Here is a 236,353-nt window from a genome sequence, read left to right on the forward strand (position 1 = left end):
GTGCGTGTGTCTGCATTCTGCTGCAGCATTGCCTCAAAAAAGAAAAAAAAATCTAAAAAAAAAAAAAGAAGAGAGAGAGAATCCCATAAGTAGGCAGAATGCAGTCGCATGTAAGCTTATCCGACATCTGTCAATCACATGCGTGCGTAACTGTAGTCTCTCTCTCTACGACACGACACGATACGATACGATATATATGAGATGAGATGAGATGAGGGGAGGGGCCTCTCCAGCTCTCCTCTCCACTTATAGTAAACTTATAGGGACTCCCTTATTAGTACCAATAACGCGTCTAAACATCAGCTCCAGCACCACTACTATATAATCTACTACTACATCTGGTGTGGACGACAGCGACGGATGTTGTACTTACCCATGACAGCTCCATTTAATTACCATCTTAACCACTTGCGTACGTTTCTTACTTCCACTTCCATGTATGTATATATATATATATTCTTCCAAGTTCTAAGAAGCGGTAGCTGCTTCATTTCCCTCCTATAGGCTCTCTCAGCTGTCAGCACCAGCATATTTTTGGAACGGAGAGCGAGATAGAGAGTTACGGTGGGCTTTACGCTGTACGGCTGTCCCTGCACTACTCACTACATATCAACAATCCTTTCTTTCCCATGTTTCAATTATCCGTCTAAGCGAGGGACAAAGATTCTTCGCGGCTACTGTATAGCTACCAATACAATGCCCAGCTGCAGCAGCATCAGCATCAGCATCAGCATCAGCATCAGCATCAGCATCAGCATGCATGCTTGAAGATTTTATTAATTTTTTCTGCCTTGTCACAAACATGATATACTCCATCCCGCAAACCACCAGCTGATGATGAGCTACCCCCTTCATTAATATTAGGATAGGATACAGTATACTCTCCATTAGTTAGTAGGAAAATCAAGGGATGCATGGGGCGGTTCTCCCTACTAGGGTTTATAGCTGAAAAAAAAAAATGAAATGAAATGAAATGAGCTCCAGCCAGCCTGCAGCCTTCAGCCTTCAGCCCTGGCTACTGCAAACTTTTAACATCATCCTATTATTGGTAGGCAGCAGCTTCAGCCTTCAGCGGTACTATTTATAACCACAATAAAGAAACCAGACTGTGTGGAACTTTACGGGGATGGATGGATTCATTCAATCACACAGCCAAACAGATCGTTATAGGTATAGTTAGTGCGTAAACACTTAATTCGGATCCTACCTAGCTGTTCATTTTCCGCAGCTACAGCGTTCCTTCAAGCCTACCTCATTTTCAGGAACGAATCATCGTAACCGCTGACCGCCTCCCGCCCGTACCGTTTTTGCCATCAAATCATGCGACGATCTCCTCTGGCAAAGTGCAGTCCTAGTCCTCTGGGCATTACTCCGTAAATACTGCAAAGTCGAAGCCCCAATAATACTTTGGGCGCATACCTGTCATTTATTAAAAAAATAAATAAAATAAATAAATGAATAGAATCAAAGCCAACAGCCACAGCCACAGCCAGCCATGAGGGCTGCCATTCGGAGGGACACAATAATAATTCTACTCTCTACCCTCTTACCAACTCCCCCATTCTCCTATCAGCGCGCGTACGTTCATGCTTCCGAACGTTCACCCTCTCTCTCTCTCTCTCTTACGTATTTGTACTTGTGTACACTTATAGATACTAAAATTCAGGAATCCCTAAATCCACCCATCGGTCCTCTTTTTCTTCCTTTTTGGGTACAAATCTCCCCATTGGTTTCGAACCTCCTATCTCTAGCATAAAAACAAAGCAATTTTTTAGTGGTAAAGATTGCATATATATATATAAAATCAAATGTAATGACTTTGCATGGTTTTCTCTCAATATAGAGATTATTGATTGATCAAATTATAACCTGATTGTAGGGAGCATTTTTTTTTTCTTGACTAAAAACTTTTGGTCATAGATATGATCTTGTATGTTTATCTTTTAGCTGAATGTTCAAGTGACATATTTAGTATATTTCTTTAAAGATAATTTGATATCTTATGCTTCAAATATGTTTATCTTTGAGAGATAATATGTATAGAGAGATATTTAGCAGAGATGCAGCTTGCCACTTTTATTTAAAATTTTTAAAGGATTAATACCTAACTATTATAATGATAGCCTTAAGTTCACTATTTTTAGAATGCAACATCTTTATGAATTGATTACTAATAATTCTCCCCCACCCCCCAAAAGCCTAATAATTATTCCCCCAAAGCTATTTTCGGACAAAGTTTCAAAGGAATTAATTACTAGTATTTTTTTTTTCTCCCAAAGCCTAATAATGGTGTCATTTACGACATGAGGAGGCTGTCCAATACTTGGTTTTATAACTCTATGTAGAAGATACATCTTGAATTTTTGGTTGTATATCGTCCGATGTATAAAGTAATAGTATGAATAGTATGATATTAAACAAAATTGCCATGATCATCTTATTTTATGCAATTTTATCTCTACACGATTAAACAACTTGAAAGTGTTGTTGTGAGAGAACTGTTTGTTACAAAAAGCACACATATTTCTAAGAGAAGCAAAAAAAAAAATTCAATTGAAATCTGTTTAGAGTTTTCGTCTGTACATATGATCACAATAAGAATAGACAAACTAAGTTTTTTTGACTAATACGTTTTTACTCGTGAAATACACTTTGAACTATATATGAACCACCATATCCACCACTCCAATTTCTTTGACAATTCATATTCGAAAACTAGACGTTTTGTAAGACAATTTTTAACTTTATATTGAATATCTTTTTCATTTGTGTATTTAACCTAAAACTCTAAACAAGCAGGACGAGCATTAATACTAGTAAAAAATAATAATACGATACAAGTAACAAGTGAAAGGTGAGAAATTGTAAGTAGGAAGCATTTGATTTAAAATTTTCTACTCAAAAAAAAAAAAAGAAAACAACTGAAATGGGAAGTGTAAATGGTGGATGAGGTGTAGAGTAGTAGCAAGCACAACATAACATTAAGCGCGTAAAGATTATGGGTGGCAAAGTGTAAAAAGCAAGAGTGGGGTGGGGCTGCGGCGTATATAATTCGTGTCCGTATTATTACGAGACTTCCTTTTTTCTTTTGCTTTTCCCTTCCCTCCCATTTCCCTCTCTCTCTCTCTCTCTCTCTCTCTCCAATCTTTTTCCCTCCCTCTGGATCTCTGACCTAATTGTCTCTTCCCTTCATCAACACCACCACTAACCCCACCCCTTCTCTTTCTCATCTTCACCACAACTTTTATCCAAAAACAAAACAGAAAATATCCTCCTCTTCCTCTTGAGGGATTGCCCATCTTCTGTTGATCTTGATCCCAGTACATAGATCCCTCTCTGCCCTTCGCATAAACTACTAGGGTATCACATCATTCATTTGTCACATGCAGAGAGCTTGTTAATTGGGGTGCTAGCTGTTGGTCTACATAAACACAGATCGAAGAGCGGAAGAATTGTACTAGACTAGTAGAGGGAACTGAGCTAAGAAGTCAGAAGATGACTCCAGCTAACTTGGCAGGGCAGTTTGGAGACACCACTTATACGAAAGTGTTTGTTGGGGGATTAGCTTGGGAGACTCAGAAGGAAACCATGAAGAAGTACTTTGAACAGTTCGGTGAGATCTTGGAGGCTGTGGTCATTACTGATAAGACTACCGGAAGATCCAAGGGCTATGGATTTGTATGTATCCTGCAGCCCCCCTCTACTCTCACTACTAGTTCTATATATTTCTCATCTCTACGCACGTATGTATCACATTTGATACTACCTACATTCACATCGTGATCTCTCTCTCTCTCTATAGATATATATGAACTTATCGTAAGTTCCAAATTATGTTTGTCTTCATCAAACAACCGGACCCCATAACAGATCTAGCTAGCAAATTTCACATGTTGTTTATGGACGCTCTCAAACCTCGATCGGGAGGTCAAAGAAAGTTGTTTCCAAAAATTTATGTCTATATAAATGTCAGGTAACCTTTCGCGAGCCAGACGCAGCCATGAGAGCTTGTGTTGATGCTGCTCCTGTGATTGACGGGAGGAGGGCCAACTGCAATCTTGCCTCCTTAGGTGTTCAAAGATCTAAGCCTTCCACCCCAAAGCAAGGTAGCAGTACTATCTTTTCTTGGTTTTCAATTCATCTCTTTATTGCTTTTTGGGTGTCCATAACATACTGTTTGTTTGAGGGTTAAGCAGCGGGAGCGATGGCAATTTGATTAATCTCAAAGATTGCATGTTGAGAAAGAAACTCCTGATTTTTGTTTGGTTCCTTCTCCCCATATGCAATCAGCATCGCCATTTGGGGTGGGGTTCACTCTGGTCAGACATCTCACATGTCGAAGGTTGTCAATAGTAGTAGTATTTTTACTGTGGCATTAATTTGAAGCAAAGTACTCCATCCACACCTTGATACGCCATGAATATTCATTCAATCTCCCCATTGCAGAATAAAGTGTTGTGTTCCTGATATATTCCTGACTAATTACAAGAACGAACCCATGAATTGGTTGGCGCTGGCCACCACGGACATACATGTACAGCTCGACTTGTATACGTAGTCCAGTACATTTTCATAATGCTCACACAGTAGTACTGTATGTGCAAGCTAGGAAAGAAGGGACGTCGATAAGTTTTTTGTTTTTTCGAAAAGCAAGCATGGGTCGTGCATGACAGCTCATTCTGCTACCAGTACTGCTTTTGCTTTTGCTTTTGCTGACCAGTAAAAATTTTTTTTTTTTTTTTTTTTTTTTTTTTTTTTTTTTTTTACTTTTCTTGGACCTCATCTCATCTCATCATGGGGAAGCAGCGCCGCGCCCTAAATCTGTGTCAAAATTTTACTAATCTTTCATTAATGATGGAGTACTAAATATTAAGATTTACCCATAAAACAAACTTGCAGCCTCAAGGTTAACAATTATGCATGCATAACAATATTGAGCTTCTTAGCCTAGTAATGTGATACAACAACTTAATGTGTGGATGATCTACCGACCCATATACTCCACCATTTGTTGCCCTGACTCATTCATGCATGCATTCATGCTTGATCTGCTATACAAACCGAACCGAATCCCAAGCACTCTATAAATGAAATCAATTTGATGATTGGCGGCTAGTAGGAGGTGGAGGAAGGAACTTTAGGGTAATGAGCGCATTCCAGGCGGCCGCTGGAGGAGGGGGATATCAAGGCACAGCTTTCCCTTCGGCAACTTTCCCTCATTATGCCATACAACAAGGAATTCCTTATAATCTATACGGGTATGTTATCATCATGTACTAGCTAGTATAATAATTAATGCTTCTCTTGGATCTCTCTCTCTCTCTCAGACACACACACACACACACTCAGGTTACAGGTAGACAGAGAAAGATACCTCCGTAAGAATGAAGGAAAATGTTGTTGTTGTAGAATAGAAATCAAGGGAGTAATTCTCCTTTCTGCCTGCCCAAAAATCATCATTCTGTTCTGTTTGCTCTCTGACACCAACACACACGCCAGTGCACTAGTCGCTGTAGAGGTGGTGAAATGAATGAATGGGAATGTGGGGGGAGCACAGCAGGACCATTAATTTCCATACTCTCTCTCACCCATTTGCATGCTTTCGTCCTCTTTTAGGATTACGCTGCAGTTAAAACAGTAGCCAGCTTCACTGCCACATTTCTTTCCTTCTTTCATTTCAACAATTACCGGTCCAAGTACTGTCACCATCATCCTCAGCCGCTGCAGCAGCAGCGAAGAGCTAGCGCATTTGCTGTTTTATGCCTGCATTTAATTGCTTCGCTTTCTCCTTTTTCACGTCATGCTTCTCTACTATTACTACTACTGCAATGCAACCACGTCTCCAACTGCTACCTGAATCTCTTTGTTTCTCTACATGCTATTTCAGGTACTCTCCATACTCAGCAGATTACACTTATCCAACGGTAATTAAAAACAAACTTCTCTCCTTTCTCTTTTATTTTTGGAACCGATGACACGACTTTCTCTTTTAAACGATTAAACAAATAGACACATATATATATATATATTTAAATCGAGCTTCTCAAAGCTTATTGCTCCAAAAGGTTAAGGTAAAAAAAAAAAAAGAAAGAAGGAAGTTATCATGACACCTTAAATAGAGTACAATCATTATCCAAATTTGAAGCTTGTCGGCACCCCATCCGTATGTCTTTATTAATTTTAAAATTGGAATTCGTAGCTGCTGAATGGAATGATTTTGTACGACAGTCGGTCAACAAGATGTGCCGTCGAAATTTGACGTTGACTCTCAGCGTTCAATCGTTAAGTTTTTTTTTTTTTTTTTTTGTTTTAAACCAACCGTCTCTAATATTAAGTGAAGGATTCCAAAGGCCAAAAGAAATTAGCAAAAAAAAAAAAAAAAAACCAGCAAAAGCTCAATGGGTTTATTTATAAGCTTTTTTTATCTGCCTCCAACTCCCTCTCACATGAATTGCGATGTGAGATGGAATGCCGCCGTTTCACCCTTTGACCAACACAAGTTCCTACGTCTACTTTTCTGTTTTGACCAACGATCTGATTCGTCAACAATTTCATCCTTTTCTTTTTGTCGCTTTTGCCAAATACTAAACTGAATAAGAGGAATCTTCACTACAAGCAATATATGTCTAATTCAAAATTCCTTTCCTGCAAAACATACCCCGACGGAATCTTCTTCACTACAAGCAGTGTTTTTTTTTTTTTTGGGAGTAGCATGAATGAATATAATTGTTTTTTTTTTTTAAAAAAAAAAAGAAAAGAAAAAGTGCTGTCCAGAAAAACAAAGCCAATCCTTCTCTCTCTCTCTTTTGCTAGAAACACAACAGATTCTTTTTCTTTTGTGTTTGCAATCTTTTCAGTCCATCATTCTTCTCTTGCTGCAATTATTGTAGACTTGATGGCTTCAGCCACTTCTAATCACATTATTCAGTTAGTTAATAATGCCCATATAGCTAGAAATAATATTGTTAATGTAGTGGCTGGAGTCCACCAATCAATCCTGCTACTGCTTGGAATTCCCTTTGTCAGAGGCGTAAAAATCAGTAGTTAGTGTTTTGATTTACTGCTACTAGTTTTGCCGTCATTACAACTTTTTTTTTTTCCCTTGGGTCTGTGGGTCGATTCCAGAGTTACTACAGCATATACGGCGGGACAACAACTGCTCAATATCCCGTGTATGGAACTGGAGCTGCTGGGGGAATGTCCATGATCACCGGAGGAGGAGCAGCAGCAGCCGCCGCCGCCGCCGCTGCAGCCGCCTTCTACCCTTATCTGAATTTCGCGGATGGCAGCGGGGGAGGAGCTACCGCTGCCGCCTACACTTCCAGCCACGGCTATGCAGGCGTTCAATACCCCAATCATCATCTCTTCCAGTACTCTGCCGCCCTTAATTCCGCCGCTGGAGCTTATACCCAACACTATGGTGCTGCTGCGGGTACCCCCATCTCCCTTGCGCCCCCCACCCCGCCACTGCAATCAGGTTTGTACGTTGCACTTAACACCCGGATTAATTTCCCCTGTGGCTTTGATTAGTTAGCACCTTTATGCTATCATTTTTAGTTTCAGGTTACAATAGCAGCTTTGCTTTCCTTGATAAATAGGTTAACATAACATTTCTTGGGCCCCAACTGCTAATCTTTGATTTAACGTAACAGGGTATCAAAAGTCCACGCTATAATCATGTGAAATTATATTGGAGAAATTGACTGTTCTACTATTAAAATGAGACAAATAATAGATCAAACGACTAGCAGCATGCTGGCGACTTCCACTTTGTTGAATTGTTAAGAGGTTTTGACGTGTGGGTTTGTTGGACGGTAGCATTCACACTGTCGGAAGTGGGCTGGTAGTTGATACGTTGTCCCAGAGAGTCAGTGACCACTCACCTTTGCATCCGTTTCAATAGAAAAACCATACAACAACTAACAATGAAGCTTTTTCCTATAAAGTATATCACAATGATCCTGATAACACTACATGTGGCATCAAATATGTCTTCAGCCTCATCAATTGCCATTACTCAATTAAATTTAAAGATCAATTCCCTATTTCAAATCAACGTGAATTAAGCAACTTATAATTCGTCCACTTCAACTGCTTGTTTGGTTTCTAAAGGCTACCATTAGAGAAAAGAACAGACAGAAAACAAGGGATAAAATATACATGATATGGACAAGAACTTGTTCGCTGTGCTTCATTTGGTCAGCCAAGAAACACGGACATGCTGGGATAGGAGACAGCAGAGAAGTGTTTAATTTCCTGTCATACATACATACTAGGTTATATTTGAGTGTTAATTATCTTCTGAAACGTTATCAGACTATTCTGGAATAATGGGATACTAATATCCTTGACAGTTTGTTTTGCTGTGCCGCAGGCGTGACCATGGCTCTGCATGCAACGATCCCTCATCGTTAAACAGATTCAATCAGTCTAATGGTCCTAAATAGACGAATTCCAAGCTGCTCCTGCTTTATACTCCCATCAGAAGCTACCTCTGGCCTAACCATGGTTCTTTATCCTCTTGCTCTGCCTTCCTCCTATCCCTCATATGTGGAAGATCCTATTTGTAATCCCAACAAGTGGATGAATTGGGGTCTTGCCAAATGCATTTTGAGTAACCCCCCATAGGGGTCACCGCATCAAAATGTGGAGATCGGGAAATGTGTTCTGATCTCCCGCCCTTTGCTTCTCTTGGCAGGAAAGGATCCTACTGGAGAAAGAAAGCAATTGCATTGCATGCATGCATGTGCATTGTCATCATCATATTCATCACCAAACCAACTCGAGCCATTTGAAGAGCTTAGTTGTTGGGCGTTGGTCATCATCATATGTTCAAAAACTTGGCCAGGGACAGGCTGAGTAAAAAGCTATTTTGAAATTAGCCCAAAAGGCAATTCAAATGGATCCTTTAAATGTTTAGTAGATTTTTTTTTTTTTTGTTTGTTTGTTTGTTGTAATGATCAGGTATTAATGTTAATAATCTTGTAATGGATTAGGCAATAGCTAAGACCCTTGTCAGTGTTTGCCATTAATGCAGGCTTATCTACAGAGTGGTAGTTAGTATCATTGGGACTCAAGGGATGATAGATTTCCTTTGAGTTTTTGTTAATGTCAACTAGTCTTAATCTTTTAAAACTGTGACTAGTCATGTTTATTTTCAAAATTTCACCTTGTTTCTTTTTACCATTTTGAAATTTCTTGTTCCAACAGTCACAAAAGCCGTGTCTCGTTAAAATAAGCAGACAATCATGCTGTCCTTAGGGTGAGGGTGAGTGGTTGTCCGTAGATGTTGATGTTTTCCTAAACTCATTGTGGCTGAACGTTTGGAAGTTCTAGCCTTCTTTCCTGTAGTAAGCTATACATAGGATGGATAAAGTTTTAGATAACTCTCTTTTTTGTAATTTTTCACTACTAGGTAGGTTTTAGATTGCATCAACCTTTGAAGAACTCCAGTACTGAATGGAACGGTGCGTGGAGTTCAAATGCATCAGGAAGTTACCCATCGGGAGGTTTTTGTGTCCCTTTGGGTTCTTCTTTTCTGACACAACAACCATGGTTAGAACTCAGGTCGTCATCTCTCTTCTACTACTCCTAAGTTCTGCTCCTCATCGCCATCTCTCTCTCTCTCTCTCTCTCTCACTCATAATTTGAGCTGGAACTTGCTATTGTCTGTTATGGATAAGCCTATTATGGTTTGTAATATACTAGTAACTAGGAAGACTGCTGCTTTTCATCGATGTCGATTGAGAACAGTTACTTAACTCGCTACTTTAATTTGTTTATGCAAATCAAACGCTACTTTTGCCTACATTATTATTTATTTTTTCTGTAATACGTATTTCCTTTTAATTTCTTCCTGCAATGCTCCTTGGTTGTCATCCGCGAATTATGGTGCGCAGGGATGCCCTTCATTCATCCGGTAATATTCTAGATGAGAAGTCCTGAGGACTTGCAGGGTTAGAGTCTGTTATGGATAAGAAAAAAGCATGTTGGAGCAAAAGAATTAGGTTGTGTTTGGATTGCATTTTTCGTCATTTTTCATGGAAAAAATACTGTAGCGATTTGATATATGTAAGGGAAAAAGGTGATAGGGAAATGTGATCACGGAAAACGATAATATTTTTCGACGGAAACAAGCAATCCAAGCATGGCTTAACATATAAAAAAAGATTAAGGCCAAAACAAAGCTAGTAAATCATAAAAATAATAGATCAATTAGTGTAAGGTAAAAAGATATAGAAGAAGAAGACGGGAATTATAGAGGACGAGAGTGAGAGAGTCTAGCAGAAAAAATTTAATTAGAGAGAGAGAAAAGAGGAGTAATTAGTGTATAATGGATAATAGAGAAATCAATAAGAAAATATGGAGTTGACTGATTGATAATAATTTTAATGTTTGAGTAAAGAGAAAATCAAATAAATAGTCATTGACATATTGATTTTCTATCTTTTATATCCCCTCTACAAACTACTGATATCCCTCATGTATTGGTTTTTATACCTTTAATGTCCCTCATATATGAAATGATTCTTGATCCCTCACAAATGAAAAATGCACATTTTTAGTCCCTCAACTCATTCTTACTGATATTCTTACTCGAAAAAATCAGGTGCACCTCATGCCCCAGAAACTTTAGAGGTAAAATCAGAAGATTGCAGGGAAAAACAAAAAAACTTCTCTTATGTTGCAGAGAAAAAGAATGTGGTAGTATTGCTGTCTTATACTTCTCTTATACTGCGATACTCGTAGTATTGCTGTCTGCCACCACCACTATTCATCACAATATTTCACTAAAATTCAACTCTCCACTCAATTTTTCATGTAGAATTTGATTTCGACATTAGTTTTTATAAAAAAAATTGAATAAAAGTGGTGAATTTTTTTTTTTTTTAAAAAGCTAGGTGGAAGCTATAACAGCTAATAACGGAAAAAACATCCCACTGTTTTTTTCCATTAGCTGTATGGCTCCGTTTGGATTAGTTGTTTTTTAGAGTATTTTTGAAATATTTTATTGTAGCAATGTATATGAAAAATTTTTATTTTACTATAAAATTTTTTTGAAATATTTGATATACTAATATGAATGGGATTTTTTTGAGTTATTGCATATTACTGTAATATTGTATTTGAAAAAATTATTTTTTGAAAAAATAGCCAATCCAAATGGAGTCTATGATTTTTGAAAAAAAAAACATAATACAAATATCAAAATCAGATTTAGTGTCTTTTCTATTTTCACCCACACTGGTTCAATTTTTTTCTGCAAAAACTAATATCAAAATTAGATTCTACGCTGAAGTTAAATTTTGTGAAATTTTATAATTGAAAGTAGTGGCAATTGACGATGAGACCACCAGCATGGTGACCAACGGCACCCGTGGCTGCTGCCATATTCTCAGCTAGGAAATTAGGATGAACAAAAATGAAATGTGAGAGATGTTTTTCCTTTTCTCCCTATGGTCTTCCAATTTTGCCAATAAAATTTGTGAGGTAGCAGTTGCACGTGATATTTTTCTAATGAGAATATTAGTAGAAATGAGTCGAGGGACTAAAAATATGCGTTTTTTTATTTGTGAGGGATGAAAAATCATCATTTCAAAATATGCGAAGGATGTAAAAGGTACAAAGTCAATATGTGAAGGACTATTTGTATCATTTTCCCTAGAGTAAAAAGTAATTTTGTCAAAAAGATTATTGCTCTAGCATTATTGTCTACCAAAAAGTAAAAATTTTTTTTTTTTTTGTATCAAGTGAAAGTTGTAAGAGAATAATGCTTGGATGTTTTATTCACAACTGTAAGGAATATAAGGATATGGTACAAACCTGCGCAATTGAATAATTGTGTAAACCAGATGACCTTGTGGAGAAGATCTTGATTCAATTGCACTTTGGTAATGAGTAGGTCAACTCCACTTTGGTAGCATGGCCGTAGTTACAGGGCTATTCTTTCCTGGTCAAGCAGCAATTGTTTAAATTGAATACTCAATAATGGGTGGATGGTCTCGAAATCATTTTTACGAGGGATTTGCTAAAATAGTCGTCCCTTTTCGCCCGACCCTACTATTTATCAAGAGATAATATAGAATAATCTTACTTAATTTTAATGAAATTTTTTTAAAGAAGGAAGATGATATTAGAATCTATCTCAATCCGTGTCCACATCTATTTACTTAGCAAAGGGGAAATAAATAAAGCATATGAGTTTGATCATTAATGATGTTGAGCATTCATTCCAAGTACACATTAACATGCAGATTTTAAGCCCAAAGAGGTCGCGATACACGGACTTGTCTGACAGAGTTCTTCGTATCTTTCTGGTTCTTTTCAAGTCCATACCTTCTCACCAGGAATATCGCTTTACATTTTTAATAAACATGAACTACTAATACGTTCTATCAATTGCTTTGCTTCTGTTGCAAAGGGTTTGGGGTGGCAGAGAGCGATCATAGCGGAAATGGCAGGGATTTTCCGGATCTTGAGATATAATTGATAGATGGCTCAACAAAAAATACTTATCTATGATTAATCTTCTATACATTGATAGTGTATATACTTTCACTGTTAGATGTATGATACATAATCCGAAATAATCCCAAAACCAAAATGCTCTTTTGAAAATCAAATGCCTTAAATTCATGATTCACCTATCCTGTTCGAAGGGGGTATGAACGTGTATCAATGCATTCGGAGGCAAAGAATTCTATGCACCAACTGTAACTTTCGAAGGTAAAACTTACAAAGCGACATGTACATTACTGGTAAGTTAACTCAGAAAGTCCTTGAATACTTTTTGATTTCATACATTATTGATGGTATGGAAACAAGATCTTTGTTTAGTGCAGATCCACCAGGAATCTCTTTTATGCAATCCAAAAGTCTAGTGTAGTAGAGAAGCAGCTGAGTCAACGCAGCTCTCAATATCTCCATGCCGCAGAGGAAGTTGCTGAATGATTTGATGACATCGGTATGCATCAATTCTATCGCAGCTTTCCATCTACTTGCAAAGTCCTTCACAAGAGGCTCGATTTCAGCTACAGATATAGGCTTCTCTGACACAGCTTTTGAGTCCTCAGCTGACAGTAAATTTCACATAAGCATATTAGGACCTTGAACAACTTATAGTTGATCTATAAGACATAATAGTCATACTTACAGGCTCTGGTCTTCACAAACTTGATGAGGTCACTGAAATGCTCCAAGAGTAACTCTTCCTGCAAAGAAAAATGACAGGGTGTCCTATTACCAAAGAGAACAAGCTGTAGCTGAGATTAACTCAAAAACTTCAGTTCAACTTCCAACAATTTCTGAGAGGCAGAATCCTTCAAAAGCAATAAGGAGTTTTAACTGTCTAGTTGAAATGCAAAATACGCAAACTATTTCATCTTCCTTTGGAATTCTAATAAATCAAGGGATGGCAAGAAACGCTATTTTATAAACTACTATCCGTTGTCTTAATTACCAGAAAGAACAAGCTATAATCTAAATTAACTCAAAAGCTTCAGTTTAAATTCCAATGGCCCAAAAATTTCTGAAAGAGATATTCCTGCCAGGAATCCAATCACCTAGTTGAAAAGCAAAATATGTAAACTTTTATATCTTTATTAGATCGTTCCACTACATCAAGGGATAGGGAACAATTTAGTTAGATGTTAAACAAGATCAATATATAAAATAACACAATATCTATGAATAACTATGCAACCATCTTAAAAGCTGGAATTGCAGAACAAGAACAAAGATTACATTTAGCACCGCAACTTAAAAGACTATAAAAGTAACATTCCACCAGATTTTTACCTTGCTCTATTTTTAAAAGACAGATCTCTAAAGAAAAACTTATCAAGTATAGTGCTTCCAAAATGCTTCCATTTAGATCCAAGAGCAGAGAGAAAAGAAAGGACCGTATCCAGAAAGTCAAAAACGCATGCATTGAATCCATTAGTCATATGCTCACCACAAAAACAGCAGTATTGTTCTTCAGCAGATCTTCAAAGTACAATTGGATTTTCCCACCCTCTGGCCCAGCTTCCTGATACATGTAAAAATCATGTTTCAGAGCTCACAATATCGTGATTCAACCCATTTAAAAAAAGATTTAGACCATGACTGCTCATCTAACAGTTTCCACAGTAGACAAAAGTAGCCGATTGTGATTAAAATCATTGAGTAAGATCACAGTTTCATACACAACCAACTAGACATTATTTGGTTATAAAGTTATATAATGTAACTATACCTTCAGTACAGAAATTGTCATGTCATAGTTGTTAATCAGGAATACAGTCTGCAACTTTGCTTTTGAGAATGTTTTTGACAGTTTGATAAGCAAGTCATCAACAGCCATTCTCAGTCTTTCCAGGTTAAGTTCAAGCTGGAAAATCACATCAAGCGAGATTAGCAATTAATGTGAATGCCAGTTCCAATTCAAATACAGAGAACCTTCCAGCATATTATACCTGCCCATCTCCATATTCCACATTTAGGTGGATCAGTGAAGCCGTGAACTCTGCATAGCGCCTCATGACATAATGAGGGTGAACATCATCTTCCCACAAACTTCTGACATTGGCATTTCGCAGGCTGTTGAGGTGCATGTCAAACACCATCTTGAAACGAGGCCATAAAGCAATATTGACCTGCTCGTATTCATTCCAGTAAGCTTCAATAGTATGTATGCCACACAATGAATCAATGATGACCCAAGGACGTTATTTTCAAACTTTCGAATCTAATTTGCAACATCACAGAAAAGCCCTTTTTTGGGCATTAATCCTCACTGAGCAGTCAGTCACCTTAGATCCATAGCTCACCATCAATCAAACTGCGGCACTGGTGGGTAAACTCGCAGTTTCAAAACATCCTTAAATCTATATGGTTTGGCTACTATATTTTCCTCAGCACATTTCATTACCAAGGTCAGCTTGATTTCTTTGGAAATGTGTTAATACTGGATAGTTGCAACAAAACTTTCCATTAGACTAGGCCAGAAAAATGATAGCACACCCAATTATAGCTGTTTTTAACATAGTAAATTGTTGCATTAGAATTTAGTTTTCCAATCACACATAAAGCTTTTTTAGAATCTGGAATCATAGTTAAAATCAGAGATCTGGGTTATACTAACTGCAGTGAAATAAGGAGAGAATTATCCAACACCGCTGATACAATTTCTTTCTCTTTTTAAGTGGACAATACGATTCTCAACCGTGCTGTGAAAAGAGAACATATAACTGATTATCTTATAACCATCAGTAATTTGCTTTATCATTTCAGACTAAATTTCTATTTCTGGTGATTCATGCAATAGGCTTACTTTTGCAGTATCCCAAGTCATATTGCTTAGTGGAAAGGTTCTTTTACGACAGTCCCACCTAGAAAAAAAAAAAAAAAACCATTCTGCGTTCATTCCTAGGAAAAAAAATTTATATAACAGAAACTATCTTGGGATTTACACATAACACCAACTTCGTACAATAGAAGAAGAAAAGAAAGCTTCATGACATTTAGCAATGACAAAAGTTGATAAAGATGATACATGAAACTATCTTGGGATTTACCTTATCCAAGTAAGAATCGAGACATGGTATTCGGCGGCGTGACATTATGAGCTGACGAAAAGATAAAAGAAGCTTACTGTAAGAATCACAACTACTTTGTCAAACTAATCAAACTCATTCTACTCTTAGTAAACTTGAAGTTTTTCTGAATGCAAAACACATTTAACAATATCAGCAAAATATAGTCAAAATGCAATTCAACTATGAAGCTTCAGTGCAATTACACATCCTTTTTTTCCCCTTGTTCAAAAACTTCGTGTTATCAGGTATTAATGAGATTTGTACAACCGGGTTCATTTGCAATTACAGGCACACAAATCACAACTGAAAAGTCGAAAGGAGTAAACATTTACTCTTAATAATAAAAAAAAAGCTAATATAAGCCGAAGGAAAACTGCTCAAAAAACTTCTATCCATATTAGAGGAGGAAGAAGTACATAATCTGGTGCAAAAATAAAATTCAGAGTCAACTAATAAGGAATAAAAATTCCATCCAAAATTTCAGTAATTATATTTACAGAGCTCAAACAAAAAGGATTCTAACCATTAGCTTGATATTGTAAAAATATTCTCAAATGATAGTGGTTCTCCAATACTTGTGGAAATATATAAATCATTTCCAGAAGGCCTTCTAGTTTTGAAAGTTGATGGTGCGCTTTTATAGGAGATCTACAATTTTCCTCACTTACCAAAGCCTGAATTTCTCAAAAGAGTCCCATACTCGATGGTTGTAACTGCAAATGGCTGCAAATATACTAACCAAAAACTATAAAAAGCTAAAGTACTAGACATGATGAACCTTGAGCACTTCTAGACATTTGAGCCTTTAACATTTTGAGAATTATTGAGATAATTTGCCAGGCTCCTTGTTTTAACTTGACCCATGGTTGCTAACATTAATTGTAGCATATGCCAAACTTAACCATAGAAGTAAAATTCTTACATGTCATACAGAAAACGATGCTAAAAACTTATATAGTGTAATTCTCTAAACTAAAAATTTTAATTATTATAAGCCATAATCTAATGTCCTTTTCAAACCTGAAGTGCAAAATAGGTAAAGAGTGCCCCGTACAAGATGTCACTATGTGTTATTGACATAACTGAGTAGAGTAGGCTGCAATCTTAAAAGTTTTCAAACTGTGTTTCTCCACTGCATTGAAACATAGTTTGCAATAGGAGCTGTGGGAAAAACAAATTTCAAGTACGTTGATTTTGTCATTCTATGATCTTAATTGCAGATCCAACTACTTTCACAAAGTTGATTTAACATGTACTCCCATGATTCTGCTTGTTTTTCTCGCTTTAGGGTTGAGCATGATTTTCTGAAATTCAATTTTATGGGTTTGCACACCAAAGTTACTCTTGTAATTGACATGAGAGAGGATAGAAAGCCAAAAAGCTCATCATTTAAGTGTTTAGTAATGGTGGAATTGGAATGTCTAATAGCAGCAACCAAGTTATTCTGTCAAAAATTAAAGAATGATATAACATGTAGCTTAAGAAAATGTCGTGATACTAAATGAACTTGTGTTGATCTTGATATTCTACAATTTTGTTTTTTTTTTCCTGCCCCGCCAACTGACAAGGTATTTAAACATAAAGTACCTTGAACTTCGAACAATTTGATTTCGTGAGCAGAACTATCAACATGTATCCCTTCACTATCAACATGTATCCCTTCACATAAGGTCACATATTTCTTCATATTTGATAATTTTCCATTTTAAAGCATTATTATTGCCATAGTTGACCCTAGTAATTTGGCACTTGACAAACAATTTTTCAGACGGGCATTGCCTAATTGAAGCATTTATTGTGAGAAAATTTCAACTAGATACAAGTTTGTAAAAATAACTTTTGCATTACAGGTGATCAATAAAGGATAAATAGTAAATCAAGAGGAAGAAGAAAAAAAGAAACAAGATAAAGCTAAACCTCAAAAACACAAAAATGTTTTTCTATACCTGTTGGATACTTATTGCAAAGGGAATAATAAAGTATAACTTGGAAATCAGGAGAATCGTGTACGGATAAATGTTAACTGTAGGGTCGAACCAATATTTCTAACAAACTGTAGTGTTTCTAAAGGAAAACAAACTTTTGGGAAAAACTTGGTTTTGACAGAAAAAGATATATGCCAAATTAGTTGATTTAAAAATAAGAAAATACGTTTACCTACTACTATGAAACACAAAAAAAAAAAAAAAAACTACTTTGTCTCAATTGATATTGCAGTGAGGCAGGGAAAAATCAAGCAATAAATGGCTACTTGGAACTAAATTGGTTCCATGTTAACATTATCAAGGAAATGAAAGAAGGAAAACAACTTTAAATAAAAAGGCAATTAATTATGCTCAGTCAAATTCATAGTTTTAGATCAACTGAGATAACAATTGCAATGTCCCAAGATTTCCAAGGGTACCTCCTTCATCAATGAAGAGTTGTTTATACTTCCTCTAATTAGTTTATCTAACTTTGTCAACCTATATTTATTCTCTATAGTCATTCGTCCGAGTTCTACCATGAAGTGCACAACATATCCTTTCTAGTAAACATCAAATGGCAGCACTGGATTTGCTAACATATTATCGATCAGTCCCCAAACTCTTAAATAATCAGAGACAATCAGAAACAGGAAACTGAAGCAACATGAAGATAAACAATCAATCATAACCATTTAGAAGAAAATAGATCAGATACTTAATCCAACTACAGGCAACTAAAATTCCCTCAACAGAATATAGATAATTTAAGAAAATTTCCAATCAAAACAAACTCAAAACAAGAATTTTGCCATAATAGACACCTCTTAGATCCAAAAGAAAATGAAAATCATATGAAAAAGCTAACCTTGCAAACTGAACTTAGGACAGGCAAATGCAATTCTTTTTCAGCATGACTAAACGATTACCTAATCTGGTGCCATAAGAAATTGACAATCATGACATAAACACAAATCCATATTCAAAAAGAAAATTGACAATCATGACATAAGCTCCATAAGACCAAAAAGACAGCTCAACATAGATGTCCTACGAACAAGAATGTATTGTGATCACTAAAAGTGGAAAAAAGAGTCAGTTACATAGTGAGTTGGTCAGACATCAATTGCAGATTCTAGAATGCACACCATTAAAGATACAAGAATAACAACACATAGCAGACATGATTATAGCGCTAGTTTCAAAAAACAAGGTTTGTAGAGCCTTTTCACTTCAATCTAGACAAACTGGGTAGGTAACAAACTCTGTTTCATGCATATTACCAAGAAAGAGAGGAGATTAGAGAGTAATGCACTAATTCCACAATGTACTAACAAAGTTAACATAACATTGGAGTTATCGATGGGAATGTTATAGCATATAAAACATCCAATGAAATACTTAAATAAATGGTATCCTTGTTTCAAGATTACACGGTTTTCCAAAAGCTTTCAAAGTTCTCTATTCTGGATTCTACACATTGAATGACCATCTAAGTTCTGACATATTATGTCAATTGGAAGGGAAAGAAGAACATAAAGTCAGTCACATCAAATGAGTTACAAGAAGTTAGAAGTTGTGCATTACCTGGTGCTGGTGTATGATGCGGATCATAAGCATCAAGCCAATAGCATCAAAACAATTTGGCAGGATCGAGTTGAAGTGTTCATCAATTACAGTAAAGGGACCTACAGTTTCAATATGACCCATTTCATACCATAAGAATCCGAATACTTGCTAAATTAACACCAAGACTGAAAAAAAAAGCATGACCAAATGGCCGGTATTCAAAAATGAATTCAGCAGTTCTAAATTCACTAACAAACTACCATGTTTCTATTGCTATTCAACAAGTTTTTAAATCTCCTAAGAGGTGATCAATATAAGAGAATAATACATTCTTATCAGGGAATGAGCTACCAAAAGTAATACATTCTCATTAGCAGCAACTGTGAAGTTAGATGATCAAATTGGAAGTCATCAAAGAACTGCTATAATGAAGTCCTAAAATATTCATCCCCATAGAATAGTGAATAAACAATGTACCTGCAAATATATCATTAAAAATGGATTCTTCTCCAAAGAAATCATCACAGAAAAGGTACCTGAAAGAGGGAAAGAACAAAAACATAAGAAACATTCAATTGAAGGAAAGTATCACCTTATATTCCATAAAGAATATCAGAGAGAAAAATATGTAGTACTCAGATGTTGCAGTATCCATAAGCAGTTTGTGCAAGCTCCTGAAAAGGACTTCATAAGGATACTTTTTGGAGCTAGCTTCAGCTATATGAGGTATCAATGCAGGTTCATCTATTTCCTGTAAAATAGGTAACCTATGAATAAAGTCTTTCCGGTAAAATAGGTACCTATGAATAAATTCTTTTGGAAGAAAAACAATCCAATTTTCCAACTTTTTAAGTTCAGGGGAGGTTAGTCCACAATAGTTTCCTACAGCAAGATAGTGTAATGGAAATTTTGTTCATAACTCTATTTTGATTAGTGATTCATTGTACTATAAAAAATTTTATTATCTAGATTTTCCTTCAACCAATTAGTCTTCTTTAGTTCATAGATTTCAACCTTGATGTTTCAATAGGCTGTTTGATACCTATCAGTTCTCAGCTCAGACCAATTGAGAAATTAAGTTTCAACGTGCTTTAAAACAATTTGATTTCGAATCAAAATATTCAATTCACATGAATTCCATGCGAAACATTAACAAAATCCATAACATATGGTGTTCAGAAGGTGGGCAGGGGGAGAACTTAAAATGAAGATGCTACATTTCTATTTCTAGATGACATATAGAGAACAACCCCAAAAATTCACCAAACAAACAAAATGATCAACACAACCATTGAAAATAGTAAAAACACTTAGAACTAAAGGTAATAATAATAGTCCAGGTGACCGCAGTGTCAAACCTTGAGAATGTTTATCCTCTCTCCTAAAGCAAAAACAGCGGATCGATTCTTCAGGGGTTCCCTTCCTCTGGAGAACAGACTACTGCTTCTTGCCTCAACACCAATTAGGTCACTCGATGTTGCTATATCCAGCTGTAATTTCTCCAGTGCTTGAATATAAGCCCGGAAATGTGCACTTAGAACCTTCAAAAGAAGAAAGTAGAATATGAAGAATTAAATAAGTGGCATTTGTTTGGAACTTAAGGGTGCAATCCCAATATATTATTTGAACAAGCAACTACTAATGAAAGTACAAATACATAAAAAATGATGGCAAACAAGTAGCAGCAAGATGAAAGATGGAATGCACATTTAGCTTAGAATCAAAGATAAAAGAATGGTAAGTATTGATGATGAAATGTAACATCAGCTTTGGCGAGGCAGTAGGTATATAGTACAGCTGCCCAAAATATAAAACTCATCTATACTGATTGACACAGAACTAGGCTAACCCCATATGCAGTTTCTCTACTTCCATGTTTTCATGATGGTGAAGAATATAAGACAGACCACAATTGAGTAGCGTGATTCACGTTTTAGCCCAAGCCAGACCTAGCAAATAATCAAAAGGTTGAGCCTTATGAATTAAATCTGTTGGTAAAGGATCAAGGACATTTCTTCGATGTGAAATTCTAAAAGTTTTTGACATTTTAAAACCCCTTCCTTTGCTGCCAGAGGGTGGGGGAGATTTGGTTGTTGATATAGTGTCAAGCAAATTAGGCGTATCCAACCTTCCACACATGATACAACCTGATATAAGGCAAAACTAAAAATTCAAGCATGTCACTATTGTGGATAATATAGCACTAAATTCAACAAAAGGGCAACCACTAGATTATCTGTCAGCAAGCCCATCTACCACTTCAAGCAGCCATGTAGATTCGTAAGCTCATTCTATAGACATGGTGAACCTAAATAATATAAAACAATTGAACATCAAATGAATTAAAGCTTAATGCTAACAATGACAAGCAACACCTCTGCTTCACTATAAGATTTGATAAAGTGGATCTTGTCTTCAATGGTGCAATTTGCCCCTTCTTGGTCAAACAATAGGCTTGCGAAATCCAACAAATGCAGTACCGAACTTCAAGCTAGAGTGGTACATAATTCCCATTCCAAACTACAATGACAATCATTTTGATGGTATTTGCGCCACTGGATTAACTGATTAACCACAGGGACATCACCTTTCCACATGGATTACCAGGTTATGAAAGTACCATAAAGTCAAAGAGGTAAACAGCGAATATTTAACATAGCTTGTCTCTTTTGTTATATGTTACCAAAGTGGTAATACCAAATAAGTTTGAGTAACATAGTAGTAGTACTTGTACAGATAACTTTTGCACCACTTTAACAAAAAAGAGATGGACCACATGGTACGCTAATGCTGAGAAGAAAAGGCAAAAAGCATTGAAGAACTTCAGTTTAGATCTTCCCCTTTATCACAAAAACCAAAACCAGCTATCTCTTACAGTCCACAGGAAACCATAGGTTTCACACAACAAATCCCCTAGCTGTCTGCCATACTGCAAAGACATTGCATAACTAGAATGTATTACAGCTCAACTAGGTATCAAGTCACCACTCGCATTTCCTGCTCAACAGAAGGAGAAACTCTGCAATAAAAGGAATTCCAAGTCTGGTGGGAGCTTTTGTCCTTGAGACATTCTATCACGCACCTAGCATAACAGGTCCAACATCAGGAAATGTATTTGAAATGGTTCTGTACTTTTGGCAAATGATTCCATGTTGCTCTCTGTATAGCTCAGGCCTACACCATAGTCTACTTTGCACACAAAATCCTTTCTTCCAAGGAGTTATTCTGATGAGAAACTGTCAAGTATTACCTACTCTGCCATATTGTAACTATCAGTTTAATCCAGAGTCACCCACCCTCCAATCTTGTAAGTACAGATTATAAAAATTAAAGCTCTCCACCAGATAAGATTAAATGCTTGCACCAAGGTCATTCAAAAGCTGGGCTCAGAAGCATGAAATTTTCCCCAAGAAATCCATTGAATGTCAAATAGAACACTTGCACTCGCTATTTCCACGAATCTCTAATTTTCTCCACCTAGATAATCTTGTTTCAAAAGCCAATAACTCTGCAACTATTAATCTTTTGATGGAGGCATCACCAACAAATAAACTGTCTAATCTATACATCTTCTGTATAAGCTCTTTTGAAGTTAAATACACCATCACCATCAAGAGAATTAAAATGCAAAAGTTCATAGAGATAGAAACACAAAATTTATTCATGGGCAAAATATAGAGTAAATTCAGAGTATGCAAAGTTGCAGGACTATACCTAGTTTAGTGCTGTGCAGTTACGGAATATGCAAAAATGACATGTATTTGAAAAATTAACTCACAAATATGCCTCGGTTTGGTTACCAGGTATCAAAGCCCCAACCCAAACCCTTTCAGTCAGCAACTACCGACAAAAACTGCTCCCACAATCAGAAGGGGGTACAATTAAGTGGCTGGTAATTGTCACTGCTCTAATAGCATCTACCTATTTTGGTTTCTACCTCTTATATTTGAAATTATATCCTTGAATATTCCTTCTATCACTATTCCCCAAAACCCTACTTCTAACCTTTTCCATCATAATTCATACCTATCAGTTCAATTCCTTTATGCCATTTGATTATGGAGCTAAAGCATTCACAGCATAACTGAATAGCTTTTGATAACTAAATTCTCAAATCATTGATAACGCTCCTTGACTAGCCTAAGGGCAATTACCTTGTTCATTGTGTCAATATATGCTGCACGAATTTCCACATATATCTCCTTTCCATGTTCCTTGAGAAAGGAAATAATATACCTGCATGTTCAACAGAATATTTCAGATCTTGCATCGGATCCATTATGGTATTTAAAGAAAAAGAGTAATAAAATTACGTTTGAAGACCAAATATATAAGTCTAATACTGTATAAACCAACTTATATCTTCCGTTCTTCAATATGACACGGATCAGACACATTAGAATTCTGCAGAGCCCCAAAACTAAGAACTTATAAAGGCAAGAAAGATTCTGAAGCAGGTAACAGGTTGTTAAAAATAAATACTAAATTCAATGGTGTAAAAGATCCATAACCACAAGCTCCAAGAATGAAGAGTAGGAGTCTTCAGTTATGACATATTAACGAAAAGCCTAACTCTAGCTCCCAAGATCTTTGAGATACTTATACAGCCTTTTTGCCCCTATTTCCTGGCTAATGGAAATGTGCCTCACATGTGAAAGGAGAAGGAAAACAGCTTTTGGCTTTTCTCCTTATTTAATAAAACAAGGCACAAGTGGCTAGTTTTAAGCAACCAAGAACAAGTCGTAAATAACTAAAGCTCATCAAAAGTGGAAAGGATGCTGATTTTCTCTCTCAGAGTAGATATGCACAAGGAGGACCAAGTAACTTTCTGACAATTTTTATTTTGCAGACAAAAAAGTCAAAAGTATTGATTTTACCATCACTTTTGGCAACAAATCTTCTTTATCAATTTTATTTAATAAGAAACTCAAATTACCCCAGAATACATCTTCTGCCATGATAGTAGACTTATATCACATATTAGTCATTATAAATGCAAACTACAATAATGCTCTTCAGGATTCCATTTATCAATATCAATTCTAAACCTTTCCCACTTAGAATCTAAATTCAATACTTCAGGATTATTTTGCTCGTTAAAAGGGCTTACACATACAGTATGCATACAATTATAATACGACTCCAATATCTCCTTTTTCTTTTTATCCAAAGTCTGTCTTTTAGTCTTATATAAACTATGTGGTACTTAGAATCTGACATCTGAGAAAGGCCTTTAATCGAAATTGGTCTCATATAATGAGACTTTTTATAAGCCCTTACGTTCATATTTAACTTCTCCACTTCTTGATTTAAGTCCATCAAATTATTATATATAAGCATATCCATGATATGAAAAGGATTGACCAGATTCTCTAAAAAGAGAGAGCTATGGAAGAATGGGTTATATTTTGCTAAAATGGCAGTAGTAATGAAATTATTACGAACAGTGCAAGTCTCTGAAAGTCTGCACGTGTGTAAGAGAGTGATTCCGGGTGTGTTTTGAGGTAGAGTGACAGGGAGACATCAACGAATTATATCCACCTATGAAGGAATTATATTCAAAAACTGAACAGATGCAGACTGTTCAAGTCATTGATAATATAAAATTAAGTAAAGCATTCCAAGAAGAGAGAATTCAATGAATTAAAAAAGGATATAAGCAAGACCATAACAATGAATGGTTGTTGAGTAAGTTAACCTGAAGTAATCATAATAAAAAAATCTTTTAAATTGACTATATGAGAAGCAGTATAATATGACAGAGATGCAACTTACTTGTATTTCAAAAGAACACTCTGTTGAAGAATCTGGATATTAGTTTTTGGTTTCCGCAATGCATATAGCTTTTGAACCATGAAGTCAAAAACCTATATGAAGAGGGAAAATGATTTATCATTACATGACTAACTTCATAGATTCCAAGAAACATTGAATAGAACTTAGATCGATAAATTTCACAAACAAATTATTAACCTCCTGTGATGAACAATTCAGACTGATAAAACATGTATTTCATTCTTACAGGATAGACTCAAGAGTCAACAAGCATCTAAATAATTTGCCATAGCATGTTGAAACGTGCATCTTACTTTTGAAACTGCTTTCTGCCGAAGCCTCTCTAATTCAGGTTGAACATCTTTTAATGCTTTCGAAGTTTTAACCATAGGATCCACCTTAACAAAGTCCAGCTTTTTGCTCAAAATCTCTAGAGACCTCAAATACTCATCATTAACCTGTGTGCAAGTATAAAGACAATTTACTGACCATGAAATATGAGAAGTCAAAAGCAGAGATGCACAGTGGCCTAGCAAGCCCATCAACACATTTTAAGGGATTGGGATAGCAGGGACTGGAATGCCAACAACATCTCAAACAGACAACTATGGACAAGCAACCAAAAGGGGGGAAGGGACAAACTCAAGCAAGATCAATTCAAAGCCAGTCCAAAGAGTATATGAGACAAATAGCAAGTGGAAGCCAACTCAGCCAGTTCAGTAACAAATTGCAATACAATTTACTAATCATTGTATTTGTCAAGGTACTTTTCAGCAAGCAAACACAACAATTCTTTATTCTACCTGTCAATAACCTTTTAATTCCAATTCTTCTCATTACTTGGTAGTTGCCCTATAATGCCAGCTCTTATGCTTTGTGTGTTGCCTAGTCTTTCAATGAAGGAGAAGAGTATGGTGTGCGTAATTTAATGAAATCTCTCCATGCAATTTCTGAATATTGAATTTCGGTGGAACAAGCATCATTGCAGGGTTTGTTATCCTACGAAAATTTTTTCAAAAAGGCATTTGATACTCAACTGATGTCTTTTTTCCTTGATACTCCAGCATCTTCCATATGATTTATAGGCCTCAGAAAGACCTCAAACTGAGTTTAATGCTAACTCAAAACAACTTAAAAAAAATTTAGCCTGTTTTTAACATGAGCATGCAATTAGCAAAAACAGAAAAGGATAAGTACTATGAAATGAAATATGAACTGGTCAACGAGATAATGTGTTAATTAAACCTTCAGATCTTATGATGGCAATAAAAGGCCAAAGGAATCAATCAACAGAGACATTTGGCATCACTCACAAAATTCTAAACCCTAAATGTGAATGGAAACCATATTATCCACAAGAAAGGTTTAGAGTCATGCTTAACCTACTTGCGTATCTGCGGAGGTATTTATTCTAGTATGTCTATCAGTATCTCATCCCAACATTATCTGCAACTTGAAGCTATTTTCAGTTCTCAATTTCGTGCCTAACTTTCACCTTTTCTAATCAAATGAAAAAGAAAGTTATTTCTGAAAAGGACATTTGATGCGCATTTAAATTACATCTTTTGCTTGTCAAACAGTTTTTGCTACCTCTTTACCATTGTAAAAGATCATTTTTAAGATTGACTATTCTCGGATGCTTTACAAAGCTAAGGTATTTGTAACAGCCCCACTTTAGGATTTACCTAACTGTTTTCTCTTGTAACCTTTGCAACTCATTAGATGTACAAGAGACAGAAAGCTAATCAATCAGTAGTATCAACTTGAAGTTAAGGCACAATAAGATAGTCAATAGACAACAGTCATAACACTATGAAAGAGAGACTAAAAATGTACTTGTGTCAAATAAGCTGCCAAACTGAAGGAGGTAAAGGATAAAACTGGAAATGGGTAATTAAAAACAGAATTCAGAATACCTCTCCATCAACAATTATGTCTATCATCCTTGGTGGCACAATAATATCTTCAACAAATTTTGCCAACTTTGATTCCGCAACCTGTCAAAGAACATAAGCAGTTATAAAAGGCAGAAAAATGCCACCGAGCCTTTTGTGCTAGATACTGACTAGAGAGTTTACAATTACAAGAGTACTCCACCCAATAGGAACAAAGTAAAATTCATACCTTGCGATTTTTCAGCTTCAACCCCATATCCATGGACTTCTCTTGAAGAATTTTTATATCTGAACTTATAGAACCTATCTCAGCCTATGGCAAAAGTTACGAGAAGTATAATAAGAACATCGGACGACATCCAGAATAAAAAACTGAAAGATAAACAATAAAAAAGAGAAAGGATCTGCAGAAACTGATTAGACAGATGTACAGCCAAAATGCACTTTCTGACATTCTAACAGCAAAACATTCAAAGACCCAAACAAAGTAGATAGTTGATGCAGGCAGGAGCACGAGAAAAAGAAAAGTCACTTTAATCCATGATACAGGTTTGGTTTTTAGGATAAACCAACAGAAAACCTTGATTATGGGGCTAATTCAGCACCCAACCTTAATAGTTTACCTGAAGAACCAAGAAGAAATGATACACTTTCATTAGATGTCAAAATCTGAATTACACATGCAAAACCTGAACACTGTCCTTATCACTCTAATTCTCACCATCTTAATCTCATTCTTCCCTGTCCTTATCTTTCTAATCTGATAGGAGTTAACCTTAAACTACTAATATTAAGAAATTTATCCTGCACGAGTAATGCTCTGACATAAAAATTCATCCCAGTTCAGTTACTTCTGTACAAACAGATCAAAGTGGAAAGTATGAGGAATTCCACAAGCACAAATCATGATAACAAGAACTGCCAGAATTCAAAACTGTGATCTTCTTAATCTATGGATTCCACGAAATATAAAGTATTAGACTGGGAATTGCTTGCTATTCTGCCTTCTCAACTAACTCAGCCCCTAGTTTAATTCTCTACAGTAACATGTGTAGCTCCTCCTAGTTGTCAAGTAAGGTAGGACACTTGGCATTTGTACCTATTTCAGCTCAATCACTAGTAGATGGTACAAAAGCACAAAGCATTCTGTTCAGCATTCAGTTTAACTTGCTGCAGTCAAAGCACATTGGGTTAAACGCACAAGAGGTAACAATGGAGGTTATCATCTGTAAATCAACCTAAAAAGAGATATAAAAATTATAAATGGAACAGCCTTCCCTCTCCATTGATGCAATATACAGACATAAACTAGGGCCATGATTGCTTGATGGAATTAAAAACAGCAGTAAAATTAGAAAAGTATAAATGAGTCCATGCTTTAGAAATTTCCAATTCCACTGACGACGAAAGTTCAAAATGAATGGTATCTTGATTGCATCAATATGAAAAATTGAGCAACAATGATGGAATGCAGTACCTGGAATCCACTAAGTAGGGTCTCCATTTGTGAGAGTATAATGTCACAATCACGTATTTGATCATGAAGGGAGACCAAGTTGTCACTTTCCTTAATGTAATCCTAAAGGGACACAAGGGATAGCTATCATGTTAGAGAAAATAAAGTAAAATCTTTACCAGACATATATAGCATGACAATGTCAATAGCCTGTCAACCATGAACAGACACAACACTCTTAAGACATTTCCCCGTGAGTACAAAGTTCTAAAATTCACAAGGCGACCTTTTAGACTGCCTAAAGGATAAGCAGCTTGACAACATGAAAGTCTCGCTACAAGCATGCTCTAACTTACAAGAAATTGCAGACATATAATCCAACAATAGACAAATTTGGAAGGAGGAGAAGTATAGTGAGACCAACCTACCTCAATGGATTCCAATTCAACTTGGCGTACATTGCTCTCGACACCCTTTGTGTACTCTCGAAGCTTTGTTCCCTTAGACAAGATGTTTGCCACGACCTTTTAAAGAGCACAGCAGAAAAAATAAGGCAAGAGGCAAAAATGTTGTATGCAAGAAAAACAACATACAGACAACAAGGAAAAGCAGACAACTTTTCATTACTTGAAAATGGGAAATGAAGAAAGTGAAAAAAAAAAAAAGAAAAGAAAAGAAAAGGACATACTTGATCATGCTTGCATTCTTGAAGCTCTTGCTCTAGCCCTTCAAGTGATATATCCTCACTATCAAAAAAAACAACACCATTATATATCCCAAAAAAGAATCAGCAGAATAGGTGCGGGAGGAGAAGAATAGAAATCCACAGTGGAACACTAATCCTACTAACTTGAGATCTTAAATATATCAAATCTCAAAGAAATTGGATAGTGAATCGATGAGGATGAAGAAGAAGCCCAAGCCTCCCAAGCAAGAAATCTAACCCCCTTTTTATTTATTTTAGATTAAAAAAAAAAGATAATTGATAATCCAAGACATCACACTGATGAAGAAACAGAGCAATTAGATCCCAAACCCAATCATTCGAAGGAAATTTGAATCAAATTCATTTTCATCAAACTAATAGTAGGAGATAAAAGCTTTTTTTCAACTCGCAAAACAACAATAACCATGATATATCAACTAAATATTCACCCTGATCAACACAAAAAAATAAGTTTTTTTTTCTTTTTACGGTTCGATAAATCTAACTACCCACAAACAAATGCAAAAAAGGAGAAGTAAATCGAATATGTTTCTGGACGGAATGGAGGAAGAAATTTCCAAACCTGGCATCATCATCGTCGCCACCTCCGCCAGTCAAGTCCCCCACATAGGATTCCAAATCCGAAACAACTGGATGAATCATCTTCTGGCCCCCATTTTCATGCTCATCATCATCATTATTGTTTCCCTTCGCCAATTGTAATTTGTTAGAATCAACCTCGGCGGCCACGGCGGCTGCAGAAGCAGAAGAAGCCATCCCCAACTCAAAGATAAATATCAGATCGCTACAACTGATTGATGCAACGGAGGAGTAGTAGGCTACTAGTAGTACACATTACACAAGTAACAACACGACAACAAAGCTGTGTTTGGAATGAATTTAATACGCCAGATCCACGACACCGATTAATAGGAGTTTTCTCCAGGGAGGGAGGAAGTTGTCAGTTACCATTTACCGAGCAAGGTACAAGTTTTTCAGGGTCATGTACACCATTTCACTGCCACCGAGTTCCGGAATATTACTGAAATTAAAAATAGCCTCCAAGCTGCTTTTTGCGGTCTGTCTAATAAGGTTCCAAGTTATCGTTGCTGGCGCTTTTGGGCGAGCTCTGCTCAGTCCGGGTGATTCCAGATACCCTTTTAAATTTAATAAAAAAAAAAAACCTCCAGCAGTACAGAATAGCATGTACCTGACGGACTTCTATTTTGCACCCTTTAACTAGTAATTGATTCTTGAGCGGCATCTTAGGTTGTGTTTGGATTATATTTTTTATGAAAAAATTACTGTAATAATTTGATGTATATGAGTTAAAAAAATAATAAAAAAATATGATTATGAAAACGACATAATTTTTCGACGAAAAACAGCAATCCAAACGTTAAACTTCCAAGTTTGAGCACATTGCATCCACTCTAAAACTCTCATATGTGTCCCATTTACGACCAAACGTTACCAAAAATGGTTTAAACTCATGTAATGTAATCCGTCCCATTTGAGTCTAATCTTGACATAGAAGAAAGAAGTGTGCACACAACTAAATGAATTAAGAAAATAAAGAAAATTATTTTTTTATGCTTTTATCAAATTACCGGATAATGCAAATTAAAAGGAAGCCAATGAGCCAAAAAAAAAAAAAAGGAAAATATGGTTTCAACTGGAATTTATTGAGGATGGACAAATCCAAGTTTAATCTTACAAGAAAATTCTTAAAATATGCTAAAGACTAAGGCCTCGTCTAGGATCAAAAAGACACGGAAACTTTTTTTCAAAAAATCGACGCTTGTTGAAGGTGAAACTTGTAAATAGAACAATCCCTTCTGTCGTGTATCCTCGATTAATGCAACCTCAGATGGTTGCAGTACTTTTAATTTTTTTTTTTTTTTTAAAAAGGAAGCACTTTTAAGTGTTAAAAGTATTTTTAAGATATTTGATGAATATCGTTCCATAAAATTAAAAGTGAAGCTTTTAGTGTTGAAAGCACTTTTTGACAATAAAAAAAAAACTCAAATTTAGTGCTTTTACAGTAAATTTTGTAATTTAAAAAATAAAACATTAAATCTAATCCTTTTATCCTATTTTATAAAGTATACATTACATATTATTCGATATAATAAGTACTTATTGAGCTGTGGCTCGATACGCCACTAATAGGTAAAAAGGATGGTGAAATAGCTAAAATTACAGTTGAAGAACAGAAACTTCCGGTTGGAAAATTATAGTAATATGCTTTAACAAAGTCAAGGAATGAAAGAGTAATATTGCGATTTCCAAGCAACAGAATATGGAGATCTCCATACTTCCTTTAGCTTTGCTTACAATACCGACGCTTGGACTCGAATAGCTAGCTAGGATAGATTTGTAAAACTCGTGAGAATTGAATAAAAGACAAGTTAAAAGAGTAAGACTTGTTCAACGACAAAATTAAAGAGTTAAAACTCTGGGCTGGCTGAATTCGGGTTCTAGTTTGAAATGATCGATGATCGAACGGTAGCCTCCAACTTGAGATTGACTGCCGGCGGCCATGGATGGATGCAAGGAAGGAATTAATGATGGGAATGAGAGTAGCAGCGGGCAATTTAGAAATCGGCATTAACAATATTACTCCAAACAGCCCCGTCTCCTTCGCCGCAAGCGCTGTGCACAGCTTTCATCCTCTGCACTGAGTTGCATATCCCGCTGCATGACCAATCAAATGACGCAATGCACGTCTTCCCTCCTTCCCTTTTCCATTCGCAGTCTGCCCCAAAAAAAAAAATTAAAAGTCCTACCAATAATATAAATATGGTACTTATAGCACATATATATATATTGTACATTCATTAATTATTGTTACGTACCAGGAGGGGTTCCACAACACATGGAGCGATCGTCCACGTGTTGCACTTCCAGGCCAATGAACCACGACCCCAGCGACACGTCCTCATTAGCATACCGATGCAACATCCCCCTGCACCATACCATGCATGCATGTGCATATATAATAGGAGGAGGAGTACCGATCGAGCACACGTATATATATTTGTGGAGAAATTATTGCAGATGCCATCATGCATCAGCATCTTAGTTAGCTTTGTGATCATATATATGTATGTATGTATAGGCAAGCATGTGCATATTTGATAATTAAACCAAACAGTATCTTACGAGTTGATGGAGATATAGGTGGCAAGGTCCTTAGAGATGGCATATATTTGACCGGTGGCATGCCTAAAGTACTTGTTGCCTTCTTCCCCAAATTTCCAGAACTCTGGCTCGTAATACTTGACTCCCCTGCCATGCCATGATTAATTTCAAGGGAAAACCAGCAACCCATTAAAAGTAAGTACTGTTAAGCAAGACTAGCTAGTACTGACTCAACAAGAATATATATATATATATATATACACACACACATATATGGTGCTGCATATATATAGATGTGTATGTATAGACATGTAATATTTGAAGTATATATTACACAGGAAAAAAAAACACTACTAGGTAGAAACAAATGTTACTTGTGAATTCTACTCACTTCTGAGAAAGAACAGGTCCAGACTTCATGCACCCAATATAGGTCCTGGGTTGTGATTTGTAGCGGGCAAGAGTGTTTACAAGCATACCTACAACATATATATATATACATGACCAGTGCAAATTAGGCTAATTATATGCTGTGATTATTAATATGCAGCTGTATGTATAATTGGTACGTAACTAAGAAGCAGCAGAGAGGAGCAGTACGTACCCAAATTGACATGGACATCATCGTCCACCTTGACATAGAAGTGGGCATCCCAAATTGAGACTGCAGTGGAGAAGTAGAGTCGAGTTTTGGAGGAGAGTTGGTGGTATCCTTCAACGTGATCCAGTCTGAGGAAGTCCCCGTACTCCGCATTCTCAGCATCAATGGCTCGATCCAGAACTCCTCCCGGTGTTGCACTGTGCCCTATCACAAATCGGATCACTATTCCTTTCTCCTTCTCCAACTTCTTCAACATATTTCCTATACATGATCATTATATAGAGTGGATTAGTAGCACATAATCATGATCATCATTCTTTATAAAAATCAGAGGGAGGTATAGGTAATGCACTTTTTTTTTTTTTTTTTTGGGTAGGTAACATTTTATTAATACCCAAGAAAGATACAAAATATAGGTACCGCACCTGGCGTCTCTTATAAATAAAGATCGTTAGTATTAATTAACCTACCTTTGAGCAGCCAAGTGTCTCTGAGGGATTCACGCCGTCTCTTGCTGCTGAAAGCTGTATTAATTCCAATAACAACAAAGGCCTTCTTCTGCAGCAGGCTACTAGTACTGGAGGTGGAATTTGAGGAGTTTTTGCGTAGATCATGATCAAGTGAGGAGTAGTACTGCTGTTGCTGGGTTTTCCGACTAATCCTAGTCCGAGCTGCTGACAATTCCATCTCCAATGTTGATATCGTTTTGTCTAATGACCTGTTTAATTAATTAGAGATCATTAACAAACGAAAAATAAAATCATTACGCATGCAAGCAAGCAGCAATATTTTTTGTTATATAAGTATAATTAAAGGGAAACATGCATTGTTGATCGTGATCCTAGCAATTAAGCTGAGGGGACTGCAGGCTTATAACTCAAACAGCAGAAGAGTGATTAAATAGTCAACAAGGAAAATCAGGCATCTTGTACTATATGCTGTCTTACTGGATCGCTTGATGTGTCTTTCTCACTTCTTCCATAACGTCTCCAGAGCCCATTTCCGTCAATTTCTTCTGGAGCACATGGACAGATACATATTTATATAGGCAATCATTAACTAGTTTTAATTCATTTTACGTATGAAGGAAGAGTTTCAAGAAAATCATAGCTCAAGTACTTAAATTGGTACGAAGTTTAATTACCCGTCTCTGATGATCACACCCATTTGTAACCAGCTGCTGCTGGGTGCTGAGCTTTTCCACATGATGATGAGTGGTGGGGATGCTGGAAATGGCACGACGTCCTATACTTTGAGTTTTCGGGGCAGGGCGACTAGTAGCAGTGATCAGGGCGGTGGTAGTGGACGACTTTGTGCCCCGGCTGCTAAAAACAAGTGATCCTGCCAGGAAGCTGGCAACACATAGCAAAAGGATGGCTTTCCCAGAAAGCACTGATGATTTCCCAGCCCGCATTCTCTTAATTTATTACTTTTTTTGAAGAGAGGAAGGAGAAGGGGGGGGGGGGGAGGTCAAGTTGCCAGGCTCGTGGCCCTGAGTTCAACAACAAATGCCACCGCAATCCAACAACGTTCGGCCTCTTTTCTGTCAGCACTCAGCAGCAGCTTTACCTCATGTGTTGTGGTGGGCTGTGGCTGCCGAGCGCTTTGTTGCCGAAGTCCTTGAACATGCATGGACCAAAACGCAGATGTCTGGATGGACGAAGATGCAGTGGATGGACTTGGGAAAGTGGAAAAAATTGATAATAATGATTATCAATATATATATATAAGAAATGGTCGGAGCTTGAATTGTTGTATGGAAGAGATATGTAGCTAGAGACGTAGGCAGCTAGCTAGTGTACCCATTTGGCTTGGAAGCTAATCGATATATATTGAGGGTTAATTGGTGTATGTGCTGTTCCATCATGCATGGGAAGCAGCCAGTAGCTGGAGAGGGAGCGGGGGGAGAAGGGACTAATTATGGGAGGGCAGTTTAATCATGTGATTTTCATGTTTCAACAAACCCACTCATATCCTAGCTTCTGCCAATACTTCTCCCCGGATTGCCCGTCTAATATGGAGAACACAACTCAAGTGTCCCACCACATATATGTGTCCCATCAGATGCGAATGCTAGTTTTTTTTTTCTTTTTTTTTTTTTTGTGTTAATATATGTGAATGCAAGTTAACATAATGATATTCCTAGGTCGAAGTTTGAATACGGATCCTCTCATGATTTTCTGTTATATGTTGGATCATGCCCTTTGCGTACTGTTGTAGTATTACTAGTTAATGTGGACCTCAGCGCAGCGCGCGAGGTTGCCTGGGTTTGGTGGTATAAAGCTTCATCCCTCAATCCTCGAAGCCCAACTCCAGCCCATAATACCTCTGTTGATGAGACTAGAGAAGGTTCAAATAAGCGAGAACCATACAAACTAAGGTCAAAGGTATAGTCTCATTTTGCTTTAGAATAGATGACTGGTATCAAGCAAGGGCAATTACTATAAAAAAATAATAATAATAATAATTGCTGCTAATCCTAAGTGTCATGGTACAACTCCCTTGCTTAATCATTTATCTGAGTACAATCACAATCCCAACAACAAACCTAGTGGTCAAGCTACTTTGTATATAGGGTTGATTGATGATGGGGGAGAGACCAAAGGGAGTCTAATTATTTGGAAATTTGATCAGTCTAGCTATTAGCTAGGAAAAAGTATTGCATACGCGTTGATTAGTGAAAAGAAAGGATTTCAACATGTTATGCGTCGTACTACCTATCCTTCATTTGGGATTCCCTCTAGGTGGACTATTTCTAGAGATTGTTATCAACTCTATTTAGTTTAGATAAGAAGCCAAAGTTAAAAAGTTTTCTTAAAAGTATATCTAGCAACTGATTCTTAGACCTGTATACAGAGAAATAATTATATGTGTTTGATTGCACATATTATTAATAATGACTAGAAATTGGACAAGAAAATAATAAACTTTTGTCCAATTACTAGTCATAAATTAAGAAACTGAAGTTGGAAAGGCTGTTGAAAAATGCTTGCTTGAATGAGGGATTGATGGTGTTTTTAGTGTTCCTATAGACAACGCTAGCTCTAATGATCTCTTGTTGTTCAATATAGTTACAGTATAGGTTAAAAAATTCAATGAATGTGCTAAAATTGAAAAAATTAAAGTGTAAGAAACTGTTAAACCTAGATGTTGCTACTAGGTGGAACTCAACATATATCTCATGTTAGACACTGCCCAAAGATTTGAGAGAACCTTGAATGGTTTGAGGAGCAGGATCCCTATATGGTTCAGGAGCTACAATTATTACCAACAAAGTCAAATTGAAACAAGGCTAGATTCCTAATTTCTATTATCTAACAATCAAATTTCCCACTATAGAAATGAACACTAAGGTAAATAATAAATAACTCAGAAAGAATATATAACATGTTGCCAAGAATGTCAGTTGGACCAGATTTTGAAGATTCAAATAGATATGATGCCTTTCATCATATCAAAGTTGATGATGTTGATAAATTTGATATTTTGGCATGATGATGGAAGGCTAATAGTATCAGATTTCCAATCCTTTTAAAAAATAGTTTATGATGTATTGGCTGTTCCTGTCTCTACTATTGCTTCTGAATTTGCATTTAATATCGAAGGACATGTTCTTGATAGTTTCAGAAGTTCTTCAACTCTAAGGACTGTTCAACCTCTTATATGCTCTCAAGGAGATCCTCAATCTTAGAACTGAATGTTGAGAAATCTTTAGAGGAGCTTGAAGAATTTGAATCTGGTATAATGTCATTTTAATTTGTATCTCTTATTCTTCCCGTTTTACATGATTAAATCTACTACCTATTAATTTATTTGTTAATTGTTGTTTGTACAGTTTACTGGATAGTCTGGATTTATTAGTGCTTAGTGTTGTGAATTGTAAATTTGTAAGAGTAAGAGTATCCTGGAGTCTGATTTTTAAGACTAAAAGTTGGTTTGTTTGGTCCGTATTCTACAGTACTACTTGGTGCGGCTTTCATTGGGTTAAGTTAAATCTGAAAATTGAAGGTTTTTCCTCTTTTTTTTTTTGTTGTTTTCGGAATTTCTTATTCAATTTCAAATCAATATGAATTCGATTCGAAAACTGATGATTTCGAAAGCAAAATAGGTCGAAATATGTAAGGACAAATTTTTCAAATTAACAAACTACTGAATTACCGATTTCATGTCCGATTCTCACTCTTGGTAGCTGCTCTTGCCTATCTCCTTATGTCGGACAAGGGGCAGGGACGGTCACCTGAACAGTTAATGATTATGATTTGGCCAAAAAATTTTGTGCGGTCCAAATCACAAGTTGTGCATCAATTTTCACATCATGTGTGGGACCTGCAAAATTTTGTACTAAAATTACACGTTGTGCAAACAAAATTACGCCACGTGCAACCAAAGTTACGTGCCGTTAAAAATGGCCAAACCCGCTGGAGACCCAAGCAACGGCTAGAAATTAGTAGCGGAAGATGAGAGGAGCCATTGAAACTGCGAGTAACAATAGTTGCATATTTATTGCTTACATTTTTAATGAGAAGGTCGAAGATTACATAAAAACCAAGAAGACTTTGCCATCCAAAATTCTAAAATACAACTCAGACAGAGACATAGAAGTGATTTTAGAAGGCATTGGACTTTAATCACCCACAGTTCAGAAGTCTCAAACACGCTGAAAGCAAAACATAGAGGCACCAACGTAATTTTAGCAAACCACATGCATGGAGCACTAGTACCAAACGAAAGGAATACGAAATGATTATAATGGCCCTAGAGAGGTAGACGAAATCAAAAGAATTACAGGTAAAACCCCAACTCCTTTTATATAGTGTAAAGATATTGAACAATTTTTCAATTCAATTGTTTGTGACTGAATTTGGCAAACAAGCCAGCTACAAAAATATCATACAAAACGTTAACATTTTGCACGATAATGCTTCAATCGTTGTCTTAACATATGCATTTTTTATTTTTTTTTTGCTGGTAATACATACACTCTACTACACACAACTCACCAATAATGCCAGAGGCCCCTACATCATAGAACGCTTGAGATAAGATGCTACACCTCCAGCTCCTTAATTTGGGGTCATTAAGGTTAGTATTCTGAAGTGTCCACGTTAATTTGTAGTGGATCATATGTCCTTTAAGCTCTCCGATAGACAAATAAAGGGATAGTTGTATGTATGGTAGTGTTGAGCACGAAAAGGGTAGAGTTATATGCATGAAAAGGGTGTACATGGAAATGAGCTGAAAGATGTCGTGACCATGAATACAAACGTAAACAAGATGCAAGGAAGAAGAGAGAATGCGTAGAATGGAATCAAGCAAATTAATCTGCGCCCCGCACATGTGCAAAGCCCAAGCCATGGCGACTGCGTCTCCATTGATCGAACTGGCCGGAGACTTCACAAACCCTCTCTACTCTACACCAGTATTATATATGTGCTTTTTGGTATTAAATTATAAACTGAATATAAATCCTCCGGAACTACTAGTAGTGTATATATTATATACATTAGTGTTGGATTTCAAATAATATCGGCCGTCCAAAATCCAAATGGAGGTTGAGAGAATCTCGAGGAGTACTTGTAGCTGTTCAAAGGAAGGATAGCATTGCTTCGGGAGCAATCAAATATCCCCTAATCGGACAATCATATTCTGGATCCCGTACGTATTTTCAATCTCGGGATCGCCTAACAACTATTTTTTTTTTCCCAAGAAAATGCTTTTGAATCATAACCAAGCCGAAAACAATGATGAATACCAGACGCGAGGTTAAGGCAAGTGCATTCTACTAACTTGATGGATGAAGTGAAGAGAGCGTGTGGCAATGGAAAAGGGATCGTATGCGCGTCCAATGAAGTAGTAGCTAGCATGAGGAGGAGGAGGAGGAGAGATGCATGGATGAGGAAATGCATGAGTTGTCGCTGGGGCACATTGCATGGCGTTTCCCTTTAGTCGCCGTCTCGGTCATTCCTATGACTTGGCTTGTACGTTAGCTTTTAGCAATCCCGGCGGCGGCGTCACCGGCCGTCAACTTTCTCACAATATCACACACACACGCCCCTCGTAGCTAGCTAGGTAATTGAGACTTAATTTGAGAGGGTTGACAAATTGAAAAAACCACAGCAGGCAATTGCACATATATAAATGTATGTGGAGCGTTAATTTTGACAGCACGCATACGCATACGCATGCGCATGTACATGTAGAGAGAGAGAGAGAGGCTCGCTGGCTTCATAGATTTTGAGGCCTTCATTGCCACCTTCAATCTGCATGCTGCTCTAGCTTCTTAATTTGGTGTGTATATATATATACTCATGGCTTCATCAAATGGCGGCGTACCACCTGGGTTCCGGTTTCACCCCACGGATGAAGAGCTTCTGCACTACTACCTCAGGAAGAAGCTCTCCTTCCAGAAGTTCGACATGGAAGTCGTTAGAGAGGTGGATTTGAATAAGATTGAGCCCTGGGAGTTGCAAGGTACTAATTTGTACCTACCTACCTATTTCATTTTACTGTACTTCCCACCAAACTGGACCATACTCCCTCTATTTCATGCATTTGCCAATAACCCATTTCATTCCCCTCTTTTCTCCGTTAATCTACCAGACCAAACGAAAGAGAAACGGATAAAATAAGTAACCTTTTTATAAGCATCTCCTGAATTTAGCCTTGCGTGACATGCTACTAAAATTCTTCGTCTTTTTTTTTTTCAATTACAAAATATCAGGTCATTTCAAAGTACAAATGATTTCGTATCCAACTAGACAAGTGCTAAGATCACCAACATATCGATCTAAGCCAGTAAACTAACATAGATAAAAACTGTACTCCATACAGTACCCCAACAGATTCCACATACTAGCAGTATATATATAAATATGCACTCGTAGTAGTATTTGAAATCCAGAAATGGATATTATTCACCCTTATTTTTGTTCCCCTCCATTCACAGAAAGATGCAAGATTGGGTCCACCCCCCAAAATGAGTGGTACTTTTTCAGCCACAAGGACCGGAAGTACCCGACAGGTTCAAGGACAAATAGAGCCACCAATGCCGGTTTCTGGAAGGCCACAGGGAGGGACAAATGCATAAGGAACAGCTTCCAGAAGATTGGAATGAGAAAAACCCTAGTTTTCTACCGAGGCAGAGCCCCTCATGGCCAAAAGACCGACTGGATCATGCATGAGTACCGACTGGAAGACGGTGATGATCCCGAAGCCAATCCCAATGTAAGTCTCCCAACGCAAGATGTAGCTAGTGTGTGTGTGTGTGTGCATATATATATATATATGCAAAATTATCAATTATTCACTTTCTCTTGGTCAATAGATTGTAGCAAAATTAGTTATCAGGCTAGACTAATATTATATATATATATATATGCAAAATTATCAATTATTCACTTTCTCTTGGTCAATAGATTGTAGCAAAATTAGTTATCAGGCTAGCTAATTAATTAGTCAACAACACAGCACATACTCAGAGGTAAGTAACGACGAATCCCATGAATGGATTTTGAAGTCACACACTTAATTTAATCAAAGGCCCCCTAGCTAGGTACCTGCTGTCACATTGACCTCCCTCACACATATTCGTCCCGTGGAGGCCTGGTTTCTTGAATGGATCGATGCATTAAATCATGTCCAAGTAACAATTCCAGCATGAATGCATGTGGTCTTAGTTAGTTATATACGGAAGCATGTAAACACTTGTTATCTGTACTGTATGTACTGCAGGAGGACGGATGGGTTGTTTGTCGGGTTTTCAAGAAGAAGAATTTATTCAAAGTTGGAAATGGAGGAGGGACTGGTGGCGGCAGTGGCGCGGCTGCCTCAGACCATCTCAATGCTACTGCTTCCGCCAATATTAATCAACCTCGTGGCTTCATGCATAGGGAGAATCAGTACTTGTTTCACCAGCAACACCACCCCCACGTCCTAGCTGGCTATTCTCACATGATCCCACTGCCCTCCATGCCTCATCAGCAGCAATACTCGGCCCAACAGATTCAAGCACAGAACTTCATACCCACGCATAAGCCCCAGTTGGACGCCGTGGGATATGATCTCTCAGCTTTCTCTTCGGCCGCTTCAGAGTCAATAGTAGTACCCATGATGCAGGTCAGGCAACTCATGGCAAATGCTAGGGACTGTGACAGCGGAGAAAGCGACCAGAATGACACCAGTCTTCGCACTTACCAGCAAGCATGTGAATCCGGTTTGGAGGTGGGAACCAATTCTTGTGAACCTTCTCAGCATCAAAGTATGATTACTACCGGAGACGATCAGAATCTGAACGAATGGGGAATGCTTGATCCTCGACTTGGGAATGCACATGACTCCTCCAAAGGTGCAAGGTTTGAGGTTGGGGAACCTAATAATCCATCTAATTCCATGAATCACGTCAGTCAACTCTCACCGCGTGGTGAGATGGATTTTTGGGGTTACGGCAAGTAGTTTAAGTATTGGTGTACACTACCCATTGATTCAAGATTTAGGTAATTAATCAGTCAGAAATAGAAAGTAATTTATATTAACCTGTGTATCAGAGGTCCTTCGAGCAAATTCATGAGGTGCAACCATGTAAAAAACATTGAACAGAATCATTATTTCCATTTAATGTCACTGTGCTACTTTTCCTGTGCTTCTAGTAGCATCTTCTTGTTGCGTGACGCTGTCAAATAGGAAGTCTCTTTTCCTTGAAATGTATATATATGTATGTATATATATATATGAAAGGTAACCCCGATCTTAAAGTAATTCTAGATTAGGAAGATAGAAAGGTTATAAATACCGTGACTTTGTAACTATCAAATAGATAGTAATTCCTATCTTAAAGTAATTCGGAAAATAGAAATGTTATATACGCGTGACTATTACTTGGAATGCTCGGTGACATATTTTTCTATACCAATCCAATGCCACCTATAGTATTGCACCAAGTGTCCTGTTATTATTTACACTTTAATTTTCTAATAATTCAACTTGGTTTGGTTTAACATAAGTGTAAATAATAACAGGACACTTGACATAATATTATAGGTACTTGGAATCCTCGGTGACATATTTTTCTATGCCAATCCAATGCCACCTATAGTATTGCACCAAGTGTCCTGTTATTATTTACACTTTAATTTTCTAATAATTCAACTTGGTTTGGTTTAACATAAGTGTAAATAATAACAGGACACTTGACATAATATTATAGGTACTTGGAATCCTCGGTGACATATTTTTCTATGCCAATCCAATGCCACCTATAGTATTGCACCAAGTGTCCTGTTATTATTTACACTTATGTTAAACCAAACCAAGTTGAATTATTAGAAAATTCTAATAATTCAACTTGGTTTGGTTTAACATAAGTGTAAATAATAACAGGACACTTGGCACAATATTATAGGTGGCATTGAATTGGCATAGAAAACATGTCACCGAGAATCCCAAGTGATGTAACTATCGCCTGGAGAGTAACCACGATCATAAGTAATTCTTGATGGAGCCTTAGAGAGCTCGGTCTATTGCATATAAGCCATGCGCATTATGACCAATAAACAATAATGAGCTTAATGACCAATAGGTCCAACACACGGATATGTTTGCATATTTTTATATTATAGATGTTATTAGTATTAACTTACCTTTATTAAAGAAAGTTATTAGGATCTTATCTTTATTAAGCAATTAAGTTATTAATATTGAAGGACAAATTACATTTTACCCCCTGTGATTCAGTGTTTCTGTATATAATCCTCCTATGATTCAAAAACTATACGTAATACCCTCATGGTTTGCATTAAAGTGTTAAAATAACGAAATTTGTAATTTATAGCGGAGTCATCTAAAATGTCAAAAATATCCTTATGTAAAGTTAAAAATTATTTATTAATCACAGGGGGTTATGTGTATATTTTGAAAATTATAAGGGAGTTATATGTTAAAGTATTAAATCATAAGGGGGTTATGTGAAAAAAATATAAAACTATACGGGGTTAATGTATCATGTATATTATATTTATATATTTTGATCATTTTAGCAATTTTAATTTTTAAATAAGGTTAATTTCGATATTTTCAAAGGTTCTATTACGATTTACGAATGATCATTTCCATCATTTTGACATTTTAATCCAAACCATGAAGGAGTTATGTATATCTTTTGAAACTATAAGGGTTTATGTACAAAAACACTAAACCATAGAGGGTTAAAATGTAATTTGCCCAATATTGAATGTCATTTATAGAAAGCATAGGATCTGAGCTGTTTAAAATCTACATGTTTACTGCTCTGGGAAAGAGATGCCATAGTGTCTACGTAAAAAAGCTGGAATATGTCACATTCACCATGGAAACTTGGTAAAAGCAGAAGCTTTTTTGAATGTTTTGAGACATGAGAATTTACATGACCATCCCCAGTCAATTATTAAGATCGGAGATTCACTAATGAATCACGAGCATTACGAATCTGCACTAGAATACTATATGATGTTGGTAGGAGATGTAGTTAAGAACCATGGCTGCCTGTATCTGAAAATTGCCGAGTGTTGCAGTTGTCTGGGGAAACGATTGCAATCAATTGATTACTTCTATAAAGCTTTAGATAAACTTGAGAATAGTGTTGATGCTTGCTTGGCTTTGTCATTAATTCTTCTTAAAGAAAATAAAGATGATGAAGCCATTTCTGTTCTCTGTCCTCCTAAAGAATCAGAGTCACTATTTAACTTGAACCTAAATGCAGCAAAACCATGGTGGCTTAATGGGATAAAGTTGAAGCTTTCTCGAATCTACAAAGCTAGAGGATTGCTGGAGGCATTTGTGGATGTAATTTTTCCTGTAGTTCGTGAGACATTGTTTCTTGAGACCATACAACAAAAGGTCAGGCCAAGGAGGGAGCTATCAAAAAGTGTTCTTTCTGAAAGGATAAAAATACTTGAGCATGTTAGGACTGATACTGTGTTTCATGGATTTAGACCTGTCGCTTCAGCATCAGATCTGTCTAGAGCTTCCAGAGGAAAAAAGTTACTAAAAAAGAAGGAATCTAAAAGAATTGCTGCTTTGGCCGCTGGAATTGAGTGGATAAGTGATAATTCAGAGGATGAACCTGCTCAACAAGCGCCAAGAAAGCTTCCTCCTCCAAACCTTCTAAGAGATGCAGAGCATCATTATCTCATTATAGATTTATGCAAAGCACTGTCATCCCTGAAAAAGTATTGGGAAGCATTGGTAATCATCAATCTAACTCTGAAATTGGCCTCCAATGTTTTGTCTGTTGAAAGGAAGGAAGAGCTTAGAACTCTGGGAGCCCAAATAGCATACAATATTGCTGCCTGCTCATGGCTTGGAATATGCACGCTATTCTGCTTACAAAGTAATCTCAAAACTGGACAGCCGATATTCAAAGCTTAACAAGCTTTTACGCACCATGCGAACCAAGCACAAAGGTTGTGTACCACTCACTCTCATTTTTGGGCACCAGTTTACCATGATCAGCCAGCATCAAGCAGCTGCTCGGGAATATTTGGAAGCTTACAAGCTGATGCCAGATGTTCCCTTGATCAATCTCTGTGTTGGAACTTGGAACTGCATTGATAAACTTGGCCTTGTGTCACAGTCTTCAAAACAAACATCAGTCTGTGGCACAAGGATTGGCGTTTCTGTACTATAATTTATGGCTTTGTAGATATAGTCAGGAAGCACTCTATAATGTTGCTCGAGCATATCATCATGTCGGTCTTGTTTCTCTTGCTGCTGTAAACTATGAAAAGGTTCTTACAATGCATGAAAGTGATTACCCCGTGCCGAACCTTCCAAATGAGAAACCAGATGGTATGGCTTCTCTAAAGCCAGTTTACTCTGACCTTCATCGAGAAGTAGCTTACAATTTGCACCTGATCTACAAGAAAAGTGGAGCAATTGATCTTGCTGGGCAAGCCTTGAAAGATCATTGTGTCATATGACTAAATAGAGGTAATTTCAGTTAGTTCTTGGCTAGTTTCTTCTAGGTACTATTTGGTGAATATTACATAAGATGGGAGACATTAATATTCCTCCATTATCAGGTATGGACTCTTGAACTTCCTCCACTTGTCATTGTTTAGCTTCGGTCGTAATCCTGAATGAAAGCATTTTCCACAGCCCTTGTGTGTGTACTTCTTTAAAATAGAGAGGAAATCAGTTCCTTTAATATTCAATTATGATTAGACCGTCATCGCCATATATTTCACAGGCTTTCTTGACAGATATTCCGTACATCAGTTATTTAATTCCTAAGTTGTCATCTTAAAATTTCTCTGCAGCCTTAATCTTACAATTAAATGTCTTAAGATGTCTATGTATGTGCCAAAACAGCATCTTGCTTCTCCGTGCACTCACAACATATACAACAGGAATGTGGTTTTTCGTTGCTCAAGTCCAGGAATGCGAGACTTCATGTAGTTTAAACCCAGAAACGTGGTTTCATGTTGTTTTTCGTGGTGTAGAAGCTGGTAGTAATTATTGTAAATGCTCGATAATGGAGGGGCAACAAACGAACGTTTCTCACAACTACAGACAAGGAGCAAGATATATTTATTCAAGTCGTAGATGAAAATGGATACAAAGCAATGCGGTCTAATTAATCTGTCTTACAGATTACCACAATCAAATTTGGCATGTTCATTTCGATCTCGGAACAGAATAGCCATTATGATGACAGCAATGAACTTTGTAATTGACATTGGCGGGCTCCCCAGGATGAGACCTGTGAGGTATGCTTGTGTTGCCAATCGCACCATCCGCATTCTTCGCTCTTCTACATATTGATCAAAAGCTTGCCCAATTTTGTCAGTCATGATTTCTTTTCCTCTTTCATATGGACTGAGAGAAGCAATCTTCCTTCCCAGATTCCTTGCAAGAACCACTGCATCTTCCAAGGCTGCGGAACCACCCTGTCCTAGGAATGGTCCCATGGCATGCATTGCGTCTCCAGCTACTGTAATGGGTCCTCTTCGAAACCTTCCCACGAGCATCTCCCACGGGGCATGGTATCTCAAGTGTGTGATGGACAATGAGTCTAGATCACTTCCTTCTATCATCTCTACGGCATCAGATGGAAAGCCTTCTGTTATTTTCGTGGTTAACTTTCTAATGAGTTCTGGGTCATCAGGAAATTTTCTATCTGCAGCAAAATTTGAAGACCATCAATAAATGGACAACCACTTCAACCTTAAATTCTATGCCAACAGCGTGATGTTCATCATACGGTAGCACTAAAGCACACGATGATGGTGAGAGCAAGACTAATTAATCCTTCATGTGCTTATGATAGCAATACTGTTCCTTAACCAATGGAACACTAACTCCATCGAATATGGCATGAAAGCCGATTCAGGTCAGAGATCCAGTTGAGGTTCCTGAAGTGCCCCTTTGCTTTGTCAAAATATTTTAGGAAAACCAAGAAATGAGAGAGAAAAAAAAAGGGAATCAAGGAGCATTTTATTACCTAACTTGTTACTCAAAGAACAAAAAAATTACCTAACCAAGACAATGGTACACTAACAAACCAATAGACCAAATTATTGTCAACAGGAATTCGTCCCACCATAACTCTGTCTCTCTTGATCCGCACAAGCTCAGGAGAAAACACATGACCGTTTGGATAACTCGTTAAGCCTCTAACTGAACAAAGAGCAAATAACCTTGTAGGCTTTATGCCAAGGAAATCCGCCACTACGGAATTTGATCCATCACATCCAATAAGAACCTGCGAAGACACAATGAGCATAAACAACTTGTAACTGACTCATCCCCCTAGATGCAGCTTTGCTGCGAAACACTGCTATAGTCAAGCTTCTTCCTCTAATTCGCATTAAAATGTGAATGCCTAATTCTTAAACATTTTTGGAAGCCAAACATTCAATTCCAATTAATGCTAGTAGTTCCCAAAATGTTCTATTCAAGGAAGATGATACTACTAATAACTTTTAACTAGGATGATACCAAATTCAGATAATAAAAGATACCTTGGCTCTAATAGAGCTGCCATTATTGAGTGTGAGAGTTGGAAACATATTTTCAGGGTCCATTGTTACAGCAACAACCTTGTATCCAAATCGTACAGTTTCAGGCGGTAAAGCATCAGCAAGAGCCTTGATGAGATCACTCCTTTTCAAGCAACGAGCTTCACCACCCCTACAGAAACAGTTTAGCTCATACATGCACATGTTTACGTAGGTACAATCAAGTAGAAAATCCTGTACATGGCTTGGTATGTATTTCGCATTGAAGTTTAGAGAAGAAAGATTGACTTACGGAAATGGTATTGGCTGTTGCTGGTTTCCTTCGTCAACCCATATGCCCTGTCCTCTGTATGTACATGTCGGCAAATAAATCAGGTAATCAATTTTGGGATCAAGTTGCATATATTCTCTGGTTTGCCAAGAAATACAGAAGCAGAGATGTAAAAGACAGAACTTGCATACCTATGGAACCTTTTCTTTAAAAAAAAAAAAAAAAAAATTTGTTTGTGTATAAGTTTTTATTGATCAGTACACACGTCAAACAATTAAAAGCAAATGATTATTTTTTAGAACCCAGAACCCATCAAAGTTGCAAATAGCCATGAAACATCAAGAAAAAAAAAAGAACAAAGAAAAAGAAACTATCTGCAAGCTCTATAAAAATTGATTCAAGTTCTCCTGTGTTTTCTGAACCTTCTTCCAAATTGCGATTAAGGTTCAATTTCTTTGAGAACTTGACCATGTACAGATGACTCGGAGTGGAACCGAAGATGCTGAATTTTGAGTGATGGTGCAAATTTGCTTTTGCTACCTAAGACCCTGTTTGATACTCCAATTCAGCATTTAAATTTGGGTCTTAACATGTTCAGATGCAATTATAATTAAAATTTTAAATTTTGAATTAATTAAGTGTCACCGAATTTTCTAGTTAAAACTTGGTTCCATAAATCAACAATGTGATATAAACTCAAATAATGCACACTAAGTTCCTTAATGTGATTATCACTTAAGTTCCTTTGATTTGCAATCATACTCGCTACTTGTAAGGAAAGAGAGAGAGTTGGAGACGGGCTATAAGCTTTTATCCTGAACTTTTCCTATGTAGCAGCATAGCATAACAGAGAATTAAATGAAACTACCATTCAACAAGCGGTATATAGAAGCAAATTACTCCGAAAAAAAAAAAAAACTTAGATAGATTGACAGAGCTTGGGGATAGATAGACAGATAGATAATAGGATAAGCACCCTTGAACAAGAATAGCCTTGTCTCTGAGCACATCTCCAACACCAAGCTGATCAAGTGCCCGCCACCCATTACGTAAGATTGTTATAGCTGAACCCTCTGCTCGCAGACTCTCTGATCTTTCATAAACTACACTTCTGAGTCCCTTCCTGCAAATGATTGGTTAATTAATCAGCCAATACTTATCACGCACTACAATTCTTGCCTCTCCAACTAATTCATATACACAAAACCAACAGCGAATGAAAGAGAAGATGGACCTGTGAAGAGCAAGGGCCGTTGCAAGTCCGCCAATACCACCGCCGACTATGACAACCTCGTGCTCTTCTTCTTCTCTGACTGCATCCATTTTTCTCTCTCCCTCTCTCTCTCTTACAGTTATAGTATGACTTGTCTGATGATGGCTTCTTTTTATAATGCTATATCTTACATATCTTACATATATATAAAGACTTAAGATTTCTTCTCCAGTCAACTACTGTTAAGGGTCATACGTCTTTTACGGTCTAATTACAACTTTGTCCTACCAGAGTACCAGACATAACATCACCTCAAAACAATAGATAACTGTTAAGGGTTATTTTCGGCATGTTGGGTCAAATTATCCTCCTTTCCTTTTCATTGTTTCCCGTTTCTCCCACTGCTCCTCTTCTCCTCGGTGGAAAAAGAGCAGCAGACAAGTAGTTGAATAGGTTTTAGGGACAGTGGCAAAAAATGGGTTGTCTACCTGCTATGCGTTCTTCCAAAGCAAACAAAGAAAAGTGTGAATTCAACTGCCACTTGGTCAACAATCTCATGCTTTCTCTGTCTTTCCCCTTATTTTCTTTCTCCTTCGTTTTGCTTTTCTGGTTTATAGACAAAGACTGATACAAATATTGAGGCAAATAATAAGAGAAGCAAAGGACAAATGTTTATTTTTTTGTGAAACTCACACAACTTATAACATGAAATTACTCTATTTATAGAGTTTAAACCAACTCCACTAACTATCCCACTAACTCCATTAACTATCCCAATAACTCCACTCACTCCTCCACTAACTCCACTAACTCCACTAGGTACTCCACTAATCCCACTAATTATTCCACTAACTCCACTAATTAGGTAGCATAAACAAATATGATTAATTAACAACGGTAAATACTTCTAACAATTCCTCCCTTAAACTGAAAGTTTATCAAACATTCAGTTTAATATGATTTATTAACTGCACAGACTCCAAGCAGCTTCCTTAATTTCTGAAACGTGGATAACTTCAATGGCTTGGTCATTATATCAGCAATCTGATCTTCACTTTTGCAGTAGAGAAAATCAATTATTTCATCCCTTGTGAGCTCCCTTAGAAAATGAAACCTCACATCTATGTGTTTGGTTCTTCCATGTAGAACTGGATTTTTAGAGAGCTTGATGGCAGAACTGTTGTCACAATAAATTGTAGTAGCTCCTTCTTGCTGAAAATGCAACTCTTCAAGAATATTCCTTAACCAAATTGCTTGACAGGCACAGGCGGTTGCAGCTACATACTCTGCTTCAGTTGTTGATAACGTAACAATTGGTTGCTTTTTTGAACACCATGAAATAGCTGCTGAACCCATCATGAACACATACCCAGACGTACTCTTTCTATCATCAGAATCGTCTGCATAGTCACTGTCAGTAAAACCAAACAAATCTGATTTTTCACCATTCTTGTAAAATAATCCATACTCAATGGTTCCCTGCAAGTATCGAAGAATCCTCTTAGCAGCTAGAAGATGTGTCTCCCTTGGACTTTCCATGTATCTACTAATAAGACTTACAGCATGCATAATATCAGGCCTAGTTACTGTCAAATACATCAAACTTCCCACAATTTGCTTGTAAAGGGTGCTATCAACCCTCTTTCCTCCTGGTTCTTTGATGAGTTTTAAACCCACTTCAACTGGCGTACTAACAGAATTACAATTCGACATTTGAAATCTGTTCAGAATTTCTTGCACATATTTTCTTTGAGAGACAAAAATTCCATCAGCAGATTGCACCACTTCAATACCCAAAAAATAATGCATCTTTCCAAGATCAGACATATCAAATTCAGCCATCATAGATTTCTTGAATTTCTCAAACATGGCACTATCATTCCCAATAAAAATAAGATCATCAACATATAAGCAAACAATCAGCAATTTACCTCCATCTCCAATCTTTATGAAAAGTGTATGCTCATATGGGCATTTCTTAAATCCCTCCTTAGAAAAATAAGCATCTATACGACTATACCAAGCACGCGGGGCTTGTTTTAATCCGTATAATGCTTTCTTGAGTTTGTATACCTTATGTTCACTTCCAACCTTCACATAACCAGGAGGTTGATAAATAAATACATGTTCCTGTAAATCACCATGTAAAAATGCTGATTTTACATCCAATTGGAAGATAGGCCATGAATTTTGAGCTGCCAATGCTATCACCATCCTAATCGTGTCATGCCTTGCGATTGGAGCAAAGACTTCTCCATAATCTACCCCAAACTCTTGCTTATAGCCTTTAGCTACCAGACGTGCCTTGTACTTGTCAACTTCTCCATTCTCCTTTAATTTCGTCTTGTACACCCACTTGACACCTATAGATTTTTGTCCTTCTGGAAGATTGGTTAACTCCCAAGTGTTATTTCGTTCAATAGCTGCAATTTCTTCATCCATTGCCTTCTGCCACTTCAAATCTTTGACAGCTTCTTCAAAAACTGTAGGATCACAATCGAAAAATAGTGCAAAATATGTAAGTGGGTTTTCAGATTGATCAATTCCAGTTACCTCATAATCAATCATCCATGCAGGTCTTTTTCTAATACGTTGAGGCCGTCCTTCATCTTCTGCTACTGTTTGGGAATTTGATACATTATCTGGACCATTTGATGGAATTTGTTCTGTCAACTGCTGCATGTTTTCTTCATCAACTCCATCAAAATCAGCGGGTATTTGTTGTTTAATAATATTATTGCTCCATGGCCAAAAATTTTTCTCATCAAAAATTACATCCCGACTGATGACAATTTTCTTGGTGATAGGATTATAAAGCTTATAAGCTTTTGACTGGTCACTAACACCAAGAAAAATGCATTTCTCCCCGTTGTTGTCCAGTTTTGTCCTCTTTTGCTCTGGAACATGAGCATAGGCAATGCATCCAAAAATTTTGAAGTGATCCACTGTTGGTTTCCGTCCGCTCCATGCTTCCTCATGCGTCATATTTTTAACAGCAAGTGTGGGACTTCTGTTCAATATATGAATGCTCCAGTTGACAGTTTCGGGCCAAAAGTTTTTTGGAACACCACTTTTTGTCAAAATGCTCCTCACCATGTTCAATATTGTACGATTCTTCCTCTCTGAAACACCATTCTGCTGCGGCGTATAAGCGGTTGTAAGCTGCTTTTGAATTCCATGCTCCTCACAAAAATTTATAAATTCTTGTGAATTATACTTTCCACCACGATCACTGCGAAAAATTTTTATGGATTTATCTGCTTCCTTTTCGACAAGAGTCATGAAATTTTTGAACGTTGAAAATGCTTCAGATTTTTCCTGCAAAAAATAGACCCAAGTTTTTCGACTATAATCATCAGTAAACGTCATAAAATAACGTTTTCCACCATTAGATGACGGATTTATGGGTCCGCATAGATCAGAGTGAACCAGCTCCAAGACATTTTTTGCTCTCCACGATTTTCCTTTTGAAAAGCTATCTCGATGTTGTTTGCCAATAACACATTCTTCACAAACTTCTGAAAGAGTTTTGATTTGAGGTAAATCAGCTACCATATTTTTCTGTTGCAAAGTTTTCAGTCCACCAAAATTCAAATGTCCATAACGAAAATGCCATAACCATTCCACATCTTTCGATTTTGTCGAGAAACATGAATGAGTCAAGTTTTGCAAATCGAGTGGGAACATACGATTTGCCGTCATCTTAACTTGAGCAATTAAGCCCAACTTTGCATCTCGAATCTGACATACACCACCTTTGATTGAAATCTCGTACCCTTTTTCGAGCAACTGACCCACGCTAAGCAAATTTGTCTTTAAGTCTGGAGCAAAAAGAACATCAGTAATAGTGTGGGTAGAAGAATTTTCTTTAATTTGGATAATTACCCTTCCTTTTCCCATAACAGAAATTGTAGAGTTATCACCAAACTTGACAGTGCTACGGAATGACTCGTCCAATTCAGAGAATGCCTTCTTATCTCCACACATGTGATTGCTGCAACCGGTGTCTAAATACCATGTGTTTTGTTGAGTTTCTTCACTCATGTGGCACACCATCAAAAGAGACACTTCTTCTTCTTTTTCTGCAAAATTAGTCCTTTCTCCATTTTGTCTATTCAAATTAGTTCGACATTCGGACTGATAATGGCCATACCTATGACATTTGTAGCATTCAACATTGGACTTGTCTGCTGACTTTGGCCTTTGATTTGTTAATGGATAGCCTCCTCGTCCTCTTCTTCTTCCTTGAAATTGATTTTCTTGGTGCTGGTATTGTTGTTGTTGGCTGCCACGATCATTATTTCCTCTACCTCTGCCTCTGCCTCCTCTCCATGTTGAGTGAATTTCTGCTGAAGCCACTAGTGCTTGCTCCTCTTTCTCTTGCTGGTTAATTTTTTGCTCATGAACCAACAAAGAACTCTGTAACTCATCAATTGAAATTGCATCAATATCTTTCGATTCCTCTATACAGCATACAACAAAATTAAATTTTGTTGTCATTGATCGAAGAATCTTCTCGACAATGGTGACGTCCTTCAAGTTTTTTCCATGGATCCTCATCTTGTTAGCGATTGCCATCGTTCTTGCGAAATAATCAGTGACTGATTCGCTTGACTTCATGCGTAAAGTCTCAAATTCGGTCCGAAGAGCTTGAAGCTGCACCCGCTTCGCCTTTGCATTTCCTTGATACTTTTTCTTCATGGAGTCCCAAATTTGTTTGGAGGTATCTTTGCTAAGAATTGTCTCCAAAATGGCTCGATCAATAGCTTGAAAAAGATAATTTTTGGCTTTAAGATCTTTCAGTTTCAGTGCTTCCAACTCCATTTTCTGCACCTCTGACAATATTTCTCCGACTGTTGGCTCTGCTACTCCAGATTCGACAACCTGCCAATACTCCTTGGATCTCAAGAAGTTATCCATTAGCATACTCCAATGATCATAGTGACCATCAAAGCGAGGAATTGCTGGCTGCACAAAATTGTCGGTGGCCATCGTAATTTATAATTCTCACAACTCACTTTTGTTTTCACTCACTAGCCTAGCTCTGGTACCACTGATACAAATATTGAGGCAAATAATAAGAGAAGCAAAGGACAAATGTTTATTTCTTTGTAAAACTCACACAACTTATAACATGAAATTACTCTATTTATAGAGTTTAAACCAACTCCACTAACTATCCCACTAACTCCACTAACTATCCCAATAACTCCACTCACTCCACTACTAACTCCACTAGGTACTCCACTAATCCCACTAGTTATTCCACTAACTCCACTAATTAGGTAGCATAAACAAATATGATTAATTAACAACGGTAAATACTTCTAACAAAGACAAGTGCCAATTGAATTCCTCCAACATTTGGTCAACTATTTGAAGATTGTCTTCACCAAATTACGGCTGCTCATCGAATTTTGTGGTTTGTCCTCTTCTATTCCTTTTTATTCCCCAACCATTGTTTTCCTCTTGCTTCCTCTCTTTTTCTCTGTTTTCCGTTTTTTTGTTTCCCCTCCTTTTCTTTCTGGTTCAGAGCCAAAAAAGTACCGCTCGAATTCCTCCAGCACTCAGTCAACAATTTAATCATTTCTTCCCTAAATTATGGCTATCCATCCAATTTTTTTTTTTTACTTCTGTTCTCTTTATCATATCCCAACTATGGGATTTTGGTTTGTCCTTTTGTATTCATTTTCATTTCCTGGTTGGTAAATTATCAAGAGTCAAAACAAAAATCTTTGAGAACTTATCAAGTTTGCATCTTTATCCACTCTTTTCATCATGGCTACTACCATTGTTAGGGATATAGGTTTGTCGTTTTACTTTCCTTATTGTTGAGCAATTGGCAAATTATCAAGAATGAATTAAACTTTGTGCCCTTATATTAGGAACAGAGAACAGAAATACCGGTCAAAAAAACTTCATGCTTCTTCTACCTTTTTCTCTGCAACCCTTCGTGCTAAAGGTAAGTACTCCTTTTCTTTCTCTAATTTTTTCGCCTACCAGTATTAAAGAAACTCGATAATCTGTCTACTTTTTATTTTTGTTGTTAAATTTCTTCAGGGGTTAATTGCAGTTTGAAACAATTGGTGCAGAGAAACCTCTGATTTAGCATCCACACATTTGCAGTAAGCAGTTGCTTCAATTTCAGGTTTCTCTCTTCAGTCCTTCAGTTTCTTGCTTTTTCTTTTCCTGTTAATAATATAGTACAACTAATTACTACTTACTGAATAGAGATAACCAAGCTAAAATAAGTTAAATTCTCAATCTCAATTGTAACCTTAAGTTCCAGCCTTATGTAAACGCATTAGAATGAGTCTTACATATTAAGGTTTTACATATTGAGGTTTTACCCCACGTTGAAGCTATTATGCACAAAAGTTAAGCCGCAATAGAACAAACCAAATTTAAAACAGATAATCCTAATATTAAGCTTCTAGAATTTGTTGTAGTTGCTTGAAGGTGTAGAATATTAATTCCTCAAAGCTATTTTTAAAGGCAGCGTTCCAAGTTCCACACAACTCTCAAACCTTAAAACCACAACACCTTTGCTATTTTATGCATTCACATATTCTGAATACAGTAAGTGATGCATAACAATAGTAGCATGCTTTGTGTTTGATGATTTGCTTCTATAGGTAGCTTTGCCACTGCACTGGTTTAGTTTTCGGAAAATATACGTGTCCCATTGTTATGGAGTATTAGATGATTTAAGAGATGTTCTTTAGCTTACTGTTTGGTCCTAAACAAAAATGATTTTACTTTCGCCTTTGTGTTTGTATGCTGAATGATCCTTTAATGTCTTGCAATGGCTCGAACTATCTTTAAATTTCATTGGAAACAATACTTTGATAGATCTAGAAACATTAATTTCATCGATTGTTTTTTACTTTTACTGCATTGTCATGTTAGTGACTATCATAGTTATCACCAAAGACCAGTTAAAAAGTATTTCCCTAGCTTCTACTGTTTTGGTTCTAATTTTCCACATGTTTGGGGCTCAAGAAGTAGAATCTGCACTCAAATCATGATTTGTTTGATATAATTTGGTTTCTGCTTAAATTTTGATTTTAGGAACTAGTCATGCACTGATTAATTCCTGGCACAGATAAGCACTTCTGAGTTCCAACCTTATGTAAAAGCACTAGAATGGTCAGCTACTTATATCTAGCAGTTTGGATTTCATATATATAAAGTTAGCTTTACTCTCTTCAGTAGCTATCATTAGTCACATTTCGTTACTCCACCATTGCGAACTATTCGAGTTCCCCTAGGACCCGTAACTCGAGCACGAGCTAAGAAGATGAGGGAGGAACTCCAAGGACTTGTTCATGAGATACAAGGTCAAGAAATTGTCCCCAAGGTCATTGAGGGGCTTGAGCATGAAGGAATGAAAGTCATCCATATAGTGCACGTCAAAGAGAACCATGTGTGACCCTTCTCTAGTCACATTTGCTGTTTTAGTTAAGTCATTGTAATAAGGGTTTAATGGTCCATAGCCTTGCTTTATTTACCTAAGCGATGACCTCATAAGGTTGTTTACCTAAGGGATGACCTCATAAGGTTTGGTCAAGCCTATAATTGTTAGTCTTAGTCAAGACCACAACTCTAGACTAGTTCCACATTTAGTTGTTCATCTCTATGTAAGGCTATAAATAGCCCACACTTCCAATGGTTTATGGATTGAATCAATAAATCAGATTTGAGAGTTTTCTTGGTTTCTCCAAGGCTTCTTGAATACCTTAGAATTTCTCTAGGTGTTCGTGACTTATCAATCTAGAATCGCACTAGGTTGTGGCGTCTTCAACCATTATACCAAGGTTCGTTAACCACGTGATTAACGGGTTGAGGTCATCCGCTTCAAACTTGGTGTCCTCTTGTCGATCCTGAAGCTAATCTTTTACGGGTTTCGTCACAAGGTTGGCGACGTTCGTATCAGTTGGTAATCAGAGCTAATTAAGAGGTATCACGTTATATCCTTTTATTTATTTCCTTTTCGAGTCAAGTTGTCGAAAATTCTGTTTTCGTGTTCTAAGTTGCTATCCGCAATTTCCAGATTTGTTACTTCGTGTTCTTGCGTTATTTTTCCAGATTTGTTACGTCATAAACTTGTGTCTAGTTGTTGTAAATTGCTGTGGTTAGCCTTGTTTGGTCCAGCCTTTCTTTTTGTGTCTTATTCTTGATTCTTTGTTTGAGTCTTGTTTCTATCCTGTTATATCCATTCAATTCCAATCTTTTGTTCTATTTGATCATTCGAGGTTACTGTTCATCCAAAAAAAAAATCAGTTTGTAGCAAGGGTTTTAGAGTCCTATCTAGTTATTACCTTGTGTTCTTGTTTACATACAAAAAAAAAAAATAGCTGGCTAACCTTACAAAAATTCCTGGAAATCTGTCTTGATCAAAACTTGGGTTTTTTTTTGAAGTTCCTGATTGTTTAAAACCACAATCTTGAAGTTCTTGGAACTTTAGTTGGGATTCTTGAAGCCAACCAAAATCTGTCTTGATCAAAATCGTGAAATCTTGGATTGTTTAGGGAGGAAATCATCTTCAATTTTGTGTTTCTTGAATTCTGGGAATTAACATCTTGAATTCTTGAAAGAATCTTGAAGTTTCTGGATTTTGGGAACCAAATCTTGGTAAACAACAAGGCTGCAAATTTTCAGCTGCCAAAATCCTTGTCTTCACCACAACAATCTTCTTTCTTGACTAAGAATATTTTAGTCACGAAATTTGGCTCTTCTTGGCTGATTAGAAAACAAAAACAAAGGAAGAAGAAGAATATTCAGCCTATTCAAGTCAAATTTCCCAACCTGTTCAAGTCAAATTTTCCACCCTTGTTCCCAAAAACAACCAAATCAGTTCCAATCTTGAACTTGACCTTAGAATTTATGGGAACCAGCAAATAGGAAGACTAATCCTTGTTTCCAAAGGATTAAAGAAGAAAAGTCAGCCTTGGGTTTCCAAAACAGTCCTACCACAACACAAATTCATCTTCCATTCGGATTCCATCTTTGCAACCATTGGGGAATTTCTGTCCAATCATTAATTCTGGAAATTTTCGTGCATCATTAGGTTAGTTTTAAGTGTCATTCTGAATCCTCTAAGTGTCCATTTATCTACTAAAACACTGCCCAGAAATGCAGCAACCAGCAGCTCAAAATTCCAGTTTTGGGTAGAGTTTTTGTCTAGGATCCTTAAAATTCAACTTTGAGTCATTCATTGAGTCGTGGTCAGTCCCTTCATCTTTTGTTCTTTTTTTCGTTCAAAGTGCTACAATCTTGTGACCCTGGTTGGTAAGTCGATCCACACTAGAAGGAGTTCTAACTTCTTCGAGGAGTTGACTGAGGAGCCTTGAAAATACCTTGGTGAATTCATTAGAGTGTTCAAACACGAGAGCGAGAGTAAACACGTGAGGAAGTGTGCGAGATAAACTTTGCTTCTTTCCATTATTATTTTTTTTACCCTACCATGGCTAACGAGGTTACTTTCATTAAAATGAAAAGAAAAAGGAATGCAAATAAAGGCTTTAGTTTAGTAGATGAGTGGTTTGATGAATGTTACAATGCTGAGGCTTCATTAAAAATATGGATGACAAATATTCCTTTAGAGAGGTATTATGGTTCTTTCTACATTTTGTTCAAAATATGGACGACATATATTCCTTTAGAGAGGTATTATGGTTCTTTCTACATTTTGTTTTCTAATTCCTGATATTTCCTGGTTTTGCTACTTTATCAAATGGCAGGCACCACCTCCTAAAGCTGTTTCTCCCAAGAGGCCATCCTCTGCAGCTGAAAACAAGCAGGTAATAGCTTCACATGCTTAAAGTGTTAAAGAAGGCATGCTTTTTTGACTGGTATCGGATGCATTTTTTCATTTTAGCTTTGCAAGAGTAGGTGAATAAAGATAGTAGCGAGGAAGACACTTATGATGAGGAAAGTGAAGATGAAGAGCCTCAGAAAAAGGAGTAAAGTTGTGGTATGTAATTTTCAAGTATGCATTTTTGTTGCCTTTTAACATATCAGTTGGCTTTTGTAATTATTTCTTTGTGGGGTTCTCTATCCCACTGGTGTTCTGAAATCCAGTGCTAAAGGCGTGAAAACAAAAAGTAGTAGCGGAGAGGATGATAGGGTGTTAATTGTTAGTTATTTTATTATTAATCTCCCTTTTTATCCTTGCCAAATATTGCTTAATTGTTAATATTTACTCATATTTGGTATCTGGACTTAATTTCAGGAATGAAGTAGAAAACTACCAAAAAGGAGGGATTTAATGGAAAATATGGAAACTTCTAAGGGCTTCAATTCTTGGGCCCTTGAATTGGTGGGGACCACAAGCTAGTGAAAGGCATTTAGTCATTTGGGCTCTTCAAAAGAAGCTACGTAGAGAGACTTGGAGAAAGAAGTACTTTGGAGGCTTTGTCCACATGTGTAGGGACCACCTAGATAGCTTTTAGTCATCTTTCTTTTGTTGCTTTAAAAGGGGACAACGTACAGAAGCAAAGGACAACTAGGGCTTTAGTTTTAGTTTTTTAGTTTAGTTCTATTTTCCTTTCTTTGGACTGGCCTCTGACACACGCCAGGTGTTCGACAATATTCCCCAACGGGGAGATTTTCTCATGAGGCGTGGTTAAGCTTTTCTAGTCAAGGGGACAACTGACGATTTGGTTCGACAATTACTGTGAGATCGAATCTGTTTTAATTATTTTCTTCATTTATTGGTATTTATATGTTCCTTGATTTTAATTGCTATGGCCTTGTGTATGATTGATTAGTGCGCAATAATTAATTATTCATATAGGCTATTTTTGCTAAATAGGGGTAATTGAATCCGTAATTGTTCGTTATCTCTACCTCAGTAGCAACTGGCGTAATTGGGTTTATGTCAGGGGAGCATATGATCTAATTTAAACAAACCCTCGTAGCGTGTTTATTGGTTAGGATTGGGCCTCTCTAATTATTAATGCAATCTAGAAATTAAATCCTACGGTCGTACCTAGGGTTATTTTTGGGTTAGAGAAATGGCTAACGGTCGTACCTTAGCTATCGAGAAATTAAAGAAGGGTTGGTTGTTTATCGCGTGCATGACAACTATAACTAATCTATTGCTAAATGTTGGAATTATTTCCGCATCAATGATCAGTGCATGAACCATCTCTGATGTGTACCCTTGGCTAGAGTTTCCTTAATTATTTCTTTTAATTAATTATTTTCTGCAGTTAATTTATTTAGTTAGCACTCAATCCAAAACCCCCCATACTCTGGACTCTAGAAGGAACGAGTTATCCCCAGTCCCTGTGGATTCGACCCTACTCACCGCTATATACAAAATCTGTATTTTTCTCGAGTAGGTATTTATTATTGTACAGGTTCGGCACCTGTCAATTTTTGGCGCCGTTGCCGGGGACTGATGTTAGATTAATTTGTTTCTTTTTGAGTTCACCTTGTTTCCATTTTTAATTTATTTTTCTCTTATTTTTTTATATAGTTTATGGCTGCTAACATTCCATATTTTGATGATAGACCGGACTTTGTTCGTGAATGGGGTTATGAGACTCATGTTTTTCCTAATGATCAATGGGCTGTTGCAAATTGTGGAACTCATTTTGACTCAGGTTATTCAACTGACACATGCCCCGCATTTCAAGACAACCTAAGTGCTCCAATTGATACTTTTGGAGATTTTCCACCCCAATATCAAATGCAGTATGACCCTTATTCAAACGGGTATGATCAAGAATGGTGGGATAATTCCAGTTTTGATTATGCGACCGGGCCAATGGATTTTCAACAGCAAGAGTCTCAACAACCATCGTCCCTGTCAGGGTACCAGCAGCAATACCAACCCCGACCACCTCCGCCCCCAAGCTCTGGTCCATCTTTGGAGGAGATGATAAAACAAGTGATGACAATAATGGCGCAAAATCAGCAAAGGACGGAGGCAATCATTATGCAAAATCAACAAAGGACGGACTCCGAAATGCAGGATATAAGGAATCAGACAAGTCAAATGGCTACAACAATCAATCGTTCGGATTCCCAGAACCAAGGTGAATTGCCATCTCAACCTGAGTTGAACCCGAAGAATGTCAGCGCCATGACCTTGAGGAGTGGCAAAGAGGTTCAAGGGCCTGAGCCTGTGATCCCTAAGGACAAGCATGAGGAGATGCAAGAATGTCAAAATGAGAAATCTACAGATGCAGTTGAAAAAGAAGCCGAAAATGAAGAAATGGAACCCCAACCGCAACCCATTGAAGTGAAAGAATCCAGTGAAGAATCATCAAATGTGGTGACACCACCTCCATTCCCTAACCCGCATTTTCGTAACTCTTATTCCATGATTTCTGTTAATGAGATTGATTTTGTTATACCGAAAGTTTTTGAGTCTCATGGCAGAAATAAGTTAAGAGTAGCTATGGTCAAATATCTTGAACCGTTGAGTGCTCTTGATGGCGTGGTTAAGCTTTTCTAGTCAAGGGGACAACTGACGATTTGGTTCGACAATTACTGTGAGATCGAATCTGTTTTAATTATTTTCTTCATTTATTGGTATTTATATGTTCCTTGATTTTAATTGCTATGGCCTTGTGTATGATTGATTAGTGCGCAATAATTAATTATTCATATAGGCTATTTTTGCTAAATAGGGGTAATTGAATCCGTAATTGTTCGTTATCTCTACCTCAGTAGCAACTGGCGTAATTGGGTTTATGTCAGGGGAGCATATGATCTAATTTAAACAAACCCTCGTAGCGTGTTTGTTGGTTAGGATTGGGCCTCTCTAATTATTAATGCAATCTAGAAATTAAATCCTACGGTCGTACCTAGGGTTATTTTTGGGTTAGAGAAATGGCTAACGGTCGTACCTTAGCTATCGAGAAATTAAAGAAGGGTTGGTTGTTTATCGCGTGCATGACAACTATAACTAATCTATTGCTAAATGTTGGAATTATTTCCGCATCAATGATCAGTGCATGAACCATCTCTGATGTGTACCCTTGGCTAGAGTTTCCTTAATTATTTCTTTTAATTAATTATTTTCTGCAGTTAATTTATTTAGTTAGCACTCAATCCAAAACCCCCCATACTCTGGACTCTAGAAGGAACGAGTTATCCCCAGTCCCTGTGGATTCGACCCTACTCACCGCTATATACAAAATCTGTATTTTTCTCGAGTAGGTATTTATTATTGTACAGGTTCGGCACCTGTCAGAGGAAAGTTCAGATGAAAGTTTAATCGCATTTGACTTTTGTGGGACCTTAACATTTCACTTATATGTTCAATGCTTGAATTTAACTTTGGCAGCCTGTGCAACCAAAGATAAGCAGCTCAGATGAATTATCTTCCGAAGATGAAGAAGAAACTTTTGAGGATGAGGAATAACCTGCCAAAACCCCACAAAAGAAGGTAACATTTTGCAATTTAAATATTTGTGTTTGTGATTCTTAAAATGCTATTTATTATGGTTTGATTTGCCTTTAGTTGGTGAGTGAATGAATTGATTCTTTAAAGTAATTTTTTTTCTTGATTTCAAGTAGATGGTCCTAGCTAATTGAGATATACCTTAAAATTTCATATGTGCCACTTGACTAGCAGAGTATTATTAAGTGATATTGAAGCTTGCATTACTGTTTTGTAAAACCAGTGTGCAAGGTGCTGGTATTTTGGTGTTACCCAACAAATACCCTCAAGTTACTTGTTACTAATGTATGGTTTACATTTCTAGCTGCATGGTTTTGTAAAAAGAAAGCAATTGGAAGATACCCTTACTCGCATGCATCTTGTGACCATTCCTTTTGGAGTTCCTAGGAAACCAGCAATGACTAAAGATGACCTTTTTAATATCAATACTGACATTGTTAGGACTCTCTAAAGGAATTTCAAAATGCTACATGAAAGCCATTGTCCACGTGGCACCATTTGGGACTGGAATGAATGTGACGTGTTGGCATCAAATATTTGGGGCTGCAAGGAATTTCAAAGTGGTAGTGAAGTTATGAACTATTGTTCTACGATTTAGTTAATTTATCGTGGTGTTGTTTAACTATCTTTGTTATGGATATTTGATAATTTAAAGTCCAAGATGGTTGAATTAGCCCAAGATTTAAATTTTTTTTCCTTCTAATACTCGTTGGAGCTTTACAAACTATCGTAAAAATGTGTGTGAGAGAGATTCTGTACTGTTGACTTAATTAATTTACGTTTATTGTGTTCTTCATTCATGTTTATTTTTCATATTGTATATGTGCTCCTTTGTCCAGACTCTCTGTGGTTTATGTGGAAGTATGCAAGCACTTCGTTATGGTCCATAATGGCATAAGATTTACATCCCTTCTTAAGGTCCTTCCTTGCCAGCCAATATGAGAAGTAATTGATTCATATCTAAAATATAAGAGCAAAAATTAATGTCTTCCTGATAGAATTTTTAGTGCACTTTACCACTGTGGTCTCGCCCATTAAGCAGCTTAATTAGCAATCCAATTAAATTAACAATTACTTCAATTCTTCAGTTCTACGAGTTATGTATATGCGTGGACACTACATATAACTTGGCAAGAATTTACATATCATTGTTTAGAGAAATGAGAAAATCGGGAAATTCTTCAATATTTTCGGCACAATATATTGGGAAAATCTCTAGTATATATATATGCAAAGTTGGTTAGGCGATACTACTGTAGCATTTACAAGTCCTGAGCAGGAACCCCGCAGTGTAGACCCCATAACCAATCCTAAGCTGTCTGGTTTCCACTTCGTGCAAGCGCCCTCCTCAATTTGTTCCAGACACGACATTCGAGGTACTTAGAATAAAAATTACTAGATCTCACTCATAGAGGATTATTGAGTATTATATTATTATTACGGGTTTATGTTTGTCTGTCTCCTCTTTTTATTATTATTATTCTTTTTTATCCTCCCATCTTTCCGCCTGTTCTTTTCACCACTTGGGATCCTCGGTGACATATTTTCTATGCCAATTCAATGCCACCAATAATATTGTGCCAAGTGTCATGTTATTATTTATATTTTAATTTTTTAATAATTCAACTTGGCTTGGTTTAATGCAAATGTAAATAATAACATGACACTTGGCACAACATTATTGGTGGCATTGGGTTGGCATAGAAAACATGTCACCGAGGATCCCAAGTGTCTTTTCACCGCCAACTGTGGCACACATAGGATTTGAATTCTAAAACCTCTAAGAACTGTCTATGGATTATCAGTTGTCATAAGTCCAACTCCAGTGATTAGTCTTTCTCTTCTTGCATGTTGCCATCCTCTCAAAATATAGAGCATAAACTGTCTATGGATTTTTTTTTTTTTTTTTGGGTAAGAAACTTTCTGTGGATTATTACTACCTGAAGAAGTTTACCGAATAAATGGGTAGCGTTTCAACTCTAGAACGGCTTTTCTCAAGATGTTTACCCAAAAAAATATAATTCCTGACTTTTCAAATTTGGACTTAGATTCGTGCATGCAACGTGAGTCATCCGGCTGACTTTGCGGATCAGCTTCGATGTTTATCAAAAAAATATAAAAATAAATCTTATATATACTGACACTGTATATACTATATTCATGATATATATATATATTAAATTTTAAAATTTAAATTTATATAATTATTATTCATCTAACACTGACATTGTACTGTCAAAATTGGAAAATATTAATTTAAAATATAATTCGCATTACTTTTTCAAAATTGGATTTGAGTTCGTGCATGCAACATGAGTCATACGGCAAACTGTGGATATTATATTGATACTTATGATATATCATTATCATGATCAAAAGTATGATGAGTCTTGGTTAGGGTGCAAACAAGTAAAGCTTAATTGAGTAACTCACGAGTTTATTCGATCAAAACTCAATCTCGAACTCATAAACTCGAGTTCAATCTGGTTGAACTAGTTGACGAGTCAAGATCAAACTTAATATGTAAAGTTCGAAAGCATGCATATGCATATGCACGTGCACACACACGCATATATATAGCTCACAAGTTTTTACTTGGTCAAAACTCAATCTCGAACTTGCAAACTCGAGTTCAAATAGGTCGAACTAGTTGACTAGTCAAGGTCGAGTTTATATACGTAAAGTTTGAAAGAGCGCGCGCGCACACGTACACACACACACACATATATATATATATATTAATTACTAATTTTATAATTATTAGTATGAAATATCCATTTTGTCCCTTATTTAAAATTATATAAAATATAAATTTATATTTCTTAAACTTGATTAGGTTCAATTAAATTCGAAATAAGTTCAATTGGCCTCAATGAGCAAGAGTTGAAACTCAAACTCAAGTACTGCAAAATAAAATCGAGTTCGAACTTGAGTTCTACTTACAAGAGTTCGATAAGTTCGAACTCGATATCGAATCCAAGTTTTTTAACTCGAATTAAGGTCCAATACTGCGCTACTCGAGCATAACTTGACTTGATTACACTCCTAGTCTTGGCAATAGGATGTACAAGAGTGTAAGCATATTTTAATCTTAATTTTTATTATGTCAAAATTACCCTCATCTCCTTTGACTAGAGTTATTGCATTTTAATCAAGACACTAATAAGAAAAATGAAAAGTTATAGTGAATTACGTCTAAAAAAATTTGGCATTTAATATTAAAAAAGTCTATTTATAACTATATTCACCAATCATTTCCCTCATCTCCAATCCATTATTTTATGTGTTAAAACTATCTCCAATTATTATATTGTTATGCAAGATAATTAAAGTTAACTGTATTATATATATATAAATTGGTTTAGAAGAAAATCATGATTAATAAGAAGACAAAAGGTTATAAACAGTTAATGAGAAAACAAAATGTTCTATTACTTATTAAATTCATTATATAATGTCATATCAATTAATAAAACTCCAAAAAAATTATCAATAATTAAAAAAATATAACAAAAAAAGTTTACAACTATTGAAATTGATAAAAATTGGTTTGTTTTTGCTTATTATAGGTTTCTTAGTCAATATTATACCAATAGCTTAGTTTAATTATGATGATCTTCCATCTTTAGAGTTTTTTATAACTGTAAAATACACAATAAACAAGAAACTGTTTGGTATTACAGAAAAAACTGAACGTTTTTAGCCAGAGAGCATTTTAAGGTAAGCATCCCATAAGCATTGTCGTAGACCAAGGAGCAAGGATTGCACGCCGTATAAACTGAAAAATGGTTTCCAATTACAGGGTTCGAAAATGGCTGACTGCCTTGTAATGTCCCATCAAATTGTACATTTCATAGATTTTCTGTTCGCGGACGATTAGAACGACAAATCAAAAGAAGGAATTACAGGGTTGGAGCTCTTTCAGCAGTTCCGGCAATGACAGTGAGCAAATTATTACCGAAGGGATCGCTTAAATGAGCTGCAAGGTTTTCAACAGGACCCTGTCCAGTGACATAAGCTTGGATGAAGAAACCAAGCATTGCAAACATGGCCAGTCTACCATTCTTGATCTCTTTCACCTTTAGGAGGGCAAACTGGTCAGGGTCCTTGGCAAGTCCCAATGGATCGAAAGGACCCCCTGGGTGAAGCCTGTCCTCTAGATCCTGTATGTAACACACTCGCACAAGTCAATCTCCAAGTTTTCATAGTGATGATGTATGGATAAGAAACAGTTGTAGTATTAACAACTCAAAATCTGAGCGTTATCAAACTCAGCGAGCATACCAGTGCATTGGTTATTCTGTAGTACTCAGCACCGCCGACAAGAACAACCTCAAAAATGACAGCAAATGCAAGATTAATGGGAATGTTCTTTCCAAAGTAATTCAATGTGTTGCCGTCGAGGAGTAGAGCCCCAGTCTGCACAAGTTGCGTGTTAACTATTAACGCGATACGGAAAAAGATAAAAATAGGTGCAATGCTGTCATACGATCTGGAAGGCTTGCAGCAAGGAAATGAAGTAACTAGTACTACTTGCGTACCTTGAACCAAACAGCTTCAGGGCCGCAATTGGCCCCAAATTTGTTTAAGGCTTCAGGGATAACAAAGCCAGCAGCACCAAGCATGGCCCAGCGGCCGTGAATAAGCTCATATGCTTGATATCTGCATTACAAGAATCCCAAAATGGCCCCCGAATGAATAGTGTTCGTTAAAGTAGTAGTTTGACAGTATGGTATCCTCCTGAGTCAACATGTACACCCGCAAAAAGGAAATTCCAAAGTGATGGATGTGCGTACGAGTGCAAGCACAAACTTGAGAGTGCTATCGAGGGTTACTTTACTTACTTGGCAAAGTCTTCTGGCTTCTTGCTGAGGCCAAAAGGATCATATCCGTAACTGCATATTAACCAAATCAGATATTGTCAGAACCGTGACTGCCGTTGCAAATTATCAGAAAAGGGGACATGTATAGACACAGATTCAGGGTTAGTAAAATGCGAGGCAGCATACGCAAAAAACAACTCACTCTCCAGGAACTTCTCCTGTCAAGTACTCGGGGATTTCTGATCTGTCTAAGAGCCCCTCGGGCAGGAAAATTCTTCTGTCAGGTCCTGAAATATTTGAGCATCAAAGGAAGTGTTAATTCAGGCAACCGTGCGTGCATTAGTATTTACAATCAAAAGATTGACACTTTGATGGGTGCAAATTACTAGTTGCTAGCGAGCTATGGATTCCAATTTCCATGATTTATGATCAGATCAGTGAATATAACCAACTAACTGAAGGAGGGAACTAATAAAGTGAATTTGACAACTCACCATACCACTTGGCGAGCTCGTCGTCCAATGAAGAGTCGGCCGCAGGCTTGGGCTTTGCAGCAGCTTTCTTCTTCGAGAAAAGGGCAACAGTCTTGAAACTGGCGGTGTTAGAAGGAGAAGGAGCGCACCTTGAAGAGCTGGTGAAGTTCAGAGGGTTTCCGAGCATTTCAGAGACGCCCAGAGAGGCAGCAGCAGTGGAGGCTGCAAGAGAAGCCATTTGACCGTGCCCTGAGATTTGATACCCCGTCCAGATACTGCTAATGCGGGGGTTAACTTGGAAACTGGGAAGCACCGGGGAACGGGACGGGTGATATGATGATGATGAGAAATGGGGACTATGGGATGGGAGGGAGAAGTTGATGCACGGACACTCCCAGCTAAAAGCTCATTCTGGTGGATGTGGGCTTGCCAACTGGGATTGTCGTTGCTTGTGATCTCTGATTGGTCTGCAGTGAGAAGGGAGAGATGCTGCAATCTGATACAACATTTTGATAGGCTGAACTTGGCCACGTGGCTGATCATGCTGCTGATGTGGAGGAGCAGTCATGCTCAACCGCATTGAGGATGCCCCACCCTGGATAACGTCCGTTATCCGATTACCATCCCTTCATTTTATTTTATTTCACTCCTTTTCTTTTTCTTTTCCAATACTAGTTTCTGTTTTAATTGGCTCTCTCCATTCTGCAGTTGAAGAATTACCTTTGCATAGATTGGACCAAAAAAGAAGGTTGATAAAAATGTTGCGAACACAGTAACTATCGTTAATCTAAAATTTTTAAAATTACAAGCCAAATCGTGATTCTATCCCATTATCCTTATTTATTAAGTGAAAATTTACGAATCTTTTAAATCCCAAGTGAACAACGACTAAAAAAATTCATAGATTGTCTTGTAATTTTCATAATTACAATGTATAGAGTTTTATATATATGTATTGTAACTTTTAAAATTACAATGGTTGTGATGCTACTAGGTGTTTGTTTAGTCCGGTTACAGTCAAACTCTACCACTTAATCACCAGAAAATGGTGTTGCTTCTCGTTACTTTCCAGAATTCAATTTCCAATTTGTCCGCCAGCGCTAGAGTGCACTCCAGCGCCTATATTTCTCAAAATTTTCTTCGCAGCAGCACTCGTATAGCACTAAAACTTAGCAAATCGCATGGGCTTACTAGAGTATTATTTGCTAAGACGTACTCTTTGGTAAACTGAAGCACCAGGAACAACTGAGTTTTAGTTAGTGGCAACCAAAAAGGAATGAAGGCCTTTTTGACTATAGATCAAGGGTTCAAACTCCACTTCAAAGGAGGTATCATAACACCCATTTGATCTAATCGGGTCTGTATAAGTTATAGAAATGTTATCGTAACCAACAAAAAAAAAAAAAAAAAACACACACACACACTCTACATTTTCTGTTGTAACAACCATATTCAAAGCAGAGACACAGAAGGAAAAACTGAATCTGCAGAACCCTTGAAAGAAAGAATCTCAATTCAAGTCTCACTAGGACATTGCAGTAGCATGTCAAGCTACTGATTCAATATTTACAAGAAAGCTACTTCAATATAATAATAATCACTGCAATTATTATATTAACATAGAAAGGTTGCTCCCAATCTCTCACTTGAGGCTTTCTTTATTGCACTATGAGGCTTTCAGCATAATTGTTGAGGTCAAAGACTGTATGTATAGAGACTCTTTTTGCAACCTATTCCCTTGTATACCTATTCTTCCATTTTTGAGTTTCACATGCTACCAGCAAATGATTTACAACCCAATCTCCTCCACACGTTCAGATCATTCACAAAAGAGCAAAGTCTAAAACCAAGAACCAAGAGCAGCGAGTTTGTGCAAACTTATTGTCGTCTCCATTTATCCACCTCTCTGGAAGTAGCTTTGACTAGCTTTTTCGTGTTTAGTACAAGCTCATTGATCAGAGCACCAATTTCATCCCTGACATCAAGAGGCCATAGATAAGAACTTATTTCAAGGTAATCAGCTGCAGTTTTATAATTTTCTGAGCATCAAAATTTCATTCACACAAAAACTCAAATTTCAAATTTGAATAAAGATTGTATGGCATTCATCTAAACCTGCTAGTGTAAAAATAACCTTACACTGACATTTATAAAAGATTAATCCTTGGAACATACTATTTGACTTCACAAATATCAATTATGGGGTACCATCCACTTTCACCTTTTCCCTTGGTTTTTCTTTTACTTTTAAAAGAAAACCCGAAAGCTTAAGGATATTGTTTTTGAAAGAAAAGTCAAACTGCTTTTTATAATCATTTTTCTCCAGTCAAAGTTTTGGGATTTGCAAAGTTCATTCCAATTTCCAGACAGATTTCCAGTACCCACATTGCTATTTGGTAGTTCAAAAGCTACGTCAAACAAGAGAAAGCTCCAACTCTGATTATGTAGGTCAAACTCTTCGATCAATTGGTCACAAATCAAGAGATTTCAGACCAGTCATTGAACCCGGCCTGGCAAGGAACCCGGGAAAAGGACTGGGTGGATGAGTCACTGGTTCAACTTGTGGGTAGGTGGTTGAACCAGTGGGCCACAAAATAATATTTCATAAACACGAATAATATATTAATTATCTTAGCAAATGTAAAATCTATAAATAAAGTGCTTTTATATATCAATTATTATATTTTGAAAGATTTATTTTGAACAAATAAATATTAATAGAAGACTCAATTGCATTTTGCATACTTTAGATATATAGGTCATGTAGTAAAAAAATAAAACAAAACTATTTGATTTAGCAACAAAACAAGTAGCAGCACTAATTCTTTGTAAAATCTGTTTTCGCCTAATGAAACAATTCTTAAATACACAACTATTGTTACATAATGACAACATTTCTAGCTTGAAAGTTGAGGGGATAAATTGTATAATAAACAAATATAGTTAAGGGACATTTGATCAACAAGTGAAAGTTTAACCTAGTGGTAAAGTCTCTTCACATTTAGGTTGAGGACAAGGTTCAAACCTTGGCAAAATCATAAATTTGGGCCCAAAACCAATGACCCACCATGTCACCCAAAACCCAGCCAGGTTCATGCTTGAACCAGCGGGTCAAACGAGTTTGACCACATCACTTCTTAACTGGTCAGACTGAACCCGGCCCGGCCTAGTTACGGCCAATTCACCGTGCTGAACGGTTCAACTGCCAGGCCAGGTTTAATAACTATGGTTGGGACACTAAGGAACTTCAAATAAGTGGGATCAGCAACATGTATATGAACTTCCATTAAGACTGCTTGTGCTTGGAACATTCAATGAAGACCAATACATGCAATCAACCACAAAACACGATTTTCATCATAATAAGCAGTGATTGAATAAATGAATTGGGCTTATGGAGTTGACAAGAAAGAGTTACAAGATCGATTTGTTCTATAAAAACTTTAGAGCTCAGGCACCTGAACAACTAGCATGAACAGGAGGAGAACATATAGATTCTTAGCTTATCAGGAAGAAAAAGATTATTCCAGAGATTTCCCAAAGCAAGACTATAATTTCACCTGATTACTGTCGAACTCATATCTTCCCGACTTTACAAGACCAACCATTAAGGATTGGTGAAAATGGGATATGGAACCTTGATACTGAAAGAAATACAGTCCCAATATATGTCAAAACAAGTGAATTGAACGGTGCAATAGGTTCCTTCAATTGCATTCTCTCAATTGTAACTCATCTTGAACCACAAACCACAAGCAATCCAGACATGTGAAGATCTTCTTATAGCAGAACAGACACCTAAACCGTGTCTTCAAATCATGATCTCTTAAAAATGATTTCCGTGATCGCCATTTATTGCAAGAATATTGCATAATGACACACCGCATAATAGTGGGGGAATAAAAAAAACAAGGATTGTGCTAAATATGGAATACAGCTTAAAGGAATACCAGAGCACTACTCAACAACTCATTAATGATCACCTTAACACATACCAAAACCAGACCAGTATGCATACTCTTAACTCAGCAGCCTAAAATTCCATTAACTCCAGTCCAAACCTCAATGGATGTAGTCACTACCAAAGCATGGTGAAAGGAAAAGGAGTCGCATCAGACAAACAGTTTGTGGCCTTGCAGACTCATTAATAGTGCAACAAAACTAGAACCTGCAATAAACAAATCCTTTGACACAACTAAAGTACCATGCAGATTAAAAATGAACTGAAATTTTTGAGTGGTTTGGTGGTTTAGCCTACAAATCATATTTGTTCAAACGAACAAAAAAATGGCTTTGCAGTTTATGGCCTTGCAGACTTATTAATTGTGCAACAAAACTAGAAACTGTGATAAACAAATCCTTTGACACAACTAAAGTACTGCAGATTAAAAATGAACTGAAATTTTTGAGTGGTTTAACATACAAATCATATTAGTTCAAATGAACAAAAAATGGGTATATATCCGTACCACCCAAAAAAAAAAAAAGAAAAAAAGTCTATGGGCATAAATGAGTTTCTGCTGGCCAGAAACATTATTATAAACCAGCCCAAGCTGGATGTGTTTATATGGACAGACATAGACATAACATACACATCTATTCTCCAGTAAGGATCAATTGGAAAGCCGTGATAAACATATTTCCGTGCAGAATCAGTACATACGAATCATAAAAGAGGGCTGGAACTCTTGATAAGCTGAGAGAATTGACAAACAGGAAGCATCCAATAATGTAAGCCTCGCATATAAGCTACACTAGGCAGACAAGAAAAGACTTGTTGACCCCGGAGCAGCGTCTTCATGCTCATAAATTACTAAAATCTAGAATCCGTTTGTTTTCCTCCCCAAGGATTGAATGAATTGCATCATGTTACAATCGTGTCAAATGAAAACTAGTTTAGTTTGGGTTTTTGGGGAGAAATAGAAGAAAAAGCGGATGAAATGATTTTGGGGGACAAGGATCAGCAGTATGCCGATAACGCCACAAAGAGTTGAAGCTAAAATTAAGGATACATACCTGGCGACGTTGGAGTATCGGCGGTTGTAATCAAAAGCAATACCCCTTCCAACTCCGTACCCAAATCCCAGGCCAAGTCCGCAGCCTGCTCCGGCTCCCAAACCCAGCTGTAATCCAGGAATTCCAGGACCGACGCCCATACCTACAGTTTATTCAGGAGAAAGAAGAGAAAGCATAGAGAAGTAAAAGCAAAGCAAAAGCAGAAATGCATACAGAACAAACGAATAAAAAAGAGGAAGCGAGCGATTAAGTCGGCAATACTACCTCCAACGATGCCGATGGCTAAACCGACACCACAGCCAAATCCAACACCAAAAGCAGGGCCAATCTTACCCAACTGCTTTGACTTCACCTCTGGCAGCTTCCACAATATGCCCTTCTCTTCTTCTTCATCATCATCTCTGCCGCTGCCTCTGCCGCCGCTTCCACCGTACCCGAAACCATATGCTCCGGTGCTCATCTCTCTACAACTCTGCCGCACTCCCCAATGTCTACATACGTCCACACACACTAGAACTACCGCTGCTGGACTGTCCGACGACTCTGCGTATACTTATCCCGATATGGTGGGGAAAATTGTTGGATCCGATCCGCAGGCCACCCTACTCCTTAACTTAACGTTGGGTACATCTTGAGGACTGGACTGGGCTGTAGTACCACATTGGACGGATTCAGATCCGCGTAACCCAAGGCAACGTATTAAAACAACAAAAATAAAAAAAAAAATAGAATTTAAGCAACAACACGTAAAATCCTAACAAATTTTGTTGCTTATTTGAAATTTATTTGTGCCTAAAACTCAATTTAAACTACTCATTTTCAAATTTGTCCATCTCTTTCGAGCTGCTCTAATCTATCCGTGTGGAGGCCAAATTATGCCCAAAAAAAAAAAAGAAAGAGACAGCAAATGCAGATTTTCGACAGCAGTTATCAATGGATTTTGTTTTTAATTTGGGCCGGTTTTCAGCGTTAAGGACTGGGTTGGGGGGGGGGGGGGGGGGAAGTGGGCTTTGGCGGGGGAGTGTAGCTGGTAATCCCACCGAAGCACTACTTAGCTGCAGTGTGAGGTTACAGAAGCTTGCTGCATAGCAGCCAATGGTGGCAACAACGGAGGGAAGGGAAATGGAAATAATGGGAATGGGAGTTGGAGTTGGAGCTGCTTCTTCCTTAAAAAACAAGAATCATCCGACCACCCACGCACTTCCACTTGCACCCCTCCAACTCAAGCTCCTCAACGGCGGTTATGCGGCGGGTACTCCTACTGGTAAAAAGCACTATACCAGTCCTACAAATAATTTCCCTCGCCTGACCACCCTACTCCAACACCATCATCTATATCAGCCTTTCACCTCTACATCATCTGCCTCCACGAATCTCAACCAGGTTCTTGTTCGGGATGACGACTACGATGACATCCACGCTCTGTTTCAGGTTTCTCTTCTCCCCTACACCCCGCAAAACCACCCCCACCCCCCCCCCCTCATTTATTTTATCACTCTCTCTATTATACTTTTTTTTCATCCTTGAATCTTAGCATCTTCCTCAGTTGTACAACTGATACTGATTGTTGGATCTTTTTCTCCTCCCTTACACACTGGGATGCTGACATGTCCTTTTTTCTTAAGTACTATTCGACGACTTTGCTACAACATTTCTCACCAAAAAAACAAATAAAGATCCTGACTCTTTTTTTTTTTATTTCTTTTTCTAAAATCAAGTCTCTTTGCTAATTGCACTTGGTCTCCTTAGCTGCCATGCGGTGCAAAATTGATGCCAAGTGATGACATAGTAGTTTCTTTTCTGCAAATGGATTCTTGAGATGACTTCTGCCTTTTCTTTTTTCTTTTTGGGTGCAGATTCTTCCTTGCGATTTGCGTAATATCCTTATGCATGACTCCAAGCAATCTCAGCTCTTAGAGGTCCGTTGATGTTTTCCATCCAGTATTTTCTAAACGAGAAGTCCACCCTCTTGCTTGAAATGGCACATGCCATTCTGCAAAGTGATAAAGTCAGATTTATTTATTTCATCTTTTGTTCTCTTCGAATAATGGCCCATTTGATGTTTTCTGGTCGTTTCTTTGAGAATTGCCATCTTACGAGGCGGAAAGTATTCTTTTCCAACCCCAAAGTTTATCATTGGCGGCAAAATTACAAGGGCAGCATCATCTCGACGACACAAAACTAACTGGCTTAATTTTCCTAGCTTTCAGATAACTAGCTATAGATGATGTCCCACAACTAAACTCTCTGGTTTCATTCTACCAATAGGTGATCTTGGACCTGGGAAAGTTGCCACAAGCATGCTATGCTGGTGATTGTGGGAGGCAGGTTTTAAGGGACACTGAGGTGAATCGCTAGATTATATGATTCTTCCTTGGTTTATTGAATTCTGCTGAATTATCTGCATGCCTCTTGCAATATCCTACTGGCTTCTTGGTTTATGGTACGATAATACAAATTTGACTTCATATTGAGCATCTGGAAAGGTAGTACTTAATATAATGAACTGTCTATACGGTAGTCTAATTCAATTATTCTGATTATATATCTGGGTAAAGTGTATGGTAACCCATCAAACTATTTCAAGTTCTCAGCTCGGTCATTCCACTTGTTATGGTGTCAATTGACATGCTAAACTATTCAAACTGATGCAATCAGCCCATTCCGTTAGCTTTTTCAGTTAACTTAGACAGAACACCTGTGAGACAGATGCTTTCAGTGGGGACTAAAACAGCAGTTTGCCTCAACCTACCTTCCCTAGTTCATTAAGATATATCTTCTATCGATTAAAATCTTTTTGTCATCAGATTAGGAAGAGAGGTTCAAGAAACAACTTATAGGCGACCCGATTGTCAACCACCACAGCCACCGAGGACCCCAACTCCCCTCAGAGCCACTGCTCAACACTCATCAATTAGAGCAACCCATGATGAACCCATAGCGCTAGGAACCAAAGGTAGTGCAGCAAAACAGTCTTCAGATAATAAGATAATAATATAGAAGTCAATAAAGATGACATCATCTCGTTCCAAAGGGTCATGAGGATGAGGATAAAGAAGAATGATGAATTGAAGTAGAAAGGGCTAATTGCAGGGTTTGCCATGCTCGAAAAGATGGACGATTCTGCAGCATAGTTCTTGACAAATGGGAAAGCTATGTCGAAAGTTCAAAGAATGAAAGAATGTGTACACGAAGGATAACGGAATTCTCATAGATGATGTTAAACTGAAATTAGTCAAGCTAATCTGATGAGAAGAAGGATTAGTCGATTAGGGAAGATGGATTTTAGACAAGATATCGCTTTTGTCCTTGCCAAAGGCATTTGCCTTTCACGTTAGCATTATGCCATCTGAGTTAACAGAAGAAACTAGCATAATGGGTTAATTTCACGGTTTGAGTAGTTTAGTGGGCCAATTGACACGAAAAAAGATTTAAAATAGATTAATAGGCCATGGTGCACTTTACCCTATATATTTTAAGCCATTTGATTAACCAGGTGACAATAGAAGAGCTAGAGTACGCTCAAAATGCAATTGGGCAATTTGGAGATGATAATAGAGCTGGCATTGTGGGTACCTTGCACCGCATATCTGCAATTAGGAGCAGGAAAGGTCAAGTTATTGGTTTGACATGCAGAGTTGGAAGGGCAATCCAGGGGCATGTTAGCATGGTTAGGGATTTGCTTGACTTCAGTGAGAGCATCTTGTTTGTTGGAAGGTCAGTTAGCAAACTAATCTCCTATACAGATGTAGTTCTTCTTAGACCTTAATAGGCATTGCACAAAAGAATTGAAATGGAAAGAATTTCTCTTAACCAGGTCACTGGTGTTTCAGAATTATATTACTGTATTGTGGTCTAATATTCCTTTGACAAATATTGCTCATTCTAATTTCTCTTTACCTAGCATTCCATGAAACTCAGCTATAGCATTATCTTATTCACATGCAACCCCCATCTACCTATTATAAAATTGCAAGAGAGAGGTACAAATACTGACTGGACTTAAAAAGAATATGAACATAACTACTCCCTCCGTCCCAATTATTTTGTCATGTTTTGGGAATACAACCTTTTAAGAATAGTGGTTTGATTGTGATGTTTGTACTTCTCTTTCCAATCTTACCCCCACAAATTCAAATTTTGAATTTGAATGATAACATGCATATGATTAAAGGGACGGACTATATTGGAAGGAGAGATTAAAAAGTGCTTTGACTTTCTCAACATGACAAACATTTTGGGACATCCCAAAATGGAAAGTATAACACTTTCAATGGGATGAAGGGAGTATCATTTTTAGGCAATAATATTCTTGTAAAGCACGTGGGCTCTCTCTGGTGTCTGAAAAGAGAAGACCAAGCACTAAGTTATCCATGAAGAAAATTTATAAGGCTTAATGTCACTAGAAAAATCTGCAGTGAATAACTTTACATGCACACGTCTAATATTTGCTAAATCAAATTGCAGTTCTACAGACTGATTAATTGACACAATAAAACTTACATGACATCTCAATTCAACCTTCAGTAGGTTGATTAATGTTGTGTTCTTTTGAATTGATTCAGTTCTTTTTCTTGATTACAAAGCTTGTGTCAAATATTTCCTTTGGAAATCAGTCCAATTATCAGGAACCATGCCTTCGTAGCTTATACATGATATTTACTTTGTTCATGCCTTCAATCCTCTTTGGCATTCTTCCATGTGGCCCGGCTATTGTCTTATCCCCTCCAACTTGGAGAAAAACCTGATCATAAAGATTCTTCATTTTATGCATTTAGATGGCCTCTGAGATTGCTTGTAATGTAAGATAAAGGAGCAAAAATAAGTCCATTTGTCGATTTATAACTGCAACTTCATTTTCCACCTTTTTTTAATATACTGCTCTTCTTGTATCTAGTTATTGTGGATTTCATAGGATGATTTAGATGAGGTATATACTTACTGTATGCCAGTCTGATCGTATTGATGAAAGTTACTTATCAGAACAAGGATACGTGAACACATAAGGTGCAAAGCTTGCATTTTAACTTTCTTCAGTTTATTCTGGGTTGATTTGGGTGGTAAATAGACCAGACTGAGAAGTAATGTCCTCGTTTGGATTGCATTTTTCTGAATTTTTTGTAGAAAAATTACTATAGCGATTTGATATATATGAGGTAAAAAGATGAATGAAAAATGTGTTCACGGAAAACGTAACAATTTTTCTTTGAAAAATTGGCAATCCAAACACACCCAATGTATTTCCGGTATCAAATCAAAGAAAAAGTTAATCCATGTGACCTGTGATACTGTGCAAACTGCATGCACTGTTATGTGCAGTGCTTGGATTAGAATCATATAGCTTGTGGTTAGCTAGTCTTCATTTCTGAGCACATATACCATTCTGGATTTAGACTACATTGATATCTTTACTATGATGGAGTGGAAATATAGCACATTTATGTAATTGTTCCCAAACAAGTATGGATCCTGAGACGCCGATGCCTTAAAACAACCACACTGCTCCATTCATATGATCTGACCCTCAATTGCTTCCAATTTCTGCTCAGAAGTTGTATTATGTTATTTGCTTTGCTAAGTTTGATTTACTTTCTTGTAGTTCTTGTAGCTCACATGCTTTATTGATATGAATGTCTTGTGTTTAACAGACCTGGCGTAGGCAAAACTACAGTAATGCGGGAGTTATCTCGGGTCCTGTCGCATGATCTTCAAAAGAGAGTGGTTTGTTATGTTTAAGTATTTCTGTATTACATCACTTGTCAGTCCACTTCCAACACTATCACAGCTTTGTATATATTTTCTTCTCTACTTAAGAAACTGATCAACCAAGATCCCTAAATGGAATAGGTGGTTGTTGACACCAGCAATGAAATCGGAGGTGATGGGGATGTTCCACACCCTGCAATAGGAAGTGCAAGAAGATTGCAGGTTCCTGAGCCCTCTATGCAGCACTTAGTTATGATTGAAGCAGTGGAGAATCACATGCCTGAGGTGATTATAATTGATGAGATTGGCACAGAATCTGAAGTTAATGCTTGTCGAACTATTGCAGAGAGAGGAGTTATGCTTGTAGGCACTGCTCACGGTGAGGGGCTGGAGAACATTGTCAAGAATCCTATCCTAGTGGACCTGGTTTGTTTAGATCCTTCTGGAAATTCTTAATATGAAAGTAATCTGTTTGATCCTTTGTTCTTATCATATTGCAATATCAATTGCATCTTCCCAACTTGTAGAGATCTTCAATTATCCTGATCCTTAGTTGTCATTGTTATCTCCACTAAATTGATTGCCATACAAAGTGATCATGCGAAGCTGAATTTGTCAAGAATGTCTGGGGGCCATAAAAAACTCACTTGTTTGATAACTCACAAATTGCTGTGGTCTTGTTTTGATTAATTTAAACAGTCATAGTTTTTCGATATTTAGTACATGGATAATTGTAATGTTTTGTGGGTAAGTTGCTGGTATGATTGCGAGAAGGATGAGGGGGAGTAGAAAGCATGTTGGAAGGCTGAGGAGAAGGGAGAGAGGTACAGCAATTAGTGTGTTGTTTGTGGGAACTCATTCCAAGTCCTCATTTATGTAAAGTAGATGCTGTTATTTGAATCCTTTAAAGAGGAAGTGAAAGCATCTTCATTTTACTTAGGAGTCTGGTGCTTGTTTTTTCAGCATTTTTCAAATCGGTATCCAAAACTATATAATCAAATTTGTTTTTTCACTAATAGTCACAGGATTTTATAAAGGTAGTCATAAAAACAAGAACCAGGCATAGAGCTATTAGGCTTATTTGCTGCTGTACTCTTATATAGGATGTTAACCTAGAAGTGCAGATGTAAGCATATTCAGTATAGTTTTATGGGGAGGGGTAATCCGAAATCTTATGAAAACAAGTGATTGACGTTGATAAAATTTCTCTATCCAACATCAGCCTCAAATCTTTCATTTGCATATTAGAAGATGAATAACGCATGATCTTGAGGACAATGTTCCACAGACATACAATAGTGGCTGTCACCCTAGTTCAGTTTCATATTGCTCAAGCATTTCAAGTTCTTTGGTTTGAATATCTTAAGATTATAGAGAATCCTTAGGAGCTATGGGAAAGTTGCATGCAGAATCCTTAGGTGTCATGCAGAATTGGCATGCATAATTTCTTTTATATTTTTAATGAAATGATTTGACACAATATTGATTTTTTCAATGTTGAATATTCAGATTGGTGGAGTGAAAAGCGTAACATTAGGTGATGAAGAAGCCCGAGTAAGAAATAGCAAAAAAATCATCTTTGAGAGAGTGGCTTCTCCCACATTTCCTTTTTTGGTTGAGGTTAGGGAGCGGGACTATTGGGCCATACATCGGGTTAGTTGTTTATTTTTTGGTAATCATTGAAATCCTGAATTAAGATCTATTTCACACCTTGTGTCTTCCATGTTGATAAATTTTATTTTCGTTATTTTTTTTTTACTATATTTTTCTCGCCTATTTCTTTGACCTATATTTTTCTCTCCTATTTCTTTGGTGGGGTATGGCAAAGGGTTGTTTGCATCTGTGCTTTAGGATTGTTAGTGACAAGAAAAGTCTAGTTTATTTCTCATGCAATTGTATCCTTCATGATGGAATGCTCTATAGTACGGTCTTTAATTGGAAAGTCCACCTAGGGAATGCCTACTAAAGACAGAGCTAAGAAGTTTATAATGACACTAACAACGGCCTTCCCTTGAATTTTGCACAAATTCAAGCTGTTTTTGTTACTTAAATATTCTTTTTTTCTATTTTCAATGTTCACTTGTGCAACCTCTGGTGCTATGTAATTTTGCTCTGCATTGTGTGGAAGGAGGTCTTAGTATTCTTTTTTTTTTTTTTTTTGTGGGGGCATTGTTTGTAAGGCGGCCATTGGTTCAATACATGCAAGTAATATTTTTCTCTGGTACGGATAAATCTAGTCATTCATATATTGTGGGAAAAAGGATTCTTGTGCACTGAGTTTGTGTTAGCGTAAAACTTTGCTGTTTCTGTTTCTTTCATGATCTCTATTAAAACTTCTTATCTTCCATACATAGAACAAAATAACCAGCTGGGTTTGCTCTATAACATTTACTTAAGACCCCAATTTAGGCATTGTTGGCTTCTTGTTTGGCCGTGTATGCGATGAATTAGAGGATAGGTGCCTGATCATCTAAGGTTTGACTGCCTGTAGTCCAGCAGTGCAGTTAAGTTATTTAAGATCAAGCTGGAGGTCCAGCAGTACTATGGTTATGGTGGATGTCTTCAAATGTCAAACCTAGAGGATTCTTGTCTAGATTGAAACAACTTTATCACTTTGTTTTTCTCTTTGCAAGATATTTTAGGTGGAATAATTTTTTTCTTTTTCCAATTTCATTATTTAGACAGGAAGGAGTGTGGATGCTTTGCTTCGTGGGAGGAAATCGTTTGTTGAGGTAAGCAATGTATTTTATCCGTGTTCCATGATATTTCTGGGTTATGCTTTAAAAGGGTAGTTAAATCTGCTGTAACATGGGCATATATATGGTACAGAATAAAGGCTGTAAATATAGCAATTAATTGAGTGAAGAAAAAACTATGGATGTATATTTGAAAACCTAATATCTCTTGGCAAGAGTTCTTTCTCATTGCTGATTAGGATATGGTCAACATGTGCTTTTAAACTCCTCTAAAATGTGAAAGTAGCCAGGTTCTTTAATAGGTTTCTACCCCATACACATTATAGATATTTGGTGAAGTATCTTGCATCCTTGATTGATGGTCGATTTAGTTGTTAAAGGAAGGTCCGGATGAAGTGGAAAAGTTCCAACTTTCTAAAACTATAACGGGATTAAGAAGTTAACTCAAATTGTGGTAATAGCTTCAACATGCTTAACTTGAAATGATGAGAACTCGAATGATTCTGCAAAATGGAAAAACACAAATTCCTGGTAGAACTCCTAAAACGCGGTTACCTTTAGAAATGTATAATGTACAGAACGGCTCTATTCTATTTAACATGCATTGCTTTTACAGATTAGGAAAAGAGATAAAGACATGAAAATCATGATTGAAAGATGGAAGATGGAAGCCTGAATTGTCACTTTGGGAACTGGTAATATCAGTTTGATCCTGTCAGCAGCTTGCACAGAGCTTCTTGAATGTGAGATTCTAACATAGTTCTTGACGAATGGAGGCTTTTACTGGTTTTTTGTTGCATATGAAGGATGATTGATCTTGTAAAGCTTTGCATAAGGTAGGTGGTGAGATTTTTAATGATCCTAGAATCCCGTCAAGAAGCTTATTGGGTGACTTGGGATCTCTAACCAACTCCGACTTTTATCTTTCAAATCCATTGCATGAGATCTTACCAGAGATCCTGGAAAATTCAATGAGATCAGTAACTTTCATATCGAGATGGTGATTAAAAGAGGGCCACCTCTTAGGGGGTTCTAATTTCTAAAGGTCAGGATTCCAATTCTTCGCTGCCAGTAACCACCCTACACTTGAGGGCTACAGCTCAAGCAGGTCCCTCCCCCGCAAAATACTTCGCCAACCCCACGTGGCATTGGTATTACATTTGACATTGAGGAAGTTCTTGTTCATATAAATGTTTTGAAATGAAAAAACTCACTCTGACAAAGATTGCCTTAGCTAAGAATGCCCGCCCTATTCATTTTCTCAGTAGATCTAATACCTCGTCTCCATTGTTATTTAGACCTGGGTAGAATAGACAAGGGTTTCCAATTGATACCCTAGCCTTCTACAAATAAATCTGGCAAATGTCGATCCACGCTTTAAGCAGCACTCCGAGGGATATGAAACATTGCAAGCGCAAACGATGTCCACTTTCCAATGCGCTTTGGCGAACTATTCACTAAGGCCTTGTTTAGAAGGTCATTTTTCACCAAAATTTTTATGATTTTCGTGAACATATTTTTTAATTCTTTTTTTTATTTCATATATATCAAATTGTTATAGTACAAAAATTTTAGAAAATTGCAATCCATACAGGACATAAATTTGACTTTATAAAATTTACCTTTTGACCAGACAAAAAAAAATGAGAAAATTTTTTGCTAACACCAATTTCTGAGTGTAATGCGAATAATGAATGTAAAGTGTATGAGTGGATAATGATAGGCGTTTGTTGGGAAAAAAAAAAAAAAAAAAAGGATAATGATAGGCACTGTAATGAATTTAGTGCATATGAAACTATGAATTCAAGACAAAAAAAATACTATGAATTAGCTATGAATTTTTAGCTATAATGCCCTTGTTATTTTCATAGCTTATTAGTATCAAAATAAGAAAATTGCACAAAATATTCCTCGCTTTTTGCAAAAAAAAAAAAGAAAAAAATTTACCCTCCTCGTAATTAGATTGTTGATCTCATGTCATTCGTGAAAGCAAGTCATGGTCCAAGACCTCCAATTTTTGGCAACTTTTTGACCCACCGCACAGGTTCAATTCTACAGGAGCAAAAAATGCCAGATTAAGGGGACGAAATAAAAACTTAAAGAAACAAACTACTATTAAAAAAAAAAAAAAAATCATATAAACTTGCACGTCACTGCCTCGGTTCTCATAGGAAGTATTTCTTTAATTATTCACCTAAACAATTAACATGCAATTAATGATGCAACAACCAAATCTTGATCCGTGATTTACTTCCTAAAAGCTAGTAGTATTAAACTAGCCCACTGGCCTCTGCTTTGTTATTACAGCTTTCATGAGAAGTCACTCCTAAATACAGAGAATGATTTCCACTCCCAAATTTTAGCAAAATATGGATTCCAAAATGTTTGAATAGAGAAAAAAATTACATTTAACAAAAATGTCATTGATTTCAATTATACTATTACACCGTAAACAGAATTAAATATCTTAGTATTCAAGTTTGTTTGATCATTGTATCGTATTTGAAATTGTGTTCAAGTTTGATTTGTTTATATACCAAGTTGAGTTTGAAAATATTAATTTTTATCAAGTCAAACTCTAATAGCTTGAATATTTTGGTTGCAAAGTTCCAATGTTTATGAAATCTAACTCTAATAATTTGAATATTTTACATACAAAGTTCCAATGTTAATCAAGCTAAGTTTTGAGTAAGAAGAGATTGATTGATTGGTACGTCAAATCCCAATTTTATTTCATGTGTAGTTAGAGATTCAACTTTCTAAAGAACATTGTTTTGAAAATCGGATTGGATCGGCGGTTCAATCGATCGAACTGCGAACTGAACAAAACTTTGATCCGGTTCATATCTCGGGTTGACTGGAGTTAAAAATTAGTAAGAACCGGATTGAACCGTTGAATTGGCGGTTTTTTCGTTTTTGTATATTAAAATGAAAAAATATATAAAAAAAGATTAAGTTTTCTTTAACACTAAAGATTAATTATTAAATGTCACATCCACTCACTTTCTTCTCATTTTTTGTCTTTTTATCAAGTTTGCATCTCTATTTTCTATTTTCCTGATTTTCTCCAAATTCCAAACTTCTATTTTTTTTTTAAAAAAAGTTGTAATATCTAAATCCAAAAAACGTGAATTAAAAATTTAAACTCACAATGTCTAATTCCCATGGACGTGAATTTTGTATAATTTTAGAATATTGTGGTATTTTTGGATTGGATTTGAAATTATTTTTTGGTAGATACAATTAAGACTGAGATGAAATTTATTTGTTACAACTTATAATTTAAAATTTATTTGTAAAAATTCAAGTTCTTTAAAAATATTAATTTTTATCATATAAAGTTTTAAATTAGTCCATTGCATATTTTATTTTGTACATGTATTTATATAAATTATATTTTAAAAAATTCATTGAATTAGAGTTAAATCGATCGATCCGAACATCTCGCCGGTTCAATTAACATCCTGAGTTTCAAAACATTGCTAAAGAGGTAGGTCTTGGCGCATGGCAGCCGGGGAATTGTTGGCCCGGACTACAAGATAAGAAGTGAGCGGATGAGAGCAAACGGTCCAGAGATTGGCAGACTTAGAGATAGACAAGTTGACAGATCAGAGCAGGAATAGTGGTTAGATAATTGAAGCCTTGGATTATTGTATATAGTGGTTATTATTAGTACATACTGGGGGACAAAGATAGGCGGGATTGAATTGCAAATTGCAATTAGAATGGCATCGGCATGGTTGAGTACAAACATTGCAGCTACCGGTGCAAGTAGCATAATGTATGGGATGTCTGGAATGGTAGTAAGAGTAGCCCCCGTTGATAAGACTATAAATGTAAAAAACGTAAACAGTCACAATCATTATAGCTGCTGCAGCACCGCCACCAGTAGTACTAGTACTGCTAGTATTTATCCTCCAACGAAGCTCTCGTCGTCTTCGTCGAGGGGCAGAAAGAGGTGCTACGCTAACGGGAGGAGAGCTGAAGCGGTAATCAGAGCTGAAGCAGAGACCCCAATCCCAATGGCAACCAGCGTCATCGAGAAATCCGGAATCAAGATCATTAAAAGCCCTCCTGAATCTAGGCTCTCTGACCTCGGCGTCAGAACTTGGCCCAAGTAAGCGTACCCCACTTACCATATACGCATCCCCTTTTTTGGAGTCTTTTCTACTCCCTAGTAATTTTTAATTTTTCTTCCCCCACCTTCTCTTAGCAGGAAATGAATCCCTTTGTTTTTTTAATTTCAATAATTGAATGGTCTTCCGTCTCGTCTGGCTTTCGTGTATAAAATGACGACATGGACAAATTTTCAGATCTTCTCGTTATCGCTCGTCATTACTACTGTAGTATTCTTAAGCAATTCTGGGCCTTTTTATTTCAACATGAAATGAATTGCTATATCAGCTTTCTGACTATTACTCACTAGTTACTAATATTTGGGAATTTCTCTGCCTTTCCCTTGCCAGCTTCTGGCTTGGTGTGAGAGGAGAGGGAAGGATTTATAAACCATGTTTATGCCTTTTTTTTTTCTTTTAAAGATTTGATTACTCTTCTTCTGCCAGGATTCAATTTTTCCTTGAATTTTCCTTTTCTTGAGTGAAACTCACTTGTCGCATTTTCCAATTTTCTCAGCATTGTTACACAATTTTCTAGTATGAGCTTCTTTAAACTTCTATGGGTCATATTTTACGCGTTTCTCTCCGGTGTTTTTGTTAACCCAACGAGAAGGTAGCTTTTATTTCTTTATATTTTCACTATGAAATCCTTTAAGAGTTGGGATTGACACCCTTGTTTTTCTGAAGAACAATTACTGTATTGTTTGGGATAATATTACCGTATTCAGTCTCCCTTTAAATTTCCTGACTTTTTTTCTATCTGCCATGACTGTTTGCAGAGAACTATAGTCATTGCATGTCCCTTCTCTCCTTTGTTTTTTCTGTACTTAACAGTGTGGGGAGGGACTCTTTATTGGTAGGGCGGGATTTACTGAGCAAAGCGAGTATTAAAGATTGCCCAAGGTTTGTTTTTTTTACTTCTGGGCTCACAAAGCAACGAGGGAGCGTAGGTCTATCAGGAAACACCTTGGAACTATTAATTATCAAGTGCACGAAACTTCTCATTGAGTTCCCTTATGGCACTATGGGAGTAGGACACCTGGTATGGGTGATGGCTTGAAGTTGAACTATGTAATTTGTAGACTTTTGCCATACTTTGAAGATGAATGACTAGAACGCTAATTGTTGAATGCAAATTACAACGGATTAAATGTGATTGGGTGCATTTCATCATTTAAGGAAAATGTAACTACATTTGTTGTGCTTTACTGAAACCTCATTCAGGTGATACTTCATTCGAAAGGGAAATAAAGAAAAGAGAAAAACGAATTTTTAACCCATATAGTCTTTGTTGTGTAAACCATGTTTGCATATACTGTTCTCTTGAGTCCAGGAAATTTTGAATACCTATTCTTGGCAGTTGTTTGAAATTTTCCTTGGTTCAGCTTTAATTAACTGTGCCTAATCCTAATCGTTCTGCTTGGTTCAATCGGTCTCACCGAACTATTTTGGTTGACACCCCACTTCTGCTTGTTCGAAATCAATCGGCCCTAATAGTTCGGAAGAAAAAGGCTGAGTTTTCTAGTAAAGAGTTGAACAAGGGAGGAATAGTTCAGTGAGATCGATGGAACTACATCCAATAATAATCCTTTCTTTTGCCATTCTTTCCTCCCTGTAGCACTTACCGTTGATCACCAATGTCCGAGCCTTGCCTGATCAATATAGAAAAGATTTCCCCAGTAGGGGGGGAAGAGAGAGGCCTGTTCACTTAAGACAGGCGGTAGGATTTTCATTCAAGAGCTCCGTCTTTGGCTTTATTAATGCGTGACCTTCGAAATCCATGACCAATATCTGATTACGTAACCCAAACCCTATGAGTCAATACATATAATTGCTGAGAATTTCCCGTGGAATAGCTCAATTACCTAAATACCTGTAACTGTAATATATATATATATATATATATATATATATATATATAGAACAGACACACTCTTAGAGCTACTTTCCTACCATGATGACCATATCCCATATCCCACTCTCTTCGATGATACACGCTCTTGATTCTTCAGTTTTTACAATGTAACAAGGGGCTGTGTGCTTGAATAAGAGAATGGTATGTTCCTGATAAGTTCTGATTGATAGTTTCAGAGTGGGTGATACATTGTATGAATTAAGTTGAAATTGTGCAATACACACACCCGCCAATTCACTCCCACTGGTTCTTTTCTTAGCATCCTTGTGCTGTTCCATCCATATAACTGAATTATCAAGCTTAAGAATAAGCTAAATTAAGTTGCAATAACATTTGTGGTACTGATATGTTTTCTTAGGTGGGAAGTCTTGCTTCCTTTGTAGCCACGCAAAAATTTTAGTCTCCAAGTATTCATGAAACCAAGTGATTTTGAATTTCAATTCAACCATTTATCTTAGTCTTTTTGCTTTTGCTTGTTGAGCAATAGCACATGTTTCCTGTGTACGATATGGCTACAGACACAATGGTCTACCTTGTTAATAGCTCTATTGTTCCGTAGGTGGGGGTGTCCTCCTAGCAAATTCCCATGGACATACTCATCCAAGGAAACGTGCTACCTACTGAAGGGAAAGGTTAAAGTCTATCCTGACGGATCTGAGGAAGTTGTGGAAATTGGTGCTGGTGACTTGGTTGAATTCCCAAAGGGTATGAGCTGCACTTGGGATGTCTCAGAGGCTGTGGACAAGCATTACAACTTCGATTAACTGCAGTCTCGGTGCATGGCTCTGCAAGTTTTACCAGCCTATGATTACTAGCAAAATGGATATTGAACAGTGATTATTACTTGTCTACGTTGTCAAGCGTGCTTCTGCAGTTGTGATGCTTCTAAAATGTTGAAATTACATGAAATCTCTAATCCCAGAAGAGCAAAAATTGCAACTGGATACCGTGTAACTAGTTTGTCGAATGTAGTGTTTGGACGCTGGTTTTGTATCAAGGAAGGCAGACTGCGGATAAAAGAAGATATCTAGAATTTTTATAGTTACCGATATGATGCCTTGAGAATGTTAGAATGCTGTCCGAACTGAGGACATGTATCTGGACTTCCAAATTGAGGATAGATTCTACTTACTGTGCATCATAGGTGAGAATGTGGTGTGTTTGGATGGGAAATAATATTGTTTAAAATAATTATTATAGCACTTTTCGTGATAATAATGTATGTATGATAAAAAAATAATTGACAAAATAAAAAGATGTATTGAAAATTATATTTGTGATGCAACAAATAATTTCTATTGAAAGATTTTTTTTTTTTTCTTGTAAGCTCAGAATTTTATCGAATCAAAATATAGATATTTTGTCCATACAAGCGATTAACTTGAAGTACAACTCATGCTTTGCAACCATGTAAGATATACACGAATAATGTAGTACACCAAGCTAAATGAAAATAGATTAGTCAAAATGCCAAGCAATGCTCGGTTTCTAATTTTCCCTGCACTTTCGAACACCATGTTTCCTAGCCAGTGCTGCGTGAACATCAAACTTAATCTGCTACAATATTTGCTCTGGCATTCAAGTTTGATGCTTAAAGATTCTCATATTCGGTGCCTGCCAAACAAAATAGATTGTTGCTACAAAGGCCAATCTCTACACATAGTTTACAAAATTATCCTGAACCATATGCGCACACAGCCAAGACAGTTTCACACTCCGGGGACGAGCTCCTCTATACATACTACGCAGATGCACGACTTCCTTCCATATAGGAAAGGCAAAAGGGCAACTTAAAATAATTGGTCAACAGTTTCAACATCATTCCCGCATAACACGCGTACATCATCATTCACGACTCCACAAGCTTCCTACATTGATTTAGCGTCGAGTCTTTTTTTTTTTGTCGATACAGGGGTGTTCGGGTCAATCCTTACGGGTCCCGACTAATCCCCTGTGACCCGGACTCGGCGCCCCAACTCGGCTCGAACACGTTAAGTGCGCGGAAAAATCCAGCGGAGCGGAGACTCGAACTTGTGATCTCAAGATTCACTGGTGAGAGGCGCTTCCGCTGGACCATTCATGCGGTGGCGTGTTGAATCTTCCTCTACACACTAACCATGTGATAAAAACAGTCTCGATATATGTCCCTTAAACCAATGTTTTGAAAATCGGACGGGACCGGCTGGTTGAATCGTGAACCAGCCATGAAACCGGTGTGATTCTATACTATAGTTGTATATTGTCAAATAACCGGTCAAGACAGGTTAAATCCATCAAACTAGTAAATCCAGTTGAGCCGGTGATTTTCGATTTTTTAATTTTCCCCTCAATATTTTTTTTAAAATTTTGCAAAATGCAACTAGCAAGTTTCAAACTCAAGACCTTTGTTATAGAGACCAACATAGTAACCACTACACCATCACATCCAATTAATCTCTTTTTATACCATATTTATATGAAACAAATATCCATCTTTCTTTTCTCCGTTTTTCCTAAAAAATCTCATCATCTCATGATTTTTTTTCGAATCTTCAACTCTCTCTCTTCTCTTTTCTTTTATCATCCCTTTTAATCAAATCTCTTTAGTTTTAATTTATTGATTTTTTTCATCTTTTAATTTTTTTGTTTATTAAATTGAAAAAATTTTAAAAAATAATTATTTTTTAACCCTAAAGACTAATTATTAAATGCTACAACCACACACTTGCATCTCATTTTTTGTTTCTTATCAAGTTTTCATCTCTATTTTCGATTTTCTTAACTTCCTCCAAACTCTAAATTTCTTTTTTTTTTTAAATTTCAATATCTAAATCCCAAAAACGTGAATTAAAATTTAAACTCGCAATATCTAATTCTCATATATGTGAATTTTGTATAATTTCAAAATATTGTGATATTTTTGGATTGGATTTAAGATTTGTTTTTTGTAGATATAATTGAGATTGAGATAAAATGTATTTGTTTTAACTTATAGCTTAAAAATTTTATTTTGAAAAATCCAAGTTCTTTGAAAATATTAAACTTTTCATCATATAAAGTTTTAAATTAGTCCATTGCATTGTGCATATATATATTTATATAAATTATTTTTAAAAAAATTCATTGCACCAAGGTTGAACCGATCCAATTGGTTGAACCTTGACCCCGACACCTCACCAATTCAATTAACAATAAGAGTTTTAAAACATTGCCTTAAACCACACAAGTTTGTTCCGACAAGCTGCTTGAAAAACATCTTAGAGAGTTTCATTGGCCGATTTGATGCTAAACAAACCACATGAAGATGGTAAACAAGTCAGGAACATCTGTAGACATAAGGTGACTTTTTGGTTGATCCAGGTATATAGCGTATTAATGTTTTATCTCTCTAAATGAGAGCTTTCTCTCTCTAGTGGAGATTTTCCCTCCGCTTTGGAGGAGTTCCAAAAAATTTCGAACACTCAAAATTTCAAAACAAGATTTCAGAACCCTTTTGCAAACCCTCAATCAAAGAATACCTGAGCGATCCAAAACACTCAACATCCAAGACCATACAACAGACTTTCATATCCTCTAGTTTCAATGCAAATTTAGTAATGTAAGGCTTTTATTATAGTAGAATGGATGCAAGCATTAACTTTGTCCCCCATTAAAGAGCATAGCTAAGCCTTGAGCTTGTTGGTTGTGGGGTCAAGAAAGCACTACAACCTTGATTTCCTTTTATATTGATTTTTTTTTTTGTCGACAATAGTAGATGTCCTATAACCTAATCTAACCTAATCTAGGGGTAGGGGGTAAGGGGAGATGGTCAACTAAGACCAACCATAAATTGTGGCAAATTTGAGGGAAGCAGGAGTAGAACCCCTGACCTCCAGCATCACCAAAGAGGGTGATGACCACTGGACCAAATGGCCAGTGGCTCCTTTTATATTGATTATCTTACCGTTTTTGTGCAGTTTTATTTTACTCTTTCATACTGTGGCTTTCTGTTCAACTGTAGTTTTTCCATTAACTCACTTTAATTGCTCTATTTCTAATCTACCCAGGAAGTAGAAAGATCTGGTCTTGGAAGCTTCAATTGATACAGGACATGTTCTATAAGCACGAAGATATGGCAAAGATCCTTACAAAAGCATTCCAAAGGTTTGACCTGAGCAACAAAGAACTGGAAAGAATAGATCTGGATGCAGAGAATGTGCAGATAGGAGTAGAAGAATGCAAGCTGAGCTTAAAAGGAAGAATCATGGGAGAGGAAATTGCTAATTTCACAGGAGTTAAAAACTACACTCAACAAGTTTAACTTCGAAGAGGAGAAAGCCAAAGAGAAAGCTTTAAATGGAAGACCATGGATCATGATAACCAACGGCAGGTTATACAGCAATGAACATTAGGTATAGAGAAGAGCACGGAAGCCTTTCATGTATGTTACATTTGGATACAAGTGTGGATCCTCTTAATCCACTAGCTAAGCAAAGTGGTAGGGTTCAAGATTGGACAAATGTTTTCGACAGTTAAAGAGGTTATTATCCCACTAGGAGGAGAAAAGGAAGGGAGACATATGAAACTGTTAGCAAAAATTGACATATCACAGCCTTTGGCGAGAGGAACTACTATCAAATTCAATGGGAAGCCAATATGGATAGAGTTTAGATATGGGAAATGCCCTGATTTTGCCATAGATGTGGAATAATAGCTTACTTTCATGCATATGTGAAGGCAAAAAGGAAAAGAAATAGGATAACCAGTCTGCAAAAGGAAGATGGAGAATAGTGTACAAATGGCCAAGAGATCGTCTAGGAGATTTGTAGATACTATGAACAAACGTTCACCACATCTCAGCAATAGGAAACAGAATAAGTGCTAGAAGGGGTACCTGTATCAATTACAAGTAGACTAAATCAAAACTTGATACAACCTGTGGAGGAAAAAAGAAGTTAGAGCAGTTATTTTCTCCATCCATCCAAATAAAACTCCTGGACCTGATGGTATGACACCTTTGTTTTTTTAAAAAATATTGGCATGTCATTAAAGTTGAAGTGATATCTGCTATTCACAGTTTCCTGAATAATGGCCATCTTTTGAAAAACATAAATGAATAGCATAACCCTCATTCCTAAAGTGGAAAATCCAATCTTTTTGTCCAATTATAGGCCAATTAGTCTTTGCAATGTGTTTTACAGAATCATAGCAAAAATACTAGCCAACAGACTAAAAAGAGTCATTACTCATTACATTAGCCATTCTCAGTCAATTTTGTTCATAGTAGACAGATTATGGACAATGTCATCCTGGCTCATGAAATCATGCATTTTGTCAAAAGTAAAAGAAAAGAAAATACTACTTTTATGGCCTTTAAACTAGATACGTCAAAGGTTTATGGCATAGTCAAATGAAAATTTGTGGGTAGAATGATGTTAAAGATAGGATTTTATCCTATTTTTGTAAGATGGATTATGAGCTATATGTGTTCAGTGGCCTATTCTTTTAATTTCAATGGGGAAAGGGTAGGTTATGTACATCCTAGTAGGAGTATAAGACAAGGAGACCCTTTATCTCCCTATCTCTTTTTGTTTAGTGTTGAAAGACTCTCAAATATAATTAAAAAGGCAATAGCAAATAGACAGATCACAGGTCTCAAATTGAGTAGAAATGGCCCTGTGTTATCCCATTTATTTGTTTGCTAATGACTCCTTATTCTGTTGCAAAGCACACCCATAGGAAGCCAAAGTCATGCAGGAGATACTCGCAAAATATGAGACAACATCAGGCCAATGCATTAACTATGAGAAGTCTGCTGTTTTTTTTAGCAGAAATTGCAACAAACAGTAAAGGAAATAGGTTTGTGAATAGCTTAACAATATCAATGAAGCAAAGAGTGGAAAGTATTTGGGACTTCCCCTTGCAATAATAGGATCCAAGAAGCAGGTTTTTGCCTACATTATAGATAAAGTAAGATCCAAAATGCAAGGATAGAAAAACAAGCTGCTCAGCTATGTAAGGAAAGAGGTGCTTCTCAAGTATGTCATTATGGCTTTACCTACTAATACAATGGCATGCTGCATGCTACCTAAAGGATTATGTGCATAAATCTGTAGTCGTGCGACAAAGTTTTGGAGAGGATAAGGCGAAGAGGACCAAATGATGCAATGGATAAGTTGGGAGAAAATCACATAGATAAAGGGAGATGGAGGTCTAGGATTTTACAGATCTAGAACACTTTAATAGTGCTCTATTAGCAAAGAAATTATGGAGACTTTTACTCCAATTTGACTTACTGGTGAGCAAAGTGCTGAAAGCAAAGTACAAACTATCACTAATAAATCTGGAGGAAGAAGTCACAAGGAATGCATCTTGCGTATGGAGAAGTATTTATAGTTCTAGAACTGTTCTTTAGAAAGGTATGTGGAAGAGAGTTGGAGATGGGACCACGATAAATATCTGGAAGGACAAATGGCTCATGGGAACACCTACAGGGAAAATAGAATCACGAAAACCCTCTAGCTATCAATTGCAAATAGTAGCAGATTTGATCAAAGAACGGGGATGGAGCAAGGAGCTGGTAGAGGAGACCTCTTAGAAGAAGAAGCTAAATAGATACTGAAGATGCCTCTGAGTATGTTTCCCAGAAAGGATATGGTCTACTAGAAATACTCAAAATCAGGAACATACATAGTGAAACCTAGATGTGCAATGGAAAAAAAGAAGGTAAGACAGAGGGGGCAGGCAAATCAAGGCATTGAAGGAACCAGCTATTCCCAACAAAAGGAAAAAATATGGAAGAGTTTGTGGGGATTGAAGTTGAAGCAAAAGATCAAGCACTTCATATAGAGATGTTTACACAATAGCATTCCTATGAATAAATTGGTGCACAGAAGAATAGGAAAAGGGTCTCCATTATGCAAGTGCTATGGGGAAGAGGAAGAAACAGTGGAACATATAATCTTCTTCTGCAGAAATTATATGAAAAATGGCCTCAATACAATGGGATGGATTACTACAATGGAGAAAAATTTCTAGAGATGGTGAGAAGGTATATTAAATGCTAGGAAAAGACCACAAGGGGAAGATCACATTACACTGACAGCAAACATAATCTGACAAATTTGGAAAGCCAGAAATGCATGCTAGTTCAAAAGAAAATGTAGGGATCATATGTCAATCTTAGATCATGCAAAGACAGAGTGGCTAGAGTTTCAAGAAGAGCAATTAGGCAATGATAAAAATCGCAGAACAGGAACAGGTCACCAGATGCACAACCACTAGTGAAGATCACCAGACGAAAGAGTTGTGATGACCAACACGAATGCGGTTGTACCTACTGCATTGGCCGGAGCAGGCTTAGGATTGACATAGATAATCCAACCTAAGGAAAAACTTATATATCCAACCTAAGGAAAAACTTTTGGTACAATGTAACTTTTAAGATCAATAACGTTTTGAAAATACATGGAATTAATCCCATATGCAATATTAAATCTTCTTAGGCTATCCCGTCCAAATGGACATAGATAATCCACTGGGATTTAGGCTCAATTACCACCTCTCCTCTCATTACAACTTTATTATGACCTTATAGAATGAAGTAAAAATGTGCAAAATCCATCACCAAAACTCTGCATAAATGACCATAAATTGATTTCAAAAAATAGTCAAAAGGTCAAGTAAAGAAGAAAGACAGAGTGTTAATAAGACACATGCAAGGCTAATATTTTGGGCTGTTTGAATAGAATATTATTTGATATATTATTTAAAATAATTATTATAGTATTTTTTGTGGTGTGACCGGATTAGAAAATGTATTTACAGCCCTTTTGTGGTGTGAACAGATTAGAAAACGTATCTGTGACCCAATGCATTACTTATTATCGAACCGAAAGTAAGTAGGGAAAATTGTCTTAAATTTCAATGTTCTTTTGACGTTGATTTTGGACTACAGGAACTGTGCAGGGACGAGAATCCGCGTTGACTTCCAATTGGTGTTCCTACTTCGAAAGCAGGGGAAGTATATTAAAGAACGCCAAGCCAAGGAAAGGTAGCGAATAAATATTCAAAAGATTAAATACGACCTTTTCTTCTTGGGTTAATTTCACATACCTCCCTTGAGGTTTTTAACAATTATAGAAAATTCCGCTTAAATTTTAAAAATTACATCTACCTCCCCTATTTTTACTATTTAAGTAACATTTGAGGCCCAAAAAGCTATACATTTTCTCAAAATTCCTATAATACCTTTGAGCTATAATTCACAACAAAAACATAAAGAAAAAAATGGTTTACCGTCTCTATTTTATTTATCTTTTCTTGCTATCACTATTACTTTCCCATCAACATCCAAATCACCATTAAATAAATACTAATTTTTGTTTTAATATTTCTCTTTTACCTAAAAATTTCTGGTGCAGACCATTGCATCAACTATAAAATGCTACATTAGATGCCCAAAAAATTACCTATAATCTCATATCAATATCAAATTTTACTTAATACACAATAATATTCATCAATATCCCTAAATTTTAATTTTATGGCTGCCACCTTTTTAATACAAAATAATATAAACCACCATTGCTAATATCAATATCCAATATTCTTCATTGGCACATAGTTCAAAATCAATCATATTCACTCTATAGAAATAACATTATCAATAATTGAATATCAAAAATAGAAGCACAATACAGTTATAAATATATGCTAAGAACACTTTTTTTCATGACAACCATAATAGTATAACTTATATTTAGTTCCTATTCTAGTTCCTGTCAACTTATATTTAGTTCCTATTCCACTTCTTGTCCTTAATTTTTTTTTTTTTTACCATTGTCACTATTTTCACCTCCATTTAGTTTGATAATGAAATTAGTACTCAATTTGTCATTTGACAATTTCAATTTGCTAATGCCTATAAAAAATTGGAAACAAAAATGGCTGCAGGAAAACTATTTAATAATAATGGAAAATCGAGAATTGGGAATAGATACCAAGATATATAAGTATTGGTGCTTTAGTGTATATAATAATTTTATTAGTGACGATAGTACACATTTGATTGATAATAATAAATAAATTAGTTTGAAAGGAAAACAGATGTAAGAGAAAGAGGATAGATAGTTAAATAGGAAAGTTAAGGACTTAAGTGACTAAAAGTTAACGTTAGGGACTAAACTGATAGTTGGGGTATAGTTTAAGGGGGTAAACTGATAAAAACCTCATTTTATAATTCACGTAAAAAGATATGTTTAGATCCAATTTAATTATAAATGGACAAATATACCCATAAATTGCCCTGCTAACTAACTAAAGTTTGGTGAAAAATTTTATGACAAAAATACCCTCTCCTTGTGCTTTAAGTATAAAACAAGGATTAGAAAGCTTTTCTCTCCTCTATTTTCTTAAATTGTTTACAAAATTTTTTATTTTGCACAATACCTTGTCAAGACATTGCAAATATGATGATATCGAAGTGTGGGATTTCATAATCTGTTTGTACGTCATCAAGCAAAGACAATCTTAGAAGAAAAATTTTATAGTTATTCCATTATAAGGTTTATTTTTTCTCAAGTGATATGTTACTAAAAAATTTTTTCCTAGTGGTCCTTTTCTTTTCATAAATTTCCAAATTATAAGAACATGCAAGTTTTTCTAGATTGAAGCAATTCGCACATATTAGCAGGGCAATTTATGGGTATATTTGTCCATTTATAATTAAGTTGGATCTAAACATGTCTTTTTACGTGAATTATAAAACGCCTTCTCATTTGACCGTTAGTCCAAGGATTTAAATGACTAAAAGTTAACGTTAGGGACTAAACTAATAGTTGGGATATAGTTTAAGGGGGTAAACTGATAAAAACCCTAATAAATGAGAGAGTTTTAATATTTGATAGAATTTTTTAATGAGTTGACAATTAATGAAGGGCATTGTTGTCTTTTTATTACATCAAGGAGATTTCTATAATTACGTAAAGCCCAAGGGAGCCGAGTGAAATTGTTGAAAACCTCAAGAGAGTTTTCTGAAATTATCCCTTTTTCTTTTGGGGAGTGGGGGTGGGCGCTGTCGGAGTTGGTTGGTTCATCGATGGCAAGTGTGACGAAGCATATCATACCCCAAATTCTATTGTTCGTTGTTTGCGTCGTGATATTTAATCACACAGCAAAGATTGAGCAGCAAAAACAGCAGCGGCCGCCTGAGACTGAGGAGACACTGGTAACAGCAGCAAAAAGTGCGACAATGACCACAACTTCTGACCTTGATACTGTCCCGGAGGGGTCTGGTGGGGATGTGAAGGAGATATTCGGAGTGAGGATCGAAAGGAACCCTTCTCAATTCAAGCTTGATGAGCTTGGCGTCACCTCCTGGCCCACGTACGTTTCTCTCTTTATTCCCTTCAATCCTCCAAGATACATAACTGCAGATACAGTTATGCAGTTGCTCGATTGACCCCTATTGACAATAGTTTAAGAACTTGTCCTGCTTCTACCCCTATTGAGATTGTAAGGGTTAGGAATTTTTTTTATTCGAGTTCAATCAACCTAATCTCGTAGATTTCCCCTTTTTATTTCTCGCAACTGTGAGGGTTCCTTCATTTAAAAAAAAAAAATTTTTCTTTTGTTATTTACGTTTTGCGCTTCTGTGCTGAGCTATTCTTCTGCTGTTATTATCAATAAGATGGTTCCTTTGGAAACGTATTATTGGTTTTAGTTGTTGGTGGGGTGCGGAGAGATTAGGGAGGAGCTTCTATAAAAATTAAGCTAAAGCAGACGGGTACAGACATTTTGTGATTCCACTTCTCCGTTCAACTGCGATTCCAATAGCAAACCTGTCTACATACATCCTATCATGTCTGGATTTGAGTTTCTACTTTCTTCTTGGCACACCACCCTCAGTGTTGATTTTTCACTTTTCGACCAGGTGTTTTGCGTGAGACTGATGTACATTTTTGCAGAAGTTCAGAGTAAGAGCCTCATTAAGCAATTTGATCTCACTTGGAAGCCTTTGAGCAATACTAGTTATAACTTTTCCTGTTTCTTATATCAGAATAGATATAAAGGTCCTTTGAGAAGGCCGCCAGACGAGACATGTTAATGGGATAGTGTAGAGTTTCTAGAACAAGAAATTCCAGATAAGAACGGGTAAGGACGAAATTTTCTATGGGGCAGAAAAAAATGGCTTCAAATCCGCTAGGGGGGAAATAGGTATTCTTTATGGGGTTCGTGCCAGTGGAGTAGGATGGAATGCAAGAAATCAGGAATATTTATCATTTATGCATGGGGATTGACAATTTGCGGATGACTGAGAAAAAACTTTGCCTATTTTATAGGGAGGGGGTGTCTAAAGAGACTGTATAAGAGCTGTCAGATATACAGACCGATTAGACCAAAGGGACTATCAGATATGTGGAATAGGATATATTAGGTTATAAAAAATGTTATCTTTGCAACAAAAAAAAAAAGAAAAGAGAAAGAGCAATTTATGGATTGTCCTATAAAGTTGCTCAACAACCAACCAAAACTTGCCAACTGGATACAACAATATTACCTGTCAAAGTTTGAAATTCTTTACATTAATAGCAATTACTTCAACATGGATGATTTTTCTTAAAAAATAAAAAAAAGCTTGGTTTACTAAAGCAATTTATCAAGCACTTGATACAACAATTTGTCATTTTGGGCATTTTAATTTTTTCTAAAAATGAAAACCATGGATTTTTATACACATACAACACTACATTAACAAAATATTAGAACAAATAATTTACAAACTCAGAGAACAGATGACTAATTTTTATTAAAATTGCAACTTTATAAGAAATCATATACACCAGAACTTGGCAAAAACAGCATGAGTTTTGCAAATACATTCTAAAAAAATTTCATCGCAGATGTGGTGTATTTTTCCAAATCACAAAATCCATTCACAAACAATCTCAAGAGCTTTAGATTTTCTTTCATACGTCTTCAATGATTACTTTCTCCCATTCATATGTCTTCAATGATTATGCCCTCCAATTGTAGATTTATGCCTAATTGATGGAAAAGTGAGTGTAATTTGGTTTTGAATCAAGAAGGTGGAGAATATGCATTGGAAGAATTTCTTTTCCTTTTTTATGATTCCCTTTTGTGCTTGTAAAACATGTCTGAAACTATTAAATATGAAATATTGTTGTTTAGGTGCAAATCAAGAAAACTTCCCTTCTGGGTTTTCAGAGGGTGGACGCTATGTGGTGGGGCAGGAGGGAAAGTGGGAAAGAAGTGAGGTGAAGAATCATATGATTTTTTTGGTTATATAAAATGATAAATATCAAACTGTGTCACTAGACCCATTAATTATCTAGTTCGCAAGTTTTAATTGGTTATTGTGCAACTTATAGGATAATCCATAAGTTGCTTAATGACCATGCTAAAGCTTGCCGGCCGATGTTGGTGCAACTAAGCTTGGCTCCTATTCTTGTGCCTAATTCCACTGTATCACAGGCTGATAGAATATGCAGAGGCAGTGGATTGTTCATCAAATTGCAAGGAATAAGCTTAGACATCACTGGAGAAGGTAGTGGGTGGAGCAAATTGATCTACGAAGGCAACAAAAAAGAACCTAACTAGCTATTTTAGAGGTAGGAGATCATCAATGGGTTAATGTTAAATGACATATTCTTGAGTGTAAAGCTGTAAACAAATCAAGCCGCTTGTAAACCGGCTTGGTCAAAACTTGACTCAAGTTCGGTCAACATTGAACTCAAGTCGAGTTTGAGCTGATCAAGTTGAGCTCGAGCTGAAAAAAAACTCAGCTCATTAGTTCGCGAGCCGCTGGATTATATATATATATATGTTTCCTCTATCCCATTGAAAGTGTCATACTTTCCTTTTTTGGTTGTTCTAAAATATTTGTCATGTTTGACATTTCTAACTATTTTATACTATGAAATTCTCTTATGCCCTTCATTAATGATGCATAAAGACAAATATGATGAGATTGTTTTCTACTTTGACCAACACATAATTAAGGGCAAAAATGGAACAAAAGAAAAAACTTTTTGGTGGAGTGTACTATGCATAAAAAGTACATATCCCCAAACATGACTAAATATATGGGACGGAGGGAGTATATGTTTATTTAGTTTTTATTTTAATAGTGAAATTACATATATATTCTTAATACTTTATTATTTGTTAAGAAAAATTTACTTTTTTATTCATTTTTAAAATAAAATAGTTACTTTTTATTTTTTAAAGCTCGAGTAGACTCGAACTCGAACTTGATTCTGCTCGAATTTGTGGTTAAGATCAAGCTTGACTAGACTCCTATGCAACTCTACTTGTGTGGTTAACATAACAATTTGCCCAAGTTTGACAATATATCTTATATGTGAACTGTGAAATTTTTCATGCTTGAGCAAAAAGTACTCAATATGCAGACAATCGTGCTACATGATGTAAAATATGTGTTATGATCAACTGCTTTCTTCTTTTTGCTGGTATATGACATCAGAAAATGTTTCTGTCCGGGTAAAAAGCGTGAAACATTCTGGGACATTGAAAAATATCAGTTTTCGCAAGTTTGTATAAGTGCACCTTTCTCCACAAATTTGTTGTAAGGTTTTAATTCCTATAGGGCTTCCTTTGCCGGGGACAAAATATTGGTACTGGTGGCAGATGTTTTTATTTCTTTACCTGGTTTTTGGCTGGTTCATGAATAGAATTGTTTGTAAGATTTCTCCTAGTTATTTCAAGATTGATGCTTCTAAGAGCAAGGAGACTCTCCCACTAATGGTCATCTGATTCACAAATGTTAGACTATATAAGACCTTTAAGGCTTGTATACTCCAATGCTTTAGAGCATGAACAGATTGTAAAGCAACAAATAAAATGAATTACTAGACAATCTATGAAAAGCTAATCGCTATAACCTTTGGCTGTCCCTAATACATATTAATCAGTTTCAGTTTGTCAAGTATGTGAAGTTTTTCTTGGTTTTAGCACTGATTCATCTAGATTGCGATCCTGGCAGTAGTTAGTGTGTCAGGGCACTTCAATAGCCAAGAGCATGGGTCGACTCTAAGCATTATTCTGGTCTTTCATGGTAGCGTTTGTTCAACAGCTCATGATATGCAAAGCTATTAACATTTTTCTTTAAACACATTCATACATATGAATACATGTTTACGCACACTACCAAACGCACTTTTATGCATGTATGTCTACGTGCAACATGAGGGATACTAGCCTTTTGACTTAAAAAGCTTTCTGCTCTCATGTGAACAATAATCTCACCATATATTAGTTATAGTTCTCAAGTCTTTCCATTTTCTTTGTACTGCCATTTTTTCTTTTCTTGTGTTCATCTAGCATAGTGAATGTCTATGCAAAAAAATGCCTATCATGGTTTTAGAGTTGGTAAGGAGTTCTGCCCGCATTTTGTTGGCCCATTAAAGAACACTTACCAATGCTATGGTGGAATTTTCTGAGTACTTTACTGTTTCAAAAGTATCATGCATAGCCCACGGTTATCAATAGCCAGAGATTATCCTTGACTTGCAGCAAGTTTTGTTTGTCTGCTATTGTATTCTTAATAGCCAATAGCCTACAATGAAAAAGAAATGAGGAAAGAAGTATAAAGTGAATTTAGAGAGGAGAGTAGTGATTGATTCACATGCCTTCTCAAAATGTACCTGGTAACAAGCCTTTGGAATTGGTAAATTGACATTCTTTTATTGGTTTTTTTTCCCCTGGGTTGCGGAGACTCTGTCCTCACAGTTACCTGGCTAAGGTCCTTAACAGCTCACTAGACCTTGGGGACCTTGTTACGTTTCTACCAAAAAATTTTTTTTTTTGGGAGTTACGTTTCTTCCTGGTCACTTCTTTTCCGTGGGCCATTTCTTGCTGAAATCGTACAACATGTGCAGGTGGACCGGGAATCCTAGCCAAATCCCATGGACATTTGATGCAAAGGAGACTATGTACTTGTTGGAGGGCAAAGTGAAGGTCTACTGCGATGGCCATGACGACTTTTTCGAAATAGGGGCGGGTGATCTGGTTGAGTTTCCCAAAGGAATGAAGATCACATGGCATGTCATAGAAGCTGTGAAGAAGCACTACAACTTAGATAAATGATGCTTGTACATCGTGGCAGGAATAAGCATTATCCGCCATGATTGAGTCCCGTATGTTTGTTGGCAATTCTATATTTGTCTTGGAATAATTCTAAAATTGTAGTAATAATTGGATCGCTCTGATTGGATTAGAGTCACTTGACGACTAAATCCACTACCGTCCTTATCTAATGACTCTGTCTCCAATTGAAAATCGATATGAATGCCAATCCTCCCATGAGTGGAGCCTTCACGACGACGGAGGGTCAAGTTAAAGCTGGGATGAGTGCAGCCTTATCAACACAGGATATTATACTCTGCAGGGCAAGATTTCACAAGATTAGTGTGATGTTCTGGTCGAAAATGAAGCTGTAATTTCACAAGAGAAATGGTGCATTAAGTTGGTTCGGACCAGAGCTAAATAGGCGGCGTTAACTAGAATCCTCAATGGTTCATTGTAGAGTCAGTATACTGAAAAAGATGTGTAGAGTTCTTACATTGATTTAATTTTTTAAAGATGATGGACTAAATTGATAGACGATGATATATATACTAATGAAGGTTAAGACTCCGAAGATAAGGGATCAAAATATCATTTTCCAAGTGTTCAAACTTTGGTATCAAGCTTTGCATTTTAGGATTTTTATGATTATGTTTTTCATAATTCTACAACCACAATCTATCATAATAAATGGGGTAAATCTTTTATATACTATCAATGTACAATTTTTTTTTTCAATTGCAGGTTTAGATTATGTCATATAACAACATGAATTTATATTTGAAATTTAAATTATGCATATGTGTCATAAATTCATAGCTGCTAGTGTGAAAAATCACCACACTATCAATGTATAAAAAGTTAAATTAATCCTAATAAATATGCAAGCAATAATTTCTCCTTCTATATTTCAAAAATTTGTAAAATTGCAAATCTTCGTACTGTATCATATATCATTATAGAAGAAAAGATGGGTGGTGCACCTCCAGTTTCTCATTAATTATCCATTTATTTCTATCTGGATTTCAAAACATAGTCTACTTATAGACAAAGATTAATGGAGTTAAATCCCAGTGTGTTCATCATCACTAGTACCACCAAAGAGTGGACTGTGTTAATTGTGAATGGATTTGACTGCAGGTGCAAGGTTAACAACGTATGATGGTATATAATGGCGGATCGTCCCAATTAGTTGGAGACCGGGGATCCTAATCCGAGTAACTTACATGTTTGGTTACACTTGGAACAGAATAACCCTACTAATCCGTAATTGTCTATGAGGATAAAGAGGAGGAGTCAGTTTCAATCCAGATATTGTGGAACAACAACCAGATATATGATTTCCCGACGCATTTGGTTACCGAAATACTACCTATGTTGATACAATTTATAAATTGATCACTCTTTCTGTAATTATTCTAAATTCGTGTACCTTTATATATAGCTGCTGCGTACACATACATTATATAGTTGTCATCTGGGTTTTAGCTGTGTGTGTTTTTATATATATATATATATATATATAGTATAGAGAAGATGACAAACTCTTCAAGTCCACTTATTGTGTGTTTCGGGGAGATGCTTATTGATTTCGTACCTGACACTTCCGGAGTTTCTTTAGCCGAGTCTAAGGGCTTTCTGAAAGCCCCTGGGGGTGCTCCTGCTAATGTTGCCTGTGCTATTACCAAGCTTGGTGGCGTGTCTGCTTTTATTGGCAAGGTTCTTCTTGTTTCTTTAGTTTCTTTTTCCTTAAAAGATGGACAAAAGAATCTCATTTTCTTAATTGTCTTGAAATAAGAGATAAAAGAAAGAAAAGGAAAAGAGAAAAAACAGATGGGATGTCCAATTTTTTTTCCTGAGCATACAGGGTTCTTACTGTCCTCTATCGATTTCATGTTTCATCTACGTACTTTGACTGAACCACCCTTATTGCTCCTGAATCTGCTTTTGAGCCGCAATCCTTAAGCAATTACTTGGTTGCTATGCATGAATTGAACAACTGAACTAGTAAAATTCATGGATATACATGATGGAGTGTAGAAATAATGCACATGAAATACTAAAGCAGGTTGGAGATGACGAGTTTGGCCGGATGTTGGTGGATATACTGGCAAAGAACGGGGTGAAGAGCGATGGCGTGTGCTTGGACAAGCATGCAAGAACAGCTCTGGCGTTTGTAACGCTGAAACGCAACGGAGAGAGGGAGTTCATGTTCTACAGGAACCCCAGCGCGGACATGCTGCTCAAGGAGTCCGAGCTGAACATGGGTCTCATCAAGCAAGCCAAGATCTTTCACTATGGATCCATAAGCTTGATTTCAGAGCCTTGCAGGTCTGCCCACATGGCAGCCATGAAAGCCGCCAAGGAAGCCGGTGTTCTTCTCTCCTATGATCCCAATGTTCGCCTGCCCCTTTGGCCTTCTGCAGATGCTGCTAGACAAGGCATCAAAAGCATTTGGTCAGAAGCTGACTTCATCAAGGTGTGTACTAGCTGCGTTTCTTCTTTTCATGGCATGCATACATGTTTGTGTTCTCTACATCGATGGATTACTAGATGGGCATATACCTTTCACTGGCGAGTTGTCTGGAGTATCATGTCGGCCCTGGAGTCTAATTTTTCTTATCATGGCATAATTGTTTTCACTCGGCATGTATTGTTTCGGATACTGATTATAGGTTAGTGACGATGAGGTGGAGTTCCTGACCCAGAAAGATCCCCAGAAGGAAGATGTGGTGATGTCATTATGGCATGATCATCTCAAGCTACTTGTCGTTACGGATGGCGAAAAGGGTTGCAGATATTTCACCAAGGCAAATATTCTGTTCTTTACTTGTTTTTCTTTATTCAATCTGTCAGTAGCTTTTGAGCAAATAATATAATACGTTTGTTTCTCAATAATTGGGCTTGTTTCCAAATGAGTACAGAACTTCAAGGGTAAAGTGGCTGGATTCCCGGTGAACGCCATTGACACAACAGGAGCTGGGGATTCTTTTGTAGGAGCACTGCTGTGCTCTGTTGCCAATGATCCTTCTATCTTCCAGGTACATCCCGAAATCCTAGAACCTGGTTGAATTTTAAGTTATTTTGTTTTGGTTACCAAGTGTTGTGGTATTAATTTATGTTTCCTCGTGATCATTGCAGGATGAAGGAAAACTCAAAGAGGCTTTAACCTTTGCAAATGCGTGTGGCGCAATCTGCACGACTCAGAAAGGAGCCATTCCGGCACTCCCCACGCCATCCGACGCCCAAGCACTCATAGCTCAGTCCAAAGCCAAGTAGAGAGAGAGAGAGAGAGAGAGAGAGAGAAGTGTTTGCCATGCGTGTCTGGGAGAGTTATCATTCACTGTCTTCATGATTTTATGTTCTTGCTACTCCAATCAAAAGACAAGATATTTCTTCTTGCGTACCAATGACATAATGATACAATATTCTTAGACATAACTATATGTTTTCACAATAAATTGTCGAGGGAGAAACTTGTTCTTGTTTCAAATCAGCAAGAATTCTCTTAAGCCTAAACGCTTCACAAGCTATCAGCAGCTGAACTAGATCCTGTACAGCTGAAGACAAGGCAGTTGTCTTTTGATTCCTGGAAGAACGTGAGATTGGATTTTATGCAAAAGATATATCTAGATGTAGTTTTCATGTCACAATTGATCCAGCTCACTAGCTCAGTCCCTATTTGTGTATCCTGTTCAACTTCAATTTTTTTAACAATAGTGCTTTAATTATGGAGAAATTTCTAAAATTATGATTAATTTTAAAAAAATTCTACAAAGGGGACATTTTGAGTGAGGGTTCCGTCCAAGGGATTTTCGCATTCAGCAAATGCGAGCTCCCTCAACTCGCATTTGCTGAACTCGCAGAATTCTGGCGTGATGCCCGGAATACAGGAGATGGCACGGGCGTGTTACTAGTGCTGCTTACACCTCCCATGTCCTTGGTCTTGTGGAGAAGGAATGTTCCAGACAGGATAGTCACAAAGCCACATACTTCAGAGACAATTTGCGATGCGTTTTGACTGTCCCAGTCCTGCATGAAAAGTTTGAAAGTCAGCCTTTTGTTGGTCTGGTGGAAGCTCAACAATGGCGGACAACAACCGACGAGAAAGAAAGAGATTGAGGGATTTTGGGCAAATGGAGAAAGACGGATGCCGGACTTGAATGGAGCTAGCTACCAGAGATGGGTTCCCAAAGGGGAAGCTCTGCAATGGCCGAGAGCTTCCGATGCTTCCGATGACAGCTTCGGACGAGAAGAAATGCCGCCTTTCTGGTTTCGCCTGAGGAGAAACGCCGCACGGGCTGACAAAATTGCAGAGCTTCCGAGGAGAATTCCGACAGCTTCCGACGACAAAGCTGTGAATCTGATTTCCAAGATAATTTTGAGAGTGAGGAGGCTGCACGGAGAGAGTGAAGGGAGTGACGAACTGAAGAGAAATGCGAAACTGGGAAGTCTGATTGATTTCAGATTGAGTACCTCGCATTCATGAAATGCGAGATACCTTAATCTCGTTTCAAATGCGAGCTTAGTAAGCTCGCATTTGCATTTGCAGAATGCGAGCTTCTTTTTCTTTTTTTCCGGAAACACTTACCTCGCATTTCACAAATGCGAGATACTTGAACTCGCATTTCACAAATGCGAAGATCACAAGTCTGGAACCAGCTCCACAAATTACCCCCTTTGTAGAATAACTTTTTTTTTTCATCACAATTTAAGAATTTTCTCTTTAATTATGATGTTTATACTTCTTTTTTTAATCTCATCAAAATTCAAGCTTTGAATTTGGTTATAACATGCACATGATAAAATAAAGGGATCGTATTAAAAAAGAAGAGAGAGATTAAAGATAACTGTTTCTTCAATACCGAAACTTTTGAGCCCTTGGCAGATTTCTAACAATTCATTTTGTTGCAGCATGATGGAATTGACTTCGATTATTCATGAATTTGAAAATCATGCTGACAGGATAAACAATATCTAACTTTGTGTTAGTGAGACACATAGACTAGAGTGTTACACATACACTAGAGTGTTGTATCAACTTTTGGTCTCCATCCTTTCTTGTTGTAGATTTTAGTATCAACTTTTGGTCGCCATCCTTTCTAATCGTAGTTTTTAGTTTTTGGGTTAAGCCCGTAGGAGTTGAAAAAGGCATTCAATTTGGCATTTTGAAAATTTTCAGCAAGTATTTAACATATTTTTTCCTCTTCTGTACTTGGATGTAGGCATGGCCATGGTTTCAGAACCGCCGGTTCTGGTTCTTTAAAGAAGTAGAACCAGGACTGCATCATATAAGATGGTTCTGGTTCTGGTTCCAGAACCGCCGGTTCTAATTCTTCAAAAAGATAGAACCAGAACCGCATAGTTCTAATTTCGGTTCCTTATGGTTCTGGTTCTAGTTCTGTATGGTACCCTACAATTTTATTTAATTCTTTATCCTTACCAATTTTAATACGAATATAACAATATATTTAAAATTTCAAATAGAATGTACAAAAATAAATACAAAATAAAGATCATATTTTAATTTTATTATTATTCTACAAAGTAAGAAGTAATAAATAGACAATACAAATTTTGTGAAAAGTACATTACATTGTCAAATTAAAAAATACATTAAACTATCAAATGGTTGTCATGTGTTGACTTTCTTAAGTTGGACAATCATCAATGTTGAAAATTTCATTTGAAGAAATATTGCAAAAAATATTTTTTTGCTTGCTTGATTTTGAAGATGAGCTACTACCATCAAAACTTGCCATTTTTTGATAGCAAATAATCAAAAAAAAAAGTAATAATTTAATACTTACAAATTATAATGATAGATACTAGAAGAATAGAAATAATTAAATAATTAGTAAAATATATAGAAAGTCCATAAAATTTAAACTTTTTTAAAACCTATTAAATACAACTAATTTTTTTGAATTATCTCACTACTTATATTAATTATTTTTAATTATTTTTAACGGTTCCGGTTCTGGTTCCATGGTTCTGGTTCCGATTCTGGTCCGGTTCCAAACGGTCCGGTTCCCGGTTCCAAATGGAACCATGGCCATGCCTACTTGGATGTATAAAAATATTCCACAAATCCAATTTTCAACTAAAGCTACGGGTTCAAAATGATTAATTCAAACTTCCTTTCGTTCGACAGACAAGATATTTTGTTTCTTTCCTTTCGTCTTCTATTTGTCGATATGAGATATTACACTCTTCTCACTTTTAGAACTTTGCATCCTCATAAAATCCGTTACAATCCAACTGCCCACTTAGTTGTGATGCAAAACTCGTTGCAATCCAACTGTCCAATTAGTCATGTGTGCGGGCTCTAGATTTGGCTCATATGGGCTGTAGAGATGACACTTGCGATCCAATATAGCACTTGGTCCCTTAAGTTCTAGAGGTGGCCCTCTATCGAATGTGCCACTTTACTCCGCACAGCACCTGGCTCCTTGAACGGGGTATTTTACTGTTTCATAAGTTCTAGAGGTGGCCTCATCGAATGTGATACATTGTTTCGTACAACACTTAGACTCAGTACTTAGCTCCTTAAACGTGACACTTTATCCCGCACTTAACTCCTTACACTTCCTTGTATAGTTGGAACCAAAACTATAACACCACTTGACTCCAAACTCAATTTGCGCACAGTACTTAGCTCCTTGCACTTTCTTGTATAGTCAAAACTAGAACCATATCAAAAACTTGGCCCTAGACTCATCTAACACGCTTGCTTGTATAGTCAAAACCAGAATCATAATACCACTTAGCTTTGGTCTCACCTCGCATGGTTTAGAGGTGGTTGACCACTTTGCGTACCTTAGGTTCTAGAGGTGGCTTCCACCGAACGTAACACTTTACTCCACACAACACTGAGCTCCAAGCTCGATCAAGAGGTGGCTCACCACTTTGCCATCCTTAGGTTCTAGATGTGGTTCCCATCGAATGTGGTACTTTACTCCGCATAGTAATTGACTCCTTATAGTTCCTTACATGGTCGGAATTAGAATCATAACAACACTTGACTCTAAACTCATTCTACACTTGGCCCCGGCCTCACCCTGAGCTCTTTCTTGTTTAGTCGAAACTATAATCATAATACCACTTGACCACAAGCTCACCTTGTGTAGTCGAAATCAAAACCATAACCACTTAGACCCAATCTCATGCGGGCGCAAAAATCACGTAAGATTTGTTTTGATACCATTTGTAATACCTCACGCCTAACAAGTTGGTTCAATAACCTTTTGAACTGAAACTACAAGTTCAGAATGATTAATCCAAAATTATTTATAATCCAAAAGACCGAATGTCCGTTTGCCCATGTGGCACGTTACACATTCATCGTGACTTTCGCAGTTGCTTAAAATTTACGAGAAAGCTAAACCAGAGATTCCAGAAGAATTGGAAATATAGCCTTGCTTGGAGTTTTGATCAAAGTATTCTTCCTCCCGTTAAATCTAGCGCTTCTTGTCAGTACTTAGAACTAGAAATAGAAATGTTTGATATTTTCTTGATGTTTTGCTGAGTTAACATGCTTGCGCTTCAGCTGTATCTCGGACCACTACATGATTCTACAACTAAAAATGAGTATATTATGCGCACCCAAACACCCCCCCCCCCACCCCAAAAAAAAAACCTAGAAAAAAGACAGTTCAATGGCAATGAGAAAAGTCGAGCAACGGAAGTACCCCAAGCAAATTTAACATACCAGAATCGAGTAAAAACTAACAGCCCAAGGCAAATTTAGGCCAGAACCGAGTAAAAAGTAATCAGCATATGAAAGAATTTCATGGTAATCCTGTCAACAAAAAGAAATGTTAAATAAGCTTCTGCTGCTTGTGCATACGATTTGGAATGCTCACTTAGGCCGCAAGCATGCAAAAACCGCCGTTCTCTTTTTGTAATATTTCCAGCGCTTTTTGGACACACTGCCGAATAATCTTAGCGTAATGTTTCTTGGGGTGCGCCTCGTGCAAATTTATAGTGTTTGCCTGGTATGTATAGCCACATTTTACCTTTTTCCTTTAACTAACTCTTTTTCTTCACTTAAATCATACTGTCCTTTTGATAGACTGGAGCAGGACGCCCTGCACTACTAGATCAGGACAACTACATCAACAAATAAATGGAATTACGCATACTGCAGCAAAACACTTTTCCAAAACACAATTCATGTGATTCTGTGAGTAGCTACATGCTAATAGCTCTTGACGAGACCTCTGATTCAACCCCCTGCAAGTCTGCTTCAGATGCAGCAGCATTTTCCTACCAATATGTGAAGCATGTGTCATAGAGGTTCAATAATAAAAGGGTTAGTTGCAATTAATCCCCTTAAAGTATACCCCAATTCTCACTTTACCCCATAACCTTTAATTTTGCTCACTTAATCCCCTATAGGACAAAATTACCCTTTCATTATTTGAATTTTCATTTATCTTTTTTCCTCTCTTTTATTTCTTTTTCTCTTTCTTCTTTCTTCTCTCTTTCATCCTTCCCAATACAAAAATCCATCTCAACGGAAATTTTTATTTTGAATTTGTAATTGCATTTCTGGGTGAAGGTTTAAAAGACATTAAAAACTAATTTTGATTTTTGGTATGATGCCACATGTCACAATTTTCAAATGATGATTATTAATCAGGTCACAATTTCATTTTATGATATTTTCTTGAGAATAAAATGAGAAACTAGAAAGAAAAAGAAGAAAAACCAAAATTAAAAGAATTGAAAGGCTAAAAAAAATTGTATTTTAGCAAAGTGATTTGAATATTTTGTAATCATTTAAGGAGAAAATAGATCTCTGCAATTTCTCTTTTTTAATTTCAATTATTAAGATGAAGATTTTTTGTGGAGAAGAGGAAGAATTAAAGAAATAAGAAGAGGCAAAGAAAATAAAGGAGCACAAAAGGGGAAAGGAAAAAAAAAAGAGAGAAAAATAAGAGTTTAGAATAATAGAGGGATAATTTTGTCCAATAGGGGATAAAGTGACACAAAAAAATGGTTAGGGGGTAAAGTGAGAAATGAGTTATACTTTAAGGGGACTAATTGTGATTAACCCAATAATAAAAAGAGAAGGAAGGGGGGGGGGGGGGGGGAGCCAGACTTAGGTCATACCACTTGATCTTTCAACTTGGTCTTCGCTAGGTAACATTCCAAAGCACCGTCTCCTCGAAGTATCTTTCCACCACACCCAGCAGCGTCAATTGTACCCACGGACTCTTCATCAACCACAACAGCATCTACTCTATCCATTCCTCCCCTAATATCAGGAATCTATTGAAAACCAGTAAATGCGTTCAACTTGACTAGAGCAAAGAAGAAATGATGTCAAAACATCTTTAAGAACACTACCATTTGTTTAATGATCATCCAAAGAATAGATATGCTCAAGCATGGTTTACCTCGTACATGGCATCAGTCAAAATGCCCTCCAAAATGGCTCTTAAACCTCTAGCACCAGTGTTTTTAGCCATTGCTTTTTTGGCTATCAACCCTAATGCTTTCTCAGTAAAATGTAGTTTAACCTGTGAAACATAATTAACTATTACTTAGCACACAAAAACCTAAGGGTCTAAACTTAAGTTTATGCATATGTACATGAGTATGCATGTACATATGCATACACACGTGTATTCTATGTGCATGTATGTATACATATACGTATTTTGTCTGCATTTGGCTAGGGGCTGAGATACAGAGAAAATCCAGGTACACAAAGGATGCAGCTTACATTATTCATGTTGAACAATTTCTGGTACTGCTTTCCAAGTGCATTTTTTGGTTCTGCAAGGACCTGAAAGAAAAAAATAAAAGGATTATTGTCATATTCCTGTAAACTAATGCATCGGCTAAATACAGCCCTTCCATCTCATGCAGAAACAATTAGTCTCTTTTTTCTAAATAGTTTACAAAACAATCCCAAGAACCAGGCATTTGAAATTTAGTCCAAATTCTTTACTGTCAAAAGTTGAGTCTTCTCATTGTTTGGCCAAAAACTCCAAAAGCCAAACACAATTATCCTGTCATCTCTCCTATGACCACCAGAATTGGCTGAGCCCAGACAGGTTTTTCTACCATATCTGTCTCCTCCAATATCTCTAATACAGCTGCTATGAGTATGACAAATGCCAAAATCTGACACCAGTACAAGACAACAATTTCCTCTCAGTCGTGCAACTGACTGCCCCCTATGAATATCTGCAGTTTTATGTAACAACCCCCATTTCATTTTACAGCCTCCCAAATCCGTATGTTAGTCCACTAAGCAATGGTTTGATTTGCATGTAGCAGCTTGAAGCTTTAAAACCAATTTGTTTCGTATTCAATTCTTCAGTACGTTATTGCAGTACAACTGCCTGGTAATGATTGATGACTGAGAGGGTGCCTAAATTGGAAGCAAATGGTATACCAGGTAATACAAAAGGATAAAAAAACAAAGGGTAGAATTGATTGCATAGGATTCAGAATTTGAATCTTGATGGGCTAACTTGCCACTTGGATGGGGGTTCGAAAGTTGAGTAGAGGACCTTGATGAAAAGGATGATTCGGGGATGAATCAGAAGTAGGCTTTGCTAAAAAAGGGCATAAATTTACAAAAGAGAAAATCACAGAAGGGAAATAAAGACAAAAAAAAAAAAAATTTCTTCCTTCAGTAAGAAACAATACCATACTTTGTCAAATTTAAGTTCAAAGAAGAAAGTATCAAAAGCGAGATGTAGAAATAGATGCACAAGGGGATTATGTAATGCATATGTCCATGAAGGATTACAATATTGAAACAAAGAATCCTAATGAAGAGTGAAACTCATGCACAAAAACAAAAGAAAACACAACAATTTTATGCTTCTTATTTAATTTCCTCTCAGATTTCTATAGAATATGCAATTGATTTATCTTGGTATAAACTGCAAGTAGAAGAATGTTGAACATAGAAGCTGAACTATTTTGCTTAGATTAATATATTAAAATTAACAAGCCTCCTTGTATATCAAAAGCTAATCATGTTCTGTATTTTTTATTAAACACATATAAATATTTCGAAAATGAACATACAAGTATAGTGGGTAAAACAAAAATGGGAAAAAGAATGGCACAGAGGCATGGAAGTATTTTAAACAAAGGGTACAAGAATAATATACCATAAAAAAGCCACACAACTACAGACTCTCACAGATACACGTTATCTGTATTTTTAAGATGGAAACTATAGGCACTACAATATACCAACAGATTCCAAATGACAGTGCAGGAGCCACATGATACACACCTCTGCTCACACCCAAAAGGCCGCTTTATATAGTGAGGCAGATACTGTAAGTAGCACAGCTGATACAGTTTGAAACAGAGTACAAACGATGAACTAGAAAAGTGCATACAAGATTACCTGAACAAGTTGGTCCTCTGTTAGAGCTGATAAATTAACTAAAATGGGGAACCGCCCAACAAATTCTGGTATGAGACCATAGGCAATAAGGTCACTGCTTTCAACCTGAAAATCATGATATCTACTTAAAGCATGCAAAATACAGAACTTCTCAAATGCCAATGCAATTATTAAAACAGTCCTAATAACAAAAAAGTCAATGGCCTCACAGATTCCAGTAAGGATGATGTCACAGTGGCATTAGTTATTCCACCAGTTCTCAAGTTAGCACGAACGGGAGCACCAAAACCAATTGAAGAATCCTGCCGTCTGGCAAACAACATAAAGAAACTTGAATCCCATCAGAGAGACTCGAAACTAGCAAGCTAGTACTACAAAGAAGGAAGCCCTCCAGGGTGAGATGGAACAACACAATGAGTGGAACTTTACCTCTCAGAGATGGTCTTTTCCAAATCAATGAATGCACCACCACAGATAAATAGGATGTTTTTTGTATCAATCTGTAGGAAGTATATATTATCAGATCAGAGTGTAATCTTGTACATTCATGACTATTAGGAGAATATTAGTATTCTTGTAGATAATAAATTAGTATGGGTATTCTTGTAAATAATCGGTTAGATTTGTATTCCTATAAATACTAGTTAGTCACTCATAATACAGTGACTAGATGTTTTCCTCCCAAGATACCTGTTAACATAATATCAGAGCAAAAGTCCTAAGGTTAGGGTTAAACATCTAGCAAAAGTTTTGGTCATCGTGACTGTTCACGCGGCACTGTTCATCACAGTACTGTTCACGCGGACACTGTTCACTATTCACGGCACTGTTTACGCGCTGTTCATCTCGAGTTTTGACCCTTCATTTGGTTTGGAGTGCTATTCGCTATGGTTGAAAATCTATCAAAAGGTATTGTGACGTCTACTAATGTTATGCCAATGGTGATGCCTCAAATCACAAATTGAAAGTTGAATGACACTAATTATCAACAGTGGTCAAAAGCTGTTAAGATTTATCTGACAGGCTTAGGAAAGCAACGATATCTCACAGATGACTCTCCTACAGAGGACAACAAGAAACTAATGTGGATTCAAGAGGATGTCCAAATTCTTGGAGCAATATGGAATTCTATGGAGCCACGAATTGCTTACATGTGTTCTCATTGTGAGACAACAAAAGAAGTTTGGAATTATGTCCGGTTATTATACTGTAGTAATCTTTCACGGATGTATGATATTTCTTTGGAGTATTTTCAGTTGCAACAAGATAGCAAGACAGTAACTAAATACTTTGTTGATCTTAAGCGAGTTTCAAAAGAATTAAATGCCGTAATGCCTCTCTCAAGTGATATTACAGTTATGCAGAGGCAAAGAGAACAAATGCTTGTGCTCAAATTCCTGACCGGTCTCAAGCCAGAATTTGAACCAATCAAATTTCAAATTTTGGCAGGTGAACAATTACCATCCTTTGCAGAGACGTATGCTCGGGTCTTACGTTCTGCATCTAAGGACAACGCACAGGGTGATGGTGCTCTAATTAATGACAAATCTGCTTTAGTTGCTACCAATGGTCGGATAGAGCAACTTAACTTTGGACGTGGCTCTCGCGGAGGAAGAAGTAAAGGAGGTCGTGGAGGTCGAGGCACCCGTGAATGTACTCATTGTGGTTTGAAAAATCACACTCGTAATACTTGTTGAGATTTAAATGGAAAACCACCTCGGTTTGCTAATGCGGTTACCATTGACCAAGTTAAATCAAGTTCTTCAGCACAAGGGTCCCAGAAGACTTTTACCATATCCGAGGAAGATTATGTCAAATTTCTGCAGTACCAAACTGCAAATCACGCATCTCTTCTCACTGCTTCTTTAGCACAAAAAGGTAATGCTATGGCTTGTCTCTCCACTTCCAAAAATTTTGACTCATGGATCATTGATTCCGGAGTTACTGATCATATGTCAGGTATCTCTAGAAAATTTTTTAATTTTCAAGAGTCTACTTCCTTCCCTCATGTTACTTTAGCTGATGGATCTACAACTAAAGTTAAAGGACTAGGCACTGTAGAAATTAACGCATCTCGTCCGCTGTTTTCTGTTCTTTACGTACCCAATTTGCCTTTTAATCTAATGTCCGTTAGTAAGCTTACCAAATTTCTACAGTATTCAGTTATTTTTTCTCCTGATTTTGTTGTCATTAAGGATTTGAAGATAAAGAGGATGATTGGTGGAGGGCGTGAGCATAATGGTCTTTATTTTCTCAACTCTAATGGTCCGATTGCGCGCTCTGCTACTGTTTCTCCTTTTGAAATTCACTGTCGTTTGGGTCATCCGTCTCTACAAAATTTGAAGAAGTTGGTTCCTGCCTTGAGTCAGTTGTCTTCATTAGAATGTGAGTCTTGTCAATTAGGAAAGCATCATCGTGATTTTTTTGCCCCTAGGGTCAATAAACGGGTTTCGGAACCCTTTTTGTTAGTTCATTCTGATATTTGGGGTCCTAACCGAGTCACTTCAAAGTTAGGTTTTAAATATTTTGTAATCTTTGTTGATGATTTTTCCAGAGTTACATGGCTTTATTTAATGAAAGATCGTTCAGAATTATATTCCATTTTTTGTGCATTTGTTACAGAAATAAAGAATCAATTTGGTGTGCCTGTACGTATACTTCGCAGTGATAATGCGAAAGAATATTTTTCCACTCCTTGTGATACCTTTATGACTAAGTCCGGTATTCTTCATCAATCCTTTTGTCCTCATACTCCACAACAGAATGGAATTACTGAAAGAAAAATTGGACATTTAATTGAAGTTGCTCGGACACTTTTGTTGCACATGAATGTGCCCAAATAATTTTGGAGTGATGCAGTTTTAACTGCATGTTATTTAATTAATTGCATGCCATCCAATATTCTTGGAGGTCAATTACCTCACTCCATTCTCTTTCCTCATGACCCTATATTTAAATTACCTCCTCGTATTTTTGGGTGTGTGTGTTTTGTTCATCAGCTTGCTTCCGGGGTGGTTAAATTAGATCCTCGTGCCATTAAGTGTATTTTCTTAGCATACGCACGAGCGCAAAAGGGGTATAATGTTACAGTCCAGTTTTAAATCGTTTTTTCACTTGTGCTGATGTTACTTTCTTTGAATCCACTCCTTATTTTATGAAGCAAGGTATGTCTTGTGAGTTAGACCAGTGTTCCTCTTTTCCTTCTCCTGATTTACCAGTCCCTTCATCTTTATTACCTGAGTTATCTAATTCACCAGATTCCACAACTCGATTATCTCGTCCTAATTTTCAAGTTTATTCTCGTCGTTCCATGGTTGAGAAAGCTCCTAATATGCTACGTACTTCACCAATTAACTATCAATCTTCAGATCCAGGTATGACGCCCTCCTGTGAGTCAGATCTTCCTATTGTTTTACGTAAAGGTAAGATACATTGTACTTCTCATCCTATTTCTAATTTTCTCTTATTCTTATCTCTCTCTGTCATATTCTTCATTTGTTGTTTTCCTTGATTCGGTATCCATTCCTAAAACTATTACCCATGCTCTCAATGATCCTGGTTGGAGGTTAGCTATGCAAGAAGAGATGCTTGCTTTGGAGAAAAATGGTACTTGGGATCTTATTCCTCTTCCCTCTGATAAGCCAGTTGTTAGTTGTAAATGGGTGTACATTATAAAAGTACAACCTAATGGTTCTATTGATAGATTGAAGGCTCGTCTGGTAGCTAAAAGATTTGCTCAGGTGTATGGAATCGACTACTTCGAAACATTTTCTCCTATTGCAAAGATTACCTCTGTTCGTCTTCTTATCTCTTTGGCAGCAACTTATAATTAGCCATTGCATCAGTTGGATGTGAAAAATGCATTTTTGCATAGAGATTTGAAAGAAGAGGTATATATGGAACAACCTCCTGGATTTGTTGTTCAGGGGGAGACTTCGCGGTTGGTTTGTCGTTTGAAAAAATCCTTATATGGATTGAAACAGTCTCCGAGGGCTTGGTTTGGCCGGTTTAGTAGTGTTGTCATGAAGTTCGGTCTGACAAGATGTGGAGTAGATCACTCTGTATTTTATCGGCATTCTAATATTGGTAAAATTTTATTAGTTGTTTATGTGGATGATATTATAATTACAGGTGATAATGTTGTGGGAATCCAAAAACTTAAATCCAATCTGCAGGCAAACTTTCAGACAAAGGATTTAGGTCATCTACAGTATTTTCTGGGTATTGAGGTAGATCGATCTAAATATGAGATTTATTTATGTCAAAGAAAATATGTACTCGATATGTTGAGTGAAGTTGGGATGTTAGGTTGTCGATCTGTAGATACTCCTATGGATCCCAATGTGAAATTAGCAAGAGATCAAGGTGCATTACTTGATGGTTCTAAGCAATATCGAAGATTTGTGGGTAAATTAAATTATCTCACTGTAACGAAACCTGACATTTCGTTTGCAGTGAGTGTTGTGAGTCAATTTCTTGATACCCCTCGTACTAGTCATTGGAATGCTATTATACGAATTCTTAGGTATCTTAAGAGTGCTCCTGAAAAAGGGTTGCTGTATCAGAATTATAGACACACTGATATTGAAGGATATAGTGATGCAGATTGGGCTAGTTCTGCCTCAAATCGAAGATCGACTACAGGATATTGTGTTTGTTGGTGGTAATTTAGTATCGTGGAAGAGTAAGAAGCAAACAGTTGTCTCCAGATCAAGTGCAAAATCTGAATACCGCGCTACGGTTCACGCTGTGTGAATTGGTTTGGTTGAAAAGCATGTTACTTGAAATTGGGTTTGAGCATAAATAGCCTATGAATTTAGTGTGTGATAATCAGACGGCTGTCCATATTGCGTCTAATCCAGTGTTTCATGAAAGGACAAAACACATTGAAGTTGATTGTCACTTCATTCGAGAGAAATTGCTTGACGGAGTCATCAAGACATCTCATGTACCGTCTGTAGATCAATTGGCTGATTTGTTTACCAAGAGTTTAGGGGGTTCTAGGGTGAAATACACTTGTAACAAGTTGGGTGCTTATGATATATATGCTCCAACTTGAGGGGGAGTGTTAGGAGAATATTAGTATTCTTGTAGATAATAAATTAGTAAGGGTATTCTTGTAAATAGTTGGTTATGTTTGTATTCCTATAAATACTAGTTAGTCACTCATAATACAGTGACTAGATGTTTTCCTCCCAAGATACCTGTTAACAATGACTATATCTCCAATAGATCAATGAAAGCATTTAAGATTCATGCTTTACACTTTCAAAGGACCTAAGAAGATCTCCTACCAGCAGACTGACAACATGGAATCATCTCACTAGAAGTCTTATTTAAAATCTACTCCATGACAACAGTAACAACAATGGCAGGACAATATCTCACAGAAAAAAGGCATCCTCTAGAATGCCAGGTCTATCTTGCCTTATTTATATTGTATGAGTTACATACTTTAGCCCAAACATAACAACTCAACTTGCATAGAGCATACAGCCAAACCAGAAATTAATGACCTTTATGTAGAAGAGATTTTGCAAGAAACCTTTACAGGTTACGCTATAGTCTGTTGAGGAACTGGGTGAATATGTGTCTTAGACAAGGTTGGACAGGCATGAGATAGCACTAAGAAAAAAGTCAAAGCAATCTATAAAGACAGAGAAAAGCCAATGAATTCAGTGATGACTGTAGAAGAAAAGAATCTTCTATAAAGAAGGGATATGCTGGGCAACTTGAAGTCAAAACAGAGGACACCTGGTGCGTCAATGAATCTACAGGCAAAGGTGATTCATTCATGTGCAGAGAGATCACCTGATTACAATAAAATGGAAAAAGGAGATGTATTGGCAGGGAATCAGTATGCCATAAAAGAGTAAAACTAAGAAAGTGGGGGAAAATCGATAATGAGCACAGTGAAAGGGACGTATAGGAATATCTCCCTATCCGAAGGAGGACAAGAGATGATCCCCAGGCAGAGCCTGCTGAGGATGCCTTTGCTCCAAGCTTGATGCCACAAGACATCAGAATCCTTGGGGAGGTAATAAGGCCTCCTCGTAGGCTTATGATGCCTCCGAACTATATGAGATTAATAGTGCCAGACTAGTATCAGTCTGAAGTACAAGGTCAAATTTGAGCCCTTGGCCCTCGGGAATGAGGCAGGCTGCCCCTGCAGCTAGTATGAGCATGGGAATGAAGATCCAAGACTTAAGTGTAATGTCATGAAAGGGATGATGCATGGTGTGGCAGGAATCCTAGTTGCCATTATGCAACAAATGATGAGCTAATGCAACTAAAGATTTAGTCACTCTCTCACTCTTTGCACCTCATAGCAGTGCCTCACATCTTAACCTTGTGTCTTCATCTCATCCACGCAGAACCCTCTGACTTCCCGCTTTTTGGTTGTTTTCTGGACACAAAATCAGCTCATCCTATCAGATTGGAAGCCAACATCATGACATCAGGCCACATCCTAGTTTCTATATGCATAAATTTCCACCAATTGCATCGTTGATGGTCTAATTTAAAGTTGTCATGGTTTACCATGAAAGTAATGGTATTGGGAGGAGACTAGTGCTGAAATACCTGGGCTCAGGTCAACAAAAGCGGAAATCAAAACAGGTTCAATTATTGTCTGTTCTATCCTCAAACATTTCCTTTTTCTCTTGTATTACTTTTCTGATCACCGAAAGGCGTGCACTGACACAAGCACACAACTCACCAATTCTGCATAATCTTCCACCATCATACTTGACCTTTAGCCCAGGTATCATTTTTGGTTATTACTAAAATCCCTTTTTGGAGGGGAGGGTTGGATTGTTAGTGTGGATGATTTAGAAGATATAATCAACAGACCATAGGTGTGATGATCTGGGCTAAAACTCTGGAAATTCAAAATGCCAAAACAGATTCTTAAGCTAATCACACAGTGACATCTCCTAAGCCCAATACAAGTTTTTATGCATCAGTAAAGGAAACAAGTGAAAAATATATGTCAGTAAATCAAACAAATCAAGTAAAAAACAACAACATAGGGACATAAACATCATTAGGATTACCCATCACTCATTTCTGAAGCATATAAGATTTCCTAAAGAGCTACATACTGTTTCCAAAGGATAACCAGATAATTAGATGCAACGCAACATACCTGGATATGGTCACCGCGTGGATGTTTTCTGGCCCCCTTCTCAGGAACATTTACTATCTGGTTAAGCAAAATACACAATAAATGCAACTAATTACGAAATGCAGTCACCACAATGCAACTGATTTATCAATTTGAAGTGCAACAGATGGAGTGCAGCATAATTTGAAGGCATAAAAAATTTAGCAGAAAGCAAACTTCATATGCAAATAGGTTCCGCAATCATCAAACAAGCAAAGGACAAGAAAGAGATAAAGAGTATGAAACCGAATACCATAAACTGTGCAAAATTACAGGGCTCCCATTGACTAAAATGTTAATGAACTTTTCTGCTCCTGTGGCGTAAGAGATGAAGAAAATGGAGGAGACAGAAAAGTATACAATCTATAGCAATGGTGAAAAATAGTTTCTAAAGTGCTAGCAATGGAGGAGACAGAAAGGTAGATGATTTATAGCAATGGCGAAATGAATGCTATAGAAATGATCTTTTGTGATGCATGTGAGTTTATAAAGCAGAAAAGCACTAATACCCTTACAAAAGTGCTAGCACATAGCTGTTACTGTGTGGGTGTGGTGCATGTTGTACAGCAAAGTGCTAAGAACACAAATGTTAGTGGTTGGAAAAGACTTTGACAGTTGTAAAAGGGGCTGTTTAGTTTGGTACGCCAAAGATGTCCCACAGGCATAAAGTAGTCCATCAGGACACAGCATGCATTCTGGTAATCCCAGTATTTTTTTTTTTTTTTTTGATGAGTCAATCATCCCTATCAAACCATCAAAAGCTCCTCAAGTCTAGCATATCTGCATGAAACAGACTAGTTTCCTCCACCATCGGTCGGCCACACTTGTATATTTCCACACAAGCAACTTCGTCATGTGAAGACAAATTCATGACTCAAACCCAAAGGAATTGCATGCAAACAATCAAGAGGAGAAATAGAACAGAATAAATGGAATAACTACTATGTAAACTATCAGTTTAACTAGTCACAAAATGTTTACAACATAACTAAGCAATATTCCTATACCAATTAATCTGCATAATTAGAATAAAAACAAATAAACCAATTAACTCATAGATCAATTACCGTTCCTTCCAGCATTTTAAGTAGCGCCTGCTGCACTCCTTCCCCAGAGACATCTCTGCTAATGTTTAAGCTCTCTGCCTTTGAAGTTTACCACAAAACATAACAGGAGAAGATAATATACTGATAAGAAGTTAGACGCAGTCATGTCTCAAAGAAAGGGTGCAACCTGAATATGTTTACATTGAAAATATTAAAATGAAAAACCTTTTTAGTTATCTTATCAACTTCATCAATGTACACCATCCCTTGTTGTGCTGCTTGAACATTGAACTCAGCAACCTTCATGCCAAATTGAAAGCTCAGACGCTTGATCACTAACAAAGATATATGGAACAAGCAAAGAATTTGAACTATTGAACATGTTGGGTAAAACGAGGATTGAAGACAAAATTGTTCATAATAACTCGTAAAGTATAAACCCTACATTTCTTTTCTTTTGGATTTATGTTCATAGAATACATAAGAACATGTAACTGCCCCTGTTTTTAGCATTTATCAAAACAATTTGTAAAAATACTACTCCCTCCATCCCATTTAAGTGTCATGCTCTCCTGTTCTATTCATCCCAAAATTAGTGTCACTTACCAAAAGAGACAATAAAACCTTTCACCCACTTCCATTGATGCCCTATAATCCAACAACCAGATTCTTATCTTTAAGTAGGCCCAAAAGTTCACCTATGAAAAACAGAATTTCCATTTGATGGTGTGTGCGCCACGTTAGAAGCAGTAGGATTCGTGCATTGCACTTTCCCCAAAAGAGCTTGAAAACATTTCATAGGAATGGGCCCCACAATCTTGTCACCACTCTATCTTACTTTGAATGAATCAACACGTCAGGCTGCATAGCAAGTTCAAGCAGGGCATTCTTGGAACATAACCCACAACATTTGAAATCTAAGCGCTGTTGAAAATAAGTGGGATTCCCAAAGTGCGACAGAAATTTTGGGATGGAGGGAGTACTTGTAAACCAAAAGATAAGCCTAAAAAAATGTCATGCTTCGTTTAAAGCAACTAAAAGTGAAATTTGCATATTGTCTTCCTGAGTCAAATCCTAATTTAATTTGGAGTACCTGAAAATCTGAAAACATAAGACTCTCAGAGAGTTTTGGCAGTATATCCACTAAATATCTTAACATTACTACTGGTCAGCAACGTAAATAAATAATGCACACGATCATAATGGTCCACAACATGGAAATAAACTGAACCTGCCAAGCACTAATGGCACATGCAAAAGCATGATTTACCAATCAGCACCCAATGTTGCTTGCAGCCAAAACACATACATGGACATACAGTTATATGCAAGACTCTAAGGGACTCCAATTGCAATTCAAAGCATCATGCTTGACATATAGTGTTCAGACTAAATCAGATTGGAGACTCACTCTTGATAGTTTGAATACCAAATAACTGAAAAGGTTTTGCCAATAGTCAATAAGATTGAAGGATTTTTGATAGTCATTATCATTTCCATTTGGTAGACACCAAACCAGCTGTTATTCTCTAATATACTACACCAGTTGACCTAGAAGAGTCTCTCTCTCTCTCTCTCTCTCTCTCTCTCTCAACTCGAATACACACAAAAACCCACACACACAAACACATGTCAATACTATAACAGTTGTGGTACCTAAACCCCCTAAACCCAAAGCATAACCATGAACCCACACACACAAACACGTCAATACTATAACAGTTGTGGTACCTAAACCCCCTAAACCCAAAGCATAACCATGACCAATTTGAATACACTGTGTTTATTAAAATTAATGTGATCTTCATCAAAGCAAAATAGTATGTAAAAATATTTTGTCAACTATCATGTAATTATTTCTGCAAAATTATCAATCTAAATGAGTCTTATCCTCCTGTGTTTGTGCGTGGAAACATAAATGTTTTGGATCTTCATCTGTTTCTTACATGAATCTATATCTACTCTCAACCGCTGTGACTTTAACCCCCAATTCTATCCCGTTTCCATAACCAAAAATACTTTTCACCTGATCAAATAACCCAGAGTTACCTCTGTTCTTTAACCTCCCACACTATTTCTTCAAGCCCTTCTTAACCTTTGCTCTTATAAGTACATCCATTGATTGTGCCTCAGTCAACAGTAAAACATGATGCAATAACACTAATTATAATATATAGAACATTTATTGAAGGCAAAAGAATAGTCATTATATATCAAATTCTTAAATCATACATCTTAATTTTATATGGACCAACTTAACTGTCAACAGGGTAAGGGTATTCCTATGTTTCTCTTATGCGTTTACTATCAGCAAGCACGTTGCATAGGGAGGGGAAAAAATCATTCAGGTAAGTCAAATCAAATTTAATCTAACTCCTTCCAAATATTCACAAAACATTTACTCAAATTCTTGTCCAGGAATAAGCATTTCAATCTCAGCGGTTGCTGCCAGATAAAATGAGGATGAACATCCCAATAAAATCTTAAACTGATTCAACTATTGTAAAAACTAATTTGAATGAGTTTGGCAGGCTGAGAGTATATACCGTAAGCAATTTGTGAAGTATTGATTCAACATCCTCACCAACATATCCTGCCTGTACAGGAGTAAAGTACTCTTGTCATCTGGACAGATATAGGAAATTTGAAAGACCCAAAGAAGAATACGAGGCATGAGACAGTAAAAGCAGCAGTGATAAGAGCAAAGAAGAATCCCATCTGTCTCTTTATCAAGTGCACAGTATGTCGGTGGTTTTTTTCCGCTTTTGTAAAAACTATTTTAACCAGATAAAAAAAAAAGTAAAGTAATTCTCGAAAAAGTAGTTCAACAAACTCAAACAGTCATTTTGTGAAAAGATTTCAAAATCAATATTTCAGCTAATTAGCTAAAAGCATAAGCCATAAGCAAAGAACTAAACCTTGCAAAAAGCTAGAAATCAGCTGATTTTAAGCAATCAAGAACAAGATTTATTACGTTGAGATTACAACAAAACACTTTTTTGCTCCCCAAAAAAAAAAAAACCATTACATCAACAAGTATACTTACATAGCTGCACACTTAATCTTTTAAACAGATAGTTGTCCATATAATCATACCAGCCATGGATGAGTACAGCCTAAAACAGATTCACCCAAGAATTACTTGCCTGGGTTAGAGTAGTTGCATCAGCAATTACAAAGGGCACATTCACAAAACGAGCTAGAGTTTTTGCCAGCAGCGTTTTTCCTGTTTAACAAGAAAGTATGAACTACAAAGGCATTCTAAAATATGGAGACTCTACATGTTGAACCTGTCTCAATAAAACAAATCATCAAGGATGATCACGTAACCACCAACTTATCTTACAGCAAATGCCTTCTATTGAAATAAGGGATTAAAAACAAGAATTGTTAAGAAAGAAGATACCAGAGCCTGTTGGCCCCATCAAAAGCACATTGCTCTTCTCCAATTCCACATTTTCGTCATCATCATCTGGTGCTATTTCTGCTCCTGACCTAGCATCAAAGTACGGATTCAAGCTGTCAAACAGTATAGAAAGCACAAGTATAGTGTATCCAATTGTGTGAAAAAGCATTGCAGTTAAATCGCATCCTGGCCATGCATAACTAGACGAAAAGGAAATGATCACCAACCCCTTGTTCAAGCTGGCATGATATATCCTTTTGTAGTGGTTATAGACAGCCACTGATAACACCTGCAGCATGAAAATGAAGCCAAAATCACATATGAATTATAATTGGAGAATCTTAAACATTTCTAGCTGTTTTGGCACTCACAGAGTGCCCCAATCCACTCCAGGTCAGCAACCCAAATCCAAGCATGCATTTTCAGTAAACCACCCCTCTCCCCCCCCCCCAAAAAAAGCCGGAAAAAATAAACAAAAAAGGGTTTACATATGTTGACAGTCTATGGACCACTATTTTGCATGAGTAGAAAACCTACTGACGAGAACTGGTATTGCCATCTGAGGACTATTGTTCAAACTTGCTTCCACTTCTCTAGTTCTGTTGTGCATTTCATAGTCTAATTACCAACACCAAGACAAGTGCGATGGTTGCATCAGTGAAACATAAATACAACATGATACCGCAATTGTGCAAGACACACATGAAAGAAAGTGAGAAACTTGACTAGAAGAGTTGCATTCAAGCAACATTGAGAAGAGAATTAAACACCTCCAAAAGAATGCCGGCATGAACTTTACATTTGGAGAAAGCAATCCACACAAAAACTTGACAAGCTAGAGATGACAGCATCAAGGTTTATATTCAACATGCAACAAATCAGGCAACTTAGATCAGAATTTAGAATACCACTAAGGTGTGCATTATTGTTCATGGCTATACAACTGAAACATGTTTCCAGAGGGAGAGAAGAATAAGATAAAAGTGTACAAAAAAGGGAACCTTTTTGGCATGATCCTGGCCTATGACAAACTTATCAAGTCCCATGCAAATCTCCTTTGGCGTGGGCAAACTTTTTCCCAGATTAGATCCTCCCCATCCACTCTTCTCTCCGTTGTTGCTAGTGTCACCACCCTTAATGTTAGGGGTGCTGGCAGCCCGCACCACATTGACACCGGGAGCAAAAGGTGGGCCAGGAGGTGTATGAACTGCAATCCCATCTCCCCCATTTCTGTTGGCGGGAGGAGGAGGAGGCAAATTCTCTGGTGGCTCACTGCCGTAAGACTTGAAGGTTCCCCAAAACGAGGCCCTAAGTCTTTTTCCCCATTCTTCTTCCGTCATTGATCTCTTGTCAGAGGCAATCCTGGTAGCACCACCGTTACTAGTTTTAACTCTCCCAATCTCCAGGAAACTCCCTTGAAGGGGAGCCATCTGGTGTGGACGGAAATAGTAGGCGGTCTTGCAATTGGGACAGAGGCTAACAGCCTGGTATTGGTGCACTCCTCCATTTGGCCCGCCTGTGGCTTGTTTCTTGTCCGCATTACTAGTGTTGTTATTGATCATGTTATTCGAGGAGGAGCTGCTGTTGCTCCACTCGCCATTAGGACGAGGATGACTAATGTTGTTTGAATCACAGTTATTAGTAGTATCAATAACACCATCATGGTTATTGGAACTTGAATCGAAAGGGAAGGCTTCAAAAGTGGGAGTGGAAGAGGGAGGAATGAGGTGGGGGTGACGCTCGGTGAAGAGGATATCCATTTGCTTAGCGCAGCGAGGGCAGTTGGCCTCCGCCCTAATTCTGCGAACCGTGTGGTAGTCGTCCGAACCGCCACCGCCACCGCCCCCGCGGTCCCACTTGTACCTCTCCTGCACCCCTATCAGTGACTCCCTACGCTTAAGATAAGAGCCCACGTGCAGGCAATTCACGAAACCTCTATTGTTCTGCTTTTGCCACGGGTGGCTCTGGCTCTGCTTCCATCTTCGTGCGGATGATGAAGCTGTTGTCGCTGCCGCCACTCGGTCTTTCAGCCTCACCCATTTCCAAATTCCCCGGGACATAATACCACTGTATTTATCAGCCTTAGCTCTACGCTCTATTCCTCCCCGGTGATAATATATAATGATGATAATACCATTTACAACTAAACTGGTAATAACCTACTCCGCCCACGTTTCTCCCACTTTAGAGTTTTAGATTTGTTTCTTCTGTAACGAAATTGACCGTAGAAATCGGGATCAATGAATGAACTCAATACAATTAACAAGTCTACAATCAAGTGTCGAATGGCTAGATCTTACTATCTGAGCGACCGTGCTTTTATAAGTATCTACTAATACTCTATCTTCTTGACGTGAACAAGCGAGCTCCAAGGCACACACCCAGGATAGAAAATAACGTTTAGGTGCCGGGAGAGTTCGTAGGAGACGGATTTGTTTTTTTAATGAAGCAGCAAAATAAAATGTCAAAAAAATGAAACCGACCCCCCTGCCCCTGTAGCAGCAGTTTGTGCCATCGACTCTTACCTCCTCCCCATACTTGCAGTTTGACATGCGTTCACATCTGAATTGCATCGTTGCACTCGACAAGTGGAATAATTGGGCTTCACAATCCACAGCCGCAATTCACAAGGTCATTGGGTTTCCATACTAACTAGATTTCAACTCGTGCAATATGGTTTACGATTATGAAAAAATTTAATACTTTTAATAAATTAAAAATATATAAAACTATTAAATAGGGTTAAAATGAGGAGAAGAGAAGGATAAATTCGTTACCAGACAAGTCCATCTTGCTTCCATTTTCACGCCATAATCAATTAATCAATGCAAAATTTAAAAAAAAAATAAATAAGAACGAACTAATGTAAATTAGAGGAATTTACACCTGTATTGTACATTTCAATGGTCGAAAGGTTAGACGTCCAAATGCAATCTTCTTGGTATAATATTACTAGGGGAGGAGTGTCCGCGCATCGTGCTGGTGTTTAGTGCCTGTGGTTGAAGAAGGTTTTTTGGTTGGACAAATAATAATACATTGCGAGAATAATATATTGCGATAAATAATTAGAAGCAGGTATGATTATAAGACAAATAACATACGAGTCTTTCAATATTAGAATCAGGAAGTTCCCGAAAACATATAATTAGATGCAGCAAGTTCCCAAAGGTGTACGGATAAATATTTATGAAATTATTTCAGGTAAAAACTACGAGATAGATAGCAGAGTAGTTGAACAAGACATCATGTATGTCTACTTATTTAGTGATACGAATAGTAGTAAACTCATGTAGATGCTGTAATGGACAGCAGTCAGATGCGTTGTTTCTTGGTGGTTTCTTCATTTGGTCCCAACTTCAGCATCTACATGATGAGTGTAGAACATACATGATCGAGGGCCCTCCGCAACTTCCTGCTTCAACTACTCTGACTGCTGAAGTTGAAAGTGGAGGCAACGCAGGGATGTTGGTGCCTTTTCTTGTCGAAGTAGCTACTCTTGGTGCTTTTGGCTTAAGGAAGCAAGTAAGCTGAGGGAGTTCTGTGGTAAAGGACTACACACTGCTAATGTCCACATTCGGTCGGTCTTCAAGTGGGTGAGTCATTAACTTACCAATAGAAGGTGATTAAGGACAAGCTGTAGCAGAATGAAGAAACCATGGGACCAAAATGAAACAGAGGCCAAGTGAAAGCCTCATCAAATCCCAAATTAAGTTAATGACCCTCGTAAAGATTGTCGGTCGGGCCCTCCGCAACTTCCTGCTTCAGTGAGGGGTGATTGTTTCCATGCCTAGGATTTATGCAGTATAAGGGCATAAAAAAATATCCCAATCCCAGAATATGAAAAGGTTGAAAATGAAGAAGGTGAAGAGAAGGCATGGAAACAATCATAACCGACGCAACCGTTGGACATTAACTTACCAACGTCTGGCTATTTAATTGAGGCTATAATGAGAAATAAATGGAGTGTTTCGGCCATAAGCTCGGGTGAGAGAGGAAACGATGCAGCATTCTGTTTTAGACAAAGGTTTCAAGAGAAAACCCAATCCCCGAAACTCAGGAGCCATTAGTAGGCCCATGTTTATGGCCATTAAATTCAGGTATAAATGATAGAGAAAGAGGTCTGAAAAGATGTGCTTCCACACCTAAGCTCTAACCACGGTAATGGTTGAGCAAGGTTGGCCTTTCTTATTCTCTTTCACTTGTGGGCTCGCTATACAAGTGATTTCCAAGTTCAGTGATCATTAATCAAACGGCGCACTTATAATGTGTGAAGGCCATTTCAGTAATGACCGTGTTGATTCAATTGCCGTATTTATAGTCATGACTTTTTCTTTTCATAATGACCGCACTTATGATGTGTGAAGGCCATTTAAGTAATTTCACAAACCCACAGGCTTATGTGTGTTGTACCAAAAGCAACAAATGGTTGCAGATTAATTACACATACCATAAATACCCAGATGTTTCAACAACATAAAGTTTTAAATGTCCATAAATAAGGGTATTTCGATTAATTAATATATAACCACAAACTTCCCTCACTTGTACCTATAGCTTGTAAAACACTACAGAATATTTTACATTCCCAAAAAGTCCCTACCTATGCGGTTGAAATGCAACCCCTTCTTTCACCAAAACTCAATCTTATATAGTATAAGGAAACCTACATAAAAAAAAAAGATTCGATAAATAAAGCAATTAAAAAGGCATGAAAAAAAGTAAGAACTAACCATGCATTCATAATAGTAAACAAACATACCATGCAAAAGTATTGCGTTCTCAAAAATCATTTTATACACCTAGAAAATCTAAAAGGGTGGTTTAAAATTTTTTTAAATCTACAGTACTCTAGCAATTACAAAATTGATGTATCAAAAGAATCACCACTAAATCGTGTCGTAAGTATGGGAGGGATTAGATATCTGAGTAGTTCTAGCTATAAACGATGGATACTAGGCACTGTGTGGATTAGATATCCCTATAGTCTTAATTGTAAATGATGGATACTAGGTACTGTACATATCAACCTATGTAATGCTGTAGATAACACGTTAAGTATCCCGCCTGAGATGTATGTTCACAAGAATGAAACTCAAAGGAATTAATGGGCCCGCACAAGCGGTGGAGCGTGTGGTTTAATTCGATACAAAGCAAAGAACCCTACTAGAGCTTGATATGCCGCAAACTCTCTTAAAATAGAGAGATGTCTTTGGGAACGTGAAACCCTGGTGGTGCATGACCATAACAGATATGGATAGACGTGCACAACCATAATAGATATGGATGGATGTCAAGTGGTTGATATTATCCTCCAGAACCATAACTTGAATATATCAGATTGGATCAACCATTAACGAGTAACACTAATGTAGGTGTATTTAGTTAGGGATATGCAGAGATATTACTTCAAGATCCATTATGCGTCTAAGGTCTTTTGTTCTTCTTGGCATTTGTTATTTTGACACAATTCTTTTTTGTTCTAAAAAAGAAACAGTTTGAGAAAGTTCATTTGGCCGAAATGAATTTCTAGACTTGCGGTTGCTTGTTTATACTTTTTCTACGAGATGCTGGAAATCTCTTTTACCGAATTGCTAATCATAATATATAGATTTTGAAGAATCCTATTTGACTTTCACCCTATTTCTTTATTTTTTTTTCAATCAATTTGGGGCTATGGGACTATATTATTATTGCCCGATTTCAATGTTATAAAATGGATCAATGGTTTTTTATTCTAAAAATAAAAATTTATCAATAGGATTTGAATTTTGGGGTTAATTTGATATGAGAATAAGATTTTCAATTTTATCAGTAAGGATTGTTTTATATATGAATTGTGATGATAGATAATAGGTTTATCTATTAATATGTGATCAAAGGAGATAGATACTGCTTGCGTTAAAAAAAAGATTTGTGATTAAGTGGATAGAATATGTTTATTTTGAATGTGATTAAGTGGATAAGAGATATTTATTTTGAAAGTTTGGAAAGAATCGATGTTATTAACACTAACCAATTAAAAGGGACTATCCGAAAGAAAACTTGATCCATAAATACTATTCAATTATGCATGCTAAGTAAGAGTGAGAAATAGATCCAATTAAAATTTCCATTTTGAAAGTTTGGAAAGAAGCGATGTTATTGACACAATTAAATGGTCAACCCAAAAGAAACTTGACGGTAAATACTAACATGCCAAGTAAAAGTAAGAAACATGTCTAGCTAAAATAACTACTTTCATATATTTTGGACTTGTTCTTAGCTACTTTCTTTCATATATTCATAGTAAACATTGGGTTTCTTCACAATCGTTTCCGTAAAAAAAAAAAAAGATTAATTTGAACTTGTTCTTAGCTAGTTATATATTATGATTTTAGATAATTAATTTTTAGTGATGTTCTCATTTATTTTTTTGTTCAAATTGTATTTTTCAATAATCCAAAAAGCTGAAATCCATAATCAACCAAAAGTAACCCTTGCTGATTCTAATTATTCTTTGTAATCACTTTCAATAATCAAATTCTGTAAAGTCTAAAGCAATCAAGATAAGGCCTATAAGATTATAAATTCTGATTTTGAATAATTAATTTTTTCGCTTTTATTGATTTTAATAAAATCATTAGCAAGCATTCAAAAGAAGTAATCTATTGAACCAGCACCCAAAGAATCAAAATCATCCTCAAACTTCTAAACTAAAGCCAATTTCATCCTCTATCTTTTATTTGGGTGCTTTTAACCCCTTAACTAAAATTTAGTTATCAATTTCATCCTTTTACAATAGCACCACCAATTTTGATCTTTTCAACAAAGGGTTCATCACAAATTTTGCTTTTCTTTTCTTTTCTTTTTTTTTTTTCCAAAACAATCTCCCCATACTGCAAAAGCTTTTCTTCATTTTAGTTTATGTTTTCATTTAAAAATTATATTTCCTTCTCTAATCACAAACCTAGCCTACATTTTGGGACACAAAACATAGATGGCCAGATTAAGCTGAAAGAAATTTTCGAGTTGATTCCATTAGAAAAGAAATGGAACAAAATGGATCGCAAATACGCTCAAGGCACTAGTAATAGCCTTATGCGGGTCGTCATGGTTTTTAAAGTAATTGGTTTGACCTCTGAATCGGATATTTGGAATGGGATACTAAATCGGGTCCAATCCGATCTCCTCATGTTGCAGAAGATAAAGAAGCAATACCTGTGAGTTGGGTTTTTGTGTCAGGAATTCGGGTTTGACGGGTATGTGAAAGCTCACATGAAAAAGGTCCTGCCAAAACTGGCTTCTTCAACTGCAATTCTATTAACCACTGCGTCTTCTTTAAATTATAAATTGGGAGTTTGAACCCATTTGCTGTGAAAAAGTCCAAAGAAGGTGCCTAAATACTCCTTTGACCTAGTTAGATTTTTATATCTATTAACTTCTTATACACAATCTCTTTAGATTCCACTTCCTCTATATCAAGATAGATTAAATTATAGATATGTTATCATTGCCTGAAAAAAAAAAAACTACAATTGTATTTGCTAATGTGCAATATATGTCGCTGCAGCTCAGGAAAAACATCACCCTTGACTTTGACAACAACCTCTACCAGACTGCTTTCAACACAAACAATGATGAGCGGTAGAAGTTATACTCAATTTATTCAGTAGTCTTGCAACACACTTAACTTGGCAAACAGGAAAATAAAGATTTTAGACAATTGGAATGAAGTAAAAGCACTAAATTGCCAATGTACTTTATCAAACAAGAAGTAAGGCAAATAGAGCTCATACACCACCACACTTTCCACAACTAAAAGTGAAAAGAACAAGTACATATTTACATATTGCCCCATACATATTTACGCAATAATTAAGTGTGAATGTAGTCATAAATATGTACTTGCGCAAAACAATGTTGGAAAGAAATACATTAATCCTTGAAAATCCGTAGAAAGCCTTCATTGAATTCAGGATCTTCATAGCACAAGCCACATCTTGACAAATGGAGCTATTTGGGACTTATTAGGCTTGGTGTCATAAACTTTGAATACAAAAAATAAGCAGTAATGGTAATTACTGTCGAACCTCATCGTTTGAAATAAAAGGGAAAGGATGTTTACAAATGAATTTTTCGATTTTAGAAAATAAAGAAAAAAAAACCTAAAATGAAATTTTAAATAATGCAACGATTTGACCTCAAAATATTAATCTAAAAAAGGTTTTAAAAAGAGAATCACCACTTAGTATCTAATTTAAATGTACGAAGCCATCTAAAATATATTTTAAATAAAAAAAATGATTAAAACCCTTTTAAATGACTTTAAGTCTTTGAAAATGAGAAAAAAGAATTCAAAAGTCACAGTCAAAGAAAGAAAAGACAAAAAATTGATCTGAAACATTCTTTCAATCTGGTCAAGGGTAATTGCGAGATTTAGTAAAAAAATTTCCTAATCTAACCTATAAAACTTATCATATTTGGATGTTTTTATATGAATAAAAAATTAGACCTAAAAGGGTATTGAGAGGAACAAAATTTTTCTTCAAAATTTAATTGGTGCAAATCACATTAATTGTGAAACTCAAAAATAATTTCTTGGAAAGATCACAAATATGCAAAAGATAAGACTCAAAAAGAAAATTATGATATATACATGATCTAGAAGAAAGAAATGCAAAATTTCTAGTACGGAAAATTAAAATTCATAGTACAATATTCCTTCTTATGAAGGGGGGTAATAGCGTGCTAAGGTTTAAAAAAAAAAATCCGTGCTCGTCTATTTTCCATATTCGAAGAACAGTTCTTCTAACCTAGACAACCAAATAGACTAACCTATTTTCTAATTATCTAAATGAAATGCAAGTTTAAATGATATAATTGGCGCACACAAGAATAAGAGAATAAAAAGATATATCATGTTAATGAAAATAACATAAAAAAATGGTTGAAATGCAATCAATGTCACATAAAATATGAATCTACCGCGAAAATAGCCTAAAAAGTCTAATATTAGATGAATCCATTTTTACAAATTCTCATTAGCGTTGGACTAGTGAGAAATCGAGGAGAAAAATCAGAATTAGCGTTGGATTAGCGTGATGATATCATGCATGAATTATAAGTAAATAAAGCATATAAAGCATAATTAAAACAAATAAACACATAAGACACATAAAGCATATAGAACACATAACACAGACATAATATTTAGATGCAAAACCCTATAGAAATTGAATAAAACACATAAACACATAAACACACAAGCACACAAGACCTAACTATTATATTGGGGACCTAAACTACAATCTAACGGGGGAAATATAAGATAATGAACCTATCTAACCTACCTATTACATTTATCTAATTAATTACATTTCTTACAAAAAAATAAAACCTAACTATTACATTGCCTATCTAACCTACTTATTACATTTATTTAATTAATTACATTTCTTGCAAAAAAATAAACCTAACTATTACATTGCCTATCTAATTACATTTCTTGCATAAGATGATATTATCTATCTATTACAATTTGGGCATTAAAACGCCTTCAAATAATCACAAGATTTAAATTAAACAAGCATAAAATGAAATAAAGCTTGAAATAAATAAATGAAAGAAAAAAAAAACAAATAAAATATAATAAGTATACCTCCCTTCTGAAATAGACACTAAATGAGGGAAAGCCTGAGTTGTCTATTTTTTCAAAATCAACAAACAGGTCAATGCACCAATTTAATTAACAAATTTACAAAGGAATGTAAACATATACTAAACTCCCTTTTTTATTGTGAAAAATGTAAATAACATAAAGCAACCAAAAATTTACAAATTAAATGCATTTAAATACAGCACAATTAGCAATTAAAGAAGAGAAATAATTGTAATTGAGAAATAACAAAATAATAAAAAAAGTCAGGAGCTAAATTACTAAAATAAAAAAATTTTTGGGGTAAAAATTTAATTTTTCAAAAATGAAGGGTCAAAATTTAATAAAAATAAAGTTTAAGTGGCAAAATAAAATCATTTGCACAAATTTATAAAATTGTCTAATTAATCTAAAATCAACAAATTTTATTCAAAGCCCCAACTATAATCTAAAAACCAAAATTAATTTACTTAAAACGTGCATAAACATATGAAAAGAATTCAAGACTTTGAAGGGAAGAAATTTAATCCATTTTCACAATCTTTTGGGCCTTAGTGCAATTAAACCAAAATGGAGGAGGGGGCAAAATGCAAATATTCATTATCATCCTCCAAACTCATGCGGAGTCAGCAAACTAATGAAGAACTTAAGCCTGCAACCAGCCAAGAAAACATTGAAATGAAACAACAAACATAACTATTCAATCTTGCATGAAAGGGAAAAACAAAAAAAAATTATTATTTTTGGCCAAACACAAGTACAAGATCATGCAATCCCAAACACCAACACAAGATTCAAACGTCCAAAGGCAAGATTGTTCAAGATTATGTAACATGCAAAAGAGAAAAATGAAACATGCACAGCAAAGACAAGACTTTGGATCTCACATTGAATGGATTTAAATGCAGATCTAAGCTTGTATCCAAAGGAAAGTATGAATAAAGGTTATGTCTGATGCTTATTGAGCGTTGCAAAGTCCCAGTAGATGTCGAAACGAAGCAAGATCCAGTGGCTGCTGTTGGTGCCAACAATTGCCAAGCAAGCAACTTCAAGCTCTGATTTGAGGGTCTTGAAGCTGTTTTTCTTGATACCTCTCAACGCAAAAGTTTCTGTAATACGGTCCTAGAAGACGCAGAAACATAGAAATCGCCACAAAGATCTCAATAAAAGCAAGAAAATGATGATGAACACGACTGGTCGATCAGTCTGTTCTCTGTTTTTGCAGAAAACTTTTTTAGGAGGGCAGTTTCGGGCTTCGATTTGAGGGGTTTGTAATGGTTATTGGCGAAATATTTCAACACACAATTTATTCCTCTATATCCTTAGAAGGTGCATACAAACAAGGGTAAATCTTATATACACTGACAGTGTATACACTATCACTGTTTGATTCATGACATGTGTACAAAAATTGAATTTTAAATTTAAATTCTACATAGTTTTCATTCATTCAACGCTGAAAGTGTAGTGTAGGAAAGATTAATCCAAAAAATAATCACTGGATCAATAAAGAAAGAGAAAATCGAATTGGAAGAGAGCTGGTCCACCAGCTTGTTTTCAAAATCTGTAGAAAAAACTGCTTTTGTTTTCTTCCTTTTTCTCTCTCCCTACACTCATAGATCTTGTGCAATTGCCCCATCACTCGTTTCCCTCTCTTAGAAACCCTAACATCTCTCTTTGCTCACTATTTAAATGGAATAGAATTCCCAAAACCTAAGAATAAGGGTTTGGATTGAAAGGGGGTAATGTGACTTGTTTTGACCCTTTTGATCTGCTTGTTGAGTTGATTTTTGGATAGAAATTCGAGCGAAGAACTATTCCAGTACTATCCAAAACTTGGAGAGAAAGAAAAGGAATTCGAGTGATGAACTACGCATGTACTATCCAAAACTTGGAGAGAAAAAAAGGAGAAAAATCCATAAAAAAAAAAGCTGCCCAAAATTTCCAACTATTCTGAATTTTTGCTTCGGGTTTCGTACTTTGCATGAAGAAGGAATGCATGCGTGAATAGAGAAAATTTTTTTTTTTTGAGAAAAGAACTGGGGCAATGGACCTCCTTGCTTCCAGGCTTTTGCTTGGGTTTTGCATGGATTTTGTTTGGGTTTTATTTTGGATTTTGGATAGACTTTGGGTTGGATTTTGGGTAGATTTAAGATTGAGTTTTTTTTGGTTGAAATTTGATTGGGTTAAAAACAAAAAACCTCTACTATTTTTCCAATTTTGAAATCCCATTTTTCTTTTTTCCTTTTCACCTTTTTACACAAACCTACAAAAAGTAAAAATTAAAGTAACTACTTAGGCACTTTTGTAAGTGAAGAATAAAAAATGAAAATAAAAAAAAAATAATTGAGTTGAAATTACGAAAAATTTAGTTTCTACAATTACTTACCTCGAGATCTTCTCAACCTTGAATTTCCTGCCATCCCTCGCCAATACGAATATCTCGTTCACGAAAGGTCCCAGCTTCCCGCTAGGAAGCACCTGAGGATTCAGAACCATCTTCAAGTAATGATCACCGACCTCCGCTCTGCGTGTTTTTTTTTTTTAATACCTCATCGCAGACAGATCTATTGTGCGAGATTGCTGTCCGGTCAACAGCTGAGGTTCAACTGATAACAGAAAAAGGTCAATTTAATTTTAAAACATTATGACATATGTGACGCCCCGAAAGAATGAATGCGAGAACCCAAGAATTTTTTTTAATTTTCTAGGGTTTATTCTATTTAATCGCCCATTTTTTTTTTCTACATTTTCTTTATTAGAAAATTTCCCCAGATAATTTTTATTGAGTAAATATAGTTCTTAGATGATTTTTCTAGTATCGATTAGTTTTTGAAAAATTAAGAACGTATATCGGATGTGGGACCCACTAGTGCGGAAAGTTCGGTAAAATTCGATCGATTAGGTTAAGTTTCGGATACTGGGTTTAATTTACCGGGTGTTATGAGATATTTAGAGGTATCAAGTGGATAGGTGGAAGAGAGAGAAAAAAGTTAGGCAAGTCATTAAATGAGGTGACAAGTGTCACCATAGTATTGTTTCTTACATAAGACCACTATTCAACCTTTTACCAATTACTAAATAAAACCAAAAAGTTACCAAATATCTTCCATTTTTCTTCAAGCTTGGCCTGCTCTCTCTCTCAAAAAGAAAGGAAGAAACTCTTCAAGTTTTGCTTCCATTTTGCTCCAAATCATCAAAACTAACCATTGAAACTTGAACTTACTCCATAAAACCTTTTCTATTAGTGTTAGTAAGTTGATTGGTGGAGTGATTTGGAAAACTAGAAGGACCTATAGCTCTCTCTCTCTTGTTTTAAAGGTAAGTCATGAAGAACCACCCTCCTCCCTTACTTGATGCTTAAATCATGCTTAGTGCTTGTATGAGATGCAAATTTATGGGTTATTTCTTGATTTGTGGTTGAAATGATGAAGTTTTATTATTTTTGGAAATTTTTCTGTTTTAATATGAACATGATGGTGTGGCTATATATGATGATTGGAAATGGTATATAATGATTCTAGAGGGTGGAAAAAGTGAAAGATTGCAAGTAATTTCTGTTTTGGAAGAAATCTGGAAAATTAGGGTTCCTTGGTTCTTCATTCTGTCCGAAAATTTTGGTCCTAGATAGAGGCCGAATTGGCCTTGGCTTAAAACATGAAAGTTGTAGGGAATGTTATTTTAGAGGTGCATGCAAAATTTCAGGTCAATCAGAGTAGCGTAGAGTGAGAAAAGTCGAAATTACCCTTGCTGTCCTGGTTTTATCCGAATGTAAGAACTGCACCTGTAATTAGTGATTTTGGTTAGGAATGCTTCCGAACTGGTTATTGAGGTCTTCTGATGAAATGTAACCCTGTTTCTAAGCTTTCATGTGGCTTTGAAATTTCTGGATTTGGACTTATATAGGCTGTTTTATGATGTTTGCACTAGAATACGGTTTGTGAACCTGTTATGAGATTCTGGTATAATATGTTACATTTTTGATGTAGTTACACTCGAAATTGGGTTGAGTGGCCTTCTTCAACATTGTAGCCTCTTAAGTCCTGAATCTACCTGTAAAATTTCAGGTCAAACGGATTAGAGTATCCTGAGTTATGGACAAAACCCTCAGGCCTGTTTTAGACATTAGTTTGTGTACGTTTTGAATTTTAGTTTCTGATCGTGGGTTTTTCCGTGTTGATCATGTACGAACTGGGTGCTGATCCCTTCATATGAAATTTAGATCTTGGTCTCAGTTTCGAAACGGTATAAAGTACGTCGAAATCCGAGTTCCGTAGCTCCTGTTATGACCGAAACAAAAGCGATCGTCAAAACTGCCTTGTATCTGGACAGTTCTGACGGGTACTTTGGCACTCGATTTTCGTTCTGTTTTGAGTGGATTCAGGTCTTGGCCAAAACATCAAAGTTTTAGCCTTATGTCTCAGCTTTCTAATGCCTTTGGAATTTCTTGATTTGGATTTGTGATCTGGGAGTTATGGTCCAGCAAACGACCCTGTTCGTCACCCTAAGACGTAAATTTCTGGTATTGTTTTCTACAATTTTGACCTGCTTCCATTCAGATCTAGATTAAAGTTTCTTCAGGAGATTTGTAGCCCTTTCTCATAGTTTCAAAACAGTATCTCGCTCACTTTGATCCGACTTTCCTAGCCTAATCTTTGATCAAAACGGTTTGAGATGGCAGATTTGGCTGTTCCTTTTACCGTTCTGCACACTTGCATATGCCAATTTTGCCGTTTCCGTACTTGCGTGTTCCGATTTTGCCTTTTTGCTTGTTTTAACTATGTTAGTAGCCGTTTGTGATATATTGTGACACAATCTTCTATTTCAGACGTTGGTGAGTTAGGTGGAGCCGATGGGGCCTACTAGCTACTCCTCGGGCACGAATTTCGTATTTTGCCCTTTTGTTCGTTGTGTAAGTATTCAGGCCGCTTTTATGTGTTAGTTGCTTATGTGTTTCGACATGTATGAAGAGGGTACTTAGGCGAGGGTGTACTTTATCGCACTCGCTCTAAACCCGAATTTACGCTCATATTCGTACATGACATGTGTATGTGAATCATTTTGGAACTAAAACCCTTGAGCTTGTGGCTCGGGGTGATTTTGAATAATTTTGTGAATTTTGTGAGTTTGGGGCGAGCTCTTGACCTAGATGGACTATTCGAGCCGGTTAGGGCTTGGTCGAAGTCAGTCCAACCTGGTTGGAGGTCACCAAGTTTGTGAATCCGGTTCACCGAGTATGTGGACCAAGTTTGTGACCCGAGCTTGTGACTTAAGCTCAAGTTTGTGATTTCGTTCGTCCGGGCAAGTTTGTGAGGTGACTAGCCAGTGAGGGTGATAAGGTGTCGGTGGGTGTACAAGTGAAGTTCTACGGACCATTAAGTGTGGTCGACGGAGTGTCGGCAGGAGATCACGCATGGCATATGAATTGGCTTTGGAGCCACCTGTATTCTTATTATGTGATGTTATTTTTCTGCTTTTGCTTTACTCTTACTATGTCACTGTTGTTACGTGAAATTTACGCTTTTGCCCCTGTTTACTTACTAAGCATATAACTTACCCCTTTAGTTTTGTTTTCCTTAGCAGGGGAAGACGCGCAAGGACGGGATCTTGGCATACTAGCTTGGTCTAGTTTTTGATTTTTGTAATGGTTCTCACCCTAGTGCTTGGCACGGGTTGGTTGTATAGTGAATTGGGAACCTGTGTATATTTGACGGTTGTACTTCCTCTTGAGATAGTAATGTAGATAAGTTTTGTTTAGGTTTTGGATCGTTATTATGTTATTCTTATGGTTATTCCGGTAGTTGCTTGAAGTGATCAACTGAGTCCCGGCAAGAGCTGGGCAGGCGGCCCGCCGAACCCTCTGGTTCGCCTTAGGGAGAGGTGGGGCTGTCACAACATAACTCTGTAAAAAATGCATATATTATAAATTTAAACCATGCTCTTAAATATAAAAGAAAAAAAATGAGCTTACTTTAATTACACTGGGCAGAAAACTAAGTGAATAAGTGCTGTGTAAATGCCTTTACACTATGTAGCATCTTTCCTTTTCAGTTGAAGTGTTTCATACAAAAAAAAAAATGTTTCCATCATCTTAGAAAAAACACGTTTTGCTTTCAAGGCCTAGTGCACCTGCAGCATGCAAAGTACACAAACAAATGCACCATTTAGAAATGTAGACCACCCACATTTGGAAAGCAGCCACCAGATTATCCAGCGTCTTAACCTATGCATTGTCTTGAAAGAAAATTCGGGAAATCTCCCAGCAAATTAACCTAGAGTACTGTAAAATGCATGTTCTGTAGTTCACCATTAACTGCATTTTTGACAAAAGGGAGAAGAAATGATTCTCGAGAATTGGGCTAGAATCCAGAGACCTGTATTCAACTTTTTATATTCACTCATTTCTGGTAAACCACATGGGCCTCCTTCCCAAATACCTGATAAAGGCCATCCCCCAATAGTACAGAAAGTGAAAAAAAAAATTTTTTTTTACCAAGGGTATATGACAAGCAGCAAAGTCTCTAACAAGTTTATTTGTAACAAGAACCATGCGTATAATCAGGAAAAAAGAATTAATCTTCTACCAGAAAAATAATCTTAATTAATGTAAAAGGAAAATCAGGAACGGAATTAGTGTGTAACCATATAATCTTCCCTAATTGTAGGATTACAGTCAAAGAAGTCTATGTCAAACAAGTGTACTGTAGCTATGGACAAATGATAGGAAACAAGGTCTAAAAACTTGGAAGGAATTCCCTGATTTCGCCCAGAGTAAGTTCCCAGATTATTGTGTGGATTTTTTTGCTCACAAAGTAGGCCAATTCTGTATCATAATGCATTAAATCTAAAGGAAGACCACCTGAAGTTTATAATGCAATTGGTCTTCACAAATTTATAACGAAAAAATGAGGATGAATGATGGTAAATGCTTACCCAGGGTTCATGTGAACATCGAAATGCACGCCGTCCATAGCCAATATGAACATCTCCTTCACAAAAGTTACGGGCATCCCATTACAAAACACCTAAGGATTCAGAGCCATCTTCGAATAATGACCAATGATCATAGCTTTGGCTTCACTTCCCCACCCCCCCTCTCTTCAAATTTAAATATTGCCAGACAATCTATTGCAATTTGCAAGAGATTGCTGTGCGGTCATGTTGGTGACACAACCTCTAAACCCATTTCAAATAATTGATAAAACATGGTAGTGGCTATCATCCTCGGAACATAAATCAGTAGGCGTATCATCCTTTGAAAGCTGCAATATAACAAAGAAAAGAACAGATAGATGACATAGTGGCCATGCACTTTGACTATTTTGAGAAGGCACAAATCGTGTGGAAACTGTAATCAGAACAGGCAGACCGGTTTTGAAGTGTACCTGCTGTGCTATTAATTTATCTATGCATATAGCAACATAGTTAAAATGATCAGTTGTTAGAAATGTTTATTGAGCTGTCTCGTTGTAGAGTTAAGGTTAGCAATGACCTATTAAAATTTCAGTGTTTACTTTCTTGGACACTGCAGTATTCAGTTGATTTTCTTCTGTTATTTGGTACTTTTGTCCTCTTTATCTCTTCTCCCCTATTCCTTTTTAAACATCTTCCTTAAATCGATTGGTGTCACAACCTCTGCTGTATACAATTTATTTACAGCAATTGTGTTAGTTTTCAATTCTTATTCTACCTTTGTCTGGTGTTGCATTCTCAATGGGTATCCTGATGCTAGATAGCTTTATGCTGTCCACTAATATACGGTTGCCTCCTCTCAGCCTTTGAAAGTTTTTGATCTCTTTAAATTTAATTAAAAAAAAATTTCAATACCATCATGCTGCAAGCAGTTTTGAAATTTAAATTTTCACTGGTGTCATTGCATAACATTTATCCCTTTTACTTTCCACAAATGGAGACACCAGCCATCCTTGTCCTTTTATGTAAAGAACTAGCAGATTAAGATCCCAAGAAGATTTTAGCCTTTTGACAAAAGATTAACAGAAGATGTTAGCAGGCCTAGCAGACATTTAGCATAGACCAAGGAATGACAATGGCAACGACACCCTCAATGGTAATAGATTTACGAGAATTGCTTTTTCTGAAAATTATGTTTGGTATTTTCACCGCAAAATTACGGTTGCCTCCTCTCAGCCTTTGAAAGTTTTTGATCTCTTTAAATTTAATTTAAACAAAATTTCAATACCATCCTGCTGCAAGCAGTTTTGAAATGTAAATTTTCACTGGTGTCATTGCATAACATTTATCACTTTTTACTTTCCACAAATGGAGACACCAGCCATCCTTGTCCTTTTATGTAAAGAACTAGCAGATTAAGATCCCAAGAAAAGGGTAATATGGATTACCCTCCAACTGTGTCTTCGATCTATATTACGCTTCGTTTATGTTTCTTGAATATTTTCTAACTGATGGAAAAATGATAGTGAAAGCTAAACAAAATTCTGGATTTCAAGAGAAGAGTTGAGGTTTTAGGGAAAACTCATGATGATATACTCCCACAATAAGGATTTGACATTTATAAACTCTAAAATTCAATTCTAAAACCTTTTGACAAAAGATTAACAGAAGATGTTAGCAGGCCTAGCAGGCATTTAGCATAGACCAAGGAATGACAATGGCAAGGACCCCCTCAATGGTAATAGATTTATGAGAATTCCTTTTTCTGAAAATTATGTTTGGTATTTTCACCGCAATGGCAATCAACCAAATTTTAGTTTTATCATTTTTTTCCTTCATCTTTTGCTGCTTTTCCTTGTAAGTTTTCTTTTCCTTATTTTCCTTCCCCAGATTCTTTTTTAATCCGTTTCAACAATAAACCCTAATATACAAAAATGACAGCTCCCTGGCTAATATTAAATTCTCCATTGATCTCAATTTTCATATCAAATTGACAAAAACTCAATAGAAGAGGCCAAAAACCAGCACTAAACCTGTTGAGGCTCCCTCCAACCAAATCAAAGCATCCAAATGATCATTTTCATGGTAATACAGCAACATAAATAGTCAATCAACAAACATCAGTCCCATAAGCTTGTATCACGTTCAGGCAACTAAAAACTACAGCTATGCTGAAGCCCAGTGCAAGACTTATAACAATAGTTGAAGAGTAAGTGTTTAATCACCAAATATTGAGTTCAAATTACAAACACGAAAAAAGGTCATGGCAGCATAATGACAATTATTGCCTTCTATTGCTGAGGAGGTTGGGGGAGAAGGGAACCAAGTATTGATAACATACACGGTGGAGGGAAGGGAGAAAGGAAGGGGTTTAGGTGAGGGGAGATTGGAGAGCCATGAAGATTTTTGGGGAGAGAAGTGAAGCATAGATGAGGGCTGCTGGGGTCTAGCTTATTTATTTATTTCATTTTGTTGGTTTTCCAAGCATTAATATTCCGGAATAATGACCATTGCCCAGTTTTATGTCTTCCATAGTGATGGAAACAAACCCATATACGCTAACCAAACATTTATGGGATTCAAGACCTTGAAACCATAGCGGGATAAACTGTATTCCAAGATGAAGTACAATATTTTAGTTTTCATATAAATGTCTTGTAATTGTTATCTATTAATCACATGGTTTAGGTTTACACTACCTCTTGTGACAAAATGAGTCTGGCCAGGAATCAATTGAACTCCAGCCGCTCTTTTGCTCTAGGGATAGGGAGCCTAATACAATTCTTCAGGAAACATGGGTATTGAAAATCTTAAAAACCCATAGGTTCCCAATTTTAAGATTACGTTCCGCTCAGGAATAATAATTAAAATTGAAAGAAAATTTGGCGAACTTAATATCAATAGATCTATGCAAAGAGGCTCGAAAGGGCATCAAAGTTGCTTCAATATGCCCTAGAAAGTTAGGAGAATTCAATATTTTTCAATAGCGAATACTCTGCTGGCTCTGTTACCTCTCCAACCTTCCAAAACTCTGCTGGTGCCAAGTCAATACTCACCCAAACCCCATCGTACATAACCCACTCAAACGACAAAAGCCTTCCTTCTGCCCACCCCCACAAAACAAGAAAAAGAAAGAACCAAAAAAGATCAGCAGGGGAACCACCAAACCGTACCTAGTCTCCCCTCGTGGCATTCTCTAACTGCACTATTCCCACTTCAATGGTTGTAGCACAGCAGCTGTCCATTCCTCTTCATCTGGAACCACGTGCCTGTACCCTGACCACCAAATCACTTCCTCACCTCACGGCAAATATCATGCTTAGCTTCAAATCACACATGTTCTATTCCCCTCTAGTACCACAGCCGACATATCCATTGCCACCAATCTGATCCCTGTCTGCTATGAGTGAAGTTTGAAGTTTATTTGTAGATCTATTTTTGTAAATTCAGGTAAATGACTTATTTTGTTGTGGAGAATGGTCCTGATTTAACACATTTTCTTGTGTAAGTTTAGTTAAAAATTGAGAACTACTTTTAAGTCATCTGACACAAATCAAAACCTAAAGGTGTAAATTGACACCATTATTAACAGAATGAGGCAACCTTGAACTGGATCCTTAGTTCAAGGAGGTTTATTGTATTGTACCATATAATCTAAGTACACTGGTTTCCAGTTAATACTAGACCAACAAATAGTTTGCAAATACTTATAATCTGATAACCCTTATCGTGTACAGATAGGACAGTTAGAAAAAGCATTTTTTTGCTCTGGAACCCAGTGCACCTGTGGCACAAGGAACGTACACAAACAAATGCACCATGTAGAAACCAAGACTACCCACATTTGGAAAGCAGCCAGGAGACAATCCAGTGTATTTAACGTATGCATCATCTTCAAAGAAAAATCACCTTATCTTTCCAGAAATGATTAGGCCAGAAAGAAAACTAGCCTAGAGCACCATAAAGAGCATTTTCTATAATTCACCATTTTTCCAGGAACTGGGCTGGAATTTAGAGTTTTTATTCAACTGTTATAACCATAGTTTTCTGGTAAACCAAGTAGGGCTTGCTCCCATGCGGAAGACACAAAATAATTATTACATCCGGAAAATGTGAATTCACATCTGGCTTGAGACCGGACAAATTAAATGCACAAGCCCCTTGCAGTAGGTATAGTTACTTTATTGACTACAAAACGCTTGAGACTATAACATAATGGAGAATGACGTGTGGAACAAAACGTGCAAAGCCAACTTACCAGGGGCAGATCAAAAGCAGCAAAGTCTCTACCAGGTTTATTTGCAACAAAAACCATACGTATGTTGGACAAGTAACTTATGCCCTTTGCTTTGTCATGTCCTCTTTGAGCTCTGAGAGACAAAAGGAGTTAATTTTCAACCAGAAGAAAATCACTATTAATGTAAAAGGAAAATCAGGAATGAAATTAGTGTACAAGCATAGAATCTTCCATAATTGTGGGATTACCGTCAAACAAGTACTATATATTAGCAATGCATTGAATTAAAACCAGTTGCAGGAAAGGATCATAAGTGCTCTGTAGCTATGGTCAAATGATAGGAACGAAGCCTTTAGAGTGAAGAATAGAGTGATTTGGCAGAAAGTAAGTTCCCAGATTTTAAATTATTCAGTGGATTTGTCGGCCGATCGTGTAATTAGCCGCGTTTACTTCTGAAGGAATACCACCTTTTGATATTTGTTGTAGTATAATATCTTTTCAAAACCTAAGAAAAGACTATCATTGTTGACAGTATCGGTTTAAACATGTGTATATCAAACTATCAAGATTATCCTTTAGACACAGAAATATAAAACACACCCGCTTTAATAATTCTGAATAGCGGTTCTCAGCGTAAAGTGTGTCATCCTGTTTTTAAAATTATGTTTACACTGCCAAGCACATACATCTACAATCCATAGTTACAATTAGCTAATATGCATCAGATGCGTAATTACGTACGAGGATAACACCTTCCAAGGCCCTCCCCTAGTTTGATATGTCTCTATTTAAACAACCCATGTCCACAAACAAAAAGATACCCATTGAACAACCAAAACCTAATTCATCGTCTGCATCCTCAAATCGGGTATAAATACAAGAATTATCCGCGCAGGATGAAACACATCACCTGTGTTTCCATGATTACTACAAAACCGAACAGGAAAAGATGCCGAGAAGGGAAAAACAATTCCGGTTTTTCAATGTAGGAGCCGAAACAAATTCCATAATAGGGCGTCTTACCACAGAGGGATGAATTTGATCTGGTCACGTAACTTTAATAAGGAAAATCTGAGGAGGAACGGTAATTGCTTACCCGGGGATCTTGTCAACCTCGAAGTCGACGCCATCTCTGGCTAATACGAACATCTCGTTCAGAAAGGGCACGGGCATGCTGTAAGGAAACACCAGAGGACTCAGAGCCATCTTCGAATAAAGAACAACAGTCTCAACGCAGCTTAATTTTTTATTTGATTTTTGAACGGATAAATCAGGAGAGATTGCCATGCACGGAAAACGGGTGATGTAATTTGATTTAAAAAGATCAAAGAACGAGATATGAATAGAAGCTATAACGTCATAATTAGGAATTCGTTTCCGTAATTGAAGAAAAGTTACATCCATCATTCGGTACAACCATCGCATTAGTATTTTTTTTATCGTAATTTTTTATTTTATTGTGTTATTTTTCCGTAAACGTTCACGTTGTTCCGGACAAATTTTAGATTAATTCGGAGCTCGCACCCCTAGACTTTGGGATATTTACGATATGACCCAATGAACTTTGGAAAAATGCAAAATTACCCAAACTTTAGGGTTTAGGGTTTAGGGTTTAGGGTTTTAGGGTTTAGGGTTGAGGGTTTAGGGTTGAGGGTTGAGGGTTTAGGGTTGAGGGTTTAGGGTAGGCCTGTCAATCGGGCCTAATGAGCCGGGCTTTGATGTGTTCAAGCTCAACTCATTTAATTTGAGACATTTTCGGGCTTCGGACTATGAGTTTCGGGTTCGTAAATGTGAAGCTCATACTCAGCTCACATAATATTCGGGTTGTGAGCCTTAATCGGGCTTAGCCCAAGCTCACTTATTACTCCTGAATTTTCTTAATATAATTACTATAACTATTAAGTTGTAAAACTAATTTAACATTTACAAGACTATAATATTAAAACTAAACATGAACAAATAATAGTTCTTAAAAAGTATATAAACCAAAATTTTTTCAACAATATTTATATGTAATCTGTTTAAAATGCATGAAAAATAGTAATAAAACATGCAATCATAAGCCAATACATCTTTAAAAGTTGAAACTTTTTTTTATAATCTTGTGATTTAAATCCAAATATGCTTGATGATTTTTGTGTTTGTAGACCAAAAAAAAAAATCAACCAATAATATGCCAATACAAAAAGTTACTCAACCAATAAGAAAAATTAGAGATTTAGTTATGCATTACTAATATTGGCTCTCAAGAAAGCTCATGAAAGAGTCTTTAGATGTGTTTTTGTGTTTTGTAATTTATATATATATTTAGTATTTAGCAAAAATATATTTGGATATATAATTATACATAATATCAAAATATAAATATTATATATATAGGTAATTAAAGGGGCGGGCCTATATCGGGTATGAGCCTAATAAGGCCCAAGCTCGGCTCACATTTAATTCGGGCCTAATTTTTAGGCTCAAGCTCAGACCGGCTCACTAAATGATCGGGCTCATCGGGCTTTCTGTCGGGCCGAACGAGCCGAGCTCGGGCTGGCCCAGCCCCATTGACAGCCCTAGTTTAGGGTTGAGGGTTTAGGGTTGAGGGTTGAGGGTTGAGGGTTTAGGGTTGAGGGTTGAGGGTTGAGGGTTTTAGGGTTGAGGGTTGAGGGTAGGGTTTAGGGTTGCTTGCCTTTGAATCTTCCCAAAACATCACCTTTGATCTGTTTTTTTCGTCAAATCGAGTCAAAAAGCTTGATAAGACTCGACTTGAAGCTGTTTTTCTTGATACCTCTCAACGCAAAAGTTTCTGTAATACGGTCCTAGAAGACGCAGAAACATAGAAATCGCCACAAAGATCTCAATAAAAGCAAGAAAATGATGATGAACACGACTGGTCGATCAGTCTGTTCTCTGTTTTTGCAGAAAACTTTTTTAGGAGGGCAGTTTCGGGCTTCGATTTGAGGGGTTTGTAATGGTTATTGGCGAAATATTTCAACACACAATTTATTCCTCTATATCCTTAGAAGGTGCATACAAACAAGGGTAAATCTTATATACACTGACAGTGTATACACTATCACTGTTTGATTCATGACATGTGTACAAAAATTGAATTTTAAATTTAAATTCTACATAGTTTTCATTCATTCAACGCTGAAAGTGTAGTGTAGGAAAGATTAATCCAAAAAATAATCACTGGATCAATAAAGAAAGAGAAAATCGAATTGGAAGAGAGCTGGTCCACCAGCTTGTTTTCAAAATCTGTAGAAAAAGCTGCTTTTGTTTTCTTCCTTTTTCTCTCTCCCTACACTCATAGATCTTGTGCAATTGCCCCATCACTCGTTTCCCTCTCTTAGAAACCCTAACATCTCTCTTTGCTCACTATTTAAATGGAATAGAATTCCCAAAACCTAAGAATAAGGGTTTGGATTGAAAGGGGGTAATGTGACTTGTTTTGACCCTTTTGATCTGCTTGTTGAGTTGATTTTTGGATAGAAATTCGAGCGAAGAACTATTCCAGTACTATCCAAAACTTGGAGAGAAAGAAAAGGAATTCGAGTGATGAACTACGCATGTACTATCCAAAACTTGGAGAGAAAAAAAGGAGAAAAATCCATAAAAAAAAAAGCTGCCCAAAATTTCCAACTATTCTGAATTTTTGCTTCGGGTTTCGTACTTTGCATGAAGAAGGAATGCATGCGTGAATAGAGAAAAATTTTTTTTTTTGAGAAAAGAACTGGGGCAATGGACCTCCTTGCTTCCAGGCTTTTGCTTGGGTTTTGCATGGATTTTGTTTGGGTTTTATTTTGGATTTTGGATAGACTTTGGGTTGGATTTTGGGTAGATTTAAGATTGAGTTTTTTTTGGTTGAAATTTGATTGGGTTAAAAACAAAAAACCTCTACTATTTTTCCAATTTTGAAATCCCATTTTTCTTTTTTCCTTTTCACCTTTTTACACAAACCTACAAAAAGTAAAAATTAAAGTAACTACTTAGGCACTTTTGTAAGTGAAGAATAAAAAATGAAAATAAAAAAAAAATAATTGAGTTGAAATTACGAAAAATTTAGTTTCTACAATTACTTACCTCGAGATCTTCTCAACCTTGAATTTCCTGCCATCCCTCGCCAATACGAATATCTCGTTCACGAAAGGTCCCAGCTTCCCGCTAGGAAGCACCTGAGGATTCAGAACCATCTTCAAGTAATGATCACCGACCTCCGCTCTGCGTGTTTTTTTTTTTTTAATACCTCATCGCAGACAGATCTATTGTGCGAGATTGCTGTCCGGTCAACAGCTGAGGTTCAACTGATAACAGAAAAAGGTCAATTTAATTTTAAAACATTATGACATATGTGACGCCCCGAAAGAATGAATGCGAGAACCTAAGAATTTTTTTTAATTGTCTAGGGTTTATTCTATTTAATCGCCCATTTTTTTTTTCTACATTTTCTTTATTAGAAAATTTCCCCAGATAATTTTTATTGAGTAAATATAGTTCTTAGATGATTTTTCTAGTATCGATTAGTTTTTGAAAAATTAAGAACGTATATCGGATGTGGGACCCACTAGTGCGGAAAGTTCGGTAAAATTCGATCGATTAGGTTAAGTTTCGGATACTGGGTTTAATTTACCGGGTGTTATGAGATATTTAGAGGTATCAAGTGGATAGGTGGAAGAGAGAGAAAAAAGTTAGGCAAGTCATTAAATGAGGTGACAAGTGTCACCATAGTATTGTTTCTTACATAAGACCACTATTCAACCTTTTACCAATTACTAAATAAAACCAAAAAGTTACCAAATATCTTCCATTTTTCTTCAAGCTTGGCCTGCTCTCTCTCTCAAAAAGAAAGGAAGAAACTCTTCAAGTTTTGCTTCCATTTTGCTCCAAATCATCAAAACTAACCATTGAAACTTGAACTTACTCCATAAAACCTTTTCTATTAGTGTTAGTAAGTTGATTGGTGGAGTGATTTGGAAAACTAGAAGGACCTATAGCTCTCTCTCTCTTGTTTTAAAGGTAAGTCATGAAGAACCACCCTCCTCCCTTACTTGATGCTTAAATCATGCTTAGTGCTTGTATGAGATGCAAATTTATGGGTTATTTCTTGATTTGTGGTTGAAATGATGAAGTTTTATTATTTTTGGAAATTTTTCTGTTTTAATATGAACATGATGGTGTGGCTATATATGATGATTGGAAATGGTATATAATGATTCTAGAGGGTGGAAAAAGTGAAAGATTGCAAGTAATTTCTGTTTTGGAAGAAATCTGGAAAATTAGGGTTCCTTGGTTCTTCATTCTGTCCGAAAATTTTGGTCCTAGATAGAGGCCGAATTGGCCTTGGCTTAAAACATGAAAGTTGTAGGGAATGTTATTTTAGAGGTGCATGCAAAATTTCAGGTCAATCAGAGTAGCGTAGAGTGAGAAAAGTCGAAATTACCCTTGCTGTCCTGGTTTTATCCGAATGTAAGAACTGCACCTGTAATTAGTGATTTTGGTTAGGAATGCTTCCGAACTGGTTATTGAGGTCTTCTGATGAAATGTAACCCTGTTTCTAAGCTTTCATGTGGCTTTGAAATTTCTGGATTTGGACTTATATAGGCTGTTTTATGATGTTTGCACTAGAATACGGTTTGTGAACCTGTTATGAGATTCTGGTATAATATGTTACATTTTTGATGTAGTTACACTCGAAATTGGGTTGAGTGGCCTTCTTCAACATTGTAGCCTCTTAAGTCCTGAATCTACCTGTAAAATTTCAGGTCAAACGGATTAGAGTATCCTGAGTTATGGACAAAACCCTCAGGCCTGTTTTAGACATTAGTTTGTGTACGTTTTGAATTTTAGTTTCTGATCGTGGGTTTTTCCGTGTTGATCATGTACGAACTGGGTGCTGATCCCTTCATATGAAATTTAGATCTTGGTCTCAGTTTCGAAACGGTATAAAGTACGTCGAAATCCGAGTTCCGTAGCTCCTGTTATGACCGAAACAAAAGCGATCGTCAAAACTGCCTTGTATCTGGACAGTTCTGACGGGTACTTTGGCACTCGATTTTCGTTCTGTTTTGAGTGGATTCAGGTCTTGGCCAAAACATCAAAGTTTTAGCCTTATGTCTCAGCTTTCTAATGCCTTTGGAATTTCCTGATTTGGATTTGTGATCTGGGAGTTATGGTCCAGCAAACGACCCTGTTCGTCACCCTAAGACGTAAATTTCTGGTATTGTTTTCTACAATTTTGACCTGCTTCCATTCAGATCTAGATTAAAGTTTCTTCAGGAGATTTGTAGCCCTTTCTCATAGTTTCAAAACAGTATCTCGCTCACTTTGATCCGACTTTCCTAGCCTAATCTTTGATCAAAACGGTTTGAGATGGCAGATTTGGCTGTTCCTTTTACCGTTCTGCACACTTGCATATGCCAATTTTGCCGTTTCCGTACTTGCGTGTTCCGATTTTGCCTTTTTGCTTGTTTTAACTATGTTAGTAGCCGTTTGTGATATATTGTGACACAATCTTCTATTTCAGACGTTGGTGAGTTAGGTGGAGCCGATGGGGCCTACTAGCTACTCCTCGGGCACGAATTTCGTATTTTGCCCTTTTGTTCGTTGTGTAAGTATTCAGGCCGCTTTTATGTGTTAGTTGCTTATGTGTTTCGACATGTATGAAGAGGGTACTTAGGCGAGGGTGTACTTTATCGCACTCGCTCTAAACCCGAATTTACGCTCATATTCGTACATGACATGTGTATGTGAATCATTTTGGAACTAAAACCCTTGAGCTTGTGGCTCGGGGTGATTTTGAATAATTTTGTGAATTTTGTGAGTTTGGGGCGAGCTCTTGACCTAGATGGACTATTCGAGCCGGTTAGGGCTTGGTCGAAGTCAGTCCAACCTGGTTGGAGGTCACCAAGTTTGTGAATCCGGTTCACCGAGTATGTGGACCAAGTTTGTGACCCGAGCTTGTGACTTAAGCTCAAGTTTGTGATTTCGTTCGTCCGGGCAAGTTTGTGAGGTGACTAGCCAGTGAGGGTGATAAGGTGTCGGTGGGTGTACAAGTGAAGTTCTACGGACCATTAAGTGTGGTCGACGGAGTGTCGGCAGGAGATCACGCATGGCATATGAATTGGCTTTGGAGCCACCTGTATCCTTATTATGTGATGTTATTTTTCTGCTTTTGCTTTACTCTTACTATGTCACTGTTGTTACGTGAAATTTACGCTTTTGCCCCTGTTTACTTACTAAGCATATAACTTACCCCTTTAGTTTTGTTTTCCTTAGCAGGGGAAGACGCGCAAGGACGGGATCTTGGCATACTAGCTTGGTCTAGTTTTTGATTTTTGTAATGGTTCTCACCCTAGTGCTTGGCACGGGTTGGTTGTATAGTGAATTGGGAACCTGTGTATATTCGACGGTTGTACTTCCTCTTGAGATAGTAATGTAGATAAGTTTTGTTTAGGTTTTGGATCGTTATTATGTTATTCTTATGGTTATTCCGGTAGTTGCTTGAAGTGATCAACTGAGTCCCGGCAAGAGTTGGGCAGGCGGCCCGCCGAACCCTCTGGTTCGCCTTAGGGAGAGGTGGGGCTGTCACAACATAACTCTGTAAAAAATGCATATATTATAAATTTAAACCATGCTCTTAAATATAAAAGAAAAAAAATGAGCTTACTTTAATTACACTGGGCAGAAAACTAAGTGAATAAGTGCTGTGTAAATGCCTTTACACTATGTAGCATCTTTCCTTTTCAGTTGAAGTGTTTCATACAAAAAAAAAAAATGTTTCCATCATCTTAGAAAAAACACGTTTTGCTTTCAAGGCCTAGTGCACCTGCAGCATGCAAAGTACACAAACAAATGCACCATTTAGAAATGTAGACCACCCACATTTGGAAAGCAGCCACCAGATTATCCAGCGTCTTAACCTATACATTGTCTTGAAAGAAAATTCGGGAAATCTCCCAGCAAATTAACCTAGAGTACTGTAAAATGCATGTTCTGTAGTTCACCATTAACTGCATTTTTGACAAAAGGGAGAAGAAATGATTCTCGAGAATTGGGCTAGAATCCAGAGACCTGTATTCAACTTTTTATATTCACTCATTTCTGGTAAACCACATGGGCCTCCTTCCCAAATACCTGATAAAGGCCATCCCCCAATAGTACAGAAAGTGAAAAAAAAATTTTTTTTTTACCAAGGGTATATGACAAGCAGCAAAGTCTCTAACAAGTTTATTTGTAACAAGAACCATGCGTATAATCAGGAAAAAAGAATTAATCTTCTACCAGAAAAATAATCTTAATTAATGTAAAAGGAAAATCAGGAACGGAATTAGTGTGTAACCATATAATCTTCCCTAATTGTAGGATTACAGTCAAAGAAGTCTATGTCAAACAAGTGTACTGTAGCTATGGACAAATGATAGGAAACAAGGTCTAAAAACTTGGAAGGAATTCCCTGATTTCGCCCAGAGTAAGTTCCCAGATTATTGTGTGGATTTTTTTGCTCACAAAGTAGGCCAATTCTGTATCATAATGCATTAAATCTAAAGGAAGACCACCTGAAGTTTATAATGCAATTGGTCTTCACAAATTTATAACGAAAAAATGAGGATGAATGATGGTAAATGCTTACCCAGGGTTCATGTGAACATCGAAATGCACGCCGTCCATAGCCAATATGAACATCTCCTTCACAAAAGTTACGGGCATCCCATTACAAAACACCTAAGGATTCAGAGCCATCTTCGAATAATGACCAATGATCATAGCTTTGGCTTCACTTCCCCACCCCCCCTCTCTTCAAATTTAAATATTGCCAGACAATCTATTGCAATTTGCAAGAGATTGCTGTGCGGTCATGTTGGTGACACAACCTCTAAACCCATTTCAAATAATTGATAAAACATGGTAGTGGCTATCATCCTCGGAACATAAATCAGTAGGCGTATCATCCTTTGAAAGCTGCAATATAACAAAGAAAAGAACAGATAGATGACATAGTGGCCATGCACTTTGACTATTTTGAGAAGGCACAAATCGTGTGGAAACTGTAATCAGAACAGGCAGACCGGTTTTGAAGTGTACCTGCTGTGCTATTAATTTATCTATGCATATAGCAACATAGTTAAAATGATCAGTTGTTAGAAATGTTTATTGAGCTGTCTCGTTGTAGAGTTAAGGTTAGCAATGACCTATTAAAATTTCAGTGTTTACTTTCTTGGACACTGCAGTATTCAGTTGATTTTCTTCTGTTATTTGGTACTTTTGTCCTCTTTATCTCTTCTCCCCTATTCCTTTTTAAACATCTTCCTTAAATCGATTGGTGTCACAACCTCTGCTGTATACAATTTATTTACAGCAATTGTGTTAGTTTTCAATTCTTATTCTACCTTTGTCTGGTGTTGCATTCTCAATGGGTATCCTGATGCTAGATAGCTTTATGCTGTCCACTAATATACGGTTGCCTCCTCTCAGCCTTTGAAAGTTTTTGATCTCTTTAAATTTAATTAAAAAAAAATTTCAATACCATCATGCTGCAAGCAGTTTTGAAATTTAAATTTTCACTGGTGTCATTGCATAACATTTATCCCTTTTACTTTCCACAAATGGAGACACCAGCCATCCTTGTCCTTTTATGTAAAGAACTAGCAGATTAAGATCCCAAGAAGATTTTAGCCTTTTGACAAAAGATTAACAGAAGATGTTAGCAGGCCTAGCAGACATTTAGCATAGACCAAGGAATGACAATGGCAACGACACCCTCAATGGTAATAGATTTACGAGAATTGCTTTTTCTGAAAATTATGTTTGGTATTTTCACCGCAAAATTACGGTTGCCTCCTCTCAGCCTTTGAAAGTTTTTGATCTCTTTAAATTTAATTTAAACAAAATTTCAATACCATCCTGCTGCAAGCAGTTTTGAAATGTAAATTTTCACTGGTGTCATTGCATAACATTTATCACTTTTTACTTTCCACAAATGGAGACACCAGCCATCCTTGTCCTTTTATGTAAAGAACTAGCAGATTAAGATCCCAAGAAAAGGGTAATATGGATTACCCTCCAACTGTGTCTTCGATCTATATTACGCTTCGTTTATGTTTCTTGAATATTTTCTAACTGATGGAAAAATGATAGTGAAAGCTAAACAAAATTCTGGATTTCAAGAGAAGAGTTGAGGTTTTAGGGAAAACTCATGATGATATACTCCCACAATAAGGATTTGACATTTATAAACTCTAAAATTCAATTCTAAAACCTTTTGACAAAAGATTAACAGAAGATGTTAGCAGGCCTAGCAGGCATTTAGCATAGACCAAGGAATGACAATGGCAAGGACCCCCTCAATGGTAATAGATTTATGAGAATTCCTTTTTCTGAAAATTATGTTTGGTATTTTCACCGCAATGGCAATCAACCAAATTTTAGTTTTATCATTTTTTTCCTTCATCTTTTGCTGCTTTTCCTTGTAAGTTTTCTTTTCCTTATTTTCCTTCCCCAGATTCTTTTTTAATCCGTTTCAACAATAAACCCTAATATACAAAAATGACAGCTCCCTGGCTAATATTAAATTCTCCATTGATCTCAATTTTCATATCAAATTGACAAAAACTCAATAGAAGAGGCCAAAAACCAGCACTAAACCTGTTGAGGCTCCCTCCAACCAAATCAAAGCATCCAAATGATCATTTTCATGGTAATACAGCAACATAAATAGTCAATCAACAAACATCAGTCCCATAAGCTTGTATCACGTTCAGGCAACTAAAAACTACAGCTATGCTGAAGCCCAGTGCAAGACTTATAACAATAGTTGAAGAGTAAGTGTTTAATCACCAAATATTGAGTTCAAATTACAAACACGAAAAAAGGTCATGGCAGCATAATGACAATTATTGCCTTCTATTGCTGAGGAGGTTGGGGGAGAAGGGAACCAAGTATTGATAACATACACGGTGGAGGGAAGGGAGAAAGGAAGGGGTTTAGGTGAGGGGAGATTGGAGAGCCATGAAGATTTTTGGGGAGAGAAGTGAAGCATAGATGAGGGCTGCTGGGGTCTAGCTTATTTATTTATTTCATTTTGTTGGTTTTCCAAGCATTAATATTCCGGAATAATGACCATTGCCCAGTTTTATGTCTTCCATAGTGATGGAAACAAACCCATATACGCTAACCAAACATTTATGGGATTCAAGACCTTGAAACCATAGCGGGATAAACTGTATTCCAAGATGAAGTACAATATTTTAGTTTTCATATAAATGTCTTGTAATTGTTATCTATTAATCACATGGTTTAGGTTTACACTACCTCTTGTGACAAAATGAGTCTGGCCAGGAATCAATTGAACTCCAGCCGCTCTTTTGCTCTAGGGATAGGGAGCCTAATACAATTCTTCAGGAAACATGGGTATTGAAAATCTTAAAAACCCATAGGTTCCCAATTTTAAGATTACGTTCCGCTCAGGAATAATAATTAAAATTGAAAGAAAATTTGGCGAACTTAATATCAATAGATCTATGCAAAGAGGCTCGAAAGGGCATCAAAGTTGCTTCAATATGCCCTAGAAAGTTAGGAGAATTCAATATTTTTCAATAGCGAATACTCTGCTGGCTCTGTTACCTCTCCAACCTTCCAAAACTCTGCTGGTGCCAAGTCAATACTCACCCAAACCCCATCGTACATAACCCACTCAAACGACAAAAGCCTTCCTTCTGCCCACCCCCACAAAACAAGAAAAAGAAAGAACAAAAAAAGATCAGCAGGGGAACCACCAAACCGTACCTAGTCTCCCCTCGTGGCATTCTCTAACTGCACTATTCCCACTTCAATGGTTGTAGCACAGCAGCTGTCCATTCCTCTTCATCTGGAACCACGTGCCTGTACCCTGACCACCAAATCACTTCCTCACCTCACGGCAAATATCATGCTTAGCTTCAAATCACACATGTTCTATTCCCCTCTAGTACCACAGCCGACATATCCATTGCCACCAATCTGATCCCTGTCTGCTATGAGTGAAGTTTGAAGTTTATTTGTAGATCTATTTTTGTAAATTCAGGTAAATGACTTATTTTGTTGTGGAGAATGGTCCTGATTTAACACATTTTCTTGTGTAAGTTTAGTTAAAAATTGAGAACTACTTTTAAGTCATCTGACACAAATCAAAACCTAAAGGTGTAAATTGACACCATTATTAACAGAATGAGGCAACCTTGAACTGGATCCTTAGTTCAAGGAGGTTTATTGTATTGTACCATATAATCTAAGTACACTGGTTTCCAGTTAATACTAGACCAACAAATAGTTTGCAAATACTTATAATCTGATAACCCTTATCGTGTACAGATAGGACAGTTAGAAAAAGCATTTTTTTGCTCTGGAACCCAGTGCACCTGTGGCACAAGGAACGTACACAAACAAATGCACCATGTAGAAACCAAGACTACCCACATTTGGAAAGCAGCCAGGAGACAATCCAGTGTATTTAACGTATGCATCATCTTCAAAGAAAAATCACCTTATCTTTCCAGAAATGATTAGGCCAGAAAGAAAACTAGCCTAGAGCACCATAAAGAGCATTTTCTATAATTCACCATTTTTCCAGGAACTGGGCTGGAATTTAGAGTTTTTATTCAACTGTTATAACCATAGTTTTCTGGTAAACCAAGTAGGGCTTGCTCCCATGCGGAAGACACAAAATAATTATTACATCCGGAAAATGTGAATTCACATCTGGCTTGAGACCGGACAAATTAAATGCACAAGCCCCTTGCAGTAGGTATAGTTACTTTATTGACTACAAAACGCTTGAGACTATAACATAATGGAGAATGACGTGTGGAACAAAACGTGCAAAGCCAACTTACCAGGGGCAGATCAAAAGCCGCAAAGTCTCTACCAGGTTTATTTGCAACAAAAACCATACGTATGTTGGACAAGTAACTTATGCCCTTTGCTTTGTCATGTCCTCTTTGAGCTCTGAGAGACAAAAGGAGTTAATTTTCAACCAGAAGAAAATCACTATTAATGTAAAAGGAAAATCAGGAATGAAATTAGTGTACAAGCATAGAATCTTCCATAATTGTGGGATTACCGTCAAACAAGTACTATATATTAGCAATGCATTGAATTAAAACCAGTTGCAGGAAAGGATCATAAGTGCTCTGTAGCTATGGTCAAATGATAGGAACGAAGCCTTTAGAGTGAAGAATAGAGTGATTTGGCAGAAAGTAAGTTCCCAGATTTTAAATTATTCAGTGGATTTGTCGGCCGATCGTGTAATTAGCCGCGTTTACTTCTGAAGGAATACCACCTTTTGATATTTGTTGTAGTATAATATCTTTTCAAAACCTAAGAAAAGACTATCATTGTTGACAGTATCGGTTTAAACATGTGTATATCAAACTATCAAGATTATCCTTTAGACACAGAAATATAAAACACACCCGCTTTAATAATTCTGAATAGCGGTTCTCAGCGTAAAGTGTGTCATCCTGTTTTTAAAATTATGTTTACACTGCCAAGCACATACATCTACAATCCATAGTTACAATTAGCTAATATGCATCAGATGCGTAATTACGTACGAGGATAACACCTTCCAAGGCCCTCCCCTAGTTTGATATGTCTCTATTTAAACAACCCATGTCCACAAACAAAAAGATACCCATTGAACAACCAAAACCTAATTCATCGTCTGCATCCTCAAATCGGGTATAAATACAAGAATTATCCGCGCAGGATGAAACACATCACCTGTGTTTCCATGATTACTACAAAACCGAACAGGAAAAGATGCCGAGAAGGGAAAAACAATTCCGGTTTTTCAATGTAGGAGCCGAAACAAATTCCATAATAGGGCGTCTTACCACAGAGGGATGAATTTGATCTGGTCACGTAACTTTAATAAGGAAAATCTGAGGAGGAACGGTAATTGCTTACCCGGGGATCTTGTCAACCTCGAAGTCGACGCCATCTCTGGCTAATACGAACATCTCGTTCAGAAAGGGCACGGGCATGCTGTAAGGAAACACCAGAGGACTCAGAGCCATCTTCGAATAAAGAACAACAGTCTCAACGCAGCTTAATTTTTTATTTGATTTTTGAACGGATAAATCAGGAGAGATTGCCATGCACGGAAAACGGGTGATGTAATTTGATTTAAAAAGATCAAAGAACGAGATATGAATAGAAGCTATAACGTCATAATTAGGAATTCGTTTCCGTAATTGAAGAAAAGTTACATCCATCATTCGGTACAACCATCGCATTAGTATTTTTTTTATCGTAATTTTTTATTTTATTGTGTTATTTTTCCGTAAACGTTCACGTTGTTCCGGACAAATTTTAGATTAATTCGGAGTTCGCACCCCTAGACTTTGGGATATTTACGATATGACCCAATGAACTTTGGAAAAATGCAAAATTACCCAAACTTTAGGGTTTAGGGTTTAGGGTTTAGGGTTTTAGGGTTTAGGGTTGAGGGTTTAGGGTTGAGGGTTGAGGGTTTAGGGTTGAGGGTTTAGGGTTGAGGGTTTAGGGTAGGCCTGTCAATCGGGCCTAATGAGCCGGGCTTTGATGTGTTCAAGCTCAACTCATTTAATTTGAGACATTTTCGGGCTTCGGACTATGGGTTTCGGGTTCGTAAATGTGAAGCTCATACTCAACTCACATAATATTCGGGTTGTGAGCCTTAATCGGGCTTAGCCCAAGCTCACTTATTACTCCTGAATTTTCTTAATATAATTACTATAACTATTAAGTTGTAAAACTAATTTAACATTTACAAGACTATAATATTAAAACTAAACATGAACAAATAATAGTTCTTAAAAAGTATATAAACCAAAATTTTTTCAACAATATTTATATGTAATCTGTTTAAAATGCATGAAAAATAGTAATAAAACATGCAATCATAAGCCAATACATCTTTAAAAGTTGAAACTTTTTTTTATAATCTTGTGATTTAAATCCAAATATGCTTGATGATTTTTGTGTTTGTAGACCAAAAAAAAAAATCAACCAATAATATGCCAATACAAAAAGTTACTCAACCAATAAGAAAAATTAGAGATTTAGTTATGCATTACTAATATTGGCTCTCAAGAAAGCTCATGAAAGAGTCTTTAGATGTGTTTTTGTGTTTTGTAATTTATATATATATTTAGTATTTAGCAAAAATATATTTGGATATATAATTATACATAATATCAAAATATAAATATTATATATATAGGTAATTAAAGGGGCGGGCCTATATCGGGTATGAGCCTAATAAGGCCCAAGCTCGGCTCACATTTAATTCGGGCCTAATTTTTAGGCTCAAGCTCAGACCGGCTCACTAAATGATCGGGCTCATCGGGCTTTCTGTCGGGCCGAACGAGCCGAGCTCGGGCTGGCCCAGCCCCATTGACAGCCCTAGTTTAGGGTTGAGGGTTTAGGGTTGAGGGTTGAGGGTTGAGGGTTTAGGGTTGAGGGTTGAGGGTTGAGGGTTTTAGGGTTGAGGGTTGAGGGTAGGGTTGTTGGTGAGCCGAGCTACTCGCGAGTAGCTCGCGAGTAGCTCGGTCAACAACTCGACTCGAACTCGGGTTGACCGAGTTCGAGTCGAGTTTCGAGTTACTCGACTCCAAATCGAGTCGAGTATCGAGCCCCTATTTTCGAGCTCGTGGCTCGTCGAGTAGCTCGACGAGCCAGAGTTAATTAAATAAAATATTTATAATTTAAATAATATATATTTATTATAATTATAAAATGACTATTATGGATATAAGTTTTATGAAATTTACAATATTACCTTCTTTATAATAAAATCCTATAATGGCAAAAAAGTAATAACATAATTGTAAAAAACACTAAAAAGAAAAAATGTCTAAAAAAAAGGAAGAAAAGACTTTCTTCCTTCTCTGTGCCGACTGTGCGACTTTCTTCTCTGTTCGAAGCCTAGCAAAAAAATTCACTTTACCAATCTACACCCTCACTCCGTTCGTCGCCGACGCCGTTGCTCGCCGCATCTGTGAGACTCCATCGCCATCGCCATCGCCATCGCCATCGCCTTAACAAGTCCCAAGTCCCAAGTCCCAAATCGAAGCTGCTCTCTGCCTCTCCGGCCTCCGCCAGTCCGCCGCGCTGTACGTCTCCTGTCGGCTGTGTCCTGCCGTGCTGGTTCATCGCTGCCGAGTGTCGAAGACGAAGCACCAAGATCTCACTAGTTCATCGCTGGTTCATCACTGCTCATCTCTGGCTCACTTAGGTAAGTGCTCCTCTGTTTTTGGCTCTGTGTCTCTGGCATTAAAATGGGCCAAGATCGACTAGGAAACTTGTTATCCTGAATTGATAAGGGGACGAAATCTGAGCTTCCAATTGCAAACTCTAACTGTTGTAGTAGTTTAGATTAGGTGTGATATAACATAAGCTTTGTATTTTATACACAAGAAGCTCTCTCCAGTTGTGCAGCCTTTAAAAGTTAAGGCCTTGGGGTTGAGGCTATGTATAGACATTTGTAATCTTGTAGAAAGTGGGGTTGAGGCTATGTGTTGGTGTTCCACTTCGGGTGTTTTGTTTACGGAGTCTTGAAGGTCTTAACTTGCTTGTTTGATGCTAGAGTTTGCACCCTTGCGACTTCTGAAAGATTTACATTTCTGGGACCACACGTGTATTAGCTTTAAGTACAATGTGATTTCTGTGCTATTTAGTCAATTTTTATAATTTCATGGCTGAAAGGAATAAATTTGCTTATTTTATGTGTTCCTGGGTAGTTAAAACCTTTATTTGAAGTTTTTGTAGTAGAAGCTACATTCCATCAGATAGTTGTTAGTGTTGTTTGAGGATTTTGCTCTAGTATCTGCTGCATTTTCCTTTTTTGCCTGCCGTTTGTATAAACTTAATGACTATTGTCTAGTTTTGTTGCATTAGTTCGTGCCTGCATTAATTTTTTTGCTCAGAAATATTAATTGTTAGATCTTGAAGTTGGAGTACGCAGGCAGTACCCCAATAAATACTCCTGAACCCTAATTCCCACTCCCTATCAAGTTTAATGCATGCAACTTCTACCCACTCTTTTGATTCTTGGATGAAAAAGAGAATCAATGTGGATCCAGAGAGCCCTTTGTTTTCTTTGGAAGAAGGAAATCATCATCAAAGCCAAGGGCTAGCTGAACATGCAATGTGGCAGTATTTCGATATGTACCATTATTGATTGCAGAATCATAATTATTATTATTTGTGTTTCATAGTAGAATATTATTTGGTATGTAGTGGTTGTCTTTGCTAATAGAATAGTTGCTGTCCGGAATCCTCTAATTAGTTTTGGGGGCCGGACGCTGAATCAGAACCTTCTTCTTCAACAACAATCCCATTCATTCCTTCCTTCCATACGGTAAAGAAGAACCAAAACTTTGATGAAGAAGGTGGGTAGGGTAGGGTTTAATTGCCCCGGAGAATTTGGTTCAAAGAATGTGCATTATACATAGTTAAAACAGTTTGTGCCTTCCCACTCCCCCTCCACCCCCTTCAAGATCTTGATGTTATGAGAGGGAGTGTTGTGAGTCTCATTGTTTGTTGGAATGGTTAGAAATTGAAGCCAGATTTCTGGTTGCTGAATGGTAATTGATATTTGCTCGTTGGAGAAGATGATCACTTGTCCAAAATTGCAATTTCGGTCCCTCCGTTTTCTTTTTGTTTAGTGATTTGGTCCTGTCTTTTCCTGAGCTTCATATTTGCCTCCAACACCATCATAAGTCCCTTAATTAGGTCCCTGCTTTGTTGCATTTTAATCCCTCAAGTCCCCCTTGTTCACCGTAGCCTCAAAATTTGGAAAAATCAAATCCATTTTGCCTTTCTTGAGCTTAATCCTATGTTTGCCTATTTTATATGACTTTTTGGGATAAATTAATTCTTGACTTTAGATCATAATTGTGGCTTAATATTTTTTGTTAATTTGTTTATGTTATTGGGTTTAGTATTATGGTTTAAGTTTTTTGGGTAATTATATTTGATTAGGCTTGTAAAAATTCTTTTTCTTTTTCTGCTCCTTCTTAGACCACACTTTGCTGTTTTGGATGTCTTACTACCTTCATGCCTTCTGAATCCAGTCGGGCAGAATCTTTGTCAAGAAAATGCAAAGTGGCACTAGACATTCAACGAGTTGCTCAAGATTAGAAGGCAATGTCGAAGGAGTTGGTAAGCTAAATGTATAATATGGTGGCTCAGCTCATGTTTTGCTGAGTTTTGAAATTTTGTGGGGAATTTTGGTTAGTTTGGGTACTTTTGCAGCACACTTAGGAACTATGATCCGAGGAATTAGAATCATCCATATTTTCTGCTCTTGTGGGCACCTACCGTTGGTGGGTAATTGCTGAATTTGAAAGTTTCATGTCAAGCAATCCAGCAAGTGGGAATTTCCCTTTTTTCTTCTCTATTCTTCTTTGTGGTGAATCTGATTTTTAGGGGTGTTAAAGATGCTAACTGTGGGAGGTAGAATGTGGATACTTTTAGTTGTATTTGTATTGATGAATCATGGATTTTATGCCTCATTTACTCCAGCTGATACCTACTTGCTTGCCTTTGAATCTTCCCAAAACATCACCTTTGATCTGTTTTTTTCGTCAAATCGAGTCAAAAAGCTTGATAAGACTCGACTTGATAAGGCTCGATTCAAGATCGAGCCTTATCGAGTCGAGTCTCGAGCCTGAGGAAATTCTTCGAGTCGATCTTCGAGTATCGATTTTCTTGGCTCGATCGAGCTCGAGTCGAGCTCGAGCCTCTGTGTGTATGAGTCGAGTCGAGCTCGAGTATAGTGATACTCGAGCTCGACTCGGCTCGATTACATCCCTAGTTGAGGGTTGAGGGTTTTAGGGTTGAGGGTTGAGGGTTGAGGGTTGAGGGTTGAGGGTTGAGGGTTGAGGGTTGAGGGTTGAGGGTTTGAGGGTTTGAGGGTTTGAGGGTTTGAGGGTTAGGGTTGAGGGGTTGAGGGTTTGAGGGGTTGAGGGTTGAGGGTTGAGGGTTGAGGGTTGAGGGTTGAGGGTTGAGGGTTGAGGGTTTAGGGTTGAGGGTTTAGGGTTGAGGGTTTAGGGTTGAGGGTTTAGGGTTGAGGGTTTAGGGTTGAGGGTTTAGGGTTGAGGGTTTAGGGTTGAGGGTTTAGGGTTGAGGGTTTAGGGTTGAGGGTTTAGGGTTGAGGGTTTAGGGTTTAGGGTTTAGGGTTTAGGGTTTAGGGTTTAGGGTTTAGGGTTTAGGGTTTAGGGTTTAGGGTTTAGGGTTTAGGGTTTAGGGTTTAGGGTTTAGGGTTTAGGGTTTAGGGTTTAGGGTTTAGGGTTTAGGGTTTAGGGTTTAGGGTTTAGGGTTTAGGGTTTAGGGTTTAGGGTTTAGGGTTTAGGGTTTAGGGTTTAGGGTTTAGGGTTTAGGGTTTAGGGTTTAGGGTTTAGGGTTTAGGGTTTAGGGTTTAGGGTTTAGGGTTTAGGGTTTAGGGTTTAGGGTTTAGGGTTTAGGGTTTAGGGTTTAGGGTTTAGGGTTTAGGGTTTAGGGTTTAGGGTTTAGGGTTTAGGGTTTAGGGTTTAGGGTTTAGGGTTTAGGGTTTAGGGTTTAGGGTTTAGGGTTTAGGGTTTAGGGTTTAGGGTTTAGGGTTTAGGGTTTAGGGTTTAGGGTTTAGGGTTTAGGGTTTAGGGTTTAGGGTTTAGGGTTTAGGGTTTAGGGTTTAGGGTTTAGGGTTTAGGGTTTAGGGTTTAGGGTTTAGGGTTTAGGGTTTAGGGTTTAGGGTTTAGGGTTTAGGGTTTAGGGTTTAGGGTTTAGGGTTTAGGGTTTAGGGTTTAGGGTTTAGGGTTTAGGGTTTAGGGTTTAGGGTTTAGGGTTTAGGGTTTAGGGTTTAGGGTTTAGGGTTTAGGGTTTAGGGTTTAGGGTTTAGGGTTTAGGGTTTAGGGTTTAGGGTTTAGGGTTTAGGGTTTAGGGTTTAGGGTTTAGGGTTTAGGGTTTAGGGTTTAGGGTTTAGGGTTTAGGGTTTAGGGTTTAGGGTTTAGGGTTTAGGGTTTAGGGTTTAGGGTTTAGGGTTTAGGGTTTAGGGTTTAGGGTTTAGGGTTTAGGGTTTAGGGTTTAGGGTTTAGGGTTTAGGGTTTAGGGTTTAGGGTTTAGGGTTTAGGGTTTAGGGTTTAGGGTTTAGGGTTTAGGGTTTAGGGTTTAGGGTTTAGGGTTTAGGGTTTAGGGTTTAGGGTTTAGGGTTTAGGGTTTAGGGTTTAGGGTTTAGGGTTTAGGGTTTAGGGTTTAGGGTTTAGGGTTTAGGGTTTAGGGTTTAGGGTTTAGGGTTTAGGGTTTAGGGTTTAGGGTTTAGGGTTTAGGGTTTAGGGTTTAGGGTTTAGGGTTTAGGGTTTAGGGTTTAGGGTTTAGGGTTTAGGGTTTAGGGTTTAGGGTTTAGGGTTTAGGGTTTAGGGTTTAGGGTTTAGGGTTTAGGGTTTAGGGTTTAGGGTTTAGGGTGGTTTAGGGTTTAGGGTTTAGGGTTTAGGGTTTAGGGTTTAGGGTTTAGGGTTTAGGGTTTAGGGTTTAGGGTTTAGGGTTTAGGGTTTAGGGTTTAGGGTTTAGGGTTTAGGGTTTAGGGTTTAGGGTTTAGGGTTTAGGGTTTAGGGTTTAGGGTTTAGGGTTTAGGGTTTAGGGTTTAGGGTTTAGGGTTTAGGGTTTAGGGTTTAGGGTTTAGGGTTTAGGGTTTAGGGTTTAGGGTTTAGGGTTTAGGGTTTAGGGTTTAGGGTTTAGGGTTTAGGGTTTAGGGTTTAGGGTTTAGGGTTTAGGGTTTAGGGTTTAGGGTTTAGGGTTTAGGGTTTAGGGTTTAGGGTTTAGGGTTTAGGGTTTAGGGTTTAGGGTTTAGGGTTTAGGGTTTAGGGTTTAGGGTTTAGGGTTTAGGGTTTAGGGTTTAGGGTTTAGGGTTTAGGGTTTAGGGTTTAGGGTTTAGGGTTTAGGGTTTAGGGTTTAGGGTTTAGGGTTTAGGGTTTAGGGTTTAGGGTTTAGGGTTTAGGGTTTAGGGTTTAGGGTTTAGGGTTTAGGGTTTAGGGTTTAGGGTTTAGGGTTTAGGGTTTAGGGTTTAGGGTTTAGGGTTTAGGGTTTAGGGTTTAGGGTTTAGGGTTTAGGGTTTAGGGTTTAGGGTTTAGGGTTTAGGGTTTAGGGTTTAGGGTTTAGGGTTTAGGGTTTAGGGTTTAGGGTTTAGGGTTTAGGGTTTAGGGTTTAGGGTTTAGGGTTTAGGGTTTAGGGTTTAGGGTTTAGGGTTTAGGGTTTAGGGTTTAGGGTTTAGGGTTTAGGGTTTAGGGTTTAGGGTTTAGGGTTTAGGGTTTAGGGTTTAGGGTTTAGGGTTTAGGGTTTAGGGTTTAGGGTTTAGGGTTTAGGGTTTAGGGTTTAGGGTTTAGGGTTTAGGGTTTAGGGTTTAGGGTTTAGGGTTTAGGGTTTAGGGTTTAGGGTTTAGGGTTTAGGGTTTAGGGTTTAGGGTTTAGGGTTTAGGGTTTAGGGTTTAGGGTTTAGGGTTTAGGGTTTAGGGTTTAGGGTTTAGGGTTTAGGGTTTAGGGTTTAGGGTTTAGGGTTTAGGGTTTAGGGTTTAGGGTTTAGGGTTTAGGGTTTAGGGTTTAGGGTTTAGGGTTTAGGGTTTAGGGTTTAGGGTTTAGGGTTTAGGGTTTAGGGTTTAGGGTTTAGGGTTTAGGGTTTAGGGTTTAGGGTTTAGGGTTTAGGGTTTAGGGTTTAGGGTTTAGGGTTTAGGGTTTAGGGTTTAGGGTTTAGGGTTTAGGGTTTAGGGTTTAGGGTTTAGGGTTTAGGGTTTAGGGTTTAGGGTTTAGGGTTTAGGGTTTAGGGTTTAGGGTTTAGGGTTTAGGGTTTAGGGTTTAGGGTTTAGGGTTTAGGGTTTAGGGTTTAGGGTTTAGGGTTTAGGGTTTAGGGTTTAGGGTTTAGGGTTTAGGGTTTAGGGTTTAGGGTTTAGGGTTTAGGGTTTAGGGTTTAGGGTTTAGGGTTTAGGGTTTAGGGTTTAGGGTTTAGGGTTTAGGGTTTAGGGTTTAGGGTTTAGGGTTTAGGGTTTAGGGTTTAGGGTTTAGGGTTTAGGGTTTAGGGTTTAGGGTTTAGGGTTTAGGGTTTAGGGTTTAGGGTTTAGGGTTTAGGGTTTAGGGTTTAGGGTTTAGGGTTTAGGGTTTAGGGTTTAGGGTTTAGGGTTTAGGGTTTAGGGTTTAGGGTTTAGGGTTTAGGGTTTAGGGTTTAGGGTTTAGGGTTTAGGGTTTAGGGTTTAGGGTTTAGGGTTTAGGGTTTAGGGTTTAGGGTTTAGGGTTTAGGGTTTAGGGTTTAGGGTTTAGGGTTTAGGGTTTAGGGTTTAGGGTTTAGGGTTTAGGGTTTAGGGTTTAGGGTTTAGGGTTTAGGGTTTAGGGTTTAGGGTTTAGGGTTTAGGGTTTAGGGTTTAGGGTTTAGGGTTTAGGGTTTAGGGTTTAGGGTTTAGGGTTTAGGGTTTAGGGTTTAGGGTTTAGGGTTTAGGGTTTAGGGTTTAGGGTTTAGGGTTTAGGGTTTAGGGTTTAGGGTTTAGGGTTTAGGGTTTAGGGTTTAGGGTTTAGGGTTTAGGGTTTAGGGTTTAGGGTTTAGGGTTTAGGGTTTAGGGTTTAGGGTTTAGGGTTTAGGGTTTAGGGTTTAGGGTTTAGGGTTTAGGGTTTAGGGTTTAGGGTTTAGGGTTTAGGGTTTAGGGTTTAGGGTTTAGGGTTTAGGGTTTAGGGTTTAGGGTTTAGGGTTTAGGGTTTAGGGTTTAGGGTTTAGGGTTTAGGGTTTAGGGTTTAGGGTTTAGGGTTTAGGGTTTAGGGTTTAGGGTTTAGGGTTTAGGGTTTAGGGTTTAGGGTTTAGGGTTTAGGGTTTAGGGTTTAGGGTTTAGGGTTTAGGGTTTAGGGTTTAGGGTTTAGGGTTTAGGGTTTAGGGTTTAGGGTTTAGGGTTTAGGGTTTAGGGTTTAGGGTTTAGGGTTTAGGGTTTAGGGTTTAGGGTTTAGGGTTTAGGGTTTAGGGTTTAGGGTTTAGGGTTTAGGGTTTAGGGTTTAGGGTTTAGGGTTTAGGGTTTAGGGTTTAGGGTTTAGGGTTTAGGGTTTAGGGTTTAGGGTTTAGGGTTTAGGGTTTAGGGTTTAGGGTTTAGGGTTTAGGGTTTAGGGTTTAGGGTTTAGGGTTTAGGGTTTAGGGTTTAGGGTTTAGGGTTTAGGGTTTAGGGTTTAGGGTTTAGGGTTTAGGGTTTAGGGTTTAGGGTTTAGGGTTTAGGGTTTAGGGTTTAGGGTTTAGGGTTTAGGGTTTAGGGTTTAGGGTTTAGGGTTTAGGGTTTAGGGTTTAGGGTTTAGGGTTTAGGGTTTAGGGTTTAGGGTTTAGGGTTTAGGGTTTAGGGTTTAGGGTTTAGGGTTTAGGGTTTAGGGTTTAGGGTTTAGGGTTTAGGGTTTAGGGTTTAGGGTTTAGGGTTTAGGGTTTAGGGTTTAGGGTTTAGGGTTTAGGGTTTAGGGTTTAGGGTTTAGGGTTTAGGGTTTAGGGTTTAGGGTTTAGGGTTTAGGGTTTAGGGTTTAGGGTTTAGGGTTTAGGGTTTAGGGTTTAGGGTTTAGGGTTTAGGGTTTAGGGTTTAGGGTTTAGGGTTTAGGGTTTAGGGTTTAGGGTTTAGGGTTTAGGGTTTAGGGTTTAGGGTTTAGGGTTTAGGGTTTAGGGTTTAGGGTTTAGGGTTTAGGGTTTAGGGTTTAGGGTTTAGGGTTTAGGGTTTAGGGTTTAGGGTTTAGGGTTTAGGGTTTAGGGTTTAGGGTTTAGGGTTTAGGGTTTAGGGTTTAGGGTTTAGGGTTTAGGGTTTAGGGTTTAGGGTTTAGGGTTTAGGGTTTAGGGTTTAGGGTTTAGGGTTTAGGGTTTAGGGTTTAGGGTTTAGGGTTTAGGGTTTAGGGTTTAGGGTTTAGGGTTTAGGGTTTAGGGTTTAGGGTTTAGGGTTTAGGGTTTAGGGTTTAGGGTTTAGGGTTTAGGGTTTAGGGTTTAGGGTTTAGGGTTTAGGGTTTAGGGTTTTAGGGTTTAGGGTTTAGGGTTTAGGGTTTAGGGTTTAGGGTTTAGGGTTTAGGGTTTAGGGTTTAGGGTTTAGGGTTTAGGGTTTAGGGTTTAGGGTTTAGGGTTTAGGGTTACCCTAAACCCTAAACCCTAAACCCTAAACCCTAAACCCTAAACCCTAAACCCTAAACCCTAAACCCTAAACCCTAAACCCTAAACCCTAAACCCTAAACCCTAAACCCTAAACCCTAAACCCTAAACCCTAAACCCTAAACCCTAAACCCTAAACCCTAAACCCTAAACCCTAAACCCTAAACCCTAAACCCTAAACCCTAAACCCTAAACCCTAAACCCTAAACCCTAAACCCTAAACCCTAAACCCTAAACCCTAAACCCTAAACCCTAAACCCTAAACCCTAAACCCTAAACCCTAAACCCTAAACCCTAAACCCTAAACCCTAAACCCTAAACCCTAAACCCTAAACCCTAAACCCTAAACCCTAAACCCTAAACCCTAAACCCTAAACCCTAAACCCTAAACCCTAAACCCTAAACCCTAAACCCTAAACCCTAAACCCTAAACCCTAAACCCTAAACCCTAAACCCTAAACCCTAAACCCTAAACCCTAAACCCTAAACCCTAAACCCTAAACCCTAAACCCTAAACCCTAAACCCTAAACCCTAAACCCTAAACCCTAAACCCTAAACCCTAAACCCTAAACCCTAAACCCTAAACCCTAAACCCTAAACCCTAAACCCTAAACCCTAAACCCTAAACCCTAAACCCTAAACCCTAAACCCTAAACCCTAAACCCTAAACCCTAAACCCTAAACCCTAAACCCTAAACCCTAAACCCTAAACCCTAAACCCTAAACCCTAAACCCTAAACCCTAAACCCTAAACCCTAAACCCTAAACCCTAAACCCTAAACCCTAAACCCTAAACCCTAAACCCTAAACCCTAAACCCTAAACCCTAAACCCTAAACCCTAAACCCTAAACCCTAAACCCTAAACCCTAAACCCTAAACCCTAAACCCTAAACCCTAAACCCTAAACCCTAAACCCTAAACCCTAAACCCTAAACCCTAAACCCTAAACCCTAAACCCTAAACCCTAAACCCTAAACCCTAAACCCTAAACCCTAAACCCTAAACCCTAAACCCTAAACCCTAAACCCTAAACCCTAAACCCTAAACCCTAAACCCTAAACCCTAAACCCTAAACCCTAAACCCTAAACCCTAAACCCTAAACCCTAAACCCTAAACCCTAAACCCTAAACCCTAAACCCTAAACCCTAAACCCTAAACCCTAAACCCTAAACCCTAAACCCTAAACCCTAAACCCTAAACCCTAAACCCTAAACCCTAAACCCTAAACCCTAAACCCTAAACCCTAAACCCTAAACCCTAAACCCTAAACCCTAAACCCTAAACCCTAAACCCTAAACCCTAAACCCTAAACCCTAAACCCTAAACCCTAAACCCTAAACCCTAAACCCTAAACCCTAAACCCTAAACCCTAAACCCTAAACCCTAAACCCTAAACCCTAAACCCTAAACCCTAAACCCTAAACCCTAAACCCTAAACCCTAAACCCTAAACCCTAAACCCTAAACCCTAAACCCTAAACCCTAAACCCTAAACCCTAAACCCTAAACCCTAAACCCTAAACCCTAAACCCTAAACCCTAAACCCTAAACCCTAAACCCTAAACCCTAAACCCTAAACCCTAAACCCTAAACCCTAAACCCTAAACCCTAAACCCTAAACCCTAAACCCTAAACCCTAAACCCTAAACCCTAAACCCTAAACCCTAAACCCTAAACCCTAAACCCTAAACCCTAAACCCTAAACCCTAAACCCTAAACCCTAAACCCTAAACCCTAAACCCTAAACCCTAAACCCTAAACCCTAAACCCTAAACCCTAAACCCTAAACCCTAAACCCTAAACCCTAAACCCTAAACCCTAAACCCTAAACCCTAAACCCTAAACCCTAAACCCTAAACCCTAAACCCTAAACCCTAAACCCTAAACCCTAAACCCTAAACCCTAAACCCTAAACCCTAAACCCTAAACCCTAAACCCTAAACCCTAAACCCTAAACCCTAAACCCTAAACCCTAAACCCTAAACCCTAAACCCTAAACCCTAAACCCTAAACCCTAAACCCTAAACCCTAAACCCTAAACCCTAAACCCTAAACCCTAAACCCTAAACCCTAAACCCTAAACCCTAAACCCTAAACCCTAAACCCTAAACCCTAAACCCTAAACCCTAAACCCTAAACCCTAAACCCTAAACCCTAAACCCTAAACCCTAAACCCTAAACCCTAAACCCTAAACCCTAAACCCTAAACCCTAAACCCTAAACCCTAAACCCTAAACCCTAAACCCTAAACCCTAAACCCTAAACCCTAAACCCTAAACCCTAAACCCTAAACCCTAAACCCTAAACCCTAAACCCTAAACCCTAAACCCTAAACCCTAAACCCTAAACCCTAAACCCTAAACCCTAAACCCTAAACCCTAAACCCTAAACCCTAAACCCTAAACCCTAAAACCCTAAACCCTAAACCCTAAACCCTAAACCCTAAACCCTAAACCCTAAACCCTAAACCCTAAACCCTAAACCCTAAACCCTAAACCCTAAACCCTAAACCCTAAACCCTAAACCCTAAACCCTAAACCCTAAACCCTAAACCCTAAACCCTAAACCCTAAACCCTAAACCCTAAACCCTAAACCCTAAACCCTAAACCCTAAACCCTAAACCCTAAACCCTAAACCCTAAACCCTAAACCCTAAACCCTAAACCCTAAACCCTAAACCCTAAACCCTAAACCCTAAACCCTAAACCCTAAACCCTAAACCCTAAACCCTAAACCCTAAACCCTAAACCCTAAACCCTAAACCCTAAACCCTAAACCCTAAACCCTAAACCCTAAACCCTAAACCCTAAACCCTAAACCCTAAACCCTAAACCCTAAACCCTAAACCCTAAACCCTAAACCCTAAACCCTAAACCCTAAACCCTAAACCCTAAACCCTAAACCCTAAACCCTAAACCCTAAACCCTAAACCCTAAACCCTAAACCCTAAACCCTAAACCCTAAACCCTAAACCCTAAACCCTAAACCCTAAACCCTAAACCCTAAACCCTAAACCCTAAACCCTAAACCCTAAACCCTAAACCCTAAACCCTAAACCCTAAACCCTAAACCCTAAACCCTAAACCCTAAACCCTAAACCCTAAACCCTAAACCCTAAACCCTAAACCCTAAACCCTAAACCCTAAACCCTAAACCCTAAACCCTAAACCCTAAACCCTAAACCCTAAACCCTAAACCCTAAACCCTAAACCCTAAACCCTAAACCCTAAACCCTAAACCCTAAACCCTAAACCCTAAACCCTAAACCCTAAACCCTAAACCCTAAACCCTAAACCCTAAACCCTAAACCCTAAACCCTAAACCCTAAACCCTAAACCCTAAACCCTAAACCCTAAACCCTAAACCCTAAACCCTAAACCCTAAACCCTAAACCCTAAACCCTAAACCCTAAACCCTAAACCCTAAACCCTAAACCCTAAACCCTAAACCCTAAACCCTAAACCCTAAACCCTAAACCCTAAACCCTAAACCCTAAACCCTAAACCCTAAACCCTAAACCCTAAACCCTAAACCCTAAACCCTAAACCCTAAACCCTAAACCCTAAACCCTAAACCCTAAACCCTAAACCCTAAACCCTAAACCCTAAACCCTAAACCCTAAACCCTAAACCCTAAACCCTAAACCCTAAACCCTAAACCCTAAACCCTAAACCCTAAACCCTAAACCCTAAACCCTAAACCCTAAACCCTAAACCCTAAACCCTAAACCCTAAACCCTAAACCCTAAACCCTAAACCCTAAACCCTAAACCCTAAACCCTAAACCCTAAACCCTAAACCCTAAACCCTAAACCCTAAACCCTAAACCCTAAACCCTAAACCCTAAACCCTAAACCCTAAACCCTAAACCCTAAACCCTAAACCCTAAACCCTAAACCCTAAACCCTAAACCCTAAACCCTAAACCCTAAACCCTAAACCCTAAACCCTAAACCCTAAACCCTAAACCCTAAACCCTAAACCCTAAACCCTAAACCCTAAACCCTAAACCCTAAACCCTAAACCCTAAACCCTAAACCCTAAACCCTAAACCCTAAACCCTAAACCCTAAACCCTAAACCCTAAACCCTAAACCCTAAACCCTAAACCCTAAACCCTAAACCCTAAACCCTAAACCCTAAACCCTAAACCCTAAACCCTAAACCCTAAACCCTAAACCCTAAACCCTAAACCCTAAACCCTAAACCCTAAACCCTAAACCCTAAACCCTAAACCCTAAACCCTAAACCCTAAACCCTAAACCCTAAACCCTAAACCCTAAACCCTAAACCCTAAACCCTAAACCCTAAACCCTAAACCCTAAACCCTAAACCCTAAACCCTAAACCCTAAACCCTAAACCCTAAACCCTAAACCCTAAACCCTAAACCCTAAACCCTAAACCCTAAACCCTAAACCCTAAACCCTAAACCCTAAACCCTAAACCCTAAACCCTAAACCCTAAACCCTAAACCCTAAACCCTAAACCCTAAACCCTAAACCCTAAACCCTAAACCCTAAACCCTAAACCCTAAACCCTAAACCCTAAACCCTAAACCCTAAACCCTAAACCCTAAACCCTAAACCCTAAACCCTAAACCCTAAACCCTAAACCCTAAACCCTAAACCCTAAACCCTAAACCCTAAACCCTAAACCCTAAACCCTAAACCCTAAACCCTAAACCCTAAACCCTAAACCCTAAACCCTAAACCCTAAACCCTAAACCCTAAACCCTAAACCCTAAACCCTAAACCCTAAACCCTAAACCCTAAACCCTAAACCCTAAACCCTAAACCCTAAACCCTAAACCCTAAACCCTAAACCCTAAACCCTAAACCCTAAACCCTAAACCCTAAACCCTAAACCCTAAACCCTAAACCCTAAACCCTAAACCCTAAACCCTAAACCCTAAACCCTAAACCCTAAACCCTAAACCCTAAACCCTAAACCCTAAACCCTAAACCCTAAACCCTAAACCCTAAACCCTAATATTTATGCATATTTCTGGAATCCAATGTTTTAAGAATAATGATTTGATTATGATGTTTGTGTTTTTCTTTCTAATTTTACCCCTACAAATTCAAATTTTAAATTTGAATGATAACATAAATATAATTAGAAAGAAAAACTATATTGGAAAAAGAGACTAAAAGATGTTTTGACTTTTCTAACATAACAAATGTTTTCGAATATCCCAAAATGGAAAGCATAATACTTCAATGGGGTAGAGGAAGCATAATTATTAATTTTTTGTATAATAAGTATTATTGTATAATAATAAGAAGATATTATTATTATTATTATTATAAGTATATATTTTTTAGAATTATTAATTTATTTAAACGAGTTCGGATCAAATACGGGTCGAAATGCAATATTCCATATTCAACTCCTATTTTTATTAGAAAAAATGGATCCAAATTCAAACCGGGTAAATGAGATTATATTTGTACCCATACCCAAAAAAATTTACGGGTCCGAGCCAAGCCCGATCTAGACCCCAACCGTTGACAAGCGTAAAACCGATAACAACCCTGCCTTCACTCTTTCTTCTTGAATTTTATGGATTTTCGCTCCTTTTTTCAATATTCAAAGGAAAATTTCTTTTGTTGATAGTGTGTGACATCATGGTAATATTAGCCAATCAATCGTCCAATTACAGTCATGGTACAATATGACAATAATTAATTGTTTTTCAAACCGCAATAAATATGAAAGATTGAAAATAAAAATTTTTTAGGGTAGAGAATGAGAAGCATCAAAAAAAAAAAAAAAAAAAGGAAAGCTGTTATGGAATAATGACAAAAGGATGTGGATGTCCATTGTGTTTGTCTACAAGATTAGTACATGAATTCTCCTCAAGATTCATTTTTTGCATTGAATACTTCGTAGGAGAACTAAATACATGATCTAAAACTACTAAATAGAAGTCTTCAACTTCATTCATTTACTCTCGGCATCCACACAAACAGCTGTATGTTTTTGCACCTCGATACACTCACATTTTACATCATTTTACAAGTAAATGATGTTAAGGTAATTTTTCCAAGGGCTCTTGCGCATTGGCCACCTTAAGCAACAATTTGAAGTCATCTTATGATCCAATACCTAGCTGACATCCTTGATCTGCACCCACAAAAAGCTTTTGAATGATTATAAATAGAAAGGAATAAAAACAAAACCACACTCAATATGTAGAAGAAAGAGCCTGGCCACCTTAAACTAGAGGTGCTCACAAAGACTTGAGTAAGTTTTTATAGAGGATTTCAAGCCTTTGCTATGTAATTAAGATTAACTTGTGATTCAAAGCAACACCACCAATATCAGAGGCCTAAAAGACCCACCCCATCCGAGCATCTGAGATCCGAATAATCATTCCTGGATAATACCATTCCCCTTTCCAACCCAGAAACAACCTCAATGCAAGCCCTACTGATCAGAATGGCCAACCTCAAAAAACCACCAACTATACATTGCGTGTATGTTGGAAAGACAAGATTAATAGATCTAGAAAGTAGCTGCATGGTAGGCACTGGCATCCCTCTAAATTAACTGCAAGTGGCTTGTTGCAACATAGTGGAGTTGCTGATCACTAATATGTCAAAAACTTTGAAGGAGTTTTATTAATTTCTGTTGCCAGATTTTCTGGCACGAAATTGGGCCTTTGCAATCATGGAAGCTGGGAAGAGAAACTCTCAAATATAACTGTTCAAAATTGTCAACAAATTTACTTGCAAAAAACCTAAAAGAAGAAAAAAAATGAATTCACTTCTGAACTACCTTTTATACATTCCCAAGAACCTACAAAGTTCAGTATTCAGAGCTCAACACCCATTACCACGACAAACCTACTCTAAATCATTTTTGGAAATTGTCGTAATGTCTATAATGTAATTGACTTCAAACATTTGTTCACACTTACTTGTTAAAAAAGAAAGCTTGAAGATTTGGCTTCAAGACAATGCTTATGAAATTGACGTAGAGAGTGTCGAGGGAGTGGGAGATCTAAGAACTTGTTGCAGCAAGCGTGCTGCAAGGCGCTGAGTGATTCCACCAAATACGCGACCCCCTAGGCTGCGAGCCTCAGGCTGTTGAAGCACCTGGTCACGTATGATGGTAGATTTAGCTTAACTAACATCCAGCATTTTCAATCTATACACAGCAAAGAATATCAGAAGTTAAATTTTCATAACCATGTCATCTATGAAGTCTCCATTGTTGTATTGGCCTTTCTGCTGCTATTCTAGCAATACATATTACATGCGGACACGCCCGCGAACACATAGAAAATCAAACTTTTGGCAGAAACAGGTTGAGAGAGATGCCAATAAGGCATCAAATCACACAGTAGGAATAAAAAATAATATACTTCTAAATCTTCAATCTTTGTATTGTCAGATCAAATGAGATGAAATGTACAACAGAATAATGTGTCTGGTTGGTTTAATTGCACAGGTTGCATTAGCATTTGATTGTACAGGTTGAAACTATGAATTTACAGCATCTAATTAAGATTATTAAACGACACATACCTGAAGAAGCAATTCATCAGCACTTTTTATTAGAATTATTTTACAAAAAACAAACACAGACGCGCGCACACATTCTTCTTGGCAAGATCCCAAATTAATTAAGATGAACAGAAACATTCAAAATATTCTTATGAAACTCACATCAATAATTTTGATCGCATAATTTTTCTTATCCTCAAATTCCTGGGACTAAAGTATGCAATTCACTAGTTCAGCGCACATGCCAATCATCACAAACCATGTGCGAATAAAGTTCAATATGGAAAACCACCAAATACAAAGTATATGGTTTGTACCTGCAATATGGGTTGCAATAAAGCAGGGTCAAAATTCTCTGAGGATCGCAGAAGCTCCCATATCCGAAATACTTGTGCCCTAAGCTCCATCATGCTTTCCTGTTCCGCAATGCTTGTAATGAAAGGACCAGTCATATTACCATTTGCAATAACAGTCCTCATAAACGCAGGCATAGAGTTGTAAGACTCAAGCAAGGTGCCAAAAAAAATTGCTTCAGTAACACGGACGGCCTCTTTGACCACTAAGACCCTTAGTGGTTCACCATCTTGACCAAGCAAAAGTTTAAGGACAGGCTGTAATGCATCCTTTGCGGAAAAATCCCTATCTTTCTTCCCCTGGACAAGCAGGTTTTCAAGTCTATTCCACCTGAAGTAATTCACACACAACATCCTGTAACCGTGCCAGCAGAAGCAAGCAATAGTTTATCAACCAAAACCTAGTTCAAAAAAAAATACCTGAACCTCCCATCCTTGAAAAGCAGCTCTATAAGAGCATCTCTCAGATATGGGTTAGGATCTGTAAGAAGCCTTTTAGCAAAATATGGATACGAAGCAGCCAGCACTTTAAAATTAGGATCAGCATACAGGGCTAAACCTTCTAACACCGTAAGAGACCTCAAAATCAATGCGTAATAAGCTGGAACTGCAAGCATATTAACCAGTCATAGCAACAATTCAGATGACAATGAATAATACAAGTTAGTTACAGAAAGTCCAACAGTCAGCATTGATTTTCTGATCTTAAAAAAAAAAGGAGGAGGAGGAGGAGATCAATTGCATATGGTGAAGAGAATGCTTGCACAAAAGGAGAATGAAAATTCCAAAAGCAAAACAGATAATGTCTTGGAACAGAACCAAAATAGTATCTCACCATTAAATGGAAACTGATACAAAACAGCACCCAGACCATCCACAATAGTTTTGAAGTTCAGTTCACTCACAGTCAAAGTGAGGGCATCATCAAAGAAGTTCCTCAGTGCTGGTACAATTGGAGAAACATCCACATCAGGTGCCAAAAAATCTAAAGCATAGTAATCACGGGCCATAGCTTCATAGTCTCGATTAACTAGGTGAACAACATGACCAATTATAGCAAGTCTGGCTTCCTCAGGAGTTTCACTCATCATTCCAAAATCAAGAAAAGCAAGCTTTCCCTCAGGTGTGGCCAAGAGATTTCCAGGATGAGGATCTGCATGGAAATATCCGTACTCAAGTAACTGTCGAAGACTGCATTGGATGCCTGTGTTAACCAGATCCAAGACTTTTAGCCCTTGTCTCTCAATAGTATCTTGCTCGTTCAATTTAACACCTTCAATCCACTCCATTGTTAAAACTTTGCCACTTGTGTAATCCCAGAAGATATCTGGCACAAGGACATCTTCTTTGTTAGCATACAACTTCCTAAACCTCCTTGCATTCTGCCCTTCCTGCATATACCTGTCAAAATTAACATCAAACCCAGTAGTATGTCGTAATAGTTACTGCAAATAACAGCAAATCCAGCAGAACATAGTACAAGTTACAATACAAGCAAGGACGTCATAAGCATCTAATCTACGAAAAAAAGAGCCAAGAGATATGCTTCATTGGAAATTGCACAAAACAAATCATCAAACCTGGACATAGTTGAGCTCTTGATAAACTCTACGTGCAAATTCATCAATAAGAGCAATGGCATCACTAGTAATGATGTCAACATATTTATTTATGAGGAAACCTAATCCCCTTATCAGGTAAAAATCCAATCCTATTGCCTCTTCAATTGCAGGCCGTTGAACCTTCACAGCAACAAGCTGACCTGAGTACTTCAACTGAGCTTTGTAAACTTGACCGAGACTGGCTGCAGCAATAGGAGATGCGGATATTGCTGAGAAGATTGAATCTAGTGGACGCCCCAACTCTCTCTCAATACAAGAAAATGCTTCTATATCTGGAAATGTGGGCAAAGCATCCTACATAATCAGGAAAGCACAATGAGCATATTTCAGTAACTATACCTTCACACAAATCACAAAATGTTCCAATGACATCCTATTTATAAAGAAGTTCTTGCTACAAACTGAATCAGCTCATGTAGCTGTTTTCGAGAGCTAAAAGCTTGCCTGATGTGTTATCATTTGCTTTTGACATTTTCTTTTAAATTATACTAAGCCAAAGTAAGCTTTTCAAATAGCATTTTCAAGAAAAACTTTTTTTGAAAAGCTGAAGCAAACACGAACAAAGGAAATATCAATTACGTGGAAGAAAACCCCGTCCCCCTCCCCAGCAGAAATACCTGCAACTCAGAGAGCTCTTCAAGATACTCCGGTGGACAAAGATCAGGTCTAGTGGACAAGCCCTGGCCAATTTTAACAAAAGTAGGTCCCAATCTCGTGAATGTTTGTCTGAGCTCAACGGCCCGCAATCTTCTATTCCGGTTAGCCAGGCCGTTCAACTGATCGAGCCACAGGTTTATGGCAAATGAACCTAAACCCGTAAATATTTCAAGCGCCCTCCGTAATACCTAAATAAAGATAACGGGGAAAAGACGGCTTTCTGAGTTTTTCACTTACTTCTTTTCCGTCTTTATGCTTACCAATCAACCAAAAAGGAAAAAACAAGAGGCCAAACTGGGATATATCCTACCATTTTCCGCATGAAACCTATTTTACCTTGATGGGGCGAGAGCCATATTTCGTTGCGAGAAGAGCGGGGCTATAGACGGAAGCATTGGCGGCCCGGGCCATGGCCCTGGCTTCGGCTTGCATATCATCCGTTCGATCCCTGCAGGACAGAACGGAGATCTCCCCTGCTGTTACCGAACCATTAATTTGCAGCTCACTGTTTCTATTGGTGGTCGCATCTCTATCGATTACAGGAACCGTTGGTCGAGGCCTTGCCTCCACCAGTGCCACTCTTAGGGGTTTTGTTCTGAATTTTCTTCTCCTCCGCACATAGGGCCTGGAGCTGGAAGGCAGAGCAAATGGATGGCCCAGTGAGGAAGCCATTGCAAGACTACTCATCTCTGTCACGCACATATCCTCCAGTTGAAGACGAAGGCAAATGAACCGACGAATGGATGATTCACTTTTAGGATAATTTCAGAAACCCCACCTTAGGTTTTTGACAGTTTCACTTGGTACTCTCAAATTTAAGAAAATCTAATTTGCCTCCCTTAATTTAAGCTTTATGTATCATTTACAATCCATTTTAAAATATAATATTAAAATATTCATTGTAGATATAATCTCATTCCAAATTTGCCCTTTTATTATCTTACTTTTTCTTACAAAAAATGTGAATATATTAATAACAAATGAAAAAACAAAAATAAAAACACTCTATTAATAATAAAATAAAAATAATAACTAAAATAAAAAATAAACTAAACAAACACTCTATTAATAACAAAATAGAGAGTGTTTTTAAATACCAATAGTTAATATCTCAAAGTTCATTTGAAATTTTTGCAACTTACAAAGATAATATTCTTTTTACTGCATAGGGTTTTGAGTTAATATAAGAAGTTTTATAAACATTTACATTGTTTAAATTTTTAAATTTTTTTGGTCCAAATCGATGGCTTCAAAATTAAAAAGATACGATAGGCTAAAAATCATATATAAATTTGTTCATATTATTTTTGAACTGGCGCAAAAAGATATTATCATAGTTGTAAATTATTGGAAGTTGTCTGTTAAAGTATTGTAAATTATTCATAATTTTGAGTAACTTCTTGACTAAACCAATGACGTAAAAACTACTAAAGAGTTTTCCAATTTTGTTATCAACTTTTAAATTTTCATTAAAGAACTATATTAATCAATTTATAAAAATTAAGAGATAAATTTGGTGTGCTATAACAATTAAGAAATTAAAAAAAAAAGTAAATTTGAAATGAAATTCCGTGTGTTTGGATTGCATAGTTTTGAAATAAAATAATTTACTTCATAAATTTCAATCACATTTTTATTTCACATATTTCACATCATAAAAAGTGCTACAATAATTAACTCAAATAAATCATCCAAATAAACTCTTATCCAAACAAACTATGAACACTCTCCAAAATTTTTAATGTTATATTTTGAAATGGAATTCAAATGATGCAAAAAAATTTAAAATAAGGGAGGTAGGTGAAATTTTTTAAATTGAAAAGTGCCAAGTGTAAATGTAGAAATCTCTTGAGGTTTCTGAAATTATTTGTCACCCAACTGGGGACCATAATATTTAGGTTTTAATTCCTCAATACCCCCTGACAGTGGGGGACACTTTTACTTTGTCCCCTCAAATTTAAATGACAGGCACTTTGCCTACAAGCACAATATATTCCAGGCCGAAGATGCCTTACATGAAACTGAAATATCCCCGGATAGGGATGGTTCGACGAGGCACAGAGTTATGACAGCCAGGTAATTCTTGAAAATATATCTCAACTTCAACTACATATGAAAACACTAAAACGGCGACAAGAGAGCTACAACAGGAGAAGGGGGGAACAGTAAGACACAATTATTCTTTATGAATTAACTCATTGCACCATATTTGCCATGATTTTATGTCTTCTACTAATCAATACTGTGTAAGCCTTAACAAGCTCCTCCTTCACCATGAATAAGACAGAGGCTGCAATGACGCTCTGCACAATCTTCGTGCTCATCCCCTTGTAGAAGCTGCACACTCCTTCATGACGAATCATCTTCAAAATGGCATCAACCGTACCTAATACACGTAAAAAACTAAATCACTACCTACGACCCATTATAAAACCTCTTCCTTTTAATTTCTTTTTACATACATATTCCCAAAGAAATGTTAGGATCAATGGTTACGTCAGACAACTCATCAATGCAAACAATTCTATTTCAGATTGTCGATCTTCTGGCAAAAATATCGGGGATCTCTACAGCACGTACCAATAAACAAGCTTACATTGAACTGGAACTAGACCAATCTTGGACCTAATTGTTGAGACCAGTTTGACATGTGCCAAGAATATTAGCCATGATTAAACTTCTCTCTTTGACGCTGGCCAACTCAATATATGTCGGAACAAATATTTTTGGTATAGTAATAAACTAAAACTGCTACAGTAGAAAAAAACTTGACATCTTGCCCAGCAGCCATTTGTATGAAACATAAACTCATGTTAGTTCCAATTTTACAGTTTGCAACAGCAGCAAGATCCAAAGCGACACCATTAAATGTCCTTTATATAAAATGCTTGAGCTCTATGTAATAAGCTAAAGGCAATTGCCTTTTGGGTATGGTTGTGGAATAACCTTACTTTTCGGGTGTGTGTGTGATTAATATTTGTTGAAATCTATGTAATAAGCTAAAGACATTAAAGCATACTAAGCCAATAAGAGAACAAGTGGTGGACCCTCAAAACAACCAAACCAATTATGTGGTTGAACAAATTGGGATGACTAACCTGTATATCTTTGTGAGATATTACCCCCTATTTCCTGTTTCGCTTGAAGCCTAGACTGCACATCATCCGAGAAAATGTAAGTACCACGTTCAAGAACAAGAAATTCATTACCAATAGTTAGATCTGTTCGAGAAAGAAAATAATAATGTTCAATGTCCCATTTTTTGCATAAAAGGAAATAATCCAAACAGCAACAGTAGTGTATCAATGAATCATTTCATATCAAGCAATTCTATGCGAAAAAAGGCTGCATAAGGACTTAAGGGCCCCTTTTTAGTCCATCCTCTAGGACAAGAGTTAAGAATAATTTGTGTATAAGGTCTCAAGCGTCACTGCTATGAAATTTAGGAAGACTATTTGAAGTTTATTGCATGTAAAAATTTCCTCCTGCTTCAAATTGTTGTGGATTGGATTCAGAATTAATCTTTGTCCTAATAAGTGGGACAGCAAAACTTTCTCAGTTCAGAGGACAATTCAATGCAATGTTTGATATATTAAGCAAGATAATCATAATGCAGAGGACAAGCCATAAAGAGTAGCACTGCTGAACTACATTTCATAGTTATAGTGATGACTTGCCAAAAGAGACTTTGGTAAAGTACATAACAGTGCAGGTAACCACATGTAAGTTAGGCACTGGATGTTCCCAAAGTGGGTCCTATTGAGTTGGGTGGATCAGTGCTAAATTTATCCAATGACCTTGGCACTACAACATTTCCAACATGGATACCATGGAATTGGGTGGATTCAGTTATTTGCAAGGGTGCATATACATGTGAGGCAGCTTGGAGCAGCCACTTCCAAAATTTGAGAAACTTCCCTATTCCCTAGTTGAAACAAAAGAATTTCAATGTCCTCGTCAAAATTGAATTTGTCCCCCCAAAGTACTCACAAGATATACGACTTACCCGATACATGCAAGAGTGCATATATGTTTAGAGGTTTTGCCCTCTCAAGTTCCAATTCCTTTGTCTACACCTGCTAGCTGGTTTCCTAACGTCCTTTCAGGGTCTATCCGGAAAGAAGAGTTCTTGTGAGTTTTTGTTAATATCAGCAGTTGTGCGCATTTCAAGAATCTTATTTTAGCCAGTTTATACCAAAAACCTCACACAAATTAGCCATCTCCTGCTTTACTTGATTTGGCTAGGCTGAAGGATACAACATTATTCCACGACCATACATTGTGGAGTGCATTACCAACAAATTAACTACAAGGGCAATAGAGATTGTTGGGTTACTTTAACTAAGCCTGCCTTTTGAACCCTGTGCATTAAAACATTCGGAGGCTGATAGTATAAACATATGAAAAAACTTGACTATAGAAGTCTACAAGCTCATCAATTGAACAGGTAGAGGGAAGAATAGAATACGACTTCATTGCACTAGATTTGATTCTGTGAGTCAATGTTATTATGTTAAAATTTCATATTCGAGAGATGATAAGATTTTATACATGAATTCTATTGAACATGCAAGTCAAAGCTTGAGAACAGAGCTTAATGTTTTCGTAAGCCAAAAAGACTCTACACCAAGCTTAGTGTGACTGTAAAAAAATTCATATAATGCTAAAGGTACCCAGCAGTGATTAATATAATAAACCATCATACACAAATTTTGGAATAGGAAAAAAAAACAAAAAAAGATTATCAAGTGTAAAAAAATTCTTCCACTGTCATTTAATTTTCAGATAGTTATTACTAAAATAAACCTCAAATACAACAAAAAGTTCATAAACAGGCCTGCAATTCAACATGAAAAAACAAATATAATAATTTCATATTGCAGAGCAACGAACAGAAAGAAGATGATTTCACCTTCACAACTAACAAGGGGTAGGTTGAGACAGTTGCTCCTAGCTTTGCCAAGGCTCCTAATAGGAAAGCCTATGCACGAGAAAGTATACAAAACTTAAGTATTACAAACATCACTTTTTACAATAGCCTGACCAGCACACCATTCAACAGGCAAAGGACGGAGTACAACGTGTCTATTGAAAAGTGACAAATATTTCAAACTAAGGGCTGAACGTGCCTTCAGATTTGTCAGCAAGATGTACACAGATTTTCCAAAGAAAAATGCTGATGTGAAAGTCCAAAAAGAATTAGAAGGTGCATAACTATTTCGGCAAATCTAACATGGCAATATGGATACCTCCAAAGCGGTGACACTTTTTACTGCTTTCTTGTTTGTACCACGTGTAGCCCTCAGATGCTTTAATGAAGTTTCATAAATCATGAACTGGATGGATGGATTGCAAACCTATAACATCAAATCACCATTTTCAATAAAAAGCAATGAACATCCTACAAGTATGGATTATTTGGAAGCAGAATCTTACCATGATAAGTGTTGGAATGATGCCTTTCCAGAAACCTCTAAGTCCAGACTCACCATAAACTTCACATGCCTGCTAATCATGTAGTGTGTATATAACCACAGGCAAAATATTCTGACTTTTTTTTTGGAGATGGGTAGGGGTAAGTGGAAAGATTACAATAAAGAGTAGAAAATAATGGGAGGTTTAGGCATCAAATAAAAAAAATACTCTAGGAACCTTATCTCATGGAAATCCAGTGCTATTAGCCATTTTCTATGTTCAAGAATTTAGAGAAGACAATAGAAAGGTCTAAAAGAAAACACAAAAATAACATTTGTAGGCATTTATCAATGGATGGGCAACAGTACAATTCCCACGATCATAAAGTTCACCGGTAAATTGTAAAGAAAGAGAACTTTCTGCCACATGTTTATCACCATGGTTAGTGTGCATAACTGTTACAGAATTAGGAAAAAGGAAAATGTCTTGATTGATGAAGTTGTCAAAATTTGATCCATTCAAAATACTTCTTTCCTGGATTGATTAAAAGCTCACCAACTATCAGTTCAAGAATCATGCAATAGATGCTAGCATTCAGGCACTAAGAATGCACTCTGAAACATATTTCATCAGTCACATACAAGAATCAACCCATTGACAAGCAAATATGAACTAATCAATTAGCTACCATTTTGCACCAAACTAAAGCATAACACAGATGATCATAAAGCCTAGTAACCAAGAACTTAAATTTTTCTTTTTGAGGATGAAAATTCAATTTAAGCATCACGCAATTATTTATGGCATGAAAATAATTGGCTAACCAATAGGTATTGTGTTTACAGAAGAATAGAGAACAACAAGAAAAGCAGAGGCACACAGATGATGCAGACAACACACTTACCAACATTTGAATATAAAAGTAAAACGTATGTCATTGTAAGTACATAATGGTGAATAAGACAAACCGCATCGAATGCTCCATAGGGTTGAGGCTTGATAGATTCCAGTTCAACCAATTTCTCTTGCAAAGCACCCATAAATGTGTTTTCATAATCTTCTCTTAACAACTCTTCCCTTTTAGCCTCCATAATTTTTCTTTCAGCTTGGGTGTGTGTCTGTGGAAGCATGAAAAAGAAATTGCATTCAAATATGATATGCACAGTCAAATATTCGTCTCACAACACAGCCTATTTGTCACTTAAGATTTGACAATACGAGCTGTGAAGAAACAAGCACTCATCCCTTTTGTGTAACAAGAGATCTGCAATTTTTCACTTTCATCTACAAAACCTCACATCCTAGACCCAGGCATTCATAAACCATGACTTTTCCCTTTACAACTTTTCCCTTGTCAGCCCAAGTTTCTAGCACCAGTTTTATATCACATTCATGGCTAGAAAACACAAAACTTTCATATGGATTTCAATGCAAAAGAAAAAAGATGCATCTAAACAAACATTAAAGTTTCCCTCCCTACCTCCATTGAGGGACAAGGGAAAAATAATAATAAAAAAAGGTTGCAACATCTAATGAGCCCTTAACGAGCAACTCAGCAACTGTACTTGAACAAGCATTTAAGACATTCTAAACATAGTTCCCCTCAAAAAATCATCGTTATTCCATAGATAAAAATATTTAATGCACATCAATTTTGGAATGTCTACACTAGTAACATAGATTGAGGTGCAACTAAGATCAAGTTGTTAATTACATTTATTCTAACACATCTCCCACCTAAGAGTTTTCAAAAACAATAAAATATTTAATCACAGCAGAAGGAACATGTGTACCTGCATCCGCGTCACAAGAACCCAAATTGGATTTGTCAGCAATACATTCAAAGACCTAAATTGTGAGACCCTTTTAATGAGATACTAGCATGAGAAGAATCACTAGGACTGAGACAGAAGAGTAAAAAATTATTTTCTCTTATATTCACTGTCATGGGTAAAGCAAACAAGAACAAGTGCTAAACAAAACTTTAAAAATTAACCCTAACTATCTTCGCATATAGTTATTCGAAGAAACCATATCATTAAGTAGCAAATCAATTTCATTAAATACCCGGCAAGAGCTGCAACAACAAGCCATGAAAACATGCCAACAGAACCATCTCCCTGACCTTTTCTCATATTTTTAGCTGCAATGGCCTCAGCCTTATTTTTGAAAACCTGGTAAAAATAGTAATAAACACCCTGGCAGCACAGCAAGGAGATCACATAGAGTAAAATTTCCCAAATTGATATATGACACTGAATACAGGTTAATACAATGTAAGCAAGTGTTAGACAAGCATAATCTCAAGCTTAAATCGAAATTTAGCAATGTCAGGGTTTTCATATCAATCAAACGATGTATTTTACTAATTGTTCCAAATTTAATCTACAATGACATATCACAAAATGATGTTTGGTCCATTCATCTTGCAAGAAACAAATTGAGCTTGCAACGATGTAATTACTACATGTCAGGAAAGCAAGATGCACTGAGAGCACAAATAACCACAAACAACAAATTAACAATGCCATGAGACTTTTTTATTTGTTTAACCACAACAATTGCCAGTGATAGAGTGTGGTTCAAAAGGAGAGCAGGGTCATTGTGGATTTATGAGTGGAAGGTAGCTAATTTGATAATCTATGACTACCCAAAAAAAAAAAATTTGTGTTAAGGGCATTTCAGCTAAACCAGAAAGTGACCCTACACCACAATGTTCCTTAGTCATATGGGAGTAACCCGAAGCCCAGGGATGAACGAAGTATCCCGAGGGCCCCGTAGCACCAAAGGCGCGAGGGGGACAGCCTGCCCTGTGGGCGTCCTACCCCTGCCTTCTAGAGCTATAGGTAACTCAAATGGAGATATGAAACATTGAATGTAGAGAAGTGTTTTCTACGAAATAGAAAACTACCATACCATACACGTGCACACACGTACTCTAGTGCCCAAAAAAGAATCTTACTAACGCACAAATGCTCAGTTATAGCGGCTAAAGAAGCTGAAGCTGTTAGAGCTAAGCATTGCTGGATATAGGTGTCCCCAACCAAGCTAGAGTTAAGAGTTCGGGAAGGCGAGCGAAGCAAGGGGGCAGTGTAGCGATTCTTACTTTATATGCTATAATGCCTTACTCTATTAACAAAAAGAAGACATCGATCTCACTAGAACAAAACGCGAGTCTGAAGACCCACTTGTTAGATTATACCTCAAGGGGTCTCATATCAAGAATTCCTTTCTATACGCATTTCTTTCCAGCTAAATTTTTATTTAACTAAAGATCCAAGTTCCATGGGTATAGTGATCCAACTTTAAATGCAAACTGTAAGCTAAAAAAAGAGCTCTATTTTTATCGGGTGGGTAGAAGTTTGATATGGAATATCAAACTTCGAGTTACCTGTAGCTCTAGAAGGATATTGGGAACGAGGGTCACCCCCCATATGAAATATGGGAGTAACCCGAAGCCAAGGGATGTATGAAGTATCCAGAGGGCCCTGTAGCACTGAAGGCGCGAATGCTTAGGGCGTATTCGAAAGAATACATCTATGACTAGAGGATTAGGTATAGGAAGAATAGATCTATGCTTCGAACTGCTTTACAGCTAAAGTAGTCTTTCCTCACCAGCAGTTACGAGACTGTCACTCTTTCTGGAAGCTATCTTGCAAAAGAGTAGTAGGAAGGAGAGTTCGAAAGCCCACAGAAAAGGCCCGCTTCTCCAGCGCCTTATTCCCTCAACCCTGAAGCAGATTCAATACCAGGGGATATTCCGACATCGACAAGAATTTCAATTATTAATAATATAAATAGAAAAATCGTAGTATAGTTGCAGACAAGAAAGTTGCTGCGGCAAGAAAGAAGAGTTTAGTTGAATGAATGTAGTTGAAGAAAGGAAAGCTTTCCCTGCTCTAAATACCTACTTGGTTCTAATTGCAAAGCTTCTCATGGCTTTCTTTTTCAATAGGGACCGGGAAGGGCCTAGCCCAATTGAGGGAGAATGAGCTATGTATATGTGCTTTTGGAGTTGCAGTTCCTGTCCTTCTTCCTTCTTTTATTGGACCATAAAAACAGAGCCTTGTTGGCAAACTACAATCACCTTGGATGGTCTGCCTCTAATGCTTTTCCTGCCATCTATACCTTTTATTGCTTTGCTCCTGCAACCGGCATCTGATTGAAGCTCTCAAGCCAGTGTACAATGAGAATTGGATTAAGCTTCGTATTTGGCTGGAGTTCAGTCTTTCTGGAGATTGTTTTGAGAATGAAAAGTACAAATAAATGCTGTGAGGCATGGTTTGCTTACCCTACAAGGAAGCCCTGTAATGCTTAGGTCAAAAACTAACCTGATGGATATGCATATTACTTAACCGAAACCGGATTGGGAGAGAGAAATTCACTACTATGTTCCATCAGTTTCTCCTTAAGATACGAGATTTGCATTACATTAAGGAGGAGACAGAAGTCCTAGTTAGCATCCAACCCAAGACGAATGACTGATTCCTTTTTCTCTGATCTTTCATGTCTTACTCTTTAATTCTGTACCATTATTTTTCGTGTAGAGCAGTTCTTGGAGTTGCTTGGAGCTGTAAATATATTATCCAGTAAATAGATTCAGCGTGATGAGGGGTACTTTCGGCGGTTCTTTAAAGTGCACCCACCTGCAAAACATTGGTCTTTGGTTGTCAAATGATCCAAACCTTCACTTGGTCGCTGGAAACTAAACACGGATGCTTCTGTTTCAAGCACAAGATGCTCAGGCGGTGGTTTGCTTTGCGATCATGAAGGCCGGTTGGTCTTTGCATTCTATAAAGAATTTTAAAGGGAAGTTTTAGTGTTATTAAAAGAAATATACTTTTCAAAATACCAATCATGTGATATATTTTCAATGGCGATTTGATCCTACTGAGTTAACTACCACACCCAATTGTTCATTTCAAAGGCATAGCAATAGATGTTCTAGCATATAGCAAGGCTACAAGGGCAACCATGCCAGAATAAAGAACCACTATAAGGATAAAACAATGTCTTAATCGAATGATATGAAAGGGAAAATCTCTAATAATGGTAACAGAAATTTTGCAAGCTATATAGAGGGCATATCTTTTGCTTGAACAATTTGTTTAATTTCACCAGACCCTTACAATAGCCATTATTGTAAATTCAGCACAAGGATACACCCTCTTATGAATTTTGAACAACCATCACCCCTAAAATAAAATAAACGATAAGATCTCACGAAAGTTTTTAGATTACTTTGTCGAACAACAGGGCTACAGGGCTACAATGATCGCTTTCGCCATCGATGATTGTACTTTCATCTAGAGAGTATAAACATTGACATCCTACCAAATTATCCGTACTTAATCGGGCTTCAACTAAGAAAAAAGAAGATTAATATGAATTGGGTTGAACCACAGTATTTTGCTAGTTGAGCAAAGAAACCATTTTATGGCAGAGAAATCACCTGCGAGGCAGCAGTTCCGAGTAGAGAAGGCATGAGGCCACTGTAAAGTCCTCCCAGACCTTCGCTTCTAATAACCTGACAATCGGAATTTGCAGGATCCAGTGAGAGACGATTATCTCAAAAGTTTGCTAGAAAAATTCGGCCCAAGTCTGAAGTGGGAGTTGTTTAAGAAAACCAACCTCAAACATGTGCAGTAGAGTACCACCTGCAACAGGAGGGGGTTGATGGGGAACAAGTAAATTGGCATCCTTCTTGGCAACTCTTTCTGTTTGCTGGCGGGTATTCACCTGCAAGTGCAAGCAGAGCCAAGATTGAGCAAGAAACTACTGAAATGCTGGGACAAGTTCTGCAGCTTTTTGTCTGTACGAGTTCGTGGCGATAAGACAAATAAAATAACCAAGGTCACTAATCCTAGTGTCTATGGATGCCAGGGTGAAGAGGGAAACCGTTTGGAGAGGGTAAGTGATTATCTGAGCGATGATACCTCCGCCTGCACCTGCCAGCCCATTGACGACGGCGTTCGACATTGTATCAGCTATTTCCCTTCCACTTCCTACGAGTTTTGTGAGTTCAATAACTCGCTGCTGCGAGTGATGGACGTTCCCTTTATCCGGTGGAAGAACAAAATGCATTTCGCGAACAAGCCCAGTGACTGACAGCCTTTACGAGTTACTGCGAACGGTTATTCATTATGGTTAAGTATTGGGATAATTTCAGAGACCTCCCTTGAGGTTTTTTATAATTTCATTTAGGTCCCAAAAATTTTTTTAAAATTACACATACCTCCCTTATTATTTAAAATGATAATACTACCCTTAAATATTTTAATGAAATTCCCTTGTTTGATGTACTTATACTTAAAATGACTTTTAAAATTATTTTTTCATTCTTTTTCCTTCTTATTCCTTTTAATTTTAATTTTATGCAAATAAAATTATAGAACTATCACTATTATTTCTAGTTTCTATCTTATATATCTAAATCTGTAATAAAATACCATCAAAAGTATCCTATCATAGTGATAAAGTTATTATTATAGTTTTTTATTAAATAGTATGTATGGACATGAAATTTTGTCACATTTTCCTTATAATTACACTATATAATCTTATAATTGTATAAGAGAATAAATTAAAACTCATTATACAATCACATTTTTGGATATTCATTTAAAAATTTGACCAAGTCAATATTATGTTAATGTTTTGTTACTAAACCTATCAAATCAAGAGAGGTAAATATAATTTTTCAAATCTCAGGATACTCAGTGAAATTGTCAAAAATCTCATGGGAGGTTTCTAAAATTATCCTTTAAGTATTTAACATGTGCTAAGCATTTTTTTTTTTAAGGGAACCCGTGCTCAGCTCAACACGATTTTTATATTTTTTAGAGAGAAAAAAGTTCCAATGGTCTTCGAACTTTTAGCCGTGTAAAGTTTTAATCCTCGAATAATTATATGAAAACTTTTGGCCGTCAATCTATCAAACGTGCAAATTGTTGATCCTTCCGTGAATTTCGACAGTTTATGAGTGACGGTAACGAGGGCATTCTTGTCCGTGTGAGAGTATTAATCGAGTAAACTAAAAAGCAGTAAAAAGCTGCTACTTCCCAATCCATTTTCAATCTCTAGTTGCAAAAGATGAGGGGAAAATCTCTATTGCAATTAGGGAATCAACTTTAATTTACAGAGTGAAAGTAGACAGAAAATCAATAATGAAGTGGCTGGGTGGGAAATAAGGAAGTAAAAAAATGAGATGGGTAAAAATGAGGAGGCGGCGGAGGCGACAACGGTAACTGAAATTATTCAAAAATTTGTAGCACAAAAGAGTTTGAGTAGGAGACTTTTTGGGTGCCCCTGGGGCCGAAGAAAAAGGGTATTTGTGAAGAGATTTTAATAAAATTAGAAATTTTATAGGAGGATTTGAGGATTTTGTCGAGAATTGAAATTAGCCTAAATAGGGTCTCGTGTGAAGAGAAGAGGCAGTGGAGTTTTGGCCAAATGGGGTCTCTTGAGATTGGCACAAAGGAGTTTTGGCTATAAGAGATGAGGAAACAGAGGGAACAATCGGTTCATTTTTGTTAATGATAATATGCAAGTTGTAATCATTACTGGGATTGTCAAAAAGAGAGGAACAAGAGGAAGAAGGTGAATTTGGGTGGCGGAGATGATGCTAAGGATGACCAAATTGAAGCAAAATTGTTGGGAGTATAGTGACAAGAATAGAATTGCTGGGGGTTGCAGTTGCGTTATTTGTGGTGAAGGAAGGAGAGGAGGAAGATTACTCAAATAAGGGTGGTTGTGATTTAGGATCAGCGTAATTGAGATGGATGCTTTTGTGATTGTCCATTTGATCTCTACAGGAACTAATGATACTTACACTTACTGAGGATGCCCACCTCGGCCACCCGCATGTCCGAGGTGAACCCACCTCGTCCCTCATCGGAGCTCATCCGTGTCTTGGGCATATCCCCTAAGCTCGGCCGGATCCCTAGTCTACCGTGTAGGTGACCTCGGCACCTCCACCTCAACTGCACGCTGATGATGTCAAGACACCTGACATCACCCGGGATCAGTGCTTTATCTGAAAAGCATTGTCGCACTTAATGACTACTGCGAAGGACTCCTCGTCACCCTGTCCAGGCGGCTACAGTGTCAGAGTCAGGCCACCTGACAGGGAGCAGAGCCGTAATGGCAGGGCATGGGTCCCACCGACATAAGACCTCCGTCCTGCCCTCCACTCTCACTCTATAAATACTCCACACACTCCCAACAAGTAAGCATACTGTTCATTTGACAATACTATTACTTTTCTCTCGCTCTCATACTAACTTGATCGTCGGAGTGATCCCAGGGGAGAAGCCCCGCCATTCACTTCGGACACGAGGATACACCTCACTTCATCTCAGAGGAGCCTGATTCTGGTCGGTTCAACTACCCACCAAAAATCACCTCTTCAATTGGCGCCGTCTGTGGGAAACGAGACTACTATTACTAAAATGAGATCCACGCGCTCTAGAAGCGGAAGAGTTCCCTCAACAGGGGCTGGGCAGACCTCGGGAGCCCAGCAAGACCGCATCTCTGAAGAACAAGGGTCCCAAAGGACCCAGTCCAACAACGAGGACGCCATCGCCAAGATGGCCGAATTCGTATCAGACAACCCCAACATTTTTGAGGAGCTAGGAAGATACCTCAAAAGACGGGAAAGAAAAAGCCGAATCTTCCAAGAGGAGACCGACGAAGTCTCCTGAAGCGCCCTCAGGTGAGGACTCCGATGAGGGGCGTCTCTCTCGGAGTACCTCTAGGCGCGCCTCCTCCAAGGCGACCTCTAAAATTGCCTCCATCTCCAGGGCGTTTTCCCGGGGACTGTTAGGGAAAAAAGCCGAGGACCCGCCTCGGCGCCCCGGAGGCTTAGCTTCTGATTACATGCGGGCCCCGCCCTTCACAGATGACATCAACGGGGAGATAGTGCCCCCAAACTTTAAACTTCCAAACTTGCACACCTATGACGGCCGAGGTGACCCCGAGGATCACCTTCGCGCCTTCATCTCCGCATTCCTACTCTACTGCGTCCCCGACGCCGTGATCTGTCGGGCTTTCCCAATCTTCCTACACGGGACTGCCCGGAAGTGGTTCTGGAGTTTGGAACCAAGGAGCATTTCCTCCTTGAATGAGCTAATAGACCAGTTCATCCACCGTTTTGTGTCGTCTCGACCAATCACAAAGACTTCTGCTTACCTCTTGAACCTGCAACAGGGTCAAGGCGAGTCATTTCGCTCGTATGTTCAAAGGTTCAACGAGGAGAATGTGCAGATACCTGATCAGAATGAGCAAGTAACTATCGCTGCCTTCACCAACGGATTAGTGGCAGGGATCTTCAACACCGAAATCCATCGGCAGTACCCCCATACACTTCGGGAGCTCTGGGAAAGAGTGGACCAGGAAATCCGAAGTGAAGATGTAAATCGCATGAAGCGAGAAGCCCAAGCATCTCGTACGGGGCAAGATCCCCGGAGGAGGAAAGACACAGGCCGAGGTGAACCAGGCCCAAGTGACACTTCAAACCAACTCCGAGACCGCCGGAGTGTCTTCGACCGGATCGTGAAAGGCAGATCGTCCACCTCGAACGCCGAGCTGACACCCCTCAATTCCAGGCGATCCCATGTTTTGGCTGTGATGAGGCAAAATCACCTCGGCCGAACTCCCCCTGAGATCCCAGGAAGAAGGGATAAGAGGAATTCCAACCTCTACTGTGCCTACCACCGAGATGTGGGGCACGAGACCGGAGACTGCAACGACTTGAAGCGAGAAATTGAAAACCTGATCCGCCAGGGATACTTGAAGCAGTTTGTCCGCAAGGATTGAACCTTTAACCGAAGCGCCTCCCACCGGGAGAGCCGAGGTCCTCGCCGAGAAGACAGGCGGGACACTAAGCTTCACTGCCGAGGTCCCGAGGACCGAAAGGGGGATCAGAGGCCTCCACGCGACGGGTCGCCAGGCTATGGCCCGAACATTGCCGGGGTGATCAACACCATCTCGGGTGGCCCCACTGGAGGAGACAGAACTCCCGAAAAAGGACTTACCGACAAGCCGATATGGAGGTGGCCGAATCGAGCTCCAGGTTATCCGAGGTGATTACTTATGGTCCCCATGACCCTGTCCCTGCCGCCTCCAGCAATCACGAGTCCCTCGTGATTGAAGTCCTTACCAATAATTACATATTCAAGAAGGTCTATGTTGACCCCGGAAGCTCGGTAGACATCTTGTACTACCGAACTTTCGAGAGTTTGAAGCTGACCCGGGAGCAACTCACTCCGGTAAGAACTCCCCTTGTCGGTTTCGGGGGACACGTCGTCCACCCGGAGGGCATGGTGACCCTGATGGTAACTATCGGGCGTCATCCACGCTGCCGAACTGTGCCTGTCAGTTTTGCGGTGGTCAAAGTAGACTCCCCCTACAACATGCTGATAGGCCGGCCCACGCTCAACGCCTTGAGAGCCGTATACTCCACCTACCACCTGAGCTTTAAATTCCCAACACCTGTGGGGGTGGCCGAGGTGAGCAGTGACGTGGGCGCCGCCCGGGAATGCTACCTCGCCACCATTCAAGCAGCAGTCACATTCCGGCCCTCACCGAGGTCAGAAGAAAAGAGGCCAGCGGTCCTCTCCATAGACTGCATCGACCCTCAGAAGGCAGGAGAGCCCAACAGGCTTGAGCCCGGGGATGAGGTGAAACTAGTGGTTTTGGATGAAGCGAAACCTGACCAAGTGGTTCAAGTAGGGGCCGGACTCCCCTTACCCCTGAAAGAAGAAATGATCTCTCTGATCAAGGACTACCGAGACGTTTTCGCGTGGTCCGCAGATGAAGTGGTCGGAGTGCCACCCGAGCTCATGACTCACCAACTCAACGTTAACCCACAGGCCCGACCTGTGCGGCAGAAACGAAGGCACTTCGGCCCCGAAAGTAGCAAGGCCATATCGGATGAGGTCGACAAGCTCTTGCCGGCCAAGATGATCCACGAGGTCCAATATCCCACCTGGCTGTCCAACCCAGTCATGGTCAAAAAGAACACCGGTGGATGGAGAATGTGTGTAGACTTCACCGACCTCAACAAGGCATGCCCCAAAGATCGCAATCCTCTGCCGAGGATAGACGCCCTCGTCGACTCGGCGATGGGGTATGAAGTCCTCTGCTTCCTAAATGCCTTCAAAGGGTATCATCAAATAGGAATGAGTGAGGAGGACCAAGAGAAAACGGCGTTCTACACCGACCGAGGTACTTATTGTTACACTACCATGCCCTTCGGGCTAAAGAACGCCGGGGCGACCTACCAAAGGCTGATCAACCGACTCTTCAAGAATCAGATCGGCCGCAATGTGGAGGCCTATGTGGATGACATCCTCGTCAAAAGTCTCGCCACTTCGTCCTTTCTGTCAGACGTGAGGGAAGTCTTTGGTGTCCTGCGAGACTCGAGGATCAAGCTGAATCCCAAGAAGTGCGTCTTCGGCGTCACCTCAGAAAAATTCTTGGGGTATCTGGTTTCCCACCGGGGAAACGAGGCCAACCCCGACAAGGTCAAGGTCATTCAGGACATGTCCCCACCTCGGAACATCCGAGAAGTCCAACGGCTGAATGGACGCCTGGCCGCGCTGAATCGCTTCCTGTCCCAATCAGCTGAGAAAGCTCTGCCCTTCTTTAAGGTGCTCAAGAAGGCTGACCAGTTTGCCTGGACGGAAAAGTGCCAGGTTGCTTTCGACAAGCTGAAGCAATACCTCAATAACCTACCCACTCTCGCTTCACCTCGGTCCGAGGAGAAGCTCTACCTCTACCTCTCCGCAGCCGACGAGGCTGTCAGCGCTGTTCTTATCCGGGATGAGGGCACCCAAGTGCCAGTCTACTACGTCAGCCGAGCTCTCCGCGGGCCGGAGACTCGATACACTCAGGTGGAAAAACTGGTGTTGGGGCTAGTCCACGCAGCTCGGCGATTGAAGCCCTACTTCCTTGCTCATCCCATCTCCGTCAGGACCGACCAGCCCATTCGACAAATATTGGTGCGACCCGAGGCTTCTGGTCGCCTTACCAAGTGGGCTGTCGAGTTGGGAGAATATGACCTGTCATATGAGCCCCGCACCGCCATAAAAGCTCAAGCCCTAGCTGATTTCCTGGCCGAGCTGACCTTCACGGAAGGTCCAGAGTCCACCTCCGCCAGTGCCGCGGTGTCCACCCCTTCCCCGTGGACGCTGTACGTAGACGGGTCCTCTAATGGGGATGGCAGCGGAGCTGGACTGCTCCTGGAAGGACCTCAGGGAGAAGTGTGCTCTTATGCCCTCCACTTTGGCTTCCCAGCCACCAATAATGAAGCCGAGTACGAGGCCTTAATTGCTGGACTCCAGCTGGCCCGCAGGCTCGGCGCCCAGCAAATCCACGTCCGCAGTGACTCCCAACTCGTTGTACGCCAAGTTCTTGGTAAATACGAATCCAAGGATGAGACCATGCAACGGTACCTCTCCAAAGTTCACCAACTCACCGCTTACTTCGAGTCTTTCGAAATCCAAAGAATACCCCGGTCACAGAATAAGCGAGCCGACGCCTTATCCCGGCTGGCTTCCACATCATTCTCTGACCTCAACAAAACAGTCTTAGTGGAAGTCCTGAGTGAACCAGGATACGTGGAAGAGGTGGCCTGCCCCGTGCACTCTGAAGAAATCTGGATGACCCCGTTCATCCTTTTCTTGGGTCAAGGAGCCCTCCCCGAATACCGAGCCGAGGCGAGAAAAATAAAACGCAAGGCAGCTCGGTACGCTCTCCGCGATGGAGAGCTGTACAAACGCTCCTACCTCGGCCCATGGCTGAGGTGTGTCACTCCCGAGACAGGACGCCACGTCCTCCACGAGATCCACGAAGGCTTGTGTGGAGCTCACGTCGGCCACAGAATGCTAGCCAAGAAGGCTTTGCTTCTTGGATATTTCTGGCCCTCAGTTTGGCAAGACGCCCAGGACCTCGTTCTCGGCTGCCCTTCCTGCCAAGTCCACGCACCCGAGCATCACCAGCCCGCAAACTTCATTGTTCCCATCACTTCACCTTGGCCGTTTGAGCAATGGGGGACAGACATCATAGGTCCTTTCCCCAGAGCCGTCGGGGGTTATACCTTCCTGGTGACCGCTGTGGATTACTTCACCAAGTGGGTTGAGGCCGAGCCTCTGAGGACCATCACCGGGCTGGCAATTCAGAAATTCTTTTGGAAATGCATCGTCTGCCGCTTCGGCATACCTCACGTCATCATCTCGGATAATGGAAGGCAATTTGCCGAGAACCCCTTTAAAACTTGGTGCACAAACCTTGGCATCAAACAACATTTCACTTCGGTAGGCCACCCCCAGGCCAACGGTCAAGCAGAAAACTTCAACCGAACTCTCTTGCATGGCCTCAAGACCCGACTACACCGAGTTGGAACATCTTGGGTCGAAAAACTCCCCAGTGTCCTGTGGTCTTATCGGACCACGCCGAGGTCAGCCACGCAAGAGACCCCCTTCTCATTGACCTACTGAGCCGAGGCTGTCATCCCTGCCGAGATCCTTACCCCCAGACCTCGGCTGGCAGCCTATGCCGTCGAGGTGAACAACGAAGAGAGACAGCTAGATCTCGACCTCGTCGATGAACGAAGGGACCTCGCCTCAGCCCGGATAGCTTCCTACAAGAACACACTGGCACACTATTACAATGCCCGCGTCAGACACCGTAGATTCCAGCCTGGAGACTTGGTTCTTAGAAAGAACTCGGTCAGCCGAGCTGAACCACAAGGGAAATTATGCCCGAAATGGGAAGGCCCTTACCGAGTTGTGAAGTCTGACCTTAAGGGATATTGTAAACTGAGTTACCGAGATGGCTCATTAGTGCCGAGGTCTTGGCACGCCGAGAACCTCAAATTGTATTATGCTTGAATTTTTAATCAAGTTATGACTTCGGATATTATATTATTTTTCAACATCGGTATTACGCTATTAAAAAATAAGGGGGACAAGCAAGGGACGAAGTCAAAGCGAGAAATTAAAGTGCTGAGAAGAGAAGAAATAGACTTTCATTCAATAGAAAAGAGCGTTACAAAAAATACAAGGCCAAGGTCGGAATGCTACTAAGCACTCTCCACCTCGGCCACCCCTTTAAGGCCCACGAGCCTAGACCCCCTTCTCGACTCCCTCCTGGGCAGCCTTCTTTCCGGCCTCTTCTCCGCCGGGGTGAAGTTCTCCTCCATGCTCTTCGCCGATGTCCCCTCCGGCTTCGTCTCCCCCAGCGTCTTCTCCTCCAGCTTCTTCACCCTCCTCGAACACTTCATCGAGTTCGGACAGCCACTTGTTGAACTCGTTCTGGACTTCGGCCAAGTTCCTTCCGGCCTGGATGCCTTCGGCCATCCGATCGCATAGCTCCTTGGAGTTCTCGTTGTAGTTGGTATGGTTTTTCAAAGACTCCAAGGCTTCGGAGGAGAGGTGAGCTGCAGTCTCGTCTATGGCTGACGTGAAGCCAAACATGAAGCTCGGCGTGAGTAGTTGGCCGAGATCCTTGGTGAAGGCCTCAGACTTCCGAAAAGCGTCCACGGCCGAGGCTCCAGCACTCTCGAGAGCTTGTTCATGGGACTTTTTCACTTCGTCCCCCCTCTTCTGCTCTTCCTCGAGGGCCGATCTGAGGCTGTTGATAGTAGCCACAGCCTCCTCATCCTTCACCTCGGCCTCCTTAAGCTGTCTTTGAAGCTCGGCCTTCTCAGACTCGGACACCGCCAATTTCTTCTCCAACTTGGAGATCTGATTTTGTAGCTTGCCGGTGTCCTGCTCCTCGACCAGAGCACAGTACCGGTGTGTCATCTCGGCCACAAAGGCTGAGTTGGAGGCTGTGGTCACCATGAGACTTTGAACCATCTCGGCCGGGGTCAGCTTCTTCATGAACTCCAAATCCCTTGGCAAGTTGGAGTGCATTACTAGCTCTTGTGCAACCCGAGGATGGCCACACCTGTCGTTGACCAAAACTTTCCAGTCCGGACACCAATTCTCGCCGGGGTGCGTCTTCTCCTCCCCGGGAAACACCGGGGGGCTATGGAAACGATTCCATAGCGAGGTCCCCGAGACTGCATTGACCGGGGGCTTCAACTGCTTGCCTCGGCCATGAGGAGGAGGGAGTGCCGTGACGACTCCAAGGGGCACTCCCTCTGGCACAGATGAGGTGGACCCAGTAGCCGCGGCGGCCGAGCTGCTTTGGCCTCCCGGAGTGGGGGTGCTTTTGGCCGCCGAAGTCTTGGCAGCCTGTCCTTGTGACTTCTTCTTCGGCGGAGGTGCCAATGTCTCGTCAGAGCTCTTCCTCTTCAGTCTCTTGGCCACTTCGGACGAGCCCGATACGACGATGTCGGACAGTTTAGTCACTGCACAAGAAACAAATATTATCATATGCCTTAGCCGAAGTGAAAGCAAAGTTATGAAAAAAAATTACAAGAAATCTTAAGTTTGGTGGAAGTGAAGGGAGTTTTGTCAGGACTGAGCAAAGCTCGGCTGATTCCCCCGTCAACCAGTACGGCTTCGGGGTAGTCCAGACTGTATATCCGAAGTCCTGACCCCATCAGTTTCTGGAAGGCCTCCACCTCGGCATCCCCTGCGGAGGGGTCGGCCTTCGCTTTAATTAGCCTCCACCAAAAACCCCTGGGGAAGTCCACTACGGATACATAGAAGAAGTCGCGCTTCCAATTCTTGATCGAGCTGGGAGCACCAATCACGAACTTCGGGATGACATTGTTCCGGTTGCAGATATAAAATCATCCCTTGTCCGTCCCATGCGCCTTGAGAGTGTAGCATCGGCCGAAGAGGTCCACAGAGGGAGTCACCTCCTGATGTCGACACAACATCTCGAAGCCTACGAGGATGCGGACGGCATTCGGAGTGAGCTGAGTAATCCTGACGCGGAAGTGACGAAGTACGTCTCTCAAGAATCTCGACGTCGGCATCCTCAGCCCGGCCTCCAACTGTTGGACGTAGATGGCCACCATGCCCATGGGGGGCTTCTCGGCCGAGTCATCCGGCCCGGGCGGTTTAATCGCATAATGCGGCCGAAAAGGGTACTTACTTAACACCTTTTCGGCCCTATCTCGTCCTATTCGACTTCTGAACTTCGGCATCTTGCCGAAGTCGATGTTGGCTGCACCCATTGGAGCTACTGGCTCCTCCACGCCCTCGTCGCGTGGTATCTCAACGCTGAGCTCCTCGTTATAGACCACCTCGGAGCCACCCTCGCTCATCTCGGATGACTCCAACTCCGAGCCCGTCTCTTTGGCTCTCACCTCGGTTGATCCTTCCTCAGAACTCGGCGTCGACCCCTCAGAGCTAGACGTCGTCACTTCTTCAGGATCCGACCTCACCTCGGTCTGGTAACTCGGTGTCACGGTTTCTTTGTGTGTTTTGGCTGTTTTGGCCATGAGTGAAAGACGAGATAAGAAAAGAAAGGGGGGTACTTACTATTGTCTACGGAACTGGACGAAGTTGATGATCTCGGCTGTGATTTCGGCTGATAGAACTGACCTCGGCTACGCTCGCGAACTTTACAAGTCTCGGATGAAAGTGAAAGGTGTGAGAAGTGCGGTGAGGGGGCCCCCCTATTTATAAGGGTTTGGGGGGAATCCGAAGAGGCGGCAAGAATGCGAAAAGACGGCCACGTTCGAATTCAAAACGCCGTGCCTCCCTCTCTCCTCATTAATGCCCCGTCCTTTCAGCTGACACCCTCTGCACGAAACGTCCCACTACTTCACGACGCGACGGTTACCAGTGACCACGTCCTATCAGATGACCTGCCCACGTGTCACGTCCCCGCATCTTCCGGAGCAGTTTCGGGACCCCGACTGATTCACGACTTCGACATAGAGAAGCCGCGGTACCTCCCTGGCCCGGAGCTCCCGGGGCTTGGGGGGCTTATTGAGGATGCCCACCTCGGCCACCCGCATGTCCGAGGTGAACCCACCCCGTCCCTCATCGGAGCTCATCCTAGTCTTGGGCATATCCCCTAAACTCGGCCGGATCCCTAGTCTACCGTGTAGGTGACCTCGGCACCTCCACCTCAGCTGCACGCTGATGATGTCAAGACACCTGACATCACCCGGGATCAGTGCTTTATCTGAAAAGCACTGTCGCACTTAATGACTACTGCGAAGGACTCCTCGTCACCCTGTCCAGGCGGCTACAGTGTCAGAGTCAGGCCACCTGACAGGGAGCAGAGCCGTAATGGCAGGGCATGGGTCCCACCGACATAAGACCTCCGTCCTGCCCTCCACTCTCACTCTATAAATACCCCACACACTCCCAACAAGTAAGCATACTGTTCATTTGACAATACTATTACTTTTCTCTCGCTCTCATACTAACTTGATCGTCGGAGTGATCCCAGGGGAGAAGCCCCGCCATTCACTTCGGACACGAGGATACACCTCACTTCATCTCAGAGGAGCCTGATTCTGGTCGGTTCAACTACCCACCAAAAATCACCTCTTCACTTACTATTCTATGATTCATGATTGCAAGAATATCATGAGGAGCTTCATCACAACTACCATTAAGCATGTCTTCAGGGAAGCAAATTGCTGTGCAGATCTTTTGGCAAAATGGGGTGCAGAAACAGAGAAAGAAGGCCTCAAGGTGTTCAATGACCAGCCTGCAGCCATCGCAAAACTAGTAGAGAATGATTGTAGGGCATTTTGTTTGCCCCGTTTTATAAATTCGAGATCTTAAACTCGATCTTTTGCTCTGGATCTTGTACTGACTGTTTCAATTTTAGTAACTTCTTTCTTACCACAAAAAAAAAGATGAGGGTGGAACTGAAATCTGAAGAGATGGCACAACTTTCTTTTCAGATCTGAACTTATCATTTCATTTGATGCATTACGCATCCTACCACAAACACCAATAAGAAACCCAGAAAGGAAGTAGGAAAAAAAAAACAAAATGAAGACTTTAGTCACTATCAAATGATGCTCTTTTACTACAACAATTCAATTTAAGAATTTTGGATTTTAATATTCCTACACGGACAAGAATGCTCTCATTTCCATTACTCATAAATGGCTAGAATTCACAAAAGGGCTTACAATTTGCACTTTTAATAGATCGATGGCCAAAAATTTCCTAATAATTGTTAAAGGGCTAAAACTTTATGCGGTAAAAAGTTTAAGGGTCATTTGGACTTTTTTCCCTTTTTTAAATTAGTTGTGAACTCGGGAAAAAATCAACAGTATTCATACACATTCATTAATATTAATATCAGAATACTAATATATTTTAGGATTAATCGTTAATATTTGGGCTTAAATTTTTGTTTAGATTATAATTCTTGCTTTGAATTTATCAAAAGGTCTATAGAGCTGCTAAAAGAACCTAAATCAGCAATGATACTACCTATCTTTCTCCACTCATATCAAGACCAAAACCCATAAAATTTATTGCAAAACTATCATCATAAGACTGGGAACACAGAAAGCCCAACAAACTAGCAAAAAACTGTCAAAGACTCAAAAAACCAAGAGCCAAAGATTTGAAAGATCAAAACCCATTTGATCAATTTAGGGTCCATAAATTCCTAAGATTTCCAGTTAGAAAATTGTCATTGTGCCTGTGGCATCTATAATGAACTATCAGATAGTTGGAAAAGCAAAGTTAGAAACACTTCTAGAATTGAACTAAAAAAAAAAAAAGAAAAAAGAGAAGAGACTACTGAAATCTTGTGCGTATAATTTAACTTTAAAATAGAAAAAAGAGAAAGAAAAGAAGAACTATTCCGGGGAGGCTATACAGTGCCACTGGCTAGTCTGATTTCTTTTGTTTGAATATGTATTGTCGATTGGTTATATTCTTTTTTTTTATTTTCTTTTTTCTGCTTCCTAGAATTTGGTTTTTTTTTCCCTCTTCATGATTTTCAAAGTTCTCTTCTTTTGCTGAAACTTTTCTTTTGGTATTTAGTTTTTTACTTTAGTCGTGTTTCTTAGCATGTTTAGTCTTTCTTCTTCTTTTTTTCCTTTTATTTGATGAAACTTTTGGGGTAGTTTTTTTTTTTTCTTTTTTCCTTAAATTTTTTTCCCAATTTTCTTTTCCATATTCTTTACATTTGTTAAAACTTCTTTTTTTTTTTTTGGTAAAAAGTTAAAACTTCATTTTCCAACTTTCATCTAGCTATTGTTGTTTCCTTTTTTCTATTTTTCTTTCACTCTATCTAATTTCGAATATCCATTTTTTAGATTTAAAATAATTATTGATTCAAAACTATTTATGGAAGCAAATATATGATTTTTATAAAGAATTAGTTTTTTATACATTTTCACTATTGGATGCATGATACATAATTCGAATTTGAATTTAAAACTCAAAATTTGCATATGTGTCGTGCATCTAATCATGATAGTGTATACACTATCAGTGTATAGAAGATTTATTCTTTTATAAAATAAAAAACAAAAACTTTTTTCTCTTTTTTTTTGGTTTGCTTGAGGGTTAATAAATAAAAATATGTTTTTTTATGTAACATGGCCTCAATAAGGGCATTTTCGCCCTGTGAGACAATCTTTTTGCTGACATCACTAGCGTTACTAACGGTTGTAAACGGTAAGGGGGTTTTTGTTAAATGTGATCATTCAAAGGGTGAGTCCATTATTTGGCCAAATCATAGGATTTGATTGGTAATTTGATCACGCCTTAGAGAGATAAATGTAATTAACGCTATATTTTCAGCACTTAACTAGAGTATTAATTTTTTTAAAACATCTTCACATACTTTTACTATAGTGTAATAGTAGGGACAATGACATAAATCATTCCCTAAAAATGATTTATTTGTACAAATTATAATGTCAACTAGGATCAACTTTGCAAAAAATAATTCAGAACGTACATAAATGTTTAGTCTTATTAAAAATGTATAATTTTTCTACCTCTTGTCCTTATTTTAGATCTTAATATTGGTATGTAGCATCACAATCCAACCCTAAAACAATAAATGATAATAAATCGTTCTATTAAGGAATCAATGGCAGAAAATAACAAAAATTTTAAATATTTACTCATTTTCCCTTCATCAATCCAATAAATTAGTAGTCACCAATGTTTCAACCATACTAGGAAGTAATTTGGCACGGGTCTAATCAATCACCCAAATTTTATTTCCACTAATGCTAAAAGCACAAGTGATGTGCATGCAATTCAAAAATTTTTGCAAGTTTTTTTTACATAAAATTTTCATCACTAAAGCAAATGCAGTATTTTAGTCTTTTTTCCTATCAAATGATTGTTATTTGGGTAGTTACAATGCTTGGAGATAATTATTTTGTTCAGATGTGTTTAGATAGATATGATTAAAAAGAGTTACAGGTGGTTTTCTTAAGAGAGAATTGTAATTTTGGTTCCAAATATTTGATACGTGAGCAATTCTAATTTCAAAGTTTAGGCAAAAGTAAATGTAATCCCAAATGTTTCTATTTCTAAATATATTTAGTCCCAATAACTAATTTTTATCAATTACTACTAAAATGAGGTTATGTGGCTGAAATTAAATTTTAAAAAATTAAGAAATTAATGAAATATTGTTAGTCATAATTTGTAATAAAATGTGACTAATTACCCATATGCTGATCAGTTGAGCAATTAGTCTTTAACTTAAAATTTTTTTTTAGTCATTAGAATTTTTATATGCTGGACTAAAGACTAATTATTCACATGAATGGCAATTTATGATTAACAATATTTACCTTTTAATTTTTTAAAATTATTTCAATAAATTAGTTTCAGTGAATGCTTGATCAGATTCCAATAGCAATTGGCAGGACTAAATATCTCTAACTACATAAATAAAGCGTCGAAGGCCTCGCTACAGTGATTTCCGTCGGTTATTTTGTAATTTCGGTGTTCATTTTGTCCTCTTTTATCCGCTGGTGCAATGCTCCTTCCACGCTGTCCTCTTTTGTCTGCTGCTTCAATTCTCCTTCCACGGCGGTTATTTTGTAATTTCGATGTTGATTTTGTCCTCTTTTGTATTGGTTTCTTTGTAATTTTCCTGTCAATTTTGTACCTTGTGGTCTTTAGTTGTCATCTCACTTAGTTATTGTTTCTTTGATTTTGTTTGTTGCAACTGTGTATAGGGATGGCAATGGGGCTGGGGATCCTTCTCCCATCCCCCGCCCATTGTCAAATAACTCCCCTCGTCCCCCATCCCATACCCTGCCCCTTGCCCCTCACCCCCCGTCCTGTCCTCGTCCTGTTTCCCCCACGGTCCCCCGTTTCCATGTCAGATTAACTTTTTTTTTTATATATAATACTAAAATCTTAAATCATTTAATTGTCGTAAAATGAGTATTAGTACATAAGATGCCAGAAATTCATATCCAAAGCCCCAGCATAGCTCTATAGCAACATAGAGCTTTTCCCATTAAGTAATAGCATTCACAGGTCTCCTGAACTAATTAGCTAAAGATGACCCGTCCATAATAAGTTATATCCATGACTATCTAAAAGGATTTAACAACTCATAATTCAACAAACTAAAAACACTCAACAATAAATCCAACTTTTCTCTTCATTAATATAACTCAACAACTTCAGAACATTTACTTTTCATCAATCTCGAGATGTGATAATTTACTTGATAAAGCAACCCTGACATTCATGGCGTGATTGTTGTTGATCGAACACATAATTGTGCAATTCTTGTTTGCCATCATTTTTTTACTACCACTTCAAAGTAACATTTGCCTAATATCTTGTTTAGGCCTTTTAGCACACATTATGTAATGATCATGCAATGTATTGGTTCCATGAGTGCTACTTGTCTTGTATTTCTTTTTACAATACTTGCACGTACCATAAAAAATGCCATATTTACCTTTCTCTCTATCAAAATGTGCCCAAACTTTCGATTTTAATTTTCTTTTTTCTCCTTCAATTTCATATTCATCTTTTTCTACTGCATCTGTCAAGTAAATTGATTCAATATTCGTTGATTGTGGAGTTGATGAATTATCCCCCTGTTCAGATGCAATTACATTTTTTGACTAGTTCATTGTGATAAGAAATCTACAAAGACAAAAAAATAAATAGCACAATAAATGGACTGATCACAAAAAAAGCAAATAGCACAATAAATCAAACTCCATTAGCTAGAGTTCTCAATCTACCCATAAAAAAAATGCCCAAAATGAACCAACCCAAGCCAAAGGAAAGACCAAAAATAACGGGATGATTTTGTGAGACGATGGAAATCAGCTGAAAAATCAAATAGCAAAACTACAATTGGTAGTTCTTAATCTCCAACAACCTAAACGTGAAGTATTAGAAAAACAAAAGTAAGTTTTAAGTGCCACGGTCCACGGCAAAGGAAAGAGACATCTAAAGGAATTGACAAAAATTGACAAAAATGGAATCTTAAGCTTTAAGCACCACGGCAAAGGGATTGACACAGATGCAATCATTTATTCACCACGTGTGCTTCATTAATCTATCAAAATAAGAATGATAAGGGAGCAAACCTATAAAGGATTCAAGAGCGGATGAAAGCAAAGCGTGAAGAATAACGCAGAACAAAGAGAGTGGAAGGTCCTGACCGTGCGGCAGTCGGCAAATGATGTGAATGAGTAGTTTTAGGAAATTTAGGGTTGTTTTATGTGTGTGTGTGTGTATATATATATATATATATTTTTTTTACGGGGGACGGGCCCGCCCCATCCCCCGCCCTATTTTAAGGCGGGGGGAAATATTTTGCCCCTACCCCGCCCCATTTCTACCCCGGCGGGCACCCGTACCCGTTGCCATCCCTAACTGTGTAGCTGCTACCTTCCATTCCCTAATGCGGCATGATTTTTTTTGACTATACAAATCTATATATATTCTTGCATCCTATTTGTGTGCCTTTATATATATATATATATATATATATTCATTTTCTCCAAAATATATATGTCGACAAAAATAATGATTTTCTGGAAAGTATATATATCGACAGAAATTTTGTGCATATCTAATAAATATAAATCAATTGTGCCACTTGTATTAGCTTCCACTAATATGACCAATTGTTTTTGAAAATATAGGATAATTTTCCTCTATTTCAAAAATGTTACTTTAATAATATCTGTTTACTACTGAATTATTAACTTAAAGCTTTTGCATTTTAAGATTGAGTAACATAACATAAATGTGGTCAATACAAAGTGATGATTAATTGTGTGGCTTTTTATATATATTCATTTTCAGCAAAATATATATATCGACAAAAATATTGATTTTCTGAAAATTATATATATATCGACAAAAATTTTGTGTGTATCTAATAAATATAATTCAATTGTGCCACTTTGTATTAGCTTGCATTATACAACTAATTGTTTTAAAAAATACAAGATAATTTCCCTCTATTTCAAAAATGTTACTTCGATAATATTTCAAAAATTTTAAATTTGGAAAATATACCACTAAAAACCAAAATAAAAAAGACAAACTTTTCTCTAAAACTATAAAAAAAAAGATAACCAAACAACCAGAAATTTACATACAAATACTTAAAACCGGACCCTTATATATATAGCAAAAATATACATGATGCAACTAAAAAAAAAAATATCGCACTGACACATGAATGACAAGACAAATAGGAACACCACAAAGATAACAAACAAACAAAACTAGAAAAGATAGACACGCTAAAACAATATTAAACAATCTTACAAGCTCAAATAAAATATTAAATATACATATATATATACACGTGTATAAATAAATAAATAATAAAAATATAACAAACAAACAAACAAAACCCCAAAAATATAAACAATAAAAAATTAAACCATTATATCTCCTAAAATAAAATATTAAACACACACGCATATATATATCCACACGTATTACAAAATATATCGTATACCTATATATATATTAATACAAAATTCACTACAACTTTGAGTACTGCAAAATAAGTCGCATAAACATCAAACAATAAATATTTAAAAATTCTACTATAAATTACAGTGATTAAACTCTATAATTTTCATGTGCAATCATTTCTATTTCTTATAAAAAAATTTATATGCATCACCTTACTTTCAATAATATCCATTTAGTACCAAACTATTAATATAAAATCTCTCAGCTCTCAAAATTAATATTATCCTTTACCTATTCATATTATATTAATTAAAAAAATACAGCTTCCATCTATTTTAATCACATTCATTCATAACTAAATCAATATCATTTTTACTTATAGAAAAAAACTTACTTAATGAATAAACACATATTCTACCAAGCTATAGTATCAAATTATTCCAAATTATTAATTTATCTCATCACACAACAGCCAAACTATATCAAAATTAGCCAAAAAAATCTATTATCCATTTATTTTTCAACAAACTTCCCATTCTTTTATATTATTTCCATAGACTTTTCCACTGCAACAATGCACACTTTCTCATCCTTGCTATTCAAATTATGAAAATATCATCATCCTAAAATACATAAACTACCAACACCCAAAGTACAATAAATTATAACACTCTCAATGTAATTCTCCAACTAATTTTCCATCCTATCAACTTTAAAAAATTAATATATATTCCATTAATTTAAATAATATTCACTTATCACTAAATTAAAATCAAAAAACAAATGGAAACCAATACTATCCATCAAATCTGTAGATCATATTAATTTTAAAAAATACAATACAAATCACATCAATTTTACACTATCTATTTTTAAATAAATCAATCCAATATATCACTTCTCTATCCACTATTCCAACTCTATTATCATACAAAATACTCTAAATCTATGTTATTAAATAAATCTTACATTAGCCTAAGTGCACTCTCCAATTAGAATGTATATATAAAAAAAACACATGCTTTTTGCTTTCCTATTTATAATCTATTTCCTGCACAAACATCTTTTTCATAAATAAACCATCAGTTAGCACTCTTATACTAGATACAAAAAATACCAATTTCACATCGCTCTACATTTACATATACTATCTCATATTTGCTTAATCTACAATCACTACTATAATATTCAACAAAATAATAACCCTTTATTTAGGATTCCTTCTACTTTATTTTATATTCCTTACTACTCAACACCACTATAATATGGGCACCCCGCGATAGCCACAAGTCCAATGCCCAGTAAATTCTCATGCCACAAACATTTTGGATTAAAATAACAATTATCTCTCTTCTTAGTTAGAAGGGAAAATCGTTCAAAATGTCCATCACAATTTACAAGACGACTTTTTTCGTCTCTCGCTTTTCAAAGTATAATTTTAGGTCCCGTACAAATTCACATTGATTAAATTTGGTCTCTACCTAGGTTTCTGACTAGTTTTTGGCCGGAATCCAACATGTGACTTGCATGTGATCATTTTTTAAGGGCAAAATTGTCAAATCAAATTTTTACATAATCTGATTCATAGTCCCTCATATTTCACAAAATGAATTTTTTCGTCCCTAAAATTTTACAAAATGAATTGTTTCGTTCCTCACATTTCAAAAAATGAATTTTTTCATCCTTCACATTTTTCAAAATGAATTTTTTCATCACTTATTGATCATGTGTATGAATAATTTTTTTCCTATAAACCCACGTATATGTCTATTTGATTTTACTTGAACAGTACGAATAACATGTAATTTATCTCTATTGGATTTCATCTAAACATGCTAATCGTAGTTATACACATGCTATTCAATAGATATATATAGGGGTTTAAAACTAATAATTTTGTTTGAGACCCAAGTATATATTTATATGATTTCACCATTTGAACCTATTCAATATTTGTGACATTTCTCTTTTGATAATAATTTATTTATTGAATTGTATAATAAGGTCATCTAATTAATGGGTCATAACTCGAATTCTATAATTGTGCTAACAAATTTCAGTTAAAATATGAAATTTCTACTCGACACTTTTAAGACCAACATTTGAATTACTTATCTTGTGATTGTTTTAAAATTTGAAAATGCCAATCACTTATTTCTTTTTGTCACATTTTTCTTTTGTTTATTTTTTCTGTCCAAATTTAATACGATATAAACACTCGATAATATTTAGGATTAAATGTCTTCTTTATTTTCAAATTTCGAGTAAAAGAAAATGAATATAAGTGAAAAACTAACAATTTTTTTAAACCCATGTATATATCTATTTGATTTCACATGTTGTTCGTACTGTTCAGGTGAAATCAAATAGATATATACATGAATTTTAAAAAAAATTTATTCACACACGTAATCAATAAAAGATGAAAAAATTCATTTTAAAAAATGTGAATGATGAAAAAATTCATTTTGTGAAATGTAAGGAACGAAAAAATTTATTTTATGAAATGTGAGGGATTATGAATCGAATTATATAAAATTTGATTTGACAATTTTGCCCTTAAAATATGATCACGTGCAAGGCACGTGATGAATTCCGACAAAAAACTAGTCGAAAACCTAAGTAGAGATCAAATTTGGCCAATGTGAATTTGTAAGAGAGGTAAAATTACATTTTTAAAAGTGAGGAATGAAAAAAGTTATTTTGTAAAATGTGAGGGACATTTTGAGCGATTTTCCCTAGTTAGAATGTAATCGAATAATTTGAGTAAGAAAGACACGCCCTTCTAGCATTTTTTCATTTTTTTTAATCATAAGGGCCCGCCTGCGTCTGAAGCACCCGAGAACTTTGTGAGGGGGTCCGACCCACGGGCAGTCAACACGACGGATTCGAAGGTCAAGGGCGCTTGCAATTTCCACCTTCTGGGATACTCCCATTTATGACGTGCCATGGCGTTGAGAGATTTAGATATAACATCATCCAAGTTTATACTTTATACCGCGTTTCTGCAACTTCAGTCTCTTCCGCCTCTTCGATCAAGCCAGCTTAGCTCTCACTTCAGTTGCAACATCGTGTAATTTCTGCTATTTTTTGTACTTTGTACCGTTTACTATTTGCTTTCTGATGGTATTTATTCACTTATTTTTCCCCTTTTGATATGTCGTAATTGACCCCATGTTAGGCTGATAGTTCATTCACCTGCCGTTTGACGACGCCAGCAACTTCTCAGTGTTCTGATTTCCGTACCCCACCCATCCTAGGAGAAGTGATTTGGTGTAATCGGCTAGGTCAATCGGGAGAAGAACACAGAAAAAATCGCTTCAAGACGATGGTGAAGGAGACGGAATACTACGACGTTTTGGGGGTTAGCCCCGCCGCAACTGAAGCTGAAATTAAGAAAGCTTATTACATTAAGGTATTAGTTCGCGGCTCTTCGTGCCCTTGTATCTATTTGGTTATGCCTATGGATGGATAATGGAGGAATCCAGGAAGCAACAAAGGATTAGTCGCTGTCTCTTTGTTTCCCACTTTTCATGGTAGGAGGTGGTTTTTGATTTTGGGAGGGGGGGGGGGGTTGAAATTCGAGTTCAGATGCGCCATCCTAACACTAGGATATTCTGTTATGCTTTCTAAAGATCTTTAGAACTGTCTACTCCATTTACTTGTTCCAAATATTTTGGTTTGACTTATTTTTTGCGTAGCTTTCCATGGTCGTAGTACGTATTGAGGGTATTGAGGGATTTTAGTCGCTACTTGTAAATGGAATTTGCCTGCAGCTATATGCATATTACTTCTTGAGGGATGAATCAAGGTTTGGTGTATGGTTTTATGTTTAGGAGACTTGAATTTCATTATTTTTTAGGAGATTTGAATTGTATTTACCAGAACGCATGTTGAAGAAATTTCGTGAGAGAAGAGTAGGAGACTTAAATTGCATCCAGCAGAACACGTGTTACAGAAATTTTGTGAGACAGAGAGGGAGAGAGAGATTATAGGGCAGGGAGATAAAGTGAATAATTACCTTTTATAAAGAGGGAATGAAAGCTCCATGTGCACTTGACAACTATCTGCTAAGAGAGCAAGCTTCATTCTGAGTTCTCAAGAAAGTGATAAACAGCAACAAGATAGTATACGCGTGAAGGTGATGAAGCCAAATTGTCCATTATGCGTTCTCATATCAGATATAAAGAGTTACAGGCATTATTGCTGTCATATTTGCATCCCTTGGCAGAATATGGAAACTAATCTGGAGTAAGTATTCGCAACAAATGTAGAACCATGTGTTTCTTAGTAGAGGTACACAAGGGAGGTGACTGAGTGTTGTCTTGTGTTCTTAAATAAGAGGATTTCCTGAGTGTTAAGTTGATTTATTTGTTGTTGCTGCTGCATTTCTAACAGGGCATGTGCTTGTTATTGTCATTATGTTGTGTTATTTATAAAAATTGATGAGAATTTATCAAAAAGAACATACATTTGTAGCTTGTGACAAGTTATTATTAATTTGCTACAGGCATACAACAGGCTAAACAAGAAGTGTAGAAAATAAAAAAAAAATCCGCCAATGATATCTTGCAGCACAGTTATCAACCAATAATAAATGTTCCTCTTTTTGTTTTTCTTGTCCCTCTTCGTTTTATCTTCCGATGCAATTTAGGGATTTGCTGCTCCTATTCTTTCAACTTATGATTAATTTGTCTTCTCGTATTTCTCATGAGGGTATGGCAGCCTGATATTTTGAATTCAAATAATTAAGTCTTTGATGTTGCCACAATTAGAGTCCCTCTTCTTGTTTCAGTTTTAGATTCAAAAGTTGGTGTTAGGCGGAGTCATTCTTATTTTAGAGTAAAAGCGCTTCCAGACTTCACGCTGCGTTTCTTGTAGGTGGTTTAATGAGTTAGTGGTATAAAATTTTTGGGTCCTGTTTTAATGCTTAGTCGCTTTTCCAGCACTTACCTACTAGGTTTACTTCAACTTAACCATCCTGCAATTTGAAGGGCTATTTGCTTACTAAAAATTAGGATTTCAATGAAAAGGCCTCTAACAAAGAGGACAATGGATTCTCTTTTTGACTTCAGAATCAGTTTACTTAGTTTATCCATTATTTGCTTCTGCATTGTAGGCACGACAGGTTCATCCAGATAAAAATCCAAATGACCCTCAAGCAGCCCAAAATTTCCAGGTAAGACTCAACTTACGAGTTTTTATTGGAGTGTTTTTCATAAAAGCTTGATCATTGTATTCCAGTACGTGTAAAAAGGTGAGAAGGCAAACTAGAAGAATTGGTATTGAAGTTATCACTGTATAACAAAGCTCACATTTCTCCACTTCCTATTGAAATTGCTGTGAATACAGAAACAAATTCTGAGGTCATGATAATCCCTGAATATAGTTGATAACCTTAGTGAACTTGCCCTGGATAATGAGATAACTGTACAGAGATAAAGATCAACTGGTTAATGTTTACTTAGATTGTCTAAGGTCTCTGCTTTATGTGTACTACTTGTTTGATTCTTAAGACTCTGCACAGCGAGTTTGGGGGACAGTAATCTATACATTTTGATTTTTAGGTTTTGGGAGAGGCTTACCAAGTGCTGAGTGATCCTGCCCAACGACAGGCTTACGATAATTATGGGAAATCAGGAATTTCAACGTCAGTTTTTGTTCTTGTTTTAAAATCAATGAGATGATAATTTTTTGAAATCTGGCACCTTTACGTATACAGTACACCTGAGCTGATGCTGGTATTTTCTATTATGATTCATACCAAAGCTTTTCATGTGTTTTTCTTGCAGTGAAGCTATAATTGATCCTGCAGCAATATTTGCCATGCTTTTCGGAAGTGAGCTTTTTGAAGAATACATTGGTCAGCTCGCCATGGCATCAATGGCTTCATTGGATATTTTCACCGAAGGTGAAGATTTTGATGCTAAAAAGCTGCAAGAAAAAATGAGGGTATAATTCTTGTGGTGCACTTGGTTTATTTTAATATGGTTTTCTGTTAACTTTGGAGGTTAGGTTTACAAGTAATTAGGGGGCAGACATGTCCTGTTGCTGAGGCTTTGTTTGTTTTAACCCTTATATACCTTTTGACATGGCTTTTAATGTTCGCCATCCATTAGAAGTTTATCTTTTTTTTTTTCAATCTGATGCCATCCTATGTTTAAATATGTGCAATATAATGCTCGTGGATTGATTTTTATTTTTTTTCTACATCAACAACAGCTTTAAATGTTGACCTATTTTTTTTTTTTTTTTAAAACTGACATGGCTGCACGAGATTAGGCTACGTTGTGTGCTCTATTATCATGTGTTCTATATCAAGCTCTAATAATTTGTTCTTGTTAGAGTTCTTTCTTAGGCATTTTACTAGATAACTGCAAATCAGCAACCCAACTTTTAATGTTGTTTATGAACTTTATACATTGTTTGGCACAAGTGCTGTAGGATTACACAAAAGATTGGCCATCCAGCTTGAACAAATACAAAAAAGAACTACTGAGGAAAACTTTGTAAGCTGCTACAGAACTAACCAAGAGGAACGGACAAAGGCAAATGCATGTTTATTTCTAAACAAATATTGTAACTGTCCTGTAATATAGCATCTAGAAAATTTATTCCATCTTACAGTTCTGCTCCTTGAATCATTTATAATTCTTCCATATTGCAAGCTCAGAAGGAAGTACCTGATTTGTTAAAATTTTCTGGTTTTTTGCAAACCAGATGGTACAAAGGTCTTTTATGAACAGTGTCTAGCCTTCAAAAGTAATTCAGTGTTCCAACTAGTGGCTTTCACAGAAATGAGTCTTGTCAACTGAATTCTTTTCAAAATTTATGCTGTGAGTGGAGAACGGAATAATATTGATTGAAAGTTTCATTTGTTGCTTCATAGAATAGGGAGGGCTAACAATAAAGCTTTGTTCCATAATGAGGATGTCTGATTTCAAATATCCTTATGTTTCACAGCAATAAAACTCCCCAGTCCTCTTGTTTCACTGGCGTGCCTGTATCAACCCAGCCAACTCTGCCCCTGTGTACTTAACATCAAATTCTGTTCAAGAAAGCGCTCAGTATACCACCTATATTGGTGACAAACAGTTTTGGTAGATTAAAGATACTTGTTCATAAACATGAAAACTACCTATAGACAGATTTTATTACTTATCAGCATGTGACAGACTCCAGACTTACCAAGTTTTAATTTTGATGAACATTGGTTCCAATAGGTTGACAATCTACTGCAGACAGCCAAAATACTCTACTTAAGGTTGACCAATCTGCATTCCAAGAGCTAGGGGTAGGTTGCAACTGGACAAATGAGTGAATGCTCCCAAAGTATTTGTTACAACATCCGTAGATCTATCACTTGCAGCATCCTTAAATATAATCATTCTGTGCTAAATATAATCATTCCGTTCTGGATACCATTTTCTCTTTTAAATCATCGTTAACCACCTGCCATTTGCAGAACATGATCATTGACCCTGGTGCTTGTGTTTTCCATGAAATTGATTTTTTTTTTTTATTTCTGGTCATTTTTAATTAGTTTATCATTTGCTCAATTCCTCCTTGGAGATGTATTTGGTTTGCAGTTAAGATCCTAGAACTAGATTTTTTTAATGCTTCATTTTCTAGTAAACTGCCTCCAAGTGAAATTTACTCAAAGCTTTTCTGTGTGTTTGTGTCCTTAATTGCATCAATATTGTTACCATTGTGTTTTCTAGCAGAGTGACTTTTCCAACACATGCGTTGACTGTTTTAATAAATATTCTATCATAGTGATTGTGGAGGATTGAGTACATTTTTTTGTGGCATCTGTAGAAGGCATAGCATGAAATCATGTCAGTAAATATTCTATCATACTGAGCAATTTATAGAAGTATTGAGTATGTGTATCATCTATTTTACAATTTGAAGGACTTGTTGCCCTTTTATTTCAGGTTGTTCAAAAGGAAAGAGAAGAGAAGCTTGCTGAAATATTAAAGGATAGATTGAATCTTTATGTACAAGGAAATAAAGAAGACTTCGTTTGTCATGCTGAAGGTGAAGTGTCAAGGCTTTCTAATGCAGGTAATATCTTTTCAGTACAATTTCCATTAGGCTGTGTTGCATGCTGCGTCAATCCTTGTCTAACTTCAGACTTTAAAATTATACATATATAAATGTGTTTGTTTGTGTGTCTATACTTCCATCATCAAAAGAGCGGAACAACTGGAAAAAAGTTTTTAAATTTGAAAGGCGTACGATATGTGGTAACTGTCTTGTATGGTTGGCCTTTTTTTTGGGGGGGGGGGGGAGGGCGCTGGGGGGGTTTTAATTAATATACTTCTACCGTGTAACGGAGGGTCTTTGCCTCTATCCAACATACTGGGGAATCCAAGGTGGCAACGTGTATGTATGCACAAATATCAAGCACCTTTTTGCAGTCACTGATACTTTTGGCAGTAGTTGATCTAGTTATTATTATTTTTCTTCTACAAAGAAAGTTTTATTTGTAATTTCTTGTTATTAGTCCCTACTGGGTAAAGAGTCGATATTACGAATTTGTGCTCATGTCTTTCAGCTATTGATGCGTATTAGGCCTTTTGCCATGCTTGGTTTAGTGTCTTTGAGGTCTCAAGCAAATTGTTCTTTATGTTCTTTCTATTTCGTTGTTGTTGTGGGTTGTAGTTGTAGTAGGCTTACCTGCTCAACATTGTGGTGTTGTCTTAGTAAAATACAAGATGGGTATAATATGAGGTATTATAGTTACCCATATTATACGGAATTTTTTTCAAAAGTATGATTAAAAGTTCAGCGCAAAAAATACTTGTTTGGGAAAATTATGCATATAAATTCGTACGTGAATTGTACGAGTACATTTGAAATTTATAGATCCAAAAATATGGTTTAAATTACTGTATTTTTCAAAGGTTATGCTACATACATTCATACCAGTTTCAACTCTTATCATTGTGTATGAGATATTAAATTTATTAAAATTTTATCACCTTAGTGCTTTTATATGTATAAATCTATAGAAGTATGTTATGTGTCGCTGTTATTTTATACATAACTAGGAAGGTAAGTCATTGTCATCATTCAAGTTTTATTTATTTTTTTGTAAAGTGAATGTAATTTATTATGTGTTTTATACGGTTAATTGAAAAGTGTGAGCAGTTTTTAAACCTGTGAAATGTGGATGTTTTTTTTATTTATACGTATGAATGCGCATTATGCGAGTATAATGTGAGGATTTACTAACTGGGTGTCTAGGGCTTAAAGTAGGAATAGTAGAGATTGGGGGTGCGGGGAAGAAAAGAAAAGAAAAGGAGGAGGAAATTTTATAGTGGTCCATTTGGTCGTTGATTGTTTTTTTAGCTTTTACATTTTTTGGCCTTTGACTTGGGATTCATTTTTCTCTCATGTCAGTGTAAGATGCACTAGTGGGTTTGCGTGCATGGTACATAACCTCCAAATCTGATTTTCTCTTTTTGCATGTGGCATGCATCCAAGCCTGCTAGTGAACATAGAAATATTACATTGGCAGTGTTGGAAACATTATTCCTTCACTTGTTAGTTTAGGAGGCTGTAGATATCTGTCATGTTGTCACGTGTTGGGTAGCATCCAGGTACACTTGAATGGTTGATGGTGCATCTATCATCATGCATGCCTGGATGCTGTGCGATTTTTTTTCAGAATGTCCATGGTGTGGCTGAATGAATAGAAGATAAGGGGAGTTTTTTGTGGTCGGGTACTTCAGATGGTAATAAAGATGACCAATCAAATTCTGAGGTGGTTCAAGTCCTTGTAATTTGGTGTCTAAAACGTCTCCTTTCAAAGGCCATAGTTATTAGCATTCTATCTGGAGTTGGACTCTATATAGCTTGAGATTTTCAATACTCTGTCAGATGGCTTGATCATATGAAATTCACTTCACTTCCACAGTGCAAAAATAGAAAATTGTACAAAATATGATTACTGTTAATTTAGCAATGGTTTATGTAATTGAACGGCAATGTTCCAAATCATTTTTAAGCAAGATTTCTTTTAATATCTAAAATTGATAGACTCTTTCATTGCCATCATAAAATTGTGGTTCAACATGGTATGACAGCGCCTTTTGTCTTTTGACAGTTATGCTCACTAATTCTTATCTTTTAAAATCGCTCATTATTTTGTCTAAATAATTTGCTTCTATTCCAAATTTTTAGAAGCAAGGGATTGAAAATGGGATTATAGAAAATACTTCAATTTTGTTGAAGTTTCGAAAATAGTTTTATATTTTTTCCTTGAAACCCTAACAAAGCTTTCATGTGGACAATGACTCTTAATGAATTTAAGATTGATAAGTTCTTGAATGCTATAGCTGTTGAAGGGGAGAAGATCACACAGTGATTTTAGCTGAACTCAGTGTGCAATCTATGTAACTATGCAAATGTAGCCAAAGTAAAGTTTGATGCCTTTTATGCTGGGTTATTACTTGTTTGGTTTCCTCCCTTTCCTTTTTGCTTTTTCTTAGCAAGTTAGATCTAGTGCGCTTTCCTCACACACCTTTTGCGGTTTTTAATTTACAGTGTGCTGGAGTTGATTTGCATATTTGTTGAAATTGGAAGACATCCTTTCTCATTCATCTTAATGTTCTCTTACAGCTTACGGTGTTGATATGTTGAATACAATTGGGTATATATATGCAAGGCAGTCAGCTAAAGAGTTGGGGAAGAAGGCAATATATCTGGGTGTGCCATTTATTGCTGAGTGGTTCAGAAATAAAGGCCATTTTATTAAGTCCCAAGTAACTGCAGCAACAGGTTGGCCCATTTCTTTTTTGCTGTCAAAATAACTATACCTTGTTGGTTTTACTTCTAAATGCTATCAAATCCTTTGGCACCTGGAATTTTTTCATAAATTCGTGTGCACATGTATTCAGTGATGCACTATATGGCACCTTCTGGGGGTTTTGGTATGAGAAATATTTTAGTAGCTCTCTGCATTTCACTACTAGTTTTTCATGTTTGGCTAAGTGACAGCATTTTAATGGAGCCCATTGGACTGAGGTAGAAGTGAACAGGAGAAGCGGTAAGATGGAAAGTGAGTGGAGACAAGTGTTGTTCGATATTTGGGGAACCAAAAGGGAGATATATAGAGGAAGAAATATTTAGATCTTTTAGATTATTCTTCATTTCCTGTTGAATACTGAATATATCGGTGCACTTTCTTGGGATCTTTGTGACAGCACTGCTGGTTCAGTGATTTATGTCTTTCTTTAGTTTTCCTCTTATGAGCAGACACAGCAAAATTTTTCTTTGAGTTTGACTTTTAAGGTTGACGAGATTGGTTGTCTCTCAATTGGTTTGAGCTTCTGAATTTCGTCATCAGGGACCTCTTTCATTTTTAGTTATTGACTTTTGTATGAAGTTAAGTTAGGAAATCGTCCTCGATGGGCAAGAAGCACAGGTCTTTTAAGTTGCATCTATATGATCTCTTGCTCTTTCATATTCCTTTTGAACTAAATAAATCTGATCTTTTATCTTATTACCTTTTGCTGCTTTTCTTAGGTGCAATTGCTTTGATTCAGCTACAAGAGGATATGAAACGACAGCTCAGTGCGGAAGGAAACTACACTGAAGAAGAGCTTGAGGAATACATGCAATCCCACAAGAAGTTGATGATTGATTCGCTCTGGAAGCTTAATGTTGCTGATATTGAAGCCACGCTCTCCCGTGTTTGTCAGATGGTATATTAGACTGTGCAATTCCTTCATAATTGGGCTTCATTGTTTTTATTGAGTTTGTTAGTGATATGGTGGTGCTAATCTTAGTGATATGGTGGTGTTTGTCAGATGGTATATTAGACTCTGCAATTCCTTCATAATTGGGCTTCATTGTTTTTATTGAGTTTGTTAGTGATATGGTGGTGCTAATCTCTTTTAGGTTCTACAAGACAACAATGTAAAGAAAGAGGAACTCCGTGCACGAGCCAAGGGTTTGAAAACCCTGGGAAAAATTTTTCAGGTACCTGATCTTGTTCCACCTTTTTATTGTCCTTCTAGCCCTTTTCATTTCCTTTTCTTCTGGTTTGTCCGAGCATTGCCTTCTTTGCATTTCTCTGTTTGTCTTCTTCTTTTTTTTTACTTTTATTTTGAAATCAATTCATATGTATTAGAGGGCCAAGTTGGCGAATGAAAATGAAACTGAAATGGCAACAAAAAGTCCACTACACAAATTGAATGGTGGTGACCCAGTGTATGATGCCTTTTCTGTGAATACATCGGCAAGATCCTCAAATACTGATGATCTACCTGCAACTCCTTTTGTACAGCAGGTAATTTTTTTTTTGGGTTTTATTTCTTATTCTGGTTAAGAACAAAAATTTCAAGCTCTCCTTGCACCTGGAAGTTTATCTGGGGATGATATCCTGTCAAAGTTTGGGCAAATATTCCATCCTAGAAAAGTACAAGGTTTTTGTAGCATCAACGGTTGTCTTCTTCCTGTTCCTCCTATTGATTTAGGTTTCATGTGACTTGATATTTGTGGAGTATATGAAAAGTAAATTAAGCAACCTTCATGCCAATAACTCAACTCCAGATCATAAGGCCATCACGTATAATTAGATCTGGTGTTCGTGGATGTTCAGTTTCTTGGACTATTTCACGTTGAATTTATTTTGGGTAGTTAATTTCCAAGTCACTTGTGGAATGGTCAATAACTAAAAGTTTTGGACGTTTCTCACCTGGAAAGTTGATGCTGCATCAAATACTCTATAAGGTTCTACTCCTAATTAGGATGTAGGCTTCTATAGTAAGGTTGATATGGCATGCAAGTTTCTAGTCATGTGAGTACAATTTGGATGTGCAGAAACATTTTTCTTCAAACGTAAGGGTTAGGTTATAAAGCTTGTTCCTTCCTTTTTGATACCTTTTTTCATTTGTAATTGAATCTTTCAGAGCCCATATGTGGAGGCTCCTCAGTTCTCAGGTGGCCAATACACCTACAATTTCCCGATGCCAACAGCACCACCTGGTGCTCAGAGACATGTATAAGCTTGCCGGAGGGTGGACTTACAGTATCTGATGTATGTATTATCCATATGGTGCTAGCAATTTGGATTTTTTTTTGTTCAGCGTTCTAAAATTCTCCATATTGGGGTACTTGCTGTTAAAATGGTGTAGTGTATATGAACCACTGATTCAGAGCCTGGTGAGTGGACTGAGATGTTGATAATGGTTATTGTTTTTGTGTTTATCCTTTGTACGAAGGCGGGCTGCAGTCCTGCTGATGTGCCAGCATTTTTTTTTGGCCAGTTGCAAATTTGTGATGTATCTCGTGTTTGCTGTAGCTCTTATTTCATGCAAAAGGCTTGGCAATCGGGCACCTCCCCCCAGGGCCCAGGCCCAGGGGCATATGGGCATGGACCAAGAAGAAAAGTGAAAAACAGAAAAGAAAGAGGGAGAGAGAGAGAGAGGAAAGAAAAATTTTCACAGGTTCTTAATTCTGAACAGCTTTGCTTCTGTACTGTTGCCTTGACAGTCCAGGCATATTTTGAGAATTGGGACCTTGCTGTTTGGGGTGCCTTTAAACGAACATGATTTTAGTGTGTGCCATTAGTTCTTTTGGTGTTTTAATTTCTTTCATGGGTTAAGTATGAAAAAACTCCCAATTATATGACAGTTGTTCAACATACTTCCTTATGATTCTAAAACATTGGGAGAGAGAGAGAGAGAAACCATTGGGAGAGGATGCCTCCCATTGCGGAAAGGAGGAAGAGAAAATGAAGAGAGGTGTGAAATAAATGAAAATTCGGAAGGGAGGTCAAACTGCGAATAAAAGGTACTATCTATAATCAGTGACAAGTCTCACAATGGATCAATTACCTCAAACAAAGTGTATGTTAGGATTATTGGGAACGTTAGATTACTCCTCAATATTGTTGTATTATATGGATCAGGAAATCAATGAATTAATGTTATGAAACTTGCCCACCAAATGAATTGATGAGACAGAATACAGCTCAACAGTGAAGCTCTTTCAAACAGGGGGGCCTATACAATTTTTAATGTTTTAGAAAGGGATCAGGAAATCAAATTTTCATGTTTTATCGATTCTCTTATTTTTTGCTTAAGACTTGCTAATGGAGTACTAGTGGAAAGCAAGATTTAGGAATCACGAAAAGGAATCATATTTGCGTTGGTGGCACGAAAAGGGGGATTAGTTTCCTTCCGTTTTGGTACATCTTATAAACTTTGACCTATCAGCGGTCAATATCAATTATGATTATTTGGGATTGTGGTGCTTTTATGAGGGTTAAAAATACTTTTGAATCGTTTGATAAATATTATCTCATAAAATTAGATGTATAATTTTTTGTATTAAAAATACTTTTAGCAAAAGTTAAAATTTAATGCTTTTAGCTTTCATGTTCATGTTTTACAAAATAATAAAAAATTAAATTTAAGCATTTTATCCTATATTATGAACTAAACAAGAAGTTAAATACGTTCAAAAAAAAATTAAATTATACATTATTCAATACAATAAGTACTTATTTAACTATGTCTGTAAATAATATACTTAAAAGCATTTAAGTAATTAATAAATGCTTTTATTAAAAGTTCTATTAGATGAAGTATTTCTCACTAAGTTACCACAATGCCAACGGCCCTTAAAAGATGTTTTGCTCCCAAGCAAACTATATAAAACTTAAATTTATCGCTATCTGGTTTGAAAGCTTACACTATAGTTTCCTATGATTCTAACTAAATTGAAAATTGGATGGAAAGCAACCAATCTAACAATTATACGTAAAATGTCAATATTGCCCTTATATAAATGAACTTCATGTGGTTTGCTGAATATTGAATTTAACTCCATTTGATTTGAAAAACTACACTATAACTCCCTATGTTTTCAATTAAATTGAAAATTAAACAGAAAACATTTCACGTATAGTAGGGGCAATATTGACATTTCACGAGCAACTGTTAGATTGGATGCTTTCCGTCCAATTTTCAATTTAGTCAAAATCATAGGAAATTATAGTGTAGGTTTCCAAATCAGATTGAGTTAAATTGAACATTCGACAAATCATAGGGAGTTTTTTGACATTTTACTCAAATTTCTATCATCTTGACTACAATATGAGAATTATATATTTTGCCTAAAAATTTTCTCTTTCATAATATTTTGCCTAAAAAATATTAAAATAGCAAAGATGATTTTGTTAATTCATATGCTATGATAGTGATTAATGATCTTATCTCACTAATATGGGAGTTAAGTGATATTTTTTTTGCAATTTTAAGAATGCCAAATGATATTACCATAAACTTCAGTAGAGATTTCTGAAATTATTTCTAACTAATAGGGTGGAAAGTATATCCTTTTACAAGTTTGAGGGACAAAACTATGCACTTAATAGTTAAAAAGGTAAAAAAAAATGTGACTGTTTGAGGGTCATTCACATTTTTTACAATTCTCTTATTGTATTTAAAACATCTTGATTAAGAAGTAGTAAAAGCTCTAGTTAAAATGGTAAAGAATCTGATTGAAGGCCATAATCAGATTCTTTACCATTCTCTTCTTGTACTTAAAATTAATGTTGATTAAGAAGTAAAAGCTCAAGTTTTATTACAAAACTTGATGTTTATAAATGAAAAATGATTCACTCAAGTGGAGAATGGTGTCTAGACACGAAGGAAGGAAGATCGTACGTATAAATATACTAACATGAATGGTACTCTGGTCAAGAGAGACGATTAAGGTGGGACTCAATCGTCAAACGTAAGAGAGATGACCGATCCATTGATGGAATAATCCCCTCACTATTCTTCCTTGGGTCAAAAATTTCTAATGTAATCAGCAGTTACTTCTGGTAGTAGAGTAGCGCTCGCCCAGTTGTGTGTAGAATAATTCTCTCTCTTCCTCAGATCAGATAGTGTCGTGTTTGCACGGTGTGCTCACGTTCTTCATTCATTCATATTACGGCAATACGCATCGCTTGAGGCGATACGCAACGCCCATATCACATGAACGTTCAACGTTCCTCTCCCTTCCCCTCTACTACTCGCTGCTCTACATGACAAAAGCGACGCACTGGAGACAGCAAGCAAGCAAAGCTGACTATTTGTTTTTCTTTTTTTATTTACCGATACGTACTCTCCTCCCTTACTATTAAAGGAGACAAAAAACCAACCTTTGTTTCTGAATCTTGTCTTTTGCTGAGTATCATCTTCAAAACCATCCTTGTAAAGATTGGAAAAAAAGAAAAAAATAAAGGGACCAAGGAAGCTTTAATTCGTCCTTCCATCCTTCCTTTTCTTTTACTGGCGGCATTTTTTTTTTTCATTCATTCATTTATTTGTTTATTTATTTATTTTTGGGTCCGAGATCTATTTGTATATCTCTCACCTTCTCGACCGACCCACACCCCCCAATCCCTCCCTCTTTTCTCCGCGGATCTCAAGCTCCATGCTACTCTGCTCTGCTGTCTGTACTGTACAGTCTATACTTGATTCACTAGTAAAGCCAAAGTAAATCAGTGGTGGTTGGTGGCCTTGGGGGAGGGGTGAGTGTTGTGTGTGTGTGGGTGTAAGGGAGAGCGAACCAGAAAATGGAAGCCCAGAAGAAATCGGCTGTATCGGATGTGGGCGCCTGGGCAATGAACGTTGTCAGTTCCGTTGGAATCATTATGGCCAACAAGCAGCTCATGTCCACCAGTGGTTATGCTTTCAGCTTCGGTCAGTCTCTCACTGTCTATTCTGCTTCTGTTGTGCATTTGTATATCAATATCTGCATTGATTTCGAAGCCCCCCTTCACGTGTCTCCCCAAAACGCCTGTTGCAAGTTGATTAAAAGTTCATATCTTTTTTGCTGCTTAATTTTTCTGTTGATGAGATTTATTGGCCTCCATGTTTCTGCCTCACCAATCTCATGGACCATACTGTCCTTCCCAATCGAGATCTGACATACATTGGCCGGTTCTATTGTGCAGCAGTTTCTCGTTAATTTCAGAGTCATGCTTGGCTTTCTTTTTTGGCTCAAATCTGCACTTGCTAGATCCTGGTTTTGATAGTTCCAATGGCAATGGTTTATGGAACTTCATTTCCTCCGTTGTCACTCTACTGTAGATTTACCTGACGCAATCTTTTGCCTTGCTTCCTCCAGCTACAACTTTGACCGGTTTTCATTTTGCTGTAACTGCGCTTGTTGGGATGGTTTCAAATGCTACGGGGTTCTCTGCATCAAAGCATGTTCCTTTGTGGGAACTTCTGTGGTTCTCAGTTGTTGCAAATATGTCTATCACAGGGATGAACCTTAGTCTCATGTTGAACTCGGTTGGATTTTACCAAGTACGACACTCAAATGCCCTCCATCTCCTCTTTAATGCTGACTTTCCTAATTGAACTGAAGTGGCCTCTACCTCCTCTTCTAGGATGGACTAATTAAACTTTTCTCGCTCTATTTCGCTGCTTGAAAGCTAATATCTGTTGGTTTGAATGGATGCTCAGTCTTCTTTACAAAAGTGAGATGCTTAATTCATTAGCCGCAAAAAAGGAATAGAAATTAAATAAAAGGTTGCTTTAATATTACTCTGGTTCAAGGGACCGCAGAACAGAAATGCAAGATTAGATCAGAAAGAAAGAGAAACGGAAGTTGAAGTTAAAGGCTTGGTGCCTAAACAAGAATAGTAAATAGATGTACGCATGTGTTTACATCCTCGCCTGGGTTTTCTCGACGTGGTTGAAGTTCGATTAACTTTGACTAACTATAAAAGAAGAGATGCTTCCCGGCCAAAATGAATGAACACTACCAATCTGTAGGCAGTCCTCCGGATGTGTGGGAAGATCAGTATGTCTAGGGTTTATTTCAATTGTGGACTTGCGAATAAAGTGGCAAACTTAAATTTGTACTCTTAGAGTGTTTGATTGGTATAGTTCACTCTTTTATCTAGTCTGCTGAATAGTAGATCCAGTTTCAGCATTCCAATCAGAATGATTAACTGACATGAATCCTATTCCTCCTGAATTTTGATACCAATTCAGTTTTTGCAAGCTTTTTACCCAATTATATGTTCTGTTTATTAGAATGATGGAACTCTACATCTCTACCTTTGCTTCTTGGGGCCAGTAATTACTGTTGTTTCATTTGTTGCTTTCACTTGAATGCTCTTTTCCTATTTGCCATACTAAATTGGTTCTTTACTGATGATTTTTTTTTCCCATTTTGTAGATATCAAAATTGAGCATGATCCCAGTAGTATGCGTGATGGAGTGGATTCTTCACAGTAAGCATTACACAAGGGAAGTCAAAATGTCAGTTGTGGTTGTAGTTATAGGTGTTGGTGTCTGCACTGTTACTGATGTCAAGGTGAATACTAAGGGTTTCATCTGTGCTTGTGTTGCAATACTATCGACATCTCTGCAACAAATTGTGAGTAAACATAAAAGTAACTTCGTTTTTATCTAAAGTATGGGCTTGGTTTGCTGCAAAAGAATGGTTCATGTTGAATTAGATGAACTACTTGTTTATGTTTAACGAGAATTGTCATCCTGATCTCCATAATTGCCATACTATAGTTTATCTGGAGACCACGCTTAGCGCATTGCTATGGACAAAAAGCATGACCACAACATCTTATGCTTATTCATTCGGCACTCAATTGGCTTTGAAAGTCTGTAAATGCAGAGTTCTTTTCATAATCAAAATAAAAAGAATTGCATAGTTTTGAAAGTTCTGGCCTTGTAAATTTGTTAGAGAACTCTACCAGTGACTGTTGATAAGCCTTTCCTTCTTTGTTTGAGGGTAACAGGTGCAATCAGAACTTCCATTCAAGGGCGGAAGACAAATAATATGTATTTTTCACCGAAATTTTTTTAAAGTTTATTATTTGACATACTGATCGTAAAACATCACCTGACTCACCTGAAATAACCAGAGATTATAATTTGGTGGTGATGATTTTTTAGATTTAAGACTATTTTCTTATGTTAATTATGTGATTGCTTCTTCCATTAGAAAAATTTTATCCAAATATTCGTGAAGATGTAGTCTCAGATATCAAGCCTTCAACGTTTTTTCTTTCTTGTTTTGTTTTGTTTTCTTACTAAACCTTGGAAGAAAATGCAATTAGATCATTCAGCTTTCCTTTGCTAGTAAAGCAGTGTTATAAACACGCATTTATTTTGAGATAATTGCCATTTGGAATCATAAAAGTTCAAAAAATTGCAAATAGTATAATGGATGCTAAAAAGGAGTTGGAATTTTGCCAGCATGAGTTACTTCAAATGCTCCTTACAAACTAAATATAAATTGGGAAGTTTCTGAGATATTGACTATATGAATGAAGGGTAAGGAGAGCTTTCAGAACACAATAGAGAAAGGAGGGTGTGGGGGGGGGGGGGGTAGACATAAAGAGTGTGGGCTCGAGGACTTCAATACCTTGGTACTTATTTTCATCTCCAGTATGGGTTTTGTTTATTGCTGTTGTCTTTGTCTCCTTCCTGGTGCCAAACATATGTTATCCGTTGTTATTCATTTCCAGTATCTTCTCCATTATTCTATGGGCCATTTCATTTTTACTGGGATATGCCAGTATTCCTTGTCTGGCCAACTTGTCTTCCGTTTTGTCTGCATTCTGTGAGAAAATAATTCTTTTTTTTCCCCCTTAAGCAAGTTATCGGAGGAAGAAATCTTGAAATGCATGCTGACTGGAGTGTTACAGTAGAATTGACCACCAAACAGTGTAGCCTCATCTGCATCCTTACCAGAGATTTTGTTGAGTTGAGTCGTTTGAGGTCCATTATGTCCGCGGATTTTCATGCTAATGGAGCGTTCATAACTTCATTTCTTACAATTTCTTGTCCTACTTTTTAAATTTAAGCACATTGGATTACATAATGTGTTAATTCCCATGGAGATTGAATTGAGAACCTCTGGAATAGTCAAAATAGAGGTTCTATTGCTGCACATGTCCTGACTTTTACAGCACAATTGCAATGTTGTAGCTGTTATCTAGAATATTTTTCTTCTTCATTGGTTCTTTAGATTCATTGGTGGAGCAATTATCCTCGTGATGCAGTCAATAGGTTCTCTGCAGAAGAAGTACTCAATTGGATCATTTGAGTTGTTGAGCAAAACAGCGCCGATCCAAGCAGCTTCTCTTCTTGTGCTGGGCCCTTTCATTGATTACTATCTTTGTGGAAAATTTATATTAGAGTACAAGTATTCTTCTGGTGCCTTTGTAAGTGTGTTTCATACTAAGTACTCTGCTGCTTTTGTGACTTTGGAGCATATTGTCTTTTTGGCTGCATCTGATTCGATGTTGTAACATGTGCAGCTTTTTATTCTTCTCTCGTGTTCTCTAGCTGTTTTCTGCAATGTGAGTCAGTACCTGTGTATTGGTCGGTTCTCAGCAGTTTCCTTCCAGGTTCTAGGTCACATGAAAACTGTCTGTGTCCTCACCTTGGGGTGGCTGTTGTTTGATTCTGAGCTGACTTTCAAGAATATCATGGGTATGCTCATTGCTGTTGTTGGCATGGTGGTTTACAGTTGGGCTGTGGAGGTTGAGAAACAGTCCAATGCAAGGATCACAAGTGTGAAAAACAGCCTGACAGAAGAGGAAATAAGATTACTCAAGGAAGGAGTGGAAAAAGCTCCTGTTAAGGACATTGAACTTGCCGAGCCAAAGGAGTAAGTCGGCGGCGGCAACGAATATCATTAGCAGCCGTGATGTTTGTGTTTAGTTACAGCTTAGTTGCATTTGCTTGTCCCAGCAAGATATTGCTCTTTTTGCTAACCGGTTGTACAACTTAGAGTTGGAAGATGGAAGTCAGCGAAGCGACTGCGATTACAGTAGTGTTTTTCCTTTCTGATTTAAATTGTCCCCTCCCATGCATTTTCAATTCAAATCCCACAAGAAGATAGAAAACGAAAGTGGAAAAGGAGAAGAAAATGATTTGTTGAATATGGCACAGTGTTAGGGTTGTGAATGATTTGAAACATTCTGCACATTCTATTTAAACTTTGTATCCAATTTCGATGTCAGGAATTCAGTTTTAAGTTATGCCATTAATAGCTTTTTTCTTGAGCAGCGAGGTTTCAGTTAATAGTTCTTTTTTTTTTTTTTTTTCGGAAACGATAGATGAGATTTTATAAATAATCAAACTTTACAATATTTGAGCAACGGCTCAATCAACTATACAAAGTGTACCATGACATTTAAGGAGAGCCAAAAAGTTTCTCCTCATTCATAAATATGCTTAGAGTATAATGGCTAATGTGATAACATAGAGTCATATTACTAGCATTCCTTACTTTAAAAGAGCACATTTGAAACAGATTAGCTAGAGCATGTATGTCTTTCATCAACGTGATAGTGTTTGGATTGTCTCCTTTCCCAGATTTTAGCAAAGCAATAAGCTGCTTGTTAGCATTAATGATTTTGATTTTTTGCCACCTCAGTTGTCTTGCTTTCATTAGTGCTCGCCTCACTGCTATGGCTTCATCTTGAATATCCATCAGCGAGCTTCTGTCCACTAAAGTCCATTCAGCTCTGATCCTTCCTCTATTCTGCTTTGCTACAATGCCAATTCCCAATTTGTGGTCCTCAGCTGATTTCTTGGTAGCTATCTGAATTTCCATCAGCCCCCTCCTCCTCCATTCCTTCCCTTCCTAATCTTTCATTTGCTTCATCTGTTTCTGATGTACTTCTCTCTGCCTTACCTTTACCAGCATCCTCATACTTCATTCACTCTGTGCTGGTTTTTTGTACAATTTTCAGTCCATCTCTCTCCTTACCTTCAAATTTCATTTCGTTTCTGTCCTTCCATAATTGCCAAAGTATGTTAGCAGTCAAAGCAATATGCTGCTTTCCTTCATTCCTACTCCTGACTTGAGCTAAAGCTGCCCACCACTGCTTAAAGCAACCTGTTTGGTTCTAGATGCCATCCCATTGTACTGGTGCCAACTTCCATACCTTTTGAGCCTGAGGGCAGTGGAACAAAATTTTGTTCCACTGTTTCCATATTATCTCCGCACCTTGAGCAAAGTGGTGAACATTGTTTTGTTCTGCTGAATATTGTTTCCCTAGTTGTTAAAGTGTTAGTAATACACCTCCATATGAACAGCTTGATCTTATGTTTAATGTTCAATCCCAAAGAATTTTCCAAATTTGTGTGTTGGAGTCATCATAACTAGAGCTAGATTCTCCTTTTGCTTCGATTTCCTTCCTCCTCTCTCCCTTTAGCAAAACTTGATAGGATGATTTTACTGAGTACTCCCCATGTTTACTATGAATCCAAAAAATGCTTGTCCCCAGACTTTGACAAACTAATAGGTATCTTCAGAATGTTATCAGCATCTTCCTTGTTGAACCTCCTGAAAATTTCATTCCTATTCCATCTGAAGTTTGAGATCAAATCTTCCACTTTCTACTCCTCCCAACTGTCTGGCATCCTGGTTGTTGGCCTTCCATTTGGGTTGTTTGGGATCCATTGATCTTTCCAAATTCTGATGCTTTTCCCTGAACCAACTCTCTTCAGTATAACCCCATTAACTGCCTCTCTCACTGACATAATGCTTTGCCAGAACCAATATGAGTTTTTAGGGATCACACAGTTCAGTATGGAATCCTTGGGATAGTACTTAGCCTTTAAAATTTTGCTAACCAAGAGGTTTGGGAATCTGATCAGCCTCCAAATCTGTTTTTCCAATAATGCTTTGTTGAAACATAGTAAATTCCTGAATCTCAATCCTCCATCCAATTTTGCCTTCATCATGTTGTCCCACGAGTACCAATGTACCTTGCTTCTCCCTTCTGATTCACCCCACCAGTATTTGGCCATCAACCCTGTGATTTCTTTGCATAGTGTAGCTGGTAGTTTGAAACAAGACATAGCATAGTTTGGTATGGCCATAGTAACAGCCTTTAACATCACCTCCTTACCTGCTGCACTTAGGAACTTGTTTTTCCAACTGTTCAATCTGGCATTGATGCTGTCTTTTATGTAGGCAAATACCTGACATTTTGTCCTTGTGATCACTATTGGGAGGCCCCGATATTTGCCTTGATTCACTGTCCTTACACCAGCTAATGGTTCACAAGTTTTCTCCTTGTCTCTTTCTTTGGTGTTCTTACTAAAACAGATAGAAGATTTCTCCAAGTTGATCATCTGATCAGATCCTTTTTCATACTGATCTAGAATTTCTCTTAATTTCCTTGCTTCTTCCCTCACAGCTTTACAAAAAATCAGGGTATCATCAGCAAAGAATAAGTGTGTGATAGCTGGCCCTTGTTTGCTAATCCTTAATCCACTTAGAAATCCCTGTCTTGCTGCTTTACTTAATAGATTTGAGAGGCCTTTAGAACACAATAAGAACAGATAAGGTGATAGAGGGTCACCTTGCCTGATGCCTTTGGAAGGAATCACATATTCCTTGGTCTCTCTATTTATATTGAAAGAATAAGAAACTAAGCTAATACACTCCATGATCCATTCTATCCAGACCTGATTGAACCCCATTTTTTCCATCACAACTTTCAGATAACCCCACTCAACTCTATCATAGGCTTTAGACATGTCCAGTTTGATTGTAGTATAGCCATCCTTGCCTTGTCTCTTATTTTTAAGAAAATGAAGGCATTCATGAGAAATGATTATGATATCCAGAATCTGTCTGTTAGGGATGAATGCTGATTGATTTTTGTTGATACATTGTTCTAGGATAAGTTTCAATCTATTGGTTAGGATTTTGAAGATGACTTTGTAGATTACATTATAGAGACTGATTGGCATGTACTGTTTCACATCAGTAGGTAGTTCTACCTTAGGAATGAGAGAGATAATGGTATGGTTCAGAGATTTGAGCATATGGCCTGAGTGAAAGAAAGACTTGATTGCTTTCACCACCTCTTCCTTGATTGTAGACCAGAATTTTTAGAAGAAGAGGGGTGTCATCCCATCAGGCCCTGGGGCTTTATTGGGATTCATAGAGAAAACTGCTAACTTTATCTCATTTTCCTCCACAGGCCTAGTTAGATTATCATTTATCTGATCAGTGATAGTTCCTTGAATACTATCCAGAATCACTTCTAGACAATCTAGCCTAGTAGACTTAAAGAGTTGCTTATAGTATCTAGCTATCTCTTCTGCAATCTCTTTGTCATTAGAAGTCCAAGATCCATCCTCTCTCTGTAAGTTTCCTATCTTATTTCTTTTTCTTCTCCCCTTCACCACTGCATGGAAGTATTTAGTGTTTTATCTCCTTCTTGTAACCAGTTTAGCCTAGCTTTCTGACTCCAGTATTGTTTCTCCTCTCTGTAAACTCACCAACTAATTTTTCAGAACTGCAACTCTCCCCTTCCTTCCTTCTATCTCTGAGCTTTTCTCCTTGATCAGTTGCTGCTTCAGGTTCAAAATCCTTTTCCTAGAGTTTTCAATAAAACCATTTCTCCATTTCAGCAAGGCAACTCTACAACTCTTAATCTTATTCACTACTCTAAACATCCTAGACCCCCTGATATCCTTCTTCCAAGTCTTTTTTATCACATCTTCAATACCTTCTCTCTGGATCCATCTTTTGTCAAAAAAGAACTTCTTTCTCATCTTTCTTCCCCCTGGAGTTGTGTCCAAAATCAACATACTGTGGTCAGAAGTTAAGCTTTCTAAATGAGTGCACTTGGGATGCTCAAAGAGGTTACTCCATCCTCCACTGCTAAGTCCCCTATTCAGCCTTTGTCTTATTTCTCCATTTTGCCACTGATTACTCCAAGTCCAGGGGTTACTTTCAAACCCAATATCCACTAACTGATTCTCCTGGATAAAGTTCCTGAAGTCATAAAAACTCCATTCCTCCCTAATTTTGCTTCCCCACTTCTCCTCGTTTGAACATAAATCATTAAAGTCTCCCATAATTAACCAGTTTTCTCCCCATAGATCTTTCCTTCTACTTATAACTTCCCTCCCACTGTCCTTTTCTCACCTGGTTATCACAGCTGGCATAAATCCCTATCAGTCACCATTCCTATTTCACTTCTTCATCCTTTATTAGCACTTCAATAGTGAAGACTGAATGTTTGATGTCTTTAACTTTGGTTTCCTCATTCCATATCAAACTCATACCTCCAGATCTATTCATAGCCTCTATCACATAACTATTATCAAAGTTCAGGATCCTTTTAATCTTCTCCATGTACTTAGCCTTGTTCTTAGTCTCACTCAGAAGAATCATCACTACAAGAAAAAAGGTCATCAATGACAACCAGCTTTTATCACAAAAAAAGTAAAAGTCGTCACTGATGACAATTACTGACAACATTTAAGTCGTCATAGAGTCGTCAGTGAATGCCCGTCGGTAAAGGTGCACATTGACAACTTTATATGTCGTCAGTAAATAGTATTCTTTACTGACAACTCACTTCGTCAATAAAAAGTACAAATATAGTGATGACTTTATATCTTGTCAGTGATGCCAACAGTAACAATGTCACTGAAACTTCGTGATGATTGTTGCTGGTATTGATTAATTACTAACAACTTTGGTTCACACTTGTCACTAAAATAGACTTGATATTGACAACTTTTTGTCATCACTGTAGGCTTTAAGTTTAGAGATACTAATTAATGACAACATTTTATTGTCAGTGGAGAAGTCTAATTAGTGACAATATACTGTAACCGTGTAGTTTGATAAAGAAAATTATCCTGGAATTAATCAATCCAACAATTCAATTTACGAATTGAGAAAAATAACAACAAAGCCTGCTAATTAAAAACAGAAGACATCCATTACATTCGAAATGCCATAATATCATACTTAAGTTCAACATCTTGCTACTGCTTTACAAAAATAAATCTAAGTCCTAAACCTAGCTAGTAGCTACTGCCGAAACACTTCAAGAGCAAAACACAACTTTGTCTTCATTGCTCTTCAATCAATTAGTAGCTGTGGATTAGAGGCCAAAAGAGTTTGAACAAGCAATACAAGTATGCATAAAGTAGTGTAATAATTAGTAGGTAACAAGTAGTTTGAGCAAAAAAAGAAACTATCTTATATTTACCTATAACAAAACTCAATCACGATTAGAATCTTAGTCAAGACTAGAACAAATAAGGCAGAAAATTAACATAACAATGACAATATCCCAAATTAGCTTAGAAGTTAGCTAGTTAAGTATTAGTGAGGTTAATACCTTTTTAACAAACTACTCAAGGCCAAACAAAAATATTACTAGCTTTTCACGTAGTGGCTTAACATGTCTTCCTAACAAAGTCATGGAACCAAAAGCTAACAAAGAATTTTTAGACTGAATATTATCTCTAACTCGAATAGTAAATTATCGGATATCATTTTACACACACTCAAAACAATAATAGAAAACCAACTACAAGCAGAGATATGTAAGAAATCATAGCTAGCAAATGGATGTACATACTTTTCATGACAGAATAGAGAAAACATGCTGTTGAAGGAACAAGGCCTTCCCACGACTTTACAAACAAGACAATCAATAAATACAATCAAATCAGAAAATGTGTCCTCAAACACCTCTATTCCTGATAAATTTCTACATACCTGAGTTCTATACATAAAAGTTAGTCAAGGAAAGGGTACCAGCTGGACTTGTGAAGGTTTAGGAAACTTGATCTTATACAATATAAAGATTTTGTGGATCTACTAAGATCCCAACTTACTCCCTGCTCAAGATAAATTGACGTCTAACTTTGCATTTAATGCCATGCAATAAGAAAAAGAGTGGTAATGATTTTCTCAATTTTACCATTGACTACTTGTTACCCAACCCTCTCCATTTATTAAATTCAATTCATAATGCAATCCATGTGTTTCCCACTTTTTATTTAAGTTTCAAACATTATTGTTATCTAAGTTCATTTTAAAGTAAAGCCGACTCTAACTAGGACATCCATTTATACTACCTTCACCAGACTGCTTTCCTTTTATAGCGTTGTTGAAGTTACTGACCAGCTGCTTAAGAATTTGAGCATGCAGATGTACTTTTGATTTTTTTTCCCTTTTTCTTTTCTATTTCCTTTATTCCTCTCACCAACCGACCAGCTCCACTTTCATGGCTTCCTTAAATGCGACTTCTTTATGGGTACTGATCCGTATAATTGTTGAATGCTTGGCTATGGGAACCAGACTTAACGGACAATGTTGGGATCTGGAAGTTAGCTCCGATTCAAACTCTTGATTTCTGTTCATATGTTGCTTGAAAATTTCAAAAGCATGAAGTTCCCACCAAGGGGAAAGAAGCTCTCTTCCCAAGAGAGAGAAAAAGCTTCTACACGTGAGAGGAAAAGCCCTGCAATGAAATCATCAAGGCTAATAGTTCTTTCTTGAGGAGTGTTCTTTTTAATTTTGGTATTGAATTGGAATTATACTCGTCCCCCACCAGTAATACAAAGATACGTCCGTTGTTCATTGTGCTTGTGCTCTTCTGGGGTAAAAAGAAAACAGAGTAAATTGCTTGCGGTTGCGGGCATGATTTCTGATGAGTGATGCACCGTTGGGCCGCGTCACATAAAAATTTCGGTGTAGAATTAATTAAAGGACTGGCGTAGACGGCGCATCGTCTTAGTTTAGTGGCAAACCACCCGCACGGACAAGTTGGGGATGGAACGTTGGAGGCTTGATTTGTGAATTGTGAATTGTGAATTGTGAATTGTGAATTG

General features: G+C 37.5%; 19 protein-coding genes, 1 long non-coding RNA gene and 1 pseudogene across 42 annotated transcripts; 11 read left to right on the forward strand and 10 right to left on the reverse strand.

The window, feature by feature from the left end:
- The first annotated feature begins 3,068 nt into the window (after window positions 1-3,068).
- LOC113715169 (uncharacterized) lies at window positions 3,069-9,808 on the forward strand. Of its 3 annotated transcripts, none has more exons than XM_027239407.2 (6): window positions 3,069-3,678; window positions 3,974-4,106; window positions 5,120-5,258; window positions 5,888-5,924; window positions 7,126-7,477; window positions 8,355-9,808. In XM_027239407.2, exons 1-6 carry the CDS (start codon window positions 3,496-3,498, stop codon window positions 8,378-8,380), a joined length of 870 nt encoding a protein of 289 aa, XP_027095208.1. In that variant the 5' UTR covers window positions 3,069-3,495; the 3' UTR covers window positions 8,381-9,808. The 3 variants fall into 3 exon arrangements, with proteins under 3 accessions (XP_027095208.1, XP_027095206.1, XP_027095207.1); XM_027239405.2 differs by having other exon boundaries at window positions 8,375-9,808; XM_027239406.2 differs by having other exon boundaries at window positions 5,123-5,258; window positions 8,375-9,808.
- Window positions 9,809-12,494: 2,686 nt separating this feature from the next.
- On the reverse strand, window positions 12,495-29,861 carry LOC113714482 (vacuolar protein sorting-associated protein 52 A-like). The gene is made up of 19 exons (XM_027238333.2): window positions 29,527-29,861; window positions 28,926-28,983; window positions 28,666-28,761; window positions 28,259-28,360; window positions 27,011-27,094; window positions 26,803-26,883; window positions 25,201-25,344; window positions 24,887-24,978; window positions 23,266-23,347; window positions 20,470-20,652; window positions 19,747-19,862; window positions 19,589-19,647; window positions 19,130-19,230; window positions 15,558-15,608; window positions 14,457-14,636; window positions 14,237-14,371; window positions 13,955-14,029; window positions 13,154-13,211; window positions 12,495-13,073 (listed from the first exon to the last, which is right to left on the reverse strand). Exons 1-19 carry the CDS (start codon window positions 29,718-29,720, stop codon window positions 12,769-12,771), a joined length of 2,196 nt encoding a protein of 731 aa, XP_027094134.1. The 5' UTR covers window positions 29,721-29,861; the 3' UTR covers window positions 12,495-12,768.
- Window positions 29,862-31,191: 1,330 nt separating this feature from the next.
- Window positions 31,192-34,318, reverse strand: LOC113714292 (probable beta-1,3-galactosyltransferase 8). Its single transcript, XM_027238074.2, has 8 exons — window positions 33,833-34,318; window positions 33,636-33,703; window positions 33,159-33,406; window positions 32,692-32,949; window positions 32,479-32,566; window positions 32,109-32,234; window positions 31,802-31,911; window positions 31,192-31,701 (listed from the first exon to the last, which is right to left on the reverse strand). Exons 1-8 carry the CDS (start codon window positions 34,100-34,102, stop codon window positions 31,541-31,543), a joined length of 1,329 nt encoding a protein of 442 aa, XP_027093875.1. The 5' UTR covers window positions 34,103-34,318; the 3' UTR covers window positions 31,192-31,540.
- Window positions 34,319-34,991: 673 nt separating this feature from the next.
- Window positions 34,992-41,280, forward strand: LOC113714293 (protein BEARSKIN2-like). 2 transcript variants are annotated; one of them, XM_072069734.1, is made up of 4 exons: window positions 34,992-35,075; window positions 39,055-39,159; window positions 39,635-39,912; window positions 40,420-41,280. In XM_072069734.1, exons 2-4 carry the CDS (start codon window positions 39,105-39,107, stop codon window positions 41,137-41,139), a joined length of 1,053 nt encoding a protein of 350 aa, XP_071925835.1. In that variant the 5' UTR covers window positions 34,992-35,075; window positions 39,055-39,104; the 3' UTR covers window positions 41,140-41,280. The 2 variants fall into 2 exon arrangements, with proteins under 2 accessions (XP_071925835.1, XP_027093877.1); XM_027238076.2 differs by lacking the exon at window positions 34,992-35,075 and having other exon boundaries at window positions 37,944-39,159.
- A 1,677-nt stretch (window positions 41,281-42,957) lies between these two features.
- LOC113714294 (uncharacterized) lies at window positions 42,958-44,639 on the forward strand (annotated as a pseudogene).
- A 576-nt stretch (window positions 44,640-45,215) lies between these two features.
- LOC113713364 (monooxygenase 1) lies at window positions 45,216-48,344 on the reverse strand. Its single transcript, XM_027237083.2, has 6 exons — window positions 48,185-48,344; window positions 47,927-48,073; window positions 46,972-47,025; window positions 46,683-46,851; window positions 46,195-46,423; window positions 45,216-45,838 (listed from the first exon to the last, which is right to left on the reverse strand). Exons 1-6 carry the CDS (start codon window positions 48,271-48,273, stop codon window positions 45,306-45,308), a joined length of 1,221 nt encoding a protein of 406 aa, XP_027092884.1. The 5' UTR covers window positions 48,274-48,344; the 3' UTR covers window positions 45,216-45,305.
- A 5,251-nt stretch (window positions 48,345-53,595) lies between these two features.
- Window positions 53,596-62,379, forward strand: LOC140016245 (uncharacterized). Of its 4 annotated transcripts, none has more exons than XR_011822588.1 (6): window positions 53,596-54,125; window positions 54,224-54,311; window positions 57,907-57,966; window positions 58,044-58,139; window positions 61,467-61,568; window positions 62,025-62,379. It is a non-coding gene; the product is annotated as an uncharacterized lncRNA (long non-coding RNA). The 4 variants fall into 4 exon arrangements; XR_011822589.1 differs by having other exon boundaries at window positions 62,037-62,379; XR_011822587.1 differs by having other exon boundaries at window positions 61,467-62,379.
- A 2,978-nt stretch (window positions 62,380-65,357) lies between these two features.
- Window positions 65,358-67,272, reverse strand: LOC140016109 (chlorophyll a-b binding protein CP26, chloroplastic-like). The gene is made up of 6 exons (XM_072069306.1): window positions 66,901-67,272; window positions 66,609-66,693; window positions 66,428-66,478; window positions 66,125-66,245; window positions 65,868-66,002; window positions 65,358-65,746 (listed from the first exon to the last, which is right to left on the reverse strand). The coding sequence occupies exons 1-6, from the start codon at window positions 67,115-67,117 to the stop codon at window positions 65,486-65,488; spliced, it is 870 nt and encodes a 289-aa protein (XP_071925407.1). The 5' UTR covers window positions 67,118-67,272; the 3' UTR covers window positions 65,358-65,485.
- A 1,079-nt stretch (window positions 67,273-68,351) lies between these two features.
- LOC113712884 (uncharacterized) lies at window positions 68,352-72,499 on the reverse strand. The gene is made up of 3 exons (XM_027236495.2): window positions 72,160-72,499; window positions 71,896-72,037; window positions 68,352-68,854 (listed from the first exon to the last, which is right to left on the reverse strand). The coding sequence occupies exons 1-3, from the start codon at window positions 72,353-72,355 to the stop codon at window positions 68,758-68,760; spliced, it is 435 nt and encodes a 144-aa protein (XP_027092296.2). The 5' UTR covers window positions 72,356-72,499; the 3' UTR covers window positions 68,352-68,757.
- A 427-nt stretch (window positions 72,500-72,926) lies between these two features.
- On the forward strand, window positions 72,927-81,293 carry LOC113714517 (uncharacterized protein ycf45-like). 4 transcript variants are annotated; one of them, XM_072069308.1, is made up of 9 exons: window positions 72,928-73,326; window positions 73,752-73,814; window positions 74,164-74,241; window positions 75,392-75,612; window positions 77,544-77,616; window positions 77,743-78,027; window positions 79,111-79,254; window positions 80,287-80,333; window positions 80,914-81,293. In XM_072069308.1, the coding sequence occupies exons 1-9, from the start codon at window positions 72,991-72,993 to the stop codon at window positions 80,936-80,938; spliced, it is 1,272 nt and encodes a 423-aa protein (XP_071925409.1). In that variant the 5' UTR covers window positions 72,928-72,990; the 3' UTR covers window positions 80,939-81,293. The 4 variants fall into 4 exon arrangements, with proteins under 4 accessions (XP_071925411.1, XP_071925409.1, XP_071925410.1 ...); XM_072069307.1 differs by having other exon boundaries at window positions 72,932-73,326; window positions 80,283-80,333; XM_072069309.1 differs by lacking the exon at window positions 79,111-79,254 and having other exon boundaries at window positions 80,283-80,333.
- Window positions 81,294-83,868: 2,575 nt separating this feature from the next.
- On the forward strand, window positions 83,869-87,529 carry LOC113714620 (uncharacterized). The gene is made up of 2 exons (XM_027238556.2): window positions 83,869-84,414; window positions 86,887-87,529. Exons 1-2 carry the CDS (start codon window positions 84,023-84,025, stop codon window positions 87,089-87,091), a joined length of 597 nt encoding a protein of 198 aa, XP_027094357.1. The 5' UTR covers window positions 83,869-84,022; the 3' UTR covers window positions 87,092-87,529.
- An 8,772-nt stretch (window positions 87,530-96,301) lies between these two features.
- LOC113714734 (uncharacterized) lies at window positions 96,302-101,584 on the forward strand. Its single transcript, XM_027238771.2, has 2 exons — window positions 96,302-96,671; window positions 101,207-101,584. The coding sequence occupies exons 1-2, from the start codon at window positions 96,385-96,387 to the stop codon at window positions 101,412-101,414; spliced, it is 495 nt and encodes a 164-aa protein (XP_027094572.1). The 5' UTR covers window positions 96,302-96,384; the 3' UTR covers window positions 101,415-101,584.
- Window positions 101,585-102,846: 1,262 nt separating this feature from the next.
- Window positions 102,847-104,834, forward strand: LOC140015620 (probable fructokinase-5). 2 transcript variants are annotated; one of them, XM_072068345.1, is made up of 5 exons: window positions 102,847-103,112; window positions 103,462-103,872; window positions 104,069-104,203; window positions 104,318-104,434; window positions 104,535-104,834. In XM_072068345.1, exons 1-5 carry the CDS (start codon window positions 102,930-102,932, stop codon window positions 104,670-104,672), a joined length of 984 nt encoding a protein of 327 aa, XP_071924446.1. In that variant the 5' UTR covers window positions 102,847-102,929; the 3' UTR covers window positions 104,673-104,834. The 2 variants fall into 2 exon arrangements, with proteins under 2 accessions (XP_071924446.1, XP_071924445.1); XM_072068344.1 differs by having other exon boundaries at window positions 102,870-103,112; window positions 103,459-103,872.
- Window positions 104,835-109,506: 4,672 nt separating this feature from the next.
- Window positions 109,507-127,111, reverse strand: LOC140004249 (CLP protease regulatory subunit CLPX3, mitochondrial-like). 2 transcript variants are annotated; one of them, XR_011822235.1, is made up of 15 exons: window positions 125,398-127,111; window positions 124,624-124,685; window positions 124,397-124,485; window positions 124,133-124,216; window positions 123,537-123,583; window positions 121,216-121,290; window positions 121,012-121,089; window positions 119,927-119,983; window positions 113,209-113,279; window positions 112,989-113,088; window positions 112,780-112,884; window positions 111,127-111,189; window positions 110,798-110,920; window positions 110,511-110,701; window positions 109,507-109,661 (listed from the first exon to the last, which is right to left on the reverse strand). XR_011822235.1 is itself a non-coding variant. In XM_072068289.1 (15 exons), the coding sequence occupies exons 1-15, from the start codon at window positions 126,454-126,456 to the stop codon at window positions 109,587-109,589; spliced, it is 2,247 nt and encodes a 748-aa protein (XP_071924390.1). In that variant the 5' UTR covers window positions 126,457-127,085; the 3' UTR covers window positions 109,507-109,586. The 2 variants fall into 2 exon arrangements, 1 of the variants encoding a protein (XP_071924390.1); XM_072068289.1 differs by having other exon boundaries at window positions 110,511-110,669; window positions 125,398-127,085.
- A 6,876-nt stretch (window positions 127,112-133,987) lies between these two features.
- LOC140004372 (uncharacterized) lies at window positions 133,988-146,599 on the reverse strand. 2 transcript variants are annotated; one of them, XM_072068328.1, is made up of 5 exons: window positions 146,276-146,599; window positions 145,201-145,312; window positions 140,964-141,292; window positions 136,420-136,639; window positions 133,988-135,152 (listed from the first exon to the last, which is right to left on the reverse strand). In XM_072068328.1, exons 1-3 carry the CDS (start codon window positions 146,584-146,586, stop codon window positions 141,218-141,220), a joined length of 498 nt encoding a protein of 165 aa, XP_071924429.1. In that variant the 5' UTR covers window positions 146,587-146,599; the 3' UTR covers window positions 133,988-135,152; window positions 136,420-136,639; window positions 140,964-141,217. The 2 variants fall into 2 exon arrangements, with proteins under 2 accessions (XP_071924429.1, XP_071924430.1); XM_072068329.1 differs by having other exon boundaries at window positions 133,988-136,296.
- A 1,333-nt stretch (window positions 146,600-147,932) lies between these two features.
- On the reverse strand, window positions 147,933-159,447 carry LOC140015672 (uncharacterized). 2 transcript variants are annotated; one of them, XM_072068420.1, is made up of 5 exons: window positions 159,112-159,447; window positions 158,037-158,148; window positions 153,800-154,128; window positions 149,254-149,474; window positions 147,933-147,986 (listed from the first exon to the last, which is right to left on the reverse strand). In XM_072068420.1, exons 1-3 carry the CDS (start codon window positions 159,438-159,440, stop codon window positions 154,054-154,056), a joined length of 516 nt encoding a protein of 171 aa, XP_071924521.1. In that variant the 5' UTR covers window positions 159,441-159,447; the 3' UTR covers window positions 147,933-147,986; window positions 149,254-149,474; window positions 153,800-154,053. The 2 variants fall into 2 exon arrangements, with proteins under 2 accessions (XP_071924521.1, XP_071924519.1); XM_072068418.1 differs by having other exon boundaries at window positions 147,939-149,130.
- Window positions 159,448-175,095: 15,648 nt separating this feature from the next.
- LOC140016037 (protein ACTIVITY OF BC1 COMPLEX KINASE 3, chloroplastic-like) lies at window positions 175,096-180,230 on the reverse strand. 3 transcript variants are annotated; one of them, XR_011822365.1, is made up of 8 exons: window positions 179,779-180,230; window positions 179,403-179,630; window positions 178,744-179,079; window positions 177,999-178,554; window positions 177,584-177,770; window positions 177,128-177,494; window positions 176,222-176,451; window positions 175,096-175,425 (listed from the first exon to the last, which is right to left on the reverse strand). XR_011822365.1 is itself a non-coding variant. In XM_072068915.1 (8 exons), the coding sequence occupies exons 1-7, from the start codon at window positions 180,142-180,144 to the stop codon at window positions 176,265-176,267; spliced, it is 2,175 nt and encodes a 724-aa protein (XP_071925016.1). In that variant the 5' UTR covers window positions 180,145-180,228; the 3' UTR covers window positions 175,096-175,425; window positions 176,222-176,264. The 3 variants fall into 3 exon arrangements, 2 of the variants coding, with proteins under 2 accessions (XP_071925016.1, XP_071925017.1); XM_072068915.1 differs by having other exon boundaries at window positions 176,222-176,399; window positions 179,779-180,228; XM_072068916.1 differs by having other exon boundaries at window positions 175,096-175,441; window positions 176,222-176,399; window positions 179,779-180,228.
- Window positions 180,231-181,414: 1,184 nt separating this feature from the next.
- Window positions 181,415-190,965, reverse strand: LOC140015659 (peroxisomal nicotinamide adenine dinucleotide carrier-like). Of its 7 annotated transcripts, XR_011822291.1 has the most exons (12): window positions 190,756-190,965; window positions 190,489-190,596; window positions 190,310-190,384; window positions 186,925-187,055; window positions 186,651-186,705; window positions 185,826-185,975; window positions 184,879-184,947; window positions 184,692-184,799; window positions 184,355-184,423; window positions 183,449-183,551; window positions 182,541-182,595; window positions 181,651-181,828 (listed from the first exon to the last, which is right to left on the reverse strand). XR_011822291.1 is itself a non-coding variant. In XM_072068402.1 (11 exons), the coding sequence occupies exons 1-11, from the start codon at window positions 190,815-190,817 to the stop codon at window positions 181,638-181,640; spliced, it is 1,035 nt and encodes a 344-aa protein (XP_071924503.1). In that variant the 5' UTR covers window positions 190,818-190,965; the 3' UTR covers window positions 181,415-181,637. The 7 variants fall into 7 exon arrangements, 5 of the variants coding, with proteins under 5 accessions (XP_071924503.1, XP_071924501.1, XP_071924500.1 ...); XM_072068402.1 differs by lacking the exon at window positions 183,449-183,551 and having other exon boundaries at window positions 181,415-181,828; window positions 190,794-190,965; XM_072068400.1 differs by lacking the exon at window positions 183,449-183,551 and having other exon boundaries at window positions 181,415-181,828; window positions 186,925-187,031.
- Window positions 190,966-193,734: 2,769 nt separating this feature from the next.
- LOC140016186 (uncharacterized) lies at window positions 193,735-194,673 on the forward strand. The gene has a single exon (XM_072069626.1). The coding sequence runs from the start codon at window positions 193,735-193,737 to the stop codon at window positions 194,671-194,673; it is 939 nt and encodes a 312-aa protein (XP_071925727.1).
- Window positions 194,674-211,611: 16,938 nt separating this feature from the next.
- Window positions 211,612-221,909, forward strand: LOC140016024 (chaperone protein dnaJ 10-like). Of its 2 annotated transcripts, XM_072068895.1 has the most exons (11): window positions 211,612-211,761; window positions 211,870-212,103; window positions 213,808-213,867; window positions 214,256-214,338; window positions 214,481-214,640; window positions 216,626-216,755; window positions 219,318-219,476; window positions 220,224-220,402; window positions 220,599-220,679; window positions 220,831-220,989; window positions 221,612-221,909. In XM_072068895.1, exons 2-11 carry the CDS (start codon window positions 212,017-212,019, stop codon window positions 221,705-221,707), a joined length of 1,194 nt encoding a protein of 397 aa, XP_071924996.1. In that variant the 5' UTR covers window positions 211,612-211,761; window positions 211,870-212,016; the 3' UTR covers window positions 221,708-221,909. The 2 variants fall into 2 exon arrangements, with proteins under 2 accessions (XP_071924996.1, XP_071924997.1); XM_072068896.1 differs by lacking the exons at window positions 211,612-211,761; window positions 214,256-214,338 and having other exon boundaries at window positions 211,962-212,103.
- A 2,518-nt stretch (window positions 221,910-224,427) lies between these two features.
- Window positions 224,428-229,752, forward strand: LOC140016078 (UDP-rhamnose/UDP-galactose transporter 3-like). The gene is made up of 5 exons (XM_072069085.1): window positions 224,428-225,400; window positions 225,828-226,012; window positions 226,893-227,093; window positions 228,742-228,903; window positions 229,000-229,752. Exons 1-5 carry the CDS (start codon window positions 225,274-225,276, stop codon window positions 229,354-229,356), a joined length of 1,032 nt encoding a protein of 343 aa, XP_071925186.1. The 5' UTR covers window positions 224,428-225,273; the 3' UTR covers window positions 229,357-229,752.
- Window positions 229,753-236,353: the final 6,601 nt, after the last annotated feature.

Source organism: Coffea arabica, chromosome 10c (assembly GCF_036785885.1).
Source record: "Coffea arabica cultivar ET-39 chromosome 10c, Coffea Arabica ET-39 HiFi, whole genome shotgun sequence".
NCBI classification, from domain to species: domain Eukaryota; kingdom Viridiplantae; phylum Streptophyta; class Magnoliopsida; order Gentianales; family Rubiaceae; genus Coffea; species Coffea arabica.

Coding starts and splice junctions, on each gene's coding strand:
- LOC113715169 (XM_027239405.2), top strand. CDS start 3,496: ATGACTCCAGCTAACTTGGCAGGGCAGTTTGGAGACACCACTTATACG. Junction 3,679..3,973: donor GATCCAAGGGCTATGGATTT/GTATGTATCCTG, acceptor TATAAATGTCAG/GTAACCTTTCGCGAGCCAGA. Junction 4,107..5,119: donor GCCTTCCACCCCAAAGCAAG/GTAGCAGTACTA, acceptor GGCGGCTAGTAG/GAGGTGGAGGAAGGAACTTT.
- LOC113714482 (XM_027238333.2), bottom strand. CDS start 29,720: ATGGCTTCTTCTGCTTCTGCAGCCGCCGTGGCCGCCGAGGTTGATTCT. Junction 28,361..28,665: donor TTGAATTGGAATCCATTGAG/GTAGGTTGGTCT, acceptor GTGTCCCTTTAG/GATTACATTAAGGAAAGTGA. Junction 13,212..13,954: donor ACAATACTGCTGTTTTTGTG/GTGAGCATATGA, acceptor TTTTCTTTGCAG/GAAGAGTTACTCTTGGAGCA.
- LOC113714292 (XM_027238074.2), bottom strand. CDS start 34,102: ATGCGGGCTGGGAAATCATCAGTGCTTTCTGGGAAAGCCATCCTTTTG. Junction 32,950..33,158: donor AGACACTTGGCTGCTCAAAG/GTAGGTTAATTA, acceptor GATCATGTATAG/GAAATATGTTGAAGAAGTTG. Junction 31,702..31,801: donor GTGTTGTGGAACCCCTCCTG/GTACGTAACAAT, acceptor TTTTTGGGGCAG/ACTGCGAATGGAAAAGGGAA.
- LOC113714293 (XM_027238076.2), top strand. CDS start 38,997: ATGGCTTCATCAAATGGCGGCGTACCACCTGGGTTCCGGTTTCACCCC. Junction 39,160..39,634: donor TGAGCCCTGGGAGTTGCAAG/GTACTAATTTGT, acceptor CTCCATTCACAG/AAAGATGCAAGATTGGGTCC. Junction 39,913..40,419: donor ATCCCGAAGCCAATCCCAAT/GTAAGTCTCCCA, acceptor TATGTACTGCAG/GAGGACGGATGGGTTGTTTG.
- LOC113713364 (XM_027237083.2), bottom strand. CDS start 48,273: ATGGATGCAGTCAGAGAAGAAGAAGAGCACGAGGTTGTCATAGTCGGC. Junction 46,852..46,971: donor CAACAGCCAATACCATTTCC/GTAAGTCAATCT, acceptor CTGTTTCTGTAG/GGGTGGTGAAGCTCGTTGCT. Junction 46,424..46,682: donor GCAGCTCTATTAGAGCCAAG/GTATCTTTTATT, acceptor GTGTCTTCGCAG/GTTCTTATTGGATGTGATGG.
- LOC140016109 (XM_072069306.1), bottom strand. CDS start 67,117: ATGGCTTCTCTTGCAGCCTCCACTGCTGCTGCCTCTCTGGGCGTCTCT. Junction 66,479..66,608: donor ACAGGAGAAGTTCCTGGAGA/GTGAGTTGTTTT, acceptor GTTAATATGCAG/TTACGGATATGATCCTTTTG. Junction 66,003..66,124: donor CTGAAGCTGTTTGGTTCAAG/GTACGCAAGTAG, acceptor CAACTTGTGCAG/ACTGGGGCTCTACTCCTCGA.
- LOC113712884 (XM_027236495.2), bottom strand. CDS start 72,355: ATGAGCACCGGAGCATATGGTTTCGGGTACGGTGGAAGCGGCGGCAGA. Junction 72,038..72,159: donor AGCCATCGGCATCGTTGGAG/GTAGTATTGCCG, acceptor AATAAACTGTAG/GTATGGGCGTCGGTCCTGGA. Junction 68,855..71,895: donor CGATACTCCAACGTCGCCAG/GTATGTATCCTT, acceptor TCTTGATGTCAG/GGATGAAATTGGTGCTCTGA.
- LOC113714517 (XM_072069307.1), top strand. CDS start 72,991: ATGGTGGCAACAACGGAGGGAAGGGAAATGGAAATAATGGGAATGGGA. Junction 77,617..77,742: donor ATGATCTTCAAAAGAGAGTG/GTTTGTTATGTT, acceptor TAAATGGAATAG/GTGGTTGTTGACACCAGCAA. Junction 78,028..79,110: donor ATCCTATCCTAGTGGACCTG/GTTTGTTTAGAT, acceptor TTGAATATTCAG/ATTGGTGGAGTGAAAAGCGT.
- LOC113714620 (XM_027238556.2), top strand. CDS start 84,023: ATGGCATCGGCATGGTTGAGTACAAACATTGCAGCTACCGGTGCAAGT. Junction 84,415..86,886: donor GGCGTCAGAACTTGGCCCAA/GTAAGCGTACCC, acceptor ATTGTTCCGTAG/GTGGGGGTGTCCTCCTAGCA.
- LOC113714734 (XM_027238771.2), top strand. CDS start 96,385: ATGGCAAGTGTGACGAAGCATATCATACCCCAAATTCTATTGTTCGTT. Junction 96,672..101,206: donor GGCGTCACCTCCTGGCCCAC/GTACGTTTCTCT, acceptor CAACATGTGCAG/GTGGACCGGGAATCCTAGCC.
- LOC140015620 (XM_072068344.1), top strand. CDS start 102,930: ATGACAAACTCTTCAAGTCCACTTATTGTGTGTTTCGGGGAGATGCTT. Junction 103,113..103,458: donor TGTCTGCTTTTATTGGCAAG/GTTCTTCTTGTT, acceptor GAAATACTAAAG/CAGGTTGGAGATGACGAGTT. Junction 104,204..104,317: donor GTTGCAGATATTTCACCAAG/GCAAATATTCTG, acceptor AAATGAGTACAG/AACTTCAAGGGTAAAGTGGC.
- LOC140004249 (XM_072068289.1), bottom strand. CDS start 126,456: ATGTCCCGGGGAATTTGGAAATGGGTGAGGCTGAAAGACCGAGTGGCG. Junction 113,280..119,926: donor CACGCGGTGACCATATCCAG/GTATGTTGCGTT, acceptor TACTTCCTACAG/ATTGATACAAAAAACATCCT. Junction 109,662..110,510: donor CCAAGTTGAAAGATCAAGTG/GTATGACCTAAG, acceptor ACATATTGGTAG/GAAAATGCTGCTGCATCTGA.
- LOC140004372 (XM_072068328.1), bottom strand. CDS start 146,586: ATGATGGATGTAACTTTTCTTCAATTACGGAAACGAATTCCTAATTAT. Junction 145,313..146,275: donor GAGGTTGACAAGATCCCCGG/GTAAGCAATTAC, acceptor TTTGTCTCTCAG/AGCTCAAAGAGGACATGACA. Junction 141,293..145,200: donor CTGCTTTTGATCTGCCCCTG/GTAAGTTGGCTT, acceptor GTTATATTGCAG/CTTTCAAAGGATGATACGCC.
- LOC140015672 (XM_072068420.1), bottom strand. CDS start 159,440: ATGCGATGGTTGTACCGAATGATGGATGTAACTTTTCTTCAATTACGG. Junction 158,149..159,111: donor GAGGTTGACAAGATCCCCGG/GTAAGCAATTAC, acceptor TTTGTCTCTCAG/AGCTCAAAGAGGACATGACA. Junction 154,129..158,036: donor CGGCTTTTGATCTGCCCCTG/GTAAGTTGGCTT, acceptor GTTATATTGCAG/CTTTCAAAGGATGATACGCC.
- LOC140016037 (XM_072068915.1), bottom strand. CDS start 180,144: ATGTGCGTGACAGAGATGAGTAGTCTTGCAATGGCTTCCTCACTGGGC. Junction 179,080..179,402: donor AAGAGCTCTCTGAGTTGCAG/GTATTTCTGCTG, acceptor CTGATTATGTAG/GATGCTTTGCCCACATTTCC. Junction 176,400..177,127: donor TATTGCAACCCATATTGCAG/GTACAAACCATA, acceptor ATACGTGACCAG/GTGCTTCAACAGCCTGAGGC.
- LOC140015659 (XM_072068399.1), bottom strand. CDS start 190,941: ATGCATTTTGTTCTTCCACCGGATAAAGGGAACGTCCATCACTCGCAG. Junction 185,976..186,650: donor TTCTTGTGACGCGGATGCAG/GTACACATGTTC, acceptor ATGCTTCCACAG/ACACACACCCAAGCTGAAAG. Junction 181,829..182,540: donor TATCTCACAAAGATATACAG/GTTAGTCATCCC, acceptor TACGTGTATTAG/GTACGGTTGATGCCATTTTG.
- LOC140016186 (XM_072069626.1), top strand. CDS start 193,735: ATGCGGGCCCCGCCCTTCACAGATGACATCAACGGGGAGATAGTGCCC.
- LOC140016024 (XM_072068895.1), top strand. CDS start 212,017: ATGGTGAAGGAGACGGAATACTACGACGTTTTGGGGGTTAGCCCCGCC. Junction 212,104..213,807: donor AGAAAGCTTATTACATTAAG/GTATTAGTTCGC, acceptor TCTGCATTGTAG/GCACGACAGGTTCATCCAGA. Junction 220,990..221,611: donor CAACTCCTTTTGTACAGCAG/GTAATTTTTTTT, acceptor TGAATCTTTCAG/AGCCCATATGTGGAGGCTCC.
- LOC140016078 (XM_072069085.1), top strand. CDS start 225,274: ATGGAAGCCCAGAAGAAATCGGCTGTATCGGATGTGGGCGCCTGGGCA. Junction 225,401..225,827: donor TGGTTATGCTTTCAGCTTCG/GTCAGTCTCTCA, acceptor TGCTTCCTCCAG/CTACAACTTTGACCGGTTTT. Junction 228,904..228,999: donor AGTATTCTTCTGGTGCCTTT/GTAAGTGTGTTT, acceptor TAACATGTGCAG/CTTTTTATTCTTCTCTCGTG.